Below are 288,358 nucleotides of genomic sequence, written 5' to 3'. Positions count from 1 at the left end.
TCTGCTAAAACTCGAGAACCTAAGAAACTAGGGTGAATTCCGTCATTTCTGAAAAATGAAGGAAGATTCAGAAAAGATTAAAATTGTCAACAAAGACTAAATTTAATAAAGAGCAAGTCACCTGGAGCCAATTTTGTAGGCTCAGAGTGCGACTAAAGTGTCCAGATCCTTTTAAACAGGAAACAAAAAAACAAAAAAAACTGTTTTGCCACAGGATTGGAGAAAGCTAAAAGCTTGTTAAAATCATGGATTAAAATTTCAGATTTCCATTCACAGATGTCATGACACCCTATGTGAATAATCATGTTTCATGATACATATTTGTTGAGTAAACTGGAAAGGTGATACAGGATATCAGAAACTTTGGCTGATGAGAAACAGTGGACAACAGTAAATCTTCTTCTAATGTTTCTGACAACTGAATCCCTACAATCAATGTAGCTGGTTGGAAACACCGCAGCACAACCTTGTGGACATTTCTCCCAGAAGGGGCACAAAGGTAAGGCCTTCAACAGCAGCACAGGAGAAGGGGAGCACTAGGTAGTAAGTAGTGATCACTTTTCGACTCTGTGAGCCCCTGCCCAGTCAGCGTGAGGACTTGGATATGACCAGCTGCACAGCAGGTGAAGCAGGAGCAGGAAATGTAAACAGAGCATAATTGTCATGTTCCTAAAAAGGGAATCTGTTCACTAGTTAAATACTGCGAGGATGATTTGTCAGAGTGTCTGCTGCCTCGGTTTCCTCTGCCAGCTGTTTTCCATGCCACTGGTGGAACAGCTCATCAACTTTGGTCTTGCCCTAGCTGAAGCCAAGGATCCGTGATCTGAATAGGAGCAGTGTCGGGCTCCAGGTTACTGGTGTCTAAGGCAGCCATGGGGGCAGAGGCGTTACACAGTAGCATTAGTCACAGCTATCATAGAATCAAGAAGAACCTTGTCTTCTCTGATCTGATGCAGCAGAATTACCCTACTTTGCAGCTAGCAATTTTTCCAGAAACGGCAGAGTTTCAGCATCCAGTTCAAGAACAAAGTGGAGACATGCAAGTATTTGTTTATATAAAATTGGTGATCTTCTTGTAGCGTGATATCAGGTCTAGCTTAAACATTAAATATGGCACTATTGAATGTCAGAGCTTTAACTAACAAAACGTTTTTATCAGCGATCTTATTAGTGATAAAAATAGATTTTATTGCACTAAATGAAACGTGGCTTAACTCAGGCAGGGCTGTTTTAATCGAATCTGCGCCTCCGGATTACAGTTTTACTCGTGCAGACCGCCAGGGGAAAAAGGGAGGCGGATTGGCTAACATTTACTTGAGCCGATTAAAATGTAAAGATGTCAGTTTTAGTAAGTTCAAGTCCTTTGAGTATCTCGCCATTGTTATTCATGGAGATTCTCAAGTTCTAGTATTATCCGTGTATAGACCTCCTAAATATAATGCGTCTTTTTTGAGGAATTCTCTGACTTAATGTCAATTTTAATTACTAACTATGACACACTCCTAATAGTTGGCGACTTTAATTTTCATATAGATAATCAGTGTGATCTAAAAGTAAAAGAATTTATGAACCTCCTGGACTCTTTTGATTTGAGACAACTTAAATCAGCCTACACATAAAGCAGGTCATACGTTAGACTTAGTGATTACTAAAGGACTGAAAGTTGATATAAAACAGATCATTGATATTGGTCTATCAGACCATTTTCTTCTACTTTTTAATATAGAAATAATGATAAAAAACACTCATGAGAAGCATATTGTTAAAAAACGCTTCTTTGACTCAGCAGCAGCTTTAAAACTTACAAACATTCTAAGCAATCAGTCCGTTTATAGTGCCAGCTATAATAGCGAGGATAATGTAAATAGTAAGGTGGAAAGATTTAATACTAAAGTGAGAGCTGCTGTTGACATAGTTGCACCTGAAAAGACAGTGAAAAAATCTTCTAGCATTGTTATACCATGGAAGACCCAAAGAGTGTCTGATTTAAAGAGAACATGTCGTAGAGCTGAGCGTCAATGGAGGAAGACTAAACTAACTATCCACTATGAAATATTAAAAGTCAAAATAACAGAATACAATAACACTGTCCGTCTTGAGAGACGCTGCTATTTCTCTAAGATTATAAATAACAATGCTAGTAATCCCAGAGTCTTATTTTCTACAATTGATCGCCTACTAAACCCAGGTAACTCAAAGGAATGCCTCCTAAGTACTTCCAGTGAAACCTGTGAGGCTATCGCTGTATTTTCAATCAAAAATTAATGATATTAGAAATAACATAGTATATCTCCCCAACACTAAGGATCCTCCTAAACCCCAGCATCCTGTTATAAACAAATTAAACTCTTTCACTAGGATAGATTTACCTGATTTACAAAAATAATATCTCAATTAAAACCCTCCACCTGCGTCCTTGACCCGATACCAACAAGGTTTTTCAAAGAAGTATCAGGCGTGCTAATTGATAATGTTCTTGACATAGTAAATTCGTCACTAGATACGGGGTCTTCCCAGACTGTCTTAAGACTGCTGTAGTTAAACCCCTACTTAAGAAACATAATCTTGACCCCTCTGCTTTTGAAAATTTTAGACCCATCTCTAACCTGCCTTTCTTAAGTAAAGTTCTAGAGAGGCAGTCATTATGCAGTTAAATGACCACCTCAATAAACATGCTATTCTTGATAAATTTCAGTCAGGTTTTAGAACAAATCACAGCACAGAAACTGCACTCGTTAAAGTAGTAAATGATTTGCAAGTGAATGCAGACAGAGGCCATTTATCTGTTCTCATCCTCTTAGATCTGAGTGCTGCATTTGACACCATTGATCACAATATTCTTAGAAATCGCCTTAGTCAATGGGTGGGCCTCTCTGGCAGTGTCTTAAATTGGTTTGAATCCTACCTGGCAGGGAGAAAATTTTTTGTTAGTTGTGGTAATTACAACTCAAAGACACATGATATCCGATATGGTGTTCCACAAGGCTCTATCCTGGGTCCGCTGCTCTTCTCAATCTACATGCTTCCGTTAGGTCAGATTATCTCAGGGCACAACGTGAGCTACCACAGCTATGCTGATGACACACAGCTGTACTTATCAATAGCACCTGATGACCCTGATTCTATTGATTCACTAACACAATGTCTGACTTGTATCTCAGAATGGATGAATAGTAATTTTCTCAAGTTAAATAAAGAAAACTGAGATTTTAGTGATTGGCAATAATGGATACAATGAGGCTATTAGAAATAAACTGGATACATTAGGATTAAAAGTCAAGACGGAGGTAAAAAGCTTAGGGGTGATTGTTGACTGTAATCTGAATTTTAAATCACATATTAATCAGATCACTAGGACAGCATTTTTCACTTAAGAAACATAAGTAAAGTTAGACCTCTTATATCACTGAAAGATGCTGAGAAATTAGTTCACGCTTTTGTTTTCAGTCGACTAGATTACTGTAACGCACTCCTCTCAGGACTACCTAAAAAAGACATAAATCGCGTTTGCAAGTAGTGCAGAATGCAGCTGCTAGAATCCTAACTAGGAAAAGAAAATCAACACATATCTCCAGTTTTGATGTCACTACACTGGTTACCTGTGTCATTCAGGATTGACTTTAAAATTCTGCTTATGGTTTATAAAGCCTTAAATAATCTGCTCCATCTTATATATCGGAATGTCTGACACCTTATATTCCAAATCGTAACCTCAGATCCTCAAATGAGTGTCTCCTTAGAATTCCAAGAACAAAACTTAAAAGAAGTGGTGAGGCGGCCTTCTGCTGTTATGCACCTAAAATCTGGAATAGCCTGCCAATAGGAATTCACCAGGCTGATACAGTAGAGCACTTTAAAACACTGCTGAAAACACATTACTTTAACATGGCCTTTCTATTACTTTACTTTAACTTAATTTAACTTAATCCTGATACTCTGTATGTTCAATTCATCATAATAACTATTCATGGTGGCTCTAAAATCGTACTGACCCCTACTCTCTTTTTCTGTTTCTTTTTCCGGTTTCTTTGTGGTGGCGGCCTGGGCCACCTCCACCTACTCAAAAGCATCATGATGCTCCAACAATGATGGATGGATTAAAAGGCAGAAGTCATTTTTAAGTCCTTCCTTGAGAACCCTAAATCCAAAGAGGACTGTTTCATTTATGTTAGGTAGAATGCCCAGAGGGAACTGGGTGGTCTCATGGTCTGGAATCCCTACAGATTTTATTTTTTCTCCAGCCGTCTGGAGTTTTTGTTTTTCTGTCCACCTGGCCATTGGACCTTACTCTTATTCTATGTTAATTACTGTTGACTTATTTTATTTTCTTACTGTGTCTTTTAATTTTCTATTCTTTATCATGTAAAGCACTTTGAGCTACTGTTTGTATGAAAATGTGCTATAGAAATAAATGTTTGTTGTTGTAGCTTTTAGGGAGTTCAGTCCTACAGCTTGCTGTTCCAATAGCTGTGTAGCTTAGGTGCTTCCATCTGATAAATATTGAACTACAAAGGTGTACTTAAATAAAATCTTTAGCTATTTGTTTTCACTTGCTACTTCAAACTGGTCAAGTAACTTTTTAACTTGTAACTTATTTTGTTGCTGTATCCTGTTTTGAATTTGTTGCTAAATAAATGGTCAATTATTGTAAGTGAGGTCTGATCTTTGACTATTTTGCAAGCATTAATGCTGAAAAGGTAAAGTCCTTTTATTTGAAACTCAACCTCTGAGATTGATGGTCTTTATATTCATAATTGGTGAATGTTTTTTAACAGTTAGGCGTTGAATGAATTGTGACACATGTTAAGTTAAGCTGCCTAGCCTGTTAGGTTTAATTCTGAAACATACGCTAAGGTTGCATATGAAATATTATTTAGGTAACATGCACTAAGAAAGCTCCTTAGCTCCTGATTTAGAACAATCTAGACGAGAACAGGCCCAACAAAGCCTCGCCAGTCCTATCCACTTGTTTCCTCCAAGAAAATATCAAGTCGAGTTTTGAAAGTCCCTAACATCTTACTGTCTACCACACTACTTGGTAGCTTATGTCTATCGTTCTTTGTGTAAAGAAAAACTTCCTAATGTTTGTGCGAAATTTACCCTTAAGTTTCCAACTGTGTCCCCATGTTCTTGATGTGCTCATTTTAAAATACAAGTCTCGATCCACTGTACTAATTCCCTTCATAATTTTAAACACTTCAATCAGGTCACCTCTTAATCTTCTTTTGTTTAAACTGTAAAGGCTCAGCTCTTTTAATCTTTCCTCATAACTCATCCCCTGTAGCCCCCGTAATCAGCCTAGTCGCTCTTCTATGGATCGTCTCTTGTGCTGCTATGTCCTTTTGTAGCCTGGAGACCAAAACTGCACACAGTACTCAAGATGAGGCCTCACCAGTGTGTTATAAAGGTTGAGCAGAACCTCCTGTGACTTGTACTCCACACATCAAGGCGCTATATAACCTAAACATTCTGTTAGCCTTCTTAATGGCTTCTGAACACTGTTGGGAAGTTGATAGCTTAGAGTCCACTATGACTCCTAAATCCTTCTCATAAGATACTCTCGATTTTCCCACCCCCCTATTGTGTATTCAAACCTCACATTTTACTTCCTATGTGTAATTCTTTACATTTACTGATATTAAATTTCATCGTCCACAAATCTGCCCAGGCCTGTATGCTATCCAAGTTCTTCTGTAATGATATAACGGATTCCAAATTATCTGCTAATCCACCTATCTTGGTATCATCTACAAACTTAACCAGCTTGTTACTTATATTCCTATCTAAATCATTTATATATATTAAAAATAGCAGCAGCCCTAGCACTGCCCCCTGCTGGTCACCACTCTTAACATTGGCCAGTTCTGATGGAGGTTCCTTGCACCATCACCCTCTGCTTCCTGTGTTTGAGCCAATTCTGCACCCATCTACAAACATCACCCTGAACTCCCACTTCTTTTAACTTGATGCCCAACCTCTCATGTGGCACCTTATCAAATGCTTTCTGAAAGTCCAGATAAATAATCTCATAAGCTCCACTTTGATCGTATCCTTTTGTTGCCTCCTCATAGAATTCCAACATGTTAGTAAAACACGACCTCCCTCTTCTGAACCCATGCTGACTGTTCAGAATAACTCCTGTCCTTGCCATGTGTTGCTCAATCTTATCCTTAATAATTCCTTCCATTAATTTTCCTGTGATGCTTGTTAAGCTTACTGGCCTATAGTTGCTGGATCTGCCCTGTCCCCCTTTTATATAATGGGATGATATTTGCCATTTTCCAGTCCTTTGGAATCTTTCCAGTGCAGCGAGTGACTTCCTAAAAATATGTGTCAAGGGTTTATATCTGTACTCACTGGCCTCCTTAAGAACACGAGGATAAATATTATCTGGTCCTGGTGATTTGTTTGATTTCATCTTATTTAATCTGAGCAGCACTTCTCCCTCTACAATTTCCAAATCCCTCAGTACCTCCTTAGTAGTTGTGTTTACCTCTGGCAGGTTATCCACTTGCTCACTTGTAAACACCTCAGAAAATGTAAGATTAGGCATCTGCTATTTCATTGTCTGTATCTTTTAATTCCCCTTACTATTCCTGATGAACTTGACCTCCTCCTTATCTGTTCTTTTACTACTCAAATACTGAAAGAATCTCTTGGGGTCTTTTTTCGCCTTTATCTGCTATTCCTCTCCAACTGTCTTTTAGCCTCCCTGATATCCTTCTTAATGGTTGCCCTCATGTTCTCATCGCGCTTACTGATTCTCTTTGCAGTCATTATTCTTATATGCCTTATACAGCAGTTTTTTCCTTAGCAACTTCTTTTTTAAATCTTTATTAATCCATCGTGGAGTTTTTTTTAGTTTCCTATTAACACTAGAATTACCAGAGCCTACTAAAAAACTCGTAATTCCGTCCCACCTTAAACTGCTTCTAAATCCCTTCACACCTCTCCGCTCAGCGTCCTTTGTCTTCTAAATGTGCTGATAAAGAGAAGCTTAGAGCAGCCGGCTATTCCATCCCCCACCAATTTAGAACGTGCACGAACTTCTCTCAGCTCATGCCTTGATTGAGTATCTGGGAGTGAAGTGGAGTTTTAGAGTGAAATAATAGATCGTTGTTTGGAACACACGCATTTCATGTCTGTTCCGTTTCTACAGTAATCTGTGTTAACACATTGTTAAAACAGAAACGTTTTTTTATTCTAGTAGTAGATGACAAAATGTAGGCATAAACTATATAATGTATGAAGCCTGAAGTCCAAATAGCAAAGAAACATTTTCACAAGAATAACACAATTGCACTTTTATTCAAACATATAACTGCAGAAACAAAAGCCGCCTTAACATGCGACATTGACACCCCTTTACTGTAACTGACTCCGTGGTTCAATAGATTCAGCCCCCGCTTGCGAATCAAGGGGTGACGGGTTCGATCCTGCGCCCCTCTGTTTTGAGAAGTAAACTGCTCTTAGTCTTACTGTTTTAGAATAAAACATACATTTGATTTCAGTCTTTAACAGCCGGTGCAATTTATGATCTTTGTAAAGGTTAGCTTTTTTTTTATTCACTTTTCACTCTCTCAGTCGCGTTCAGAATCAATTCATACAACCCCATCTGACACGGTTGTTTTCACTAAAGACGCTTATAGCTCTGCAGTGTACCACGATGTATACTAACGCCTTCCCGTTCTGACACACAACGCTGGCGGCTGCCTTCTTCGTATCTCACCGTCACTTGCTTTTCTTTTTATTCAGTTTTATTGAGTGTTCCTGCCAGTCCCCCGCAAGTTGCTGTATGCTTTTCTTTTGTACTCCAGGACAGGCAGAGGAAAGAATGGTAAAGACCTGTAACTTCCGGGCGCTATATGCAATCATCAGACACTCCCCATCTGCCCGTGTCGCTCAAACACAGGAACATATATTGGTGTAAAGTATAGCAAAAGTGCACTTTTATTCAAGTGCACTTTTCCATCGCCTTTTCCTGTAAGAAGCAGTGTACACACTTCTCTCTATGCTGTGGTTTCTATTACACACCTGAAAGAAAGAGACAATACATGTGAAAATATCCAGCATACAGCAACATGCGGGACTGGCAGGAACACTCAATGAAACTGAATAAAAAGAAAATCAAGTGATGGTGAGATACGAAGAAGGCAGCTTCGCCAGCGTCTGTGTGTCAGAACCCTTTTTTGGTGCGTTAGTATGCATCGCGGGTACAACGCAGAGCTATAGCGCGTGTATTCTGTTTCTTTTGTACTCCAGGGCATGCAGAGGAGAGAATAGTAAAGAGCAGTAAGTTCTATATGCAATCATCAGACACTCCCCATCTGCCCGTTGTTTTGTTATACTTTCAATACTTTTTATACTGCTCAAACGGGCATGCTCAAAAATACACGTGTAATGCCAATGAAAAGTGCACGAGACACTTCATTTCGCAAACAAAACAAGTGCACTTTTATTCAAAACTACCTGTATAACCAAAGAAAAAGAAAGCAAGTTACAGTAGGCGATTGATACGACATCTTGCATGGTGCAATGCTAAGAAGTGCAGATTTTCATTTCCGTGCTATATGAAATCATCACATTCAAATATTAACAGTTCCCACACACCCAAGGACCGTCCTTCCTACATTTACGACACGTGTACTTGTTGCGTGTACACACCTCTCTGTGCTATGGTTTCTATTACACTGAATGAGCACCTGACACTGTACTTTCTTCCCTGGGGAAGGTCCCGCATCAGAGAATTTCCAGTTCCTGCATAAATTCACACCATCTGACGCTGTTCGCTTTCAAATAATATTGCATTAGTGCGATTATATTTTCACATATATTGTTTCTTTCTTTCAGGTGTGTAATAGAAACCACAGCATAGAGAGAAGTGTGTACATTGCTTTACAGGAAAAGGCGATGGAAAAAGTGCACTTGAATAAAAGTGACGGTGAGACACGAAGAAGGCAGCTTCGCCAGCGCTTGTGTGTCAAAACCGGGGTGGTTGGGGCTATGGGGTAGCGTAGTATGCATCGTGGTACACTGCAGAGCTATAGCGCTGCCTTTAGTGAAAAACACCGTGTCAGATGGGGTTGTATGAATTGATTCTGAACGCACTGAGAGAGTGAAAAGTGAATAAAAAAAAAGCTAACCTTACAAAGATCATAAATTACACCGCTGTTACAGACTGAAATCAAATGTATGTTTTTATTCTAAAACAGTAAGACAAGAGCAGTTTACTTCTCAAAAGGGAGGGGCGAGGATCGAACCCATGACCCCTAGATTCTCAAGCGGGGCTGAATCTATTGAACCACGGAGTCAGTTACAGTAAAGTGGTGTCAATGTCGCATGTTAGGCTGCTTTTGTTTCTGCAGTTATATGTTTGAATAAAGTGCAATTGTGTTATTCTTGTGAAAATGTTTCTTTTGCTATTTGGACTTCAGGCTTCATACTATATATAGTTTATGCCTACATTTTGTCATCTACTACTAGAATATAAAAAAGTTTCTGTTTTAACAATGTGTGTACACAGATTACTGTAGAAACGGAACAGACATGAAATGCGTGTGTTCCAAACAACGCATCTATTATTTCCACTCTAAAACTCCACTCACTCCCAGATACTCAATCAAGGCATGAGCTGAGAGAAGTTCATGCACGTTCTAAATTGGTGGGGATGGAATAGCCGGCTGCTCTTTATCAGCACATTTAGAAGACAAAGGGCGCTAAGGAGAGGTGTGAAGGGATTTAAGAAGCAGTTTAAGGTGGGACGGAATTACTAGTTTTTTCGTAGGCTCTGTAATTCTAGTGTTAATTCAAATTTAGGTATGTATCTGTCCTGCATTACATGTAAAACATTTTTAAACCTGTTCCACTGCTCCTCGACTGTCTCCACATTTAAAAGCTTATCCCAGTCTATCCTACTTAGACTTTGTCGCATCTGCTCAAAATTAGCCCTACAAAGTTCAACTTAACAATTTTAGTCTTTGCATCTGTACTCTTACAAAATACTGAGAATTGTATTACATTATGGTCACTTGACCCTAGTGGTTCAATCACCTCTACACCCTCAATTCTATCCTGATTATTACAGAATACTAAATCCAGACAGGCTTCACCCCTTGTTGGTGCTTTAACATGCTGTGTTAAAAAACAGTTGCTGATTACTTCTAAAAACTCCTGCTCTTGTGCTCCTCCATCTGTAAGGTTATCCCAGTTAATATTTGGATAATTAAAGTCCCCCATGACTATAATATCCCCCTGTAAACTTGCCTTTTGATATTACTAAAAAGATGTGTGTTGAAATTACTGTCTGAATTGGGTGGTCTATAACACACTCCTAAAATAAGACCTTTTCCCTAATATTTTCCAGGCGAAGCCACATGTCCTCACTAAGATGGGGCTCATCATCCAACTGAAGATGACTTACATTTAATTCCTGTTTGGCATAAACAGCAACCCCACCTCCTTTTCTGTTCTGTCTATCCTTCCTAAAAATGTGTATCCCTCTATGTTACACTCATCCCCATCTTTGTTATTTAGCCAGGTTTCCGTTATTGCTATAATATCATAATTATGCTCTGCTACATACAACTCCAACTCACTTACCTTATTTTTGATACTTCTAGCATTAAGGCAAGCTATTTTTAATGTGTTAATCCTTCTATCTTTACGTGTTTGCTTAAAATTTACATTACTATGCATTTTTATTTCTACACCATTGTTTGTTCTTCCATGTATAGATCTAAACCTGGCCTGTCCTAAACTCCCTGCCCCCCCAATCCTCGACTAGCCTACACATACGCCTCCCCAATACATTGGTGCCCCTCCAGTTCAGATGTAACCCGTCACGGCGGAACAGGTCCCATCTGTTCCAAAAGGAGTCCCAATGCCCCATAAACCTATACCCTTCTACCCTGCACCAAGATTTGAGCCACGCTTTAAGCCTTCTAATCTCCTCAATCTTACCTGGACTGGCGCGTGGCACAGGCAGAACTTCGGAGAAGACTACCTTGTCAGTTCTGCTCCTCAGCTTGGTACCTAACTCTTTGAATTTGGATCGCAGAACTGACAGACTACCCTTGTGTATGTCATTTGTTCCAACGTGGACAATGACAACTGGATCCACCCCTGCTCTGGCCAAGAGCCTATCCACCCTTCCAGGGAGGTCTCCCACCTGTGCTCCCGGAAGGCAACACACCGTGCGAGACTCTCTCTCTCTGGAGCACACCTGCGCTTCAATCCCCCTAATGATTGAGTCCCCAACTATCACTACCTCTCTCTTTGGGAACTGGTTTTGAGGTGGCCCGTTGGGGCTCCTCAACCCTGCCTACCACCTCAGAATTATCAGAGTCACCGTCCAGCTCCGCAGGACATGATAACGGTTAGACACTTCTAATTCTGGGGTTGATGCCCCGGACAGTGTGCACCCTTTACCTTACGCCTTCTGACTGTGACCCACCTATTCCTACCTGTCTGGTCTGGAATCTCCTCCCGCCACCTTGGGGGTGCACACTATCTCTCTAAAGGACACCTGGGCCAAGTCCGCCAATTCTCTATTACAACGCAGGTCAGCCAACTCCTCCTCCAGTTCAGCGACCCTGAGCTCGAGGTGCTGGATCAGCTGGCATCTCTTGCAGATGTAGCCCTCATAGACAACTGGCTCTTCCAAACCATCATCTAAAAGTCCAACATCCAACAGGACTTGCATTGCACTGGCCTCATTATTAAAATTTGACTTGAGATTACTAAACTGCCTTAACTTTTTTTTTCTTAAAATTAAATTTCTTCTTCTTTCAGCTGCTCCTTAACTTAAATGGTAACACTAAGATCTGCTCCAGATATTTGACACCTTTTCCCCCTTAAGCTCCTGTCCTGTTCTCCTTCTCAACTTCCTGCTATTTGTCTTTCTATGAGGTTCACTTTACTTTTCTCTGTCTCTTCCTTTAACTTTGCGCTCTTCTTACTTATAAGCTCTTCACTCACTGATTGTATTAATGACCAATACGCTGTCGCCCACTTAACTGTTCTGCCTCTGGACCGCTAAGGACTGTTTAATCTAAAATAAACAAATAAATCAAACTTTACTACCTTATTTGCTCCTACTGCTCCTTGTGCCTGATCGGTGTCTTAACGCTGGCCGCTTACCTGCGCACTGCTGAGCTTCACCTTTACTGCTTTGAAGTCAGCCGCGGCCTTTTTTTTTTTCCTTTAAACTAAGGAATCGCTGTTACGACGACGCGGTTATTTATTTACAAATGCCGATATCAGTTACTGCTGCTTTCTACCCTGCCGCCTCGATGCTAATTCAAATACAGATAACAAGAAAAAGAACAAGTACAAGTACAAATAACTTTTCCAAGCGCACTTCCAAACACCCAGCTACTTTTGCTCTTGTGCGGGTGAAAAAAAAAAAAAACCCTTCTAAAGGGAAAAAAGCTTTAAAATTCCCACACGGTTCCTTAGCGGCAACCAAAACCCAAGTTTTTAAGAGCAAAATGTATTTTTTTTATTTAAATCTCACACCACAGAACAAACCAAGAACTCTCAACAGACTCTAGCGTTTGCAAAGCACACGTGACTCTCAGCTCTCAATCCAATCTCCTTTCAACTCTGCCACCTCCAGCTCTGTCTCCTGCTTTTTGATGTTTTATTATAAAGCCCATGCTAGTTAAACAGCGCATAACCTCTGAGGTTACATATAAAAGTCATATATTAGCTAGAGTCATATTTCTTTCTAATGATATATAAGGTAAAAACTTTGCAAATGATAGTCAGAGCTAACTCAACAAAATGCAGTGTCTTTTTAACTAAACTTTAAATGTTCTTAAAAACACTAATATGTACAATTTATTTTATGACTCGGTTTATTATTGTGTTGTTCTCATGAGTTTTTCTTACAACACTTTTACAATATAGCACAATTCTAAAAACACTTTCTCAATTAAATAAATTATATATAATTATATATACACACACACATATATATATATAAAATGTGCATTGTATTACATTTTTGCTTTTCTTATTTATGTGCTTTGCATCACCCCAACAGTTTGCAACCCCTTGACCTGGAGCAAGAATAAGTCACTGTCCATCTGCCCATCATAAGGAGATGATGTTGAGATATGAGGGACAGCAATAAGAAATTAACACAATAAAAGGGCAGAGAAAACAAGAAGATCCTTGCATGTTTTTCCCATCTCCATAAATAGTGAAAAGGAGAGGAGACAACTGATCAGTATGGTGTACAAAAGAAATAATGAAAAAAGAGCTGAGACAGAAGACTTTATATATACAAAAAGTTCTAAAGATGAAAAATAAAGAAATGAAACACAATCACACCAGAATGAAAAAAGTCAATAACAAACAGAAAAACACACTGACAGTAAACATATTGTATTGATCTCCTCAATCCCTGCACATCTACGACTGCTCCAAAATGTCCAAACTTATTTTAGTCTGCCCAAAGTACTGTATATTGATAATTAATAAAACATACCTTACAGCCTCCCAAAGACTGCTGAATATGAATAACCGAAGTTGTTGTAAAGTCTCTTTGTGCTGTGGAACTGTGACATTGTCCTGATGATATTGTTGCAGGAAACTGAAGTCACTAAAGTCACTTTCATAAATCCTCTCTGTGTTTGTTAAGGGCACCTTGTTTGGAAAGGGTGCAAATAAAGAGATGAGGTGTGGAAGGGTGCCATGTACTTTCATTTCTTCATACTGCTTAAATAAACAACACATGGCCCAAAATCTTCCTTCATTGAAACCTTCTGGAAAACTAGAAGAACAAAAAGTAATTAGGACAGAAAAACTTTAATTTTAAATTACACTTTCATATAGAAGAGGTTGCTCAAAGCATTTTATAAGAAGCAAAAGAATTAAAATTACAAATAATAAATGAATGAATTAATAAAAAAATAAGGAAATACAAGAAAAACAGACAAAAGAAAGAGTAGAAAAGAAAGATTTCCTAACAGAACTACACTTATGTCACTGTTTCCTAAATACATTTTTCTCCTTTACTCCTTTAATTTTAATAAGAGATACTAATGGTGTTTCTTATCAACCTGCTCATCTGCACCCTTACTTTAACTGGAATAGTGTGTCGATTACTGGACTGCTCTGTCTAAGAAATTTAAACTGGGAGGTTCAAAATATCATGACAGTTCAGATAACAATGGAGAGGAGACAACCTGAAATACATAGAGAAGCAGGAACAACATGGACAACACATGTATATCTGGAACAAGAAAACACCAAGAACCTCATGTGTATATGGTACATATGCACAAGAATGTTACACACACCCATTTCCACCCTCTATGCTTGTGTGCTTCCATCGGCATAAGAGAAAGCTCATTTAAAAAGCACATAGCAATTATTGACTGCATCAGGAAACACTTAGACTATGAAGCATTTAATGTGCTACTTTAGTTATAATAGGATTTGAGAACCTGTAGTAAATTAAAATTGATTTTAAGATGAAGTTTATGACGTTCTACTTTAGTGAGACCCTCCATTGAGTCAGAACCTTAATATGGCAAAGTGATATGCAACATTCAATGATCCCCAGAGCGAAATCGAAATCGTGTACTCTTGTAGAGCCACCCATGGCAGCAAAATCAGAGGTGAGGTTCTGACTAAGACTCACTCAACCACCCATACCCCATGCCACCAAGGGTTCATCCAAAAGTGATGCAACTTCCTGCCGTACCTTGTCATCTTGCACCTTGTTTGCCACGTGGATTACCATCTGGAAATTAAGCAATGTAATTGAGGACTTTGCATCTTCACTACCACCGATATTAACAACTCATTTGTGCAGACTCTTCCTTCAATCTGTGTTCCTCATCCTTTCTCCTGTGTAAATGTCCTAGGGTGATGGGCACCAGACGAAGAGAACTATCATTTGTAATGGTATATGTTCTTAGTGAGGAACCTGTACATATGATGGTGTTGGTGTGATGGCCTTTCAGAGGCTCACCTGGCACAAGTGCCTCGCCCGTGTCCTGCTGGCGTGACTAGGCAACCTTTTCAAGGATAGCACTGCCTACCCCTGAGCGGAGGGGACAATAAAAGGTGTCTTAAACAAAGTCTGTTCTATCTGTAATTGGCCAGAAACTGCAACTGGTGAGTCACCCTCTACACATGGTTGAAAAACTACAAAATCTCTTATCCTAGTTTTTGCAATGTCTGGGAGGAGCAGACTGTTGGACAGATAATAGACCTACTAGAAGACAATCCCCAAGCTATGTCTTTACATTGTATCCCTCACAACCATTGACACCAGAAATGCATTGACAAGTCATCTTCACATGCAACTTGAACACGCCAGATACCAACCACGGATAGTGACATCATGATTACCAATCCTGATGTTGATGAACTGTAAACCTTACTGCTCACAGCCCTGCAGTCCTGCTACAAGAAAGCTACTTCAGTGCCCTTGAATTCTCCAAGAGGAAGAGTCCAAGCTGGTTTGAGGTGGCCACAGACAAGATTCTCCCCCCTCCCAGAGACCAAGAACAAATCATTGAAACTCATCTTGCAAATCCGTCATCCGTTCCCTCCTGCAGAAGCAGGAAAAACTAGATCAATTACGGAACGCAGGCTGGGTTAACAAGGCCACTAAAATCCAACACTATGCAGATGAAAACAAGAACTATGAGTTCTACAATGCCATCAATGGAAATTGTGGTCCTTCTCGATGCAATGTGGCTCCAGTCTAGACTGCAGATGGCGCAACACTCCTCACAGACAGATCTTGGATCATTGGGCAGAGCACTTCTGAGAATTGTTGAAACAAATTAACCTAGCGAAGTCTTCAGTCCTTGAGAAGATTCCCACACTCCCTCAGGTCCCTGAACTAAATGAGTATCTAACTCTCCAAGAAGTCCAAACTACAATTCAAGTACTTAAGAACAAGAAAGCTGCTGGCGAAGACACCATACTTGCTGAAATATATAAATATGGGGACTTAATCTTTTTGTTAAAATGACTCGTATCTTCACTCTGTGCTGGAAGCTTGGCAAAAGCTTGCTATCTACAAGAACAAGGAGGAGCAATTGGACTGTGGCAACAGCCATGGTATTTCAGTGCAGGATGCTTCTGGAAAATCATTGGCTATGTCATGTTTCTCTGGCTAGTTCATCATGTTTCAGACAGAGCATTTCCAGAGTCACACACACAGCACAATGACTTTTCTTCATTATCTGCCAACTCCTAGAGAAGGCTAGAGGAACACCAGCGAGATATCAGCTTTACCTTCATCAACCTGTGGAAAGCATTTGACACCATCAACCGTGAGATGCTTTGGGAAGTACTCCGTAAGTTTGGATGTCCCCAGAATTCCTCATTATGCTCCATCTCCTTCATGATGGAATGAGGGCAAAGATCTTTGTTGGCAGGGAAACATCCACTCGCTTCAAAATCACTGTTGGTGTCAAGCAAGGCTGTGTTCTGTCTCAATGTTTTTCAACATATACCTGTTTGCCATCACTCTTCTCTCCAGAAATGCTGATCCGGTACCAATTGGATGGCAGTCTGTTCAACCTCAAAGATTGTCAGCCCATTCAAAACCACCTCGAAAATAATTTATGACCTCCAGTACAGTATGCTGAAGACGTTGCTAGTGTAGCTCTTCATCCGGAAAGCCTTCAGAGAACTGTTGAGTCCTTACACTCAGCCTATTCTTGGATGGGCGAGGAAATAAGCACCTCCAAGACACTGACCTTTCATTCTACCTTCTAGCACAAAGATCCTCCAGTAGACATTAAGATCAGCAACAAGACACGTGGGAACATACCAACCTTTCCCTACCTTGAAAGCATAATATCTAGTGACTCCTCTGTGACTGAGGAGATTGCCAACCACCTCCAACTAGCTTCCTCTGCATTTGGCTGTCTATGAAAGCGTGTCTTCTGTAACCAAAATCTTGGCATGGCACCCAAGGTTGTGGTATATAATGCAGTATGTATAACAACACTCCTTTATAGATGCGAGTCCTGGACTCCCTACCACAAGCAAATCTGCACACTAGAAGTATTCCACATTTGCTGATTCTAGAAGATCCTGAGCATCACTAAGGAGGACAGGGTTACACACACTAAAATTCTGGAATGCTGCTCATCAATTAACACTGAGGCCATACTGCTCAACCGTGTCCACCGCTGGACCAGGCACATTATCCACATGGATGAGTCTTGGCTTTCCCAGATGGTCCTGCATGGTGAACTCGCTGAAGGATCCCGACTTCAATGTGGAACAAAAAAAAACACTGGAAGGACTTCTTGAAGCATTCTCTCAAGGCCTGCTCCATTCCACACAGGCAGCTTGATTATACTTGCTGGAGATGGACAACAAATGAAGAACTCTGTTACTTTAAACAGCAATGGACACATCAACAAGAAAAGAAGAGAATGGCAAGACATCACCATCAAAACCAACCCACAGTGCTTGGGGGCAAATTAATTTCAAAATATACCTGTTTTCCCATCAGAATATGCATAGGAGGGAGTGACAAATATCAACAGGCAGCCATGACTTTAATGACAAAATAAACTATGAAATTAACATGGAAATTTTGAGACTAAAGTCAACATTTCAACTTTAATTTTGACATAGACCTTTTTTCTTCACTGTGTCCCTATTTTTTATCTTCTCTGTGGCCCTAATATGCTTCTGCATGACACTCAGACATCATCACTTTTTCATGTTGTCTTTGATATCTGACCGACCACTTCTTTTTGTTTCTGGCACTGTGAAATTTTCTGAACTTGACACTCCATCAACTTCCTTTTGTTGTTTATACCACTGTCTAAGCCACCAAACAACACATTTTTCCTTGCCTCCACTTTAATGGAGGACCTCCATTTGCATTTGCTGAAATTCTTCTTTTTACATGTGCTTTTGCCACTGTCTTTTAACAAAACACTGAACAGAAGGGATTATTTATATTGATTTGCATATGCAAATATGCAAAATTTCAAGAGGATTCGGGTGGAGCTCATGGTACATGCATGTGTGTTAAAATTCTCCTTCATTGGGATTTATAAAGGGAAAATGCGTTAAACTTTGCTTACGCACAGTTTATGCATCTGATTTTCATTGTGCGTATGAGTACAGACAAAGTTGAAATATTGCATATGCACAAAAAATTCAGATACACAAAACCTTACATAAGCCAATTTCCATGCACTTCCGCTACATAAACCCGGCATGTGCCTGCCGCCCCACCCCATCTCCTCCCAGAATTATGCCTTTTTGAATATGCAAATCAATATAAATATTCCCTTAAGTACAGCATTTTATGAAAAGACAATGGCAAAAGCATGGGGAAAAAGAAGAATGCCAAGTGGCGTTAATGAAAACGTACTATTTGTTAGTTTGAGCAGTTGTATAACCAACAAAGGAAGTTGATTGAAAGTTCAAGTTCAGAAAGTCACACAGTGCCCAAAATAATAAAGAAGTTGTCAGATATCAAAGTCGCTGTGAAAAGGCGAGTCCTAAACCACCGTCTGAGTGTCATATGGAAGCTTATTAGGGTACAGAAAAAGAAAGAAAATAGGGACAAAGTGAGAAAAAAGTTTGAAATGTCAACTTTAATCTCAAAATTTCCACTTTAATCACATAGGTTATTTTGTCATTAAAGTAGAACATCATAAACTTCATCTTAAAATCGTTTAATTTACTAGTTTCTCAAATCTCATCGTAACTAAAGTAGCATGTTAAATTCTTTGTATTCTGTGTGTTCTTCAATGTACTCTATGTGTATGAATCGCTACTTCCTTCTAAAATGGGCTTTCTCTTACAGGCAGGACACAGAATCCATTACATTCGTGATATTACAGCTCTCTGAACAATTTTAATACTAAGATATATACTTTATATCATTTTCATGCTGACAGGAATTAAAGCATGTATTAAACATGGGGGCATGGCGCCAGCTCATCACTACCACTGCACCACCATGTCCAGAGATTGTTCCTGCATCCTGCAAGATGCTTGCTGCGCCATGCATGACACTTGATGAAATACTTTATTGCAGCAGTGCTGTCTCTTTCAAACATACCAACCCTCAATTCCTATCCTTCATTTTCTTTCTCCAAGTAACCAATTACCACACAATCGGCTCTTTAATAAAAGTCAACCATCTCTGAGCTGAGAACGTCGAATCTTCAGAACCTTTATGGAACAATGAAATATCTTTGTGTTTAATTATTCCATCCATCTATCCATCCAGTGTTGCGCCAGTCCCAGCCAGTTCATTGCTACCGCTGTCCATTGTGTCCACATGTTTAATAACAGTATACATTATTTAAATGAAGTAAAAATGTATCTGTATAATGTAATATATATATATATATATATACTTTACTGCATTTCATCTGAAAAATTATATCAAAAGCTCCAAGAAGATAGACCCTGGAAATCTAAATCGACTTAGAATCCAGTCATCACCTCTAAATATGCGCTCTCTTCTGTTGAATTGAATTCCTTTATTGTTATTGTACGGTACAATGAGACTCAATATGCAAAACCTCCATAAACTTATTTTCCTATAAAATGGTCAAATAACAACAACAATAATACTAATAATATGATAAAAAACAATGAAAAATATACAATATGAATGCATAAGTGGCTCAGGTTGTGCAATATTATAACTGTATCGCAAGTTTACAGTGAGGTGATTGTACTAATAAGTACAAACAGCTCTACATGGAGCACTTGATGGACTGATTGAGTGTGTTTAGAGCTCTTGGGATGAAACTGTTTCTGAACAGCAAGGTCCATTACAGGAAAGACTCTGAAGTGTTTGCCGTATAGGTGGAGTTCAAATAGACTGTGCGCATGGCTGAGGCAGCATGTGCTCAATACTGTATCCTAATATTTCTCTCCGTTCTTGACAAAATCTGCAGTAGAGCTATCCGATCAGCTGCTCTACACCTGTGATTAAACCAGTGGTTCCCAGACTCAGTGTCAGACCGCTAAGTAGTAAATAAACGATTAAAACCAGAGCACATGGAAAAGCAGAATGAAAATTAGGTTGAAAATACTGTTAACTTAAAAAAACATTCCCCATTTAACTGCTTATTACATTTTAAAAAATCTACCAGCCTTAGTTTGCAATTTCTACATTGACTCCAAAACACAGAAACTGGGACATCATGACTCACTTAATTAGGCTAAGAGACCAAGAAAAACAGAAGTTGGTTTTAACAAAATCTGCAGCCACAGTGGGTCCCCAGGATCGAGTTTGGGAACCACTGCTTTAAACTAAAACGATATGCAGTTAATTTCAGTGTATTTGATAAAGCTGTGTCAGGGATGTGAATCTAAAAATAAAGGGAAATCACACAGGAACAGTAGGACTGCTTTGATGCTGTGGCTGCCAGTTTGCAAAACCGAGCTGAAACCTTGTGTATGCAAGGGAATGAGCTGGCGTGAGAATGTGCATGGCTTTACACCAAGTTTAGTTTTTATACATCATAATGTGAGTGTGGAAGCGGGCATACGCAACATTTTGTGCATACACACCTTTAATACATGAGGCCCTGGTGAGAAACAGGAGAGTATTGAGACAACCATACACATATCAGGTTATTTACCTTATTGAAGATATGGAATCCAGGCAGTCTGACAAAAGTGAACAAACCTTTCAATTTTATTATTGTAGTACACTATGATTTTGACGTTACTTGAGAAGCATTTTATAAAGCTGCTCACTGTTTTCAGTGTCTTCTTTGTCCAGTCTGTGTCCACATGGACTTCATTATTTTCAGCCTCAACGATTCATTGAAGTCCATTTGGCTTCCGTATACGATGCATTTAAAATACCAAGTGTAGCTGTTCTGATTCCCTCTGTAAGGATGTAAAGACAATACACACATTCTGTTATTTTCTTTTATTATCTAATTTCTGTAAAATCCTTAGCACTGGTCACACTGAGCCATTGTAATATCCTTTTACATAGGCATAAAACCAATGTTTTATTTTCAAAGGGCTACATGTTCAACATCAAATAATACACTGAAATAAAACCTGCAAACTGTGACATGTATAAAAATAATTTTATGTAAACAGTAATATTTTTTCTCTTTTTTTATATAAAGGAGAAATAAAGAGGACTTGTAACAATAAGGGGCTACATTAACATCCTAGCATTAGGCCCAAGTGTCATTCGAGCTGCGAAAACCATGCTAAAAGCATTAGTCCTGAGTGTCACTGTAGAGACGCGTCAAACATAAGCGTTAGAACTAAGAATCCTCAGGCTGTTAAAGTGCTCTCAGTGCTGCCATTCTTTGTAGAAATTATGTCTTAGTGTAGGATTTCACTAATTATGAAATATCTACACTTTACCAACAATGAAGACTTTGATGAAAATACCCATCTCATCGCCCCTAGCACCCAAAAGAAGAGAACCTGGGAGATATACCAGGCCACTGAAGTAAAATTTCAGCGCATTTACATTTCGGACAGTGATGTCAGCATTGATGAAAGTCTAATGGCTTATGGTGGCAGACTGTCATGGATACAGTAAATCGCATCAAAAGATCAAGATGTAGCATAAACCTTTACAAGCTTTGTGAATCTAAAATGGGATATGTCTGGAATTTGGTCCCGTACACAGAGAAAGGGACAATGTTTGATCCAAAATACGATCAGTAAGGTGTTGCTACATGATAGGTTCCAACTTTGATAGATGCTTTGTTGGATCAAGGTTACTGTGTAACTGTGGACAATTTTATACTTCGCCAGAGCTATTTGACATCTTACTGCAAAGAAAGACTGATGCACGTGACCAGTGTGTCGAACCATCGTGGCATGCTAGAAGACTTTGGCAGAGCTAAATTACAGCGAGATGCACTAGTAGGTTGGCAAAAGGGTAAAGTGCTTGTTTTGAAATGGAAGGACAAGTAAGATGCTTGTCTTCTTAGGACTGTGCAGCTACACTGGACAGGCAAAGGCAACAAGCAGGTTACGAAGCCTTAGTGCTGTGGCTGACTAAAATAACACAATGGGTAGTGTAGATTGTGTAGATCAAGAATGGACTTTCTATTCCATTATGCGAAGGCAACAAAAGAAATACTACAAAAAGATATATTTTGTCATCTGGTGGAACCGTGCATTTGGAATGCATTTGTCTTATACAAACAAGAGGCTGGTGAAATTGTATCTCAAGCAAACTTTACATACCAGCTTGTAAAACAAATCATTGCTGCACATTTACCATACCGTCCACACTACGCTAAAGAGATGCGGTCAATCCAGCACATCATGGATCAATCCAGAGTGTCTTACTGGTAGACATTTTATTGATTATATACATCCAATGGAAAAAAGCCAGAATCCAACTCATACTTGTGCAGTGTGCTCTTCAAAACTTATAAATATGGAAAGAAAATCCAAAAGAATCAAAAAGCAATGCTGGATTTCACCGTATTTTAAGATTTACCACATAAAGGACTCATTTTAAGATTATATACTGTTTTGGCATCATTAGTAGTATTATTATTAGTTATTATTATTTTGATATTATTGTTCATTTCATATTATTATTATTATTTATTTATCTGTACCATTATTATACTTTTGAGATTTAATAAAATTTAATTTTTCATGCCAAAAACCACTTTTTCCATGTTTTTTGGAATAAAATGCAACGCTAAGGAGGTTAGCATGCTACCAGTAGAACACAGCATAGTGCTTCTTCACTTAAGTGACAGATGAGGATTTAAAAAGAAAGACTGCAGAGATGTTGGAACCAGTGTTCCAATTTCTGGATATTCCTATAAAATTATTAAAGTGTTTCTAAACTTTTCTTTCTAAGTTGTAAGTTCCAAACTAGCTAGTTTTTATGAGTATTGATTAGCGTGTTTGGTCATTTAGTGATTTTATCTATTCTGGTTTTCTCACCCTGGCCTAAACATTTATTTACAATTCTCACTTTTCTTCAATCCATTTCTGAATTTTCTTCCTCAGTCAGAGAGTCTATAAATGTGAACTTATTCACAATGAGTGACTCTAATAAGAAGAGGGTTTACACTGAGAAGAGCAGAAAGACACAGTGACTTGCAGTAGTGGTGAAAGGAAAGATGAATTGACTTTTGAACATGCAGAAGATTTTATTTGAAAGAGGTAAATAATTGTAAAGTCCTAAATGGGGAAAGTGTGTCAGTGCATGCATAAAGTAGCACTGATAGACTAGGAGATCATAATCAGCAGGAGAATCAAACCAGATCAAGCAGTACCAAGAATAAAGTGGTGGAGATTAAAAGAGAAAGACCTGAAGAACAAGTCTAGGAAGAAAGTTTGAAATGCAGTCATTTCAGGGTGTGGAAGAATGGTGGGAAAAGAATAACAAAGTTATATTAAAAAGGTGAAGAGCTGTTAGGGTGGACAACAGAAAGGAGCCCACCTGGAGACAAAGAGACATGGTGGTGGAACAGAATGGTGCAGGATGTAATAAAGGTTAAGAAGCGAGCAAAGCAGACTTGGTACCGATTAAAGCGGATGAAGATACTGAAATGTATAGGCAGAAAAGAAGAAGGAAAAGAAAGGAGTTTAGTTGCTACAGCCATGGGACAAGTTTTGGAGGAGGTGCATGAAAACTGGAGACAGAAGAGGGAGAGAGAAGGATTTGTAGAATAGTGAAGGCTTGGAAGGATTTTAGTCAGACAAAGCAGATTAAAGATGAACAATGTGGTATTGAGAGTGCAAGATAGGTCAAAAGAGATGGAAGGGTAATCTGAAAACCTGTTGAATGAATAAAATCCAAGGGTAGTATCTGAGGGTGGGGTCCCAAATGAAGTACCAGGAATAAGTAGGGAAGAAATTAAAAAGGTGCTGAGAACAATGAAACATGAAATAGCAACAGGACCAAATGAAATATAAACAGAAGTGTGCAACAGCCTAGGAGAAGGTGTAGATGTATTGTGGGATCTAATGCATAAGATCTATGAACAGGTTAGAATACCAGAGAAGTGGAGGAACAGTGGGATTGTGCCCATTTATAAGGAGAGTGGTGACATTCAGGATCGTGGAAACTGTATAAGAACAAAGCCAATGAAATTTGGAAAAGGGTGTGTGTGGGTTTGGCTTGAACATTTGTGCATGGATCAAACTACTGTATACCAGTCCAGAAGCTTCAGTTTGTATTAAGAACATTAATTCAGACTACTTTAAACTAGAACATGGTATCAGACAATGAAGCCCCTTGTCACCAATAGTTTTTGCAATCACCATTAAGGCACTGGCAGTTCACTGTCGAAATGCTTATCAGATAAAGGGATTATCAGAGAAGGACTTGAACAGAAAGTTTCTCTCTATGCAGATGATATGGTGCTGTATAGATCAGACCCACAAAATACTGTGCTGCAGATCTAACAGCACTAACAGAATTTCAAAAGATTTCTGGTCTCAGAATTAATTTTAATAAAATTGTGCTCTTCCCAGTGAATTCTCAAGCACACAATATTAGATTGGACACCTTCCTTTTATCACCTCAGATCAGTTTAAATACCGGGGGGTAAACATCACAAGTCGACATAAAGCTCTTTATCAACAAAATTGCAATGTCTGTATGGAAAAAATTAAGCAAGGCTTGCTGGAGCCAATCCCAGCCAACACAGGGCGCAAGGCAGGAACAAATCCCAGGCAGGGTGCCAGCCCACCGCAGTACATCAATAAATCATTTTTAAGAAATTAGACTCCACCATAACCTCATTTATTTGGAATTCAAAACATCCACGTATCCAAAGAGCAACCCTACAAAGACCTAAAGCGGAAGGTGGTATGGCTCTACCTAAATTTCAGTTTTATTACTGAGCAGCAAACATACAAGCTATAAAAAAGCGCATGGACAGAAATAGACAAGCATACACAGGCTTGGTCGGCAATAGAAATAAAATCCTGCAGTACATCTTTATATTCTTTGCTTTGTATCCCAATAAATACAAATTATCGCCAATATACTAACAACCCAATTGTGCTTCACTCACTCAGAAAATGGAACCAATATAGAAAGCATTTTAAGATAAAGAAACTTTTATCTGTGGCACTTCTACATGATAGCCACCTTTTTCCACCCTCTCAAACATATGCAATTTTTAATGCCTGGAAAAATGTTGGGATTAAATCACTTAGAGATCTGTAGTCAGATGTCTTAGCATCCTATAAACAGTTACACTCCAAATTTAACTCTCCAGCAACACATTTCTTTCACTGCACTCAAATTAGAAACTTTATTAAACAAAACCTGCCCAACTTCACTCACTCAGGTGTCTGTATAATATAATATATTCACCCATAAAATCTAACACACCAGAGATCTTATTATCTTTGAATGCAGAAAATGCCTTTGAAGAAGCAAATGGGACTACCTGTTCATCACATTGCACAAATATGAGTTTGGCCTAAACATACTGTATGTGCATAGAACAAATGACTTTATACCAGTCCAGAAGCCTCTGTTTTGTATTAACAACATTATTTCAAACTACTTCCAACTACAACTTGGTACTCAACAACTATGCCCTCTATCACCATTGCTTTTTGCAATTACCATTGAGCCATTGACCAAACACTTTCAAAATGCATTAGAGATAAAGGGATTACCAGAGAAGGACTTCAACAGAAAATATATAAAATAAAAATATAAAATATATTTATAAAATATATTTAAAAATATATATAAAATATATATATAAAATGCAATTTATTTTTGTATAGCTCAAAACCACACAAGAAGTGACGCAATGGGCTTTCACAGGCCCTGTCTCTTAACCTAGTAGGGAGGAAAGAAAATGGAAGAAAGCTCGGGAAAGGCAGTTGAAAGAGAAACCGCTTTCCATGTAGGTTAGGTGTGCAGTGGGTGTCAAAAGAAGGGGCTCAATACAATACAATACACAGAACAGAACAAATTCTCAATACAGTATAAAAATAAAAATTTCACAAGTATGGAGCAGTATTGAACAGTAGATGATATCACATAATATGATTTGGATTTGTTTAGAGTCCTGGAGACCTCATCCATCAAGCTGCCTCCCCATTTGGCCATTCCACAGCGCTGTGCCAGCCAATCCGATGAAAGGACCCTTGTGATCCTCCATTAGGGATGACTTTACCTTAGACAGGCAAAACAAGTTGGCAGGGCCCGTGGCACCAAGTGCCACATTTGAGTACCGAGAAAAGAAACAGAATAGGTGAGGGTTAGTATCCAATTATAACTATCATGTTACTTATGTTTTAGTACTAATGACTTACAACAGAGATGCAGTATGTATAGTTAATCAGCAGCTCTAGTCAGGGTGTGCTAAACTGAAGTAGTGAGTCTTCAGCTGAGATTTAAAGCTGAGACCGAAGGGGCATCTCTTATAGTAGTAGGCAGATCACTCCACAGTTTAGGGGCCCTGTAACTAAAAGCCCAACCTGTTCAATCTATATACATCAGACTTCCAATATGACTCGGAGTCCTGCCACGTGCAAAAGTTCGCTGATGACACTGCTATTGTGGGCTGCATCAGGAGTGGGCAGGAGGAGGAGTACAGGAAGCTAATCAAAGACTTTGTTAAATGGTGCGAACCACTTACATCTTAACACCAGCAAAACCAAGGAGCTGGTGGTGGATTTTTAGGAGGCCCAGGCCCCTCATGGACCCTGTGATCATCAGAGGTGACTGTGTGCAGAGAGTGCAGACCTATAAATATCTGGGAGTGCAGCTGGATGACAAATTGGACTGGACTGCCAATACTGATGCTCTATGTAAGAAAGGTCAGAGCCGACTATACTTTCTGAGAAGGTTGGCATCCTTCAACATCTGCAGTAAGATGCTGCAGATGTTCTACCAGACGGTTGTGGCGAGTGTCCTCTTCTATGCGTTGGTGTGCTGGGGTAGCAGCATAAAGATGAAAGACGCCTCACGCCTGGACAAACTTGTTAAGAAGGCAGGCTCTATTGTAGGATTAAAGTTGGACAGTTTGACATCTGTGGCAGAGTGACGGGCATTAAGCAAACTCCTGTCAATCATGAAGAATCCACTGCATCCACTGAACAGTGTCATCTCCAGGCAGAGGAGTAGCTTCAGTGACAGACTTTTGTCACCGTCCTGTTCCACTGACAGACTGAGGAGATCGTTCCTCCCCCACACTATGCGACTCTTCAATTCCACCCGGGGGAGTAAATGCTAACATTACTCAAAGTTATTGTCTGCTTTTTTATTTTTATTTTTTTTTTTTTTTCTTCATTTTTTCATTTTTATTACTCTTTAATTTAATATTGTTCTTTATCAGTATACTGCTGCTGGATTATGTGAATTTCCCTTGGGATTAATAAAGTATCTATCTATCTATCTATGTTATTTAATTAATTCTTGGAATCCTAAGCAGACCGGCATCTTGAGATCTTAATGTGCGCTCAGGTTTGTAAGTCATGATAAGTTCAGACAAGTAAGCTGGACCTTGGCCATTTAATTCTTTATATGTTAAAAGGAGGATTTTGATATCTGCCCTAAACTTAGTTTGTATTTTCTTGTTCTTGTAATAATTCTTGCAGCAGCATTTTGGATTAACTGGATGCTGTATAAAGGACAGTTTGAAGATTCAGTGAACACCGCATTGCAGTAGTCAATCCTACTAGAAATAAATGCATGAATTAATTTCTCAGAATCCTGTTTATTTAGAAAGCGCCTTAATTTCCTAACATTTTTAAGATGGAAGAAACATGATTTGGACAATTTTGTAATGTGTGCGTGCTTTAAATGACATACTAGAGTCAAAGATAACTCCTAGATTGCGGGCTGATTCAGTAAAATTAATTGGGATTCCAACTGAGTTAAATGATGACAAAATATTTTTGTGATCAGCGTCATTCCCTCCAACAATTAACATCTCTGTTTTATCTGTATTTAAAGACAAGTAGTTCTCATCCATCCACTCCTTTAATTCACTAACACAACTAATTAAAGACAACATTGGAGAAACTTCATTTGATTTAAATGAAAGGTATAACTGGGTGTCATCTGCATACAAGTGAAAATTAACATTATGTTTCCTAATGAGAGATCCCAGTGGAAGCATGTAAAGTGAAAACAGTAAAGGTCCAGTACTGAGCCCTGGGACACCATATTGAACTTCATTTCTGTACATATTGGGATCAATTTAATAAATAACTAAACCAAGTGAGCACAGCTTCTGTAAGCCCAACATCATTTTCTAGCCTGTGCAGTAAAATAGAATGGTCAATGGTGTCAAATGCTGCACTTAAGTCCAACAACATAATTACAGTGGAGTTTCCTTCATCAGAGGATATCAGAATGTCATTTACAACCCGTGTTAGTGCTGTTTCTGTACTATGACCAGTGCGAAAGCAAACTGGAATTTCTCAAATAAATTGTGATGCGTAAGGTGTGACTGAAGCTGACTGGCGACTACTTTTCTAGTATTTTAGAGAGAAACAGTAAATTTGAAATAGGCCTATGATTATTTAGTATGTGTGGGTCTAGGTCTGACTTTTAGGTAATGGTTTAGTGACTGACACTTTTAGTGCATCAGATAATGTGCCAGGCAATAATGAACTATTGATAATGTTTAAAAATAGGTGCTGCAAGAACATCCATTGCACTTTTTACTAGTTTTGTTGGCACTGGATCTAGGAACAAGTAGTGGGTTTCATTTTAGAAATTAAAGTTAAGACTTCCTGCTCAGTTACAGGATTAAAATTATTAAAGTGCTGAATGCAATGTGCAGGGTCTGCTAAGCTAGTATTTGGTTTGTACTGTGATGCTGAGATCTGGGATCTTATATTTTTAATTTTCTCATTGAAGAAGTTCATAAAGTCTGTACTGCTAATATCTGTTGGTATTTTGCACTGTTGATCTGAATTGCCATTTGTTAATTTAGCCACTGTTCTAAACAGTACCCTAGGATTTTTATTATTGCTATCTATTAATGTAGAATAGTATTCTGAGCGAGCTTTAAAGAGAGCTTTTACATTTTTAACAATCTCTGTCCATGCAATTTGAAAGACAAGTAGCTTTGTTGTTCTCCATCTGCTCCAGTTTTTGACACTCTAATTTAAGAGCTCAAGTGTTTTCATTAAACCAAGGAGACTTTCTATGTGCTTTGATCACTTTTGTTTTAAGGGGAGCCACTGTGTGCAGGAGAAGGGTCTAGCTGCAGTCCAATACCTATGACTTCAGACACAGAATGCCCCTGATGTCAGTTTCAATACGTCCATCATTGTTTTTGTTGGAGCTTCGAAGGAATGGTGGACTTTGAATAAATCTTTCTGAAAGCTTTTCAAGGAAAGAAGAAGACAGAGTTTAAGTTAGAAATCAAGATGGCAGTGAGTTTGTAAAGTTTTACTAATATTAGATAATATCATACTTTACTGCTAGAGTCTGAATTATACCAGATTGTAATAAAGATGTTAGCTGAATAAACTTTCAGGTGCCGTGTAATACTAAGCACTCTTAGAAAGTATTAAACAACAAGCAGGTCTGTTTATTATTACAGGGCTGTTTGGAATCAATTCTGAATTCTGAATAGTAAATTGCTGAATAGATTCAGCTCTCAATTCTTTTATAATAACTTCTATTATATGTAATTGTTCGTTGAATTGAACATAGCCAAGTGTAACGGATCATAATGAAATATCAGTGACCGCGATGGAGTACTTATAATTGCGCTGTCCTGTAATTGTCCTGTATATCAAATATATGATAGTTAATCAGAAGTACAACCTATCACTAACCTGGTATTTCAGATACCAAAATATATTTCAGAAAGAAGGTGAAGAGAGATTGAGCCAATAGCAAGAGATTTTCAACTGAAAAGTGGTAAAAGTGCACCAGTTTCTAAAATAAGCACATTTAATAGTTGATATACTATTTTTATCAAGTATAGTAATGTTACTAGTCAAAAGTTTGAATACACTTAGGTCACTTTCATGATCTTTTTCATAGTTCTATATATATATATTTACAGCACAAGTAACAACAAAGGTCAAGTGTTAAAGCAATATTCAATTACCTCCTGTTTAAGAAAGTTCAAATTAGACTCTAGACAACATTACCTACAATTGACAGGCAACATATATTTTGATAAATGTTTAAAAGCATCATTGGCTGGATCTTTTATTAGTTTGTTCTGATTAAAAGAAATAGCCTGCCATTTTGTATTCATAGAATTTATTGCAATATCCAGATTTACATTTCTTAGGTGTCTTCTCTTATTTCAGAAAGCCAGCATTTCAAGCTTTTTAAGGGCAGAACAGTTTTAGAATTTGTCAGCCTACAGTATTTCTGAATTTTGTTTTTCTTCCAGCCTAAGACAACCATCTTCATTTTCGACACGTGAAGAAGGACATTCTGTGTTCCACGGATAGTGCTTCCTAATTCTCAGTTTAAAGGTTCTGACAATCATTTGGTATTTTAGAACTCCACAAGAAGACTTTGACCAACAGATCACAATGCAGGTCTCCAGTGAGTTGTGTCTATCTTCAGCCCTGTGTCGTGTCAATGGCATTATGGGGCAGGGAATAGTGGTCTTAAACTTGGGGTTGTGTGCTCTAACTGATTTATTAAATGACAATTATTTCTGCTTCCAGTAATTCCAGACAAGATAGGGAAGAACAAGGACCTTCCTCTCTGCTCTTTCTTTTCCATTACTGAAGTATATACTGCCTTTCTCTCCTTTTCTCACTCACTCAGACGTTTCTCAAGGGCTTGATATTGTATATCCTTAACCAATATGTGATAATGTAAAATATATTTTGTAAAAGGACAATGTGGTATGAGACTATTGAATTGGAATACAGTAGAAAGTCAAGTGTTTTCACCTATAAATACCTAAACTTTTATATAAAATGCATGTATTTTTGAAAATGTACAATGAATAGTATCCAATTTAGTTTACTGTTCTTAAAAGTTAGGTGATGAATGGATTCATAGGTTGCTTTGTGGAGTTTCACTTTTTCACTGTTTTCCTTGATCTTCAAAGATCAGTTTCCTCTGTGGCATTAGGTAGAATGAACTGAATGTGCAGGTCAGCATATTTATGGTTGCGTGTAGTTGTTAGCAAATTGTAATGTATTCAAATTATTGAAATGCTACAAAATTGATTTGCAGAAATTCATAATATTTAATTATCTGTACTGCATAGCTTTATCAGGTACTGTGTGTAGTGAAATGATTCTTATGGCTCAAACACAGCAAATGCCTTAAAGGTAAGGACTCTCTTTTTCCTTTCGATATCATTCAGTCATCAATCAGTCTAGAATGCAGTGCTCGTTTGCTTGAGATAAACTCTTTAAATTATGTATCACTTTTTACATGTAGCATTTCTATTGCAATATGTTTAGGTGAGTGTTTTAGTAGTTTTAAAGAATACTTCCTACATTGGGAACAATGAAATGACCTATGATTTGAAATGATGAATTTGGCCTTCACAAATGACTACATTGTGGTAATTGGACTCTCTTTATCTTTCAGGTACTCACTTCAGTACAATTCCTGTAGATGTACACATTGTCATATTGTCTTACAGCAATGTATTAGTAAATAAAATGGATGCTTTTCTGACGTCAGAGCACTTAGTCCTTTGAATTATTTGTGCCCTTTCTGAATGCTTTCTAACTAGACACGATGCTCCCTTGAAGATGAACTGCTACGGTTGTGCACTGGAGTTTCTTTTTCTTTTTACTCCACCTCATGAAAACACAGGGAGTACTATAGAGGCAAAAGCCAGAGAAATCAATCGAGCTAAGCATTCCTATGACATGCTGTGGTCATATTGGTGGGTTTATTTCCTAAGCCAATTTGACTGTACTTTGAGTAAAAGTGGACTTAATGTCTTGATATTCCTAATAAAATACTTCACTAGGAGAACTTCTTGCCCATTCTGCAGCGGTGGGGATGGTATAGCAGGCTGCTTGCTGCTTGTGCTTATCGACACATTTACAAGACAAAGACGCTGATGGAGAGGTGCTAAGGGATTTAAGGTGGGACGGATTTATGAGTTTTTCGTAGGCTTTGGTAATTCACACAAGCTTGGTCTGCAAAAGAAATAAATCTTACTGTACTTCTTTATATGCCCTGCTTTGTGCCCAAGTAAATACAAAATATTGTCAATATTACAATTACCCCAGTTGTTAATCAATCACTCAGAAACATGGAACACTTCAAGGCAGAGGAGCTTTTATCTGTTGCACCTCTACATGACAATCAATTAGGGACTTGTATGTAGATAATGTCTTTATATCTTATGGAACAATTATGCTTCTAATTTAATTTGCCATCAACACAATTTTTCCCACTATTTTCAAATTAGACATTTTGGTAAAAGAAATCTCCCCACTATTCCTCACCTCCCACCTACAGGTAAAATTCCGTTACAAGATCTTTACAATGAAATTTTCATTACAACGTATTTTTATGATCCCGAAAGTTTTCCCATATGACACAAGTCTATAGAAATCTTGTTACTATGAAGCACATTCAACAGATACTTTCATTACAACAAAAGTGCCAAAAGACCTTGAAATGCCTGAATGAATCATCCACAGAGCAGTTAATTCTGTGGTCACAGCTCAGTTGTGCAACTTGATCCCCAAACAGAAACACTGTAAAAAAGTTTCTTTCTTCAAACTTTTTGTACTTTTTGCCATTTTTGTTTTAGGTGGTTTTCAGTGACACCTTTTGCTTATTGCTCGTCAAAATCTGAAAAACATTCATTGGAATTTAACTCATTGCCACCCACTTATAGAAATGAGAAAAAAAACTTTACATTTTGCAGCCCTCGATTGCGGCAAATAGAAAAAGATGTGGCCAGTGAATTCAGAATTTCGCCATCGACACCGACAACTTTCTTGAAAGACCGAGCAAAAAAAGAAAAATCTTGGGTTGCAAATGTATGCAAACTACTGCATTTGAAGACATCGATAAAGCCGTTTTTATGTGGTTCAGTGATACTCGTTCAAGAAACATTGCTATTAATGCGGCACTCATTCAAGAAAATGTGAGGTTTCTAAACTCTCTTGGGACCTCCCCCAACTGGACAACACGCCGAAGAGCATCCCGAAGTGCAATCACCACGTCTGTGGAAGACTGTTTATCCATTGCCAGGGCAACAGAAGGCTCACAACTCTGCTGTGGCTCTTCACCAAAGCAAACAGAAAAGATCTCAATGGGTGATGCATGGAACATTGTAAATGCATGGAACAGGATTACTTGGCCACTAACCTGGCCACAATCCTGCCTGACTGCTGTGTCTGTGTATAGGAGAGTGGCAGATCATGTTACAATAAATAACCGTGCTGTTCCTGTTACAAGCTGCATAAAGCTGGCTTTGCTAAAGTACTGAGACTCCGCCTCATGTATTGGGATGTACGACCCTGATCTTTTAGGATTTGCTTCTGTGGTGCTTCATTGCACTGCTGTGAGCCTACTGTTTCCCGGCAACGGACAAACAATCTTCCACAGATGCAGCAATCGTGCTTGGGACGCACTTCAGCATGACGTTCCCGTTTGGTGGGGAGTTGGAGGGATCCCAAAGAGTTTAGAAACTTAACAATATGAAGAAGAAGAAAAGGATGATCTGGCTTCTGATTGATAACTGTGCTGCCCACGATAGGCTTTCACATTTAGATAAAGTTCGCACTGAAATCCTCCCACGCAATTGCACAGCAGTGCTTCAGCCATTGGATTTGGGCATCGTTCGCACCCAGAAAGTGTATTATCAAGGAAATGCTGAGAAAAATTCTCATCAGCATAACTTGTAAACAGGAGTAGATTAAAATTAACAAGAAAGAACCTATTGAAATGATTGCAAGTGCTTGGACATAAGTTAAAGAAAGCACTATAGAGACAAATACAGAATCTCACTGTAAAATTTTCATTACAACGAAAAAATATTTAGTTCCCTGACAGTTTGTTGTAACGGCATTTTACTTGTATTTCTATTCCAGAATTACTGGTCAAATTTGAAGACTCAGACAGCATCTCAAAAATATATGAAAACAAATTAAATTCTTTCCCTGTCAAAGATCCTAGGGTATGGTGGGAAAAGGACTTTTCAATCATTCAACTTAATATCTTTCATTGATGACATTTACCTCATTTAAAATTGTCCCAAACGTATCCAGGGCAAGATTCAACCAGCAAGCTTTGCCATCAAGCTCCAGCCTCATTGGCCACGTGTTTTGGAAATACACCAAATTAAAGTCAATTTGGAAAAATCTTTGAATGCCTATCAGACAGCCTTGGGGTCATAATCACTCCAAACACATTAACATCTGTGTTTGGTGGACTCTAAGTGGGCTTAAAGTGAAGAACACCAAATTGCTTGCAAATGACAACACAACACGACAAGGACATAGACTTATATTGTTCAACTTAAAGAATATAACAGCATGTTGTGTCATTCTGAGATTATTCTACACTTATGGGGTGTATTGATAAAGGGATGAGGAGAAGAGGAGTCTGGTGTAAAAGTTTGTTTCTTGGTGTAAAGAGAATTGTCTGCATCTTAACATCAGGGAAACCAAGGAACTGCTTATTGATTTTCACAGCACCAAAGAGCCTCTGAATCAACAAACTAATTAAAAGGGCTAGCACAATTATAAGATGCACTCTGGAACCCCTGGAGTTCGTAATAAAGGAGAGAATTTTAAAAATGTATTTTATTGAATTTATTAAAATCAAATAACACTCCATACATGAGTTCTTGATATTTTTAGTTTATAATTTAAAAACGGAATAAGAATCTGAAAATGTAACAACATCACATTAAAGTTAGATAAATTCTGAAAAGAGTGATACCAAACATATATATGTAGGTTTTAAAATAAACCCAATTTAAAGCATGACATAAAAGCGTCACATAAAATTGTTGCACAAAATCATTGCACTTTAAGGCTTAGGATTTTATATATTGTCACGCTTGAGTCACAGATTTGCACAGAAACACAAGAGATTGTAGAGACATATGTCTCTTTCAAAAGTAAAAAGAAATCCATGTGAAAACAGAGGTGACAGTTCCAGCTCTCAATTAAAAGATGCAAAACATCTTCCTCATGATGCCTTCCTCAGGGTGCGCGTCAGGAGCAGATCCACCAAAAGGAGCAGAGGATGTCTGGAGAAGGAGAGAGAGACAAACCAAAGAGCCAGAAAGGACAGCTGCTGTTCATGCTTTTAAGTATGTGAAGCCCTGTGCGAGAAGCATATCACGCAACAGAGCAACAGCACAGGTCCAGCAAGTGAAGGAAGCAAAGAGGAGGTAAATTGTATTTAATCCCATTGTATCAGCGTTAAAGAAGGGGTTTTGGAGGAGTGTCCGTGTCTTCTAGGGGTGCATTCAGCCCCTGTTCACAATAAAAAGTAGTTATTTACTTACACTCGATTACATGGTAACTAAATTGTAATATTTTATTTTTGCAACAAGTGCTATATAAATGTAAAAATTATTGTTATTATTATTATTATTATTAAACGTAGCTGGTTATTTGTGAAAGTCTAACATTGGTTCAACCACAACAGTGTTAATGTAGACTTTCGCCAATTTCTGAACAACGTTCATTAACACTAGAATTACCAAAGCCTACGAAAAACTCGTAAATCAATGCCAAGTTAAATCCTTCGCACCTCTCTGTCTGCGTCTTTTTCTTGTAACTCTGTCAATAAGCAGTAAGCAGCCTACTATCACATCCCCACCGCTGCACAGATTTCTCAGCTCAAGTCTGTTTACCTGCATGTCAGTTGCTTAGAGTTGTAGAGTAAATACTATATCATTATTTGGAACACATGCATTTCATGTGTGTTCCGTGTCTTCAACAGTCTATGTAAACACATCATTAAAACAGAAGCGTTTTCATGTTTTAGTAATAATTGACAAAATGTAGACATGAAGTGTATAATGTGTGAAGCCTGAAGTCCAAATATCAAAAAAACACTTTCACAAAAGTAAATATATAACAGATCATGTGCACTTCTATTCAAGAATATAACTGCAGAAAAAGAACCCATGTTAGATTCGACATTGACATCCCTTTGATACGACCGCTTGATGGCACAACCGTAAGAACTGTTGACTGGTAATCAAACCTTCACGGGTTCGACCTTCATTTTGAGAAGTGAGCTGCTCTTATTCTTACTATTTTAAAATAAAACATACATTTGATTTGAGTCTGTAATTTTGAGTCAACATTTTGTCAGTTATTATTAAAACATGAAAAACATTTCTGTTTTAACGATGTGTTTACACAGATTGTTGTAGACACGGAACACACATGGAGGATGGATTTGTATTAGTTGAATAATTTAGAGTTGTAATTTTATCACAGAAAAAGTGAAGAAATGTCATTCTTTAGTAAAAGAGGTGATTGGGCCAGATGCAGGTTGAAGCAATTTATTAACCACAGAGAACAAAACCCTTGGGTTACCATGGGCAATCTCCTTAATCCCTTTATATCTACGACTGCTTCAGAGATGTCCATCCTTATTTTAGTCTACCTAACGTTTATTGATCAGCAAGGAAACTTACCTTTCAGTCTCCAAAAGACTTCTGAACATGAATAACCGAAGTTGTTGTAAAGCCTCTTTGTGCTGTGGAACTGTGACTTTGTCCTGACGATATCGTCTCAGAAAGCGGAAATCATTGAAGTCACTTTTATAAATCCTCTCGATGTTTGTCAAGGGCACCTTGCTTGGAAAGGGTGCAAATAAAGAGATGAGGTGAGGAAGGCTGCTGTGTCCTTTCACTCGTACATACTGCTGAAATAAGTGATACATGGCCCAAAATCTTCCTTCATTAAAACCATCTTGAAAACTAGAGGAAAGAAAAACAACAATTAATTTTATGTTACATTTTCAGGCACAAAGGGCAGTCTAAAACACCTTACTATAAGTAAAAGAAAAAGTATAATTACAAATAGAAAATAAGAAAATAACACAAATATAGAAATAAATTAAAAGTAAGAAGGAAAAATCCTAACAGAATTACACTTATCGTGTCTGGTCTATGGCGGCTTGTCATCCTGGCCTATACCCCAGGCTGCCAAATGGAGCTCTCCCAGCAGCATGGAGGTGCCCCGGATACCAGCAGGGAATTATGGACTATGGAGTTTTCCCTACAAACCTGCTGGATACCCCAGGGCCCAACAGAGGACACTGTAGGGAGGCCCAGAGAGTCGTTTCTGCCATATAACCCAGAAGTGCATCTTAGTCACAGCGATAGGATAGAGGATGTACTTCCGGGAGAAGAAAAGGACTTTTATCTGACCCGGAAGTGATAAGAAATCATGGACTGAAGGATGTGAAACACTTCCAGGTTAGGGTCTATAAAAGGATTGTGGGAAAGCCCAGGCGTTGAGCTGAGCTGGGTGGAAGGGTGGCAACGCATCTGGGAGTGGTGGATTGGATTATTGTATTGGTGTATTTAATGAGTATTGTGGAGAGGAGGGTGCTTTGTGCACTGCTGTTTATTAATAAAGTCAACTTTTGGACTTTTATATGGTGTCGCGTCTTGGACAAGGCTCCAAGGGATGCGATAGCGCCACCTGTCTGTCACAGTGGCGTAGTCGGCATCAAAAGGAGTCTCCGGAGAAGAACGATCATCACGAGGTGCGTGGCGGGGATTTAATGGACAATCCATTTAAAATAACTCACTTTGTCCCGTGCATGTACCTCAGAGAAGACCATCTGGAGGCTCTGCGGGAGGCAGGAGATGTTCCGAAGACGTTGGTGTGCTCCTGTGTGAGCAGACGAGCACGAAAGGAGACGTCCGCATGTCAGCAGCCGACGAGGGATACGTGAACACACCCAGTGCATTGTGGGAAGGAGAAGGTCCACATCCCGTTGCTTCCAACTTTGCCTGCAAGAAGACGGACTCGGACATTCCGAAGGGGAAGGGGGAGGCGAACGAAGCACCGCTCACCTCGCAAGAAGGTAAGGAGGGTCGGAAATGGCTGATCGGTCTGTCGACAAATTAATAAAGACAGACCGCAGTCCGCCGAAAAAAGGCAACCCGGTCCTCAGACACAAAGAACTCCAATTCCCAGAAGCCTCCGCGAGACCCGTCAGAGCACGTGCCGACAGCGGACGGGCTCATTGGCTCCGGCAGGCATGTAAGGAAAACGAGGAAGTGAACCTGCCTCTGACCAAATTAAATAACTCTTTAACTTGCAGGATCTCGAAAACTGATCAAGCTCGTGCGAGATATTTTGCAGATGCTGACGGCAATAAGGAAGATCGTCGGAGATTTGGGAGAGATGGCGAAGTGTCCATAAAGGAGGTAAACGAGTACCTCGTGAATCAGGACGGAGACTCCCATATTATACAATGCGGTGATACAGGTAAGCGAGACCCATATTGTACATAACAGAGGGATGCAGTGTGATATTGGCCCGCATTTAATAAGTAGCAGGTGCCAAGTCACTGCGAGCCCTACAAGGACTGTGAAACAATGGCAGACCAGTGGGGGAAGGGCCGATCGAACCAGAGCAGCTGGATGGTACTGTCTTTTGGAGTGATTCGGTCCTGAAGACACCGCCCATGTTATAAATAAATATAAAGGGGTGCAGACAGGAAAGGGGCTCTCTTTTACTCATAGACAGACCCAAACTGTGGACAAGCCCAGATTAAACAGGAGATCCGTAAAATAAAACGGGGTCTCCTGACAAAATGGAAAAGGGCTATAAAAGCACAAGGGCAGCCGGTGAATCCTCCTTAGCAGAGAAAAGGGCGGAGCTAGAAGTGCCGAGGTGCTTTCAGTCTCGCAGAGGGATGCAACTGGGGGACAGCGGCTGTGCTACGAATGCCGCAGGCAGACCTGGATGACAAAGCTTTCTTAGGGGACAGGGGTGCAAAGACCTGATTTTTATACTGTTCCTCCTAGGTTTTCACGGGAGTGGCAAAGACATCGCCAAGGCTCGACCGATGGATCCTCCTGGAGGAAGATGTCCTCATGGGGCTGTTCGCTCCAAACCATGGTTTTCACTGGGGTAGAGTACTGTGGTCTATGGCGGCTTGTCATCCCGGCCCATACCCCCAGGCCGCCAGATGGAGCTCTCCTGCAGCATGGAGGTGCCCCAGATACCAGCAGGGAATCAAGGACTATGGAGTTTTCCCTACAAACTTGCTAGACAGCCAGGGGCCAACTGAGGACGCTGCAGGGAGGCCCAGAGAGTCGTTTGTGCCCTATAACCCGGAAGTGCGTTTTAGTCACAGCAACAGGAGAGAGGACGTACTTCGGGTGAAGAAAAGGACTTTTATCTGACCGGAAGTGATAAGGAATCATGGACTGAAGGATGCGAAACACTTCCGGGTCAGGGACTATAAAGGATTGTGGGAAAGACAGACATTGAGCTGAGCTGGGTGGAAGGGTGGCAACGATCGGGAAGTGGTGGATTGGATTATTGTATTGGTAAATTTAATGAGTATTGTGGAGAGGAGGAGGGTGCTTTGTGTTCTACTGTTAATTAATAAAGTCAACTTTTGGACTTCTATATGGTGTCTGGCGTCTTGGACAGGGGTTCAAGGAGCGATAGCGCCCCATCTGTCACACGTGATTACTTAAAATAAATTTTGGTGTTTCTCACCATCCTACTCATCTGGAGCCTCAAGAACAATGCCGTGCGTAGAATTCACACTAAAACATGGCGACGGACAAAGTGAAAATGTGCGTACACACAAAAAATCAAGATGCATTAATCTGTGCGTACACCAACTTCCATGTTCTTCTGCTATATAAATCCTGGTCAGCGTGAAAGTAACACATGTGCACTGCGCCTGCTGCCACTCCCCAACTCCTCCCAGAATTACACCTCTTTGAATATGCAAATCAATATAAATAGCCCTTAAGCTCAGCCTTCTCTGGCAAAGGCAAAAGCACGAGATAAAATAGAAGAATTTCAGTGAATACCAAGTGGAGACAAGGAAAGGAAGTTGATCAAGTGACATAGAGTGTCGGAGAAACTTAGTCGCACAGTGCCCGAAATAAAAAGAATTTGTCAGAAATCAAAGTCACAGTGAAAAGGTGAGTCGTAGCCCACCATCTGAGTGTCATATGAAAGCTTATTAGGGTAGAGAGAAAAGAAAATAGGCACACAGTGAGTAAAAAGCACAAAATGTCAACTTTAATCTCAAAATTTCCACTTTAATCATGTAGTTTATTTTGTCATTAAATTAGAACATCATAAACTTCATCTTAAAATCATTTAATTTATTAGTTTCTCAAATACCATCGTAACTAAAAGTAGCACGTTAAATCTTTTGTTTTGTTTGTGTTCTTCTATGTGCTCTATGTGTGTGAATCACTACTTGCTTCTTAAACCAGCTTTCTCTTCCTCTGACAGGAGACAGAATCCATTATATTCGTGATATTACAGCTTTCTGAATAATTAAAATACTGAGATGTATACCTGATATCATTTTCATGATGATAGGAGTTAAATCAAGATGCTAGGTGCGCCGTGTGCGACCTTCGATGAAATAATTTATTGCAGCAGTACTGTCTCTTTCAAATGTACTAACCCCAATTCCTGTCCTTCCTTATCTTTCTCCAAGTACCCATTCGCCACACAATCAGCTCTGTAATAGACGTTAAGCCATCTGTAAGCTTAGAACGCAGATTCTTCAAAACTTTTAAGGAACATTGAAATATCTTCGTAGTATAAGTGTAATTATTCTATCCATCTATCCTTCCAGTGTTGCCAGCCACAGCAAGAATAAAGCGCAAGGCAGGAACAATCCGTGAACGGGCACCAGCTCATCACTAGCGATGCGACTCGTGTCCTCACATGTTTAATTATTAACAATATAGATTATTATAATGATATTAACATTTTATCTGTAAAATGCAGTAAATATTTTGCTGCATTTCATTTTAATAATGATATCGTCATCATATATAAATACGCGCTTTATAAAGTGGCACAGGTTGTGTATTATAAGTGTAGTGCAAGTTTACAGTGGGGTGATTGTACTAATAAGTACAAACAGTTCTACAAGGAGCACTTGATGGACTGATTGAGTGCATTTATAGTTCTTGGGATGAAACTGTCTCTGAACCACGAGGTCTGTACAGGAAAGGCTCTGAAGCGTTTGTCATATGTGAGCATTTCAAATAGACAGCATGGCTGAGGCAGCGTGTGCTTGATGCTGTATCCTGATAATTCTCTTTCTGATCAGGTGCTGTAGAGCTGTGATTCTCTACTCAGATACAGTGATATAAATACTCTGAGTGGTGCACTGAGAGTAACAATGCTAAAGCAGTTATGGTATTTGGAATTGTTTGGCCATTCTGTGCACCATTATATGGTTCCGGGTTGATTACAATCAGATGCCTTAAACTAATAAACTTTATGTGGTTAATTTCAGTGTATTGATAAAGCCGCTTCAGGGATTTGGATCTAAAAATAAAGGAAACCACACTGGAACAGTAGCACTGCTTTGGACGCTGAGTGCCGCCAGTTTTCAAAACCGAGTGGAGAACTTGCGTGCGCAAGGATTGAGCTGGCATGGGAATGTGCGGGCTTTACGCCCAGTTTAGGTTTTATACATCGCGATTTGAGTGTGGAAACAGGAGTACTCAACATTTTGTGCATATGCACCATTTATACATGAAGCCCCTGGATCTTGTCTTTCACACGGCTGACTCCACAAAAACTTAAGGGTTGTCAAGTACTGGACTGGTCTGTGTAAGAAATTTAAACTGGGGGCAGGGGCTCAAATACTCATGACAGTTCACATAACAATGGAAATAACAATCATGACAGTTCAAATAAATGGAGGAGCAGGAGCTATGTGGACAACAGAAGTACCAGCTGGAACGAGAAAACACCTGGACCCATATTTATCAAGTGCTTTGAGTAGTAAAGCAGTCTTAATTTGTTCAAAAATCTTACAATAATACAAGTTTAGTCCTCCTCATAGGAGAGAAACAGCATTTCATTTGTTTTCGTAATTTAGTAAAGTACTCCTAAATTCATTAGAATTTAGAAGAGCTCATGACCTATATTAATTCACTACGACCTACTAGAAGATGGCATTCCAGCAGAGATTGGCACAAACACACTCTGGGAAAGGCTGAACAACAATAAAGTAAAGTTAATAAAAGATATTGATTTAAAAAGACAATAATATTCATAAAAATCTTACATGTAAGGTGACTGCTCCATCTATGCAGAGAAGCTATGAGCTGTCAGCCAAAATGATAGTGTTAACATTACGTTAGTGTGGTAACATTACGTGTATGATGCAGCTTTGTGATACTAATGATTTGGGTATATGTCAAAACCAACCATTTCTCTAAGCTGGTGCCAAGGTTTAACTCATGTGCTAATATGCAGATTTATACATTTTCCTCCCACTACACATTAGGTAAGGGTAAGGCAAGCTGCATTCATGCCACTACCACACACGTAGAGATCATTGCCCAAGTGTAGTTTAGCATACATATGTGAATCACAAGCGATACCACAGTATCAACACATAGAGGTGATCATGGATGCAAACTGTACTATAGTAGCCAGCACACTACCCTATAAGTAAGTGGACCTGGATGGGAAATTGACAGTAAATGTCTTCATTCCCTCAATCCCAAGAACATTCTCATTACATTTTACAAGCTTAGAAAGGTTCAAAAGGAGATGGAGACTCCTGGGGCACTGGATGAATAAAAAACAGCAGAAGATACATAGCGATCACTAAGAGGGATACAGCACACAACTCTGGAAGATGATTGGAAACACTGAAAGTCTGAACTTGACTTACAGCCATGGCAATTCAGTAACTGTGATGTTACGAAGAGCTTCTTGTGGCAATAACAGTGGGAAGGTGAAACAACTGAAAGCACAGCTGTGGATCATCTATCTGTCCATTTTCTAAAACCATTAAATCTGGAGAAGGGAAGCTGGAGCTTGTCACAGAGTGGCACGAACAATGCTTGGAGCATTCATGGTTAAATAAGTATGGCTAATTTTGGGTTTAACTCTCATTCAGTGTGTGTGTGTTTCTGTCTTTCCTACTTGAGGCTTGTTACTGTATCATTCTTTATGTTGCTGTAAATTGGAAACAAATATGTGCAGCTTAGAGTAATATCCTACCTTATTTTGCCTTCTTCAAATTTTATTTGTATTATTATTATTGTTGTTGATGTTATTATCATTGTTGAGTCTGTATCAGAAAACTATAAGATGTCACTGTAAGATTCATTTTGTCACTTGTGATGGCATGAAGTCACAATATAATTCATTCTCAAACGTGTACTCTCACTTTTAGCTGGGACTGGGTGTAGTACACTTTGTAAATGCTTCTCATGTCCTCCTCCTCTAAAGCAGCACAAATTCTTATGGCTGATAAATATGGGCACCAGTAATAGCTGAAAGGAATGCATGACACATAATGATCACAAGGCTGCCAGTCTCACCACTAATGTGTCAGAATGAGATGATAAAACTGAGATCTAATGAGTCTATAAAAAGAGACAGGAGAGCACAGAGACCACCATAAACATATCAGGTTGTTTACCGTATTGAAGATATCATATCCAGGCAGTCTGACAAGAAGTGAATAAATCTTTCATTAATTTCATTTGTGCCACCGCGTCCACTATGATGTTAACTTTACTTGAGGAGCATTTTATAAAGTTACTCATGGTCTTTAGTATCTCCTCTGTCCAGTCTGGGTTCATGTGGACTTTACTATTGCTCAGCCTCATTGATTCAGTGAAGTCCTCCTGGTTTCCACAGTCCACAATACATTTAAAATACCAACTGTATGTTATCCGATTCTCTCTGTAAGGATATAAAGACATTGCACACATTCAGTCATTTTCCATCTAAATAACATTTCTGTGAAAACATCAGCACAGATCACACTCAGCTATTGTAGTTTCCTTCTATAAAAGCATAACATCAGTGAGCTTAAAATATTTTATTTTATAAAGAGCACATCTTCAACACCAAATACAAAATTATTAATATATTGAATTAAACCTGTAAACTATGACATGTTTATAAATAATGTCATGGAAAAGTAATCTTTTTCTATTTATTTATGTATTTGTTTGTTTATTGGTTGATTGATTGATTTTTATATTTGTAAAAAGTTTATAATGGAAAATTACAGAGGATATGTGAAATTCAGGTGCTACATTGACAAACTCCCAGAAAGATTCATAATGGCACTTCTTACAAGAGAAAGTCAGTGAAACTCTGGCACCCTTTTAACAAACAGCTTGAGAATTTTACTACAGGAACAGCCACTAGATGTGTTGTCATTTGTCACTGAAAGACAATGATTAATCTGAGCGAGTGTAGATGAAGGACCAACTGAGTGCCAGCCCTAATCTAGAATAAATACAGAGGGGCAGGGCATTTGGTAGTAACCAAAACATTAATAATGGAATCACTCCAATCAGCTTCGGAAAATGCTAGGGCATACACCGTAGACGACATGGAGAGATTTCACCTTGTGGGAAGTGTGATAGCGCTACCAGGCCAAGCGTGGACCTGGTTAATGGAGTTAGTCCAGAAGACACAGAAGAAGAAGACTGAGTAAATGAAAGAAAGGAAGAGTGGGGACACTGAATGTTGGGACAATGACTGGGAAAGGATCAGAGTTGAAAGATTTCATGGAAAGGTGGAAAGTAGGAGTGTTGTGTGTGCAGGAAATGAAATGGAGTGCAAATAAGGCAAAAGTGCTGGGAGGAGCCTTTAAGTTGTTGAGTCTGTGACTTAGAGAAGTGGTGAACGGAAAAGCCAAATAGAGTCTATAATGTGAGGAAGATCTGATTTTAAAGAGAACTGTAAGGTCAAAAATGGGGAAAGTGTGACAGTTCAGCTTAAAGTGCTGGTTAGGGACTGGGACATCAGACTCAATAAGAAAATAAAACCAGAGCAACCAGCACCAAGAATAAAGTGGTGGAGATTAAAAGAGGAAGAGCTTAAGAAGAGGTTTGGGAAGAAAGTTTGAGATGGAGTGCAGTCTTTCAGAGTGTTGGGGAATGGTGGGAGAAGAGCAAAGATGTATTAACAGTAGGTAAAGAGGTGTTAGGTGGGACAATAGAAAGGAGCCCACCTGGGGACAAGGAGACATGGTGATGGAACACAGAGGTGCAGGATGTGATAAATGGTGAGAAGGGGACAAAACGACATGGAGGGAGGGAGGAAGACAAAGAAATGTGTAGGCAGACAAACTAAGTGGCAAAGAGGGCAGTGACAAGAGCCAAGAGAAACACAAATATGTGGGCAATAGAATGATGGGAATGGAAGTACAGAGGATGACAAAGCAAGGAAGACCAAAATAGAAGTGAATGGATAAAGTAAAAGAAGATCTGAAGGGAAAGGGTTTGACTGGGGGTGAGATATAGGACTGAGCTGTATGGAGAAGGTTGATCAAGCACATCAAACACAAATAAAATTGTGAAAAGATGATGTGGAAGAACAAGATTTGTGACTTAATGAAATATTCTTTCTATACACTTAAAACTTAAGCTAAGGACACTAACAGCCACTGGAAAGACCATTGGCCATGGGTGTTTAGAATACACTACCTCTGGCAGTCAGTTTCAAGATGATCTGGTGCACAAACAAATAAAAAGTTGTCTTGTCATCCAATGCACATTATCTAATCTCTTTCTGGGACCCTGTACGGACTACAAAAGAGCACATTAAAGAGAACCTACAAACACTGTCTGTTAGATCGTCAAGTCATCCAGGGTCACTATCTGGTTCTTTGCTGAAAAACATTAGCAGGGGTTAAATCCTGCATTGACTATACATATCTGCACACAATTACAAATAAAACAAATATCAACTTCTTCTTATCGCATCTTTAGTTTATTAAGTTACAGATTCCTCTACTAAATTAGAGATTTGTTTTGTGTATTATCTCATCTTCTTTAAGAAAGTTGAAGAATGGAAAACAGCATTTAATACAGCTAATAGGCATTATGAATATAGAATGATGCCCTATAGTATAACCAAGTACTTGAGGATTATTATGAGCACAAAGAAATCAGAAGATGACTAAACAACTAAGAGATGTTCTCAGGAAAGCAGAGGGTCAAGAGTGGAAAGGCAAACCAGAACTAAGTAACTAAATGTGGAAAAAATCAAGAGAAACCGAAAGTCAGAATCAGCAGGGGTCATAACCAAAATACAAAGTCCAACAACTAGGGTCTGCTTAGAACTGAAGATTTCTACTGCCAACAGATTTAAATGTTGTTGTAGCCACAAAAGGATAAAGAACTTTGAGATCACATCAGCATTTAAAATGTTAAATCTGATGATTTCAACAGCAGGTGTTGTAAATAAAAAAAAATGAAATAGTAAAGAAAAATAAATTTGTTGCTGCAAATCCTAAAGTGAAAGCAACATCAGAGAAGAAATTACTACATAAAATTTAAAAACAATCTTTAAAGAAAAATGTATAAGCATATACTTCAATACTACTACATTGGGAATTTATGTCATGAGTGTATGTCAATATCATCTTTTACTGTCATAAATTACATTTTATGTATTATTTTGCAGACTTGTATTTTCTTTAACAAATTATTCTTACTTTTGTTAGAATTATGTTTGCAATTCTGACATGTTGGACCTTGCAATTTCATTTTCATTACAGCATAACATTAATTAATTGACATGTATTTTTGTCTAATATCTGACTGTGACTGTGTTTTGTCACTAGGAATGATTTTTGCTGTCATGTGTAGTCGTTGCTACAATGTTGTGATGCCATCCAGGCTCTTGGATTCCATAGTTCGTTTGGTGAGTGTTCTGAAAGCATCAAGGATTTTTAGTTTGGATGTTTTGCTTGTTACTTTTTCCTTTAAGCTTTGGTGTACTTGTTGTTTGATCTTATGATTTTGAGTTTTGACCTGTTACACCATTGGCCGACAGATAGTGCACCTCAAATAAAATGAATTGAGAAGTTCCCAATATATGGTACTTAAAATTAGAGAAATGTGAATTCCATAATGTTAAAAACTACACACATTTGATGTTATTTTTCAGACTTTATTTTAATTTCCGTATTTGTTTTTTTAAAGTTTTAAACTGTTCTGTAATTTTATTTTTACATTTAGAAGTTTTATTTCATTTGTTTCTGTGTCACATTAAAATATTACAATAATTTAGAAGAAAACAGGCCATTAAGCATAACAAAGCTCGCCAGTCTTAATTCTTCCAAATAACATCAAGTTGAGTTTTGAAGATTCATAAAGTCCACCTGTTTATCACCCAATTAGTCACTTATGCCAATATTCTATTGTTCTCTGTGTTAAGAAAATTGAAAATTGAGGATGTCGAGGTGATTAAACACATGACCATAATATAATATAGTTATCAGCATTCTGGAAAAGTGCAGATGCAAAAACTGTTTAACTTTGGTAGAGAAAACTTTGAGGAAATGCAGAGGATAGACTGGAATAATCATTTTAATGTGGAGACAGTCAAGGAGCAGTGGAACAGATTTAAAAATGTTTACATGTAATACAGGACAATCATTTTGAAATTTAGAATTAATAGGAAATGTAAAAAGAAACTAATAAGGCATATAAAACTAATAACTCCAAAGTAAACTGTAGGGCATATATATGAACATGAGGGCAACTTTAAAATCAGGGAGTCTAAAAGACAGTTAGAGAGGAATATAGCAGATAAGGAAAAGACGACCCTAAGAGATTCTTTCAGTATTTTAGTAGTAAAAGAACAGTCAAGGAGGAGGTGAAGTGCATCAGAAATAGTAAAGAGGAATTAAAAGATACAGACAGTGAAATAGCGGATGCCCTAAACTTACATTTTTCTGAGGTGTTCACAAGTGAGCAAGTGGATAACCTCAGAGCAGTAACAGGGACTACTAAGGAGGTACTGAGGGATTTGGAAATTGTAGAGGGAGAAGTGCTGCTCAGATTAAATAAGATGAGATCAAACAAATAATCAGGACCAGATAATATTTATCCTCGTGTTCTTAAGAAGGCTAGTGAGTACAGATATAAACCCTTGACACATATTTTTAGGACGCCACTGCACACTGGAGAGATTCCAAATGACTGGAAAATGACAAATATCATCCCATTATATAAAAAGGGTGACAGGGCAGATCAGAGCAACTATAGGCCAGTAAGCTTAACATGATCACAGGAAAATTAATGGAAGGAATTATTAAGGAGAAGATTGAGCAACACATGGCAAGGACAGGAGTTATTAGGAACAGTCAGCATGGGGTCAGAAGAGGGAGGTCGTGTTTTACTAACATGTTGGAATTTTATGAGGAGGCAACAAAAGGATACGATCAAAGTGGAGCTTATGATATTATTTATCTGGACTTTCAGAAAGCATTTGATAAGGTGCCACATGAGAGGTTGGGCATCAAGTTAAAAGAAGTGGGAGTTCAGGGTGATGTTTTTGATTCCTCTCCAACTGTCTTTTAGCCTCCTGAAATCCTTCTTAATTGTTGCCCTCATGTTCTCATACGCTCTATGATTCACTTTGCACTCATTAGTCTTACTTATATGCCTTATAAAGCAGTTTTTTCCTTTGCAACTTCTTTTTTAAATCTTTATTAATCCACCGTGGAGTTTTTTTAGTTTCCTATTAATTCCAAATGTAGGTATGTATCTGTCCTGCATTACATGTAAAACATTTTTAAACCTGTTCCACTGCTCCTCGACTGTCTCCACATTTAAAAGCTTATCCCAGTCTATCCTACTTAGACTTTGTCGCATCTGCTCAAAATTAGCCCTACTAAAGTTCAACTTAACAATTTTAGTCTTTGCATCTGTACTCTTACAAAATACTGAGAATTGTATTACATTATGGTCACTTGACCCTAGTGGTTCAATCACCTCTACACCCTCAATTCTATCCTGATTATTATAGAATACTAAATCCAGACAGGCTTCACCCTTGTTGGTGCTTTAACATGCTGTGTTAAAAAACAGTCGCTGATTACTTCTAAAAACTCCTGCTCTTGTGCTCCTCCATCTGCAAGGTTATCCCAGTTAATATTTGGATAATTAAAGTCCCCATGACTATAATATCCCCTGTAAACTTGCCTTTTGATATTAATGTCTGAATTGGGTGGTCTATAACACACTCCTAAAATAAGACCTCTTTCCCTAATATTTTCCAGGTGAAGCCACATGTCCTCACTAAGATGGGGCTCATCATCCAACTGAAGATGACTTACATTTAAATCCTGTTTGGCATAAACAGCAACCCCACCTCCTTTTCTGTTCTGTCTATCCTTCCTAAAAAATGTGTATCCCTCTATGTTACACTCATCCCCATCTTTGTTATTTAGCCAGGTTTCCGTTATTGCTATAATATCATAATTCTGCTCTGCTACATACAACTCCAACTCACTTACCTTATTTTTGATACTTCTAGCATTAAGGCAAGCTATTTTTAATGTGTTAATCCTTCTACATTTATGTTTGCTTAGAATTTACATTACTATGCATTTTTATTTCTACACCATTGTTTGTTCTTCCATGTATAGATCTAAATCTGGCCTGTCCTAAACTCCCTGCCCCCAATCCTCGACTAGCCTACACATACGCCTCCCCAATACATTGGTGCCCCTCCAGTTCAGATGTAACCCGTCACGGTGGAACAGGTCCCATCTGTTCCAAAAGGAGTCCCAATGCCCCATAAACCTATACCCTTCTACCCTGCACCAAGATTTGAGCCACGCGTTAAGCCTTCTAATCTCCTCAATCTTACCTGGACTGGCGCGGCAGAGGCAGAACTTCGGAGAAGACTACCTTGTCAGTTCTGCTCCTCAGCTTGGCACCTAACTCTTTGAATTTGGATCGCAGAACTGACAGACTACCCTTATGTATGTCATTTGTTCCAACATGGACAATGACAACTGGATCCACCCCGCTCTGGCCAAGAGCCTATCCACCCTTCCAGGAGGTCCCCCACCTGTGCTCCCAGAAGGCAACACACCGTGTGAGACTCTCTTTCTGGAGCACACCTGTGCTTCAATCCCCCTAATGAGTGAGTCCCCAACTATCACTACCTCTCTCTTTCCTAGGACTGATTTTGAGGTGGCCCGTTGGGGCTCCTCATCCCTGCCTACCACCTTAGAATTATCAGAGTCACCATTCAGCTCCGCAGGACATGATAACGTTTGACACTTCTAATTCTGGGGTTGATGCCCCGACAGTGTGCACCCTTTACCTTACGCCTTGTGACCATGACCCACCTATTCCTACCTGTCTGGTCTGGAATCTCCTCCCGCGCCACCTTGGGGTGCACACTATCTCTAAAGGACACCTGGGCCAAGTCGCCAATTCTCTATTACAACGCAGATCAGCCAACTCTCGCTCCAATTCAGCGACCCTGCGCTTGAGTAAAAGCAGTTGTCCCTGCTACATCGGTAAGGTGTGACGCGAGTTCAAATCCTAATTGGGACTCACGTATGTTAAAATAAGTACTTTGTATTAAACAGTTATGTAGTACTTGTCTGTAAGTTAACAAATATATTTTGGAGACATTACTAACAATTTATATGATGTACTTTTATTCCTTGGTGTGGAATCATGTCCACCTAGAATCTGTAACAAATCGATGAGCATATTTTGGCGTAAGGTAGCACGTATTATAACAATCCAGAATCTATTCTAGCCCATGTCGATCATATCACAGAGGCTAAGAAACGCTTCACTAAAGCTGACGTGGTCATTACACCAGAATATGCAAGACTCTCCTCATTAAACGCTTTTACTATTCAGTGATTCCCAGATCTGTAGCTGATTTGTATTATTGATTTCCAAAAGCAATGTCAGTAAAAGCGTGTGCTGCATAACTAATCACAACTGTCTTTAAAACAGAATCAGCGCATCAACAGTGTCTTCTGCAATTTAACTAAAGCCTTGGGATTTCTGCATTAATGAGACAAAAAGTTGTAAAGAAACTTTGCGAATTCATCCAGAGGTGAACGTAAAGATCACTCAAGTACTGACAAGAAGGAGCAGCTGGATAAGCACATCTGGAGCCAAACTTTCAAAAAGCACCTGAACTGTCAGCAACATCCTTTCCTTGTGAATGCATCTTATCAAAGGCTGCGGTGCGGGTAAATAAGTAATCTTCGAACTGCAGAACAACAGAGTAAATTATTGATGTAAATTGAATTATTGAAAGACTAAGCTTTTGTCGCTTCTGTATTCTTAAAGCATCTTCAGTCCCACAGTCTCCCGCAGTCAATGTCACATTTAACGCTCTCTGCTCCTTTACCTGTCTTGTTACTGTGAAATAGAAAAATACAGATACGAAGTATGAGATTGGAAAATAGGAATTAATGATCAGAACTGAAGTGCGTGCTAAGCAAAATGTACATTCTAATTAGTCAATCAATCTGTGTATGTAACAAAAGCCACACAGGCCTTGTTTTGCCTATAAGTGCAAGTGCAACTTCCTGTTTTTCCTAACGGACAAAAACCACAAGTGACCAACTGATGAACTTTAAAACCAACTGATGAACTTTAAAAATGTTGATCCAAGCAAATTGTTGTAAAGATGTAATGTCTCAAAATTCTTGTGCAACTAAAGTCATAAGACAAAGCTTTGCCCTATAAAAGATTTAGGACACCGACTTCGGGGCAGATGAAGAGCAGGTGTCCTAGGACTGTGCTTCTCTGTCATTCTTACCTTGCCTGGTGTGTATTAATAAAAGATTTTTACTAACTTTAATTATAACTCTCTGTCTTCAGTCACAAGAAACGACACTAGAGAAAAAGTGTCCACATTACCCAAAGCATCAACACTGAGTTTCATTCAAGGCTTTACCGTCCTTCCTTTCAAAGACATAAAATCGACACACATTTCCTCTACATACGTGTCCAATAATAATAGTAAACTGGCAAGAACAAGAAAAAGCACAAGATGGGAATATTTATGACAAGAGCCTGGGCACCAGGGCAAGGATGTTCCTTGTCACCCATTACGTGAGCTCGTCTGCTTCCCCTCAGTTACACTGGCACACGTTACACTGAGGGCAATGCAATGGAGAATACAGACAATGTACACCTTCAGAAATGGAGTAAATCGACTGTATAAGTAGAACATTTCCATAATAAGGCTTTGTGGGTTCGGGTCCCACGTCCACCTATTGTGAATTGCTACCCAAAAAGTCTGTTTTTTCATTTAACAGCAAATTCTACCGTGGACCGAGAGCGAGCAAGGCGAGTTAATAAAGTGGGTTTGGATTGCCAAAACTGGCCTAGTTGCACACAACCCTAGTAAAGATATATCAAATGTAAATGGCCACTTTTTTTTGGTTTTTATTTGGGCTTATACAATTTCTTGTATTGGGAATTTGTTAGTTTTCACAAACCCTTGATCAGAGCGCAGGGTCAGCCATTGTACAGCGCTGGAGCAATCACAGGTTAAGGGCCTTGCTCAAGGGCCCAGCAGAGTAGGATCTCTTTTGGCAGTGACGGGATTTGAACCGAGAATGTTTGGGATACCAGCGCAGATCCTTAGCAGAGCCACCACTCCGCCCTTTATAACAAAAAAAATTATTTGAGTGACGATTTCAACTGTTATTGTAGTTGTTGATGTCGGATTTAGTGGTTTAAATTTTTAAATATTAAATTAATCAGGTGGAATGTGTTCTTACGTTGAGTGTTGGGGCTACACGGTAAATGTGTTAGTAACTGGGATTGCACCTCTACTGGAAGATTGCTTAGAACGATACAGACTGGACAGCTGTCATATTTTTTGAAATGTTCTATTATTGTACTGTGCTGTGACTAAGACAACTTATTACTGATCGCCTATCTGGACCTTGAAGATGTGTTCACGAGGGAGGGATGCTGCTGTTAAAGGCAAATGCTTTTTCAACAGCAGGTCCAGATGTGTTTATCCCGCTGCTTTTTGTTGCCTCAGCACTCAAGAGGATCTTTAATGCCGACCTTGATATGTGCACTGCTCACCTTGGAGTGTCCTGTGTGTGTCACTGTGCCGGTGACTGATCTGCACCGTGTCTCTCAGCCTCTCTGATGTGCTCCGGATTGACACCTTTGAATGTTTGATGGCGTAGAGCAAATTCAACCTGATCTACCACAGTGGGTTTGTTATCACCTTATTCAATGGAGGAGTTCATGGATGTCAAATAGCAATGAATAGAAGATGGATTAATGTAAATACGTGAACTGCCTTACACAATTAGTCATCGATTTTGATAGCGTTTCTAAGTGGGGATGATTCCCGAACAGATCTCTTATGCGATCCTTCCACAGTATCTCTCAAAATTATTTAGTTCAAATTGGTTATAAAGATTTCACTCCTGATCCATTTTTTTATTATTAATTTTGATGAGTCTTTAATTTGGGTTGAACTCAGACTAGCACTACGTTCAGAATTTGAAAAGCAACCACCTGAGCCACTGACGGCGCGTTTCATTGTAGCGAACTCAAGTAATTTTGTGCTCCACAAAATATTGTAAAGTATTAATAAATGAAATATTTCAATATTTGATCGAATAATAACAACTGTGATTTAAGGATTTCACCTTTTCTTTCTCAAATGTGCTTACCTATATCATGGCAAAGTACAGGGATAAACCTTTATTTTCCGTCTACTCCATTTTAATTAACATTTAAGGCTGTTAAATGTAATCTCAAGAAAAGATGAGGGTTAATTATAATACTAATAACAGGAGCGATTATAATGATACAGTGCAAAAGTAAATATTCATTAAAAGATCCGGGGTCCAAGAGTGAGGCGTCTTATTTTGTTTAACTCTTGCTATCGTTTAGTGCATTCTGCCTGTCAGCGTTAGTAATATATATATATATATATATATATATATATATATATATATATATATTTATATTTTTAAACATCAGACACTAGAAGCTGCTGAAGAACCCTTCTCTTCGTTGCCAGTCTGTAGCAGCGAAAAAGTAAAAGAAATAAGAGTTTTAACAGACATCATTGAAGTGGATCATGAGTTTGTGTAATGTTAATGAAAATGGCCAGGAGGTGTCACTAGAGAGTGAGTGTCAAATGCTTTGAAGCTTCAATACGATTTCCGCACAATTGCTTCAAACGTTTTGATGCTTTTATGAGGCTTCACTCCGCCCATCACTAGTTTGCAAAGCACACGTCAGCCACGCTTTCATTAGAGGGTGATGGTAGGACGAACCTCATCAGAATTGGCTGATGTTAAGAGTAGTGTCCAGCAGGGGTCAGTACTAGGGCCACTGCTATTTTTAATATACAGTATATAAATGGTTTAGATAGGAATATAAGTAACAAGCTGGTTAAGTTTGCAGATGATACCAAGATAGGTGGATTAGCAGATAATTTGGAATCCGTTATATCATTACAGAAGGACTTGGATAGCATACAGGCTTGGGCAGATTTGTGGCAGATGAAATTTAATGTCAGTAAATGTAAAGAATTACACATAGGAAGTAAAAATGTGAGGTTTGAATACACAATGGGCGGTCGGAAAATCGAGAGTCCACCTTATGAGAAGGATTTAGGAGTCATAGTGGACTCTAAGCTATCAACTTCCCAACAGTGTTCAGAAGCCATTAAGAAGGCTAACAGAATGTCAGGTTATATAGCGCCTTGATGTGTGGAGTACAAGTCACAGGAGGTTCTGCTCAACCTTTATAACACACTGGTGAGGCCTCATCTGGAGTCCTGTGTGCAGTTTTGGTCTCCAGGCTACAAAAAGGACATAGCAGCACTAGAAAAGGTCCAGAGAAGAGCGACTAGGCTGATTCAGGGCTACAGGGGTTGAATTATGAGGAAAGATTAAAAGTTTAAGAAAACGGAGATTAAGAGGCGACATGATTGAAGTGTTTAAAATTATGAAGGGAATTAGTCCAGTGGATCGAGATGGTGACTTTAAGATGAGTTCATCAAGAACACGGGGACACAGCTGGAAACTTGTAAAGGGTAAATTTCACACAAATATTTAGAAATGTTTCTTCACACAGAGAACCAAAGATAAAAGGAATAGTGTTGTAGACAGCAGAACCTTAGGGACCTTTAAATTTCAACTTAATGTTATATTAGAAGAATTAAGTACATAGGAATGGCGGGCTTTGCTTGACTGATTGGTCTGTTCTTGTGTTGATTGTTCTAATATTCTAATGTTCACTGTTTAGCATGCATCTACGCAGCTCAGTTTTACTTTACTACAGAAGCTATTTATTAACAAAAGGAGAGGTCGACATGCCGGTATGTAGGAAGAAGGTTATTTTGTGCCGATATAACTTGTGAAATTTTTTCAAAGCCATGCAGTTCAGCTGAGAGAGACTGCCAGATAGATAGACAAATGGCAGGAAGTCAGGTTTGGGACATGGGCAGAAAACATGTGAAGGACACACAAGCAGGTTATTTTAAAAGTGCTGATATCTGCTAGACCAAAACAGAGCCACAGTCTGCAGAAGCGATAAAAGATGAGTACAACTGAAGATATTATTTGGGCACACAGCCTGTCTGGTAATTGCCCATATCTCCCATGATTTCTATGAATATGTAAATATGTGAGTGGTTATAATGACGGAGATCCAGCACAAAGTCAGAAGCACCTTCTCTATGCTGTTGACATTCCTGCCTAATGGGACATCTGATTGTCAGCATTCCCTCACTTGGCTGTGATGTCCCTTGCGTCTCTCGCCTGAACATGTATGTATACATGATTATACAATGTACTATTGGGAGTGAATGTTTCGTTTTAAAGCAATTTAAATATATATATATATATATATATATATATATATATATATATATATATATATATATATATATATATCTACGAGGTGTGGCAGAAAAGTAATGAGACTGATTTTTTATTTACCAAAGTTTTTATTTTTTTCAAACATCAATGTTATCCCCTTCAAAGTAGTTCCCTTGGGCAGCTACACACCGATGGAGACATTGTTCCCACTGTTGGTAGCGCTGGAAGTCTTCAACCGGTATGGTCTTCAGCATGTCCGTTACACTCATTTGGATGTTTTCTAAAATCCCGAAATGACGCCCTTGAGAATATTTTTCAGTTTAGGAAAAGGAAAAGTCACACGGACTGAGGTCAGGTGAATAAGGGGGCTGGGGAACCACGGTAATGCCTTTTGAGGTCAAAAATTCTGTTATGGAGAGAGAGGCAGTTTTTCGGCACCATTTTGGCACAGACCTTTCGCATGTGCAAATGTTCAGTCAAAATTTGATGAACGGTAAATCTGTTCAAATTTAATTGTTCACTCAACATTCTTAATGTTAAACGACGGTCTGATCTCACAAGAGTGTTTACACGTTCGATGTTTTCATTGGTTTTCGAAGTTGAAGGCCTCCCTGAACGGTGTTCATCTTCAATGTGTTTTCTGCCTTCCAAAATGATTTGTGCCAGCGAAAAACTTGAGCTCGGGATAAAGAATGTTCCCCATAGGCCTGTTTTAACTTTTCAAATGTCACACTTGCCGCTTAATGGCACAACGTTGCTCCAAATTCCGCTGTTCCATTTTGCGTGGCAGAACCAAAACACAACTTCGCTAACAGCAGTCACAAAAATCACGTAGTTAACGGAAGGAGTTGAAACTCGCACTAAGCTATGGGAGGGTACTGATACACGTGCTCTATCAAGGACAACAGCGCAGCGTTGCCAGATCGCTTGCAGTGTTGCCAGTCTCATTACTTTTCTGCCACACCTTGTATATATATATATATATATATATATATATACTGTATGTACAGTCATATGAAAAAGTTTGGGAACCCCTCTCGGCCTGCATAATAATTGACTCTCCTTTCAACAAAAAGATCTTGTCTTTCATTTCCTAGGAGTACTGCGGTGTTTTCCGAACACAGATTTTAGTGAAGCAGTATTTAGTTGTATGAAATAAAATCAAATGTGAAAAACTGGTTGTGCAAAATGTGTGCCCCTGTAACTTTGCCGACCAACGCATGCAACTGCTCAACACTGACCACTTGCAACACCAAATTGGCTGGACTTGCTCGTCAAGCCTTGAACCCCATAGACAGGGTGTCCAATCATGAGAAAGGTATTTAAGGTGGTCAATTGCAAGTTGTGCTTCCTTCCCTTTGACTCTCCTCTGAAGAGTGACAGACAGCATGGAATCCTCAAAGCAACTCTCAAAGATCTGAAATCAAAGATTGTTCGGTCTCATGGTTTAGGGAGAATACAGAAAGCTATCTCAGAGGTTTAAATTGTCAGTTTCAACTGTAAGGAATTGAATCAGGAAATGGAAGGCCACAGGCACAGTTGCTGTTAAACCAACCCAGCAGGTCTGGCAGGCCTGGAGCGGCATATGCAGAGTCAGGATTGTGAGAATGTCTACAGACAACCCACAGATCACCTCCAAAGACCTGCAAGAACATCTTGCTGCAGATGGTGTATCTGTACATCGTTCTACAATTCAGCAATTTGCACAAAGAACATCTGTATGGCAGGGTGATGAGAAAGAAGCCCTTTCTGCACTCTCACCACAAACAGAGTCGCTTGTTGTATGCCAATGCTCATTTAGACAAGCCAGATTCAGTTTGGAACAAAGTGAATCGGACTGATGAGACAAAAATTGAGTTATTTGGTCATAACAAAAGCACTTTGCATGGTGGAAGATGAACACGCATTCCAAGAAAAACACCTGCTACCTACTGTCAAATTTGGTGGAGGTTCCATCATGCTGTGGGTGGGCTGTGTGGCTGTTCAGGGACTGGGACCCTTGTTAAAGTCGAGGGTCACATAAATTCAACCCAATATCAACAAATTCTTCAGGATAATGTTCAAGTATCAGTCACAAAGTTGAAGTTACGCAGGCGTTGGATATTCCAACAAGACAATGACCCAAAATACAGTTGGAAATCTACAAAGGCATTCTTTAAGAGGGAGAAGTACAATGTTCTGGAATGGCGTCACAGTTCCTGACTTGAATATCATCGAAAATCTATGGGATGATTTGAAGCAGGCTGTCCATGCTCAACAGCCATCAAATTGAACTGAACTGGAGAGATTTTGTTTGGAAGAATGGTCAAAATACCTCCATCCAGAATCCAGACACTCATCACAGGCTATTGGAGGACAGCGTCTAGAGGCTCAAAAGAGCAAAAGGAGGCTCAGCTAAGTATTGATGTCGTATCTCTGTTGGGGTGCCCACATTTATGCACCTGTCTAATTTTGTTATGATGCATATTGCATATTTTCTGTTAATCCAATACACTTAATGTCACTGCTGAAATACTACTTTGTCCATAAGGCATGTTGTGTATTAAAAGGAAGTTGCTACTTTGAAAGCTCAGCCAATGAGACACAAAAATCCAAAGAATTAAGCGGGGTTCCCAAATTATTTCATATGACTGTATATATATATATCTTTATGTGCCATATTTCTTTCTTTTAATTATTTCCGGCATGGGTAGAAAAAAGGCTTGGCTCTAGTCTGTTCTGCATCAAGGATGGACACATCCCATGGTTGAAAATGAGCAGCCTGCTTAATACATGGCACAACAGTAAGAATAAGTCATTTTCTTCTGCTCATCATAAGGAGGTTATCAATACCCATGTGATGTTGAGATATGAGGGACAGCAATAAGAAAAGGAGGGTGAGAACTGATGACTATAGTGGACATAATAAAAAAGAGATGAGGCAGAAGACTTTAAATGTACAAAAATATGTAAATATGAAAAAATAAAGAAACAAAGGCGAATCACATTAGTAATAAAAATAAGTTAACAACAAAGAAAAATACCCTGTCACAAAAGATGCTGAAGTGATCTCATCAATCCCTGCATATCTATAACTGCTCCAAAATGTCTATCTTTATTTTAGTCTGCCCAAAGTTAATTGATCAGTAAGGAAACATACCTTGCAGTCTCCCAAATACTGCCGAATATGAATCGGCGTACTTTGTTGTAAAGCATCTTTGTGCTCTGAACTGCGGCTTTGTACTGGCGATATTGTCTCAGAAAACGGAACTTATTGAGTTCAGTTTTATAAATCCTCTTGATGTCTGTCAAGATCACCTTGTTTGGAAAGTGTGCAAATAAAGAGATGGCGCGGAAGGCTTTGTGTCCTTTCACTTCTTCATACTTCTGAAATAAATGACACATGGCCCAAAATGTTCCTTCATTGAATCCATCTAGAAAACTGGAAGAATGAGAGGTAATTACTACAGAAAAACAACATTAGTTTTATGTCACATTTTCATAGAGAAGAGGTAGTTCAAAGCATTTTACTAGAAGTAAAAGAAACGGTTAAAGCTACAAAGAGAAAAAATAAGTAAATGAAAATAAGGACATACAAGACAAGTAAAGAAAATAAAAACTAAAAAGGAAGCGTCCCTAATAAAACTACGCATATTTTATGTCACTGTTACCTACAATACTTTTTCTCCCTCTTTCCTATCTGTGTTTCATTTTAATAAGAGATGCTAATGATGTTTCTCACCAACCTGCTTATTTGTGCTTTGTGTTTCACATGACTGACTCCACAAACAACTTATGGTCTGGTGATTACTGGACTGGCCTGTGTAAGAAATTTAAACTGAGTGGCTCAAAAATCATGACAGTTCACATACCAATGGAGAGGAGACAACCTGAAATAAATGGAGGAGCAGGAGCTATGTGGATAAAATACATCCAGAACAAGAAAACACCTTGGGCCTCGTGTATACCCTCGTGCATAAAATTCACACTTAAAACATGGCGTACGGACAAAAACAGAAATGTGCGTACGCACAAAAAAATCCAGATGCATTAAACTGTGCGTAAGCCAAATTCCATGCACTTCCCCTTTACAAATTCCAATGAACGTTAAATTAAATGCATGTGCCTACAGCTCCACCCCGACTCCTTCCAGAATTTCACATATTTTAATATGCAAATCAATATAAATATCACCTTCCGTTCTGTGCTTTATTAAAAGACAATTGCAAAATCATGGAAAAAAGAAGAATTTTGGAGGCAAGGAAAAATGTACTATTAGTTGGCTTAAGCAGTGGTATAAACAAGAAAAGGAAGTCATGGAGTGATAGAGTGTGACAGAGGCGCTGGTCCTGCTGTGCCAAACACATCTTCAGATGCTGACTGCACACACACCTTTGCCTCAGAAACCACTGGGCACCATCTGGCTGTGTGCTGACAGACTGTTCTGGAGTCACAAAATGCAATAGTGGATGCTGTAAGAGATGTGTCCAATGAACTAAGGAATATAAGGGCTGACCTATATGATATTGACCACAAATTAAATGAATTGGTTAAAAACATAAATGCTGCTTCTGATTACCTGTTTTTACACTCTGCTAATTACATTCAAATGAGGTTGTAACGCTGTCTAATTTGGCTGATCATTTGCGCGCCAGGGCCAGGGTCATCATACAGCAGCGTTGACACGCTTTCTATGGACTATAGAGCAGCGCATGAACAGAGTGGAAATGCATTCTATTTACATAAGCGCATTCATTCTCTGAAGGCACCTTTATAGTGTAGCATTGGTGCTGAGTGACACAACAGATCAATTCTGTTCTCTTTACATAGCTCTTTTCTGGTGACTCGCTATCCTTATACAAACTGCTTGTCTTTTGCTGCAAGAGTTGGAAAAAGTACCTGAGACTGTGCGGAGCTGCTGTTTTCTAGGCTCTCCTGCTATTATGTGATGTAATGCCAGCTCATTCCTTTTATGATTCATCCCTTGCTGATGTAACTTATCCAGCGCTGTTGCAATAGCAATGTGTGCCAGTTGACCACTCTGATTACATTTGGAAAACTAAAACTGCGAATTGTGCTTTGATGTTTTGTCAGTTCAACTACAGTGTAAGGAAATCTTATCTATCTGGATGACAAGTAGATAATACCATCCTATACAGCTGGCATGGCGCAACTCAGTGATGTTTGTGAAATACCCAATCAGTCAGCAAGTTTACGTTGAAAAGCTCCTTTGGCTAAAACCTGAGAGTGGACAGAGCTTGAAAGGAGTAGGTAGAGCACAAATCCTCAAAGTCTGCCTTTGTAAAGCTAGCGCCAGTTCAGCACAGTGCCAAGAGGAGCGCTCTTGGAAATCTAAATTGACTTAGAAGCCAGTCATCATCATCATCTATAAATACGCGCTCTTTTCTAATTGTTCCATTTAGCGATGTCTTCTAACAATGCTAAGGCAGCCAAGGTAATTGGAATAGTTTGGCCATTCCATGCAACATTATAATTGTTACAGAATGATTACAATCAAGTGAATTAAATTCATGCAAGATATGAAATTAATTTCAGTGTATTTGATAAATCCAACATCATTGATGTGAATATGAAAACCAAAAGGTAAATGACAGAAACAGCACTACTTTGACGCTGGATGCTGCCAGCTTGCAAAAATGCAAGGCACAGGGCTACTGTGAAAATGTGCATAGATTTACTCTATGATTATTTCTGATACCTCTCGATGTGAGTGTGGAAATGGGCGTACACAATATTTTTGCTTATTAGCACTGTTTATACTTGAGGCCCCAGGTAAGTGTCGGAAGGAGAACATGACACATGATGATCACAGTGCTGCCAGACACACAACTACAGAGGAACATTACTCTGAGATCTAATGAATCTAAAAAGAGACAAGAGCACTTTTACACAAAACAGGTCATTTACCGCATAGAAGATATCCGATCCAGACAGTCTGACAAGAAGTCCACAAATCTGTCATTTGTGTCTTTGTAGTTCATTACCAAGTCGACTGTAACTGAGGAGTTTTTTATAAAGAGGCTCATTCTGTTCAGTGTTATCATTGTCCAATCTGTGGCCACATGGACTTTACTATTGCTCAGCTTCAATGATTCAGTGAAGTCCTCTTGGTTTCCACAGTCCACAATACATTTAAAATAACAAGTGTAGCTTATCTGGCCCCTCTGTAAAGATATAAACACATTACACATATTCTGTTATTTTCTATTTAAATAACATTTCTGTAAAAGCATCAGCACTGGTCACTCTCAGCCATTGTAGTTTCTTTCTATAAAACCATAAAACCATATTTTAATTTTCCAAAGAGCCATATGTTCAAAATCAGATACAAAATGAATAATATATTGAATTCATCTTGTAAACTGTGACATCAACAACAACATTTATTTCTATAGCACATTTTCATACAAAAAGTAGCTCAAAGTGCTTTACATAATGAAGAATAGAAAAATAAAAGACAAAGTAAGAAAATAAAATAAGTCAACATTAATTAACATAGAATAAGAGTAAGGTCCGATGGCCAGGGTGGACAGAAAAAACAAAAAAACTCCAGACGGCTGGAGAAAAAATAAAATCTGTAGGGATTCATGACATGTTTATAAATAATTTTATGCAAACAGTAATTTTTATTTATCCATGTTTTCAATTTGAAAAAGTGCATAAAGGAGAAATAAAGAGGATATGCCACATTAAGGCACTATAGTGACGGACTACCCATAGAACACAGAATGGCATTACTCTAGATCTTCACAGACATGGAGAGGATTTAAAAAGAAAGACTGCAGAGATGCTGCTATCAGTATTCCAAGGTTCTGGATATTCCTAAACCATTTTAAAGTGTTTCTAAGCTTTTTTCTGAGTTGTGAATTCCAAACTTAGCTGTTTTATTTGAGTATTGATTAGCGTGTTTGGTCATCTGGTGATTTCGATCTCTTCTGATTTTCCCCAGCCCAAATGTTTCATTATAGTTCTCTCTTTTCATGAACATCTTAAATTCTTTTCTTATTTGCCTTTCCCAGTCAGACAGAACTAATGTGACCCTAAGATGAAGAGGAAGCAGAAGAAGAATTAAATGACAGGAAGGTACCCACCTGGGATGAAAGAGACATGACGGTGGAACAAAGAGGTTCAATATGTCATAAATCCTAAGAAGGAGGCAAAGAAGACATGGAACAAGTCGGGAGAGACGAAGATAGAGAAATGTATAGGCAGACAAACAAAGAGGCAAAGAGGTCAGTGGGAAGAGCCAAGGGACAAGCTTAGGTGGAGGTGTGTGGAAAACTGGAGGCACAGCAGGAAAAAGAAGGGTTTTATAATAGCAAAGACTAAGGACAGGGCTGGGAAGGATTTTAATCAGATAAAAGTAATGTGGCCTTGAGTGACCAAAATAGGTAAAGAAGAGATGGAAGGGGTACTTAGATTTTTTCATTCAACAAGTTTTCAAAGGTAGTATTTAAGGAGGAAACCGCAAATGAAAGCCTCGTGCCAAGAATAAGGAAGCAAGAAGTAAAGGAGGAACTGAAAAGAATGAGAAATGGAAAGACAACAGGACTGGCTGAATTTGTGGAATCTAATGCAGAAGATCAATGGGCAGGAGAGAATACCCGAAGATTGGAGGGCTGGAGTGGGATCGCATTACCATTTAAAAGAAGAAGGGCGATATTCAGGATTGTGGAAACTGCAGATGGATAAAGCTGATGTCACACACAATGAAAGTTTGGGAAAGGGTTATAGAGATAAGGCTTAGGGAAGAGATCACCATAGGGAGGATTAGTTTGATTTATGTCAGGGAGAGGAGCAACTGATGCAGCCTTTGAATTGAGACAGCTGATAGAGAAGCATCGGGAAAAACAGAAAGGCCTGCCCATATGATGTTTAATGTATTGGCAAAGGCTTATAATAGAGTGCCACCTCAAGAGGTCTGGAGGTGCATGACAGAGAAAGGGAACCAAAGAAGGATGTGAGGATTGTCCAGAATATGAACAAGGGTGTGAGGACACAAACTGAAAACAATGTTGGGGTTAGGTATGGATAGGGGACAAAACCCCAGTGTAACAGACAGACACTGCACCAATGTCCACAACACATGTGTTTATTTACAACTACTGTATTTACAATTCGGTTCCACCAACTCACACACAACTACTTAGTCCTTATCCTCTCTTTGGTCACCTCCACTCCTCTCTGCAAGCTCCATCTTCCTCCTCCCGACTCCGCTCCTCAATGGGTGAGGCGCCCCTTTATAACGCCCCGGATGTTCTCCAGGTGCTCTTAAGATGGTCTTCCGGCAGAACTTCCTGGTGTGCCAGAGGTGCTGTCCTCCAGGGCTCGGGAACCATCCAAGCACCCCACAGAGTTCAGCTTCACAGCTCCGTATCCGTGGTCCTTGATGGAAACCAGGGGCTGCCCTCTTGCACCCAGGGGAGATAATGCCCCTCTCCGGTCTTTCCTTGTTCTAGGCGTTTGGTGGGGCAAGGTCCCTGGTTGTCTGCCACACCAGTTAGTTGACCTTAAGTCAGCACTAGAGGTTCTTCTGAAAGGCACTTGCCTGTTCAAGTCCTTCATTGGTTATGGATGTGTTGACTCATGGCATGAAACACAAATCCCCAGTTGTTTAGCACCAGAAAGGAGGAAGTGGAGAGAAAGTTGGAAGAAAAGAGAACTTTGGAAGATGGAGGAATGAAGATAACTTAGAAGAAGACAAAATATGTGAGGTTTAATGATGATCAGGATTCAGTAGTTAGCCTGCAAGAAGAAATATTGGAAGGAGTAAATATGTTTAAGGATTAGTTGTAGGCCTAGATGGAGAGTTAGATGTGCAGATATCCCACAGAGTGTAGTGTGGATGGACACAATTACAATTGCAAACAATTATTCACTTCTGTTTATCTCAAGTTATGTTTCCAGTACTAAATTAGGTCTTTGTAGTTTGTAAGACTTCATCTCATATTCTTTAAAGAAAGGTGATGACTGGAAAACAACATTTTAAACAGGTAATAGACATTAGGAATACAGAGTAATGCCTTACGGTTTAATCAATACACCAGTAGTTTTTAATGTTTTGGGTGTTACTGACACACTGGAGTGCGCAAGGATTAGTCAAACCAAAGATGTTGTCAGGAAAAGCATAGGGTCAAGAATGGAAAGGCAAACCAAAGCCAAGTAAAGACAAACCAAAAAAGTCGAGAAAAATAAAAGTCAAAATAAGAAGACGGTCATAACCAAAATTCTAAATCCTACCACTAAAACAGTCAAATGTTTTTGTGTCCACTGTCACACACGTGTGCATGGGATGCAGCCGAGTACTAACTGAGAGTGAAATGCCGGTTTAGGGGTACTTATACTTTCTCTCCCACCCCGGCAATTCGGGAAGAGCAAGAAATTAACCACTTCCCTTCCAGTGCCAGACCATGTCCCTTAGCAACATCACCACCACCTCTTCCCACCAACCCTCCCCATCCTCTTTAGCAACTATCAAGGCTCACCATCTCTGCTCCAGAGCTAGTATTTCACAGGCTCATCGTTGAGTATCATTTATACAAAACCATAATATACAGGGTGGATCCTCAAACCATCATCTTTGCTGTGTGTTTACACCACCAATGGATAAAGTAGTTTGTGATCACTGCCATAATTAAAATATTATGTCCGATGATATCAACAACACGTGTTGTATAAATAAAAAATTCAAAGTAGCTTCAAATCCAAAACCAAAATTAACTTCATAAATTAAAACTCACATAAACTAGAATAAAGTATAAATATATAGCTTACTGACACTACATTGGGAATTGATGACATGGAAAATATCAATGATGTTTTTATCTTTAACTATTGGTGTATTATTTTGTAAAATTATGTTTCTACTAACATGTTTCATGTTGCTAACACATGATACCGCCCAGGGTCTTGGATTCCACAGTATGTTTGGTGAGTGTTTTGAATGCATGTACAATTTATGGTTTGATTTTTTCTTTTACTTCAGGGCTGCACGGTGGTGCAGTTGGTAGGGCTGCTTCCTCACAGTAAAGAGATCTGGGTTTGCTTCGGTCCTGCCTGCGTGGAGTTTGCATGTTCTCCCGTGTCTGCGTGGGTTTCCTCCCACAGTTGAAATACATGCAGGTTAGGTGCACTGGCGATCCTAAATTGTCCCTAGTGTGTGCTTGGTGTGTGGGTGTGTGGCCTGCAGTGGGCTGGCGCCCTGCCCAGGATTTGTTCCTGCCTTTGCCCTATGTCAGTTGGGATTGATTCCAGCAGAGCCCTGTGACCCTGTAGTTAAGAGATAGCGGATTGGAGAATGACGGACTGACTTTTTACTTCAAGTTTTTGTTTTTATTTAAGCATTGGGGTTTGTTTGATGTTATGGTTTTGACTTTTCACTGTTGGTCTACAGTACAGGAGTGCACTTCACATAATGTGAATGGAGAAGTTATAAAGATACTTCAAGAACATAAAATAAATTTAAAATTACACAAAACAAATTGTATAATATAAAAACTATACAGTTTTGGTGGTGCCTTTTGTGTTTTTATTCAATTTTATATATAAATGTATATTCAATTATACTGAAAATTTTTTCAATTCTGTATTTATATTTTAAGAGATTCAACATTTTGGAATTTTATTTTGAAGTCTGAAAGATTTTCTTTAATTTATTTATGCAACATGAATTGTGCATCACGTGACTGCAAGTGATTAAACTTGCGATCTGGAGATTTCTAAAGAACTTCTTTCGGCTGCTCCTGTTAGTGGTTGCAACCGCAGATCATCTTCTTCCATATCTTCTTGCACTCTCCATTTTGCTCTGTCACACCCATCACCTGCATGTCCTCTGTCACCACATCCATAAACCTTCGCTTAGGCCTTCCTCTTTTTCTCTTCCCTGGCAGATCTAGCCTTAGCATCCTTCTCCCAATATACCCAACAACTCTCCTCTGCACATGTCCAAACCAACGCAATCTCACCTCTCTAACTTTGTCTACCAACCGTGAGCTGACCCTCTAATGTCCTCATTTCTAATCCTATCCATCCTCATCACACCCAATGCAAATCTTAACCTCCTTAACTCTGCCACCTTCAGCTCTGTCTCCTGCTTTCTGGTCAGTGCCATCGTCTCCAACCCATATACCATAGCTGGTCTCACTACAGTCCTGTAGAACTTCCCTTTCACTTTTGCTGATACCCGTCTGTCGCAAATTACTCCTGACACTCTTCTCCACTCATTCCACCCTGCCTGCACTTTCCTTCTTCTCCTCTCTTCCACAATTTCTGTTACTCTGTACTGTTGATCCCAAGTATTTAAACTCATAAACCTTCGCCAACTCTACTCCTGCATCCTCACTACTCCTTTGACCTCCCTCTCATTCACACACATGTATTCTGTCTTGGTGGTCCTACTGACCTTCATTCCTCCCTCTCTAGAGTATAACTCCACCTCCCAGGGTCTCCTCCCTACTATCGCTACAGATAACAGTGTCATCAGCAAACATCATAGTCCATAGGGACTCCTGTCTAAGCTCATCTGTCAACCTGTCCATCACCATTGCAAATAAAAAGGACTCAGAGCCGATCCCTGATGTATTCCCACCTCTGTCACTCCTACCGCAGACCTTACCACTGCAACACTTCCCTCGTTCATATCCTGTACCACTCTTGTGTACTTCTTTCCCACTCCCCGACTTCCTCATACAATACCACAGCTCCTCTCAGTCACCCTGTTATGTGCTTTCTCCAGGTCCACAAAGACCCAATGCAACTCCTTCTAACCTTCTCTATACTTCAACATCGACATCTTCAGAGCAAACATCACATCTGTGGTGCTGTGGTGCTATTTCTTTGCATGAAACCATCCTGCTGCTCACTTCTTAACCCAGCCTCCACTTCTCTTTCCCATAACTTCATGCTGTGGCTCATCAATTTTATTCGCTTTTAGTTACTACAGTCCTGCATATCCCCCTTATTCTTAAATATCAGCACCAGTACACTTCTTCTCCACTCCTCAGGCATCCTCTCACTTTTCAAGATTCCATTAAACAATCTGGTTAAAACTCTACTGCTATCTCTCCTAAACACCTCCATGCTTCCACAGGTATGTCATCTGAACCAACAGCTTTTCCATTTTTATCCTCTTCTTGCTGTCTTTACTTCCTCCTTGCTAATCTATTGCACTTTCTGATTCACTGTCTCCAAATCATCCAGCCTTCTCTCTCTCTTCATTCATCAGCCTCCCAAAGTACTCTTTCTATCTGCTCAACACACCCTCCTCGCTTGTGAGTATGTTTCCATCTTTTCCTTTATTGCCCTAACCTGCTGAACATCTTTCCCAGCTCGGTCCTTCTGTCTCGCCAATTGGTACAGATCCTTTTATCCATCTTTAGTGTCCAACCTCTCATACAACTCATGATATGTCTTTTCTTTAGCCTTTGCCACCTCTCTCTTCACCTTGCGCCTTATCTCGTTATACTCTTGTCTACTTTCTGCATCTCTCTGTCTATCCCACTTCATCTTTGCCATCCTCTTCCTCTGTATCCTCTCCTGTACTCCATTCCACCACCAAGTTTCCTTTGTCTTTCTCAGTTCTCTGCAGACCTTTCCCGAGAAATCCTACCAGGTTCTGGTACCTCAGAAGACATCACTTCTGGGCCCCGCCCCTTGATGACATCACATCTGGGTCAGGCGACACTTCGGTCCCGCCCTTTGATGGTGTCGTTTCTGGTCCAGATGGTGTCCCTTCCGGTCCTGCCCCTTTGATGGTGTCACTTCCTATATGGGCATTTAAAGCCGCCATTTTACCACCAAGGAATCAGTTCTGTTTTTGACTCAGTGTTTTGAACAGCTCTGTCAATTTCAAAACCTTTTGCAGCCATAGATATTATATGGGTGGCTGCCCCAAACCTTTTATGATGTCTGGTCTTTTTTTATCACAGTGGCGTAGCTGGCAGGATTTCATCCCAGAAGAAACCAGGAAAGGACCTAAACTTCAACCAGGTAGGAAAGTATCGGGGCCGTGTTTTCTGGGTGGGGAGCTCATTTGGTGGTCAGGAAAGGCTTGGTACAGGCTCTGCTCCTGAAGTGCAACCCTGGGCTAGTATCTTACCAGAAGGAGAGTGTAGAAGAGACATACAGACGTAGGCTGCTTTCTGGGGATGAAACAAAAAGAGCTTATTATGTTCTCTCAGACGAGAGAGTTGAGCCACCTATTGGGACCAAGGACCCAGCTAAAAATGGCTTAGCCCTAGACCAGCAGGCAGGGAGAATAAAAACGTGGAAATTCGATGATAAAGGATCAGTTCGGGGGCAAGCTATTGCCTTCTGGGAACAGGTGTCGTTATGGTTAAGGCCGTTTGAATTAACCCCCTTTCAAATAGTGCAGCAAATAGCCTGCTTTATATTTTACAAGGGCTTCCCCAGCACTTTGCCAGGCCGATCTGGGGAGAATTTCATTTAATGGAAGAGCTGATACAGCTCATAAAAAATCAAAGCCAGACTCGAAATCTGGGAGAGCAGAACGGTCCTCTAGTAGATTCCTAGAGATTACGCCTACACCATAAATCTCTTCCCCATAAAACCCTATTCTGGTACCTGGACCGCTTGGCGAATAACCTATCCGGGAGTGAGGCGGAATGCAGGCGGAGGACGGAGGGTGGTTTGTGTGCCCTTGCTAATCCCCTGATGGTTACCCATACAGGACAAGTAGTCGTAAATGGTTACAGACTCAACACATTGTTCAACTCCGGCAGCAACTTTTCCATTGTTGATCGCCGATATGTCTTACCGCAACAATGGATGAAAGAAAAGACCCGCATTTAAATGTATTCACGGAGAAGTCTGTACCTATAAATCCACCCTAGTTTTCATTTCTCAAGGAGGACTGCTAAAAATGTCCTCCCAATCCACCTTTTCTAGTAATTCTAGGGTGGGACTAGTCTAATAATAAATGTGGTGAGCTACAGGCTACTCCCGATCCACACTTGGGCCTAGTTATTCAGCCAGCAGAGAGAGGTAGGGAAGCTTGTGAGGACAACGGAGAGACTCCAGGACCGTTGCATGTGGAAACATCATCCACACACGCCTCGATGATTCAGGTTGAATCTCCGCCCTTGAGGTCAACCCAATCCTCTCTCCCAAATTCATTCTCAATTTAGAGAAATGCCGGCTTCTTTTAAAAAGGAGCAATGGAATGATGACTCCCTTAAATTTGCAAAAAACGCAGTTGTTCTCGTTAATGGCCAACGACGTATCAGTCCATGCCACAAGGACCTCACTTAAGTAATAGAGAATGACTTATTATGTCGGGTCACTGAGCATGAGGGTGAGGTCCAAGAAATTGTTGTTAATCCCATGAACCTTCGGTGACAGGTTTGTGAATTGGCACATTCTCAGCTCCTTGAGGCCATTTAGGCACCGAAAAACCTTAAAGCGGATCAAGCTCAGATTTTATTGGCTGGGAATTAATGAGGAGGTTCGCCTTTTTTGTACTTCTTGTCTGGAGTGTCAATTATGGCAAATTCCTAGGAGCGGCTGTGCTCCTCTTGTTCCCCAGCCCCTAATTGACGTTACCTTTGAAAGAATAGGGGTCGATATCGTGGGACTCTTAGAGCCCTCAGCCTGACCCATTAGTCCTCGTAGATTATGCAACCCGATACCTGGAAGCTGTTCCTTTGAGCACAGCTACATCTAAAGCAATCACGTGGGAACTAGTAAGTGTCGGCATCCCTAATGAAATCATAACGGTCCAAGGGACGCCTTTACCTCGGAGATGTTAAGGGAAACGACTAAGTTACTTAAAATAAAGCACTTGAAGACCGCGTGTATCATCCTCAAACCGACGGTCTAGTAGAGAGGTTTAACCAGACTCTCAAGCAGATGCTTCGCAAGGTGGTCAGCGGGATGGGAGGAATTGGGATCAACTCCTCCGTCTCATTCTATTTGCATCCTGGGAAAGTCCCACAAGCCTCTATGGGGTTCTCACCCTTTGAATTATTATACGTCGATAATCCCGGGTATATTAGATATTTTGAAAGAAGGTTGGGAAGGAGAGGTTCTTCCCTCTACAAACATATTGGAATATATTGCACAAGTACACAATAGATTTGGAAAAATTCGCCTATTCTAAAAGCCAAATGGAAGAGGTGCAAGCAGCACAGGCCCGCTATTATGACCGTGGCATAACGCCTGAGAATTTCATCCGAGGACTGTGTCATGGTGTTGGTTCCCACCTCCCATTCCAAATTACTCCCATTGGCAAAGCCCTTATGAAATTAAGGAGAGGAAAGGACCTGTCAACTATTTGGTGAAACAACCCAATCGTCGACCAAGCAAGCAGATTTATCATGTGAACTTGCTGAAGCCGTGGAAGGACAGGGATCCCAATCCTCCTCCGCTCAGCCATGCTTATTCTTTGCTCTAATAGCCACCCTTAATTTCGGTGAGGAATTAACTTTCAGACAGGGACGGGAGCTGGAGTCAGCTATCCTGTCTGTTCCAGAGGTGGTGAGTGAAAACCCAGCAGGACCTCTCTGATTACGCATGACTTAGTGACTGAGTCTGGAGTTATTGTCAGAGAGTGCCCCTATAGACTTCCCGAGGCAAAGAAAGTAGAAGTGGAGCTGGAAATCAAGCGAATGCTGGAACTAGGAGTGATAGAGGAAAGTTATAGTCCCTGGTCTAGTCCAATCATTTTGATTAGTAAGCCTGACGGCAGTTGGAGATTTTGCAATGACTTACGCTTAAACAAGTCTCCCAATTTGACGCTTATTAGCGTGGACGACCTCCTTAATAGGCTGAGCCAAGCAAAGTTCTTGACCACACTTGACATGACAAAGGGGTACTGCAGATTCCTTTAACTGATTCTGCAAAGGTGAAGATGAAGGCGTTTAGCACCCCTAGCGGACACTGGCAGTATTGTATCCTTCCATTCAGGTTACACAGGGCTCCTGCGACTTTCCAGTGTCTGGTGAACAAAGTACTCCGTCCCCATAATGCGTATAGTGCTGCCTATCTGATGACGTCATTATCTATTCCAGCACATGGAAGGAACATGTGCAGCAGATCAGAGCGGTGTTGACACTTGAGAAGTTGGGCTCCAAATCAATCCAAAGAAATATTTCTTTGGACTGAAAGAAGCTAAATATTTGGGCTACCTGGTGGGTTGGGGCACCTTGAAGCCACAGTGTTCAAAAATAGATGGCATTTTAAAATGGTCCCTTCCATGAACCAAGTGGAAAGTCCAAGCATTTCTCAGACAGAGTGGTGCCCTTGACTGATTTGACAAAGAAAAGAGCTCCTAACAATGTGGTATGGACTGACAAGATGAAAGCTGCATTCTGTGACTTAAAACAGGCTTTTACTTCAGCAACAATGTTAATTGCTCCTAATTTTCTCTCCCATTCACAGGCCTCGGTGCCATGTTGAGCCAAAGTGTTGATGGTTTTGAACACCCTATCATGTACCTGAGCCAGAAATTGTTAGATCGAGAGACCAGGTATGCGGCGTGGAAAGGGAAGACCTAGCGATTAAATGGGCGATTGCAATGTTGAGGTACTACCTCTTAGGCCGACAGTTCACTCAAGTGTTGGATCATGCTCCTTTACAGTTGATGGCCCTTCACAAACAGTCGAATCCACGGGTCATTCGGTGGTTTCTTGACCTACAACCTTACAAGTTTTGCTCATTCATCGTAAAGGCTCTCTCCATACCAATTTTTTAATTAATTAATTTTTTTTTTTTTATACCAACACTGATGCCCTCTCTCGTACTCACAACCTCTCGGTGCAGGTCGCATCGACTCAATGGGTCTGGGCTAAAGGGGAGTCCTTGTCACATACTTGCGAGTAGGAGGCAGCTGAAAGGGCTTAATTAATGGTAATACCACATCCGACCAGAGAGCAACAGGATACACTGACTGTCTTTCCCAGTTCCCTGCAGACCTTTCCCGAGAAATCCTGCCAGGTTCCGGTACCTCAGAAGACATCACTTCGGGTCCTGGCCCTACGATGACGTCACTTCTGGGCCAGACGACATCAATTCCAGGCCCCACCCCTATGATGAAATCACTTCCTATATGGGCCTTTAAGTCGCCAGTTTAGCACCAAGGAATCAGTTCTGTTTTGGACGCAGTGTTGTGAATAGCTCTGTCAATTTCAAAACCTTTTCCAGCCATGGATATTATATGGGTGAATGCCCGCTCCAAACCTTTTATGATGTCTGGTCTGTGTTTTTATCACACACCTTCAATTTCCAGCTATACAATACAAGAGTCCCAAGGCTTTGGAAAACATCTCGTATCACCCCAGTCCCAAAGGTATCATGTCCTAGTGAGCTGAATGACTTCCGCCTGTTGCTTTGACGCCACATCTGATGAAGACCATGGAGGTGCTGCTGCTTCACCACCTGAGACCACAGGTCCGTCACGCCCTCGACCCTCTGCAGTTCGCATACCAGGAGAAGGTGGGAGCGGAGGATGCCATCATCTATATGCTACACCGATCCCTCTCCCACCTGGACAGAGGCAGTGGTGCTGTAAGAATTATGTTTTGGACTTCTCCAGCGCCTTCAACACCATCCAACCTCTGCTCCTTAGGGACAAGCTGACTGAGATGGGAGTAGACTCACACCTGGTGGCATGGATCATAGACTATCTTACAGACAGACCTGAATATGTGCGCCTTGGGAACTGCAGGTCTGACGCTGTGTTCAGCAATACAGGGCGCGCGGGGACTGTACTTTCTCCGGTCCTGTTCAATCTATATACATCAGACTTCCAATAGACTGAGTCCAGCCATGTGCAAAAGTTCGCTGACGACACTGCTATGGTGGGCTGCATCAGGAGTGGGCAGGAGGAGTATAGGAACCTAATCAAGGACTTTGTTAAATGGTGTGACTCAAACCACTTACACCTTAACACCAGCAAGACCAAGGAGCTGGTGGTGGATTTTAGGAGGCCCAGGCCCCTCATGGACCCTGTGATCATCAGAGGTGACTGTGCAGAGGGTGCAGACCTTTAAATATCTGGGAGTGCAGCTGGATGACAAATTGGACTGGACTGCCAATACTGATGCTCTATGTAAGAAAGGTCAGAGTAGACTATACTTTCTGAGAAGGTTGGCATCCTTCAACATCTGCAGTAAGATGCTGCAGATGTTCTACCAGACGGTTGTGGCGGCCTCTTCTACACGGTGGTGTGCTGGGGTGGCAGCATAAAGATGAAAGACGCCTCACGCCTGGACAAACTTGTTAAGAAGGCAGGCTCCATTGTAGGATTAAAGTTGGACAGTTTAACATCTGTGGCAGAGCGATGGGCACTAAGCAAACTCCTGTCAATCATGAAGAATCCACTGCATCCACTGAACAGGATCATCTCCAGACAGAGGAGTAGCTTCAGTGACAGACTTTTGTCACCATCCTGCTCTACTGACAGACTGAGGAGATCGTTCCTCCCCCACACTATGCGACTCTTCAATTCCACTCGGGGGAGTAAATGCTAACATTACTCAAAGTTATTGTCTGCTTTTTTATTTTTATTTTTTTCATTTTTTCATTTTTATTACTCTTTAATTTAATATTGTTTCTTTGTATCAGTATACTGCTGCTGGATTATGTGAATTTCCCCTTGGGATTAATAAAGTATCTATCTATCTATCTATCATGAAGAAACACACTGATTTGTGTATCCACTGTGGCTGGGTTGGAGATTTCTAAACAAAATGAGTTATTTCTTTAATTAATTATTAATTAATTTAATGAGTTTAATTTAGATAATTAAATTAATGAACTTTAACTAATCTAATTATTAATTATTTCTCCCATTACTTCACTTACTAAATTAACCAATTGTAAAATTTATTTGGACACCAGGGCCTCATGTATAACGGTGTACATAGAATTCGTGACTAAAAATGTGCGAAATGTGCTTACGCACAGAAAAATCCAGATGCAGGAATCTGTGCGTACTCCAACTTCTACGCTATTCCGCTACATAAATCCCGGTTGGCGTGAAAAGTAACGCCGTGCACGCTTTATGTAACGCCCAACTCCTCCCAGAATTACGCCTCTTTGAATATGCAAATCAATATAAATCGCCCTTAAGCTCAGCCTTCTGTGAAAAGACAATGGGAAAAGCACGGGGAAAATATTAGAATTTCAGCGAATACCAAGTGGAGGCAAAGGAAAAACATACTATTTGTTCAAATAAACCGTGGTATAATCAACAAAAGGAAGTTGATTGAGTGACATAGCGTGTTGGAGAAACTTGAAAGCTCACATTCACAAAATCACACAGTGCCGGAAATAAAAAAGAAGTCACATATCAAAGTCGCGGTGAAAAGCCGAGTTGTAGCCCACTGTCACATGACAGCTTATTAAGGTACAGAGAAAAAAAGGCACACAGTAGGAAAAAGCACGAAATGTCAACTTCAGTCTCAAAATTTCCACTTTAATCACGTAGTTTATTTTGTCATTAAAGTAGAACATCATAAACTTCATCTTAAAATCGTTTAATTAACCAGTTTCTCAAATCACATCGTAATTAAAGTAGCACGTTAAATGCTTTGTTTTGTATTTGATCTTCTATGTGCTCTATGTGTGTGAATCACTACTTGCTTCTTAAACCGGCTCTCTTCCTCCGACTGGACACAGAATCCATGACATTCGTGATATTACAGTTCTCTGATTAAGTAAAATACTGAGATGTATACGTGATATTATTTTCATGATGATAGGAGTTAAAGCATGTTATTAAACATGGGTTTCATGGCGCAGTGATTGTCGCGACCTTCGATGAAATAATTTATTGCAGCAGTACTCAGAGGTGGTTCTAGGCTTGTGGTGGCACTGGGCAGAGGAAGAATCGGTGGCTCCTTCGCCCGCCAGCGTCAGTAAGGTAGCTTATGCATGCCGGATGGACACGCCCATTGCGGAAACTGCATAGCCGCTTCGTGCTCTTGACACAAGCGTTTATCTTTTGTCGAACTTTGTCGCTGCGTTTTTAGCTGTGTTGTTATTTTCTCTTTCTGTTTTATATTCAATATATATTGGTAGCCGCCTGCAGTCCTTGCTTTTCTTTCCCCAAGTAACCGATCGCCACACAATCAGCTCTGTAATAGACATTAAGCTATCTGTAAGCTTAGATCTGTAAGCTTAGTGCGATTCTTCAGCACGTTTAAGGAACATTGAAATATCTTCGTAGTACATGTTTAATTATTCTATCCTTCACACCAGTCCCAGTGAAGAATATAGATTATTTAGATGAAGTTAAAGTTTTATCTGTATAATATAATAAACATATTTTGCTGCATTTCATCTTAAAATGATATCATCATCATAATGTAAGGCGCTTTATAAAGTGGCTCAGGTTGTGTAATATTATAACTGTAGTGCAAGTTTACAGTGGGGTGATTGTACTTATAAGTACAGACAGTTGTACAAGGAGCGATTGATTGAGTGCATTTAAAGTTCTTGGGATTAAACTGTTTCTGAACCGCGAGGTCTGTACAGGAAAGTCTTTAAAACATTTTGCAGTGGCTGAGACAGCGTGTCCATGAAACTGTATACCGATAATTCTCTTCCGATCAGCTGCTGCTGTGATTCACACTCAGATACAGTGATATAAATACTCCGAGTGGTGCAGTGAGAGTGATATGGAAAAAGATGATCCGCTGTGGCAACTCCTAACGGGAGGAGCTGAAAGAAGAAGACGAAGAAGGGTGCAGTGACAGTAACAACGCTAAAGCAGTTACGGTATTTGGAATACTATGGCTATTCCCTGGACCATTATATTGTTACAAGTTAATTACAATCAGATGCATTACACTAATAAACAATATGCGGTTAGTTTCAGTGTATTTATAAAGCGCGTCAGGAAAATAAAAGAGTAACCACACAGGAACGGTAGCATTGCTTTAACGCTGGATGCCGCCAGTCTGCAAAACCGAGCGGAGAACTTGCGTGCGACAAGGCATGAGGTACCGTGGAAAAGTGCGTGGCTTTACGCCAAGTGTAGGTTTTATACATCGTGATTTGAACGTAGAAAAGTTCTTACGCTAACATTTCTGTGCGTACGCACCGCTTATACATGAGGCCCCAGAAGTTTACATTTTTTTAATTACTTAAGGACTTATTTACTAGCCCCCATTCTGATTCACCCTGATGCATCCTTACAATGTGAAGTTGAAGCAGATGTGTCCAGTAGCAGTGTAGCACCTATTTTTAGTATTAAAGATCCAACCATGTGCTTTTTATTCAAAGAAGCAGACCCTAGCAGAACAAAAATTATGATGTAGTGCATATGCTAATTGTGGCATTGAAGTAATATTAGAAGAATGATGCCATTGGCTCAAGGAGGGAAATTTTTCATTCATCTTCTACACCAATCATAAAAATGTAATGTTTATCAAAACCACAAAACTTCTAAATGCTAGACAAGCTGATGGGCTTTAATTTTCTATCACTTTGAATGTATAATATCTTATTGTGCAGGAAACAAAATAAAAATAAAATTGACCCTGTATGTGGGCAGTATGAACTCAAGGATCCTCAGAGCTTCAGAGTACTTCTTTCATTCAGAGAGGTTTTGGCTGCTGCTTTTACTGACATTCTTAGTGATTTGGTTTGAAAAATTTAAATTTAAAGTCTGAATCACCAGCCCTGAAAGATTCCCATGGCAAATATTATTCCTCAACTTTTGGGAAGAGACAGTTTGAATTGGACTAATGACTTTCACATGTTCTGTCTTCTAGGTTAAGGAGCTATTAGAACATTACTTCTGGTTTATTGACATGTGTACAAACATTCAACATAATTTTGAAACAAGTTATCAAACTAAATACTAGCAAGATCTACCAGTGGGACTTCTACAACCTATTCCAGCTGCAAGACATTTTGGAAAGCTTTTTCAATGCTTTTATTATGGATCTTTCATGTTCACAAAACTGTAGAATAATTAAAGTGGTTGAACAGTTGTCAGAATGCAGCCACTTCATTCCTCATAAACATACTCCTCAGCTAAATAAGTAGTAGATATCTTTTGTCACATATGCGCCTAAGAGGCAGCTGAAAAGATGGTAATTCCTCACCAAACCAGGGGATGGCAGAGTGCACTAATCTCTGATCTTTTCAATTAGCAGACCGATAATGGGAAATTCAGCTTGGGTCCAATGACGTCACTTCCGTTCTGGCTTCAAGGACATCACTTCGGTCCAGGCCCTGAGGATGTCACTTCTGGTGCTGGCCACGTTACTTATGTTCCCGGCCCCAAGGACGTCACTTCCGGTTCCTGCCTGATGACATCATCTACCTTACATACAAGCTTCATGTTTTCCTGTTCTTGTTGTTCTTTTATGGACTGATCTATATCAATTTCAACCACATCTTTGCTACATTTTGGCAGCCAATTGCAAATATACCCCAAACCTCTTTCCATGTTATGTGGATCATTTACAGTGGTGTAGCCAGCAGGATGAACGACTCCATGAAGAATCAGAAGTCGGACCTGAAAAGAATTCGACCCTTCAGGGCCCAGGAAAGTACCAAACTCAAGTGGTTGGGTGTGGGGTGCGGGTTGCGAGCCGAGGGGACCAAGCGCAATCTCCATCCCAGGGGTCAGTATATAATACAGTCCACAGGAGAGTAGGATGAGTGATTACATCCTGGATGGGGAAGTCCTGAAGATTTCTTACGGCTCTCAAAGGAGGAGTTTGCCTCTCCCAGACCCACAAAGTCCAATGTCTCTGGAAAAGATGGGGTGCCCTGGGCCAGCAGGTGAGGAGAGTTTCCTTATGGAAATATGACTCAGAGTAGTCAACCTATTATCAGGCATTTAACCTATGGGTGAGACTCAAGTGCTGGCTAAGACCAAAGGGAGATAATGCCAAGCGGTGGTGGAACACATTGTCTGCTTTTCATGGTGAGCCTCTGCCTGAATATTTCACTCCAGCTGACCTGAGGACAATCAATAACAAACCTGATCAACCTCATATATTTCATTGAAAGGAGTAAGGCAGCTTCACACTCTGGGAGAATCGGAAAGTTGGGATGAAACACAACCAAGGTGAATCCCACTTTTCAGCCCCATCATTACCATTTGCAGCGAGCAGTGAAGCCCCTGATTGTGTGTCCGCATCTTGTGCTCGGTGGTGAGGGCGGGTGGTGTGCTCTGTCTAATCCTTTAACAAACCCCTATGCAGGAGTGGAAATTTTAAATGGTTATAAGATACCAGCCTTGCTAGATACCGGCAGCAGCATCTCCATTGTTTCTTGCTGTTTTGTATTACTGCGACAGTGGCTTAAAATAAAGACCAATCTGACCTGTATTCACTGGGATACACGCTCATACAGGTCTGCCTTCTGTTTCACTGCATATGAAAACGTTAAAAATTGATGGTGGTAGTCCTTTCAGATCCACCTTACCCAGTGATACTTGGGCGAGATTGGTCTAAAAGTAAAAGTTGTGTTATTCTGTCCACTCCTAACTAACGTTTGAGCCTATTAATAGATGGAAAAATACATCCCAAGCTGTCTCCATGCTGTGTACATAGCCGGCTGAGAGCAGCAATGCAGCACCACTAAGTGATGTAGAGAATCCTGGACTGTCGCACAAGGGGACATCATCAAACAGTGTTCTGGCAGAAGGGGAGTAAACCATGCCCCTTGAGGTTGCTGTAGATCTGCTCATTCCCACCTCCCACTCTAAATAATTGGCCCATTGACAAGGGCCTTACAAAGTTAAAGAAAGGAGGGGCTTGTCAACTATTTGGTGAAGAAACCTAATCGTTGACAAAGCAAACAGGTTTACCACATGAATTTGCTGGAAGGAAAGGGAACCTGAACTCTCCTCTGCCCAGCCCCGTAACATCTTGCTCACAAATCAGATCTTAACTTCAGACCTAATTTGAATCCTGTCAATCCTGGAGGAGGGGAGAGAAGCCAGGACGAACCTCATTGATTGAACATGACATTGTGACCGAACCGGGTGGTCATACAAGAACACCCATATCGACTCCCTGAGGCAAAAAGAGCCGAAGTAGAACTAAAGATCAAGCATATGCTGGAACTAGGTGTGATAGAGGTGAGTGATAGTCCCTGGTCCAGTCTTATTGTTTTGGTCAGTTAGCCTGACAGAAGTTGGAGGTTTTGCAATGACTTACGGCACCTTAATCAAGTTTCGTAGTTTGACACTTACCTTATGCTGCAAGTGGACAACCTCCTCAAGCGATTAGGACAGGCTGAGTATCTGACTACACTTGACATGACGAAAGGGTACTGGCAGGTTCCTTTAACGGACTCAGCCAAGGTTAAGACTGTGTTTAGTACCCTAGCGGTCATTGGAGGTAATGTGTCCTTCCATTTGGATTACATGGGGCACATGCAACCTTCCAGCGTCTGGTGGACAAAGTGCTCCGTGCCCATAACTCCTATCGTGAAGCCTATCTGATTGATATGGTCATCTATTTCAGCACATTGAAGGAACACATACAGCAGGTCAAAGCAGTATTGTGAACGCTTAGGAGAAGCCAGCCTTCGTATCAACCAGAAGAAATGTTTCTTTGGGATGAACAAGGCCAAATATTTAGGCTATATAGTGGGTGGGGGTACTGTAAGACCACAATGTTCCAAAGTAAATTCCATTTTAATTGGCCTCATCCAAAGACAAAGAGGCAGGTCCAAGTCTTACATGGTTTAGCGGGTTATTACTGCCTGTTTGTACCCAATTTTTCTCACAAAGAAGAGGGACCCTAATAATGTGCTATGGGATAATGATGCAGAAACTGCATTTTGTGATTTGAATCAGGCTCTTACATCGGCACCTAATTTAAAAGCTCCTATCTTTTCTCTGCCTTTTATTCTCCAGACAGATGCTTAGGACACAGGCCTTGGTGATGTGTTCAGCCAAAGTATTGATGGTGTGGAACACCCAGACATGTTCCTAAGCCAGAATGGGAACCAATTTATGTGGCGTAGAGCGAGTAGCCCTGGTGATCAAATAGGTGATTACACAGCTGCGATATTACCTGTTGGGTCGGGAGTTCACCTTGTTTATGGATCATGCACCTTTGCAGTGGATGGCAGTGCACAAAGAGTCAAACCCTTGAGTCACAAGGTGGTTTTAGAACTGTAGCCTTATAAGTTTTGACTCATTCTCCAACAGGGCTCTCATCATACCAACACCGATGCTCTTTCTCAGGTGCACGACCTCTTGGTCAGGAACGCCCGACCCAACAGGTCTGGGCATCCATGTCACACATGTTCACATGGGAGGCAACTAAACGGCTCAAAAGATGGTAGTTCCTCTCCAGATCAGGGGATGGCAGAGTGTGCTAATCTTTGCTCTTTCCATTAGTAGACCACTCATGGGAAATTCAGCTTGGGTCCGATGATGTCACTTCCAGTTCCGGCTCCAAGGAGGTCACTTCTGATTCCAGCCTGATGACATAATTTCCCTTCTCCCTTACATATAAATTCCATGTTTTCCTGTTCTTGTTGTTCTTTGTTATGGACTAATCTAAATCAATTTGAGCCACACCTTTGCTACATTTTGGCAGCCAATTGCAAGTATATCCCAAATCTCTTTCCATGTGGTGTGGACCATTTAGATTTTATAAGAGAAATTTAGTGGAGTCTCAGCATTTGGTTGGTGATTTGCCTGGTCACACTGCTTTTTTTTCCCCATAATACTGCACTTGTAAGTTGATCTAACATCTCTTCCCTTCACTCTTTGGTCAAGAGTTCTGTCTACAATTTAACTGGTAAAGGTTTAGGATGTCACACTGCCTTGCAAAACATTATGTGGTGCTGAGAACAAAAAGTTTGCCTAAGCGGCCACATATTATATAAAATATATAAAATTCAGCAAAAAGGTTACAGAGAAATCCAGCATAATTGCTGTGAACAGTACCAGTAATGATGAAAAAATCATTAAATATGAGCAGTCACAGTTTCAGAGGATCTCAGTTGGTAGGACTTTGTTGCTGTTGCTAAATATGTTAGGTTAAGTTGTCTGTCAAGTTAAATCAGTTCAGTCTGTGTGTTTTATATGTCCTGGAAGATAAACTGATGCTCTGTCCAACTACCCTTCTTTCAATATGCATCAAGGGCAAATTAAGACATGGACCAATCCTGGACAAAACTGCAGGCCCAACAGGACGCTAACACCCTGGTGATATTTCTTATAATGTTAAGTAATTATATTATGCAATAAAATAGAAATAGCATAAGAATAAGAGAACATAAGAAATGTGACAAAGGAGTGGAGACCATTCAGTTAATTCTTTGCTCAGTAGCTAAGCTGTCCCAATATCTCATCCAGATCTGTCTTAAAGGTTGTCAAGGATTCCTCTTCAGCTCCATGTCTCAGTAGTTTTTCTAGATTCCCACAAGTCTTTGTATAAAGAAGTGCTTCCTGGCTTCAGTCCTACGGTATATAAACTTCACCTTAATTTCTCCTGGCCCACAATCAAATCTTGCAAGTAAGACACTATTGATATCTCCGACAACTCTCCTCTGATCATGGAGCTCACACCACAATGCCCTACATACTCATCTCGCAGCTGGCATCTTAACCTCCTTGTAAGAGCCATTTTCCTAGTTCTATAAAATGTATGAATATTTATTAGATGATAATGCATAAAATATGGGAGGTTCCTATAACCCCCATGAATAGAATTGAGTTGGTATTTTCCTGTCATTTCTTAATAGTTACGAAGTTAACAATGTTCTCCAGTTAGTGATTAGCCTCGCTTTGTGTAAGGTACAGAGGCATACGGTTTTTAACCGTGTCCTTTTGTGTTCACATTCGTGCTTGAGCACGCGACCGTGTCTGGGCGCATGTCTATGTGCCAACGGCCTACGGGCCTTTTGAGTGTGAAGTAACTCGTAAAATAAAAGATTTAAATGTTGAACCGTATGTTTAAGGCATACAGAAGAAGAAATTAAGAACCTTTAAGTATAGAAATAACCAAAGCTTATTAAGAAAAGCCAAGTTTTTAGAAGATACATTTTTCCTTTTTTTTGCCTTTATTCTATGTGTGTAACTATTTTTCTTTTTATTCTTGTATGGATTATTTACTTTAACTTTCACTAAATATTTTTAAAAACGAACTTTTGGACTGAGAGATTTCTTTGACACGCCTTACCCGTGCCTGACTTCGCTTATACATAGGTGGCTACACTCCTGTTATTAGCTGACGAGAACTGTACAGAATTTATATCTAAGCAAACTGATTTTTTTAGAGACAAATGCATCCTACAAGGTTTCAGAGGAATACTCCGGGTAACTCTGAAGGCATTTTTAAGAGAACAGATTATTTCATATCTCTCCCATAAAAATAAATTGGATACCAAGAAGTCATAAGAGTTAATCAGTGAAATTACCAGAATAGATCAAAAACACACCAGGTATTCAAATAAGGCACTTTTATGAAAAAACAGGCTTTGTATTCAGAACTCAACCTCTTGACAACTAAAGAAACTGAACAACTTATTTTAAAATCATGACATTATTACTATGAGAACATTTATACGATCTTAGCTCTACAAATCCAGAAGCAGGGAGTCTGCAATGTAAAATCAGTAATCACCAACACAGATGGAGATAAACTCATTGAAAATTAAAAATATAATGGACACATTTAGAAACTGCTATAAATCCTTATATTCTACTCATTTAAAGAAGACAAGACACAACCTAAAGTGTTTTTGGATGCATTACAGATATCACAACTAGCTACTCTCAGTGCATAGGAATTGATAAACCTCTGGCACTCTCAGAATTACTAGATGCTAAAACTCACTTCAGAGTGGGAAAGCAGCAGGCCCTGATGGCTACCCTGCTGAATTCTATAAAAAGTTAGCTCCCTTTTATAAGAAACAGTTACAGAAGCTAGAGACAATAAAATTCTACCTCAGACTTTTCACCAAGCATTAATTACCATCTTTCCTAAGCAAAATAAAATAAAATAAAGGCATCATACAGACCAATCTCACTTCTGAATAGCAATATTAAAAACTCTCCAAAGTCCTAGCTAGAAGGATTGAAAAAGTGCTTTTTTCGGTAATATCACAAGACCAAACCAGATTTATTAAAGGAAGACACTTAACTTCCAATCTTCAATGCTTATTTAGTGCAATATTTTCACCCATAAAGTCTAACAACCCAGAAAGCTTATTATCTTTAGATGCAGGAAAAGCGTTTGATTTTGTTCAATGGGACTACCTATTTCACCACATTACAGAAATCTGGGTTTGTCCAAACATATGTGAAAGGATCAAACTACTGTATACCAGTCTAGAAGCTTCAGTTTGTATTTACAACATTATCTCAGACGACTTTATACTAGAATGTGGAACTAGAAAAGGATGCCCCTTATTACCACTTTTCTTTGCAATTGCCATTGAGCCATTGGCTTTTCACTTTCAAAATACATCAGAGATAAAGGGGATTATCAAAGAAGGACTTGAAAAGAAAATATCACTATATGCAGATGATATGGTAGTACATATATCAGACCCACAAAATACTTTGCTTGCAGTCCTAAAAGCAATAGCAGAATTTCAAAACATATCTGACTCAAAATTATTTAGAATAAAAGTGTGCTTTTTCCAGTGAAGTCTCTCTCACACAACATTAGCTTGGACACCTTCCCTTTTATCATCTCAGGTTAGTTTAACAGTAGAATCCCTGAAGCCTACAAAAAACTTGTAATCTCGGGCCACTTTAAATTCCTTCGCTCCTCTCAATTAACATCTTTAGCTTTGTAAATATGTCAATCAGCACAAGCAGCCCGCTATCCCATCCCCCACACGTGGCTCAACACAGGCAAAAGTTCTCCCAGCTCATGTCTGTTTATCTGGGTGTGATGTGCCTGGAGTTGTAGAGGCTAAATAATACAGTATATTGTTATTTGGAACACATGCATTTCATGTGTGTTCCTTGTCTACAACGATTTGGGAAAATATACAGTAGGATGACAGGAAATGTGAGGCAAAAATGTTGAACAGATACCTAAAACAGAAACTTTTTTCATGTTATAGGATTAATAATAAAATTTTGGCATGAACTGTATAATCAGGTTGTCACCCTGAACTCCTACTTCTTTTAATTTGATACCCAGCCTCTCATGTGGCACCTTTTCAAATGCTTTCTGAAAGAACAGATAAATAATCTCATCTGCTCCATTTTGATCGTATCCTTTGTTGCCTCCTCATAGAATTCAATCATGTTAGTGAAACATGACCTCCCTCTTCTGTAAACCCTCCCTGTAAACTTGCTTTTTGATATTACTAAACAGATGTGTGTTGAAATTACTGTCTGAATTGGGTGGTCTATAACACACTCTAAAATAAGACCTCTTTCCTAATATTTTCCAGGCTAAGCCACCGTCCTCAGTAAGATGGGGCTCATCATCCAGCTGAAGATGACTTACATTTAAATCCTGTTTGACATGAACAGCAACCCCACCTCCTTTTCTGTTCTGTCTATCCTTTCTAATAATGTGTATCCCTCTATGTTACACTCATCGCCATCTTTGTTATTTAGCCAGGTTTCTGTTATTGCTATAATATCATAATTATGCTCTGTTACATACAACTCCAACAAACTTGAGTTATTTTTTGAATCTTTAAACTATTTTTAATGTGTTACTCCTTCTACATTTAAATGTTGGCTTGGAATTTACATTACTATGTATTTTTATTTCTACACTGTTGCTTAGTCCTCCTTGATCTAAATCTGGCCTGTCCTAAACTCCCTGCCCCCTAAATTCCTAGTTTAAACAATCCTCAACTAGCTTACTTTAACCTCTTGTAACAGTGCAGGTCCTGCTCCACACTCCCTCTTCCCTATTGGGAGCCCAACATCGTCAATAGTTATGACCAAACTAAGCTGACTAATGGAGATAAATATCACATCGAGCAAAGGGATGGTGGCAAAATGCAAAGGTGCTTTTATTAAAAAATACAAAACAAAAACTGTGTCCAATGTGCAGTGTTCCAAATGTCTATAAATAATCCATATTAACCAAGTGAATAGTGGGAAATTAAAACCACAATAAATATATTCAATAAAAGCTGAGGTTAAAATGCAGTCACTAGCTCCTTCCAATCTACCTCCTTCTTGTCTCCTCGGATCACCCATCACTCGCACAGCTGCTGGAGACCCGCAGCCACGTAACGCCATCTTCCAACCCCTATCTTGGCTGTCTCCAAACCGTGCAGCCAGACTGTTCGAGGTCGGCTCTCCTCCCGTCTTTGTTCGCACTCCCCAATCATACCTCGGATACATAGGGAGGTCATCTGCCATGCTCTCCGACTCGATAGCATTATTCAGTGGGGTGAACCAGCCCCTAGAGCGCTACAGCCTATGCTCCTTTAAAGGGCTCCAGCTCATGCTGTCTTTCTCTTCCAGGTGGCCTGATCATCCTTTGTCTTTCTTCCTGTATTCTCTTTCTTTTCTCGATCTCCCCTTCCCCTGTGCCAACCCATTTTGTACGGTTCCGTGGTGCAGTGTCTTAATCACACACCGCAGGAAGCCAATGAAGCAACTGAGAATGATCGCACCCTCACATGCAAGTACAATTTGCCCCAACTACCTTATTAACTCCTGGCGGTCGGGTGTGATCGTACCCACTGAGACTGACATGGCTATTTAGATTATTTAAAACTGGTCATCCATTTGAAGTTGCGGACACGCTATACCACATGCCTCCACAATACATCGGTGCCCCTCTGGTTCAGATGTAACCCGTTATGGCAGAATAGGTCCCATCTGTTCCATTAGGAGTCCCAATGCCCCATAAACCTATACCCTTCAACCCTGCAACAAGATTTGAGCTACGCTAAGTCTTCTAATCTCCTCAGTCTTACCTGGACTGGCTGCGTGGCACAGGCAGAACTTCGGAGAAGACTACATTGTCACCCTTATGTATGTCATTTGTTCCAATATGGACAATGACAACTGGATCCACCCGCTCTGGCCAAGAGCCTATCCACCCTTCCAGGGAGGTCTCCCACCTGAGCTCCCAGAAGGCAACACACCGTGCGAGACTCTCTCTCTCTGGAGCACACCTGCGCTTCAATCCCCCTAATGATTGAGTCCCCAACTATCACTACCTCTCTCTTTTTGGGAACTGGTTTTGAGGTGGCCCGTTGGGGCTCCTCAACCCTGCTTACCACCTCAGAATTATCAGAGACACCGTCCAGCTCCGCAAGGACATGATAACTGTTTGACACTTCTAATTCTGGGGTTGATGCCCCTGGACAGTGTGCATCCTTTACCTTACACCTTGAGACCGTGACCCACCTATTTCTACCTGTCTGGTCTGGAATCTCCTCCTGTGCCATCTTGAGGGTGCACACTATCTTTCTAAAGGACACCTGGGAAAAGTCTGCCAATTCTCTATTACAACACACTTCAGCTTACTCCTCCTCCAGTTCAGCGACCCTGAGCTCGAGATGTTGGATCAGCTGGCATCTCCTGCAGATGTGGCCCTCATAGACAACTGACTCTTCCAAACCATCATCTAAAAAGTCCAACATCCAAGACTTGCATTGCACTGGCCTCATTATTAAAATTTTATGTTGGATTAGTAAAACTAACTTAACTTTTATTCTTTTCTTAAAGTTAAATAATTTAACCTAAATGGTAACACTAAGATCTGCTCCAGATATTTTACACCTTCTGTCCCCTTAAGCTCCTGTCCTGTTCTCCCTCTCAGCTGCCTGCTGTTTGTCTTTCTATGAGGTTAACTTTACTTTTCTCTGTCTCTTCTCCTAACTTTGCGCTCCTCTTACTTATAAGCTCTCCTCCACTCTCACTGTTTGTATTAATGACCCCTTACGCTGTTGCCCACTTAACTGTTCTACCTCTGGACCGCTAAGGACTGTTTAATCGAAAATAAACAAATAAATCAAACTTTACTACCTTATCTGCTCCTACAGCCCCTTGTGCCTGATCAGGGGTCTTAAAATGGCCGCTGACCTGCGCACCGCTGAGCTTTCACCTTTACTCCTTTGAAGTTTTTTTTTTATTTAAACTAAGGAATCACTGTTAATGATGCGGTTATTTGCTTACAAATGCCGATTTCAGTTACTGTTGCTTTCTACCCTGACTCCTCGATGATAGTTCAAATACAGATAATAAAAACAAGTACAAGTACAAGAACAAGTAACTTTTCCAAGCGCACCTACAAACACCCAGCTACTTTTGCTCTTGTACGGGTGAAAAAAAATTAACTCTCACATCACAGAAAACACCAAAAATTCCTAGCAGTCTGTCACGTTTGCAAAGTTCACGTCAGCACGTCTCAAGCACAAACTCAGCAAGTCTAAAGCACATCCAATTCCACTCCTTATTCAGGAAAAGATTCCAGTCATCCCTCGGAGAAGAACTTGTAGCAACTGCAAGATACAGGATCACGATTCCTACACTTCACAACCCGAAAGGGAAGTGGACGATATTTGAAGGATAAAATAGCATTACCATATTCGGTCCTCGGCCCCTCTTGTCCCCAGTGCACGCTCTTAAATAACTGGCAAAAATCACGCAGACAAGAAAGTGGGTCTAATAAATATATTGAAATTTGCTGTTTATATTTACTTGTCCGTGCCTGAGTGCTCATTAGTGACCCCCTTCCCCAGACGCCCTCCCCAGCGGCCAAATCCTAACCCCCGGTTTGACACAGACAATAAAAAAAGTAAATAAAAAATTGTTCTCTGAGAATGCAAAAGAAAGATTTAACGTAGTACACAGATAAGGAGCAAACCCCTGCAGTTCAGTTCTTACACTGTAAAAATAATGCGTTAAAAGTACTTAAAAAATAAGGCAACAAATTACAAGCAATATTTTTGAGTAGATTTAATATAATGCACTATTGAGTAAACTTAATTTATTAATTTACTCAAATTTACCTAATATAAATGAGTTTGATTAAATATAAGTAGTGTCAAAAATGGTTTATTTTACTCCGATTTTAATTTGAATTACAATACTAAAAAAAAGAGTAATAATGCAATGCTGGACAGTAATGACTGTATAACAAATACATGCTAAAACTCCATATATCTTTATTTATTTGAACATACACAGATTGTCACAACAACGGAATTATATTTTCAAAGGAAAATGAAATCAAATGTTTGAGGATAATTTTACTGAATTACTGACATTCAAATGTCAATGAAAATTTTCTTTTCTTTTTAAGCTTTCTTCAAAAGTATATCTCAAACAGATAATGTCCCAGGAATGAGCACTAAACAGGAAGGAAATGTAGAGAGTGAAAGAGTGAAATTCTGAGGCAGATGGCGCTCTTCAAACACTACGTCAACATATCCACTTAAATGAATGGCCGCCTTTTCCACAACTTTTCAGTATGTGATAGCGAAAATCCTGAAATAAAATAGGACGTAGGAAATCAAACATCGCTAAATAAATCATCCATCCATCCATCCATTTTCTAACCCGCTGAATCCGAACACAGAGTCACGGGGATCTGCTGGAGCCAATCCCAGCCAACACAAGGCACAAGGCAGGAACCGATCCCGGCAGAGTGCCAACCCACCGCAGGACACACACAAACACACCCACACACCAAGCACACACTAGGGTCAATTTAGAATCGCCAATCCACCTAACCTGCATGTCTTTGGATTGTGGGAGGAAACCGAGCCCAGAGGAAACCCACGCAGACACGGGAGAACATGCAAACTCCACGCAGGGGAGGACCCGAGAAGAGAAGCGAACCCGGTCTCCGAACTGCAGGCAGCAGCACTACCACTGCGCCACTGTGCCGCTTAAATAAATCACAGTGTTAAAATTAACCAGAAAATATATTACCTACTGTGGCACATGGCTGGGGTGGTACCCAGCCAGGATGCCCAAGAGGACTGGAGGAGGGCTCATGCCTCCTCCAGACCACGAGGGTGACCGCAAGGCCACGGGTACAGAGCTTTGAAGCTCAACCCTGTAGGGGCCCGTGGTCACCGCCAGGTGTCCCAATGCCTAGAGAGCCCTGGACGCAACACTTCCGCCACACCAGGAAGTGCTGGGGGAAGAGGAGAGGGACACCCAGAGTGCTTCCGGGGATACAGCCGGCACTTCTGCCACACTGGGGCGTGTCGGTGGAAGATTGCCAGAGCACACCTGGAGCACATCCGGGGACAATAAAGGGGCCACCTCCCTTCATTCAGGGCTGGAGTCGGTGGAAGAGGATGAGATCTAGGAGAGGAAAGAGGAGGCCTGAAGAGACAAAAAGGCAGTGTGTGTTGGCCTGGACTTGTGGGGTGATTGGTGCTGTAGCACTGGGTTGTGCACTTTAATATTTGTACGTATTGCAAAATAAACGTGTGTTGGGTGACATAACGATGTCCATCTGTCTGTGTCCCACACTATATAGAACACTAATTAAATAAGAGGTTAAATAATACCGTGGCGGTTAGGCAAGCGTCTTTTTATGTTGTTTACAGGTCGTAGTTTAGGACAAACGTCATAGCGTCCTCAAACTTATCTCAAAGTGTCATTTTCTTTGTGTAAAATAAAAGTTTTAAAATGATAAAAAAAATGAACATATGTATCTATCCGAGAAATGTGCTTGCTCTTTAAAGCAAACCAATGAGGTATGTTGTTAGAAAGACGCTACTTTGCTCGCCATGTTTCCCGCATGAAGGGAAAGGTTTTGTGAAAACAACAAATGCTTACATCTGTAACTAACGAAATTAAATACTAATTATTATTCATTACGGAATTAATATGCTTTATACTTACACATTCATAGTAAAACAGCTCTTATTATGGATAAGTGTTACAGCTGAATGTGTTGTTGTAAAGACCAAGAAATCGATGTGAGAGGAAGTGCTGTGTCATTAAATTTAACTTAACTTAAATGTGTTCAATTCACTGTATAATTTTTTTACTTAGAATAAGTTATAAAAATGTTTACATTTTAAGAAAAATAATTAGTTAAAATTATGCTTAATTTTTATTGAATTAGAATTAAATAATCAATAAAAGGGTAAAACCCATCCATCCATTTTCTAACCCGCTGAATCCGAATAGGGTCACGGGAGCCAATCCCAGCCAACACAGGGCAGGAACCAATCCTGGGCAGGGTGCCAACCCACCGCAGGACACACACAAACACACCCCAAGCACACACTAGGGCGAAGTTAGAATCGCCAATCCACCTAACCTGCATGTCTTTGATTGTGGGAGGAAACCGAGCGCCGGAGGAAACCCACGAGACACGGGAGAACATGCAAACTCCACACAGGGGAGGACCCGGGAAGCGAACCCAGGTCTCCTAACTGCGAGGCAGCAGCGCTACCACTGCGCACCGTGCGCCAGGGTAAAACCCATTTTTATTAATTAAAGTAATGATTATTTTGCGTATAGTTAGCTATTTTTATTATTATTTTTTTTTACAGTGTACCGTATGGCAGGAGGAAACACAAAAGTCCTCTGGCTTAAACAGCTTCTTCACAGTCTATCACGAAGAAAAGCAACTCATGAATCCGACCCACCAGACGAGCACCTGGAGAACACCAGACCCTGGCCTTTTCTCGGGGATTCGTCACCTGATTATTTCTTCGGGATGGCCACCCACAAATAGCAGACGTCCCTGGGTAAAGTAAGATCCTGAATGATTCTTAGAGCATAGATAGTCACATCCTTGCCTTCAGCCTTTTCCTTCCTTTCTTTTTCTCCCTTCCTTGATCCGCCATTCCCTTAACACTAGAATTACCAGAGCCTACGAAAAAACTCGTAATTCCGTCCCACCTTAAACTGCTTCTTAAATCCCTTCACACCTCTCCTCCAGCGCCCTTTGTCTTCTAAATGTGCTGATAAAGAGAAGCCGGCTATTCCATCCCCCCACCAATTTAGAACGTGCACGAACTTCTCTCAGCTCATGCCTTGATTGAGTATCTGGGAGTGAAGTGGAGTTTTAGAGGAAATAATAGATCGTTGTTTGGAACACACGCATTTCATGTCTGTTCCGTTTCTACAGTAATCTGTGTCAACACATTGTTAAAACAGAAACTTTTTTATATTCTAGTAGTAGATGACAAAATGTAGGCATAAACTATATAATGTATGAAGCCTGAAGTCCAAATAGCAAAGAAACATTTTCACAAGAATAACACAATTGCACTTTTATTCAAACATATAACTGCAGAAACAAAAGCCTTAACATGCGACATTAACACCAGTTTACTGTAACTGACTCCGTGGCTCAATAGACTCAACCCCCGCTTGGGAATCAAGGGGTCGTGGGTTCGATCCTGCGCCCCTCCGTTTTGAGAAGTAAACTGCTCTTGTCTTACTGTTTTACAATAAAAGCATACATTTGATTTCAGTCTGTAACAGCCAGTGCAGTTTATGATCCTTGTAAAGGTTAGCTTTTTTTTATTCACTTTTCACTCTCTCAGTCGCGTTCAGAATTAATCCATACAACCCCATCTGACACGGCTGTTTTCACTAAAGGGTTCTGACACACAAACGCTGGCGAAGCTGCCTTCTTCGTATCTCACCGTCACTTGCTTTTCGTCTTATTGAGTGTTCCTGCCAGTCCCGCATGTTGCTGTATGCTTTTTCTTTTGTACTACAGGACATGCAGAGGAAAGAATGGTAAAGACCAGTAACTTCGCCGCTATATGCAATCATCAGACACTCCCCATCTGCCCGTGTCGTTCAAGCACAGGAACATATATTAGTGTAAAAGTATAACAAAAGTGCACTTTTATTCAAGTGCACTTTTCCATCGCTTTTCCTGTAAGAAGCAGTGTACACACTTCTCTCTATGCTGTGGTTTCTATTACACACCTGAAAGAAAGAGACAATATATGTGAAAATATAATCGCACTAATGCAATATTATTTGAAAACGAACAGCGTCAGATCGGGTGTGAATTTATGCAAGAACTGGAAATTCTCTGATGCGGGACCTTCCCCCAGGGAAGAAAGTACAGTGTCAGGTGCTCATTCAGTGTAATAGAAACCATAGCACAGAGAGGTGTGTACACGGCAACAAGTACACGTGTCGTAAATGTAGGAAGGACGGTCCTTGGGTGTGTGGAACTGTTAATATTTGAATGTGATGATTTCATATAGCACGGAATGAAAATCTGCACTTCTTAGCATTGCACCATGCAAGGTGTCGTATCAATCGCCTACTGTAACTTGCTTTCTTTTTCTTCGGTTATACAGGTAGTTTTGAATAAAAGTGCACTTGTTTTGTTTGAGAAATGAAGTGTCTGCGTGCACTTTTCGTGGCATTACACGTGTATTTTTTGAGCATGCCAGTTTGAGCAGTATAAAAAGTATTGAAAAGTATAACAAAACAACGGGCAGATGGGGAGTGTCTGATGATTGCATATAGCGCCGAACTTACTGCTCTTTACTATTCTCTCCTCTGCGTGCTCGAGTACAAAAGAAACAGAATACCGGCGCTATAGCTCTGCGTTGTACCACGATGCATACTAACGCCCCCCACCCCCCGGTTCTGACACACAGACGCTGGCGAAGCTGCCTTCTTCGTATCTCACCGTCACTTGATTTTCTTTTTATTCAGTTTTATTGAGTGTTCCTGCCAGTCCCGCATGTTGCTGTATGCTGGATAGAGAGAAGTGTGTACACTGCTTCTTACAGGAAAAGGCGATGGAAAAGTGCACTTGAATAAAAGTGCACTTTTGTTATACTTTACACTAATATATGTTCCTGTGCTTGAACGACACGGGCAGATGGGGAGTGTCTGATGATTGCATATAGCGCCGAAGTTACTGGTCTTTACCATTCTTTCCTCTGCATGTCCTGTAGTACAAAAGAAAAAGCATACAGCAACATGCGGGGACTGGCAGGAACACTCAATAAGACGAAAAGCAAGTGACGGTGAGATACGAAGAAGGCAGCTTCGCCAGCGTTTGTGTGTCAGAACCCTTTAGTGAAAACAGCCGTGTCAGATGGGGTTGTATGGATTGATTCTGAACGCGACTGAGAGAGTGAAAAGTGAATAAAAAAAAGCTAACCTTTACAAGGATCATAAACTGCACTGGCTGTTACAGACTGAAATCAAATGTATGCTTTTATTGTAAAACAGTAAGACAAGAGCAGTTTACTTCTCAAAACGGAGGGGCGCAGGATCGAACCCACGACCCCTTGATTCCCAAGCGGGGTCTGAGTCTATTGAGCCACAGAGTCAGTTACAGTAAACTGGTGTTAATGTCGCATGTTAAGGCGGCTTTTTGTTTCTGCAGTTATATGTTTGAATAAAAGTGCAATTGTGTTATTCTTGTGAAAATGTTTCTTTGCTATTTGGACTTCAGGCTTCATACATTATATAGTTTATGCCTACATTTTGTCATCTACTACTAGAATATAAAAAGTTTCTGTTTTAACAATGTGTTGACACAGATTACTGTAGAAACGGAACAGACATGAAATGCGTGTGTTCCAAACAACGATCTATTATTTCCGCTCTAAAACTCAATCAAGGCATGAGCTGGGAGAAGTTCGTGCACGTTCTAAATTGGTGGGGGGATGGAATAGCCGGCTTCTCTTTATCAGCACATTTAGAAGACAAAGGGCGCTGGCGGAGAGGTGTGAAGGGATTTAAGAAGCAGTTTAAGGTGGGACGGAATTACGAGTTTTTTCGTAGGCTCTGGTAATTCTAGTGTTAAAAAGAAAAAGTTTCCCTTGAAACATCCTTTCCGCTCGGTTGTTATGGAAACATGATGCCAGCAACAGGCAGCTGAAATATTTACCGGGCGGATCCTCCCAGCACTGGGACGTCATCAAAGTGCCTGAAGGGGTTTTACAAACACCCTCCCAGCCAACATTATAAAGTGATGGCTAGTACAGCAGGCCAACCTGACTGTCAAGTTACGTAGCCTTTCTATAGACTTTCTGAGACTATAGTAATAAAGCTCATGGAGGCATTTCTTCACAAAGGCAGAACTTGAAAAACAGTTGCGTAAAGTGCAATAGGAGCTTCCACCTGTAGCTAAAGTCATTCGAATACTGAATTAGCATTGCATAAGTACTTTGTCAGCAGCATTACACATGTAATTTGTTAGAGTGCCTGTGTTGATCAAACAGAGGAAGCTCTGCAGTCTACTTGTGATTTATGCTGTAGGAAGATAAGTAAATAAATCAAGATAAGTAACTTTCGATCTGGCTTTTATATAAGTAAAATATAAATGCTTCTTATGTAAAGACCATCACAAAACATTGCATGCTACCTTATCGCTACACCACCCAATTGGTCATGTCACAATTGCACCCTAACCTTGTTTCTTTTCTTTGCTTATATTCTTGAATAAAAGTGCCCTTGTTTTTATTATACGTGTACCTTTTGTGAAAGTGTTTATTTGATATTTGGACTTCAGTCTTGACGCATTATACACTTCATGTCAAAATGTTGTCATTAGTACTATAACATAAAAATAGTTTATGTTTTAGGTATGTGTTCAACATTTCTTGCCTTGCATTTCCTGTCATCCTACTGTACATTAACACAGTTTATTTTAGATATGGAACACACATGAAATGCATGTGTTCCAAATGATGATATATTATTTACCCTCTACAGCTCCAGGGACATCACATGCAGATAAACATACTTCAGCTGGGAGAATTTTTGCCCAGGTTGAGCTGTGCTGGTGTGGGGATAGGATAGTAGGCTGCTTGCTTCTTGTGCTGATCCACACATTTACAAAACAAAAGACGCTGACGGAGTGGTGCCAAGGGATTTAAAGTGGCCCGGGATCACAAGTTTTTGTAGGCTTCAGGGATTCTACTGTTAAAACCTAGGGTTAAACATTAGAAGTAAATATAAAGCTCTTTTTAAAGCAAAATTTTGCTGTCTGCATGCAAAAACTTAAACAAGATGTGCATAGATGGTCTTCTTTACATCTCACTTTATCATGTCAACATGGTCAAGATGAATATCCTACCCAAGCTTCTTTTCTATTTCAAAGCATCCCCATATGCATTAACAAATCATTTATTAAGAAATTAGATTCAATCATAACCTCATTTATTTAGAATTCAAACATAGACTAATCCAAAGGCGACCTTACAACAACCTAAACTGGAAGGCGGCATGGCTCTACCTCACTTTAAATTTAAGTACTGGCAGCAAATATACAAGATATAAAAACTGGACATTGAAACAAATAGATGAACAGACTCAGGCCTGGACTGCAATAGAAATAAAATTCTGCAGTACTTTTCCATTTTCCTTTCTTTGTACCCAAGTAAATAAAATTATCATCAATACACTAATAATCCAATTGTTCTTCACTCAAATGTGGAACCAATGTAGGAAACACTTCAAGGAAGAGAAGCTTTCATCTGTTGCACCTCACCTTTTCCCCTCCTCTCAGACTTACACAGTTTAAATGTTTGGAAAACGTAGTGGATTAAAACACTTAGAGACTTTTACAAAGATAATGTCTTTGCCTCCTATGAACACTCAAATTTAACTTCCCACCAACACAAATTTTCCACTACTTTCAAGTTAGAAACTTTGCTAAATGAAATCTGCCCAATGTCCCTCACCTCCCACCAATTTCTAGCCCAGAAGAAATATTGATTAGTCTTGAAGACTCAGACAACATTTCTATAATATCTATCTATCTATCTCTCTATCTATCTATAATATATAAAACATTTTAAAGTCCCTTCCTTTCAAAGACCCAAGAGTACAATTGGAAAAGGATTTCTCACTCAACATCTCAGCAAAGGAGTGGAAGGCAGCCATAACAGAATTCACTTGAGCTCCATATTCGCAAAGCATACAATTATTCAACTTATAATCGTCTATCAGGCACATCTGTTTCGTTTAAAATTGTCCAAAATGTTTCCAGGCCAAGATCCAACCAGTGAATGTTTCAATCGAGCCCCGGCCACACTGGGTCACATGGTGTGGGCCTGCACCAAATGAACATCATTTTGGACCAAAATATTTAAATGCCTATCAGACAGCCTTGGGGTCACAATCCCTTCTAATCCACTAACAACTGTGTTTGGTGGGCTCACAGAGGGGCTTAAAAGTGGAGGAGGAGGACAAACAAACTGTCATGGCCTTTACTACACTAACAGCACATAGACTTATCTTGCTCAACGAAAAAATTCTAGCCCACCTAGGAATCGTTTTAAGTTAGTGAGTAACTGATGTTATATACTATCTGAAATTGGAAAATATCAAATTCTCACTTAGAGGATCTGTGCAAAAATTTTTAAACACCTGGCAGGATTTAATCAATAACATTTTAGAATAAGCTTTTAAATTTCTAGTTCTAAAGTATTGTTCTGGCTGTGAGCCTTCCTCTCTTTTCTTAGGTTGGGATTGAATTTTTAAGCTTTGCTTGATTGCATGGAATTCTACTTGCCTTCAAAAAATCAATAAATTAAAAAATATAGATCACCATTCATTTGTTATTTATTTATTTTTTCATTTACTTTGAATGATGCAGGCTATTTTTGTTGCACCAGCCTCAAAGCAGTATATAACCAAAAGGCTGGTATAACAGCCCATCTATTTACCATCATAATTCTACTGGCCTGAATAATGGCCTACACATATCTGTTGCACTACTCTGCTTTCTTTAATCCTGCAGTCGGCTCCACAAGTTGAACATGTGAAACCTACACATTGAGCAAACATCTGACTTAATTCAACCATTAAAATGATTGACATTGTACACACAGTATTCAGAGTTTAGCTACTCAATAAAGACAAGCGACAGTACAGTTTGAAATTTGCTTTTACAAAATGATGAGTGGTCTGTTTCTGTTTCTAATCTGTTACGTAATGATACTGATTCAAATTATAACTTGTATCATTTGTATGCTTATGCCCCATACGTATTTACTTCCTGTCTTAATTTAGGCTCAGTGCTGACATAATGCACTCAGGCTCTACACTGTACAACCAAAGGTGTGAATTCAGGAAATGGATGGCTGAAAGATTATGGGCTTCAAGGCCATTTATCATGCACATGTCACAAGCAGAATTTCTGAAACCAGTAATGCCAAATAAATTGTGTGTGAGTGTTGCAGAGTATGGGGTAGGTGGGTTTCATAAGGTGTCTGACCTAGCGACGCCAAATGAAGGATCAGACCAACCCCTGGACAAAGCGCAGCCCATCCTCCAGCACACACACGCAGCCTCAACTACTTCAGAGTGGCTAATCAAGCTAACTGGATCTTTGGGCTGTAATTTGCTTTGCTACCTCAATTCTTCAGATACCTGAGTTCTAATCTCCACTCACACATGACACCCTCTGTGTAGAGTTTACACTTTCATTTGGTGGGGACAGGCAGACCAGTGACTTTAAACTGGCCACTTGTGATCTTGTGTGTGTGCGTGTGTGTTACTCCACACCAAACTGACATGGATTATATTGTCTTATAAGACACAACACTTGTAGCTGCTTCACTGAAGCAATGACAGAACAGCAGCTATGAACTTAGATTTCATAGATCATTGTGTAACAACTATGTGCCATGGGCACCAGCTCATCATAATCCAATAATAACAACAACATTAACAATCACAGAGACAGAGAGTGTAAATAAATATAAAAGGCCCTCTTTAAAGCTCGCTCAGAATACTATTCTACATTAATAGATAGCAATAATAAAAATCCTAGGGTACTTTTAGAGCAGTGGCTAAATTAACAAATGGGAATTCAGATCAACAGTGCAAAATACCAACAGATATTAGCAGTACAGACTTTATGAACTTCTTCAATGAGAAAATTAAAAATATAAGATCCCAGATCTCAGCATCACAGTACAAACCAAATACTAGCTTAGCAGACCCTGTCGCACATTGCATTCAGCACTTTAGTAATTTTAATCCTGTAACTCACCAGGAAGTCTTAACTTTAATTACTAAAATGAAGCCCACTACTTGTTCCCTAGATCCAGTGCCAACAAAACTAGTAAAAGTGCAATGGATGTTCTTGCAGCCTATTCTAACCGTTATCAATAGTTCATTACTGCATGGCACGTACCTGATGCACTAAAAGTGTCAGTCATTAAACCTTTACTTAAAAAGTCAGACCTAGACCCACACATACTAAATAACTATAGGCCTATTTCAAATTTACCATTTCTCTCTAAAATACTAGAAAAGTAGTCGCCAGTCAGCTTCAGTCACACCTTACGCATTACAATTTATTTGAGAAATTCCAGTCTGGCTTTCGCACTGGTCATAGTACAGAAACGGCACTAACACGGGTTGTAAATGACATTCTGATATCCTCTGATGAAGGAAATTCCACTGTAATTATGTTGTTGGACTTAAGTGCAGCATTTGACACCATTGACCATTCTATTTTACTGCTCAGGCTAGAAAACGATGTTGGGCTTACAGGCCCGTGCTCGCTTGGTTCAGTTCTTATTTATCAAATCGATTCCAGTATGTACAGAAATGTGCTGACAGTACTCCATCATTATACACAGAAGTTCAATATGGTGTCCCGCAGGGCTCAGTACTGGGACCTTTACTGTTTTCACTTTACATGCTTCCACTGGGATCTCTCATTAGGAAACATAATGTTAATTTTCACTCGTATGCAGATGACACCCAGTTATACCTTTCATTTAAATCAAATGAAGTTTCTCCGATGTTGTCTTTAATTAGTTGTGTTAGTGAATTAAAGGAATGGATGAATGAGAACTACTTGTCTTTAAATACAGATAAAACAGAGATGTTAATTGTTGGAGGGAATGACGCTGATCACAGCAATATTTTGTCGTCATTTAACTCAGTTGGAATCCCAATTAATTTTACTGAATCAGCCCGCAATCTAGGAGTTATCTTTGACTCTAGCATGTCATTTAAAGCGCATATTACAAAGTCGTCCAAAACATGTTTTTTCCATCTTAAAAATATTAGGAAATTAAGGCTTTCTAAATAAACAGGATTGTGAGAAATTAATTCATGCATTTATCTCTAGTAGGATTGACTACTGCAATGCGGTGTTCACTGGCTGTTCAAACTGTTCTCTATACAGCCTCCAGTTAATCCAAAATGCGCTGCAAGAATTATTACAAGAACAAGAAAATATGAACACATAACCCCAGTTCTTAAATCTTTACACTGGCTCCCAGTTAAGTTTAGGGCAGATTTCAAAATCCTCCTTTTAACATATAAAGCATTAAATGGCCAAGGTCCGCTTACTTGTCTGAACTTATCATGACTTACAAACCTGAGCGCACATTAAGATCTCAAGATGCCGGTCTGCTTAGGATTCCAAGGATTAATAAAATAACAGTGGGAGGTCGAGCTTTTAGTTACAGGGCCCCTAAACTGTGGAATGGTCTTCCTGCTTCCATAAGAGATGCCCCTCGGTCTCAGCCTTTAAATCCCGGCTGAAGACTCACTACTTCAGTTTAGCATATCCTGACTAGAGCTGCTGATTAACTGTACATACTGCATCTCTGTTGTTAGTCATTAGCACTATAACATAAGTAACATGATAATTATATTTGAATACTAACCCTCACCTATTCTGTTTCTTTTCTCGGTACCCAAATGTGGCCATTGGTGCCACGGCCCACCTGCCAAGTTGTTTGCCTGCCTATGGTAAAGTCATCCCTGATGGAGGATCACAGGAATCATGGGAAAGAGGGTCCTTTCATCGAGCAACGTTTCAGCCGTGGCATGGCCAAATGGAGATGCAGCTAGATGGATGAGGTCTCCAGGACTCTAAAAATATCCAAACCTAATTATGTCATATCATCTACTGTTAAACCGTAATTCTAAAATTTTTATTATTATGCTGTCTTAAGGAATTGTTCTGTTGTGTATATTGTATTGTATTGACCCCTACTTTTGACACCCACTGCACGCCCAACCTACCTGGAAAGGGGTCTCTCTTTGAACTGCCTTTCCCGAGGTTTCTTCCATTTTTCCCTACAAGGTTTTTATTGGGAGTTTTCCTTGTCTTCTCAGAGAGTCAAGGCTGGGGGGCTGTCAAAAGGCAGGGCCTGTTAAAGCCCATTGCGGCACTTCCTGTGTGATTTTGGGCTATACAAAAATAAACTGTATGTATTGTATTGTAATCATAATCACAATAATTATTATCGTAATAATCTTAAATCTGACCTAGCAGAGGAGACATCGATGTAGCAAAAATAAAATTGAAATGATCAAAATGGAAACAGGAGTGCAGCTCTCGGCTTCACTGCATTGTTAAAGATATAAATATCGTCCTTGATTGTTCACTGTTCTTTTGACTTGATTGATTACACACCTCACTCATTCCTCAAACATTAACAGACTTTTACATAGTCAGTTGATTTCTGGAAAAACTCTCTGATGTTCTAAAGTGATTCGATAGTGATGTTGTACTGTATCTATTAGCAAGGAAACATTAACAGGAATCATGGGTAAAGGGTTGAACATATTCATTGTACTGTACTTCAGTTTCATTGACTTTTGTCACTTTATTAGGATAGGCAGTTTAGTTCCTTTGCTGATAATTGATGTCCCATTCAATCGGATTGATGTTGACATCATTGTTCCACTCAACCCACACCTCAGGGACATAAGTGTATACTGTCTTCATAGATTACATCACCCAATACCCAGAGGCCATACCCTATGGACAGTAACTACAAAATGAATTGCACAGAAACTCATGGGTATCTTTTGTGCGGGTAGAGATCCCTAAGGAAGTCCTCACAGACATCATCAAGCTACTTCACATTACGCACCTCAAAACCTCCATCTATCACCTTCAGACAAACGGTTTAGTTGAGTGCTTCAACCAGACACTCAAAGAAAGTGGTGCGAGTAAATGGCCAAGACTGGGACCAGCTTTTAGCCCTTGTCCTCTTTGCATTCCGGGAAGTCATGCAAGCTGGGGTTTGCCCCATTCGAGCTTCTGTTTGGATGGTAGTCCTGTGGCCTGTTGGACTTGATTATGAGAGCTGGGAGGAGGTGGCCTCCTCTTCCTGCTGGAATATCATCAAATATGTATCAGATCCCTACGGGCACTTTGAAAAGCCGTGACCCCTTGTGGTGGAACATATGGAGAAGGCTCAGCAGTCACAAGCACAGGTATATAATCACGGATCCAGTCTATAAGGAGTACTTTCTGGGGATAGGGTCATGATTCTCCCCACATCCCATTACAAAATCCTTGCCCACTGGCAAGGTCCCTATAAGGTCAATGAGTGAAAGGGTCTTCAACTCTTTGGCCATCCATCCAGAGACTCAGGAGTGTGTGTATATATTATTAACCTCCTTAAACCAAGGCAATAGGGAGGTCAGCGACAGAGTGCCTACTACGTGCTGTCACTATTCATTGATGCAAAACAATCACATTTTAGGGGCAACCTCCCTTCTAGGTGGAAGAGGGAACTGAGAACGTGATTATCTCTGTCTTGGATGTTACACCAACCTGGGATGCACCAAGCTAAATAGCCATGACATTGTCACCACGCTGGGAACACCTCTACTGACTACTGGAGGCAAAGAGAACAGAGATTGTACAAGAGATACAAAGAATGCTGGATTTGGTAGTCATTGAGGAATGCCAAAGCACATGGTCTAACCTTATTGTATTAGTCTCTGTTATGGTGTATAAAATCTGCATTTTATTCTGTATTATATTTTGCTCAAACCCAACAAGATGAATTCAGATGTAGGAGGCATTATAATAAAAAGACATATCCTCTTTTGTATACCTCACTGTTATAACAGTTAGTGCTAATTTGGTTTACAGCCTGAGAAAGAAAGCCTGACCTGATACCTCAGGCTATTGATTACTTTACAGATGGACATCTGGGACATCAATGGGGTTTACAGCCTGAGAAAGGAAGAACTGAGGCAATCTCAAAGAACTTTATTACCTGGGGAGCAAAATTCATCCATCATATTGACAGCCAGCCAATCAGGTGCATGGAACATTCATGTGCTGTGAAACCATGGCATGAAACTTTATAATAAATATGCCTCATTTTTAAGCAACATCAGAAGCAGAAGAAGAAGAGAAACAATGACAACGGAAGAGCCACGTCAGAGAATGCAACAAAGACATGTGTAACCAGTTTTCATCCGATCGTCAGTTAACAGCATTCTCATGAACATCGATTGCTAAATCAACCCGCCTGGGACTTTCATCCTCGACATCACTGATTCCTTTCAGTAAGCTTTTTTAAAGACTATTTTATCCAGACTTTACTATCAAACTTATTTTCTATTACTTATTATTTGTTCTTTAATAAAAAGTAACTTGTTTTCATCTTTCTATGCTTTGTCTTACTCGTAATATCTAGAGTGATTGAAGTAATAAGGTAAATTTCTAAGAGCACCTGAAGCAGCTAGAGATTTTGCCATATAGCTCTACGCCATGGGGTTTTAAGGCTGAGAGCGAGGGCACCGCCGATAGTTTGGGACATTGCGAGAAGAAGGTGTTCTTGCTGATAAATGGCCTATAGTCAAGGATACTGAGTCTTTGTATGTTTTAATATTTTCTTGGAGACCAAAAGTAATATTTAGGTCTGAGGTCTATTTAAAACATCACATGTTGTCCGTGCGATAGTAAATAAGTCTCTTGATGTGCTGAGAGAGTGACAAGTTGTGTTATACCTAAATCATTTGTGTGGTTCTTTTTACTTTTAAGTGCTAAAAGTTAGCCAACTGTGTGTGTGTCATTCATAGGGCACTGTTGTGTTTAGGGTCTGAGTGTATGTGTATCTGTGTATGCGTGTGTGTTAATACTTAGGGTGCGGAGTAGACCAATCCAATAACTAAATTGAAAAGAAAAGGGTAACTTAAATATATTCGATAATACAGTCCCCAAACCTGATGGCTGTTGGCGATTCTGTAGTGGCTTTCATCTCCTCAACCAAGTCTCCCATTTCTATGGCTACCCCATGCAGAGGGTGGACAACCTCTTTGAGTGCTTGGGGAGTGCTTGGTTCCTGTCCACCCTTGCTGTCATGAAGGGCTATTGGCAGATCCTCCTGATGGCCTCTGAAAAGGAAAAGGCCCCTATCAACCACTGGCAATATCATGTCCTCCCTTTGGGCTGCACAGGGCCCCTGCGACCTCCAACATCTGTTGAATAGAACACTATGGCCTCACAATACCTATAGTGCCACCTATCTCAATGATATGTTCATCTGTTCCAACACCAAGGAAGAACATGTCTTTCATGTTTCATTCATTATCCATTACATCAATGATGCCAATCAATCCCATAAAAGGTTTACAGTTTTACTCGTGCAGACCGCCAGGGAAAAGGGGGCGGATTGGCAAACATTTACTCGAGCGGTTAAAATGTAAAGATGTCAGTTTTGGTAAGTTCAAGTCCTTTGAGTATCTCACGTTGTTATTCATGGAGATTCTCAAGTTCTAGTATTATCCGTGTATAGACCTCCAAAATTCAACGCGCCTTTTTTTGAGGAATTCTCTGACTTAATGTCAATTTTAATTACTAACTATGACACACTCCTAATAGTTGGCGACTTTAATTTTCATATAGATAATCAGTGTGATCTAAAAGTAAAAGAATTTATGAACCTCCTGGATTCTTTTGATTTGAGACAACTCATAAATCAGCCTACACATAAAGCAGGTCATACGTTAGACTTAGTGATTACTAAAGGACTGAAAGTTGATATAAAACAGATCATTGATATTGGTCTATCAGACCATTTTCTTCTACTTTTAATATAGAAATAATGATAAAAACACTCATGAGAAGCATATTGTTAAAAAACGCTTCTTTGACTCAGCAGCAGCTTTAAAACTTACAAACATTCTAAGCAATCAGTCCGTTTATAGTGCCAGCTATAATAGCGAGGATAATGTAAATAGTAAGGTGGAAAGATTTAATACTAAAGTGAGAGCTGCTGTTGACATAGTTGCACCTGAAAAGACAGTAAAAAATCTTCTAGCATTGTTATACCATGGAAGACCCAAAGAGTGTCTGATTTAAAGAGAACATGTAGTAGAGCTGAGCGTCAATGGAGGAAGACTAAACTTACTATCCACTATGAAATATTAAAAGTCAAAATAACAGAATACAATAACACTGTCCGTCTTGAGAGACGCTGCTATTTCTCTAAGATTATAAATAACAATGCTAGTAATCCCAGAGTCTTATTTTCTACAATTGATCGTACTAAACCCAGGTAACTCAAAGGAATGCCTCCTAAGTACTTCCAGTGAAACCTGTGAGGCTATCGCTGTATTTTTCAATCAAAAAATTAATGATATTAGAAATAACATAGTATATCTCCCCAACACTAAGGATCCTCCTAAACCCCAGCATCCTGTTATAAACAAATTAAACTCTTTCACTAGGATAGATTTACCTGATTTACAAAAATAATATCTCAATTAAAACCCTCCACCTGTCCTTGACCCGATACCAACAAGGTTTTTCAAAGAAGTATCAGGCGTGCTAATTGATAATGTTCTTGACATAGTAAATTCGTCATTAGATACGGGGGTCTTCCCAGACTGTCTTAAGACTGCTGTAGTTAAACCCCTACTTAAGAAACATAATCTTGACCCTGCTCTTGAAAATTTTAGACCCATCTCTAACCTGCCTTTCTTAAGTAAAGTTCTGGAGAAGGCAGTCATTATGCAGTTAAATGACCACCTCAATAAACATGCTATTCTTGATAAATTTCAGTCGGGTTTAGAACAAATCACAGCACAGAAACTGCACTCGTTAAAGTAGTAAATGACTTTGCGTGAATGCAGACAGAGGCCATTTATCTGTTCTCATCCTCTTAGATCTGAGTGCTGCATTTGACACCATTGATCACAATATTCTTAGAAATCGCCTTAGTCAATGGGTGGGCCTCTCTGGCAGTGTCTTAAATTGGTTTGAATCCTACCTGACAGGGAGAAAATTTTTGTTAGTTGTGGTAATTACAACTCGAAGACACATGATATCCGATATGGTGTTCCACAAGGCTCTATCCTGGGTCCGCTGTTATTCTCAATCTACATGCTTCCGTTAGGTCAGATTATCTCAGGGCACAACGTGAGCTACCACAGCTATGCTGATGACACACAGCTGTACTTATCAATAGCTCCTGATGACCCGATTCTATTGATTCACTAACACAATGTCTGACTTGTATCTCAGAATGGATGAATAGTAACTTTCTCAAGTTAAATAAAGAGAAAACTGAAATCTTAGTGATTGCAATAATGGATACAATGAGGCTATTAGAAATAAACTGGATACATTAGGATTAAAAGTCAAGACGGAGGTAAAAAGCTTAGGGGTAATTGTTGACTGTAATCTGAATTTTAAATCACATATTAATCAGATCACTAGGACAGCATTTTTTCACTTAAGAAACATAAGTAAAGTTAGACCTCTTATATCACTGAAAGATGCTGAGAAATTAGTTCACGCGTTTGTTTTCAGTCGACTAGATTACTGTAACGCACTCCTCTCAGGACTACCCAAAAAAGACATAAATCGTTTGCAACTAGTGCAGAATGCAGCTGCTAGAATCCTAACTAGGAAAAGAAAATCCGAACACATTTCTCCAGTTTTGATGTCACTACACTGGTTACCTGTGTCATTCAGGATTGACTTTAAAATTCTGCTTATGGTTTATAAAGCCTTAAATAATCTCGCCCATCTTATATATCGGAATGTCTGACACCTTATATTCCAAATCGTAACCTCAGATCCTCAAATGAGTGTCTCCTTAGAATTCCAAGAACAAAACTTAAAAGAAGTGGTGAGGCGGCCTTCTGCTGCTATGCACCTAAAATCTGGAATAGCCTGCCAATAGGAATTCACCAGGCTGATACAGTAGAGCACTTTAAAACACTGCTGAAAACACATTACTTTAACATGGCCTTTTATAACTTCACTTTAACTTAATCCTGATACTCTGTATGTTCAATTCATCATAATAACTATTCATGGTGGCTCTAAAATCGTACTGACCCCTACTCTCTTTCTGTTTCTTTTTCCGGTTTCTTTGTGGTGGTGGCCTGCGCCACCTCCACCTACTCAAAGCTTCATGATGCTCCAACAATGATGGATGGATTAAAAGGCAGAAGTCTACGTGACCATCATCATCAAGCCCTTCCGTGAGAACCCTAAATCCAAAGAGGACTGTTTCATTTATGTTAGGTAGAATGCCCAGAGGGGACTGGGCGGTCTCATGGTCTGGAATCCCTACAGATTTTATTTTTTCTCCAGCCGTCTGGAGTTTTTTGTTTTTTCTGTCCCCCCTGGCCATTGACCTTACTCTTATTCTATGTTAATTAATGTTGATTTATTTTGTTTTCTTATTGTGTCTTTATTTTTCTATTCTTTATTATGTAAAGCACTTTGAGCTACTGTTTGTATGAAAATGTGCTATATAAATAAATGTTGTTGTTGTTGTTGTTTCAGGTTGACTGAGGCTAAATATCTAGATCTACATGGTGGGCAGAAGGTAGGTGAAACCACAGTGGTCCAAAGTTGCTGGCATTCATGATTGGCCCCGACCTCAAACAAAAAGGCATGTTCCAGCTTTCCTTGGACTAGCTAGGTATTATTGGAGGTTTGTACCGCTTTTTTCTGAGAGAGCTGCACCTTTGACCAATCTCACAAAGAAGTAAGCTCCAAATTTCCAAATTTCATTAACCAAGGTTGCATTCTGTGACTTAAAGACTGCCCTAATGACAGCTCCTGTACTCATTTCACCTAACTTCTTTTTCTTTTAATTTTATTGATATTATTGTAATCACTCCATACAAATAGATCAATTTTTACAAAAAATAGGATTGAAAACAAATCAACCCCCACCCTGAGAAAGAGAGCATAGACCAACAGAGTAAAACTTAAAACTAGTAAAATAAATAAATTGATGAGTTTAATAAGCGGATAAACATAAATGGAAAAGAAAAAGAAATGGGAAAAGAATCTGCTCCTCAGTGCTTTAAGAGTTTATTCTAAAATATTATTGATTAGATCCTGCCAGGTTTTGAAAAAATTCTGCACAGTGAGAATTAAGAATTAACTAACTGAGAATTTGTTTTTTCCAATTTCAAATAACATAAAACATCAGTTACCCACTGACTTAAAAGAGGAGAGTTTGGGTTCTTCCAGTTTATCAGGATAAGTCTGCGTGCCAAAAGTGTAGTGAATGCAATCACAGTTTGTTTGTCTTTCTCCACTTTAAACCCCTCTGGAAGAACCCCAAACACAGCTGTTAATGGGTTAGGAGGGATTGTGAGTCCAAGGCTTTCTGAAAGGTAAGTAAAAATGTTTGTCCAGAATGATGTTAATTTGGTGCAGGCCCATAACATGGGACCTAGACCTTTCCCATTGTCCTCTTGGAACTTTGAAAGGGAGGGACTGTAAAATAATTTTATATGTTGCAGAGATGCTATCTGAGTCCTCAAAACTGAGCAATATTTTTTCCAGCATAGTGTAAGGTGGGAGATGAGGAAAATCAGGCAGGTTCTGTTTAACAAAGTTTCTAATTTTAAGATAGTGAAAGAAATGTGTAGCTGGAAAGTAAAATTTGGAATGTAATTGTTCATAGGATGCAAAGACGTTGTCTGTGTACAGATCTATTAGTAATTTAATCCCAAATGTTTTCCAGACATTAAAAAACGCATATGTTTGAAAAAGGTGGTTCTCATGCAGAGGTGCCACAGATAAAAGCTTCTCCATCTTAAAATGCTTCCTACATTGGTTCATATTCTGTGTGAGTGAAGCACAATTGGGTTATTAGTATATTGGCGATAACTTGCATTTATTGGGGCATAAAACTGGGAATATAAAGAAGTACTACAGGATTTTATTTCTATTGCACACCAATCTATTTGTGTCCAGGTTTTATAGCTTGTATGTTTGCTGCCCAGTAATAAAACTGATTGTTAGGTAGAGCCATGCCACCTTCTGCCTTGGGTCTTTGTAGGGTCGCTCTTTACATACGTGGATGTTTTGAGTTCCAAATAAATGAGGTTATGGTTGAATCTAATTGCTTAAAATGATTTAATGATGTATATTGGAATGTTTTGAAATAAAAGAGAAGCTTAGGAAGGATATTCATTTTAACACTGTTAATTCTTCTTAAAATTAAGTCTTGCTTAATTTTTTCCTTACACCGGCATTATATAACTTGGTGTGTCTGGATGTCGAACTCACCAACTCCTGTTGGATTCTCTGCCGCAATTCCTCAAGCTTGAATAAATTATTGTAACTTGTGGTTTCTGGACTAGGGGCTCTGGGAAGGAATCTGTCAAGCTGGCCCTTCAGCTGTCTGCCCAGCGCAACCAAAGCAGGCGTCTCACCTGTGGCTTCATACACAGCGGTGTTCAGGGCAAACCAAAGCTTCACCCACATAGGAGGCTATCATGTTCATCAGGGTCCGTTCACACTCTGTCATGTTGACCGGGATGGTAAACTGTTGTCAGGCTTTTCTTCACTCCCCAGGCTGTTTAAAGTTCATCAATACAGAGCTCGTGAACTGGGGACTCTGGTCTGAAACAATGTTCTTTGGCACCCCCAACGGGTGAAGATTTCATTCTTCAAGATGGAGCATATTTTGTTGGTCTTGGTATCTGTTAATGCACACAGCTCCACCCACTTTGAAAATAATCAATCACCACCATCAGGACGGTTTTCCTCGAGCTGGTAACAGGAAATGGCCCCATCAGGTCAACTCCCAAAGTCTCCCCGGTCCATCAGCGATCGTCGATTGTAAATATCCTGCCAGTTTACCAGGTGGGTTTTGAGGTGCTGGCAGGTTAAGCACTTCTTCACATGCAACCCACAGGATCTTCAACAGAGTTTTGTCCTTCCAAGGTGACCGCTCAAAGGGCTGTCATGATAATAATTCAGGAATTATCTTTGCCTCTGACATCCTGGACAGGGCATCAGGCACGATATTGCCACAGCCCTTCCAATAGTTCACCTTGAAAGTAAAGTTCTGGAGGTGGGGTACCCACCTGGTTAGACGGAGGAGGTCTTCGGGTGATTAAATACCCAGGTCAGAGTGTGATGGTCCATGTACACTTCAAACTCAACCCCTCCAGACAGTGTCTCCATTTTTCCACAGACCACACGATGGCCAAACATTCTTTTTCAGCCTGTCGAATAATTCAGCTCAGCGCTGTGCAATGCTCGAGAGGTTTTCGCAATGACATGTTCAGCTTGGTGGATTTTTGAGTGAGCATGGCCCCATGCCCCAGGTTGCTGGCATCAGTCTGTACCTGGAAGGTGAGCTGTGGATCTGGCTGGGCAAGAACAGGTGGCTTTGAAGATGGATCTTGAGTTGCTCAACCGCGTTCTGGCATTGCGTTGACCACTCCTCGACATGTTTATTTCTTAAGTAGTTCAAGGGATCCGCTATATCAGTCATCCTGGGGATGAACTTGTGATACCACCCCACTAACCCAAGGAAACGTTGCAGCAATTTCAATCCGTAGGCGGGGTAGTCCCGGATGGCTAAGGTCTTCGAAGTCTACAGCGCTCCCCTCCGATGAAAGAATGTGCCTGAGGAAGCGGATGTGGGGTTGAATGAAGGTACATTTCTTTGTGTTCAGTGTGAGGTGCACCTGATGTAATCATTGGAAGATGGTGTCCAAGTCCTGGAGATGTTCTATAATAAAAGGGGAGTAAACAATGACGTTGTCAATGTAAACAAAGCAGATCTTGCTTATCAACCCCTCAGTACTTGTTCCATGAGCCGCTGGAAGGTGGCCCCAGCATTTTTAAGTACAAAAGGCATGACTTTGAATTGGAAGAAGCCTTCAGGGGTGATGACTGCCGTCTTCTTCTTACTCCCCTTGTCCATCGGCACCTGCCAGTAGCCACTGCTGAATTCCAGTGTGCTAAAAGCCACAGCTCCGTGCAGTGACTCCAGAATCTCATGAACCAGGGCATGAAATATCGTCCAGGCTCGTCTCCCGTTAACCCCTGTAGTCCACACAGAAATGGTAGGTGTCATCAGTTTTCTTCACTAGGACTACAGGTGATGCCCAGGAGGAGGAAGAAGGCTCGATTATTCCCTCGGCGAGCATTTGATCCAGATGTTCTTCAATTATGCCCTTCTTCAGTGGATAAATGTGGTAGGCTCGATGCCTTACTGGAATTTTATCCGGGTGTGGAGCTCGTGAGTAACCCCGTGGGTGACTCTAATTTTTCAGTCCACACCTCGCCCATTTCTTCAGCACTGGCCTTACTTCTTTGGGCTGTTCCTCCACAGGGGCTGCCAAAAGTACTTGTGTCACTCCTCACTGCCGCGTAGAAGCCAATGAATTCTGAGCCCAGATCTTCTTTTGATTTATGAATGAATTCGCATACCCTTCCCCGGCACCATATACCCACTGGGACTGAGATGGATGGTCATTCTTATAATGGTCAAAGAATCCAACCCAAGGAGTAATGGGACAGACAGGTGCCGTCGTCCCAGGACATAGGTTTCCATTTCCCAGGTGGTGGAGAGTACACTGCACCTCAAGGGTACTTTGCCCAGGGCCCTGTGTTCACTTCCATCTGCCAATACAGAATCAGACAGGCGGAGCAGATGTTAAACTGTTTGATGGCCAGCTAATCTTCTTCCAAATTTTATAATGGATCCACCACTGCATCCACTTACCACTCCCACAGCTTCACTGGGACGATCAGGAGGGACGTACTTGCTTGCATGATGGCGAGATTGGCTTCTAACCGGCAAGGCTTGGCTCGCTGGGGTTTTAGGGACTGGGTTTCTCGTGTACTGGCTTGTACCTTATTCCAGTACAATTCTGAGTTTCTCCAGTCCCGTTACACTTGAGTCCCACCAGGTCTTCCACCGACTCCACAACCCCTGAGACCCTCAGCTAACCACGAGTTATAGGCATTCAGGATGTGGCGGACCACCTCTTCTTCAGACATAGCCGGCCGCCACTTCAAACACAAAGCCCGATATTCATAGACGAAGTCCCGGATGGATTAGTGAAGGCAGTTGCACCATGAATTGCAGCTTGTCCTCTAGTTCGATTCATAATCTTCCTGAAGAAAAGCCACGAGTTTTTAATATTCTTCTTCGCCATCAGCCACCAGCTTCACACCAGCCCCAAGAGGGAGGCTCCTATCACCCCATAAGCTCTTCTGGGGTTAAAGGGTTAACAGCCAGATACGCCTCCCCATCTTCCACAAAGTTGAGGGCATCATCGATGTTAAATGAGCCCCCAACTTGGGAAAGGAGAGGTACACCACAGGGACGGAGGGCGGTTGATGTATTAACCCCAACAGACCTGTATGGCGTAGAAAGGCAGGGTGACTGACGTAAATTCTGGAGACTCCAAACGGACCTCCACCTGAAGAGATTCTTGCCAGCGTTGATCTCACCTCTGGAGGCACAACATGATTTCCCACCCCAGAAGTTTAATTTGATCATTTATATATTCTTTTACTTCATCCTGGGAGCTGCTGATCCAAGCCCGCAAGGTATCTTCACACTTTCCAAACCTTGCAGACTTTCTCATCCAGCGGGTGAGTTGTTGTGCCAGATCTTCCCACGGAGGTGAGACAATTACTGAGATGAATCTAAATATCAAGCCGTACCTCTAAGAAATAATATTTTACCCTTGATTGTCAGTTAAACACAAGCACACAAAAGCAGATATGTAAAATAAATGTATAAATATATTAAACGAAACCCAATAACAAAAACAATTGTGGTATATGGCGGCAAGTCATCCCAGCCAATACCCCTAGGCGCCAGATGGCGCTCTCCTGCAGAATGGAGGTGCCCCAAAGACCAGCAGGGAATTCTGGACAATGGAGTTTTTATCCACAGCCCTGCTGGATACCGTGGGAGCGCTAGAGGATGCTGCAGGGAGGAACTAAGATTATTTGCCCTATGAAGAAAAAGGATTTTTATCTCACCCGGAAGTGTTCCTAGTCACGTGGACAGAGAGGGAGAAATACTTTCGGTCGAAGACTATAAAGGACTGTGGGAAATCTCCAGATGTGGAGCTGAACTGGGTGGAAGGGTGGCAATGCGTCTGAGAGTGGAGGATTGTTATTGTAGTGATTATTGTTTATGAGTATTGTGGAGAGGAGGGTGCTTTGTGCGCTGTTGTTTAGTAATAAAGTCGTATATTTGGACTTTTACCTGGTGTCTGGAGTCGAGTCTGAGGGTTCAAGGGAGCGATAGCACCCTCTATCTGTCACACAATAATGCAAATCCCTCCACCAAAGCAGCAAAGTGTGAACACCTTATATACAATAACAAACCCTTCCTTGCCCCTGCAATGTATAACAAACACAAAACACAAATAAGAATAATTAATGAATACTGAAATGTCAATGAACGTGAAGTTGAGTCCAGGTAAATTACTGTCCTGAATACGGACGACTGAACAAGAAAAAATGGATGCGTTTGAATCTCCCGAATAAAAATGGAACAATCTCACCGTGCTTCCTTGAAGTATGGTGGATGATAATGTCAAACCCGGGATTTGTGGTGACGATTGAATTGTCATGAATCCAGCAGAATGAGAAACAAACTGGATACAAGGTGCGATGTGAAAATAGCAGGCAATGATGATCTGTTGTTGTTGTTAATTAAATCTTCGTCTCTCTCCTTCCTCCTCTTCCTTTACCTCCTGATAGTTTAAATAGTAATTAGCGGATGTAACTGAAATGTATACAGGTGTTTTTCATCCTGGGGCTGCGGTCTCTATCCCTCATCCGTCTCCTCTGTGCTTACGGAGACAACATTCACTGACATACACAACACGCATTCAGCACATACATCGAATACATTATTACTATGTAGCCCTGCTACAAGCTGGTGTGAAACATTTGGCCAGTCCAGTCCTTTGCAGCGAACTAATCTTTGCTTAGTAAGTGGGTTTCCTGTAAGAGTACTATATTAGCATTTAAACCTGTGAGGTGAGAGAATACTTTCTTTCTCTTTAATTTGTGATTCAGGCCTTTAACGTTCCAGCTCACAAAGTTAACTGTCCCATCATGGAGACACTGATTCTGAATTTTTGATGTCATTTTGTAATCTTAACTAGAAGTGAGACACCTTTAACCTTAGTTTTGCCATGCAGCCTATTGTTACATTGGTAATTATAAGGATTAAAAGGATAGATTAGATATAGCTTGCTCTCTTTCTCATCCTCCCTTATCCCCCCACCCTCCCAGTTTGCCTCCCACATGAGGCTGGTCCCCACTTCACAAAGTCCCAGTCCTCTGGCATACCTAGAGACAGAGCATGTCCAAAAAACAAGCCCCCAGCAGCAGCGTTTGAGGATTAAAAGTAGAGATATCTACTGCCGATAAAGTCTAAATACTATAAGCATAGAATATAATCTTTAATAGTCTTGAAATAATAAGATAGTAAACCCAGGGAATGGTGTTAAAAAGTGGCCCCGGATAAGCATAGTAAACCATAATGCAATAATAACAGTAACAATAAACCAAGGGTATGATGTTAAACAGTCTTCTTTAGAATAGTAAAAAAAACGACTTTAATTTCTTCCACACATACGCATATGATTGTAATAAAACATAAACAGAAAGTGGCTGAGAAGAGAAAAGGATGTATACTTATGGTACCCGTATCGTTGCAAGCAGATCAGACAGCAGGTAATGTCTTCTTGCCATGCCATGACAGGACGCGACTCACTATCGTATTTCAAAATAACAGTGTCTGGATCAGCTTTCTTAACTCCTTTCTGCTTCCTAGGTGGTGGAGAAGATGTAATATCAGGATACAAGAGGCTGCATCTGATCACGGCTTTCCGTAAACACTGTTTAATGTTGTAAAAGTGGCTCGTTTAGCAGCTGTTGAGGGTGTGAAATCAGGAAAATACGTATGTGATTATTTTGAAATATAATGTCTTGTTTCTGTCTGAGAAGTGCCATTACATTAAGCTTAAATTGTAATCTCTTGACTGCGGTGGGTTGGCGCCTGCCCAGGGTTTGCTTCCTGCCTTGCCCTGTGTTTGCTGGGATTGGCTCCAGCAGACCCCGTGACCCTGTAGTTAGGATATAGCGGGTTGGATAATGGATGGATGGATGTAAACTCTCGAAGTGGACAATTAGTGTCCTAGGTTTAGAGGTATTCGATCCACGTATGCGATAAGCTGCTGCTATCTCGGTGTCTAAATTAAAGTCCTCTCAATTATTTTAAGAACAGTTCAGCTACGAGTTTCACTGGGTTTGAACTTTCACAGTTCTCAGGTAGACCTTCAATTCTAATATTATTCCATCTGCATCCATCTTCCAGAGCCGCAAGTTTGTCTCTGAGTTTTTGCATTCGAATTTGCAGCTGTAGCTTTTCCATCGGGGTAGATGCCAACTGTTCAGCTGTTTCAAATTGAGTCGTGAATGTGTGCTTAACGTCTTCTAGCTGACCGGCAAATGCTCTCAGTTTGGATGCATTTTACTGAATGTGTTCCTCAATTTTCCCCAGTATACCTTTAAAGGCTGCATCAAAGCAATTATATATACATTTTCCAGGTCTTTATTATCCTGCAGCAGCTTTTGCAGCTCCGTCCGCAGCTTCTCATTTGTCTTCTCACTTTCTTTCTTTATATTTTTCTGAATGTCTTTCTTGAGCTCACTCGTGGCCGTGGCCATTGTTGCGATCATTACCTTCAGTTTGGACAGATTGCTTTGGCTTTTGTGCTCCAGGTGAAGTGGCAATCCCCATTGCCGCCAATGCTTCGCCCGCAAGGAATAGTTATCTTTTGGAATCGGTGAGCTATCGTGACCTGCATCACTTCCACCTTCGCTCCCATTTTCGCTCTCGACTGGAGATGATGCAGTGGAGCTGGGTCCTGGGAAGACTGTGCTTTTGCCTGCCTGTTCCATGTCAGTTTCTGAAAGGCCGTACCTTGCACGTGGACATGATACCTGTCTAGACTTGGGTGTAGCTTTAGGTTTCTTTCCGTTTCTTTCTGAGCCCCTTTCTTGTCACTCATGTTTATATGCTGTTGTAGAAACTCCTTGGGTTGGGTAAATACAGGATACCTCGGGATAATAAGAAATGAGAGAGAAAATAAAGCCACTGCTAACGGAGCTCCGCTTCAGATGTCCATCTCACGTAACGGACGAGACCAATTCATTTCACCTAACTTCTCTTTACCCTTTATTTTACAGACCAAAGGCTCAGACACTGGCCTGGGAGCCATACTTAGCCTAGTCATTGAAGCAGCCAATCACCCCATAATACACCATAGCTGGGAGACCATTGTTGGACAGGAAACATGAGGTACATAGCTTTGGAGAGGGAAGTACTTGCCGTGTGTGCCAGGGGTTATTATCCAGGTTCCTATAGTAATACCAATCAGGGATGAGGGGGTGCTGTCATTGACAGTCTTGTCTCCTTCTTCCCTCACAGCCTCGTGAAATTGCTCCTTCATTAAAGAAGACCTGCCCCTGCTAATCTGCAGAATATAAAAGGACACTGCTGGATGGCATCTCATCTTGATGACGCCAGGCTTCTGTGCTAAACCGAGTCAGAAACTACCTCCATATAAAAAGAACTTCCAGTTGTAAGGACTTGTGATTGATAAAGAACGCACTTTGGAAAGCTTGAATTTTTATTCCTTTTATTTTGTTGTAATTAAACAGGGTTTTTGTCCTGCTGACACCCCAAGCAGCCTGATTTTGCACCGCATCATCATTTTGCCCAAGTACACTAGTTACTCTTGCAGGATGTGGTGGTTGGATTACTGATCATGATGCTTCATAATAAGGAATCCAAACCATACACACCTATAATACTCAGTTTGCAGAGCAACTTTGTTTTAGGACATCTGCAAGGATGTGGAGGATAAGGTAGATGGAAGGAATAGTATGTGCAAAGGATTGTTGATTTTGGTGTTAGTGAGGATAGGCAATTCATTGGGCAAGCTAATTGCAGGGCAATGAAGAATGGCAGGAAGTTGCACTGCTTTGAATGGGCCTTTGGTAGGATGAGATGGTTGAGTCCATCTTCATCAGGACCTCACCTCTGACCTAGCCACCATTTATGGTCCTACCTGGAGGGGACCACTTAGCATGCAAACCACTCCACCATGGTAAGGCACTGATTCAATGGAGGGTCGGCTGTTTATATGCCTTAAATTTCTGCTGATTGCACCCTAAGCTCCATACATATCACTGCAGGCATGACCTCAAGCATTTTAGTCAAGAGCATTACTTGAAAATGCATTTGGTCAAAAGAAGAGTTTTTGGCATTTTATAATCTTAAGATTCGCACTTGAAAAATGCAATTAAACTTATACAAATGAAACGTACTCCAAGTTAGCAAAAGCAATGTCAAGATAGGAGACACAGTCGTACAAGAAGGACAACTGAAAAGATTTAGGGGTTACAGTGACACAACATTGTCATCTTCTAAACAATGTGCAGAAGTGATTAATAAGGTAAATAAAATGCTAGGTTATATTGTAAAACTGTTGAATATAAATCAAAGGATGTTATGCTTAGGCTATATAACACACGAGTGAGACCACATTGGAAGTACTGGATGCAGTTCTGGTAACTACGCTACAAGAAAGACATAGCAGCACTTGAAGCTGGGCAGAGATGAGACATGTCCTACTTTGACAGACTAACAGAGTTAAACATGTCGTCAAGATTGTCTAAGAATCAGAAGTACAAAACAGATAAAACAGATCAACCAGGAGTAGTTCAACTAAACAGTGAATAATGTACTCGTATGTGAGGACACCAGTGGAAATTAAGGAGTGGTGTATTTAGAGCTGTAGCACATCTTCACATTTGTAATTATAGGTAAACTGCCCAGTCCCGTAAGTGAAGCTGAAACCTGGACAACTTTTAAGAAGTATCTAGATGAGAATTTGTGACAACTGAATGATAAACTAAACAAAGGAGCCTGATGGACTGAATGGTCTCTCCTCTCAATTGTCACATTTCTTATGTTCTTATGATCTTTTATGTGGAAAAGGTACTCCACAATGTGGTGACTGATTTAAGAGTGCAAAGGAGAAGGACTGGGGTGCTGTACAGTCACTGGCACCTTTTCTACTTTAACACACAGTGCTAAGAATTCCCTGGAAGAAACCAGATGTGACTTCCACTCTGGTCTTAAATCCTCACCTTTTGGTCTAGTTATATTAGGAACCATGCCACCGCAGATCATCATTAAACTCATGACTAGAGAGCTCTCAGAAAGTTCTCTGGAGTGTGAAATGTGATGAGAAAACAATGGAAAATTTACAACAGATCAGTACATGACCCTCTGCCAATTTTGTTCTTTTTCCCTGATGGAACTGAAACCAAGAATTCCCATTTGGGAACCCGACACTTTTAACGTGTTGTTTTGGTTCAATTCAGTCTCTAAATATATAAATGGAAATCAGCGTTGAACAATTTGTGATTTTAAAGAGTTAAACATCCAGGTTTTGGTGTAAGTCAGAGTGGTGGACAGCTCCCATAACTTCTTCCATGTCCTCTTAGCCTTGGGGTCACATCTGCAGTTAGCATGACAAGATTCTGTTTTTATTGAACTGTCCAGCACATGCTTATATGATACTGTATAACAGGGTGGGCAAACATTTTTAGTTGGGGGCGAAATTGTCAATAAAGATTTGTACAGGGGCCATATGTGAAATCAAGGTGAGACTGTGAACCCAGTCAATCTAGCACATGCGTTAATCACAAACACTAATGTTAAAATTAGCTGCTCTGCGATATGGTTTTATTCTAACACTAATTTCTTCAAAGTGAAGAAGAGCGATGCTCAAATAGCAAATTGAGCATTAGCAAGACTAATTGTGGGACTGTGGAATCTTCAATCAGCTCAGACTGTTAATATGAATCTGCTTGTTACATCAGTTCTTTCACTGTAAAGATTTGAACTGTTAGTTTGCTTCTCTACATCAATTTATGAACTAACCTGTCCCAGGCTGTATGTGATGACAAACATTGATGCCATGTGCACAGCACACTTGCAAAGCCTTGTGAACAAATCCCAAGTGATGTGCAGTTTGTACTGACAACTTTGGAAAACATATTTGTAAGTTCACTATTACACTGGAGAATTCAGAACCAAGAATGGCAACCCAAGCTGCTAATGTCCTCACTTCCTAAAATCATGAAAATGAATTGTTTTGCTTGTTGTAGTTGACTCAGATTATTGTACAATTTGAAGAATAGAAAATGGTCAATTAACAGTGCTACACCAAAACTCAAATAAGCTCACTTGGAAGCCCACTATCTAAATCTTGGTGATGAAACATCTCAAAAATGCCACAAGTTGCCTGAAAGCACAGTCGAAGTGCTGCTACTAGTAAGTGCATTTTTCTGTTGTGGTCAATCAGGTGCAGGGAAACTGTTCTCCTGATAACTCCCATCATTCACATTTGAAAACAGTGCTATTTAATTTATTTGGTTCAAAGACCTGGGGCCACACCCAAAGCTTCACCTTGAAGATTGCTAATAAACTCAGCATTATGAGCACTCTTATTCTGCAAGATAAATGCAAGCAAGTAGCAAAAACATAAGCGCTTTACCAGAACCGACTGGTTCACTTAATTATGTTTTGGATTTTGGAAAACGTCCTGATGCAAAAGACATTAAAGTAAGTGATCTCTTCAATCCCTGAATATCTATGACGGCTCCAAAGATGTCCATCCCTATTTAAGTCTTCCCAAAGTTTATTGAAAATTAATAAAACATACCTTGCAGCCTCCAAAGACTTTTGAATATGCATAACCGAAGTTGTTGTAAAGCCTCTTTGTGATGTGGCACCATAGCTTTGTACTGGTGATATTGTTTAAGGAAACGGAAGTTACTGAGTTTAGTTTCATAAATCCTCTCAATGTCTGTCAAGTGCACCTTATTTGGAAAGGGTGCAAATAAAGAGATGAGGTGTGAAAGGTTGCCATGTACTTTCAGTTCTTCATACTGCTTGAATAAATGACACATGGCTGAAAACGTTCTTTCATTGAAACCATCTAGAAAACTAGAAGAACAAGAGGTAATTAGGACAGAAAAACAACATTTTATTTTATATGACATTTTCATATAGAAGAGGTGGCAAAATGAATTTTACAAGAAGTAAAAGAAAGGATTAGAATTACGAAGAAAAAACAATGAATAAAAATAAGAAAATTCAAGACAAATAAAGAAAACAAAATCTAAAAAGGAAGAGTCCCTAACAGAACTACACATATCTTATATCTCTGTTACCTACAATACTTTATTCTCCCTCTTTCCTTTGTGTATTTCATTTTAATAAGAGATGCTAATGATGTTTCTCATCAACCTACTTAACCGTGCTTTGTCTTTCACTGGACTGACTCCACAAACAACTTAAGTTTTGTTGATTAATGGTATGTTCTCCATAAGAAATTTAAGCTGGGGACTCTCAAAAATTATGACAGCTCACATAACAATGGAGGGAGACAACGTAAAATTAATGGAGGAGCAGGAGCTACATGAACAACATGAGTGCATCTGGAATAAGAAAACATCTGGGGCTTCATGCATAGAATTCGCACTATAACATGATGTAATGTCACACACGCGCATGGGAGGCAGCTAAAGGGCTTGAGTAAGGACAGTTCTGAGGCAGGCCGGGATGTGGCAGAGTGCACTGACTCTTTTTCTCCCTTTCCTGTAGACCATTCCGGAGATTCCACCTGGCTCTCTTGACGTCACTTCGGGACCGAATCAATGGAAATAGACCTTACCAGCTCCGGCCCCTCTGATGTCATGTCCGGGCTTGATCCAATGATTGATGAACACGGGCCCGATCCTTATGACCTCACTTCCTGTCTTCCCTTTAAAAGCCTGCCCTTTTCCCTTTTCCCTCAGTCTTGTTTTGGACTCGGTTGCACTTCAGTGCTCTGTATTTCTATAATAAACGACTTTGCAGCCAGGATACCAGATTATCTGCCCCAAACCTTTATCTGAGTATGTCTCATTCTTGTGACAGTAAGCACAAAAGCGAAATGTGCTACGCACAGAAAAATCAAATGCAGGAATCTGTGCATACTCCAACTTCCACGTTCTTCAGCTATATAAATCCCGGTCAGCGTGAAAAGTAATGCTCGTGCACGTGCCTTATGTCCCCCCCAACTCCTCCCAGAATTACGCCTCTTTGAATATGCAAAAAAATAGGCACACATTGGGAAAAAGCACAAAATGTCAACTTCAATCTTGAAATTTCAACTTTAATCATGTAGTTTATTTTGTCATTAAAGTAGAACATCATAAACATCATCTTAAAATCGTTTAATTAACCAGTTTCTCAAATCACATCGTAATTAAAGTAGCACGTTAAATGCTTTGTTTTGTATTTGATCTTCTATGTGCTCTATGTGTGTGAATCACTACTTGCTTCTTAAACTGGCTCTCTTCCTCTGACAGGACACAGAATCCATTACAGTCGTGATATTACAGCTCTCTGAATAACTAAAATACTGAGATGTATACGTGATATTTTCATGATGATAGGATAAAGCACGTTATTAAACATGGGAACACGCGCAGTGATTGTGCGCAACCTTCGATGAAATTATTTATTGCAGCAGTACTCATGGGCAGCTCTAGGCTTGTGGCGGCCCTGGGCAGAGAAAGAATCGGTGGCTCCTTAAGCCCGCCAATGTCAATATGGTATCTTATGCACGGTGGATGGCCACGTCTGTTGTGGACACTGCATAGCTGCCTCGTGCTCATGACACAAGTGTTTAACTTTTGTTGAACTTTACCGCTGCGTTTTGCTGTGTCATTATTTTCTCTTCTGTTTTATATTCAATATATATTACGTAGTCAGCCCTGAAGTCCTTGCTTTTCTTTCTCCGAGTAATCGATCGCCACACAATCAGCTCTGTAATAGATGTTAAGCCATCTGTAAGCTTAGAGCGCCGATTCTTCAAAACGTTTAAGGAACATTGAACTATCTTTGTCGTACATGTTTAATTATTCTATTCTTCACACCAGTCCCAATGTATAATCTATATATATAATTCACTAAGGCAAGATGACCATGGAAAGCACGCCGGAAGGGGCGTGGATTCACTGAGCAGCCGGATACAATTGGACAAATAAGACACCTATGGCGACGCAGGAAGGAGCCACGCCACCAACTCCTTGCACCTCCGGAGCCACGTTGACTGTTCATAGAGGCATGTTTCTCGCGGAGGTGAATCGCCATATGCAGCGTGTAAAACGGTTTGCAAGGGGTATCTCATGGGATCCTTAAAACAATCCTTTACAACTGAGGTTGAAACACAATGAAGTAAGCAGTCTTTAAAAACCGAGTTTTCGGTTACAACGCAAGAGCGCGCTGCACCATAGCAAACTGTTTTACACGCTACATACAGCAATTCTCATCCGCGACAAACGTGCGTCTTCTTGGATGCTTCTGCAGAAAGTCTACGTGAGTCACAGGTGCATCTGGACTGTGCAAAGATGACAATGACTCAAGTGACGAGTTGGAGGTGGGCACATGAGCGATGGCGTTCCGCCAGTTTTCTGTCACGGACGATTGTGTGTTGGTTCGTTCCGTGCATTGTTACAATGTTGCTTTTCTTGCTTATTTATTTCATTACCGATTTTTCAAATGTTAATTTTCTCCCTGTGCTTAAAAATCATTAAAAAACCGGCCTGATTATGCGGCGTATGGTATGCTGCGGGTTGGCTAGTATAGATTATTTAAATGAAGTTAAAGTTTTATCTGTATAATATAATTAACATATTTTGCTGCATTTCATCTTAAAATGATATTGTCATCATATGTAAGTACATGCTTTATAAAGTGGCTCAGGTTGTGCGATATTATAACTGTAGTGCAAGTTTACTGTGAGGTGATTGTACTTATAAGTACAGACAGTTCTACAAGGAGCAATTGATTATGCATTTTAAGTTCTTGGGATGAAACTGTTTCTGAACCGCGAGGTCCGTCCCAGGAAAGGCTTTGAAATGTTTTGCCGTGGCTGAGACAGCGTGGTCTTGATGCCGATACCGATAATTCTCTTTCCGATCAGCTGCTGCTGTTATTCACACTCAGATACAGTGATATAAATACTCCAAGTGGTGCAGTGAGAGTAATATGGAAAAAGATGATCCACTGTGGCAACTCCTAACGGGAGGAGCTGAAAGAAGAAGAAGAAGATAAAGAAGGAGAAGTGAGAGTAACAACGCTAAAGCAGTTATGGTATTTGGAATACTATGGCTATTCCCTGGACCATTATATTGTTACAAGTTAATTACAATCAGATGCATTACACTAATAAACAATATGCGGTTAGTTTCAGTCTATTTATAAAGCAGCGTAAGGAAAATAAGGAGTAACCACACAGGAACAGTAGCATTGCTTTGACGCTGGGTGCCACCAGTCTGCAAAACTGAGCGGAGAACTTGTGTACGACAAGGTATGAGGTACCGTGGAAAAGTGCGTGGCTTTACACCAAGTGTAGGTTTTATACATCGCGATTTGAACGTGGAAAAGTTCTTAAGCAACATTTCTGTGCGTATGCACCGTTTATACATGAGGCCCCAGATGAGTGTTGGAGGGAGAACATGACACGCAAATGGTCACAATGCTGCCAGTCACACAACTAGAGAGGAACACTGAAAGGAATACAGTGAGATCTAATGAGTCTATAAAGAAGAGAGAGAGAGACCATTGAGACTACCATAATCATATCAGGTTCATTACCGTATTGAAGATATAGAATCCAGGCAGTATGACAAGAAGTGAACAAAGCTTTCAATTTTATCATTGTAGTCCACTATGATATTGACTTTACTTGAACAGCATTTTATAAAGCCACTCATTGTCTTCAGTGTCTTCTTTGTCCAGTCTGTGTCCACATGGACTTCATTCTTTCTGAGCCTCAACGATTCATTGAAGTCCTTCTGGCTTCCACGGTCCACAATACATTTATAATGCCAGGTGTAGCTTAGTTGACCCTCTGTAAAGATATAAAGACATTACACACATTCTGTTATTTTCTTTCTAAATAACTTTTCTGTAAAAACATCAGCACTGGTCACTCTAAACCACTGTAGTTTCATTTTATAAAAGCATAAAACAATATATCTTACTTTTCAAAGGGCCATATGTTCAACATCAGATACAAAATGAATAATATATTGAATTAAACCTGCAAACTGTGACATGTTTTAAAAAAATCTTTTATGCAAATAGTAAGAAAAGAGAAATAAAGAGAACATGTGACATTAAGAGACGATATTAACAAGTGACCAGTAGATCATAGAATGGTGCTTCTCCACTTCTTAACTGATAATGAAGGGATTAAAAAAAGACTTCAAACTTTCTAGATATTAATGTTCAGTTTTTAAAGTTTTCTAAGGTTTTCTTTCTGAGTTGTGAGTTCCAAACATAATTAGTATTTTTGAGTATTGATTAGTGTGTTTGGTGATCTGGTGATTTTTGTCTCTTTTGGTTTTCTCCCCAGCCTAAATGTTTAAATTGCAATTCTCTTTACCTGAGTCCATTTAGAAATTCTCTTCTTCTCTGCATTTCCCAGTCAGAGAGACTGTAAACTTGATCTTATTCACAATGAGTGACCCAAATGTGAAGAGGGTTTACACTGAGATGTTCAGAGAGATGTAACATCACTTCCAGAGCAAGTCTGTGATTCTATGGCATCCTTCTAACAAATGGCTTGAGGATTTAGCCACAGGCAGAAGATAACAAATATTTTATCATCCATCCTGCTGCTTTTGGAGGTTGAAAGACAACTATTAATCTGAAGTAATGTAGAAGACCGCATGGGACCAGCTTGGTGCTGGTCACTCTAAACCTAGGTAAATGAACAGGGTTAGTGTCAGGAAGGGCATTCATCTGTAGAACTGCAGCCAAACCCCAATAATCCACTCAATCTGATCAGTTTAGAAAATACTAGAGCATACCACGTAGGTGATACCTAGGGATCTCGTCTGACCCTTGTGGGAAGTAAGCAAAGTCTACTGAACCAAGGCTGGGGAAGGCTAAATGAGTTACTTAAAGGAGAAGCAAAATTAAAAGACAATGAGGGGAAAGGAAAGGGTAAGGGTAAAAAGTTAAAGGTAAGAGTGGAGACATGGAATGTTGGGACAATGCCTGGAAAAGGAAGAGAGTTAGCTGATTTGATGGAAAGGAAGAAAATGGGAGTGTTGAGTGTGCAGGAAATGAGATAGAAGGGGAATAATGCAAGAGAATTGGGTGGAGGCAGAAAGTTGTTGTACAGTGGTATAAATTAATAGGGAGAAATAGTGTAGGTTTAGTAGAAACCAAAAACGTAAGATAGTCTTATCAGTTTGAATAGCAGAGATAGAGTAAAGAATGTCATGCTGGGCCTTGATGAGACTGTAGTTCGTATAATGTGTGCATATTCTCCTTGAGTGGGCTATGAGGAAGATGAGAAGGAGGCTTTCAGGAGACAGAAAAGGTGATTGCTGGTGTTGATCTAAATGAACGTGTAAAAAGAGTAGAAAGAGGTGATAGGGAGGGACATGGAGGGTGAGAAGTAGAGGACAGACATCAAGAATGGAAGAGGACAATAGATTTTGCCATGGCATCTGATTTGGTCATAGTTCACATATTTTTGAAACCAAAGAAATCAGCTTGTAACTTCCAGTAGTGGAGTAAGGAAAGCCAAATAGAGTTTTGAATGTGTAGAAGATCTCATTTGAAAGAGATTAAGAATTGTGTGACAGTGTAGTAGAAAGTGGTGGTGAACTGGGAGATTAGAATCAGCAGGAAAATAAAACCAGAGCAAGAAGCACCAAAGGATAAAGTGGTGGAGTTTAAAAGAGGAAGAGCTTAAGAACAAGTCTAGCATTAATGTCTGAAAATGAAGTGTAGTCATTTGGGGGTGTGGAGGAATGGTGGGAGAAGAGCAAAGTTTTATTAAGAGAGGGTGATAAGATGTTGGGTAGGCTGATGGAAAGTGCCCATCTGAGGACAAAGAGATATGGTATTGAAACAGAATGGTACAGGATATGGTAAAGGCTAAGAAGGGGCAAAGAAGACTTGGTACCAATCGGGTATGAAGGAAGATAAAGAAATGTATAGACAGGCAAACAAGTAGGAAAAGAGGGCAGTGGCAGGAGCCAAAGGACAAGTTTTGGAGGAGGTGCAAAACTGGAGACAAAAGAAGAGGAGAGGAAGATTTTTAGAGTAGTGAATGCTAAGTACAAGGCTGGGGATAATGTTTGTCAGATAAAAGCAAATGAAAGATGAGCAAGATGTGGTATATTTATCTAGATTTAGGTGCCACATAAAAAGCTCTGGAGGTGCATAAGAGAGGAAGGAGAACCAGACAAAGATGTAATGATTGTCCAGGATATGTATGAGGGATTGAGAACTCAGGTTAAAAAGCAAACATAATCCCAGTTAGAGTAGGTCTGTACCGTTGATCTTCTTGAAGTCCTTACCTCTTTGATCTGGTTATGGATGTGCTGAGTTATGGGATAAATGACCAATCCCACTGATGCTGGCTTTTTGTTTCTGACATTGTATTGTGTAGCACCAGAAAGAAGCAAATGGAGAGGAAGTTGGGACAATTCAGGAGGGCTTTGAAAGATAGAGGATTAAAGATACATAGGGAAACATGGAATATTTGAGGTTTAATAATGGTTTGCCACACAGAACACATTAAAGTTATGATATTCCAGCTCTCTGTACATTTAGAATCCTTAGATTTATACTTAATATCATGTTCATGATGAAATGCATTCAATGTATGTTACATTTTACAGGCACATGCATTGTGTAAATAATAAACCCGCCTAAGATGGCACTCTGCTGGCAGTGGTATTTATTTTGTAGGGGAGAGAAAACCCTTAAAGAGAAAGAAAAAAGCACCAAAGATCTATCAGAGTCTAAGCCAATCTCAAGTTCCATTTTAAGTTCACAATGCAATCTACCAAATGCAGAGCTTGTGGACACAGGCAAAGGAATAGATCAGCCAGAATCTCATGACGGAGCACCCACTCCTTCCGACAGGATATGTGGAAGTGAAAATGGGAGTGAGGTGGTCAATGAGGGGCATATCTGAACTCAGCAGGGCCTTGCAATCTCTGCAGTTAACCACTACAAACACCTTCTGTGGGACATCAGCATCAACATTTTCTAGATATGTAATTCTGCCTTCTGTGTACATGGAAGATTAAGATGTATCATGTGAGTTTAAGATATTGATTACTGCATTCAGGGTGGATATAATGGATATAAAGGGGATTATAAAAAGGAACACACATCAACATAGAAGCTGATCCAGAACATAAAGAATAAGGAGGTATATTTAAGCAATAACTTTAATGCTATCTCTCTAAAATGGTTAGAAATATACAGGAAAATACAAGCAGCATTGAGAAAAAACAAAGTACTTGGTGCTCACCTGAAAGGTTAAGCCAATAAAAATGACTGTTGTAGAATCTGCATGCAAAGTGCTTTGTGATAAACTAGCAGTGTTTGAAGATAGGAATACTATCAGACAGTGAAAGTTTAAATCCAGTGAAATTTGTAGCTGAACTACTTTCTAAATAACAGGGAAGACTTTAAATCAGACACTAACACTGCAAAGATAATTACACAGTTTGTAACTGACCACAACTTATCAGACCCCTGGAGGTTTCTAAACCAAAACTCAAGAACATATTCTTTCTACTCACCAGTACAGCATTGCTACTCAAGAATTGATTATTTCTTTATAGATAATAATTTCTTACCTACGACTAAATCTTGCAAGTACAATGTTATTATCTCCGACCATGCCCCTCTGAGTCTTGGAGCTAAAATTACTATGCCCCACACACTCACCTTGTAGATGGCATCTTAACCCGGTTCTATTAGCAGATGAGAACTGTACAGAATTTATATCCAAACAAATCAGTTTCTTTCTAGAGGCAAACACATCCTCAGAGGTCCCTGCAGGAATACTCTGGAAAACTCTAAAGGCCTTCTTAAAAGGACAGATTATTTCATAGCTTTCCCACAAAAATAAATTAGAAACCAAGAAAGTAGCAGAACTAAAAGCAAAATTACTGGAATAGATGAAGAACATGCCAGGCGTCCAAGTGAGGCTCTACATAGGAAAAGGCAGGCTCTGCATTCAGAACTCAACCGCTTGACAACTAAAGAAACTGAACAACTAATTTATAAATCTAGACATCATTACTATGAACACTGAGAAGAAAGCTAATAAGCTTTTAGCTCAACAAATCCATAAGCAAGAAGTTCACAATGCAATCCTAGTAATCACCAACACGAACGGAGATGAAATCATTGACCATAAAAATATAATGTACACATTTATAGCTACTATAAATCCTTATATTCTACTGAGTTCAAAGAAGACAACACACAATCAAATGCATTTCTGGATACATTACAGTTACCACAAATAGATACTTTTAGTGGGAGGAACTCAATAAACCTCTGGCATTATCAGAATGACTAGATGCTATAAAGTCACTTCAAGGGGGGAAAGCAGCAGGCCCTGATGCTACCCTGCAGAATTTTATAAGAAATTCTCCGCTCAGCTAGCTCCCCTCCTATTAGCAACATTTACAGAAGCTAGAGACAATCAAACTCTTCCTCAAACTTTTCGCCAAGCATTAATCATCGTCTCTTCCTAAACAAAATAAGGACTTATTACAATGTGCATCATACAGACCAATTTCACTTCTGAATAATGATGTTAAGATACTCTCAAAAATCATAGCTAGAAGGATGGAGAAAGTGCTGCCTTTGGTAATATCACAAGATCAAACTGGATTTATCAAGGGTCGACACTTATCCTCCAATCTTCGATGCCTGTTTAATGTAATATACTCACCAACAAAGTTAAACACCCCAGAAATATTATTATCATTGGATGCAGAAAAAGCATTTGACATGATTGAATGGAAATACCTTTTCACTACATTAGAGAAATTTGGATTTGGCCCGAACATTTGTGCATGGATCAAACTACTGTATACCAATCCAGAAGCTTCAGTTTGTATTAACAATATTTGTTCAGACTACTTTAAACTAGAACATGGTACCAGACAAGGATGCCCCTTGTCACCACTGCTATTTGCAATCGCCATTGAACCACTGGCAATACACTGTCGAAATACTGATCAGATAACTGTGATTATCAGAGAAGGACTGGAACAAAAATTTCTCTATATGCAAATGATATGGTACTGTATATATCAGACCCAGAAAATTCTGTGCCTGCAGTCTTAACAGCACTTACAGAATTTCAAAAGCTATCTGGTCTCAGAATTAATTTGAATAAAGTGTACTTTTCCAGTGAATTCTCAAGCACACATTATTAGATTGACACCTTCCCTTTTATTGCAGATCAGTTTAAATACTGAGGAATAAACATCACAAGTAAACACAAATCTCTTTATCAACAAAATTTAGCGGTTGTATGGAAAAATTAAGCAAGACTTGCATAGATGGTCAACCCTTCATCTCACTCTAGCTGATTAACGTTGTTAAGATGAATATTCTTCCTAAGCTCCTTTTTTATTTCAAAACATTCCAATATACATTAATAAATCATTCTTTAAGCAATTAGATTCAACGATAACCTCATTTATTTGGAACTCAAAACATCTACGTATCTGAAGAGCGACCCTACAAAGACCTAAGGCAGAAGGTGGCATGGCTCTACCTAACTTTCAGTTTTATTACTGGGCAGCAAACATACAAGCTATAAAAACCTGGACACAAATAGATGAACATACACAGGCCTGGGGCCTCATGTATAAATGGTGCATGCACAGAAATGTTGCATAAGAACTTTTCCAGGTTCAAATCATGATGTATAAAACCTACACTTGGCATAAAGCCACGCACTTTTCCACGGTACCTCATACCTTGTGTCGCATAAGTTCTCCGCTCGGTTTTGCAAACTGGCGGCACCCAGCGTCAAAGCAATGCTACTGTTCCTGTGTGGTTACTCCTTATTTTCCTGACGCGGCTTTATAAATACACTGAAACTAACCGCATATTGTTTATTAGTGTAATGCATCTGATTGTAATTAACTTGTAACAATATAATGGTCCAGGGAATAGCCATAGTATTCCAAATACCATAACTGCTTTAGCGTTGTTACTCTCACTGCACCTTCTTCTTCTTTCCGCTGCTCCGTTAGGAGTTGCCACAGCGGATCATCTTTTCCCATATTACTCTCACTACACCATTGAGTATTTATATCACTGTATCTGAGTGTGAATCACAGCAGCAACTGATCGGAAGAGAAAGTGTCTCAGCCACTGCAAAAGCGTTTCAAAGACTTACCTGTATGGATCTCGCAGTTCAGAAACAGTTTCATCCCAAGAACTATAAACGCACTCAATCAATGCTCCTTGTAGAACTGTCTGTACTTATAAGTACAATTACCTCACTGTAAACTTGCACTACAGTTATAATATTACACAACCTGCACCACTTTATAAAGCGCTTATTTACATATGATGGCGATATAATTTTAAGATGAAATGCAAAAAATATGTTTATTATATTTTACAGATAAAACATTTAAATAATCTAAATTCTTCACTGGGACTGGCGTGAAGGATAGAATAATTAAACATGCACTACGAAGATATTTCAATCTTCCTTAAGCGTTTGAAGAATCGGCGTTCTAAGCTTACAGATGGCTTAACGTCTATTACAGAGCTGATTGTGTGGTGATCCACCGTGCATAAGATAACATATTAACATTGGACTTTTTCTGTTGGACATAGAGCTGCCCATGAGTACTGCTGCAATAAATAATTTCATCGAATGTCGACACAATCACTGCTTGTGAAACTCATGTTTAATAACGTGCTTTAACACCTATCATCATAAAAATGATATCACGTATACATCTCAGTATTTTAGTTATTCAGAGAGCTGTAATATCACGAATGTAATTGATTCTGTGTCCAGTTGGAGGAAGAGAGTCGGTTTAAGAAGCAAGTAGTGATTCACACACAGAGCACATAGAAGATCAAATACAAAACAAAGCATTTAACGTGCTACTTTAATTACGATGTGATTTGAGAAACTGGTTAATTAAACGATTTTAAGATGAAGTTTATGATGTTCTACTTTAATGACAAAATAAACTACGTGATTAAAATGTGAGATTGAAGTTGACATTTCGTACTTTTTCCCCACTGTGTGCCTTTTTTCTCTGTACCCTAATAAACTTTCATATGACACTCAGACAGTGGGCTACAACTCTTCTTTTCACGGCGACTTTGATATGTGACTTCTTTTTTATTTCCGGCACTGTGCGACTTTGTGAACGTGAGCTTTCAAGTTTCTCCAACACGCTATGTCACTCGATCAACTTCCTTTTGTTGATTATACCACGGTTTAATTAAACAAATAGTATGTTTTTCCTTTGCCTCCACTTGGTATTCGCTGAAATTCTTATATTTTTCCCCGTGCTTTTCTCATTGTCTTTTCACAGAAGGCTGCGCTTAAGGGCGATTTATATTTATTTGCATATTCAAAGAGGCGTAATTCTGGGAGGAGTTAGGCATTACATAAAGCGGCGTGCATGAGCGTTACTTTTCACGCTGATCGGGATTTATGTAGCGGAAGAACGTGGAAGTTGGAGCACGCATTGATTCCTGCATCTGGATTTTTCTGTGTGTAAGCACATTTCGGCTTTTATTGCTTCACGCCATGTTATTGTCTTGAATTCTACTCACGGCGCTATACATGAGGCCCCTGGTCCAATAGAAATAAAATCCTGCAGTACTTCTTTATATTTCCTGCTTGTGTCCCAATAAACACAAATTATTGGCAATATACTAATAACCCAATTGTGCTTCACTCACTTAGAATATGGAACCAATGTAGGAAAGCATTTTAAGATGGAGAATCTTTCATCTGTTGCACCTCTGCAAGAGAACCACCTTTTCAGCCCTTGCAGTTTTAATATCTGGAAAAGATCTGGGATTAAATTGCTTAGAGATCTTTACATAGACAATGTCTTTGCATCCTATGAACAATTACACTCCAAATTTAACATTCCAGCTACACATTTCTTTCACTATCTTCAAATTAGGAACTTTGTTAAACAGAACCTTCTCGATTTTCCTCATCTTGCACCTCATCCATGCTGGTAAAAATACTGCTCAATTTCAGGGGCTTAGACTCCATCTCTACAATATATAAAATTATTTTACAATCCTTCCTTTCAAAGATCCAAGAGGACACTGGGAAAGATCTCTTAATTTATATATCAGAAAAGAGTGGAAAATAGCAATGCAGAGAATTCACTCGAGATCCAAATGCGCTAAGCATGCTATTATTCAACTCAAAATTATATATCGAGCACATCTGTCTCGACTAAAACTCTCAAAATGTTTTCAGGGCATGATCCAACCTAGAGCGTTGCAATCAAGTCCCAGCCTCACTAGGTCACATGTTCTGGGCCTGCACCAAATTAACATTATTCTGGACAAAAATTTTAATTACCTTTCAGACAGCCTTGGTATCACAATCCCTCCAAACCCATTAACAGCTGTGTTTGGTGGGCTACCAGATGGGCTTAAAATGAAGAAGGACAAACAAACTGTGATTGCATTCACTACACTTTTGGCACGCACTTATTTTGCTGAACTGGAAGAATCTAACGCTCTCTCTTTTAAGTCAGTGGGTAACCAATGTTTTATACTATTTGAAATTGGAAAAAAACCTACAGTTAGAGGTTCTGTACAGATTTTTTTTTTAAAACCTGGCAGGATATAATCAATGAAATATTAGAATAAGCTCTTAAAGCACAGAGGAAGCAATTATCTTATCTCATCTCTTTTTCCTCTCCATTCATCTCCACTGGCCTATTAAACTCATCAATTTAGGTATGTCTACAAGAATTAAGTTTTACTCTGTTGGCCATGCTCTCTCTCTCTGGGTTGGGGGTCAACTTGTTTTCTTTGTTTTTTTTTTTAATCCTATTATTTGTAAAAAAAATGATTGATTTGTATGGATTATTACAATAAAATTATAAATAAAATTAAAATAAATATATAAATCGGACACTAAAATCTCAACTGCTTATCACATACATGGATTTAGATACGGACATACATGGATTGAATGCCTAAAAGCCAAACTGCCAGATTTAACAGACTGTAGGTTAAAAACATTGATGTTGACTATCAGACAAAAAATGAGAGTAAATTTGAAAACAGCCAATTTGTATTTTCCAGATTTCCCTCCTTCAATAGCTGCCAGACGAGCTAATTTCTACTGTATTAGATAACACTAAAGCAAAGTCAAAATCAGAAATAGCTTTTCGTTTCCAGCTAATCTGAAAGTAACAGTCCAGGGCCAATTCTATATGTTTGGTTCTCCTGAAGAAGTAGGAAAACAGCTTAAGTCCTTCTGCCATCCTTTAAAACATGAACAGAAGTCAAATTGTGTGCATCTGTTTTCAAATTATGTGTCTCTTTAATATAACATGTTTGTTGCAACTAAAACTTTTTTCTCACTTCTGATCACTTTTTCAGTTCCTAAATTTTCATCTGTTTTTATTAAATAATAGGCTCACCGCCTTTTAAGGCAACTGACTTTTAAGTTGACCACTTCTTAAGGCAATTCAATATGTAGATCAATTTGATATTTTAGACAAACTCATTCATTTGGTTATATTGCATTTGAGCGCTATTACTTTAATACTCGTAGTTTTGTTATTTTTGTGATGACATTTAAACTTTTTTCTATATTGAGGTCGCCCTTTTGAACCCCCTGATATTTACTACGGTGAGGCATTTGTACTCCATCAACATGAATTATTTCCAGAGACATAATTTTGTCTATTTTTCCAGCGCATCGCGCACAAAAAGCAAGGGCGATGGGAGCACCAGAACTCTGCTCACATCATGTAAACCTGCACCTCAAGCTGTAAGTAGTAAGTCTGTGATAAGCGGATAATCCTGCTACGCTTTCCACTCACGGGACGGAAGGGCGATCCCGAGCAGCTTTTATATAGTAAGAAAGAATGAAAAAGATATCGCACAGTCTGGAGTAGAAAATCATCTTTTACCTGGAAAAATGAAACTACAAATCCCATCGTGCATTGCAAAATGGACGGGGCATGTGTGAAACTCAGCGCTGCAGCACTCACGGGACGGAAGGACAATCCCGGCGGCTTTTTATAGAAAGATACATACATATGTGAAACCATTAACTAACAGAGATTGTAGATTTAATACAAGATAATATGGGGTGTTTTATGTTTATAGGCACACAGCTACTTATATGTACATAATCTTTTAAATATAAGTACATGAAACTACTTTAATGCCAGTTATTTTTGGCACCACTACAAAGGGGAATAATTAGAACATAAAGTATATAAAGTATTGTAACAACCCGGCAGCAAGCTGGCGGAGTGACATCTCATGGGTAATTTATGTAAATAGTTTGTGGGGAATTTATGGGTAATTTATAAAAAGCTTATTGTATGTCGAAATTTACGTATTGTCATTTGTGTTGTAAATAATGGTGTGTTTGTATTTAATTGGTTGGGTGGGTTTGGGTTATCGCCGTCCGGGGGTTATTTATTTTGTAAAAGTACCAATTTATTGAAATGTGTCTTGTGCGTGACCTTGGCAATGGCGAGCAATAATGTTGAGCTTTTGTTTCTGACTATCTTCTGTAATAAAAGATACAACAGGACAGAGCTGTTTTATTGCTAAGATTTATCTAAGCAAACTACCGAGACACTCGAGTCGTGCGGTGTATGGGGCACAGTGTTCTCTTTCTTAAAGAGCTGGGTGCAGTTGCGTGCATACGCTGGCAATCCGCTAGCCGACAGCCGGAGAGGTGCACGGCAGAGTTCGCTTGAAATCTTAAAGACTCCTCCACGGGTCGCTACATTGGTGTCAGAAGTGGGAGACCAGGCTGTTTAGAAGACGCCGTCATGGAACAGAGTCTTGAAGAAATAGAGCGTGCCATCTCGGAAAATAGCGTTATGTTGGGCGCCTGATCAGCAGAACTGCACGGAGAAAAGGACAAACTGGCCTGAGGGTGCCAGTATTCCCGGACAGTGTTGCGATCTTCTAGGCACGGCGGAATGAACCTGTAGCTGCCGCAGCGACACCCCAAATCACCAGTCGGCGGTCCTCCCCACACGGTCACCCGCTAAGCTGCCACGATACAGCGGGTTGGCGCCCTGGAGCCATACCTTGCACAAGTGGATCTGGCTGCTCTTCACAATGGTTGGAGCTGCGAGGAAGCTGCAACACACTTGGCCCTTGCCTTGGAGGGTCCCGCACTTCAGGTACTCATCGACCTGCCGCCTGAGGAGTGTCGTGATCTTCAGGCCCTCACCGATGCTCTCACCCGTCGCTTTGGACAGAGAACCTCAGCGGAACACAGCAGGGAGGAGCTGACAAACGACGTCGGCGTGAAGGTGAGAGTGTGGGAGCATTTGCAGCTGACATCAGGGTCTATGCGGAAAGGTTACCCTACTTTCTCGACAGCAGCAAGGGAAGAACTCAGTCTTCATGCTTTCCTGCGGGGCCTTGCACCAGAGCGTCTCGTCAGCATGTCTGTCTGTTGTCCCAGACATTTGAGTGAGGCACTACGGGAGGCTGAGCGGGCTGAAGAGGTACTACAGTTTGGGTCTCCGCACGTCAATCATCACGCCCAAGCCGGCTACGAGAGCAGTTGAGCGAGTGGTAGAAAGGGACCAGCCTGAGGGTGTGGAGGTCAGTCGCCCAGCCATCATCAATTCCCCGACAGAGACAAAGATCGGACCGCTGTTTCCGATCACGGAGAACCAGGGCATTTTGCCAGGGACTGCCCTGCTCCAAGTCCCCTGCCTCGTACAACATCACCTTGGGAAGCGACTTGGGTGAGGCCGTGAGGGACCCTCGCTCCAATTTTCAGCATCCCTCCGCAATGACTGCCCTAAAGTGGGGCTGTGGGTTTTCAGGTGGACTGTACCTAGACTGCATTATAGGCGGACGGCCATGCAGTGCCTTAGTGGACACGGGGTCCACTATTTGTCTATTACAGAGAGGAGTGTTGCCGAAACAGCTGGTCCTCTTCCAAAGACTGGACTCCTTCTAACATCGAACTGCCGGTTACGGGTGAGCGGACAAAAATGCCGGAAAGAAACTATTGACTGTAGTAGTAGGGACGAGCCAGACCAGCCACGAATTCTGGCTCATGGGACATTAAAGACAAATGCATAATTGGGTTAGACTTGCTGGCCCACTGGGGAGCATGTGTTGATGTGTCCAGGGCCATCCTCTGCGTAGGTAATGAGACTGTGTCGCTCCAATCGGGCTGGAATCATCCTGGAAGGGCTGTTAGCTTGGATTTGCCTGGACACCACGGCTCACCGGCTCCCGACCGTTGTTCGGAAGATGCAGGGACTGAAGAGGACCCCAGGAGAGTATTGCAGCTCAGACCAGTGCTCCCCAACGGTTTTCCTCACACGACCACCCATCCACTGAGGCGGTTGCTGCTGTGGAGGAATTGGGCCATCGAAGTGGTGAACAGCTGAGCACGCCACAGCAGGAGCAACTCCAGAAAGTATTGAGCGACTTTGTGGACATTTTGCGGCTCGAGAAGAGGACTGCACCAGAACCTCGTTAGTCAAACACCACATTGACACTGGCCACGCCCCCCATTCGGTTGCGCCCCACGATTGCCTCTTGCAAAGCGCCAAGCTGCGAAGAATTGATTCGCGAGATGGTAACCAACGACATCATTGAGCCTTGGACAGTCCCTGGGCGCACCCATGGTCATGGTGCGGAAGAAAGCGGGGTTGGCGCCTTGTGTGGACTTTAAATAAATTAAATGCAGTCACTCGAAAAGACTCTTACCCATTGCCTCGCATCGATGATGCATTGGACTATGTGGCTGGATCCCGTTGGTTCAGCACTTTGGACTTGCGCAGTGGATATTGGCAGGTAGAACTGGCAGCAGAGGACCGACCCAAAACTGCATTCACCATCGGACAAGGGCTGTGGCAGTTTAAGGTAATGCCGTTTGGACTTTGTAATCGCGCCACTTTGAAAGACTAATGGAGCGGGTCCTAAAAGACATTCCCGAACCCGTTGTGTGGTCTATTTAGATGACCTGCTGATTCATGCCAGAGACTTTGACCAGGCGGTGCACAATTTAAGGGAGGTCCTGACCGCCATTCAGCGCCGGGTTGCGGTTAAACCCTGAGAAATGCAATCTTCGCCCGACAGACTCAGTTTCTAGGGCACGTAATCAGCGAGAGTGGGGTGGCTACAGACCCAGCGAAGGTGACTGCCGTGAGCAACTGGCCCCACCAGCCAATATCACTGAACTGCGGAGCTTTTGGGTTTAGCCTCCTACTACGAAGATTCGTAAAAACTTTGCACCATTGCCAGCCCTTTGCACCGACTAACGAGTAAGGGCCAACAGTTTGGGTGGACGGAGGACTGCACAGCCGCCTTCCAACAGTTAAAGGCTGCCCTCGTCAGCGCCTGTCCTGGCGTACCCTGACCCCAACCAACCTTTTGTGGTGGACACTGGCGCTAGCAATGGGGGGATTGGGGCCGTGCTCTCACAGAAGGGGGAGGCTGGAGAAAGAGTGATAGCTTATTACAGCTGCAGCCTCAGTCGACCGGAGAGGAATTACTGTGTCACTCGGCGGGAACTGTTGGCAGTGATCCTAGCGGGACGGCACTTTCGGCCCTACCTATTGGGCACTAGGTTCACACTGCGGACTGACCATGCTAGCCTCACCTGGATGTTGAATTTCCGGCAACCAGAGGGCCAGGTGGCAAGGTGGATGGAGATTCTACAAGAATATGACTTTGAGATACAGCACCGACCGGGACGGCAGCATGCCAACGCTGATGCCCTCTCCAGGCGTCCATGCCTCAGCAATGAATGTCGATATTGCGCCGACAGGAAGAAAGGGGCTGGGGCCATCGTCAGCATCCGCAAGGATAGATGACACTGTTGGAGTAGGGGAGCCGTACACTATTGACCAATTGAGGCAGTTACAGGCGAGCGATCAAGCACTAGAAAAGGTAAAGGGCTGGTTGGAGACACAAGAACGTCCCGACTGGCAAACCGTGTCGTCACAGGGGCCTGAACTCAAAATACTCCACTCTCAGTTGGGCAACTTGGAGTTGCACGATGGCGTAATCTACAGGCGGTGGCACACCGGGGAGGAATTGACCGGCTACAACTACTGGTTCCCCAGGCTTTGCGCGCCGAGGTCCTCCGATGGGTCCACGGGCGGCTGGATCCGGACATACGGGAACGCTAAGACAGTCGTCGACTACGGCAGCGGTTTTATTGGCCGGGTGTCGGCAAGGCGCAGAGCTACACGTCCACTGCTGTGGCGTCTGCACTGCACAAAAGGACCTGGTCAACGTTCTCAGCGCCATTGCAACAATACCTGGTCGGGCACCCATGGAGAGAATTGGCGTGGACATACTGGGTCCTTTTCCTGTAACGGAAGCGGAAATCGCTACGTTTTGGTAGCAATGGACTACTTTACCAAATGGCCAGAGGCGTATGCAGTTCGGATCAGAGTGCCCCACAGCTGCCCAAAACTCGTGGATGAAATGTTCACTCGATTTGGAGTTCGGACGAGCTCCACAGCGATCAGGGCGGAACTTTGAGAGCCGTTTGTTCAGGGAGGTGTGTCAGCGACTGGGGTGAAAAGACCGGACCACCCCTTCACCCACAAAGTGATGGATTGGTCGGCGATTTAATGCACCCTGGCCACTCAACTGGCAATTCTGACCAGTCAACACCAGCGGGACTGGGACCAACATTTGCCTTTGGTCCTATGGGCATATCGGACAGCAGTGCAGGAGTCGAGCCAATGCACGCCAGCGGGCTGATGTTTGGAAGGGAACTACGCCGGTGGAATTAGTGTTTGGCTCACCCCTGAGCCTGAGATTATTGGTGGGCCCGAAATGGATTATTTTAGACGGCTAAAAGAGCGGCTGGACACCGTTCATCGACTGGCCAGGGAGGCCCTGGAGGGAGCTGGAGCCGCCAAAACGGGCTTACGACTCACGGGCTCATGGCCCGACGCTGAAGCCAGGGGACAAAGTGTGGGTATTTTGCCCGCAACGGAAACGGGGATTGTCCCCAAAACTAGCCCACCATTGGCAAGGACCGGGAGAAATATTGGACAAAATATCGGAGGTAGTTTTCCGAGTCGAATGCCTGGGCGAGGCAGGCGGGTGGTGCTGCACAAGGACCGTTTAGCACCATACCACCCACTGGCCCCAGAACAACAACAACTCGAAAATACAAGCGGTTCTCCAACCTCCACCCCGGCACCGAGTCAGACATTGACAGGACTGAGCCCGACACAGTGATGGCACCTCCGGCAGGACAAAGCGTATCCGTCGGCCGGCCAGGACATTTACGTGATTTTATCTGTGATGAGTAGGGTTGTGGGGACACTAACCCTCTTAGGAGGGGCTGTGTAACAACCCGGCAGCAAGCGCTGGCGGAGTGGCGCCTCATGGGTAATTTATGTAAATAGTTTGTGGGGAATTTATGGGTAATTTATAAAAAGCTTATTGTATGTCGAATTTACGTATTGTCATTTGTGTTGTAAATAATGGTGTGTTTGTATTTAATTGGTTGGGTGGGTTTGGGTCATCCGTCCGGGGTTATTTATTTTGTAAAAAGTACCAATTTATTGAAATGTGTCTTGTGCTGACCTTGGCAATGGCGCAATAATGTTGAGCTTTTGTTTCTGACTATCTTCTGTAATAAAAGATACAACAGGACAGAGCTGTTTTATTGCTAAGATTTATCTAAGCAAACTACCGAGACACTCGGAGTCGATGCGGTGTATGGGGCACGAGTGTTCTCTTTCTTAAAGAGCTGGGTGCAGTTGCGTGCATAGCGCTGGCAATCCGCTAGCCGACAGTTTCGAGAGGTGCACGCAGAGTTCGCTCGAAATCTTTAAAGACTCCTCCACGGTCGCTACAGTATATAGATAGACTATATTGCCCACTTTTTTCACCTTTAACATCATACCCCAGGTTTATTATATCTGGATTGTACTATAATAGATATTTCAATTTTAATCCTTGCCATACCACTGCTAGGAATTTTGTTTAATTTTGGACGTGCCATATCTCTTGACATTTCACAGGACTGGGTGTGTCTTCATTTGGAGTGGCACAATGGTGGAGAGTTGAGGGGGGGAGAAAGAGAGCAAGTTACTTGTCTGTTTTGTTTATCCACACAGTTATAAGTGCCAATATAACAATAAGCACCTTAGACATAACACCTGGCAGTGTTACCGAAATAAAGGTTAAAGCAATTGTATGAAAAAATCTACTACCTATTCTTAAGATTACAAAATATCCTCAAAACCACAGAAGCAGTGTCTCTCTGACCAAACAGTGAACTTTGTAAGCTGGAATGTCAAGGGTCTCAATCATGATCTAAAGAGAAAAAAGAGTGTTTACCACCTAACAGATCTAAATGCTAAGACAGTATTTTTTATAGGAGACTGATTTAGCAAGTAATGATTAGTTTAGATTGCAAAGAAGTTGGATTGGCCAAATTGTTCACTCCAGCTATATAAAGAAAACCAGAGGTGTGGGAATCTTCATACATAAAACAATCTAATTTTAGCATCAGACGTACTATCTGATCCAGAAGGGCACTATTTCATGGTGGTGATTAATTTATTAAACTCGAAAGCAATTTTGATAAATATGTATGCATTTAGTGTGGATGATAGAGATTTAATCCAAAATGTATTGGCATCAATTCATATGAGCATTCATAAAATTTTAATGGCTAGAAAGTTTAGTTGTGTTGTAAACCCTGACATAGATAGGTCTCCGACTATAGTGAAAATAACATCTAATAGTGCAAAGACAGTCACATAGTTTATTCTGGATCATAACTTATATTCTCACCAGTATATCATAATAACTAAAGAACTGATTATTACTTTATTGATAATAATTTAATGCCAACTATCAAATCTTAAGCATGACAATCTTGTTATCTCAGATCATGTCCTTCTGATCTTGGAGCTTAAATCACTATGCCCTACACACTCATTTTGTAGCTGGCTTCTAACCCCGTGTCATTAGCAGATGTGGACTTTCTAGAATTCAATTCCAAAAAATTATTATTAATTTAGAGATTAATACATTTTCAGAAGTTTTTGCCAGAATAGTCTGGGAAACTCTAAAGGCATCATTAACAGGGCAGATTATTTCATATTTGTCTCATAAAAATAAATTGAAGACCAAGAAAGCATCATAGTTAATCAGTGAGATCTCTAGAATAGATCAAGGATAAACCAGGGGCCTCATGTATAGCACCGTATAGAATTTGTACTATAACATGACGTAGCAATAAAAGCGAAATGTGCTTATGCACAGAAAAGTCCAGATGCAGGAATCTGTGTGTTCTCCAACTTCCACGTTCTTCCTCTCCATAAATCCCGGTCAGCGTGAAAAGTAACGCATGTGCACACGCCTTCTGTCCCACCCCAATTCCTCCCAGAGTTACGCTCTTTGAATATTGTGTGATTTGGGGACCCTTAGACTCAACTCAATGTCATTAGGAAGAGAAGCCTAGGAGAGTGAGTGGAGAGGACGCTGGCGTTGAATGTTCGCCGCTTCTCCCTCTGAGTTTTATATTACTAATTTATTATTTTACTTTTAGTTTAGTTTTTAGTTAGAAAGTTTCATACTTTTTGTACTGTTTCATCGTCTGCCGTTTTTACGGATTTTACCAAGTTTTATTAAGTTTTAGCTGACTACTTACTGTTGCCCGGATATACTGTTTTACCGTCTGCCGTGGATTTTACTTAATTTTATCAAGTTTTTATCAAGTTCTTGCTGTCTACTCACCTGATGCCCGGATTTTCTGTTTTATTTCTGCTTTGGATTTTACGGCACTGTCTGGATAGCATCTCTCCTTTCTTCTCGGTCAGAATGGCGTCAGTTATTCCAGCTCACAACTCCGCCTACTTAATCCCACAACCACTCCTGAAATTAACATCCCCATCATTAAAGAACTTGGACTCCTTCGCCGTCCTCGATACACTCATAGAGGCTCCGGTCGAAAGTTCATCTTCCATAACCAGCCAAAGTGCTCTGCTCCCAATATTCCATCTTTCTGGTCACCTGTCGCACGTTTGACGCGTCATCAGAGCACCGTCGTTCCAACTACTATCAACTCTGAAAGTATCGTGAGATCTCTGCACTCCAGCATGGGAAACACCAGAGCTATTGAGAGAAACACCGCGAGATTCTCACATCCCCGCCTGGATTTATTTTGTGGAGTTGATTCTAAGCTGCGTGGAGTGGATTTTAATGTTTTGCGACCAGTACAGAGATTTACCTCACAGTCATTAGTCAAATTTGAACTGTTTAACTCTCAATCCATCTGCAATAAAGCCACACTGATTGAAGAACACATCAGGGAGAAAGGACTTGACTTCATGTGTCTGACAGAAACCTGGCACCAGTCAGAGGTTTACTCTGCCTTTAATGAAGCCTGTCCTCCTGGCTATAATTACTTGGAGGCAGCTCACAGCACTGGGCGTGGTGGTGGCTTAGCTATCATCCACCGTCAGGACCTGGGGTTGTCCGTATCTTGATACCTGCAACATCTTCCTGGGAGTGCCTTGCATTTAAATGTAAGCCTCCTTTTCCCATGACTGTTCTCCTTATCTACCGACCTCCAAAACCCAACTCTGCCTTCATCCCGGAAATGACTGATCTTCTCTCAACACTCTGTGCTACCTCTGCCAACATCATAATTCTAGGAGATATAAATATTCATGTTGACAATCCCACAGGTTATCTCACTGCTGATTTCCTTGAGCTACTGGATTCTCTCAATCTACAACAACATGTTGATGTCCCCACACATTCCGGGGTCACACACTTGACCTGGTCATTTCAAATTCTGCCTTAATCAGTAACCTACAGGTATATGATCTTGGTATTTCAGACCACAAAGTAGTGTCAATGGAGCTGCCCTTTCTTTCCCCCCATACCAAACTAAAACAACAGATTCATTTCAGAAATCTGAAGAATATCAATGTGGATGCCTTGGCCCTGGACCTTAAACTTCTCTCCTCTGACCCTACCAGCTCCCTCTCTGTTGCTGACCTTGTGGACTTTTACATCCAATCCCTGAGCAGTCTCCTGGACTTCCACGCCCCTTAACATCCAGGTCCGTCTCATTCTCGTGCTCAGCACCTTGGTACACCTGTGAACTGCGAAAAATGAGGACGGCTGGGCATGTCCTTGAGCGGCGGTTCAAGGTCTCTGGGCTGACTGTCCACAAACAGGCTTACAGGGAACACAAGAGGGCGTATGCAGAAGCTCTGAAGGTTGCACGGTCCAGGTTCTATTCCACCATCATCAGCAACAGTTCCAGGAACCCCAAAAAACTTTTTTCAACTATAAATCACCTTCTCAAACCTCCTTCACCTGCTCACCGATGAGAGGTACAATATGCACATCAATTTCTTCAAACAAAAGTTGATAACATCCGCTTACACCTCTTCACCACAGATATCCTGCCCCCAACTGTCGACTTACTGTCTGAGACTGTCCAGCCCCTTTGCTCCTTCTCTGTTGCCACACGGGAAGAGGTGGAGGACGTCATCAGGAAAATGAAACTGTCTACCAGTTTCCTGGACCCTTTCCCTCAGCTTTGCTGAGGGCCAACGTCTCTGCCGTCGCTCCACTTATCACCAGGATCATAAACCAGTCCCTTTTGGCTGGCCATATTCCTTCTTCACTAAAAACTGCTGTCATCAGATCCCTACTGAAAAACCCACCCTGGATTCTGAAGTTCTCTCCAATTATAGGCCCATCTCCAATCTTCCATTTCTCTCTAAAGTTCTGGAAAAAATAGTTGCAACACAACTTCATGATCACCTCAAACTGAATAATCTGTTTGAAAAGTTTCAGTCTGGTTTCCGCCCTGGCCATAGCACCGAAACAGCCCTGGTCAGGGTCACCAATGATCTTCTGATAACAGCAGATACTGGTTCCCCTTCTTTACTCATCCTCCTTGACCTGACAGCTGCTTTTGACACAATAGACCACAACATTCTCCTTCACCGCCTGAAATACACCATTGGACTCTCTGGAAATGTTCACAATTGGTTCACATCTTACCTGACCGGCAGAACTGAGAATGTCGCCCTGGGCAGCACAAAATCTCATACCCACAACATCACCTCTGGTGTCCCACAGTGCTCTGTACTAGGCCCCATCCTTTTACCATCTACATGCTCCCTCTTGGAAATGTCATTAGCAGACATGGTTTATCTTTTCACTGCTATGCTGATGACACTCAGCTTTACCTCAGGACTACCCCCACCTCCTCTACTGCTCCTCTGCCAATATCTACATTGACTACCTGCCTGGAGGAGATAGAGGCGTGGATGAGGCTCAATTTTCTTCAGCTAAACAGATCCAAAACAGAAGCCATCTTAGTTGGCACATCACACCATCTCCACTCTTCTACCATCACCAGTATCACTTTGCTGGCCAAAACATTCCCCTTTCCACATCTGTCACCAATTTGGGTGTTAAAATGGACCCTCAACTCACCTTTGTCAACTCACATCAAACACCTCTGTAAGTCTTCTTTCTACCACCTCAAGAATATCACTAAACTCCAACCAACTCTCACACTGGAAGATGCAGAGAAGCCCGTCCATGCCTTTGTCTCCTCCAGGCTGGATTACTGTAATGCGCTCCTCATCGGGATTCCTAACAAGAGTATTCAGAGACTCCAGTATATTCAGAATTGTGCTGCCAGGATCCTGATGAGTGTGCGAAACCATGACCATATCAATCCTGAAAACCCTTCACTGGCTCCCTGTCCCACTCAGAATAGAGTACAAGGTCGTTCTCCTCACCCATCAGTGCATTTATGGACATGCCCCCTTTACTTACAGGAACTCCTTACCCTCATACCTCCTCACCCACCCTCCGCTCTGTACACACTAACACTCTCTAAGTCCCTAGAACCAAGCTTCGCAGTATGGGTGATAGGGCTTTTTCATCTGTTGTGCCGAGACTGTGGAACGCCTTCCCTGATTACCTGAGAGCCCCTCAGTAGACTGATGGATCAAATTACTTTATACAAAGCCAGAAGCTGCTGTCTGTATCAACATGATCTCAAACTACTTAAAAACAAAAATTTGGTACTTGATAAGGATGCCCTCTATCACCATCGCCTTTTGCAATTACTATTGAGCCATTGACCAAACAATTTCATAATCACTCCAAACACATTAACATCTGTGTTTGGTGGACTCTAGGTGGGCTTATAGTAGAGAATGACGAATTGATTGTAACTGACAACACAACACGCCAAGGACATAGACAAAGACTTACCATACACTGCTCAACTGGAAGAATATAAAAGAAAGCCATGTTGATTACAGAAATTTGAGATGATTCTGCACTTATGGGATATATTGATAAAGGGAATGAGACAGAGTTAAGGGTCAGGTGGAAAAGTTTGTTTCTTGGTACAAACAGAATTATCTGCATTTTAACATCAGGGAAACCAAGGAACTGATTTGAAACCCATGTGAGCAAAAGTAACAATGTAATAAAATAATAATTTACAAAAGAAATGATAGAAAATCTACACTATGTGCTAAAAATGATGATAAAAAGAATAAGAAAGAAGCAATATGACTTAAGGGACTTATTATACATTGCAATACATAGTTTCATGTTGGAATATATATACCGATCCATCTTATGTCCACATCTAGTAACGACATGTCCATTGGAACTGAACGTTAATCATAAGTCAACTTATACCTGTACAGAAGTAAAGAATGCAAGGGGGCCAAAGTGGAGGTGGATAGATAAAGTAAAGGAAGATCCGAAGATAAAGGTTTTGATTGAGGACGAGATGCAGGACTGAGCTGTATGGAGAAAGTTGATCAAACACATCAAACACAAATAGAATTGGGAAAAGATGAAGAGGAAGAAGAAGACATATGACTCAATTAGATATTCTTTTACTGTATACCTTTAAAACTTCAACCAAGGGTGTTGTCAGTTAGTGAAAAGACCAATTTTAGAATAAACTATCTCTGCCACTAACATGCATGTTGATCTGGTGTACAAAGAAATAAATTGCTGTCTTGTTATCCAATGCACATCTCATTCTAGGACCCTTATGGACTTTAGAAGAGCACATTAAAGAGAACCTACAAACACTGTCTGTAAGATCGTCAAGTCACCCAGGGACACTACATAGTTATTTGCTGAAAAATATATGTGGGGGTTAAATGCCTGCATTGACTACACAGATCTGCACACAATTACAAATAAAACAAATATTAATTTCTACTTTTCTCAGCTGTAGTTCATGAAGTTGCAGATTTCACTACTAAATTAGACCTTCATAGTGTGTATGATCTCATGTCATTTTCTTTTAAGAAAGGTGAAGAATGGAAAATGGCATTTAATACAGCTAAAAGTCATTATGAATATAGAATGATGCCCTATAGTAGCAGGAGGTCAAAACCAAAACAGAAAGTCCTGCAACTAAGGTTTGCTTAGAACTGAAGATTCCTACTGCCAACAGATTCAAATTTTGTTGTATCCACAAAAGGATAAAGCAGTGTGAGTTCATCTCTGATTTTAAAATGTCACACCGGGGCCTAATGCATAACGGCATGTGTAGAATTCACACTAAAACATGGTGTACGGACAAAAGCACAAATGTACATACGCAGAAAACAATTCAGATGCATAAATCTGTGCAAACGCCAACTTCCACATTCTCCCACTCTATAAATCCCAGTCAGCATGAAAAGTAACGACGTGCACAGGCTTGTCGCCACTCCCCTACTCCTCCCAGAATTACGCCTCTTTGAATATGCAAATCAATATAAACAGTCCTTAAGCTTAGCGTCAATTGCAAAAGTATGGGGAAAATAGAAGAATTTCAGCAAATACCAGATGTGGGGGTTGTGAGGTTTGTAGTTTTGTGATTTGTACGCACTGTACAGACAAAAGGATGTTGTGTGACCTTTTGATTTTTCCATTTTCTGATCGAATCCATTATCAGCAGCACTTAAACCTTTTATTAACTGGGTGTTTGCAGTGGAGAAGGACAGTGCATGGCCAACAGACGGTAATGGGTAATTTTTCCACCAATGCTCTTTGAGAGGAGGTGCACCTCTGAAGACCATTCTTCTTCTGGACTCTGGGGTAGGACTGTGTTCACTATCCAAGTTCCAGGAAACAGTTTATTAAAGAGGTATATTCCGCCACATCTTTCTATCCTTTCACCATTTTTAAAGTTTCTAGATCCAGTTTCTTCACCTACAATAAAGACTTTTCCAGCACTGTAAATATCATCGTATGGGGTTTATTATGATATCTGTTTGGTACTTCTGTCATTATTTTTCTTTGCCATAATCATAAATATGTATTATAATAAATAAGCAATATTCATATATTTGTTTGTTGGAAGTGTTAATCTGTACAGGCATTTTCCTGGGGTGTAATTAATATTTGAATATCATGAAACATTGTATGGCTTAGGTGTTGGCCTGATTGCATCCCCCTCATTTTAAAAGCATAATGGCTTCTTTGCCACGTAATTCTGATGGCTTTCCTAGAGGTCGGGGTTTGCTACAACTTTACATTTACTGTACTGACATTAGATATCATCTGCCCAAGCCTGTATGTTGTCCAGGTCCATCTGTGATAACTTAATGGGTTCCAAATTATCTGCTAATCCACCTATCTTGGTATAATCTGCAAACTTAACCAGCTTGTCACTTATATTCCTATCTAAATCATTTATAGATATTAAAAATATCATGCCCCTGCTGGTCACTACTCTTGCTTGGTTTTGGTCAACTTTCTGTTAAGCAGAAATCATATCAAGGTTGCAGTCTGTAGTAAGTTGTGACAGTATGATCTCTTTGCCAGACCTTGTATTAAACAATACAATGTTATCAGCTGAGAGGTTGTTGTTTACAGATTCACATTCAAAGTTAATTTCAATGTAATGCAAAATTAGCACACTGACACCTTATTCTCAAACTCATGAGAGGGATGGCTAATTCCAGAGCAAATGCTGCTAATAAACTTACCAGTCACAGCCTGTCGATGTGGCATCCTAATCCATGGGGTACATATTTTGCATGGTACTCAATACAGGTGTCTTACAGGAAATTCCAGCTTTACCACTTGTTATGGACATATTGCCCTATATGCAGAGGTTTATCTTGAGGGTATTTCATCATAATAGAAAGCAAGTGCTTAATGAAGAAGAGCAAGCTTGCTAAAGAGCAGAGCAGCACAGCAGGAAAGGAGAGGTAGTGGGGTGAGTGGAGATTACAACAAAGCAACAGTCCACAGGAAGCACAAACCAATGCAACTAGAGGTTAGTAAATTTGCAGGAAATAATATAAGATGCTTATAACAATAATTACTAGAGCTAGAAATTTCCAACACAAGGCTGTAGACAATTACAGGTGTGATTGCCTTAGCATTGCAAGCCCCAAAGAAAGCCAATGGCAAATGGGCAACTGTCCAAACAAATGTAACACAAATGTCATAAAACGCAAAATGAACAACAACAACAACATTTATTTATATAGCACATTTTCATACAAACAGTAGCTCAAATGAATGAAATGAATTCAAATTCAAATTCAAATGAACTACAACAGTGTTTCTCAACCTTTAAGTTTTTGCAACCCGAGTTTTCATAACAGTTTTAATTGCGCCACACTAACGCTTTTGAAACCCTAATAAAATTTATTCCTATATGAATAGCGAAATTACACCACATATGGCAACATTTGCACCCCCTTTTTGGTTGAAAACCGCTGAACTACAAGAAAAGACAACCAATGGGGCAACCTGAGCCACCAAACCCATGAAAGACTTACTGATAGCATGGGTATTAGTTAATTTCTCAAGTCTAAGAATGTACAGTATAGGCATAGTCAGCAGCAATCCAATATTTCAAAGAAAACAACAGTCCGCCATGTCCATGTTGTAAAGAAAAATGTTTACAATTCAGGAATTGGGTAGCACCAGGCAAACAAAAATTCATCCAGCGAACCGCATGGATATTCAAAACATCTGTCCAAGAAGCCATGAACCCAGCCCAGAGATAATCCACAAAAATAAATTCAAATTCAAGAAAAACATCACAATTACATCCACAAACAAAACATACAGTGAGAGAAAGTGAAACGTAATGCAAAAAGTGGTTCAACGGAAATATCAGTGAAAAGAGTTAAACAGAGAGGCGCCAGTTAGTGTGATTCTGATCAGGAGGGGTGGACAGTTGGCTGTGGCCTCCATCACCCTAACCATGCTGACTGTGTCTGTTATAACTGAATGTGCGCTCCCAGAGGTGTATCTCCCTCATTAATTCTTGTGGCTGAGTTTCATTTTCCTCTTCTCCATTGTCTGCAGGTCTTATCTCAACAATAACATGAACAGACATACAGTTTGTTAGTCAAAAAGTTAGACAAAAAGTTTCTTTGTCTTATGGTGTGTTAAACCTAATGTGTATTTCATGTGTCTGCATTTTGTAATGTTCAAAGTTCGTAATTGTATTTTACCCGTCAAAGTGTTACAGCACTCCAAGTCAATGCTCAGTAAAGATTCAATTCCATCTAATCTTTTTAATCCAAGTAGCCAACAATGCAACTCGATTGTTGAAATCGAAATGTACACTTACTACCTACCACTCTGCACTCCTTTGACCTGGAATAAGAATAAGTCCCTGTCCTTCTGTCCATCAATACCCCTGTGATGTTGAGATATGAGGAACAGCAATAAGAAATGAAGATAATAAAATGGGCAGGGGAGAACTGCAAGAGCCACACAAGTTTTACCATCTCCATAAAGAGAGAACAGGAGGGAGAGAACTGATGACTATGGTGGACATACAGTAAAGAAATAATAAAACCGAAGAAAGGGGACAGAATACTTTAAATGTACAAAAGGCTGTAAAAGATAAAAAATAAAGAAACAAAAAGAGAATCACATTAAAATAAAAAGAAGTCAATTATAAAATTGCTGTGCATGTACGTCTGAGGATCACTTCACGGGCTTGATCGAGGTATGTATTGTTCCGTTGGGGCAAGAGGAGGCACTGCATCTAATGCTGTTGTTCTCTTCTTGCAGTTCACAGAAATCATCCAACGAAGGCACTTAGACCCACATTTCCAGGATGAGTGCCATAAAGAACCTAAAGAAGTGTTTTTCTCTCAGAGAGCAAAATGCTGGGTGGAGCGCCAAAAAAATTACCTATTGTTGTTAAAGAGAAGCCATAGCACTTTTGTTGTTCTAAGCTTGAGTGGCATTTTATTTCATTAGTTAAGGCAATATTTGTGTCAGACTTCCTTAAATTAAAAGGGATGACCTGGTTGGTGTCCCAACGTTTACTTGTTGCCAGTCCTGTTCTTTAAACAAATGGCCACAAAAAGAGAAAACTCCCTAATACAAAAGATGTTGAAGTGATCTTCTCAATCCCTGCATCTACAACAGCTGCAAAGATGTCCATTTATATTTTTTCTGCCTAAAGTTTATTGATCAGTAAGGAAACATACCTTCCAGTCTCCAAAACACTGCTGAATATGAATTGCTGAACTTGTTGTAAAGCTTCTTTGTGCCGTGAAACTAGAACATTGTCCTGATGATGTCGTTGCAGAAAATTGAAGTCACTAAAGTTACTTTCATAACTCCTCTCTGTGTTTGTTAAGTTTGGAAAGGGTGCAAATAAAGAGATGAGGCGTGGAAGGGTGTCACATCCTTTCATTTCTTCATACTGCTTAAATAAACAACGCATGGCCCAAAATGTTCCTTCATTGAAATCATCTAGAAAACTAGAAGAATGAAAAATTTAGGACCGAAAAATAACATTTTTATGTCACATTTTCATGCAGGAAAGATAGTTGAAAGCAGTTTACTAAAAGTAAATTAAAGATTTTAAAATCACAAAGAGAAAAAATAAATACAAATAAGAAAACAACATATATAGAAATAAATTAAAAGCAAAAAGTCCTTAACAGAACTACATATATCACTGTTATCTACAATACATTTTCTCCCTCTTTCGTTTATGTGTGCATTTATATATAGTAAGAGATGCTAATGGTGTTTTTCGCCAATCTGCTTATCTATGCTTTGTCTTTTACTGGACTGGTCTGTTAAGGAATTTAAACTAGGGACACAAATAGTCATGACAGTTCACATAAAAATGAAGAAGAGAAACCTGAAATAAATGGAGGAGAAGGAGCTACATGAACAACACAGTACCAATAGGAACAAAATAACACCTGGGGCCTCATGCGTAACGCCATGAGTAAATTTCACACTAATACATGGCGTACAGACAAAAGCAGAAATGTTCATACGCACAAAAAATCCAGATACATAAATCTGTGTGTTAGCCAACTTCCATGTTCTTCCGCTCCATAAACCCCAGTCAGCGTTAAAGGCAATGCACGCACATGCTGCCACGCCCCAACACCTTCTAGAATTACGCCTCTTTGAATATGCAAATCAATATAAATAGCCCTTAAGCTTAGCGTTCTGTGAAAAGACAATGGGAAAGGCATGGGGTGAATAAAAGAATTTCAGCGAATACCAAGTGGAGGCAAAGAAAAATTTACTATTTTTTGGTTTAAACAGCGGAATAATCAACAAAGGAAGTTGATCAAGTGACAGAATGTCAGAGAAACCTGAATGCAAAAGTTCACAAAGTCACACAGTGCCTGAAATAAAAAGTAGTTGTCAGACATCAAAGTCCCTGTGAAAAGGAAAGTCATAGGCCACCGTCTGAGTGTCATATGAAAGCTTAGTAGGGTACAGACAAAAAATAGGCACACAGTGGGAAAAAGCACGGAATGTCAACTTTAATCTCAAAATGTCCACTTTAATCACGTAGTTTATTTTGTCATTAAAGTAGAACATGATAAACTTCCTCTTAAAAATCGTTTAATTTACTAGTTTCTCAAATCCCATCATAACTAAAGTAACACGTTAAATGATTTGTTTTGTATTTGATCTTCTGTGTGCTCTATGTGTGTGAATCACTACGTGCTTCCGGCTTTCTTTTCCTCTGAAAGGACACAGAATCCATTACATTTGTGATATTACAGCTCTCTGAATAATTTAAATACTGAGATGTATGCCTGATATCATCCATCCATTATCCAATCCATTGTATCCTAACTACAGGGTCATGAGGGCTCTGCTGGAGCTAATCCCAGCCAACACAGGGCGCAAGGCAGGAAACAAACCCGGGTAGGGTGCCAGCCCAATGCAAACTCACGCAGGGCAGACCCGGGAAGTGAACCCAGTTCTTCTAACTGCAAGGCAGCAGCTACCCACTGCGCCACTGTGCCACCTGATATCATTTTCATGATAATAGGAGTTAAATCATGTTAAACATAGGAACACGGTGGCGCAGTGGTTGTTCCTGCCTCATGTAAAATGCTTGCTGCGCTGTGTGCGACCTTCAATGAAATAATTTATTGTAGCAGTACTGTCTCTTTCAAACGTACTAACCTCCAATTCCTGTCCTTACTTTTCTTTCTCCAAATACCCAATCGCAACACAATCAGCTCTGTGATAGACGTTAAGCCACCTGTAAGCTTACAACGACGATTCTTCAAAACTTTTAAGGAACATTGAAATATCTTCATTTTACATATTTAGAATAATACAGTGTGAGGCAGGAACAATCTGTGAACGGAATGCCAGCTCCTCTCTAGCACTCGGCACCGTGTCCTCATATGTTTAATTATTAACAATTTAGATTATTTAAATGAAGTTAAAGTTTTACCTGTATAATATAATAAACATATTTTTCTGCATTTCATTTTAAAAATGATATCGTCATCATATGTAAATACACTTTATAAAGTGGCAGGTTGTGTAATATTATAACTGTAGTGCAAGTTTACAGTGAGGTGATTGTACTAATAAGTCCTAACAGTTCTACAAGGAGCACCTGATGGACTGATGGAGTGCGTTTAGAGTTCTTGGGATGAAACTGTTTCTGAACTGTGAGGTCCGTACAGGAGAGGCTCTGAAGCGTTTGACGTATGAGATCAGTTCAATAGACATCATGGCTGAGGAAGCGTGTGCTTGATGCTGTATAACAATAATTCTCTTTCCGATCAGATTGCACACTCAAATACAGTAGGATAAACAGTCTGAGTGGTGCATTGAGAGGAACAACGCTAAAGCAGCTATGGTATTTAGAATAGTGTGGCCATTCTGTGGACCATTATGTTGTTACAGGCTAATTACAATCAGATGCATTAAACTAATAAACAATATGTGGTTAATTTCAGTGTATATGATAAAGCCGTGTCAGGAATGTGGATCTAAAAAGAAAAGGAAACAACAACAACAACAACATTTATTTCTGTCGCACATTTTCATACAAAACGTAGCTCAAAGTGCTTTACATAATAAAGAATAGAAAAATAAAAGACACAATAATAAAACAAAATAAATCAATGTAATGGAAGGATTTTTCTAAAGAGAGGGGGGATCAAGAGAGCAGATGGGCGTTGGTCGCTCAGGCAAAAACCAGCTTCAAGAAGGAAAAGTACTGGGAATATGGCCAGAGGGTTATGCTGACTTGTTTTCACTTGTTTTTCACTTCGAGGGGCTTCACTATTTTTGTGTGCCTTTTGGTACCAGACGCCGTCTCCGTCAGGATAAAGGGGCATGCTGACTTGTTTTTCACTTCAAGGGGCTTCACTACGCAATTCTTATTTTTGTGTGCCTCCTGGTACCAGGTGTCGTCATCATCAGGACCAAGTGCAAAACAACACGCGTCCCGTGGAAAGGTGTGTGTGCTGAAACTAATCACTTCTGTATACACTGCTTACACGTAAGCGCTTTGGGCAAGGACGCTCAATTAGTATATAAGGGAAGGTTCGCCTCAGTTTCTTTGGAGGCTCAACCGTGGGGACAGCGCGCCGCCCGTAAATGAAAGGCTAAAAGGGTTGATCTTTTGACAAGACTGACAAGCGGGCCCCCTCAGTCTACTGGTCTGGGATGATGGCTCTGGGTCTTTTGATGTATGTTACTGTATGTATGTATGTTATTGTAAGTATAAGTTTGTCTCTTTATTTCTATAACCCATTCATATGTATTTAAATGTTATAATTGATTAAGTAAACAAAATAGAAGTATTGGACCTCTTCTCTCTGATTCTTTTGCCTACTTATGTTCTTATCCCTTGAACCATTTTCCCGTAACAAAACAATCAACATTAATTAACATCGAATAAGAGTAAGGTTCAATGGCCAGGGGACAGAAAAAACAAAAACTCCAGACAGCTGGAGAAAAATAAAATCTGTAGGGATTCCAGACCATGAGACCCCCAGTCCACTTACACAGGACCACACAGGAACAGTAGCACTGCTTTGACGCTGGGTGTAGGCAGTTTGGAAAACCGAGTGGAGATTTTGTGTACACCAGGGTTTTAGTTAGGGTGAATAGGGTGAAAATGTGCATGGCTTTATGCCAAGTTTAGGTTTTATACATCGCGATTTTAGCGTGGAAATGGGAGTATGCAACATTTTTGTGCGTACACACCGTTTATGCATGAGGTTCCTGGTGAGTGTTGCAGGAATGCTAAAAAGATAACACTTTTAATTCTAATTCTAGTTCTAATGAGTCTATAAAAAGAGACAGGAGAGCACTTAGACCAACATAAACATATCAGGTTGTTTACGTATTGAAGATATCATATCCAGGCAGTCTGACAAGAAGTGAACAAATTTTTCATTAACTTCATTTGTGCCACGAAGTCCACTATGATGTCAACCTTACTTGAGGAGCATTTTATAAAGTTGCTCATGGTCTTCAGTATCTCCTCTGTCCAGTCTGGGTCCACGTGAACGCTTACTATTGCTCAGCTTCAATGATTCAGTGAAGTCCTCCTGGTTTCCACAGTCCACAATACATTTAAAATACCAAGTGAAGCTTATCTGATCCCTCTGTGAGGATATAAAGACATTGCACACATTCTGTTATTTTCTCAGTATTAAAAAGGTTTCTGTTGTATCTGTGTTATTCAGCCTTGACCACTACCTCCACACTGCTCGCCCAATCATTACTAATACTGTACACATCCTGTCTTCTTTCCACTGCATGACACTTTCAAGTGCTGCTAACTCGTACTTGAATGCAATCGATTATAATGGCAAGGCAGAAAACCAAATTAACTATTAAAGAATGTCAAATTTTAAATCACAATAAAAATTGTAGCAAGACCTAATAATGAATGTCGAAAAGAGAAAATGAACAAAAAAGAGCTGCATACAATAAAAATCAAGAACAAAGAGATTTGTCCAATAAATGAAAAAAAGAAACATACAGAGAACAATATGCAAGCAGAAATGCAAAAAGCAATGTTTATGGAATGTTAGCTAGAGGAAAAGTAATTAATTGTTGTTGACAAGGCATTAATTCAATTTAATTTTTATTTGCTTTTTATTACATTTTACTTTTTACATCTTTTTACTTTTACTTTTACCACATTTTATTATTCATTGGTATTTAAAATAGGCATTTGTATCTATCTATAATAACTAAGGACCAAACTGTTTTCCTCCCATGCCCTGCATACTTCTTCTCTATGCAATTCTTTGAATACAATTGCTTTCTCTAACAGGGGGTGCCTGGCAGCCTTCAAGCGGCCTAGCTGAGAGATGCAGGAGCCCAGCACACACCCCTGGGGTTGGTTAATGAAGTGAGCGGTGGCAGAGCCGCCTAGTCAATCTAAATAACATTTCTGTAAAAACATCAGCACAAGTCACACTCAGCCATTGCAGTTTCCTTCTATAAAAGCACAAAATCAGTAAGCTTAAAATATTTTATTTAATAAAGGGACACATCTTCAACACCAAATACAAAAATAATAATATATTGAATTAAACCTGCAAACGATGACATGTTTATAAATAATATTATGCAAACAGTAATATTTTACTATTTATTTATTGATTTTTGTATTTCTATTTGTGCCACCACCACCTAATCAAAGCACCGTGATGTCCCTACATTGATGGATTAAAGGCCAGAAGTCCACATGATCGCCATCATCACGTCCTTCCATGCGAACCATGAATACCATGAGGACTGATTGAGGTCATTTATGTTAGGTAGAATGCCTAGAGGGGCTGGGTGGTCTGTGGCCTCAGAGCCCCTGCATATTTATTTTTTTTCCAGCCGCCTGGAGTTTTTGTTGTTTTTGTCCTCCTGGCCATTGGACCTTACTTTTTCCTATGTTAATTAGTGTTCCCTTATTCTAATTTTTATTTATTTTGTCTTTTCTTTTTCTTCATCATGTAAAGTACTTTGAGCGACATTATTTGTATGAAAATGTGCTCTAGAAATAAATGTCATTGTTGTTGTTGTTGTTGTTGTTGTAAAAATTGTATAAAGGAAAATTACAGAGGATATGTGAAATTCAGGTGCTACATTGACAAACTCCCAGAAAGATTCATAATGGCACTTCTTACAAGAGAAAGTCAGTGAAACTCTGGCACCCTTTAACAAACAGCTTGAGAATTTTACTACAGGAACAGCCACTAGTTGTGTTGTCATTTGTCACTGAAAGACAACGATTAATCTGAGCGAGTGTAGATGAAGGACCAACTGAGTGCCAGCCCTAATCTAGAATAAATACAGAGGGGCAGGGCATTTGGTAGTAAACCTTTAGTCAAAACATTAATAATGGAATCACTCCAATCAGCTTCGAAAATGCTAGGGCATACACCGTAGACGACATGGAGAGATTTCACCTTGTGGAAGTGTGATAGCGCTACCAGGCCAAGGGTGGACCTGGTTAATGGAGTTAGTCCAGAAGACACAGAAGAAGAAGACTGAGTAAATGAAAGAAAGGAAGAGTGGGGACACTGAATGTTGAGACAATGACTGGGAAAGGATCAGAGTTGAAAGATTTCATGGAAAGGTGGAAAGTAGGAGTGTTGTGTGTGCAGGAAATGAAATGGAGTGCAAATAAGGCAAAAGTGCTGGGAGGAGCCTTTAAGTTGTTGAGTCTGTGACTTAGAGTAGTGGTGAACGGAAAAGCCAAATAGAGTCTATAATGTGAGGAAGATCTGATTTTAAAGAGAACTGTAAGGTCAAAAATGGGGAAAGTGTGACAGTTCAGCTTAAAGTGCTGGTTAGGGACTGGGACATCAGACTCAATAAGAAAATAAAACCAGAGCAACCAGCACCAAGAATAAAGTGGTGGAGATTAAAAGAGGAAGAGCTTAAGAAGAGGTTTGGGAAGAAAGTTTGAGATGGAGTGCAGTCTTTCAGAGTGTTGGGGAATGGTGGGAGAAGAGCAAAGATGTATTAACAGTAGGTAAAGAGGTGTTAGGTGGGACAATAGAAAGGAGCCCACCTGGGGACAAGGAGAGATGGTGATGGAACACAGAGGTGCAGGATGTGATAAATGGTGAGAAGGGGACAAAACGACATGGAGGGAGGGAGGAAGACAAAGAAATGTGTAGGCAGACAAACTAAGTGGCGAAGAGGGCAGTGACAACAGCCAAGAGACAAGCTTTGGACTAGGGGTGTGAAAACTGCAGACACAAAAAGGACAGAGAAGGATTTGTAGAATAGCAAAGATTAAGGACAGGGCTGGGAAGGATTTTAGTCAGATAAACCAGATGAAAGATGAACAAGGTTTGGTGTTCAATGAGCATGAGAGGATCAAGGAGAGAAGGAAAGAGTACTTTGAAAAGCTGTTGAATTAATAAAATCTAAGGTAGTATTTAAGGTGGAATCCCAAGTAAAGGGTGAGTACCAAGAATAAGGAGGGAAAAGTAAAGGAGGTATTGAAAAGAATGGAAAATGGAAAAGCCACAAGATGGGATAAAATACCAACAGTGGGATTGTACCTATTTATAAGGAAAAGTGTGATTGTCAGGATTGTGGAAAACTCTAAAGGGATAAAGCTGATGTCACAAACAACGAAAACTTGGGAAAGGATAAGCATAAAGAAGGATCAACTGAAGCAGTCTTTGCATTGAGACAGTTGACAGAAAAGCTCCAGGAAAACGGAAAGGTTTTCCAATGGAGTGTATTAATTTACTGCGGTGGGCTGGTGCCCTGCCTGGGTTTGTTTCCTGCCTTGTGCCCTGTGTTGGCTGGGATTGGCTCCAGCAGACCCCCATGACCCTGATTTAGCGGGTTAGATAATGGATGGATGTATTAATTTATAGAAGTGCCACATAAAGAGCCATGGAGGTGCATGGAAGAGAAAGGAGGACCAGAGAAGTATGTGAGGATTGTCCAGGATATGTATGAGGGAGTGAGGGACTGAGGTAACAGACAAGATCCAGTTAGAAGAGGTCTGCATCATTGATCTTCTTGAAGTCCTTACCTCTTTGATGTGGTTATGGATGTGGTGAGTCATGGGATAAAAGACCAATCCCACTGCTGATTGTGGAAGAATAATTTTAGGGTACTATAGCATTCATCTTAAAGAAATATCATAAAGAGTTAATAAATGTCAGAAACCTGTTTAGGCTCACCAGGAAACCAGATAAATGTCAAGTGAACAGCAAGATGTACACTGAAATACAAAAACTGGTTTAGGAAAAATACTGAGATGGTCAAGTAAACAAATAATGTACAAGAGGAAAGGTTGATGTAATATACAAAATGAACTGAAAGATGACTATGAGATGACTAAGAAATCAGCAGATGTCCTATAAATGAGAATGGACAATTGTTATACACACAGAAATTTCAAGGGTGGTGGCACAACTCAAAGGTATAAGAAGAACAAGAATAAAACATAACAGACTTTTATTTTATATAAATCATTTGGGTGTAAACCAATGAACCAACCAGAGTATAACCAACCAATATATACATTGATTGACACTGTATGTAAATTCAGTAGTTTATAAAATGAACCTCTATTCTTTGTTTTCTTGGATCATTATGACCAGGCTGTAACAGACTGCTTTGAAGAATACACCCTCCAAGGCATTTTGCCGATGAGTAATTAAAAGATACAATGAACGTCTTTTCTTCTGCCTGATAACTGATTTGTCCTGTTAAATGATGTTTCTTTCTTTAATAAGATGTAAAATTTCCATTACATGATGACATTGTGTTGTGTAGCACCAGAAAGAAGCAAGTGGAGGGATAGTTTGGAGTTGGAAGAAGTGAGAAGGGCTTTGGAAGACAGAAGATTGAAGATAAAAAGTAAAAACATGGAATATCTGAGGGTTAATGATGATCAGGATTCAAAATTAGCCTGTAGAGATAGCTATTGAATACAGTGGATTAATTAAAATATCAATGGATCAATGGTAGCCCAAGATGGAGAATTAGATGCAGAGACAACCTATAGAGTGCAGTGTGGAAGGAACAATTGGAAAATGGTATCAGGAGTATTATGCGATCAAAGAATTAAGGAGAAGTTTAAAGGTGAGGTTTTAAGACAGAAGTAAGACCAGCAATGGTGTATGGAGCTGAGATAGGAGCAATTACCTCTTTTAGGGCGGATGTCAACTTTTGTCGACAGGAGGGTTGAGGCGAATGTCGACAAAAGTCGACATCCTGGGATAGAGGGTGACAATCAGCTGTTAATAGCGACAAAACTCACTGTCACGTCACAGGCATTCCCCTTCTGCTTGGAAGAATGTTAGACTCATTGACTCAACAACTGATCCTTATATGTACGTGAGTTGCTATATGTAAAAATGCAAACAAAGGCAAGATGGCATCAACATCTCACGAGGGAGCGAAGCGAGTGCAGAAAAGAAAAAACTCGGCAGATGACATTTTGTGCATTATCGCAGAGTCGGACTCTGATTTTTCAGAGTCGGATTTCATTGACAGTGATCAGGAGATCAAGCAAGAGATTGAGGAGCCGGCATCAGCTGATCGAAGAGCAGCCGATGCCGCCTCAGCTGCTCGGCTGCAGCTGAGCGCATTCGTGCTGCCGATGCACCTACGGCAAGGTTCGCTTGGGAGGAATACCCAGAAATTGATCCATGGGAGCTGAACTGGCTAACGGACTTCACAAGAAGGCACGGCTAGCTGCTGGATGCAACGGATTTCATGCCGCTGGACTATTTCACTCTGTTTTTTCTGAGGCAGTGTTTCAGCTGATATCAGACGAAACAAACAGGTATGCAGAGCAATTTTTGAATTGCGGATGCACTTGCTCCCATTCTCGTTTGTGCAAACCCACAACAAAAGACAAGATGAAGGGCTTTGTGGCATTGCAGATAGAGATGGGACTAGACTGGTGATATAATTTCAGGGAGCATTGGTCCAAACGTACTTTGTCACCTGGTGGCTTTGGACAGGTTATGCCACGTGATAGGTATGTGCTGCTGCAAAGCTTCATTCAGTTCTGTGATAACCAGAAGCAAATCCCAAGGGGTGAGCCAGGCTATAACTCCATGTGTGAAGCTCAGCCCCTGCTTGACATAGTGGAGCCAACATATAAACAATTTTATCAGCCTGGCCGTGATTTGTCTGTGGATGAATCAATAATAAAATATAAGGGATGGCTTTTTTTGCGCAAATATATGCCAGACAAGCCCACAAAGTATGGCATAAAGGATTTTGTACTGGCAAAAGCAAACACTGGTTTCTGCCTGAAAGTAATTACTTATACTGGAAAGCATTCCTTTCAAAGAGAGAACTGTCCTTTGACAAGTCAGGTTGTGCTAGAGCTGCTTCAGGGCTATGAACAATTGGGTCATGTTGTGTTCATTTGGACAATTTTATACATCACCAGAATTGTTCATGGAGCTACAGAGCAGGTGAATTGGAGCTTGTGGCACAGTAAGGGTGAACAGGAGACACATGCCTTTACAGTTGATGCCAGAGAGGCTAAAGATGAAAAGAGGTGACAATCCTGTTTTCATGGTGGTGGATAACTTGGTGGCATTGGCATGGCATGATGTCAAACGGGTGACATGTCTTACTACAGTTCACACCAACAATTTATGTGAGAAAGTAATTCGTTCAAAGGGAAACCCAGAACGTAGGAATCTGGACAAGCCAGTTGCACTTGAGGAGTGTAATTGTAAAATGGCGGAGTTGATCGACTGGATCAGATGCTGGGGTCATATGCTTACGGCTATAAGTCCACCAAGTGATACCACACTGTGTACCATCTCATGCGTGACATTGCACTTACAAATGGCTACATATTGTTCAAGCAGGCAAACAGTGACAGCACTGTGACTGCGGCAGATTTCCGCAAGAAGGTGGTTGACAGCTTGCTGGCAGATTATGTTGGAGTGCCTTTGGCAAAGCGAGGAAGGCCATCACAAAGAGCAGTGCCAGACAGGCTGACTGAGCGCCACTTTCCTGCAACATATGAGGACAAAAGTACAAGCCTGACTGTGTTGTGTGCAGCAACAGGCAACTGAAAAAGAGGCACCAGTGCAACACATATTGTAAAGCAGTGCAACGTGGCAATGCATGCAATTGGCTGCTTTGAGTGTTACCACACTTTGCAGGACTTTGCTTTGTAACATGTACAGTATGTGAAATAATATGTTACATTATATAGTATGCAGGCTCATACAAAATGCAAAAATGTTATATTAGTCAAAAATAGATTTTTTTGTTGATTTAATATGTTAAACAATTGTTTTGTGTTCTTTTTTTTAAAAAGTTAGTTTTTGGAAAAATATTCAGCCCTGGGAGAAAAGAAACAAACAAAAAAATTAGCCCTAAAAGAGTTAAAGAAGAATTTGGATGTTGCAGAAATGACAATGATGAGATGTATGTGTGGAGTTACAAAAGAGGACATATTAAGAAATGAGACAATAAGAGGTACAAGTAAAGTAGGATAATATCTAAGAAAATACAGAAAAGTAGGTTGAGGTGGTATGAACATTTGATGAGGACAGACAGTGTATATGTGGGCAAAAGAGTGATGGGAATGGAGGTACAGGGGAAAAGAAAGTGAGGGAAGCCAAAGAGGAGGTGGATGGATAAAGTAAAAGAATATCTGAAGGAAAAGGGCTTGACTGATGGGCAGGTTGAAAAAAAAATAGTTTGAAGAAGGTTAATCAAGCACATCAACCCCACATAGAATTGGGAAAGGATGAAGAGGAAGAAGAAGATTTTTAACTCAATTAAATATTCTATCTATACCCTTAAAACTTCAGCCAATGGCACTACCAGTTATTAGAAAGACCATAGAGCGAGGGTTTTAGAATAAACTACTTCTGCATGTTGATCTGGTACACAAACAAATACCCGTCTTGTCATCCAATGCACATGATCTAATCTAATTCTGAGATTCATGTGTCTCGTAATACAATCTTGTCTTAGATTAGTCCATGTCAAAAATTACAGCAAAGAACATTGTGTGCAGAAAACACTTTCACATATAATTCACTCTTATATGGTGTATGTTGTGCCATGTAAAGGTGAAGATTTTCAAAATGTGTTTATAAAACAGAAGTCTCTTGCCATTATGAAATTAGTTGTATAATAGATTTGTTACAAGGAGCACTCCTTCCAAAAAGGACCCATATGGACTATGGAAGAACACATTAAAGAGAACCTACAAACACTGTAAGATCGTCAAGTAATCCAGGATTACTATCTGATTCTTTGTTGAAAATCATAATTAGGGGTTAAATCCCTGCACATAACTACCAATAAAACAAATATCAACTTCTTCTTATCTCAGCTGTAATTCATGAAGTTACAGATTCCTCTACTAAATTAGAGATTTGTTTTGTGTATTATCTCATCTTCTTTAAAAAGTTAAAGAACGGAAAACAGTGTTTAATACAGCTAAAAGGCATTATGAATATAGAATGATGCCCTATAGTACAACCAAGTACTTGAGGATTATTATGAGCACAAAGAAATCAGAAGATGACTAAACAGCTAAGAGATGTTCTCAGGGAAAGCAGAGGGTCAAGAGTGGAAAGGCAAACCAGAACCAAGTAACTAAATGTGGAAAAAATCCAAAAAAACCCAAAAGTCAGAATCAGCAGGGGTCATAACCAAAATACAAAGTCCAACAACTAGGGTCTGCTTAGAACTGAAGATTTCTACTGCCAACAGATTTAAATGTTGTTGTAGCCACAAAGGATAAAGAACTTTGCGATCACATCAGCATTTAAAATGTTATGTCTGATGATATTGCCCTGGGTATGATGTTAAACTGCATCCAGCCCTGCAAATGGTCCTCCAACTTGCAAGGAAAGGATGGGGTGGTGGCGGGATTGGCACGCCAGCCACCGTAAAAACCTCACACAGCTCCAAGATGACAGAAAGGACTCCTTTTGCTCTCCACGGAGCAGCTCTTCTGCACCCACCCATAGGAAGGCTGCTTGCATCATGAAGGGGATTGGGAAATCCTCGGGAGCCCCATCCCAGAAGAGTCGAAACCGTTGGCTTCTTCTGATGGTGTCCGATGTCACTCTTTCAATGAGTTTATTATGAGACTCAGATTACGGCACTCCCTGGGTGCCTTGTCTGTTGTCTCAATGTATGTATGCTCCATCCACGATGAGTGATGTCTTGGTGAGGGAAAAATTTTATTCGCAACTTTGCTTGGTGGTTGATGGGTGCCCACGAGGTGACACTTCCTTGGTCATGGGTGACTTCAAGGCAGCCACTGGCACTGATCAGGGCTGGCTATGCGGATTGTCTCAGTCCCCATGGGTCTGGTGACCGTGGTGAAAGTGGCTCCATGTTCGTTGACTTTGCAAAAGTCAGGGGCCATGAATCGTTGTATCCTGGTTCCAACGCCCAGAACCGCATCGCTTGGACTTGGTATTCCAATACTGGTGGTGCGGTAGAGGAGATCAATCTCATACTTGTGAGCAGACACTGGAGTCTCTTGCAAAACTACAGGGTCTACAGAAATGCCCAGTTTGTAAATTCTGACCACAGACTTGTTGCTACTGTTAGGATCCAGCTTTGATCCAGTAGGATACCACCTACTAGGAGAATGAGCGTGGACTTGACCAGACTCCAAGACCAGGCTGTTTCTAACGAGTTTGGATGCAGTTTGTGTGAGAAACTTGCAGATTTGGGTGACTGCTGATCCTAATGTGATGTGGGAGACCTTCCGCGACAAGACTCTGAAGGTTACTAAGGGTTGTGTAGGTGTTAGCAGTGTTCCCAGAAGGAGGTGTTTCATCTCACAGGGCACCTTGGATATCATCGAGTGGAGTTGCAGAGCACGGCTCAATGTCAACTCTGGTCTGTACCGGAGCTGAGAGGTATGGCTGTGAGGGCTCTGAGGGCAGAAAAGAGGCGTTTGTTAGAGGAATCTGTGAGCAAGTGACACACCATCTGTGGTCTAGCGATTCATGTCCTGCTTACAGAGGAATCAAAGCATTATGCAAATCTGAATCTGTTCCTCGGAGAGTTGCAGTCAGGGCAGCTGATTGAACGGTCCTTATAGATGACACTGCAGTTGTGACCGCTGGGCTAGCTACTTTGAGCAGTTGTTGAAAGCCGATCCTCTGCTACGATGTTAGATATCTCTGGTCCATGGCTCTTGAGGCTGATCCTCTAATTAGCTTTGAACCCCCAGTCTCACTGAGATGACACAGGTGGTGAACCACCTGAGGGGAGGAAAGGCTGCAGAGATCTGTGGTATCCGGGTGAACTTCTCCAGGCAGGTGGTAAGGCTGTCCTCCTGGCATTGTAAGCAATATTTGCTTTCATTTGGGAGATTGGCATCATCCCAACTGACTGGAAAATGGGACTTGTCCCTATCTGGAAAGGGAAGGGTGATCACCTGGATTGCAGCAACTACAGGGGGATAACACTGCTCTTGGTGCCGGGTAAGGTCCTTGCTAGGGTCATCCTCAATAGGATCCGTGATCACTTGCTCACCTACCAGCGACTGGAGCAGTCTGGTTTTACGCCTAAGAAGTCTACAATTGACCACATTCTGGCACTGAGGGTTCTCATGGAGCGCAAATGTGAAGTTTTTGCAGCCTTTGTTGATTTTCGTAAAGCTTTGACTCAGTTGATTGAGCTGCTCTGTGGGACATCCTGAGGGTTTGCGGGATCCCCTCAAGGTTGCTGGATATCATGACCAGCCTGTACACTGGTACTGTGAATGCTGTGCAGACTGAAGGCAGGACCTCTGAGTTTTCCCCAGTTGATTCTGGGGTTCGTCAGGGGTGTGTGTTCTGCTCCTACTCTGTTCAATACTTGTATGAACTGGGTGTTGGGCAGGGTCGTGGGATCCAGCGGCTGTGAGGCATCTGTTTCACAGATTCACAGATCTTTACTTTGCTGATGATGCTGCTATCTTCATGGAGTCAATGGAGGTTCTGATCGGGCACTCGAGATTGAGTGAGGAGTCTGAGTGTCTGGGCTTGTGAGGGTCCTGATAAAACCAACAGCCAGCCCTTTAATGATCTTTTGTGCACGGCCATCAGCAGTGTGTCTGTCTCATGGAGAAAGTGTCAACCTCGCATCGAGAGGTTTACTTACTTGGCAGTGACTCTTCCTGTGAAGTCAGTAGATGGATTGGGAGAGCATGGGGATCATGAGGTCACTTTAAAGGGGTGTGTGGCGCTCCTGATATCTCTGGAAAAGGACGAAGGTCCAAGTCTTTAGAGGCCCGGTGCTTCCTGTCCTGCTATATGGTTGTGAGACATGGACATTATCCAGAGACATGGGCATTATCCAGTGACCTGAGATGAAGACTGGACTCCTTTGGTACTGTGTCTCTCAGAAAATCCTTGGGTACCATTGGTGTGACTGTGTGTTGCTAATGGATCCCCAATGAGGCACATTACCTGCATTGTGAGGGGTGTCAGTTACGGCACTACGGCCATGTGGCTCGCTTCCCGAGGGTGATCTAGCTCATGAGATCCTCATTGTTGGGGACCTGAGTGGCTGGACCAGGGTCCACCACGTAACACCTGGCTGTGGCAGATAGAGGGTCATTTCAGGAGGGTGGGACTGGACCGCATGTCTGCCTGGGGTTGCAAACCAGGATCCCGAGTTGTTTCTTGTGTAGTAGGTGCAGCAATGCGCTGTAGAAGTGCATGCTCCCCAACTTGACTTGACGATTTCAACAGCAGTTGTTGCAAAAATAAAAAATGAAATAGTAAAGAAAAATAAATATGTTGCTCTAAATCCTAAAGTGAAACCAACATCAGATATGAAATTACTATATAAAATAATTTTAAAAATCCTAAAAGAATAAAATATAAGCATATATGAAAATATTACTGCATTTGGAATTTATGTCATGGTATGTATCAGTGCATGTCAATGTCATCTTTGACTATTATAAATTAGATTTTATGTATTATTTGGCAGAATTCAATCAATCAATCAACATTTATTTATATAGCACATTTTCATACAAAAATGTAGCTCAAAGTGCTTTTACAAAATGAAGAATAGAAAAATAGAAGACACAATAAAAATAAACATAAGTCAAAATTAATTAACATAGAATAAGAGTAAGGTCCATGGCCAGGGTGGACAGAAAAACAAAAAACTCCAAAGGCTGGAAAAAAAATTTAAAAAGAATTGTATTTTCTTTAATGAATTATTCTTACTTTTTATAGATTTAAGTTTGTACTGGTGGCACAGTGGCACAGTGAGTAGCACTGCTGCCTTGCAGTAAGGAGACCTGGTTCTCTTCCCTGTGTAAAGTTTGCATGTTCTCCCGTGTCTGCGTGGGTTTCCTCCAGGACTCCAGTTTCCTCCCACAGTCCAAAGACATGCAGGTTAGGTGCATTGGCAATTTATTTTATTAATTTTATTACAATCAATACATAGCAATCACATTTTTACAAAAAAAAAAGAATTATGCTAAGAACAGATCGATCCCCACCCTTGAGAGAGAGAGCAAGCCAAACGGTGTAAAATTTAAGGCTTTTAAAAATACCTAAATCAACAAATTCTCTGTGCTTTATAAAATCATTTCAAAATATTACTGATTAGTCTGCACAGATCCTCTAACTGAGTATTTGATTTTTCCAATTTTAAATAATATAACACATCAGTTTCCCACTGACTTAAAAGAGGAGAGTTTGGGTTCTTCCAGTTTATCAGAATAAGTCTGCGTGCCAACAGTGTAGTGAATGCAATCACAATTTGTTTGTCTTTCTCCACTTTAAGACCCTCTGGAAGACCCCCAAACACAGCTGTTAATGGGTTAGGAGGGATTGTGAGTCCAAGACTGTCTGAGAGGTAATTAAAAATGTTTGTCCAGAATAATGTTAATTTGGAGCAGGCCCAGAACATGTGACCTAGTGAGGCTGGAGCTAATTTGCAGCGTTCACAGGTTGGATCATGACCTGGAAACATTTTGAGAGTTTTAGTCGAGACAGATGTGCTCGATATATAATTTTGAGTTGTATAATTGTATGCTTTATGATATGGAGCTCGAGTGAATTCTCTGCATTGCTACTTTCCACTCCTTTTCTGATATATTAATTGAGAGATCTTTTTCCCAGTGTCCTCTTGGATCTTTGAAAGGAAGGGATTGTAAAATGATTTTATATATTGTAGAGATGGAGTCTAACTCCTTGAAATTGAGCAATAAATTTTCCAGCGTGGATGAGGGTGCAAGATGAGGAAAATCTGGAAGGTTCTGTTTAACAAAGTTCCTGATTTGAAGATAGTGAAAGAAATTTGTAGTTGAATGTTAAATTTGGAATGTAATTGTTCATAGGATGCAAAGACGTTGTCTATATAAAGATCCTAAGCAAGTTAATTCCAAATTTTTCCAGATATTAAAAACTGCACATGTTTGTGAGGGTTGAAAAAGTGGTTCTTTTGCAGGTGCCACAGAAAGAAGCTTCTCCGTCTTAAAATGCTTTCTACATTGGTTCCAGATTCTAAGTGAGTGGAGCACAATTGGGTTATTAGTGCATTGGCAATTCTAAATTGTCCCTAGTGTGTGTGGGTGCCCTGTGGTGGCTGGCCCTGCCTGGAGTTTGTTTCCTGTCTTGCGCCCTGTGATGGCTGGGATTGGCTCCAGCAGACCCCGTGACCCTGCAGTTAGGATATAGCGGGTTGGATAATGGATGGATGGAAGTTTGTACTCCTGACATGTTGGACCTTATAGTTTCATTTTTGCTGCTATGTGTAGTTGTTGCTACAATGTTGTGATGCCATCCAAGCTCTTGGATTCCATCGTTAGGTTGGTGAGTTTTCTGAAATCATCAAGGATTTTAGTTTGGATTTTTGCTTGTTACTTTTCCCTTAAGCTTAGGTGTACTTGTTGTTTGATCTTATGATTTTGAGTTTTGACCTCTTACACTGTTGGCCTACAGATAGTGCACTTCAAATAAAATGAATGGAAAGTTCCCAATATATGGTATTTAAAATTAGAGAAATGTGAATTCCATAATGTTAAAAACTACACACATTTGATGTTATTTTTAGATTTTATTTTAAATTCTGTATTTCTTTTTAAGATTTAAAACTGTTTTTGGAATTTAATTTTTACATTTGGAAGCTTTTGTTTCATTTGTTTCTCGACACAATTGATGCATCACATGACCTCAATTAAGGAATCTTATGAACATAAGTTGCATGTTATGTGACTGTGATGGCCATGGCTCTGACCCCAATCGATTTCTGTATACATGTGTTTATAATTCCAAATGCTAACATTGCTCAGTTGGCTAACAAAACAAACTACTCTCTCACTGATCGTTTGATTCTTCTTCAATAGGTCAAGTGTTAGCTTCATTTCTTGGTTCTTGAATCCCTTTTACCTTTGGCTCAGTTTTCTGTTTTATCCCTGCTGTTTGGGTGCCTGCACTTTCTATTTAATCCCATGTTGTTTTTACATGACATGGTTTATGTTTACACCTCCCTGTTCTTTTGTCTCTCAGAAAAATTCCCAAAGCCTCATAAGGACAATGGTTTATTTCTGAGATATGAAATATCTTGAATCTTTAGCTGAATATAAATCATTCAAAAATTTAAATCAGCTTCATTTGGAAAAACAGAAGCCTTAAGTACAAAAATTGTGGAGTTATAAAATTACTATTGGAGATTTATAAAGAACATTAGTTCAGTTATTTCTCGCAGTATTTCACTTACTAAAAGGGCCAATTGTAAATGTATTTGGACACCAGAAGTTGAACAATGTTTTGAACTACTAAAGGACTTGTTTACTAGCCCCCATTCTGAAACACCCAGATGCACCCTTAGAATATAAAGTTGAAGCAGATGCGTCCAGTATAAGGTGTAAGGTGAAGAGAGAGGTGGTGAAGGCTATAGATAAGGCGTATGATGAGTTGTATGAAAGGATGGACACTAAGGAGGGAGAAAAGGACCGTGGGTGAGACAGAGGGGCTGTGCTAGGAAAGATGAGCAGCAGGTTAGGGTAATAAAGGATAAAGATGGAAACAAGCAAGAAGAGCGTGTTGAGCAGATGGAAAGAGTACTTTGAGAGGCTGATGAATGAAGAGAACAAGAGAGAGAAGAGGTTGGATGATGTGGAGATAGTGAATCAGGAAGTGCAATGGATTAGCAAGGAGGAAGTAAGGACAGCAATGAAGAGGATGAAAAATGGAAAGGCCGTTGGTCCAGATGACATACCTGTGGAAGTATGGAGGTGTTTAGGAGAGATAGCAGTGGAGTTTTTAATGAGATTGTTTAATGGAATCTTGGAAAGTGAGAGGATGATGAGGAGTGGAGAAGAAGTGGACTGGTGGGCCGATATTAAAGAATAAGGGGGATGTGCAGGACTGCGGTAACTACAGGGGAGAAAATTGATGAGCCACAGCATGAAGTTATGGGAAAGAGTAGTGGAAGCTCAGTTAAGATGTGAGGTGATGATTAGTGAGCAGCAGTATGGTTTCATGCCATGAAAGTAACACCACAAATGTGATGTTTGCTGTGAGGATGTTGATGGAGAAGTAGAGAGAAGGCCAGAAGGAGCTGCATTGCATTTTGTGGACCTGGATAAAGCATATGACAGGGTGATTGAGAGGAGCTGTGGTATTGTATGAGGAAGTCGAGAGTGGCAGAGAAGTACGTAAGAGTTGTACAGGATATGTAAGAGGGAAGTGTGACCGTGGTGAGGTCTATGATAGGAGGACGGAGGTGGGCTCACATCAGGGATCGGCTCTGAGCCCTTTCTTATTTGAATTGGTGATGGACAGGCTGACAGATGAGATTAGACAGGAGTCCCCGTGGACTGTGATGTCTGCTGATGACATTGTGATCTGTAGCAATAGTAGGGAGCAGGCTGAGGAGACCCTGGAGAGGTGGAGATATGAGAGGAGAGGAATGAAGGTCAGTAGGACCACCAAGACAGAATACATGTGTGTGAATGAGAGGGAGGTCAGTGGAATGGTGAGGATGAGGGGAGTGGAGTTGGTGAAGGTGAGTGAGTTCAAATACTTGAGTACAGAGTAATAGGAATTGTGGAAGAGAGGTGAAAAGAGAGTGTAGGCGGGGTGGAATAGGTGGAGAAGAGTGTCAGGAGTGATTTGTGACAGACGGGTATCAGCAAGAGTGAAAGGGAAGGTCTATAGGACGGTAGTGAGACCAACTATGTTATATGGATTGGAGACGATTGCACTTACCAGAAAGCAGGAGACAGAGCTGGAGGTAGCAGAGTTAAAGATGCCAAGATTTGCATTGGGTGTGACGAGGATGGATAGGATTAGAAATGAGGACATTAGGGGGTCAGCTCAAGTTGGACGGTTGGGAGACAAAGTCAGATGAGTGTAACAGAACAAGATGACGAGGACAGGAAGATATGGAAAAAGATGATCTGTTGTGGCAACCCTAACAGGAGCAGCTGAGAGAAGAAGAAGAAAGAGAAGTGTTGATTAGATTAAACAGGCTGAAATCAAAGAAATCACCAGTGCCAGATAATATGTATCAGAGTGCTGAAGGAGGTTATTGAGTACATACATAAACCCTTGACACATATTTTAGGAAATTATTGTGAACTGGGAAATTCCAAAGTACTGGAAAATGTCAAATATTGTTCCATTATATAAACAGGGTGACTGGGCAGATCCAAGCAACTCCAAACCAGTAAGTTTAATGTGCATCATAGGTAATTTAATGGAAAGAATTATTAAGGATAAGATTGAGCAACACATTGCAAGAACTGGAGTATTACTGAATAGTAAGCATGGGTTCAGAAAAGGGAGGTTTTGTTTAAATATCATGCTGGAACTCTAGAAGGAAACTGCAAGAAAATACAATCAAAGTGGAGTAGCAGCTCAATTTCACTTTACCACAGGAGCTGTTTGTCCAGCAATAAAAATAAGTCACTGTCTATCTGCCCATTGTAAGGAAGACAACAATACCTCCATCAAGCTGAGATTTGAGGGACAGCAATAGGAAATGAAAATAATGACAGAGGAAAACTTGAATATCCTTGTATGTTTTACCATCTCCATAAAGAGTAAAAAGAAAGGAGAAAAATAATAACTATGGTGGATATAAAGAAATAATAAAACCAATGAGATGAAACATAAGACTTTAAATGTAAAACAGTTGTAAAATTTGGAAAATTAAATAAACAAATCACAATAACATAAGGATGAAAACGAAGTCAATAAAAATAGCAAAATGTTCTGACTCAAAAGATATTAAAGTGATCTCCTCAATCCCTGCATATCTATGACTGCTTCAAATATGTCCATCCTTATTTTAGTCTGCCTAAACATTTATTGATCAGCAATGAAACATACCTTTCATCCTCCATGAGACTGCTGAATAAGAATCGCCAAAGTTGTTGTAAAGCTTCTTTGTGCTGTGGAACTGTGACATTGTCCTGATGATACTGTGTAAGAAAACTGAACTTTTGAATTTCTTGGTGTTTGTCAAGGGCATTTTGTTTGGAAAGGGTGCAAATAAAGAGATGAGGCATGGAAGGCTGTTGTGTCCATTCAGTTCTTCATACTGCTTAAATAAATGACACATAGCCCAAAACCTTCCTTCATTGAAACCCTTTTGAAAACTAGAAGAAAGAAAAACAACATACATTTTATATCATATTTTGTTTTACACAAAAGGTAGATTAAAGCAGTTTTCATGAATTTAAAGGAAGAGCTGTAATTACAAAGAGACAAAATACATAAAAATAAAGATATAATTCAACAAAAGAATAAAAAGTAAATAAAAGAGTGCCTAATGGAATTACACATATCACTGTTACCTGCAAGATGTTTTGGTGTTTTTACCATTTATGGAATAAGATCGCTGTCAAAACTAACTCGTAATAATTTAAGTCAAATTTACATTTCAGATGTGTCAATTACACTTGCACTCCTGAAAATTATGCCCGGGATTGGAGTTTTTCCTAGCAGCATTTAGTGAATGTCCGTGGGCAATCTGCTGAGGTTGTGACACTAATCCGCCAAAGGGGCACCATTGGACCCTGTATTTATTTCAGCTGCGAGTCTTAGGGAGGTCGGGACCATCACGTGAGCCTGAAGTTATCTGGTTCATGCCAGTTTCTTCTTCACACAACTTGTGCAAAGCAGTTACTTATTCAGCGTTAAGAGCCAATGAAAATATTCTGCAGTGTTAACAGATATTAACGTGCGTCACTAAAATGGGCCCTTTATTTGTGGTTGGTTTGGAATCAGTTTTCCACATTTTCTACCTGATCAGATACAAAGGAGTTACATCAAGTTGGACCAACGTAATTTTAAAAGGTTTACATCAAGGCAGGTGCCTTTGTTAACTGGTAGTTCAGTTTTGCCCAGCTCAATGACAGACGTGGCACACTGTCATATCTAATGTGGTTATTTATTTTTGTTCTAAATATTCATCTGTTATAAGAGAATAACATTCTTTGCACTCAGTCGTTATCGTCTTATGTTGTGTTTAGTTTTCACTGCCTGATCCTGAATGGCAAAATACTGGTTTCAAGTGACTGCATAATGTCTTGCCGTTTCATCCAGCTGAATGATCCCTGAGTATCAACATGTGCCTTCTCCACATAGTTTTGAAACTGTCATTGCATTGATTTCCTCTTCCAGGTATGATCACGTTGGTTTTGTGATTTTTTCATACATATACACTAATTGTCTCCTCAGTTAATTGTCTGCTATTCAGATTAAGTCTGGAGGAGAATGTTGTGACAGTCTGTTTGGATTAGGATATTTAGACTTTGTCATGTCATGTGTTCAGACAACCTCATCCTCTCATCTTTTGAGATATAGGGCATGCTTGATGACTGCCCTTTGGTAAAGCAACTCGATGTTTATTAGAGCTCTCCTGCCCTTCTCTAATGGATATAACCTCTCTACATCAGCTTTGGCTTAGTGGCAATGACTGAGAGTGGGAGTCTGCTGGTTCATGTGTCAAGCAATTGAATTTCAGAAAATTTCCAATTGACTATTGTGAAACTGCAGATCAATATGGCTATTGCATATGTATGTATTGCCTTAATCATATTTTGGAAGATTAGTTTAGTTGCCAAGATCTTCCTCAGCCTTTTGGAATTTTTCACTTTGTGGTTCAAGATGTCTCATTGTGATTCATTTTGCCAGATTCTTTTATCCTCTAATATTTATAGGTCTGATTGAGTATTAACTCCTCAAACTTTTGGCCACAGAGTAGAATGTGTCCTTCACCTGATATTATTGCCTCTTTTCCTGTTTTGAGACAATAATAATAATTCTTTGCATTTATATAGCACTTTTCTCACTACTCAAAGTGCTTAGCAATTTCAGGTTAAGGGCCTTGCTCAAGGGCCCAACAGAGCAGAGTCCCTTTTGGCATTTTACGGATTCGAACCGGCAACCTTCCTATTACAAGTGCAGATCCCTACCTCAGAGCCACCACTCTGCCTGGAGTAGCTTGCATTTGTAGAAGCAAAAGATATGCCAATATGCTGGATGAATATTTCCACTGTGCCCAACAGCCTGTTAAGCTCTTGTGATCCTTTTGCAAAGAGCTTTAGGTCATCTACTGTATGTATAATAGATAGTTAATGAGATGACTATGACATTTAACTTTGTATCCAATATTATTGTATGAAGCCAGAATTGTAGAAAGTGTATTCAATGCAAGGCGGACAGGGGACAATGAATCTCCTAGAAAAAGCTCACATTTTATTTTGATTGGATCTGTTGTTATTGATCTGGTGGTGTTTTGGGCACTCATTACTACCTGCAATTTGTCCATTGCCCTCTTTAGGTTCTTGATCACCGTTAGCAAGATGTTGTATAGCTTTAGGGTCTTGATTAGCCATCCATGTCGAACACCTTTTGATAGTCAATCCACACCATCCTTATGTTTTAAGATCATTGTTGGCAGGCACCCTCTAATTTGGCTTTATTTAGTAGAAGATAATCTTTATATCCTTGAGAGCCTTTGAGACATCCCTCTGGAATGTCAACATTATCATGTTGTCAGAGCAATGATGGTAAAGACCCTCAGCGATAATGGAGGTTAGGATCTTATATGTTGTGAGAAAACATGCAATTGGGTGCCAGATCTTAGGGTTCATTGTGTTCTGATTTTTTGGTGTAAAATAGACCTGCCCAGTAACAAAGCAGTCTTCATTTACACTCAACCACTGAGTATATTGTTAACTTGCTTTAGTAAATATGGATGAGCTTCTTTGAGATGTTTTAGATAAACATTATGAACTTTATCAATGTCTGGTGTATTCCAGTTAGGTGCTTTTTTCAGCACATTATTGAATATGTTTTGAAGACAGAATAGAATTAGCTTTGTGCCATCGGTCAGGCAGATTCAGCAATATACTCAGGTCAACATACCTTGTCATTGTATCCACTAACAATTGACAATATGCCATCTGAAAAGATCTCAAATTCCTGCTTTGTTGGTATTTCATCAGGATCTATGTAAGAGTTTTCTTTAGAATGCTTTATCATAGCCTGCAAACTCTCACTTGTGGCTTTGTCAAGCATTTCATTCCTTGTATTGTTTAATAAAAGCAGCCACAGCTTTGATTTTCTGCCTAATCATCTTGATGGTTATGTCCAGATCTTTTAAGGTCATAATATTACATTTTCAAAAGAGATGGTCTTTGGATTGCCTCATCCTACAGGTGGTTACTCCATGATGTATTTCAATCAATTGCCCAAGATCCTTTCTAAGCATTTTTAATCGCATATTAAGGCAATGCCACCATGCTGGTATTTTGGCTTTCCACTCATTACTCTAAATGGTTTCTGACCTTTATGTTCGACAAGTGTCCTTACCACTGCATACAGGACATTGTTTGTATCAAGTAGCAAGTCATGTATTGCAAGTACTAATGGTAAGTGCTCATTTAGGATTTTGAAATTTCTCCAGAATCCCTTGTTTAGTTTGGTCTAGCTTAACCATGGTCTTTCATCTACCTTCTTCTTCTTCTTCTTCTTCTTATTATTATTATTATTATTATTATTATTAGTGTTCTACAGAAGTCATAGACTTTGTATCAGAAAACTAAAAGACATCACTGTAAGATCCATTTTGTCATTTGGGATGTAACAATATAATTAATTCTCAAAGGTGAACTCTCACTTCTAGCTGGGACTGGGTGTAGTATGCTTTGTAAATGCTTCTCATGTCCTCCTCCTCTGAAGTAGCACAAATTTTTATCCTAGTCCCACTAATAGTGCAATTCCCAGCAGTAATTCTGAGATGACTGATAAATATGGGTAACGCTAAGTGTTGAAAGGAATGCATGACACATAACGATCACAAGGCTGCCAGTCTCACCACTGATGTGTCAGAATGAGATGATAAAACAGAGATCTAATGAGTCTATAAAAAGAGACAGGAGAGCACAGAGACCAACATAAACATATCAGGTTGTTTACCGTATTGAAGATATCATATCCAGGCAGTCTGACAAGAAGTGAACAAATCTTTCATTAATTTCATTTGTGCCACCGCAGTGCACTATGATGCCAACTTTACTTGAGGAGCATTTTATAAAGTTACTCATGGTCTTCAGTATCTCCTCTGTCCAGTCTGGGTCCACGTGGACTTTACTATTGCTCAGCTTCAATGATTCAGTGAAGTCCTTTTGGTTTCCACAGTCCACAATACATTTAAAATATCTTATCCGATTCTCTCTGTAAGGATATAAACACATTGCACACATCCAGTCATTTTCCATCTAAATAACATTTCTGTAAAATCATTAGCTCAGGTCACACTGAGCCATTGTAGATTCCTTCGATAAAAGCATAACATCAGTGAGCTTAAAATATTTTATTTTATAAAGGGCCACATCTTCAACACCAAATACAAAATTATTAATATATTGAATTAAACCTGCAAACTACGACAGAGTAACGGTGAAAGGGAAAGTCAAATAGAGTCTGTAATGTGTAGAAGATCTCATTTAAAAGAGAACTGTAAGGTCATAAATGGGAAAAGTGAGCCCACCTGGGGACAAACAAACATGGTGATGGAGCAGAGAAGTTCATGATGTAATAAAGGCTTAGAAGGAGGCAAATGGACATGGTACTATCAGGAAAGGGGAAGACAAAGAAATTTCTAGGCAGACAAACAAAGAGACAAAGAGGACAGTGGCAACAGCCAAGAGACAAGCTTTGGACTAGGGGTGTGAAAAACTGCAGACACAAAAGGACAGAGAAGGATTTGTAGAATAGCAAAGATTAAGGACAGGGCTGGGAAGGATTTTAGTCAGATAAACCAGATGAAAGATGAACAAGGTTTGGTGTTCAATGAGCATGAGAAGATCAAGGAGGGATGGATTGAAGCAGGATTGTGGAAACTCTAGAGGATAAAGATGATGTCATAAACTACGAAAATTTGGGAAAGGATTATAAAGAGAAGAAACAAGCATAAAGAAGGATCAACTGAAACAATCTTTGCATCGAGACAGTTGACAGAAAAGCACCAGGAAAAACAGAAAGGTTTTCCTATAGCGTGTATTAATTTAGAAAGGTTTATGATAGAGTGCGCATAAAGAGCCCTGGAGGTGCATGGAAGAGAAAGGAGGACCAGAGAAGTATGTGAGGATTGTCCAGGATATGTATGAGGGAGTGAGGGACTGAGGTAACAGACAAGATCCAGTTAGAAGAGGTCTGCATCATTGATCTTCTTGCAGTCCTTACCTCTTTGATGTGGTTATGGATGTGGTGAGTCATGGGATAAAAGACCAATCCCACTGCTGATTGTGGAAGAATAATTTTAGGGTAACAAAGCATTCATCTTAAAGAAATATCATAAAGAGGAAAGGTTGATGTAATATGCAAAATGAACTGAAGGATGACAATGAGATGACTAAGAAATCAGCAGATGTCCTATAAATGAGAATGGACAATTGTTATACACAGAAATTTCAAGGGTGGTGGCACAACTCAAAGGTATAAGAAGAACCAGAATATTCCACTAATAATGATGACATTGTGTTGTGTAGCACCAGAAAGAAGCAAGTGGAGGGATAGTTTGAAGTTGGAAGAAGTGAGAAGGACTTTGGGAGACAGAGGATTGATGATAAAAAGAAAAACATGGAATATCTGAGGGTTAATGATGATCAGGATTCAAAAATTAGCCTGTATAGACAGCTATTGATTACAGTGGATGAATTAAAATATGAATTTAGAAAGATGCCCTATAGTATAACCAAGTGCTTGAAGATTATTGTGAGCACAAAGAAATCAGAAGATGACTAAACAACTAAGAGATGTTCTCAGGGAAAGCAGAGGGTCAAGAGTGGAAAGGCAAACCAGAACCAAGTAACTAAATGTGGAAAAAATCAAGAAAAACAAAAGTCAGAATCAGCAGGGGTCATAACCAAAATACAAAGTCCAACAACTAGGGTCTGCTAAGAACTGAAGATTTCTACTGCCAACAGATTCAAATGTTGTTGTAGCCACAAAAGGATAATGCAGTGTGAGTTCACCTCTGTTTTTAAAATGTCACATCAGATGGTGTTGCATAAATAAAAAATAAGAGTGTAGCTGCTAGGAGGTAAGCGCAGTCAAGCGCGAGTTAAATGCGATTTAAAAGAAATTCCTCAGTCCAATCAAGTTTGTTTTATAAAAGGTTTAGTCAAACTTACAAGCAAACAGTTCATACAAGAATAGACAATAAAGTTGTTACAGACACAGCATAAAAGGCCTTAAAAGATAAAATGCTGCTTCTTTAAACTTAACTGTTTTTTGTTAAACTTCAGTTGTCTTTTTCTACTTAAAGATGAGTTTGCTCAGTAGAGCACGTTACGTTACACCAGCTGGGCACAGTTTGAAACTGTGTGCCCTCCATGCCTTCCTTACATCAAGGCAGACCACTAAGTCGGAGAGACAAGGAGTAGAATATTCCAGTTCAGCTACTGTAAGTGTGTGGGGTGATAATTGAACCTCCCATGTACTATGCACTGATATATTGGCAAACATTTAATAGAACTAAGAAAATACTTAACATAACCAAAATGATTAGCAAATGGCTCTTACAAAGAGTAAAAAGTATAACTTTGTTGCTACAAATTGTAAAGTGAAACCAACATCAGACATGAAATTACTACATAAAAATCCTAAAAAGAAAAAGTGTAAGCTGTGACATCAGGATGCCATTATACTAGAAGAACCTGGGGAGAGAGTGTGCAAAGGGTATTATCTGCCACAGAATGCTACATGGCAGCTCTCTGGTTCACTGTAGCACCATGGGATACCACAGGGCTTCATGGGAGATGGTGCTCTGGTACTCAATCCTGTTGTGTCCTGTGGTTGTCACCAGGGGTGGGTGCTGCAGGCACTTCTGAGCCCTACTTCATTGGGCAATTGCCCCACCCAGAGTTCCTTCCAGACCACACTAACGGGCTACCGGAAGTGTTCCAGGGTGCACCATAAAGAAGCCGCCTCACTTCATTTGAGGTGCCAGAGTCAGGAGGATGGAAGATGAAGCTTGCTGTAGGAAGGAAGATGCAGAGAGGGATTAAGAAAAGAGAGAAAGAAAAGAAGATGAATGGGCAGTGTGCTATGTATTTGTGCTTCTTGGACTGTGTTTAAGTGAGAAACAATTGGAGAGAGTTCCCCTCAGCAAAATAAAAGCAGTGTGTTGTGCTGGACTTGTGCCTCTGTCTGTCTGTGTCAGGTTAGGGCAGCTGGAGTGTCCCCTTCAGGCCACAAGTGGTGTGGTCAGCAGGATTCCTGGCCGTCTGTGTGGCAGAGACCTACGTTATTGATTTTTGTGGCACAGAAGTACTTTTGCACATATACTGTCCATGCAGAGATGCACAGTACCACCACTCCTCCCAATGAAAAAAAAAAAGTTCAGGCGTGCGAAGGCAGAGGCCGGCCAGACACACGTAGTCACCAGCAATTGTGCCATCTGGCCAAGAAGAAAGGCCACCTGGGATGACTGAAAACTGGACAATGGAATTCATGAAGATCCTGGCCCAGGGATGATATTCCCTGGGAGAGTTACATGTCTGTCCCATGTGCCTACCAACCTAGATCGAGAATGCATGGATACCCGTCTGTGGTTAAAGCACTCTGATCTGTGGGACGATGGTGGGGCAAACTCTGAGCCTCTGGGGCACCCGAATGAGTCTGTGCAGGAGAAGCTCAAGCTTAATGGCAGAGGGACGAGTGAAGCCCGAGTCAACTGCTGGCTAAAACAACTAACAGTGTTTTCATTACATGGGAGCTGGAAAGGGTGCTCCAGCCCGTACATGACTTATTGCAGGTGATCAACCTTATGAAGAAGGAAATCTAGAGGGTCGAGATGACAGCCAAGGTGCCAGTGAAGATGGCATTAGATGACCTGTGGCAGTTTGAGGTCAGACTCTTTCCCCAGGTGAATTCGGTGGTATAGATGGGTGCTACCAGTACCATATAGGAAACAGGATTGCAATGTTAAAGGGCAGTGGATTGCCTTTTTTTAGAACATTAGAACACTCTAGACGAGAACAGGCCATTCAGCCCAACAAAGCTCGCCAGTCCCATCCACTTGTTTCCTCCAAGAAAACATCAAGTCGAGTTTTGAAAGTCCCTAAAGTCTTACTGTCTACCACACTACTAGGTAGCTTATTCCAAGTGTCTATTGTTCTTTGTGTAAAGAAAACTTCCTAATGTTTGTGCAAAATTTACCCTTAACAAGTTTCCAACTGTGTCCTCGTGTTATTGATGAACTCATTTTAAAATACAAGTCTCGATCCACTGGACTAATTCCCTTTATAATTTTAAACACTTCAATCATGTCACCTCTTAATCTTCTTTTTGCTTAAACTGTAAAGGCTCAGCTCTTTTTAATCTTTTCTCATAATTCAACCCCTGTAGCCCTGGAATCAGCCTAGTCGCTCTTCTCTGGACCTTCTCTAGTGCTGTTATGTCCTTTTTGTAGCCTGGAGACCAAAACTGCACACAGGACTCCAGATGAGGCCTCACCAGTGTGTTATAAAGGTTGAGCAGAACCTCCTGTGACTTGTACTCCACACATCAAGGCGCTATATAACCTAACATTCTGTTAGCCTTCTCAATGGCTTCTGAACACTGACAGGAAGTCGATAGCTTAGAGTCCACTATGACTCCTAAATCCTTCTCATAAGGTGTACTCTCCATTTTCTGACCACCCATTGTGTATTCAAACCTAATATTTTTACTTCCTATGTGTAATTCTTTACATTTACTGACATTAAATTTCATCTGCCACAAATCTGCCCAAGCCTGTCTGCTATCCAAGTCCTTCTGTGATGATATAACAGATTCCAAATTATCTGCTAATCCACCTATCTTGGTATCATCTGCAAACTTAACCAGCTTGTTACTTATATTCCTATCTAAATCATTTATATACAGTATATTAAAATAGCAGCGGCCCCAGCACTGCCCCCTGCTGGTCACCACTCTTAACATCAGCCAGTTCTGATGAGGTTCCTCACACCATCACCCTCTGCTCATTTTAAAATAACAGTCTCGATCCACTGGACTAATTCCCTTCATAATTTTAAACACTTCACTCATATCTCCTTTTAATCTCCATTTTCTTAAACTCTAAAGACTCAGCTCTTTTAATCTTTCCTCATAATTCAACCCCCCGTAGCCCTGAATCAGCCTGGTTGCTCTACTCTGGACTTTCTCCTGTGCTGTTATGTCTTTATGGAGACCACAACTTCACCCGGGACTCCAGATGAGGCCTCACCAGTGCGTTATAAAGGTTGAGCAGAACCTCCGGTGACTTGTACTTGTTCCTTATATTCCTATCTAAATCATTTATATATATTAAAAATAGCAACGGCCCTAGCACTGCCCCCTGCTGGTCACCACTCTTAACATCGTCCAGTTCTGATGAGGTTCCTCACATCATCATCCTTTGCTTCCTGTGTCTGAGCCAATTCTGCACCCATCTAAAACATCACCCTGAACTGCCACTTCTTTTAATTTGATGCCCAACCTCTCATGTGGCACCTCATCAAATGCTTTCTGAAAGTCCAGATAAATAATATCATAAGCTCCACTTTGATCGTATCCTTTTGTTTCCTCCTCACAGAATTCCAGCATGTTAGTAAAACACGACCTCCCTCTTCTGACCCCACACTGACTGTTCAGAATAACTCCTGTCGTTGTCATGTGTTGCTCAATCTTATCCTTAATAATTCCTTCCATTAATTTTCCTGTGATGTTTCATGTTAAGCTTACAGGCCTATAGTTGCTCTGATCTGCCCTGTCACCCTTTTATATAACAGGATGATATTTGCCATTTTCCAGTCCTTATGAATCTCTCCAGTGCGCAGTGACTTCCTAAAAATATGTGTCAAGGGTTTATATCTGAACTCACTGGCCTCCTTAAGAACACGAGGATAAATATTATCTGGTCCTGTTGATTTGTGTGATTTCATCTTATTTAATCTGAGCAGCACTTCTCTCTCTACAATTTCCAAATCCCTCAGTACCTCCTTAGTAGTCCCTGTTACTGCTCTGAGGTTATCCACTTGCTCACTTGTGAACACCTCAGAAAAATGTAAGTTTAGGGCATCTGCTATTTCATTGTCTGTATCTTTTAATTCCTCTTTACTGTTCCTGATGAAGTTGACCTCCTCCTTGACAAGGAAATAAATTATGTTGGTTACCAAGTAGCCGTGACCCCTACATTTGAGAAGAAAGACCAAAAGCTGGATGAGATCGAGTGGCTTGTTGCTGTCAGCCATTTGGCTCTCCAGCCGCCCACCAAACTGGTGACAGTTGTGCAAAAGATGAAATCAGTACAGACAGCATGGGACCTCCTTCATTTCTTAGGGAGACCCAGACTGTCAGCTTATCTCAAAGTAAAGGCTGGGTTTCCTAACACGGCAGTGCCTAAGCCCGCACTCTCACGTGGCTAGAGGGCCCTCCTCCAGTGATATGGACAGTCAAAACAAACTCAGTTGAGTGTGGTGATGGGCAGGAAATGACATCCTGCTTCCATATTCATCGATCACAGACTCTAGGAAGGAGGCAGTGGTGCTGCGAAATGTTTCCATTTAGAACATAGCTGGAGACGCTGTTTATTACTGTCCACCATGGTGTGTGTGTATTTGGGGCAAGAACCATAGAATGGCCGACAATGACAGCCCTCCTGGAGGAGGACAACCCGAGACTAAACTCAGTGAAAAGTGTTATAAAAAAATAGGTTGTATTGCATTGCATAAACATCTTAACACGTAAGTGAGAAAGATGCAGCAAGAGAGGGTATGAAAAAGAAGAAAAGTTTGAAAAGAGTGAGAGGTAAAAATGATACTTTGGTGGTTTTAAAGAAAAATGCTTGAGGGCAACTGTTGTGAGTGATTAAATGGACTAAAAGAAAAGTTGTGAGTCTGAGAATGCCCGACTAAGTGTGAGAAATGAGGTGTAGAAGTGAGTTCTTTATTTGAAATACAACTAACTAAAGATTACAATATGCCAGCTTTCGAGGCAACTCAGGCCTCTTGATTACATGTTGCCTGAAGAAGGGGCCTCGGTTGCCTCGAAAGCTGGCATATTGTAATCTTTAGTTAGCCAATAAAAGGTGTCATTTTGCTTGACTTTTCACTACATTCATAATGGCTAACATGGTACAACACCCTAGTACTACTGATAACATGGTAAAAGATATGCTTAATAGATACATTTCAAGATCATTTCTGTTGATCCAATTGGATTTTAAACAACTTAACAAACTTTAAGAATCCTATAATAGAAGAAAATTTGCCACAGCTTGATATGTATCTTTCTGTACCAAAGTCTTTCAAAAATGATTTGAACCATGAGACAATGGGCATTAAAAAAGAGAATTAATGGCAAGCACAAGTCAGTTGAACTCTATACACACACAACTTGTACTTATTGTTTACTTGTAATTATTGTTTCTATTAATGAAATTAGTAAGTGATAATTTTGGATTTAACTTGTACACCAATGAGAATAATCTATATATATAATTCACTAAGGGCACGCAAGACAGTGAGCTTAGCAAGACAGAGAGCCACGCCCACCAACTCACAAAGCCCCTGCCCGCCAACTCTAACCCTGCTCCCACGTCATGGGATAGGTATGACAGAGCCCCACCCACCAACTGTAACCCTCCTCCTGCGTCCACCGTCGCTCTCGAGGCATGTGCACTGCCTGCTGATGTGCCCGCAAGCAACAACTCACCAAACACAGCCTCAGTTGCTTTCGTCTGCGCTACAGTCCACATGAGAGAGACACACACACAGGCGCAGAAAGAGACACACACACAGGCGAGAGAGAGAGACACATAGAGGCGCGTGAGAAAGACACACACACACACAGAGGGGTGTGTGAGAGAGAGACACACACACACAGGCGCGTGCATTGTTGCAATGTTACTTTTGTTGGTTGTTTATTAAATTATGGATTTTTCAAATGTTCATTTTATTCCCTGTGCTTAAAACTCATTAAAAAGTGTTTTTGCAAGCAGTTCATAGCACTATAAGCGCAAACTCTTGCAGTGTTAGTTTTCTCTGTTGTTCAAGGTTTTCTCAGTGTTATTCAATGTTTTTACATTTAGTTTACTATTAGATGTCCATTCTATGGTATAATTAACTATATTTGTGCTTAAAAACTTAAAAATATATTTTTACATACAGTTCGACGGTCTGGAACAGATTAATTGTATTTACATACAATCCTATGGGGAAATTAATTCAGTTGATGACCAAATCGGTTTATGACCAGAGTTTTGGAACGAATTGTGGTCATGAACCGAGGTTCTACTGTATATGTAATCGACCAAGTCGCCCGACCATGGGGTACGCATGCACGAGCCCGCCTGCCAAATCTCACTCTCCTCCCGCGTCCACCCTCGCCTCGAGGCATGCTCACTGCTTGGTCATGTGCCCGCCTGTGCTACGGTCCACATACAGCTGTGAGCCACGTTGCCTGTTCATGTTGATAATTATGCGGCATATGCTACGCGCGGTTGGCTAATATACTATATTGCTTCGTGGTGCCTGGTAGCACTGACACAATGGATTCCAGCTCATTTGATGTTTTTAGTAGCTTGCTATCCTCAAGAGGACTGCAAGCTTTAAGCCAGACAAAGATAGAAAGATGTGTGACTTTGTAGAGTTGCCATTTTTATAGGCACCCCTGCCATTGGTGATGTCATGCCAGCTCATACTTTGGTGACTTGTCTCTGGCTGTTGTCACTTGTCCACTGCTGCTGCAATTAGCATAATAACATGATCAGCACTGAGTGCAAAACAATGTATAAATATTTTCAGAATTTTTCCATAGTATTAGCCCAAAGTCACTTGGTGTGAGAGGACGACAATGTTCCCTTTAAGGATTAATGGATGTATGTGACCTAGACCGTGCCCACTACCCACCTCCTATATTTAATCATAATTTAACATAATAATAATAACATAATAATAATTTAGCGATTATCACCACATTTTAATTACAACTCTACCAGAAGAGGCCCCAATTTCAAAAATTCTTTTGATCTCAGAGGCATTCATCATAATTCATAAATAATGCAGTTTAGGTTTGAGATACCAGTGTTTTTAGCTTCTACCAATGCAAAAGTCAATGTTCCACATCAGCAATATCAACTGTTCAGCTTGATCTGGAAGAAGACTCTGAGATATAGGTCAAATAGTGTAGCTCAAATAGCAACAATGCTAAACTGTTGATGTTTTTGTCATCTTAATAATCCCAGCATGACCAAACTCCTGCATTGGGTTTTAGCCTTTTGCAGGAGGTTCTGTTATCTTAAGTTCACTTTCTTCATTGTTGGTTATGGCTGCACTCATATCAGCCTTTTCTGTGGCTTGTGAGAGATATGTTGTTTCCCTTCAGTTAATGTAATTTCTGAAGTGAAACATTTTCCTGTCAAATGTGGGTCCAGTACAGTTGAAACAATGGGAAGTGGATTTGCTTTGATATCTTGCAATCTTTCACACACAGTCATCAAAAATTCCTACACCATTTGTTTTATTCCATCACTACTTGTGCTGGACACCTGATTGATTGAACACTAAGTGAGGGCCTTCCATGCTGAAATAACCAGAGAAACGATTGCTGTTTCACTCAGTGTATGAATTGGAAATCCCAGATACAAACTAAAGATCCAGGGTGGTGGCAGAAGATTTTTAACATCAGTAAAAGGTTGGGTACAACTTTTTCAATTTTAGTATATTGCTGAAACGGGCAGGTTTCTTACGCCAAGAAAATTAATGGTGATATCTCTTGAAAGGAACATTGACACTTACTGTTCAGCAATGATACTGCATGTGTTTAGTCAAAAACCATGGTAAGAACCCAGCACAAAACACGACCAGAGAGAGAAATGTAGGCGACTCTATAGATGCAAGCATGAGGATGTGACCATGGTTCTCATATAAGAACTGTGGTCTCTGGTGTTTCTAGTACACATGCCATTGGTAACATAAACTAGTAACTTTTCAAATTTCTGAAGTAAATTCAACAGCTCTCTATATCACTACCCAGGCGCACTAATGAATGGTTTGATTGTAGATGAAGTACAGGTTCAGGTTCATTTTATAAAACTAATATAATTAATTTTAACTGATCAAAATGATACCAAAAGTTCCTTGAACCCAAGAAAAGTATGCCAGAGACTACTCAGCCAATGACAATTTCAATTACAGTAATCACATAAGATTATACAATTAGAAAGAAAGAGTCAGAAAGTCATAGTATGACTTCTTTAGAAATTGGTTTGCTTATGGTAGTTTAACTGTATGGACAAACTACTGTGACTTTTTATAAACTCTCCTAGAATTACCCAGGTGACTAATAGTATTCACCCTGGGCCCTCATGTATAAATGTTGCATACACCCTTTCCTCACTCACTTCAAGATGTATTAAAACTAAACTTGGTTTAAAGCCACACACATTTTCACTCCAGCCTCAGATCATGCATACGTTTCTGCTCTTTTTCAGCATCTAAGCGGTGCTACTGTTTCTGACATTTCCCTTTCTTTTTAGATTCAAACTTATGATACAAGCTTTATCAAATGCACCAAAATTAATTGCATATTGTTTGCACATTTAATTCACTTGATTGTAATCAATCTGTAACAATTTGGGTGAGAATTTTGTAACATTCTGCAACAATACAATGGTGCATGGAATGTTCAAACTGTTCCAATTTTCATATCTGCTTTAGTGTTTTTAGAAGACATCACAAATGGAAGAATCAGAAGAGAGTGCATATTTATTACTGGTTTCTATGTAGATTTCAATTTACAAGTGCTATCCTCTTGGAGCTGTGTGTTGTTAGAATACTAGGATGTACACTAGATATTATTTTTATATTAAAATGCATTAAAGTACTGTATATAAATTACATTTTACAGATCAATTGTTAACTTAATTTAAATAATGTACACTAATAATAAATAAACATGTGGGGCATTGTGAATCCATACTGCAACACGGCAACAGGAGAGCATAGGCAGTGATTGCCACACAGAATACATTACATTCATGATATTGCAGCTATCTGAACATTTTAGAATACTAAGATGTATACTCATGTGTGTGTACATGAGGACAACAAAGCTACATGTCTTTCAAATTGCATGGACAGAGAGTGTTAAAAAATATAAAAAAGCTCTCTTTAAAGCTCACTCAGAATACTATTCTACAATAATAGATAGCAATAATAAAATCCTCAGGTACTGTTTAGAACAGTTGCTAAATTAACAAATGGGATTTCAGATCAACAGTGCAAAATACCAACAGATATTAGCAGTACAGACTTTATGAACTTCTTCAATGAGAAAATTAAAAATATAAGATCCCAGATCTCAGCATCACAGTACTAACCAAATACTATCTTAGCAGACCCTGCTTCACATCGCATTCAGCACTTTAAGCATTTTAATCCTGTAACTGAGCAGGAAGTCTTAACTTTAATTTCTAAAATGAAAACCACTACTTGTTCCCTGATTCAGTGCCAACAAAACTAGTAAAAAGTGCAATGGATGTTCTTGCAGCGCCTATTCTAAACATTATCAATAGTTCATTATTGCATGGCACAGTACCTGATGCACTAAAAGTGTCAGTCATTAAACCATTACAGTGGAACCTCGAGATACGAGTTTAATTGTTCCAGCACTGAGCTTGTATAGCGAATTTCTCATATCTAGAACAAACTTCCCATTGAAAATAATGGAAATCCAGTTAATCTGTTCCGACCCCCAAAAATATCAACATAAAAATCAATTTTCCTATCAAATAACACTGATAAATAATATATACAAGTGGAACCTCAGTTTATAAGTAACTTGGTTTACGAGTGTTTTGCAAGACGAGCTAAATTTTTTAATTCATTTTGACTTGATAAAACGAGCAATGTCTTGCAATACAAGTAGTATGGATACACTTTGTCTGCTGAGTGTCATGTGAGCATAACTGAGCTGATGGTTCTTCTCTCTCGTGCGCATTTCTCTCTCCTTATCTCTCTTGCTCGCACGCGCTCTCTCTCTCTCTCCTCATCTCACTGCTACAGCAAAACAATGAAATCACAAGCGCACAGATGCGTAGATCCTCACGCTCACGGAGAACAAGGAACACTGAGTGAGCTGACGGGCTGGCAGCATCAGCTTGGGTGAATCCCCAAGTCGAGGGATCGGGAAACGCGTTACGCATAACCACAGCCTGGCTTGTGGCTCGCACGCGAGCCAATGCTCGATTTAGATCTGAATTTTTCGCTCATACTTTCAGCTTATATTGAATTTCTCGTATACAGAGATGATCTTATCTAGAGGTTCCACTGTACTCAATAAGTCAGACCTAGACCCACACATACTAAATAATTATAGGCCTATTTCAAATTTATCGTTTCTCTCTAAAATACTAGAAAAAGTAGTCACCAGTCAGCTTCAGTCACACCTTACGCATTACAATTTATTTGAGAAATTCCAGTTTGGTTTCTGCACTGGTCATAGTACATAAACGGCACTAATGTGTGTTGTAAATGACATTCTGTTATCCTCTGATGAAGGAAACTCCACTGTAATTATGTTTTTAGACTTAAGTGCAGCATTTGACACCATTGACCATTCTATTTTACTGCACAGGCTAGAAAACGATGTTGGGCTTACAGGCCCCGTGCTCGCTTGGTTCAATTCTTATTTATCAAATCGATTCCAGTATGTACAGAAATGTGCTGACAGGACTCCATCATTATACACAGAAGTTCAATATGGTGTCCCGCAGGGCTCAGTACTGGGACCTTTACTGTTTTCACTTTACATTTTTCCACTGGGATCTCTCATTAGGAAACATAATGTTTATTTTCACTCGTATGGAGATGACACCCAGTTATACCTTTCATTTAAATCAAGTGTAGTTTCTCCGATGTTGTATTTAATTAGTTGTGTTAGTGAATTAAAGGAGTGGATGAATGAGAACTACTTGTCTTTAAATACCGATAAAACAGAGATGTTAATTGTTGGAGGGAATGACGCTGATCACAGCAATATTTTGTCATCATTTAACTCAGTTGGAATCTCCATTAATTTTACTGAATCAGCCCGCAATCTCGTAGTTATCTTTGACTCTAACATGTCTTAAAGCACATATTACAGTTAGTTATTCTTCATTAGTTATCCAAATCATGTTTCTTCCATCTTAAAAATGTTAGGAAATTAAGGCGCTTTCTAAATAAAAAGGATTCTGAGAAATTAATTCATGCATTTATCTCTAGTAGGATTGACTACTGCAATGCGGTGTTCACTGGCTGTTCAAACTGTTCTTTATTCAGCCTCCAGTTAATCCAAAATGTGGCTGCAAGAATTATTACAAGAACAAGAAAATATGAACACATAACTCCAGTTCTTAAATCCTTACACTGGCTCCCGTTAAGTTTAGGGCAGATTTCAAAATCCTCCTTTTAACATATAAAGCATTAAATGGCCAGGTCCGCTCACTTGTCTGAACTTATCATGACTTACAAACCTGAGCACATTAAGATCTCAAGATGCCTGTCTGCTTAGGATTCCAAGGATTAATAAAATAACAGTGGGAGGTTGAGCTTTTAGTTATAGGGCCCCTAAACTGTGGAATGGTCTGCCTGCTAGTATAAGAGATGCCCCTTCGGTCTCAGCTTTTAAATTTCGGCTGAAGACTCACAACTTCAGTTTAGCATATCCTGACTAGAGCTGCTGGTTAACTGTACAGACTGCATCTCTGTTGTCAGTCATTAGCACTAAAACATAAGTAACATGACAGTTAGAATTGAATACTAACCCTCACCTATTCTGTTTCTGTTCTCGGTACCCAAATGTGGCAATTGGTGCCACGGCCCATCTGCCAGTTTGTTTTGCCTGCCTATGGTAAAGTCATCCCTGATGGAGGATCGCAGTAATCATGGGAAAGAGGGTCCTTTCATCAGATTGGCTTGCCCAGCACTGTCTCAACTGTGGAATGGCCAAATGGGGAGACAGCTTGATGGCTGTATTGAGGATTTGTTCTGTTCTGTGTATTGTGTTGTATTGACCCCTTTCTTTTGACAGCCACTGCACTCCCAACCTACCTGGAAAGGGGTCTCTCTTTGAACTGCCTTTCCTGAGGTTTCTTCCATTTTCTCTACAAGGTTTTTTTTTTGGGAGTTTTTCTTGTCTTCTTAGAGAGTCAAGGCTGGGGGCTGTCAAGAGGCAGGGCCTGTTAAAGCCTATTGCAGCACTTCTTGTGTGATTTTGGGCTATACAAAAAATAAACTGTATTGTATTGTATACTTGATATACTGTAATTTTCATGATGAAATGCATTAACACTAGAATTACCAGAGTCTATAAAAGACTCGTAGATCCAGCCCATCTTAAAACCATTCTCACTTCTCCACCAGCGTCCTTTGTCTTCTAAATGTGCCGATTAAGAGAAGCAGAAAGCAGCTGGCTATTCCATCCAATACCGTCAGAGCGTTCACTAAGTTTTCCCAGCTCATGCCTTGTTTGATTATCTGGGAGTGACTCAACTGCTGGAGTTTTAGAGTGGAAATAATAGATCGTTATTTGGAACACATGCATTTCATGTGTGTTCCGTTTCTACAGTGTGTCTGTGTAAACACATTGTTAAAACAGAAATGTTTTTCTATTCTAGTAGTAGATGACGTGTATGCATAAACTATAGAATGTGTGAAGCCTGATTTCCAAAGATCAAATAAACACTTTCACCAAAGGTTCAAGAACGACACATCAGTTCCTGTGGATTTGCTTCTCAGAGTGCAGCATTCTTCCCGTGTCTCAGAGTCTCGAGTTTGATTCCCTGCCAGGAGAAAGTGTTACTTTGTTTTCTTTTAACCATGGCCGCGCTGCTGCCCGCCTGCAAGCGTCTGCTTTCTGCGTGCAGGGGTGTTTTTCTTTCTTTTTTTTCCTTAAGTAAATATTTAAGTTTAAAATGTCGATCGTGGTTATTTTTGTTGATTAATTCATGCTTTCATTCACTATAGCTAATACTGTTATCAAGTGGTCGCTATTTTTGCCTGTTGTTTACAATCTATCTAGCATCTTTATTTCCACTCTCACTGCCCGCTTGCCTGCGTGCAGTGTGTCGATTGATATATGATTTAATGTCTTTTCTTTTTAACCTCAAATGGACATAAAATTTATAAACTGGTATGCACTGTCAGTTAGTGAGATCGTTATATTTTCATGTGGGATGCTCCTTTTAAAATATTTTTAACAATTGACTCTGCAATTAACATGAACAAGTGTCCTTATAACTGTTGTTTTTAAGATCCATAACACACAGACAGACAGACAGAGAAGTCACTAGATATTTATATAAATAAACAGGGAAGGCACATATACTGAAAGAAAAAGAAGATCAACATGTGCCTTGGTCCTACTACGCTGAATAAGCTCACACGCTCAAACCCCTCCGCTCCTTTAAAAAAAAATTAAAATGTCTCCAGTTTGCTTATAAAAATGTTTCTATGTATAACACATCTTTCCTTCAGACCGTGATCAAGTCTTAGGAAAAATGTTCTTTGATAATTATAAAATATAAAGGAGACAATTTCTTTTAAAGATAAAATGCTGCTGGTATTTGTGTGTATGTGAAGGTGCATACGTGTTATGGACAATATTTTAAATGCTTTCCATCAGTTGTTAGGTGATTGAAGTAGGGGTGATATGGTGACGCAGTTGTTGGCACTGTTGCCCACTAACAGGAAATGAAGGTTCAAACTTGCATATTATTTGTGAGGTGTAAAATAAATGTAAGCAATGAGAGGAAAACAGTGTGTAAATGCTTTAAATTATAGATGCTAAATAAAAACAATAATAAAACTTGAGTTTGTATAATGTGTTACAGTTCAAGTCAGTTTGAAGTATGTTGTGCAAGGTGAAAGATCTCTGTGAGTGAAGTATTTCTGAAGGAATTTAAGTGAGTTTGGTAATTTGTTTGCTTAAAGACATTGTGTGGAAATATGTGGTGTTTGAAATGATAAGGTAATTGATAAAGGTGTGCATAAATAATATGTTTTGAAAATAAAACTTATAAATTGAATATGATTATGTCCAATGAAACATTTTCAGATTTAGTATAAATGTGTGTACCTTTTCCATACTCAAATGGAAGAAAGTCCTCATAGTAATATTTAAATTAATGTAAAAAAAAAAAAAAAAAAAACAAGAAAGTTGGTAACAAGCACTGGCTTCCAGTCCAGGTAGTGTTCTACAGTATACTAAGATATACTGTACAAAAGGGGTTAACTAACAAAAGGGTAGACTGTGCTTTTCTACAGATCAGCACTCTGGAAAAGCTGCAAGAAGCATCTCAGGATGACATCAACGAAAAAGTGTGCATCAACAACTAGCCTTAACAGGAGGGCATGGGTAAAAGAAATCAATATTATTAAGTATATCTTAATTTTATATATCAGAATATTTTCTTTTAAGGACTAGTATGGAATGGTGTGATGCATTAACTACCATGAGAGCATTTTTAAATAAAAAGTAAGAGTTTAGATTATTTTATTATAAGACATTTAATAAAGTGTGAGATGTTGATTTCTTTTCCCTTCTCCTTGTTCACAAGTAATTTGAATATCTTAAATGTGAATTAGAATGTTAATATTTGAATGACTACATAGCTGATAATAGGGTTTAGCTTTATTTTCTGTAATTTGATGGTCAAATTAAACTTTCTGGACACTTGTTAAATTCTGAAGCCATAGGTAGAAATGTATGTGTCAATATCATTAGTAAAATATTAGCTTAAAGAAAAATAGCTGGGATATGAATATAGAAACTGTTTAGCGTTAAGATTAAAAGTTGAGAGGTAATAATAGATGTATTTTAAGGTAATTGTAACTTTTGAAAATAACCTGTTAGTTTTAGATGAAGTGAAATACAAATTTATTTTCTAAATAATGTAAATCCCAAGACTGCACATAATTGAACAGTATTCTGTAATTAAAGCAATTGGGAAAGGGAATGTGCAGCTTGACTGTTTTGTATTTCCAGAAATAATTAGGAATTTACCAGTCCAGACTGTGGGTTTTTCTTTGACTTCTGCTTTCTATGCTGGCTGAGAGATGTTCTCTAGAGGATTCTGGTATTTTATTACATTCATGATGAAAAGGGGATCGAGAATGCCTGTCTAGGCTCCAGTTCAAGACTGAAATAAGAAAGGAAATACTTTAAAATATTCTACAGGAACCTGCACAGAGCACGGCTCTTTAACTAAGAACCTCCACACCACTCTGTTTTCTCCTGGATATATTTGTGTTCTCTGTGGACAACTAGAACATTCAGCTCGTGCCAAGTTGTAATAGTTAATGGGACTGGATTCAGGAGTTTTCACTGACTGATACCCTCTTGCTCCACATTCCTTCTAAGGGGAAAAGATTGATATTTAGTTTGTAAGGTTATTTCTGTAACAGCAAAGGTTAAGTGCTGATAGCTTGAATATTTTGAGACAATTGAATGTTTTTTTTGGTATATAGACTGACTTTCTTTTATAATGCTGTGATTTACTTGTTATGATGAGTATGCTTTTACTGAATCCATGACAATGGCCAAACTAGATACAACTATAGAGAATTTTTTTTTTTTATTGAGGGATCTGTTTTTGAACATAATGACTACAATGAGTGGAAACATCGGCATTGTGCTTACCGACTGCAGAATTGATTTTGACCATAAAACATGTTGCCTAAAAGACAGAGACTGGATAAAATGACCTTCTGTTTTACTGCTAAGCGTTATTTTTGATAAGGGGTACCCCTGACAAAACAGGCCTAACACCTTGAGATATTTTTCATTAGAAACGTTAAAACCTATGGTTCCCCAACTTTCTACAGGTGAGGCTTTGTACGATCTTGGAGTGAGTATGAACATGAAAATATTTTTATTAATTGACCCACCATAATCAACCTGATTGTAGATGTCAGCGACTACATTTCCTGAGACTTGTCTGGAAAGTGGAAATGAAGGGGAAGCTGCTATTGAAATTCTACTGTTCAACCATTGAGAGTGTTTTCCCATAATGTATTACATCATGGTATGTAGGCTGTATAGAAGCAGACAGGAAGGCTTTCCAGAGGGCAATATCCATGACAGAGAAAATCATTGGCTGCTCTCTGCCCTCCCTTGAAGATATCTCCAGTGCCCAATACCTTTGTAGAGCCAGGACAATCATTGAAGACCCTTCCCATCTTGGCCACTCACTGTTCACACTACTGCAGGCAGCACAAGAGAATTAAAATTAAAATAAAAGATTTGCAGATAGTTTCAATCCTTTCACAATCAGAATTCAAAAATGCATAGAACTGTATTATTTTTCCTCTTATTTATTAATGTATAATATTTATTAGGGCGGCACGGTGGCGCAGTGGTAGCGCTGCTGCCTCGCAGTTAGGAGAACCTGTCTGGGTTCGCTTCCTGGGTCCTCCCTGCGTGGAGTTTGCATGTTCTCCCGTGTCTGCGTGGGTTTCCTCAGGGTGCTCGGTTTCCTCCCACAATCCAAAGACATGCAGGTTAGGTGGATTGGCGATTCTAAATTGGCCCTAGTGTGTGCTTGGTGTGTGGGTGTGTTTGTGTGTGTCCTGCGGTGGGTTGGCACCCTGCCTGTGATTGGTTCCTGCCTTGTGCCCTGTGTTGGCTGGGATTGGCTCCAGCAGACCCCGTGACCCTATATTCGATTCAGCGGGTTAGAAAATGGATGGATGGATGGATGGATAATATTTATTAGTTATAGGATAAGTGTTTTTATATTATTTGTTCATCATTGTTTACTGTACTTATACCATATACAGATGTAGCTTTTACAATTTCATTGTACTGGTACTATGATGATAAAGGCTTCCTACCCTACCCTATCCTATCCTATCCTAGAACAGTGCACGAGAAGTCTGCTCACAATGAACAATTTGGAAGATTCCAGGTTATACTCCAAGGTTGCATTTCTATATTTTTATAGCCATTATCCGTTACATTATATTTGTAATTATATTATTTTGTTGCTGTATCCTGTTTTGATTTTGTTGCAAAATAAATGGTCAATTATTGTAGCGAGGTCTGATCTTTGACTGTTTTGCATTATTATCAGTATTAATGCTGAAAAGGTAAAGTCCTTTTACTTGAAACTCAGCCTCTGAGATTGATGGTCTGAATATTCATAATTGGTGAATGTTCTTTAACAGTTAGACTTTGAATGAATTGTGACACATGTTAAGTTAAGCTGCCTAGCCTCTTAGGTTTAATTCTGAAACGTACACTAAGATTGCATATGAAATATAATTTAGGTAACATACACTAAGAAAGCTCCTTAGCTCCTGATGTTTTATTATAAAGCCCATGCTAGTTAAACAGTGCATAATCTCTGAGGTTACATATGAAAAGTCATATATTAGCTAGAGTCATATTTCTTTCTAATGGTATATAAGCTAAAAACTTTGCAAATGATAGTCAGAGCTAACTCAAAATTGCTGTGCCTCACAATCAATTCTTAACTTTTTAAGTAAACTTTAAATGTTCTTAAAACACAAATATGTACAATTTATTTTATGACTCGGTTTATTATTGTGTTGTTCTCATGATTTTTCTTCCAGCACTTTTACAATATAGCACAATTCTAAAACACATTTTCAATTATAAAATTATAAATAGTTACACATATATATATATACACACACAAGGGGCACTACCCCTGCTCATTTCGCTTCCCAACCCCGTGCAGGCGTTATGTGCTAGTCACTTTGTGGCTCTGCCACTCACGTATGGGGAAGCGGATGTATAATTTAAACTGATTGTTATTTTCATGGGAATTGTTACATATGCATAACAGACCTAACTATTTCAGTTTACAGCAGTAATTAACCATAGTTTAAAATAGTAAAATGTAATAAATTGAAAGAAAATTATGTTTCATGTTGCGTTAGAAGTATTTGTTGCATTATACGTTTTGTTCTGTTTGACTTTGAAATTAACACGCAAATACTTTTAAACTTACACTTTTACTGTAAAACTGCAGTAAAACAATATTTGGAATTAACTTTTCATTAATATCGCTTTGAATTTTGATTCCGTGTTTGGAGTCACATCATGACAATGCAACGTATAACTGCCCGTGAGTGAATATCGCTTACTCTGTAATAAATAAACTGACTTTTTCTAATGTTTGTCCCTGTGATTTATTAATTGTCGTAGCAAAAGCTGTTCTAACGGGAAGCTGTAAACATTTTAATCGAATAGCATATCAAGATCTCCTTTGATGTTTTCCATGGAAGATGTACTACATTACCTTTCTTCTCACCTATTAAACTTTTACATGTTGGAATTGTTCGACCAATTTTGAATACAACTAATCTTGTCCTATTGCATAGCCCATCACTCAGACATAAATTACGCAATAACATTATGATACATCCTTTTTAACAGTAATTCTGCTGGTGGAAGACCGGACAGTGTTAACGCAGATATTCTACAGCATCCCAAGCTGCGAATGTCCTTACTTCCTAAAATCATGAAAATGAACAGGTTTTGCTTGTTGCAGCTGACTCAGATTATTGTACAATTTGAAGAATAGAGAAATGGTCAATTAACGTGCTACATCAAAACTCAAATAAGCTCACTTGGAAGCCCATGATCTAAATCTTCTGACTTGGTGATGAAACATCTCAAAAATGCCACAAGTTGCCTGAAAGTACAGTCGAGGTGCTGCTACTAGTAAGTGAATTTTTCTGTTGTGGACAATCAGGTCCAGGAAAACTGTTCTCCTGATAACTCCCATCATTCACATTTGAAAACAGCGCTATTTATTCTGATTGGTGCAAGGACCTAGGGCCACACCCAAAGCTCCTCCTTCAAGAGTGCTACTGCCAATCCAATCAATAGCTGATAAAATCAGCATTATGAGCACTCTTATTCTGCAAGATAAATGCAAGTAAGCAGCAAAACATAAACGCTTTACCAGAACAGACTGGTTCACTTAATTGTTTTGGATTTTGGAAAAACGTTCTGATGCAAAAGACATTGAAGTAAGTGATCTCTTCAATCCCTGCATATCTATGACGGCGCAAAGCTGTCCATCCCTGTTTTAGTCTGTCCAAAGCTTATTGATCAGTAAGGAGACATACCTTACAACCCCCAAAGACTTCTGAATATGCATAACCGAAGTTGTTGTAAAGCTTCTTTGTGCCATGAAACAGTGATGTTGTCCTGACGATATCGTGTAAGAAAACTGAAGTCAGTCCTCTCAATATTTGTCAAAAGCACATCATTTGGAAAAGGTTCAAATAAAGAGATGAGTCGTGGAAGGCTGCTGTGTCCTTTCATGTCTTCATACTGCTTGAATAAACGCACATGGCCCAAAAGTTTTTTTCATTAAATCCTTCTAGAAAACTAAAAGAACGAAATGCAATTAGGACAATTAAAAAGATTTTTTATATCACATATTCACACAGAAGAGGTAGCTCAAAGTGTATTACAACAAGTAGAAGAAAGAATTACAATTACAGAGAGAAAATGTAAATGGTATGAAAATTAGGAAATACAAGACAAATAAAGAAAATAAAATCTAAAAGGAAGAGTCCCTAATAGAACTACATATCTTATATCTCTGTTACCTACAATATTTTTTTCTTCCTCTTTCCTTTCTGTGTTTCATTTTAATAAAAGATGCTAATGATGTTACTCATCAACCTGCTCAACTGTGTTTTGTCTTTTACTGGAATCATCTGTGTAAGAAATTAAAATGGGGGCAAAATCATGACAGCTCACATCAAAATGGAAGGGAGACATCCTGAAATAAATTGGGGAGCAGGAACTACATGAACAACACGAGTGCATCTGGAACAAGAAAACATCTGGTGAGTGTTGGAGGGAGAACATGACACGTGATGGTCACAATACTGCCAGTCACACAACTAGAGAGCAACACTGAAAAGAATACAGTGAGATCTAATGAATCTATAATGAAGAGAAAGAGAAGAGTATTGAGACCACCATAAAAATATCAGGTCCATTACCGTATTGAAGATATCATATTTAGGCAGTCTGACAAGAAGTGAACAAATCTTTCATTAATTTCATTTGCACCACCGCAGTCCACTATGATGTCAACTTTACTTGAGGAGAATTTTATAAAGTTACTCATGGTCTTTAGTGTCTCCTCTGTCCAATCTGGATCCACGTGGACTTCAATATATGTTAGGTTCAATGATTCATTGAAGTCCTTCTAGCTTCCACAGTCCACAATACATTTATAATGCCAGGTGTAGCTTAGTTGTTCCCTTCTGTAAAGATATAAAGACATTACACACATTCTGTTATTTTACAGTTCGGTCCATAAATATTTTTCTAATTTTGGTTCTGTACATTACCACAATGAATTTGAAATGAAACAACTCCGATGCAGTTGAAGTGCAGACGTTCAGCTTTAATTCAGTGGGTTGAAGAAAACGATTGCATAACAATGTGAGGCAACTAAAGCATTTTTTTAACACAATCCCTTTATATTCAGGGGCTCAAAAGTAATTGGACAAATTAAATAACTGGAAATAAAACGTTCATTTCTAATACTTGGTTGAAAACCCTTTGCTGGCAATGCCAGCTTGAAGTCTTGAACTCCTGGACATCACCAGATGCTGGGTTTCCTCCTTTTAATGCTCTGCCAGGCCTTTACTGCAGCGGCTTTACTTTCAGTTGCTGTTTGTTTGTGGGCCTTTCTGTCTAACTGTATATCTAATTAACTTTTCTGTAAAAGCATCAGCACTGGTCACTCTCAGCCATTGTAGTTTCCTTCTATAAAAGCATAAAACTATATTTTATTTTAGAAAGGGCCACATGCCCAATACAAATGGAATAATACAGGTATTTTGAATTAAACCTGCAAACTGTGATGTTTATGAATAATGTTTATGAATAATTTTATGAAAATGTTTACAAAAGAGAAATAAAGAGGACTTGTGACATTAAGGGAAAACATTAACAAGCTACCATTGGAACACAGTTCTTAACATTAAGAAATTTGAAAAAAGTCTGCGAGACATTGCTACCAGTATTCCTAGTTTCTGTATATTCCTATACCATTATTAAGGTGTTTCTAATCTTTTCTTTCTGAGTTGTGAGTTCCAAACTTAGTTAGTTTTTCTGAGTGTTGATTAGCGTGTTTGGTCATCTGGTGATTTTTGTCTCTTTTGGTTTTCTCTCCCAGCCTAAATGTTTAATTACAATTCTCTCTTTCTTCAGTCCATTTTGAAATTCTCTTCTTCTCAGCCTTTCCCAGTCATACAGACCTTGAACAATGAGTGACCCTAATGTGAAGAGGGTTTATACTGAGAAGTGCAGAAAGATGTGACTTCACTGCAAGAGCAAGTTTGTGATATTATGGCATCCTTCCAACAAATGACTAAAGGATTCAGCCACAGGAGAAGACATTAAATGTTTTATCATCCATATTGCTGTTTTTACGGAGTTTGAAAGACAACCATTAATCTGAAGGTGTGAAGAAGAAGGATAATTGAAAAATGGTGGGGCTCAGGACACACATTGACCTTATAACATAAGCTCCAGGAAAATTAGGAATCCCACCTGACATAAGGGTTGCTGGAATGGGTAATTGCAGTCAAATCCTTTGAAACAGTTGTTGAATTATTCTTGCATGAATTGCTATAGCAGATTGCTTTGTGCTCATGGATTCAGGTGTGTATGGGGATTCCTGCCAAAACACACAGTACAATCTGCCTAATGGAGAGGACTCAAACCATATGAGGGCAGCCCCAGTGATGTCAACATCAAAGAATGTGGCAACAAGGATGGCAAATAGGATCTTTTTCGAATTTACAGAACACACTACCTTCTGCCACTCAGTTACAAGTTGGTCTGGTATGCAAAAGCTTGTTTCATTTTTTTTGTCATCCAGTGCTTAATGCTTCATCTCGTACTGTAATTCCAATGGCTCAAGGAACATAATGCTTCAATAGCCTGGTCAAATCCAGAAGCCACAAGTTGGAGTCAATGCTGCAAAGACTATTTTGTACAAAATATACTTTCATCCATGAATCACCATTATGTGTTGGATGCTCTACCACCTTATGATAAGCTTTTAAAGATGTAGTTACTAAGCATAAGTCTCTTCAGTCACTCCCATTTCATAAACACAGTGGTGTAAGAGAAGGACCCTACCAATATAGAAACTTTATTGACTATGCAAACCTGAATACTGGCACTAGCTTTGCTAATTACTATTGGAGATTTATATATAAAAAGTAATATATTAAAAGTATTTGGACAATTTTTGAACTACTAAAAGAGTTCTTTCCTAACTCTCCCAGAGAATCCTTACTATGTGAAGTTGTGTCCAATATTATTGTGGGTCCAATTTTTATTCCAAAACCTCCCAGATATGAGCAAATTCCATCCATGTGTAGAAAATATGATGTGGAGGATTGCTAAATTTCTGGCTATAAAACTAGCATTAGAAGAATGGCACTTGTGACTTGAGGAAGGCAATCTTTCATTTGTCATCTACACTGATCAAAAAATTGAAAGTATATCAAAACTACAAAATGTCTAAATGCTAGGCAAGCTATGAATAGTTCAGCTCTGTTTTCAGTCACTGTGACTATAAAATGTAGGTGGAAAAACGATAAAACTAGTCCTCTTTAAGCACCTGATGCCTGCTGGGATAGATTCCAAATTCTCTGTGACCCTGCTTAAGATAGATGGATTTGAAAATGGAGGAATGGATTATTCTTGTTGCAGGCAGTTTAAATTCATTCAGGTTGTTTTAAAGTCTGAGAACATATTGCCTCCTGATAAGTTTTTGGCTGCTACCTTTACCAACCTTTCTACCTTTCAAACATATTATTTTCTCAGTCTTTGCCATCTACCCTTGAGATAGTGCCCACTGACAAATATTATGTTCCTCAATCATTGTGAAGTGATATTTACAATTGGGCTCATGCATCTCCCATGTGTGTACATCCAGTTAATGCAGCAATGTTAAGAGCCATTAGAACATTACTTCTTCAACAATAACTACATTTTTATTTTTGTAGCACCTTTTCATACAGTGAATGTCGTTCATGGATATCATGGCTGACCTGTACACTGACACTGTGAGTGCTGTGCAGAGTGGGGGCAGGACCTCTGCATTTTCCCAATTGATTCTGGGGTTCATCTGGGGTGTTTTCCTGCTCCTACTCTGTTCAATGCTTGTATGGACTGGGTGTTGGGCAAGGTCGTGGGGTCCAGTGGATATAGGATAGCATGGGGGTCATGAGGTCACTAGAAAGGGGTGTGTGGTTCCCGATATCTATGCAAAAGGACGATGGTCCAAGTCTTTAGAGTCCTGGTGCTTCCTGTTTTGAAATATGGTTGCAAGACATGGACGCTATCCAGTGACCTGAGATGAAGATTAGCTCCTTCAGTACTCGCTCTCCCAAAATCCTTGGGTACCGCTGGTGTGACTTTGTGTTGCTCATAGAGTCCCGAATGAGGCACATTTCCTGCATTGTGAGGGAGCGTCAGTTACTGCACTACGCCATGTACCGCGTTTCCCAGAGGGTGATCTGGCTCATAAGATTCTCATTGTTGCGGACCCATGTGGCTGGACCAGGCCAAGGGGCCACCCACATAACACCTGGCTGGGGCAGATAGATGGGTCATTTCCGGAGAGTGGGACCGGACTGTGTGTTGGCCTGGGGGTTGCAAACCAGGATTTCGAGTTGTTTCGTAGTGTTTTGGGTGCAGCAATGCACTGTACCAGTGCAGGCTCCCCAATTTGATTTGACTTGATTTGAATGTCACTCAAGGATGTCCAAGAAATAGAAAATTAGATAAGAATAACATATAAAAATAAATCAATAAGCACTTGTATAATTTATGTAGATATATAACTAATAGAGAAGTAGAGACCTTATGTATATAATCAGTTTTAAGTTTCAAAATATGTATTTTTAGCAGCTGGCATATCTCTATTGATAAAGGACTCCATATTTTTGGGGCATACCAGAAAAAGGCAGCCTCACCAATTTTATGGTACCACTACTAGAAAATCTAAGGTTGCGAGTTGGAATGTAGGTAGCAGGCACTAAAATATCATCACATAACAGTATTTAAAATTCAGTTCAATTGGACATGGTTAACCAATGTAACAATGGTTAGACAAGTGAGATATGTTCAGATTTTATTTTATTTTCCTGGTTAAGATTCTTGTTATTGCATCATGCACTAACTGTAACTAATTCATATCTTCCTTAGGCAATATTGTTTGGTTGTGCATGACAGTAAACTATTCAACTAAAAAAATGGATTAAATTCTCAGCATCTTGAGGTCTAACTTCTACAATGTTCCTTGTGATCTGGTTAATATGTGATTTAAAGTTTAGGTCAGAGCTGATGCTTACACCTAAATTCTTGACTATTAACCCTAAATCCAAGTTTATTTCTAGGACCCTTACAAATTCCATTTCTGCCACCAACTTAGATTTCTGTTTTTCCATTTCTAGCTTGAGGAAATTACTACTATTCCATTCAAAACAAAATTAAGACATAGAATCAGAGGGCCCAGAGTATCAGGGTCATCAAATGCTGTAGATAACTAAAGCTGCATCTAATCTGCATTACTGTGGTACTTCACCTTGTGTTTCAAGATAACCTGGGAGCATGTATGTAGATTGAAAATAACAATGGGCCAGCAAAAGAACACTGCATAAATATCATGGATCCCTGAACTACAATCACCCCAACAAAGAAGAAATTTTACATCTGTTACTAAGTGTGAAACCAATTTAAGACACTGCCAGAGAGATCCATCTATTGACTAAGATGATTTACAAGAATATAGTGATCTATGGTGTCAAATGCTGCACTCAGGTCTCGTAGAACAAGAATAGATATCTGGCCTGTATCCATAATAACCCGCAGGTTATGTATTACTTTAACCAGTACAATTTCTGATTTGTTCTAAAACATGACTGAATGTTTATTTAAATAGTCATTTAAATGCTGAAAATATTAAAAGTTGCAAAAATCAGAAGAGTCAAGATTGTTTTTCATGAGCAGGGGTTCAACCACAGTCTTTAGACAATCTGAGATAGATAGATAGATAGATAGATAGATAGATAGATAGATAGATAGATAGATAGATAGATAGATAGATAGATAGATAGATAGATACTTTATTAATCCCAAGGGGAAATTCACATAATCCAGCAGCAGTATACTGATACAAAAAACAATATTAAATTAAATAGTAATAAAATGCATGTAAAAGCAGACAATAACTTTGAGTAATGTTAGCATTTACTCCCGGGTGGAATTGAAGAGTCGCATAGTGTGGGGAGGAACGATCTCCTCAGTCCGTCAGTGGAGCAGGACGGTGACAAAGTCTGTCGCTGAAGCTACTCCTCTGTCTGGAGATGACACTGTTAAGTGGATGCAGTAGACTCTTCATGATTGACAGGAGTCTGCTTAATGCCCGTCGCTCTGCCACAGATGTTAAACTGTCCAACTTTACTCCTACAATAGAGCCTGCCTTCTTAACAAGTTTGTCCAGGCGTGAGGCGTCTTTCATCTTTATGCTGCCTCCCCAGCACACCACCGCGTAGAAGAGGGCACTCGCCACAACCGTCTGGCAGAACATCTGCAGCATCTTATTGCAGATGTTGAAGGACGCCAACCTTCTAAGAAAGTAGAGATCTGTACATAGACAACGTCTTCACATCCTTTGAACAATTACACTCCAAATTTAACTTTCCAGCAACACATTTCTTTCACTACCTCCAAATTAGAAACTTTGTTATACAAAACCTGCCTGACATCCCTCACCTCCCACCTACCTCTAATATTGATCAGTCCTGAGGATTCAGACAGCATTTCCATAATGTATAAAACAATTTACAGTCCCTTCCTTTCAAAGACCCCAGAGTACAGTGGGAAAAGGATCTCTCACTGAACATCTCAGAAAAGAAGTGGAAGACAGCAATGCAGACAATTCACTCGAGGTCCATATGCAAACCATACAATTATTCAACTTAAAATTTTCCATCAAGCACATCTATCCATCCATCCTCTTCCGCTTATCCAAGGTCGGGTCGCAGGGGCAGCAGCTTGAACAGAGAGGCCCAGACTTTCCTCTCCCGTCCACTTCTTCCAGCTCTTCAAGGAGAATCCCAAGGTGTTCCCAGGCCAGCCGGGAGACATAATCCCTCCAGCATGTCCTGGGTCTTCCCAGGGCCTCCTCCCGGTTGGGCGTGCCGAACACCTCACCAGGGAGGCGTCCAGGGAGCATCCTGATCAGATGCCCGAGCCACCTCATCTGACTCCTCTCGATGCGGAGGAGCAGCGGCTCTACTCTGAGCCCCTCCCAGATGACTGAGCTTCTCACCCTATCTTTAAGGGAAAGCCAAGACACCCTGCGAAGGAAACTCATTTCAGCAGCTTGTATTCGCGATCTCGCTCTTTCGGTCACTACCCATAGCTCATGACCATAGGTGAAGATAGGAGCGTAGATCGACTGGTAAATTGAGAGCTTTGCCTTACGACTCAGCTCCTTTTCACCACGACAGACTGATGCAGAGCCGCATCACCGGATGCCGCACCGATCCGCCAATGGATCTCACACTCCATTCTTCCCTCACTTGTGAACAAGACCCGAGATACTTGAACTCTTCCACTTGGGGCAGGATCTCTCCCCAACCCTGAGAGGGCACTCTACCCTTTTCCAGCTGAGGATCATGGTCTCGAATTTGGAGGTGCTGATTCTCATCCCAGCCTCCTTGAATAACCACAGCAAGATACATGACAGGCACAAAAGTACCAAAAGTGGCATCTTTCCAGTTTAATCAGGTCAAAAAAAGTAGCTAAATCACTGCCTTTCTTATCTTGGTGAACAGAGTGAACATAATCATAATTAGGAGATACCTGAATTAACACTAGAATCCCTGAAGCCTACGAAACAACTCGTAATCCTTGGCCACCTTAAATCCCTTTGCACCTCTCCGTCAGTGTCTTTTGTTTTGTAAATGTGTTCGATCAACACAAGCAGCAGGCGGCCTGCTATCCCAACCCCCACCTCGATGGAGCTCAACTGAGATTAAAAATTCTCCCAGCTCAAGACTTTTATTCTGCATGTGATGTGCCTGGAGTTGTAGAGGTAAATAATACAGTATATCACTACTTGGAACACATGCACTTCATGAGTGTTCTGTGTCTACAAAGATCTGGGTAAGTATAGGATGAAAGGAAATGCAAGCAATGCTGAACACATACCTAAAGCAGAAACTTTATCCATATTATACTAATAATGATGTGAAGTGTATAATGTGTGAAGACTATAGTCCAAATATCAAATAAACACATGCGGTTGTATTCAAAATATAACCAAAAAAAAATTAAGCATTCCATTTACGTGTTGTTGTCAATGAGTTAAAACCAAAACTCAAATGTCAATCAACAGAAAGCTGATATGTTTTCTTGAATAGTGCAGAGGTAAGAACTGCTGACTTCTAACCCAAAGGTACTGGGTTTGAGTCTTGGCATTCAGTATTGAGTTGCTATTATTATCATTACTATAATATAATATAAACATACATTTGATTTGTGTCTGTAACACCGGTGTAAATTTTGGCTACTTATAACAAAAGTAAAGTTTTGTTACCTGTAAAAGATATTTCTGAAGGGATATAAGCACACACAAACACTGGTGAATCATGTCTTCTTGGTATCTTGTTATCACTTGAATTTTTGCTATTCAGTTTCATTCTTGAATACAAGCATACCTTTGTGAAAGTGTTATATTCCAGTAATCACTTGAATGATTTTGAATCTCTCTCTGCCTCTCTCGCGCACTAACACACACAGTCATACATGACAACATAACTATTTGAAAATTCTATGCCATTTGAACGTCAGTTGTCATTTGAACGTTTTTTTCTTTTTCAAACTTGTCTGTACTCCATGTTATGGTGCATGATACTGAAAATGCAGAATAATGAAAATTCAGACAGACTTCTTATAGTACAGGCAAAATCAAATAAAAACATGTTCAAGTGACAACTTGTGTTCTAATGGCATAGCGTTTCACTGAATATCAAAACATTCAAGTGACAGCAAGATACCAAGAAGACATAATTCACCAGCATTTGTGTGTCTGATTATATTAATTCAATGATGCCTTTACAGGTAGCAAAACTTGACACTGGCTGTTACAGACTGAAATCAAAGGCTTCTTCTTTTTGGTCGCATACACCGTCAGCACAGTGCTGTCAGATTTAAACACTAGCAAAGCTAATTGATTGTGTGCTAAAGTGATTTTAGCTGCAGGTGGAAGTCCCATTTAACTTTATGGTGCCAAGTAGAGTTGTGTCACAATGCAACAGTCTATTAACCAGTGAAATCGACATGGAGAAGTTGTCTGTTGTTATGGCCTGCCTTTGTCTAGTCTGATAACAGTTATGGGACATCAAATCTTTGATTGCTGGTACAACAAAAGTTCTGAGCAGGCGTCAGTCACAGCAACTGTGGTCATCGCTGCTCTTGTGAAAAGTATGGATTAACTCAGAGAGGAGAGGCAAGTGTGTTGTACCACATGAATGTCACTGAGAAAATAAAACTGAATAATAATAAGTAATAATAATAACAATAATAATAGCAGCTCACTATTCAAAACGCAGAGTGCTGTCAACCTTTCAGTTATAAAGTAGCAGTTCATTACCTTTGCACCATCCAAGAATATGTATTATCTTTCTATCATATTGCCATTTGAGCTTGGATTTGTAACATGTAAATTGAATGATTTTTTTTTAATTTGGTTATATAAATTCTTGAATAAAAGCACAAATGTTTATTTAATATTTGGATTAAAGTATTCATACATTATACACTTCACATCATTATTAGTATAACATGAAAAGTTTCTGCTTTAGTTATGTGATCATAATTTCCTTTTCATCGTACACTTACCCACATCTGTGTAGACATGGAAGACACATGAAATACATGTACAGTATTCCAAATAACGATATACTGTATTATTTACCTTGTACAACTCCAGGCACTTCACCTGGGCCTTGGTGGGACTTGCTGCTTGTGCTGATCGACGCAAAAAAAGATGCTGAAGATAGAGGTGCAAACGAATTTAAGGTGGGTCAGGATTACAGGTTTTTCGTAGGCTTCAGGATTCTAATGTTAACACTGTAGGATTGTCACCAATAAACCATGTTTTGTTCAATGTCAGAAAATCTATTTTAAGATTGTTAATGTAAACTGTGCTGTTTATTCACATTTATACTGTGTTTAGGTTTGTCCTGATTTGAGAAATGATTTGCCAAACAATGACCTACCAAGGTCTCCTCATGGGACTTCTCCAGTCTATTTTCCTTCAGAAGTCTTTGGGAGGCCTTTTAAAATGCCTTTATTATGGATCTTTGAACATCACAAAACTGCATAAAAATTCCTGTAATGATTGAATTACTGTCAAAATGCCCTATTTCATTCCTCTTATTAAAAATATCAGTTAGATGAGTAGATGACAGAATTTTTTTTTAGACAAACAATGTGGTTTCAACATTATTTTAGAGTCTCAGCATTTTCTTGGTGAGATCTGCCACCCAAGCAACACTATGCATCACGTCTTGAAGGCTCTGCTATTAAACTCAATTTAATGCTTCAGCTCACTGTGAAAAGTTTAAAAGTGTAAATAAACTTTGAACAGTGTTAATCTTGATCTTATAGTGGGAGGTATTCTGGTGTTTAGAACATTAGAACATTAGGACAATCAAGATGACAACAGGCCATTCGCCCAACAAAGTTCATCAGTCCTATCCACTTCATTCATCCAAAATAACATCAAATTGAAGTTTGAAAGTCCCTAAAGTCCTGCTGTCTACCACCTTACTTGATCACTTATTCCATGCGTTGTCTGTGTGGAAAAACAAAAACAACTTCCTAATGTTTGTGTGAAATTTCCTTCACAACTTTCCAACTGTTTTCCCGTGTTCTTGATGAATTCATTTTAAAGTTACAGTCTCGATCCACTGTACTAATTCCATTCATAATATTAAACACTTCAGTCATGTCACCTCTTAATATTCTTTTGCTTAAACTGTAAAGGCTCAGCTTTTTAATCTTTCCTCATCATTTAATCGAATCTGAAAAGACAGTTAAAAATCTTCTAGCATTGTTACACCATGGAAGACCCAAAAGTGTGTGATTTAAAGAGAACATGTAGTAGAGCTGAGTGTCAATGGAGGAAGACTAAACTAACTATCCACTATGAAATATTAAAAGTCAAAATAACAGAATACAATAACACTGTCCGTCTTGAGAGGCACTGCTATTTCTCTAATATTATAAATAACAATGCTAGTAATCCCAGAGTCTTATTTTCTACAATTGATCGTCTGCTAAACCAGGTAACACAAAGGAATGCCTCCTAAGTACTTCCAGTGAAACCTGTGAGAACATTGCTGTATTTTTCAATCAAAAAATTAATGATATTAGAGATAACATAGTATATCTCCCCAACACTGCAGAACCTCCAAAGCCCCAGTACTCCATTATAAACAAATTAAATGCTTTCACCAGGATAGATTTACCTGAATTACATAGTATAATCTCTCAACTGAAACCCTCCACCTGCGTCCTTGACCCAATACCAACAAGGTTTTTCAAAGAAGTATCAGCGTGCTAATTGATAATATTCTGACATAGTTAATTCATTAGATACGGGGTCTTCCCAGACTGTCTTAAGACTGCTGTAGTTAAACCCCTACTTAAGAAAAATAATCTTGACCCTCTCTTTGAAAATTTTAGACCCATCTCTAACCTGCCCTTCTTAAGTAAAGTTCTAGAGAAGGCAGTCATTATGCAGTTAAATGACCACCTCAATAAACATGCTATTCTTGATAAATTTCAGTCAGGTTTTAGAACAAATCACAGCACAGAAACTGCACTCGTTAAAGTAGTAAATGACTTGCGGGTAAATGCAGACAGAGGCCATTTATCTGTTCTCATCCTCTTAGATCTGAGTGCTGCATTTGACACCATTGATCACAATATTCTTAGAAATGCCTTAGTCAATGGGTGGGCCTCTCTGGCAGTGTCTTAAATTGGTTTGAATCCTACCTGGCAGGGAGAAAATTCTTTGTTAGTTGTGGTAATTACAACTCAAAGACACATGATATCCGATATGGTGTTCCACAAGGCTCTATCCTGGGTCCGCTGCTCTTCTCAATCTACATGCTTCCGTTAGGTCAGATTATCTCAGGGCACAACGTGAGCTACCACAGCTATGCTGATGACACACAGCTGTACTTATCAATAGCACCTGATGACTCCGACTCTCTCGATTCACTAACACAATGTCTTACTGGTATTTCTGAATGGATGAATAGTAATTTTCTCAAACTAAATAAAGAGAAAACTGAAATTTTAGTAATTGGCAATAATGGATTCAATGAGGTTATCAGAAATAAACTTGATGCATTAGGATTAAAAGTTAAGACGGAAGTAAAAAACTTAGGGGTAACTGTTGACTGTAATCTGAATTTTAAATCATATTCATCAGACCACTAGGACAGCATTTTTCACTTAAGAAACATAGCTAAAGTTAGACCTCTTATATCATTGAAAGATGCTGAGAAATTAATTCACGCTTTTGTTTTCAGTCGACTAGATTACTGTAACGCACTCCTCTCAGGACTACCCAAAAAGATATAAATCACTTGCAACGAGTGCAGAATGCAGCTGCTAGAATCCTAACTAGGAAAAGAAAATCCAACACATTTCTCCAGTTTTGATGTCACTACACTGGTTACCTGTGTCATTCAGGATTGACTTTAAAATTCTGCTTATGGTTTATAAAGCCTTAAATAATCTGCTCCATCTTATATATCGGAATGTCTGACACCTTATATTCCAAATCGTAACCTCAGATCCTCAAATGAGTGTCTCCTTAGAATTCCAAAGCTAAACTTAAAAGAAGTGGTGAGGCGGCCTTCTGCTGTTATGCACCTAAAATCTGGAATAGCCTGCCAATAGGAATTCACCAGGCTAATACAGTAGAGCACTTTAAAACACTGCTGAAAACACATTACTTTAACATGGCCTTTTATAACTTCACTTTAACTTAATCCTGATACTCTGTATGTTCAATTCATCATAATAACTATTCATGGTGGCTCTAAAATCCGTACTGACCCCTACTCTCTCTTCTGTTTCTTTTTCCGGTTTCTTTGTGGTGGCGGCCTGCGCCACCACCACCTACTCAAAGCATCATGATGCTCCAACATTGATGGACTGAAAGCCAGAAGTCTACGTGACCATCATCATCAAGTCCTTCCATGAGAACCCTAAATACAAAGAGGACTGTTTCATTTATGTTAGGTAGATTGCCCAGAGGGACTGGGTGGTCTTGTGGTCTGGAATCCCTACAGATTTTATTTTTTCTCCAGCCTTTGGAGTTTTTTTGTTTTTCTGTCCACCCTGGCCATCGGACCTTACTTATTCTATGTTAATTAATGTTGACTTATTTTATTTTTTTATTGTGTCTTCTATTTTTCTATTCTTCATTTTGTAAAGCACTTTGAGCTACATTTTTCTTGTATGACTATGTGCTATATAAATAAATGTTGTTGTTGTTATCACTCATCCCCTGTAACCCTTGAATCAGTCTCGCCGCCTTCTCTGGACCTTTCTAGTGCTGCTATGTCCTTTTGTAGCCTGGAGACCAAAACTGCACAAAGTCCTCCAGATAAGACCTCACCAGTGCATTATTAAGGTTGAGCAGAACCTTCTGTGACTTGTACTCCACACATCAAGGCGCTATATAACCTGACATTCTGGTAGCCTTCTGAATGGCTTGTGAACAGCAGTTAATATTGATGAGTTCAGTACAACTCCTAAATCTTCTCATAAGATGTACTTTAGATCTTCAGATTTCCCATTGTGCATTCAAACATCACATTTTAATTCCTGCATGTAATACTTTACATTTACTGACATTAAATGTCATCTGGCAATCCTGCTCTAGCCTGTATGCTGTCCAAGTCCATCTGTGATGATTCAAAGGATTCTTGATTAACTGCCAATCATCTGCAAACTTAGCCAGCTTGTGACTTATATTCCTATCTAAATCATGTATCTATACTAATAAAAGGCAAAGCCCTCACTCACTCACTCACTCACTCACTCACTCACTCACTCACTCACTGACTCATCACTAATTCTCCAACTTCCCATGTGAGTAGAAGGCTGAAATTTGGCAGGCTTATTCCTTACAGCTTACTTACAAAAAGTTAAGCAGGTTTCATTTCGAAATTTAACGGTCAATAATGGTCGACACCGTCCGCCATGTTGAACTTTCTTATTTACGCCCCATCTTCACGAAATTTGGTAGGCGGCTTCCCTGCGCTAACCAAAACCAATGTACGCATACTTATTTCAATGGTATGATGCCACTGTCGGCCGTCATATTGAACTTTCCAACGTCACTAATTCTCCAACTTCCCATGTAGGTAGAAGGCTGAAATTTGGTACTTATTTCGGTGGTATGATGCCACTGTTGGCCGCCATATTGAACTTTTCAACGGTCTTTGTTACTTATGGGCCCATCTTCAAGAAATTTGGTACGCAGGTTCCCAACGCTAACTGAATCCTACTTACGTATATATACGTCCATAGCCTTCAGCTCGGTCACCATGTGAGGCAGCGTTGGGTCCCCATCCCAACGCCTCCCACGCTGTTGGATACCTGCCTATATAAGTCCGTCCCGCTCCAGTCTCTACATTCCCTTCCTTGCTTCGCCACTGGATTCACGTCTCCTGCTGGTAACTACAGCCTTTTATTTAATCCACGGCTTCTCCGCTGTTTTATTGTTCATTTATTGCGATTATAGTTATTGTGTAGAACTTTACATTGTTCAGGTACCCATTTCCTTTATCATTCCAACCGTACCCGCATTAACATGTCTATCGAGGTGATCACCATCGATCAAAGAACTGTCACTTACCGAGTGGTTTCCATGCCGGAGATGGCACCTACCTTTTCCATTCTCTTTGTTACATATTGCACGGCCATATCATGCTCACTCGTGATATCCGGAGGAACATTGTGTCTTATGTATTGAATGACTGGACAGGTTCAAGGTGTGGACTGATGACGGTACAGGAGATAATTAGACTACACAGGAGCACTAGAAGAGTGAAATGCTTAAGCCCTTCACCTATGGTTCTGCATGTGAGTTGATGGCTGCCGCTGAATTGTTCAGTTGTCGCTTTCAACTGTACCAAAATGGCCAAATATTTTACACCTTTCGACAACCGCCAATGCCTCTTAAACATCTTAGATTTACAGGTGACGATTTCAGTAGTGGACACTTTGATGATTATGAATGTTTAAACTCTCAAAAGCTGGATGTGAAGTTATCGATGAAACCGGTTGTATACTTACAACGCTTGACAGATGCCAAATGTCACTTCAACACAAGCCCTACAAATACTAACGTGATTGAAACAAACCATGGAACTCAAACCGATTATGACAGCAGCAATCCAAGCTGTGAGATTTGACACAAGATTACTGTTCACATGGCCAACTGTACGTTACATGCTCAAGAGTAAGCTCAGCGCACAGCTTGGTCATATTACAACCGGAGGGCCGAACTCACAATGTGGTATACAGTAATCCCTCGCTATATCGCTTTGACTTTTAGCGGCTTCACTCTATCGCAGATTTTATATGAAAGCATAACTAAATATATAACGAGATTTTTCATTGCTCGCTGGCTCTGCGGACAATGTGTCTTTACTTCCTGTACATGCTTCCTCAGTTGGTTTGCCCAGTTGATTTCATACAAGGGACATTATTGGCGAATGACTGAGAAGCTAACCAATCAGAGCAAGCAGTTAAGTTCCTGCGTGCTGAATGCAGTGTTAACCAGGAAGTCTCGTCTTGCTCATTCAGCATCAACGTGTTTCTCTGTGTAAAGAGTTCACTTTTATGCTCATTTGTGTTTATCTTTGTGCGTAGTCAAGCCCTTCATTATGGCTCCAAAACGATCTGCTACTGCTTCAGGGGCCGTGCCTAAGCCAAAGGAAGATGTTAACGATTGCCGAAAAGGTAAACGTTTTGGACTTGTTGAAGGCTACGATTCTTTTATTTAAAAAGTAGGAAAGGACTATAAGATCTACGCGCAGTGTCCTTTTAACCAGGGTGCAAGACGAGTTGTAAGTGGACGTAATAAGGCAGTAGTCCGGATGGAATCTGCTTTAGGGATTTGGATTGAAGAAGAACAGCGGCGGTGCTACACAGTCACCTGAACAGGCTCCTTTAGAAAAGCTGTAACGCTCTCCTTTGTTGTGCAGTAAAATTAAGCTCATTGTTATCAGACAAGTCATCGTGTCATTGTTGGTGAGTAACCATAATTAATTTTCTACTTACAGTACTTAGTTCATGTACGTACGTTTAGTGTCACTGTACACACATTTACTGTATACTATTTTTCTTGCATTGTAAGTATTTATTGCTGGCGGCCTGTCTATCGTAATGGCTGTAACATATGTGATATCGGAGACACTCAATATCTTTAAAATAATATTTAGGTTTTACTGTATATAAACAGTGTGTTTATATACAGAATTTCAATGAATCTTACCTAATATCTAAGAGAATACAAAGGGATTATGCTGTATAACTCTGTGGGGAATATTTAGGAGAGTTTATAAGGGCTTAAAATATATAAAAATAACCATACAAACATATGGTTTCTACTTGGATTTTCACCTATCGGGGTCTGGAATGCAATCCCCGATCGAGGAGGATTACTGTACAAAGAGATCCTTAACAAGTAATTATTGGTATATTTTCCTCAGTTTAAAAAGGTTTAATTTTCTTCTTAATAAAAATTTTAAGGTAGTACTTCGCTGTGAAGCTGGTATTTTGCTAGTATATATTAAAAATAGCAGCGGCCCTAGCACTGCCCCCTGCTGGTCACCACTCTTAACATCGGCCAGTTCTGATGAGGTTCCTCGCACCATCACCCTCTGCTTCCTGTGTTTCAGCCAATTCTGCACCCATCTAAAAACATCACCCTGAACTCCCACTTCTTTTAACTTGATGCCCAACCTCTCATGTGGCACCTTATCAAATGCATTCTGAAAGTCCAGATAAATCATCTCATCTGCTCCACTTTGGTCGTATCCTTTTGTTGCCTCCTCATAGAATTCCAGCCTGTTAGTAAAACACGACCTCCCTCTTCTGACCCCATGCTGACTGTTCCTAATAACTCCTGTCCTTGCCATGTGTTGCTCAATCTTATCCTTAAAATTCCTTCCATTAATTTTCCTGTGATGCACTTTAAGCTTACTGTAGTTGCTTGATATGCCCGGTATATAACAGGATAATATTTGATATTTTCTAGTCCTTTGGAATTTCCTTATTGTGCAGTGACTTCCTAAAAATATACATCAAGGGTTTACATCTGTACTTGCCAACTTCCTTAAGAACTAGGCAGCTCTTCTCCAACTATATTTTCAAATCACTCAGTACCTCCTTAGCAATGTCTGTTACTGTTATGAGGTTATCTTCTTCCTCACATGCGAGACTTTAGAAAAATGTGACTTTAGAGCATCTTCTTCTTTACTGTCTGTATTTTTTAATTCTCCTGTGCTATTCCTAATTCTCTTCACCTCTACCTTGACTGATCTTTTACTAATAAAATACTAAAAGAATTTGTTTGGGTTGTCCTTCACCTTATCTTCTATATTCCTATCTAACTGCCTATATTTTTAAAATATTCTTTTACTATTTCTGATGCACTTCACCTTCTCCTTGACTGTTCTTTTACAACCAAAATACTGAATCTCTTTCGGTCTTCTTTCACCTTTAGCTTTTTTTTTTAAATTTCTATCTAATTCCAAATTTAGGTCTGTATCTGTCCTGCATTACATTTTAAACCTGTTCCACTGCTCCTCGACTGTCTCCACACTTAAAAGCTTATCCCAGTCTATCCTACTTAGACTTTGCTACATCTACTCAAAGTTTGTCCTACCAAAGTTACATTTAACAGTTATGAACTTTGCATCCTCACACTTCAAAAAATACTGAGAATTGTACGACATTCTGGTCACTTGACCCTAGTGGTTCAATCACCTCTACACCCTCAATTCTATCCTGATTATTACAAAATATTACATCCAGACAGGCTTCACCTCGTGTTTGTGCTTTAACATGCTGTGTTAAAAAACAGTCACTGATTACATATAAAAACTCTTCTTCTTGTGCTCTGCTATTTTCATGGTCATCCCAGTTAATATTCCTCCATGACTATAATGACCCCTGTAAATGTGTTGCTTTAATAATACCAAAAGATTTGCTTTGAAATTACTCTTTGCATTGGGCAATTGTAACACTCCTAAGATAAGGCATCTTTTGCAAATATTTTGCAGACAAAGACAGATCTCCTCACTAAGAGGGTGCTCATCGCCCAACTGAAGAGGCCTTGTGTTAACACCAGAATTACCAAAGCCTATAAAAAACTTGTAAACCCTGCCTATCTTAAATCCATTCGCACCTCTCCATCAGCATCTTTTGTCTCTTGTAAATGTGTCAATAAGACCGAGCAGCAAGCAGCTTACTATCCCATCCTCCCACCACCACAGAAATGGCAAAACTCTCCCAGCTCAAGCCTTGTTTATCAGGAGTCAGGTACCTGGAGCTGTATAGGCTAAAAGATATATAGTTATTTGGAACACATGCATTTCATGTGTGTTCTGTGTCTGCAAAGATCTATGTAAGTGTAGGATGACAGGAAATACATGGAATGTTGAACACATACTTAAAAGACAAACTTATTTCCTGTTTTAGTACTAACAACAACATTTTGACATGAAGTGTATAATGTCTAAAGACTGAAGTCCAAATGTCAAATAAGCACTTTCACAAAAGGTATAAACATAACAGAACAAGTGTACTTTAATTCAAAAATATAACCAAGAAAATGAAATCGGGTTAGTGTGGTTTGTTGTCACGACTTCCTTGGTTGTACAGCAGCAAAACTGCTGACTCCTATTCAAAAGATCGCCGGTTTGAGCCTCTCCACCTCTCAAAATAAGAGTTTTGAGTAGTGAGCTGCTCTTATTGTTACTATTATACAATAAAACATACATTTGATCTGAATCTGTAACAGCCGATGTAAATATATGGTACTTGTAAAGATTAGCATTTATTCTATTTATTTTATTTTCTCAGTCGTGTACACACTTGCCCGATCTGGCGCTGCTATTTTCAAATAAAGATGTGTTATAATAGACGTGAACTCAGATGAAGATAAAGGTTCTATATCGGAGAAAGAGAACAGAAGCCTAATCCCACTCATCCACTCACATATAAGAACAATGTAGCTGCACCAGGCGTAAAGGTGAAAGATGGCAGCACTTGGAAGTAGCAAGAGGTTGGGCGTCATCCTGCCAGTCAGTTTGCCCCACACCTGTCTTTCAGCAAAATAGCACGGCTTACAGAGCTTGCCAACATATCGTGCAAAGTTCTGTTTGTGATTATGTTTTGTGATGGTCTTTACATAAGAAACATTTATATGTCACTTATATAAAAGCCACAGTGATTGTTATTTACCTTGATTTATTTACTTTTCTTAATACAGCATGAAGTCACAAGTGGACTTCAGAGCTTCCTGTGTTTAATCAACAAGGGCATGCTCACAAATTACACATGTACTGCAAGGAAAAATGCTCGCAACCTTTTGAATAGGAGTCAGCAGTTCTTACTGCTGTACTACCAAAGAAGGCACAACAACAAACCACATTAACCCGATTTCTTACTCTTTGGTTATAGTCTTGAATAAAAGCTCACTTGTTCTGTTATACTTCTATCTTTTGTGAAAGTGCTTATTTGATATTTGGACTTCAGTCTTGACACATTATACACTTCATGTTAAAATTTTGTTGTTAGTACTAAACCATGAAAAGGTTTGTCTGTTAGGTATGTGTTCAACATTTCATACATTTCCTGTCATCCTACACTTACATAGATCTTTGTAGACATGGAACACATGTGAAATGCATGTGTTTCAAATAACAATATATTATTTACCCTCTACAACTCCAGGTAACTCACTTCCAGATAAATATGGCTTGAGCTGGGAGAGCGATTTTGCCATTTCTGCAGTGGTGAGAGGATGGGATAGCAGGCTGCTTGCTTTTCGGGCTTATCAACACATTTACAACACAGAGGTGCAAACAGATTTAAGGGGTGCCGAATTACACTTTTTTCACAAGCTTTGGTTTTTCCAGTGTTAAAATTCTGTTAGACATAAACACCAAAACCCCTTCTATTGTGGTGTGAAATTTTGTATATAAGTTGATAAATATTTTGTATGTCTTTATTTGTAACTTAGACACAGCAATGTAATATTAGTGCTTCATTAGTGAGAAGCATACATGTTTACCCCCAAACCCCCACTTTAGGACTAAGTCAGATTAGTGAATTTTATGACAGGGTTGGGGCAGTGCCTAAAACCAGTTTGGCGAGTGATTCTCTGCAGAGCTCTCTCAATACACCCCTGCATGGAGATCAACTACCTAACTGGCAAGCTTCACCTTAACAAATGGTATTGGGGAGGTGTGAAACCATTGTGTTACACCTGAATTCTATTGGTCTAAAGTTGCCTGTGTCATTTTAAATCAGAAGCCATTAAGTACCATGATGACCTATTGGCTATTGGGTTTGAACAGAGAATCTATAAATTTGTTTGCTTTACCCCTCCCTATTCTCTTACACCATATTAATGAAGGAGCATCTCACACACCATGGACTGAAAAGGACAACACAATGAAGACCACAGCTCGGCAGCCATATTGAGACAGGCATGCTGCCTGTTCTGAAGAAAGCTGACCACAAAATGATGGCTTAACTCGAGACATTTACAGTAACTATTATTTAAAGTTTAACTTATGCTTGTCTTGTACTACACCTAATTGCCTGACATTATAAATGAAGAAACTGAAGGTGGGGAAAAGTTATATACTGCAACATCTTACAAACAGTGGCAAATATGAGGGATGTGAGGCATTCTGACAAAGGCTACATATTAAAATATAAAAGGGAAAGTAGAGTAAAATAAAAATCTTTTTCTTGTTTCGGCTGATCCCATTAGGGGACCCATCACCTGCATTTCCTCTCTCACCACATCCATAAACCTTCTCTTAGGCCTTCTTCTTCTCGTCTTGCATGGCAGCTCTATCTTTAACATTTTATTCCACTATACTCAGCATCTGCACATGTCCAGACCAAACACAATCTCGCCTCTCTGACTTTGTCACCCCACCGTCCCACCTGAGCTGACCCTCTAATGTCCTCATTTCTAATCCTATCTATCCTTGTCACACCCAATGCAAATCTTAGCATCTTTAACTCTGCTACCTCCAGCTCTGTCTCCTGCTTTCTGGCCAGTGCCACCGTCTCCAACCCATATAACACAGCTGGTCTCACTATCGTCCTGTAGATGTTCCCTTTCAGTCTTGCTGGTACTCGTCTGTCACAAATCACTCCTGACACTCTTCTCCACCCACTCCACTCTGCCTGCACTCTCTTCTTCACCTCTCTTCCACAATCCCTGTTACTCTGTACTGTTGATCCCAAATATTTAAACTCATTCACCTTCACCAGCTCTACTCCTTGCATCCTCACCATTCCACTGACCTCCCTCTTATTTACACATATGTACAGTCAACACTCGTTTATCGCAGTTAATCCGTTCCAGACTCTACCTCGATAAATTAATTTCCAAGTAGGATTCTTTATTTATATATCGAATATTTTTGCAGTTAGAGCATAGAAAACCTGTTTACGACCTTCTAAATACATTTTCTAACATTATTAGAGCCTTCTAGGCATGAAATAACACCCTTTAGTCAAATGTTTAAACTGTGCTCCATGACAAGACAGAGATGACAGTTCCGTCTCACAATTAAAAGAATGCAAACATATCTTCCTCTTCAAAGGAGTGCGTCAGGAGCAGAGAATGTCAGAGAGAGAGAGCAAAAGCAAACAATCAAAAATCAATTGGGCTGTTTGGGCTTTTAAGTATGCGAGACACCGGGACAAAGCAGCTACAAGGAAGGCAGCAATGTGAAGGTAGTCTTTCAGCATTTTTAGAGGAGCATCCGTATCCTCTAGGCAAACAGCCCCTCTGAGAGTTATACCATAGCATAGAGAGCTCTTAAAATACGTATTCACCACAGCCATGTTCATCCTTTTGGAAAAATCCACTATCCTCTGACCGTCTTCATTCCTCTCCTTGACACCATTCCTACTCCACACAATGACAGAACAATTTGAATCCCCTCCAATCCACCTGGCCTTACTACCCTTCTATTTAGTCTTGTCACACACAATATATCTACCTTCCTTCTCTCCATCATATCTGCTAACTCTCTCCCTTATCAGTCATACTAACAGCATTCAAAGTTCCTACCCTCAGTTCCACTCTCTTTACATTCCTCCTGTCCTCTTTCCTCTGGACACGAACGTTCTTCTCCTTCTTCAGCAAAACTAGCCCAATTTCCATCAGCACCCTGTTGGCTAACAGTACTGGTGGCGGTCTTTGTTAACCAGCGACTCAATCGATCTGGTATGGAAATCTGTATTGCCGTCTGCATGTTGATCTTGCAAAACTTTACACTGGATGCCCTGTCTGATGTAACCCTTCCCATTCATCTGGGCTGTTTACAGAGAATTCGTGTCCAATACGGCTGCTTACTGCCCTACTTCTATGATGCTAGTATGAATACAAATAACAAAAAACACAGGAAAAAAATTGCAGCACAGGCCAGGACAAAATGATATGGAGAACAAGCTGTTGCCCATGCAGCAGGTGCCCCTCTCTACACAGATGATGGGTGCAAAGGAGCAGGAAAGACAGCTACAGTTTGGCATCAGCTGTGCCATTCATACAACTGCCTTAGGAAATCCAGCTCCTGATTTTTCCTGGGGTTTACTCCTAAAGACTTTATCTGACCATGGATTACCTACAAAGCAGTGGGGGACTCATAGGGGCAGGAGCATCCATTTTCCTGTGCAAATACAGGGGACTTGTCCCTGCATGTACACCCTGCTCAGGCAATGCAGACTGCACTGGTATGGTCATGCTCACAGCATGGATGATGGTTACATCCCCAAAGACATCCTCTAAGGCCAGTTGGCATCAGGCAAGATAACAGAATGCCACCCAAAGCTGTGCTACAGGAATGTCTGTAAGCGGGTCATGAAAGCTGTGGTCATCAGCACCTGGGAAGACCTTGCAGCTGATTGTTCAAAGATGAGAGGCATCTTGAGGAAGCACCTCAAGTCCAGAGAAGAAACACTCCAGAAAGCAGAGGCGGACAAGCAAATCCACAAGAAAGCACTGCTGTTCCACAGACAGAGCTGAAACCATCCACATGTGCAACCTCTGTAACAGAGATTACCAATACTGCATTGGTTCCATTAGTCAAAAATGACACTGCAACAACAACAAAAACAACAACAGCAAGGGAAGCTAGAGCACTTCTTAAAGTTGCCTAAGACTGATGAAGGTCTTACTTAACACTAGAATCCCTGAAGCCTACAAAAATTCCAGCCCACCTTAAATTCCTTCATACCTCTCATTAGTGTCTTATGTTTTGTAAATTTTTCGATCAGCACAAGCAGCAAGCAGCCTGCTGCTCCATCCCCAGCCCGCTCCTCCCACTACATTACCTCAAGTCATAGAGAAGATTCTTAGAGCTAAAGTCTGTGTATCTGGTTGTGTGGTGAATGGAATTGTAGAGGGTAAATAATATCATAATCATTTGGAATACATACATTTCATGTGTGTTCTGTGTCTACAACTGTTGTGGGGTACAAAATCTGTACATTTTGTTCTGTATTTCCATTATATTTTGCTCAAGACAACAACAGATGAACTAAATTCAGGTCAAATCAAAGTACATCCTATTCCCAGTTGTACCTCATTTATAAAGCAGCTGTTCCAACAAAGAAAGGAAGACATGGTGGTGCCAAAGGCTATCAATTACTTTATAACATGAGAAAGGATGGACATCTGGGACAACATGTTGCTAAATGGGAAAGGAAGACATGCCAGTAGTTACTAAGTAACATCAAGAAAAGTTTTATTGTTTTAGAAAACGAAGAGTAAATTCATTCATCATACTGACAGCCAGCCAATTCGAATATCTCATAATCACTTCTTGCAAAACCTCTGGTAGAATTTTATAATAAATATGCCTCATCTGAGTGACATTGGATGGAGGAAGAAGAAAGAGACGAAGACAGGCTGTGTTATTCGTAAGGCACTCGTGTGGTTTAAAGTGCTAGAGGTTAATCAGTGTGTGTGTGTGCCATTCATGGGGCACTGTTGTGGTTAGGGTCTGTGTGTATGCGTATGTCTGTGTATGTGTATGTCTGTGCATGTGTGGGATAATCTTAAGGTGCGACAGTAGAGCAACCCAGTAACGAATCTTATGAGTACACTTACCTAAGTAAAGGTTACGTAGAGGGATATACCACAACAATACAACAACAATCTGTGTATGACAGATCTGTGTATGCGACTGCTGTGTACCTGCAGCTAAAGTCACTTCAGTAGACATGTAGTTTGTCAGCGTGCCCGTTTTGTCAATCAAACACAGGAAGCTCTGCAGTCTTTTTGTGACTTTGCACTGTAGGAAGATAAGTAAATAAATCAAGGTAAATAACATTTGATTTGGCTTTTATATAAGTAACATATACATGTTTTCTATATAAAGACCAACACAAAACATAATCACAAACAGAGCTTTGCCCGATACATTGGTGAGCTCTGTAAGCCATTATGTTTCGTTGAAGGATAGATGTGGGGCAGACTGACTGGCAGGATGACACCCAAACTCTTGCTGCATCTAAACGGTGCCATCTTTCACCTTTACACCTGGTGAGGCTACGTTGTTCTTATATGTGGGTGGACGTTTCTTGCCAGGATGGCTTCTGTTCTCTTTCTCCAATGTACAGTAGAACCCTCATCCTCATCTGAGTTCACCTGTTATAGCATGTCTTTATTTGAAAACAGCAGTGTCGTATTGGGGAATGTGAATGTGACTGAGAGAATAAAACTAAATAAAAAAATGCTAACTTTTACAAGTACCATAATTTTATTAGACGCTAATGGAAATTAAGTAGAATAATGGGGAGAAATATATATTTTGTTTCTATGGTAAACCAGTGCAGGACAGACTAGTATCATCCATTAATGCATGCTTAGCAAATCCTGGCTTAGCAAACTATTGCCAGATACTCTTATTGCCAGCTAAAATTCTCACTTTGCTTGAATGGGCCTACCTTTGGAATGTAGCTCCTGTAACCTTATCTGATCAGGTGATTATTTTCAGACCATGAAACTGACAGGGACATATCTCACTAAGACACGAAATGAACTGAAGTTCTGGATGAAGACCATAAATCTAGGATAAGTAACATTGATGGACAGAACTGCACCAGTGGTCAACTAAGAGGATGGGCTTATGTGCACCCAAGAAGCCAATGATATAACTGATATTGTACATTCATCATTTTCTTCTGATATTTTCCCATCAGCTCTTAAGATGGCTGCTATAACTCGCATTTTGAAGAAACCAGGTGCTGACCCTTATAATCTGAAGAATTTCCAACCAAATTCAAATCTGCCATTTTATCTAAAATAAAAGGAGGCTTTTGCCGCATGCTCGCTTCGCACCAACCCCGCCAGCCACTTTGTGTCTCTGCAGCTCATGTATGTGGATTTCACTTTCAACAAACAAATCGTTTAATTCTCATAGTTACGCCCCTTCATTGGGAAAAACACTACTTTTCCCTGATGGCAACATGAATTAGACGATGTACAAGTCTCCAACTTAAAGTTTAAATCAAACAATATATTTGGTCTCTTTTGCTGTTCCGTTATTTCACCGAGTAATAATTTCCGTTTGTGCTAATGTGATCTATACTATCATTTTTGAGACTTTCGAATTTTAGTACTTTCATTATCTCTGACCTGTTCTGCATGTGTATCACACCAATGTTTTTGAATTCTTTACTTTTCTTTACTTTTTGAGTTCTACTTTGTCATCTACTCTTTGTGTTTTATTTCTGGCCCCGGATGTGGTTAAATTTCTTGGCACAAAGTTTGTCCTGAACTTGAAAGTATCTCTCTGAAAAAGTTATGTCTCGTCGCAGGATAAAAAGTCTCGTCTCATCCCAGGATTGTGGATAACTGTATCTTGCTGATAATGATCGATCTGAACAGTTTCAATCTTGTAGTACAGAGACAGCTTTGGTTAATATTACTAATAATTTTCTAATGACCGCTGACTCTGCACTGCTGACCATTTTGATGTTGTTCGACCTGAGTGCAGCATTTAATACAGTCTCCCATAGTATTTTGTTAGATTAGTTTCCATTTGAATCTGATATTTCTTGCACTTGGTTTGCATCATATTTCTCTGGTGATACAATTTGTTCTACTCAAGAGTTTTAGATCTCATCCTACCCCAGTCATTAGTTGTGTTCCTTAAGGCTCTGTTTGGGGCCCTCTTTTATGTATTATTTATTTTCTACCACTTGGTAATATTTTCAGGAGATTTGGTATTCAGTTTCTCTGTTATGCTCATGACACCCAGTTGTATATATCTACCAAGTCAAACTCTTCCCTTCATCCTTTCTGACTGCCTTTCTGAAATTCAAACCTGCTTCTAATTTTCTCAGACTTAATAATCATATTACTAAGGTTCTCCTCATTAGCACTAAATCTACTCTTACCAAACTTGACAGTTTGTCCTTGACATTTGATGGTTTTATTGTTTCTCCTTCTTCTCAGGTTAACAGCTTGGCTGTCATCCTTGACAGCACTCAATCTTTCAAAGCTCACATTAACAACATTACCTGCATACTTTCACCTTCGCAATATAAATCATCTCTGTCCATTCCTCAAACCTACTACAGTATTACTGCTGTTCTTGTAAATGCTTTGGTAATATCATGGATAGATTACTGTAATTCTATATTGGCTGGCCTCCCACATAATCTTCTGCATAGGCTTTAGCTGGTCCAAAATTATGCTGCTCGAGTTATTACCAGAATATCCTCCATAGAACACATTATCCCAGTTCTTTGTGAACTTCACCGCTCCCTGTTAAATGCTGTATTCATTTCAAGATTCTGCTATTAACATTCAAAGTTCTTTATAGCCTGGCACCTTCATATCTTTCAGACCTGCTACATATTTATACACCTGCTCATACTCTTAGATCTTCTTATTTAAATCTCTTGGCTATGTCCTCTGCTTTTTATCTACTCTGGATTTGAGATCCTTTAGCTTTGTTACTCTTCATCTTTGGAAATCCTTCCTCTGGATATCTGCAGCATTGATTCTCATCCCATCTTCATATACAGACTTAAAACTTATCTTTTCAAACTTGCTTACTCCTTACAATTTTGTCCCTTGATTGTATAGTGTTGTACTTTAATGATTACTTACATATAATGCTATTTTAATTGTATGTTGTTGTTTTCATTGTATTTTCTTTTTATTCATTGTTTATTTCTTTTAGTATTTATATTACTTTTTAATTCTTTGATTTGGCAAATTTTCTTTTGAATTTTTGAAGGTGTCCTTGAGTATCTTGAAAAGTGCCTTTAAATAAAATGAATTATTATTATTAATATTATTTTATTATTATGATTTTAAATCCTCCTTAAATACCTTTGCAACACCCTAATTGCTCTTTACTGTAAGGAGCAATCGTGTTGACTGCAAAAGGTGGAATACTCATCTGTGTTGGAGTTTGTAAAGTTTGCCAGTAGTCCAACCTTGCTGAGGGACAGTGAGGACAAGAGTAAGAGAGAGAGAGACTGCTCATAAACCACATGTTCCATCTTGATAACTACAGTCACGGACTGAAAGATCACCAATTAACACTAGATTCCCTGAAGCCTATGAAAAACTCATAATCCGGGCCACCTTAAAGTTCTTTGCACCTCTCCATCAACGTCTTTTTTTTACAAATGTGTTGATCAGCACAAGCAGCAAGCAGCAAGCAGCCTGCTATTCCATCCATTCCACCAACGAGCTGGGTCTGTCGCAAAATTCTCAGAGCTTAGGTCTCTTTGTCTGGGTGTGAAGTGCAAGGAGTTGTATAGGGTAAATAATATCTCATTATTTGGAACACATACATTTCGTGTGTGTTTTGTGTCAACGATCTGTGTAAATGTAGGATGACAGGAACGTCTGAACACTAAGCTAAAACAAACTTTTTCCATGTTATACTAATGATGATGTGAAGTGTATGATGAGTGAAGACTTTAGACCAAATATCAAATAAACTTGTGCACTTTTATTCAAGAATATAACCAGAGAAAAAATCATTCAATTTAATGTTGCTGTCAATGCATTACAAACCCAATCTCAAATGTCAATTGACAGGAAGTTGATATGTATTCCTGAATAGTGTAAAGGTAAGAAATGCTGCCTTATAACCTAAAGGTTCTGGGTTTGAGACTGGGTTCTCCACATAGTGTAGTTGCTATTATTATTACTATAATATAATTAAAACATACATTTGATTTGCGTCTGTAACACACGGTGTAAATTCTGGCTACTTGTAAAGGTTACAGTTTGTTTTATTCTGTCAGTGATGTTCATGTGGTACAATGAACTTGCTTCTCCTATCTGAGTTGATGGCGCTTTTCTCCATTCCTTTCACAAGAGCAGCGATAACCACAGTTGGTGCTGTGATTGATGCCTACTCAGAACTGTTTGTTGTACCGGCAATTAAAGTTATGCTGTCCCGTGACCACTATCAGACTACCATGCGGCAATTGCACTTTGACAACAAAGATGTCCATGCAGAACATATGAAAAACAAGAGCTTTGCTGCAATCTCGGACATCTGGCATTGAAGAGAACTGTGTTTTGAGGTGCAACTCAGGGCAAAGACTTTCCGAGTCTGTGGTCATAAAGGTTATGGAGCCGTTTCTGGACAAAGGCAGAACCGTAACAACAGACAGCTTCTTCACAGTGATTTAAGCTGGCTAATAGACTGCTACACAACGCAACTCTACTTGGCACCATAATTAAAATGGGACTTCCACTTGCAGCTAAGTAGTTCTAATAGTTCAGCCAAAATTTATACTGGGTGTTACAGACTCAAATTAAATGTGTTTTATTATATTATAGTAATAATAATAGCAGCTCACTACTCAAAACATCAGATAAAGAGACCTGAGCACTGAGAATTTTGTGACTGACTCAGCTCTGTCAGTGGGGGGATGGGATAGGAGGCTGCTTGCTGCTTGTGCTGATTGGGACATTTGCAAAACAACATACGCTAATGGAGAGATGCAAAGGAATTTAAGGTGGCCCAAGATTGCAATTTTTTCCATGGGCTTTAAGGATTCTAGTCTTAACTTTGGTAGCAACTAAGGATACTTTTGCAGAACCCTCAAAGAGAAAACTGCTGTACTGCCTGCAACCAGAAGATGCAATCAAAGGTGAAGAAGGAAACTTTCTAAGCAAAGAAATGAAAGCACACTGAAAAATCCTTAAAGATGTCTGGAGAAAGCCGATCAGGAGAGGAACTGAACATCGCTCATCTCAAACCATAAGTATATTGTACTTTGATTCCGAGAACTATTAACTAATTTAATAATAGGACAAAGCCAGCTAATTTACTATGGTATAGGTATTAACTGTAACTAAAGATAATAATCTTGTGAAGGATAAGTTCTGGCTATTGTAAATTTTCACTCAAAAGCCAAAAGGAAAGCGCAAAGCAAATTTAGTTCCTCAGCACCCAGGTCACCAATTCGGACCCAGAATAGATTCTCAGCACTCTGCATTGTGCCTGTGGATCCTGAGAACAATAAAGTACTCATAATTGGTGATTTCATAGTGTGGAATGTTAGATTTCCAAATTATGTTAAACCAGCAATTAAAGTTAAATGCCTCCCGGGTGAGAAGATTTCTGACACAGAGGCCCAATTGGATTGTGTTGCGGTGATTAAGTATCTACCTGTTGGCTACTAGTTGGCACTAACAATATTTATTTACAGCAATCTGAGGTATTAAAGGTGAACTTCATCTCCATATGCAGCAAAGCAAAAGAAAATGTGTGCATTTAATTGTATCAGACCCTTTACCAAGATTAGATAGAGGAGGTGATTTATAGCAGATTGCATTCTCTTCACTGCTGGCTAGAAACCTGGTGTGCAAATAAAAGCATAACGTTTGTGAACAATTGGGATGATTTCTGGGAAAGGCCTGGATTGTTCAAAGAGATGGTCTTCATCCTAACTGGAGGGGATCTTTAGTTTTAACCCAAAATATGGCAACAGAACTCTCTGGCTGACTGATCAGAGTACTTTTAGGTCACAATCTTTTGATCTTAAATCAAAGTCTGTTGTTTATCCCACCAGGCACTATCCTGTAGCTCTTACCCAGAAGGATGGCAAGATGGCACAGCAGTAGCACTGTTGTCTCTCAGTAACTAGTCCAGGGTTAACTTTCTGAGTCTTCCCTGCATGGAGTTTGCATGTTGTCCCCGTGTCTGTGTGAGTTTCCTCCCATAGGCCAAAGACATGCAAGTTAGGTGGATTGGTGATACTGAATTGGCCTAGTGTGAATGTGTGTGTTTTGGTTGGGTTTGTGTTTGTTCACCCTGCGATGGACTGGCACCCTGTCCAGGGATCTGTTCCTGCCTTGCACCCTATGGTAGTTGTGATAGGCTCCAGCACACCACAACCTCCCTGTTCAGGAGAAAGCGGTACAGAAAATGAGTGCCTGACTATTACCCAGAATCCCTTTTGTGAGACATCTTATAAATTTAGTCATGATGCAAACCTTGAATTACTTGATAAACAAAAATAAGTTTGTCACAGACCATCTGCTAAAGCTGATGGCCAGCTGAGGGAGTAATAAAAGTGGATCAAGAGAGGCAGATATTAAAAACGGTAATTGTAAGAGCCGATCTTAGAAAGTTAAAGTTTTGAGTTAAACTCATATTAATGTTTGCTTAATTTGATTAGAATATACATTTCTTTCATAGTCATAACTTATGGTATAGTCTTTTCCCCCTATAAGTTAGCAAGAGATAGAACCTTCTTACTGTAACTGAGACACAGTGTGATAAAAGCTCAGTTGTCTAAAAGATCCCAGTAAAGAGGGACTTGATAGACCCATTCTAAGCTTAGAAATGGGATAAGCATACAGTTTTCTGACCGTTTTGAAATGGTTCAGAAATGTTACGTAAATAGTAACGATTTGAGATGTAACAAGATTAAGCCTAAAATAACATAATATATCCCTCCAACACTAAGGATCCTCCTAAACCCCAGCATCCTGTTATAAACAAATTAAACTCTTTCACTAGGATAGATTTACCTGATTTACATAGTATAATCTCTCAATTAAAACCCTCCACCTGCGTCCTTGACCCAATACCAACAAGGTTTTTCAAAGAAGTATCAGGCGTGCTAATTGATAATGTTCTGGACATAGTAAATTCGTCATTAGATACGGGGGTCTTCCCAGACTGTCTTAAGACTGCTGTAGTTAAACCCCTTCTTAAGAAACATAATCTTGACCCTCGCTCTTGAAAATTTTAGACCCATCTCTAACCTGCCTTTCTTAAGTAAAGTTCTGGAGAAGGCAGTCATTATGCAGTTAAATGACCACCTCAATAAACATGCTATTCTTGATAAATTTCAGTCGGGTTTTAGAACAAATCACAGCACAGAAACTGCACTCGTTAAAGTAGTAAATGACTTGGGTGAAATGCAGACAGAGGCCATTTATCTGTTCTCATCCTCTTAGATCTGAGTGCTGCATTTGACACCATTGATCATAATATTCTTAGAAATCGCCTTAGTCAATGGGTGGGCCTCTCTGGCAGTGTCTTAAATTGGTTTGAATCCTACCTGACAGGGAGAAAATTTTTGTTAGTTGTGGTAATTACAACTCGAAGACACATGATATCCGATATGGTGTTCCACAAGGCTCTATCCTGGGTCCGCTGCTCTTCTCAATCTACATGCTTCCGTTAGGTCAGATTATCTCAGGGCACAACGTGAGCTACCACAGCTATGCTGATGACACACAGCTGTACTTATCAATAGCACCTGATGACCCCGATTCTATTGATTCACTAACAGAATGTCTGACTTGTATCTCAGAATGGATGAATAGTAACTTCTCAAGTTAAATAAAGAGAAACTGAAATCTTAGTGATCAGCAATAATGGATACAATGAGGCTATTAGAAATAAACTGGATACATTAGGATTAAAAGTCAAGACGGAGGTAAAAAGCTTAGGGTTGATTGTTGACTGTAATCTGAATTTTAAATCACATATTAATCAGATCATTAGGACAGCATTTTTCACTTAAGAAACATAAGTAAAGTTAGACCTCTTATATCACTGAAAGATGCTGAGAAATTAGTTCACGCGTTTGTTTTCAGTCGACTAGATTACTGTAACGCACTCCTCTCAGGACTACCCAAAAAAGACATAAATCGTTTGCAACGAGTGCAGAATGCAGCTGCTAGAATCCTAACTAGGAAAAGAAAATCCAAGCACATTTCTCCAGTTTTAATGTCACTACACTGGTTACCTGTGTCATTCAGGATTGACTTTAAAATTCTGCTTATGGTTTATAAAGCCTTAAATAATCTGCTCCATCTTATATATCGGAATGTCTGACACCTTATATTCCAAATCGTAACCTCAGATCCTCAAATGAGTGTCTCCTTAGAATTCCAAGAACAAAACTTAAAAGAAGTGGTGAGGCGGCCTTCTGCTGTTATGCACCTAAAATCTGGAATAGCCTGCCAATAGGAATTCACCAGGCTGATACAGTAGAGCACTTTAAAACACTGCTGAAAACACATTACTTTAACATGGCCTTTCTATAACTTCATTTTAACTTCACTTTAACTTAATCCTGATACTCTGTATGTTCAATTCATCATAATAACTATTCATGGTGGCTCTAAAATCCGTACTGACCCCTACTCTCTCTTCTGTTTCTTTTTCCTGCGCCACTCCACCTACTCAAAGCTTCATGATGCTCCAACAATGATGGATGGATTAAAAGCCAGAAGTCTACGTGACCATCATCATCAAGTCCTTCCGTGAGAACCCTAAATCCAAAGAGGACTGTTTCATTTATGTTAGGTAGAATGCCCAGAGGGGACTGGGTGGTCTCATGGTCTGGAATCCCTACAGATTTTATTTTTTCTCCAGCCGTCTGGAGTTTTTTTTTTGTTTTTTCTGTCCCCCCTGGCCATTGGACCTTACTCTTATTCGATGTTAATTAATGTTGACTTATTTTATTTTCTTATTGTGTCTTTTATTTTTCTTTTCTTCAGTCTGTAAAGCACTTTGAGCTACTGTTTGTATGAAAATGTGCTATAGAAATAAATGTTGTTGTTGTTGTAAAATTGAACTTTTCTTAACATAATTTTTCCTTTTTCTATTTTAATTTTCCTTTTTCGTGTGAACTGTTTTACTTTAAAACTTAACTAAACTTTTAAAACGAAGCTATTTTGTCTGTGGAATCATTTCTGCACGTCAGGCTTTTGTTGAATCCCATTTTTTTTTTTAGTTGAAGCTGCAGAACTTTGGTAATTTTGGGAAAACACAGCTACAGTATTTTTTTAATTCCACGATAGAAAGAAAACAAAAATCAGCTTCTGATGTATACGGTTCCACAAAAATATAATCCCATGACAAAACAAACCTAATTATGAAAATGCAAAGAAGAAAAATAGAATATGTAAAACACAGAGGCTCTTACCCTGATATATATGCACAGTCACTTTTAGTTCATGTAAGGGTATGAGCATTCTTAAGATAAAACAAAACTGTACTTTGTTTCAGCCTATGTCATAAATTCAGCTCCTTAAAAAATCTGAGAAACTGTTTTTGGTTCTCAGGAGCCTAAAACTGCTCCGTAACATCAACCAACGGTTCAGCCACCAACAACAACAACAACAACATTTATTTATATAGCACATTTTCATACAAACAGTAGCTCAAAGTGCACCAGGCACCTCTTACCCTGGAATACTTTGCACACCCTTGTCCTGCTTTCCAAATCCTCCGAACATCCCCATAGCAGCCACAACTGTACTTATAAAGGCTTCTAAATTCCCTGGTCAGCTTGCCTAAACGTAGGGAGATACTGTTTCGGTCTACCAGGGAATCACACACCCCGAGCAAAAATCTAAATATCTGATAGAAAAATACACATAATTAAACACTAAATAACAAAACAAAACAAAAAAAACACTTATACCTAACCTCGAGGTTGCTAAGACATGAAACGGAAACGTTACAGTACACCTACACTATTAATCCAAAATGGACTTCCCTATAGCTGTCTGTTGACTTTCCCAGGCACCCAGGACTGCACTTAGCACTTGAGAACTTCTTGAATGAGAAAATTAAAAATATAAGATCCCAGATCTCAGCATTACACTGCAAACTGCATACTAGGTTGGCAGACCCTGTCTCACATTGCATGCAGCACTTTAGAAAATGTAATCCTGTAACAGAAATTTAAGTCTTAACTTTAATTTCTAAAATGAAACTACTACTTGTTTCTTATATTCTGTGACCACAAAACTAGTGACAAACTCAATGGATGTTCTTGCAGCACCTATTCATATCCTCATTATCAATAGCTCACTACTGAATGGCACAGTACCTGATGCACTAAAATTGTCATTTATCAGACTGTTACTTAAAAGGTCAGACATAGATCCACATATAATTAATAATTACAGACCCATTTCAAATTTACACTTTCTCTCTAAAATAAAAAGTAGTCACCAATCAGCTTCAGTCACACCTTACGCATTACAATTTATTTGAGAAATTCCAGCCTGGTTTCCGCACTGGTCATAGTACAGAAACTGCACTAACGAGTGTTAGACGACATTCTGATATCCTCTGATAAAAGAAACTCCACTGTAATTATGTTGTTAGACTTAAGCGCAGCGTTTGACTCCACTGACCATTCTATTTGAGTACCACAGGCTAGAAATGACGTTGGGCTTGCAGGCAGTGTGCTCGCCAGGTTTAGTTCTTATTTATCAAACCAATTCAAAATGTACAGAAATGTGCTGCCAGTACTCCATCATTATACACAGAAGTGAGATATGGTGTCCTGCAGGGCTCACTACTGGGACTGTCACTGTTGTCACTTGACATGCTTCCACTGGGATCTCTCATTAGGAAACATCATGTTCATTTTCACTTGTATGCAGATGACACCCAGTAATACATTTCTGTTAGACCAAATGAAGTTTCTCTGATGTTGTCTTTAATTAGTTGTGTTAGTGAAATAAAGTAGTGGGGGATTAGAATTACTTGTCTTTAAACACAGATAAAACAGAGATGTTAATTATTGGAGGAAATTATGCTGATTGCAACAATATTTTGTCGTCTTTTAACTCAGTTGGAATAACCATTAATTTTACTGATTCAACCCACACTCTAGGTGTTATCTTTGTCTTTGATGCTAACATAGCATTTAGCGCACATTACTAAAATATCCAAAACATGATTTTTCCATCTTAAAAATTTTAGAAAATTAAGGCATTTTCTAAATATGCAGGATACTGAGAAATTCTTCTTCCTAGCGTTATTCCTATGTGATTGCAGAATCTGAGAAATTAATTCTGGTATTTATGAATGCTGCTGCAAGAATTACTACAAGAACAAAAAATATGAGCACATACAGTAGTTCTTGAGTCCTTACACTGGCTCGCAGTTAAATTTAAGGCAGACTTCAAAATTCTCCTTTTAGCATATAAAGCCTTAAATGGCCGAGGTCTGGCTTACTTATCTGAACTTATTATAACTTACAAACCAAAGCACATGAAGATCTCAAGATCTTCAAGCTAACTGGATCTTTGGGCTGTAATTTGCTTTGCTGCCTCACTTTTTCAGATACCTGAGTTCTAATCTCCACTCACACATGACACCCTCTGTGTAGATTTTACACTTTCATTTGGTGGGGACAGGCAGACCAGTGACTTTAAACTGGCGACTTGTGATTGTGTGTGTGTGTGTGTTACTCCACACCAAACTGACCTGGATTATAGTTGCCAATAAGACACAACGATTGAAGGAAGCAGGGACAGACAATGCAGCTTCAACTGTACTTAGAATTCATAGATCATTGTGCAACAACTATGTGCCATAGGCACCAGCTCATCATCCATCCTTCCATACATTTTCCAACCCGCTATATCCCTAACTACAGGGTCACACAGGTCTGCCAGCCAACACGGGCTCAATGCAGGAAACAAACCCTGGGCAGGGCACCAGCCCACCGCAACCAGCTCATCATAATCCAATAATAACAACAACATTAACAATAGCAATCATGATAATTATTATCATAATAATCTTCAATCTGGCCTAGCAGAAGAGATATCGATGTAGCAAAATAAAATTGAAATGATTAAAATGGAAACAGGAGTGCAGCTCTCAGCTATGACTGCATTGTTAAAGATATAAATATCGTCCTTGATTGTTCACTGTTCTTTTGACTTGATTGATTACACACCTCACTCTCATTCCTCAAACATTAACAGACTTTTACATAGTCAGTCAATTTCTGGAAAAACTCTCTGATGCTCTGAAGTGATTCAATGGTGATGTTGTACTTTATTAGCAAGGAAACATTAACAGGAATCATGGGTAAAAGGTTGACAATATTCGTTGTACTTCAGTTTTACAGATTTTTGTCATTTTATTAGGTAGGCAGTTTAGTTCATAGACTTCAATATAATTTATTTATACTTTATGGGGCTACCTGATTAAGTTATAATATGTTCTTGCCGTCATAAAAAGCAACCTAGTAGGCTGGTAGTTTAAATACACTGCCATTCTCAAAAATGAAAAGAAAGACAGTAAGCCTTCCAATACCACACTACAGCCCAATTTCTATGTGTTCTCTGCAGGGTCACACCTCAGGCATGTATTCTGCCATGAGAGTCTTTCAGATAGATCGGCAGTGATGATTCCATTAAAACCACCTTTTAGCACTTGCTATGGTGAGCTGACAAATTCACAGACATCCTGCACTGAAATATTTTTAAGTCAGCATGTGGCTGGGATTTTGGTTGCCTGTTATTTAATGAATTACTTTAAATAATTTTACATATCCAGGATAAACATTGACACATAATTATTGTTACATTAAGTTGAACCATCAAACTAAAAATAGTGCATATGAACCACATATCCAAACTAACTCACTTTTAATTTCAGTCTGAATTTAGCTTTAGTAGGCTGTAGCGCCACAGAGACTCAAACAAAGCTAGAATGGAAAGCTGTTAACTATGTACCTCCTGTGACTTGAGGACGAAGCATATTAAAATACACAAACTGCCTGAAAGCCACAGTAAATATGCTGCTGGCTATAAGTGCATTTGTTCTGTTTTGGTCAGTCCCTGCTGAAAACTGCTCTCCTTCCAGATTCCTACGTTCTTAATTAAAATAATGCTCTTATTGTGATTGGTGGAAAGACCTAGAGTCACACCCGAAAGCTCCACCATCAAGGATGGCACAGCTAATTAAATCAGTGGCTGATAAAACCAGAGTTATTTATTTATATTTTGGATTACACTAAATGGTAACGTAAAATGCTTACACCAGCCAAGTGAAATATTAGATATTTCAATGAGACGTCCAACGTAATTGTTCGTAATTGTATTTTACCCATTAAAGTGTTACAGCACTCCAAGTCAATGCTCAGTAAAGATTCAGTTCAATCTAAACTTTTAATCCAAGTAGCCAACAATGCAACTCAATTGTTGAAATCGAAATGTACACTTACTACCTACCACTCTGCACTCCTTTGACCTGGAGTAGGAATAAGTCCCTGTCCTTCTGTCCATCAATACCCCTGTAATGTTAAGATATGAGGGACAGCAGTAAGAAATGAAGATAATAAAATGGGCAGGGAAGAACTGGAAGAGCCACACAAGTTTTACCATCTCCAGGAAGAGAGAACAGGAAAGGAGAGAACAGATGACTATGGCGGACATAAAGAAATAATAAAACTGAAGAAAGGGGACAGAATACTTTAAATGTACAAAAGCCTGTAAAAGATAAAAATAAAGAAACAAAGAGAGAATCACATTCAAATGAAAAAGAAGTCAACAACAACAAAAATATTGAAGTGATCTCCTCAATCCCTTTATATCTCTGACTGCTTCAGAGATGTCCATCCTTATTTTAGCCTGCCTAACGTTATTGATCAGCGAAACATACCTTTCAGTCTCCAAAGACTTCTGAACATGAATAACCGAAGTTGTTGTAAAGCCTCTTTGTGCTGTGGAACTGTGACTTTGTCCTGACGATATCGTCTCAGAAAACGGAAATCATTGAAGTCACTTTTATAAATCCTCTCGATGTTTGTCAAGGGCACCTTGCTTGCAAAGGTGTAAATAAAGAGATGAGGTGAGGAAGACTGCTGTGTCCTTTCACTTCTTCAAACTGCTTAAATAAATGAAACAAGGTCCAAAATGTTTTTCATTAAAACCATCTTGAAAACTAGAAGAAAGAAAAAAATAGGTTTAGAGAAACATTAACTTTTCATCACATGTTCATGCACAAAAGCTAGTTTAAAGCACTCTGCAAAAACTAAATGAAAATAATACAACTTTCCTTTGCTTATTTAATTTTAATAAGAAATGCTGATGGTGTTTCATCATGAGTATGAGTATATTTGGATTATGGAAACACCTGAGGCCTCATGTAAAATGGTGCATAATTCAATCATACAACTTGAAATTATATATCGAGCACATCTGTCTCGACTAAAACTCTCAAATGTTTCCAGGACTTGATCCAACCTGTGAACACTGCAATCAAGTCCCAGCCTCACTGGGTCACATGTTCTGGGCCTGCTCCAAATTAACATTATTCTGGACCAAAATTTTTAATTACCTGTCAGACAGCCTTGGACTCACAATCCCTCCTAACCCATTAACAGCTGTGTTTGGGGTCTTCCAGAGGGGTTTAAAGTGGAGAAGGACAAACAAACTCGTGATTGCATTCACTACACTTCTGGCACGCAGACTTATTTTGCTGAACTGGAAGAGTTCAAACTCTCCTCTTTAAGTCAGTGGGAAACTGATGTGTTATATTATTTGAAATTGGAAAAATCAAATACTCAGTTAGAGGATCTGTACAGACTTTTATCAAAACATGGCAGGATCTAATCAGTAATATTTTAAAATAAGTTCATAAAGCATAGAGAATTTATTAATTTAGGTATGTGTACAGGTGTTAAATTTCACACCGTTTGGCTTGCTCTATCTCTCAGGGGTGGGGATCGATCTGTTCTTAATCTTTCTCTTTGTAAAAACTTGATTGCTTTGTATGGATTGTAATAAAACTAATAATAAAAAAAAATGGTGCATATGCTCAAAATGTTGTGTACGCTGTTTCCACTCTCACGTCTATAATGTATGAACTGTAAACTTGGCATAAATCTACATACATTTTCACAGCAGCTTCAGACCTTGTGTATACATGTTTCTACTTCATTTTGTAAATGGTAGCACCCAGCATCAAAGCAGTGTTGCAATTTCTGTGTGGTTCCCCTTGTTTTTAGATTTGCATCCAAGATTCAGGCTTTATCAAATACACCAAAATTAATTGCATAACAAATTTAAGGCACTTGATTGTAATCATTCTGTAACAATATAATGGTGCATGGAGTGGCCAAACTATTCCAACTACGATGGCTGCTGAATCATTGTTAGAAGACATCACAAACAGAAAAATTAGAATAGAGCATGTATTTAGAGATCATACTGACTTCTTGCCCCATGATGATGATTGGCTTCTAAGTCGATTTAGATTTCCAAGAGCTCACCTCTTGGCACTGTGCTGAACTGGCGCAGGCTATACAAAGGCAGACTTTGAGGAATTGTGCTCTATCTACTGCTTTCAAGTTTTGTCCACTGTCTGATTTTTAACCACAGGAGGTTTTCAACATGAACTGGCTGACCGATCGGGTATTTCACAAACATCACTGAGTTGTGCCATACCAGAATGGTATTATTTGCTTGTCATCCAGATAGATGATTTCCTAACACCATGCAATTTGCAGCAATGTCTCATTCTCCCAGTGAATTGGGGTGGTCAACTGCATGCACATTGCTATAAAGGTGCCTTCAGAGAATGAGTTTGTTTATGTAAATAGAAAGCATTTCCATGGCATTAATGTGCAAATTGTCTGTGATGTTAAAATGTGTCTTATTAATGTTGTGATGAGGTCACCTGACTCAACTTATTCATTCATTCTGAGAAATAGTAGTTTTGGGAACAAACTTGAAAATGGTGTTGTGTGTAATGGTTGGCTTATTGGTAAGATAAGATGTTCAATATTACCCCTTTGGTGAAAATTGCAAGTTGTCTGTATGATGTAACCATATAACACAATTACACTCATATGAAAAAGTTTGGGACTCCCTCTCATCCTGCATAATAATTGACCCTCCTTTCAACAATAAAGATAACAGTGGTATGTCTTTCATTTCATAGAAACATCAGAGTACTGCAGTGTTTTCCGAACAAAGATTTTTAGTGAAGCAGTATTTAGTCGTATGAAATGAAATCAAATGTGAAAATTGGCTGTGCAAAATGTGGGTCCCCTTGTTATTTTGCTGGTTTGAATGCATGTAACTGCTCAATGCTGATTACTTGCAAATCCAAATTGGTTGGATGAGCTTGTTAAGCCTTGAACTTCATAGACAGGAGTGTCCAATCATGAGTGGTAAAAGATATTTAAGGTGGTCAGTTGCAAGTTGTGCTTCCTTCCCTTTGACTCTCCTCTGAAGAGTGACAGACAGCATGGGATCCTCAAAGCAACTCTCAAAAGATCTGAAAACAAAGTTTGTTGAGTCTCATGATTTAAGGGAAGGCTACAAAAGCGATCTCAGAGGTTTAAACTGTGAGTTTCAACTGTAAGGAATGGAATCAGGAAATGGAAGGCCACAGGCACAGTTGCTGTTAAACCCATCAGGTCTGGCAGGCTAAAAGAAATAAAGGAGTGGCATATGCAGAGGTAGGATTACAGACAACCCACAGATCACCTCCAAAGACCTGCAAGAACATCTCGCTGTAGATGGTGTATCTGTACATCGCTCTACAATTCAGTGCAATTTGCACAAAGAACATCTGTATGGCAGGGTGATGAGAAAGAAGCCCTTTCTGCACTCACGCCACAAACAGAGCCACTTGTTGTATGCCAATGCTCATTTAGACAAGCCAGATTTATTTTGGAACAAAGTGCTTTGGACTGATGAGGCACAAATGGAGTTATTTGGTCATAACAAAAGCGCTTTTAATGGTGGAAGAAGAACATTCCAAGAAAAACACCTGCTACCTACTGTCCAATTTGGTGAAGGTTCCATCATGCTGTGGAGCTGTGTAGCTAGTTCAGGGACTGGGGCCCTTGTTAAAGTCGAGGGTCTAATGAATTCAACCCAAAATTCTTCAGGATAATGTTCAAGCATCAGTCACAAAGTTGAAGTTACGCAGGGGTTGGATATTTCAAAAGACAATGACCCAAAACCCAGTTCGAAATCTACAAAGGCATTCATGCAGTGGGAGAAGTACAATGTTCTGGAATGGCCATCACAGTCCCCTGACTTAAATATCATCGACAATCTATGGGATCAATCAGAAGCAGGCTGTCTATGCATGCCAGCCATCAAATTTAACTGAACTGGAGATTTTGTATTGAAGAATAGTCAAAATACCTCCATCCAGAATCCAGACACTCATCAAAGGCTATAGGACAGCGTCTAGAGGGTCAAAGGAGCAAAAAGAGGCTCAACTAAGTATTGATGTCATATCCCACATTTATGCATCTGTCTAATTTTTTTATGATGCATATTGCATATTTTCTGTTAATCCAATAAACTTAATGTCATTGCTGAAATACTCCTGTTTCCATAAGGCACGCCATATATTAAAAGGAAGTTGCTACTTTAAAAGCTCAGCCAATGAGACACAAAAATCCAAAGAATTAAGAGGGATTCCCAAACTTTTTCATATGACTTTAACAACAGGTACCCACTGAAGACGTAGCTTCTCACCCCACTCATAAACCCACTGACTGAACAAGAGCAATGTTATAAGGACCTCCACTCTTGGTCTCAGGCAGAGAAGGTCAAATCAAGACAAGTCAAATGTATTTGTAAAGCACATTTAAAACAACTGATTTTGAGCCAAACTGATGTACAAAGGGACAATAAAACAAACACAATACAAACAATTGTCTAAAAACAAATTAATTTAACAATCAATTAAAAATCAATACACACAGTGAAAGGCAGGGGGTAGAAGTGGGTCTTAAGCTACGTTTTAAGAACCTCAATAGAGGAAGAAGACCTGATGTGGAGAGGCAGATCATTTCAAACCCTAGAAGTAACAACTGAAATAGATGCCTCCCTCAACTGCAGCTGAGATCTTCAAAGTATGAGGAGCAGTTGTCCAGATGAACTTAATACCCTTGGGGCCAAGTGGGGATGGAGGGATCCCAGATGTATTTTGGAGCAAGGTTTTAAAACAAACAACAAATCTCAATGGTAGGCAATGGAAAGAGGCCAGTGCAGGAGAGATGTGATCCTTTTTCTAGTGCTCGTTAAAAATCTAGCTGCATGACTGTTTCCAAGTCCCTCAGTGAGAGAAAAGATTTTAGTTTTAAGATTTACCTCATTTGGTAAAAGCTGGACTTCACTACAGTTTCATGACATCATTATGAAGCGTTGCTGATAAACAGCCTAACTGAGTGTAGATTTCAGCAGTGATTGAGGTGGGACTAGAAATAATAACCTTTGTTTTATTTTCATTTAGTTGTAAGATGTTTTGCACCATGCAATATGTAATTATCATCAAGGCATTCCATCAGCTTTTATACCAATTAAATGATGCTAGACCTGACTTTTAGGTATAGCTGGATATCATCAGCATAGCAATGGTAAGCAACACCATGTTTTTGAAACCTGGGAGGGCCAGATATAAGGCAAATAAAAGACGGGTAAAATAGAACCTTGCGGAATGCCTTTTATGTGGGATGCTGGCTGAGAGAAGTTCGCACTTATGTTAACAGACATAGATCTACCTTTAAGGTAGGACTCAAACCATTTCAATGCACACCCTTAAATGCCAACTTCATGCTCAAGCTGGTGGTAGATCATACTATAGGACACCTTAAGGACCATTGGCGCTGCCTGATAAGACTGATGGAGTACTGCTCTATAGTCTACAGAAAGTCAAAATGTTCAACCATGTAGCGTGCTGCATAAAAGGCAGACTATCGTAGCTTGTCCATAACTGAAGAGATGCGGTATAATGAACTTAACCTTGAATCACTAAATGATAAGCCAATTCAGAGAGTATTACAATTTAGTTTGAATGCAATTAGCAGAAAACAGGTAATCGTATGCAGCATTTATTTTTAACTAATTTATTTAATTTGTGTTTCGTGTCACATAGTGCAGCCCTTATATTCCTTAGTTCATTGGCCACATTTCTTACAGCATCCATTATTGCATTTTGTGACTCCAGAACACAGCCAGATGGTCACCCAGTGGTTTCCGAGGCATATGTGTGTCTGTTCATCCAGCACCTGAAGATGTGCTGGGCACAGCAGCACCATCACCGCCTGGAGCCATGTCCCTGGCATGGGGGGTGACCTTTGTAATTTTGTCTGAAACAGAATAAACAGTAATACCACATTTGCTGCTTGCTTGTTTGTCTTATTAAACATAAAAATTTCTTACACAAGTATGGATAATGATAAGTGAAAAATTAAAACTCCCACTTACACGTTGGTAAAATGACAGTTATAAGTGTCTCACCAATAACTGCAGCAGAGTGCTGCTCAAGCGGTGTGAGCAACAGAATTCCGCTACCTCCTTGAGTGGTGTTGACACTCAGATGGTTGTCTGTGACTCACCTTTTCATGTTGATTTTGATATCTGACCACTTCTCTTTTATTTCTGGCACTGTGTGACATTCTAAACTTGAACTTTTGAGTGCTTTCACCACACTGTGCACTCCATCAATTTCCTTTTGCTGCTTAAACCACTGCTTAAGCCAGCAAATATTACATTCTCCTTGCCTACACTTCACTGAGCAGAACTTCCATTTCACATTCATTTAGATACTTCTTTTCATATGTACTTTTACACTGTCTTTTAACAAACACTAATGGAAGGTGATATTTATTTTGATTTGCATATTCAAATAAACAAAACTCTGGGAGGAGTAGGTGTGGGCCTGTAGGTTTGTGTGTGTGCCTTAAAATTTATGTTCATTGGTATTTATAAAGGGGAAAGTGTGTAAAACTTTACTTACACAGTTTTATGTATCTGAATTTTTTGTGCATATGCACATTTCTAGTTTTGTCCATATGTCTTGTTTTAGTGTGAATTCTATATAAAGCATTATAAATGAGGCCCTTAGTGAGCTTAGAAGGAATGTTGAGGACATCACTGAGACCTATAAAAGAGACAGGAGAGCACTGATACTGCCATACACAAGCTATTTACCGTATTGAAGATATCCCATCGAGGCAGTCTGATAAAAAGTGAACAAATTTTTCCTTTTGTCATTGTACTTAATTACCAACTTGACTTTACTTGAGGAGCATTTTATAAAGTCACTCATTCTGTTCAGTGTCTTCTTTTTCCAGAGTGTCTCCATATGAATTTCATTATTTCTGAGCCTCAATGATTCACTGAAGTCCTTCTGGTTTCACAGTCCACAGTAAATTTAAAATACCAAGTGTAACTTTGATATTTCTCTCTGTAATGATATAAAGACATTGAACACATTCTGTTAGTGAGGTTTAAATATTTTATTTTACAAATGATTACATGTTCAACACCAAATAAAAATTAATAATTTATTTAATTAAACATGTGAACTATGACATGTTTATGAGTAATGTTAAGCAAAGAGTAATGTTTTTCTTAATTTGCAAAAAGTTTATAAAGGAGAAATAAAGAGTACATGTGACATTAAGTTCCAAACATAGTTATTGATTAGCATGTTTGGTCATCCCAGTCACACAGGCCATAAACTTGAACTTATCTCACAATTAGTGACCCTAATGTGAAGAGGGTTTACACTGAGAAATGCAGAAAGATGTGACATTACTGCAAGAGCAAGTCTGTGATACTATGGCAACTTTCCAACAAATGGTTTGAGGATTTAGCCACAGGTAGAAAACAGATGTTTCATCATTCTTCTTTGAAAGATAACCAGTGATCTGAAAAGTGTAGAAGAAGAACTAACTTGGTGTTAGTCCCAAGCCTAAGGTTAGGCTTAGGTTAGGAGAGGGTTAGTATCAGGAACGGCATCTGGCACAAATTTAGATAGCACCAACGCGATCAGCTGATGCCCTGGTCGATCTGTTAAGGTTAATTTCCTTAACTTCTTGGTTATTTTGTCACGTTGCTTGTACAAACTACCACCGCTTTGATTATATATGACAGTGGAACACTTTTAAACATTGGGATCCAGTTTACTCACCTATTTCGAGGGGATCTACCTATTGACCTGTTGTGTCCAGGTGAAATTCTCAGTGAGATCCTATCTGATGAGGGGAACAAATAACAATGGCACTACAGGAGCCAAACCTCGTGATGGAGAATGAAACACCATGGAAAAAGAGCTGCTGTGTGGAACAGACTAAGGAATAAAACACATCATAATCCTCTGCCCAATATCCTGCTTGCAAATATCAAATCGCTCGAAAACAAGATGGATGCTCTCAAGCCAAGGTTAAATTCAATGGGGCATCAGTAACTGCAATGTTCTTTGTTTGACTGAAACGTTGCTTTCACCTGGAATACTGGACTGAGCAGTAACCCCATCTGAGTATTTCTCAGCCTTTAAAATTGACAGAATCCATTAAAGTAAAAGGTGGATTTGTTTGTTTTATGATAAACAATAAATGGTGCAATCCCAGGAACATTTTGACTCTTTCACACTCCTGCTCTGCTGATCTGGGACATCTGATGCTCAACTGCCACCCTCATTACTTGCTGTGTGAGTTTTCTGCTATCATCGTCACCTCTGTATCTATAAATCTTTAGTCTAACATAGATGAGGCTTTGTCTAAACTCCACAATGTGGTTAGTGAACATCTAAACAAGCACCTAGATGCAGTGTTTATTGTGGTGGGGGACTTAAACAAACCTAACCTCAGATCGGTCAGCATTCCACATGTCCAATGAGAGGGCTAAACACACTGGATCATTGTTTAACTCCGTTTAAGTAGGGCAACAAAGCACTTTCATAACTGCTGTTCGAGAGGGTGGACCACGCTGCCATTTTCCTTGTACCAAAGTATAAACAATGTATCATGAGAGGGGTCCAGTAAAGTAACAAGAGTGAAAAACGCTGGTGCGCTCAATCAGAAGCCATTCTTCATAATGCACTTGATAACATGGATTGGATTGTGTTCCAGTTCAGCTCTAATAATGTCAATGAGTTTGCAGATGCAGCTGTCAGCTTTGTTGCTATGCAGGCGGAGTCCATCGTCCCAATAAAATAAATCTGTGTTTCCCCAATCAGAAGCCATGGGTTGACAATGAGTGTGGGACAATGGGCTGTGAATGAGTGCACTGTGGCTTACAATATGGAATTGTGGGCAGGAGGCTATAGTGAGTACAAGGAAACCTGCTGCTCTCTAGGGAAGGTTTGAAAAAGGCAGAGAGGTGGTACAAGGGGAAAGTGGAGTCTAACTTTCATCTGGAGGACAGCAGATGTAGGAAGGACTACAAACTATAGAGGTAAATACACTGTGTGTGTTGATTCTTCTCTGGCTGACAATCTGAACGCTTTCTGTAACAGCCATTCTTAGAAAGTTAATGTTTAATATTAAATACATGTAGTGTTTGGTTACTTTCTGTAGAAGTTCAGATTCTCATAGTTACTAGGGTATGGTATAATCTTTCACCCTGTAAGTTAAAATGAGATACTGTAGAACTTTCTTAGCTATATCTAAAGAACAAAGTGTTAATTAAGCCAATTAGGAAATAGTCTTACTGCTAGCATGGACTATTAGATTTGTTTGCAAATTGCAGATGGCATACAGTTTTCTGACTGTGTCTAATGTATCTAAAGTGCCTGAACTACGACTGTATGACCAAACTTAGAGAAATGAAACAAGATTTATAAGTCTTAAACAGAACTTTTCTTAAACAAGTACTTTTCTTTTCTTTGCTACATTAATTTTTCTCATTTTTTGTGTGAACTGTTTTGTTTTGAAATTTTACTAAAACTTTAAAATGAAGATATTTTTGTCTGTAGAATTATTTGATCATGTGTCACACTGGTGCTTGAATCATCCTATGAAGCAAGCTAAAACCTGCAGAACTTTGAATAAATGCAGCTACACTTTGTATGCACAGTTTGACACTAACAGAGCTAGTAATACATTGCCAGCCATAGAGGACAATACGGCTAGCATTAGGACCACTCAAAACAGTGGAGTTGTGAACTCTGTTTCACTGACCATGGTTGCATTTTTAGGCTTATAGTATTAGATCTAAGTATCACATTTGATACTAGAGACCAGAGATAGATAGATAGATAGATAGATAGATAGATAGATAGATAGATAGATAGATAGATAGATAGATAGATAGATAGATAGATAGATAGATAGATAGATAGGTACTTTATTAATCCCAAGGTGAAATTCACATAATCCAGCAGCAGTATACTGATACAAAATACATGTAAAAGCAGACAATAACTTTAAAAATGTTAGCATCTACTCCCCGGATGGAATTGAAGAGTCGCATAGTGTGGGGAGGAACGATCTCCTCAGTCAGTCCATGAGATATTCTTTTGAGCAGAGTGGAAAAACCTGCTGGTATAAGTTGTCAGGCACTCAGTGGGCGGAGATCTTATCTAAGTGACCCTCACCAGTTTGTTCATATAAACATTGAATATTCTGAGATAACCAGGATAAAATATGGAGTCCCTCTAAGTGAGTCCTGTGCTGTGCTTGGTCCTTTGCATTCCTCTCTACATATGTTTCCCCAGTCTTATAATTGTCATGTCCGATATTAGTTTCTGTTGCTATATGGATGATATTCAGCTTGTCTACTACATGAAGCATCTCAGTTTTCTAAAACAGAAGCTTGCCTAGTGGGAATTAGATTCTTTAAAACTTTCATTTGTTGAATTCTAATGAAAGATAAGTGCTAGTCATTGGTTTGAAAGCTGCTAAAAAGACGATCTGAATGTAACATTTCTGCTGATGGCATCCCAATCACTCCCAATATACTAATCATCGTAAACTAGGGTTTATCTATAGATTGTAATATTTAATTTGATATTGATATTTAAAATATATCTAGAGTAGCCTTCATTTTACTTATAAAATATCACAAAACTTAGATTATATCAGCAGTCCATGATGCTAAAAACATATCCATGCATTTATTATTTCTTGGCAGACCATTTTGTGGCTGATAACAGACTTAATATAGTTTAGAATGCAGTGGCTGAAGTGCTTACAAGAGTTGGGAAATATGAACAGTATACAGTATATCACCCTGATTTGTTTTCTTTACATTAGCTTTCTGCAAATGTTGTATTATTTTTACTGGATTATTAGGTACTGGTGATCCCCTGAATCACTTTGCATGGTTAAAGAACTCAATATTTGAGTGACATTTTAATTACTTTCAATCACTCTTCCAGGGAGTGGGATATCTTGTTCTCTCTAGAATAAAAAAGCTGCAGCTGGAAATAAAGAAGTAGCTTGTAAAGTAGCTTATTTTAGGAATAATTCTCCTGTAGAGGCAAGAGATTCCCACAGTCTGTAGGCTTTTAAATTGAGGATAAAAAATATATTTGTTTAGTCAGGCCTGTAAGTCACATTTACAATCAATCTACATTTCTATTTGTCCTCTGTCTTCTCTTTAAAAGTTGCTATTATTTTTAATTTTGCAAAACAAAACATTTTATTATTTTGTTCAATAATAATATGGTACTGACACCAAGATTTTTTCTCTGTTTATGGCCTGTAAATATTTAAGCTGCTTTGTGACAATACAGTTTTAATGAGCATATTGAGCTATTATTTTAGATATAGAATTTGAACTTGCTAAAGCCATCTTGCTTTTGTCATTTTTATAGAAACACATAACAATTTATTTGGAGAGTCAATACCACCATTGAGTCAATGCAACAGATGTTTCATCTGGTTCTGTTATCCTGGCTGTCTTCAAGCCCTCCAGACTGGACACATTAAAACCAAGATCTGAAGAGTCATTTTAAGAAGGCATTTTCTCCATGAAGGTGAGTTCATTTGAGAGTTGATTTTTAATACATGTGCAGTACTTGGACATACACAGTACATTTAACAAACTATTCTGCAATATAACTATTAAGACTGTTATATGTTTTAGGTTTCGCTATCCACAGATGTGGATCAGGCTGCAGGCCAACACTACATAATCACAGCCTCTACTACCAGACTAAAATATTTAGAAGTGACTTGGAAAATCACTACACCTTGAACTAATAATTGAAAGCTGTATGTAGCCCTCCAGAAATTTTTGTTGTAATCTTCTTTTCTGCTAGAATGGTTACTGTTCTCTAATTTTGATCAGTGTTTTCCACAAAATGAAGTTTTTGTTGAAGTGCCTTAATTAATTTGTAAGTAATACAACAATGATATATTCACAGCTAATAGTCCTTCAAATTTTGAGCAACATTAACAATATTTCTGGTAAAACAAGTGTTTATAAATTATTCTCTTATTTTGATTCCCACTGTATGTGTGTATATACATAATATATTGTGGAACGAGTCCCGGACACAGACAGACAGACAACGTTTGTTCACTCAACACACACATATATATTTACACTATTTACAGTTTCAGTTCTGCACAAACCCAGTGCCTCTGCACCAATCCCCAAAGTCCAGGCCTCTCTCCAGTGCCTTTCTTTAGGCCGCTTCCACTCCTCTCGCAAGACTCCCGTCCACTTCCTCCTGACTCCAGTCATCGAATGAAGGGAGGCGGCCCCTTTTATACAAGCCTGGATGGGCTTCAGGTGCCTTCTGACACTCCTCCGTGGACACTCCCTGTGTGGCGGAAATGCCAGCTGCGCACCCAGAAGCCCTCCGGTGTCCCCAGTCTTCTTCCCTCCAGCACTTCCTGGTGTGGCGGAAGTGCTGAGGTCAGGGCTCTCCAGGCACCGGGGAACCCTGGCGGTGACCATGGGCCCCTACAGGGTTGAGCTCTGCACCCGTGGTCCCCAGTGCAACCAGGGCGGTCGCCTCGTGGTCTGGAGGAGGCGCAAGTCCTCCTCTGGTCCTCATGGGCATCCCGGGTGGGTACCACCCCAGCCGTGTGCCACAATATAAAACAATAAATTTTATATTACTGTATTTTACGCTCCATAAGACGCACCTGACCATAAGATGCACCTAGGTTTAGAGAAGGAAAACAAGAAAAAAATATTCTGAACCAAATGTTGTACTAATATATTTAATAAAATATAGCAGAATAATATTTCAACCATGTAAAGTCAACAGCGGTATTAAGAATAATCATCATTGTCATTAACAAATGAGGAGAAACTTTAAGGTTGGGACTAAGCCCCGGACACAGACAGGCAGACATGTCGTAAACACCACCACACGCTTATTTATAGTACTATATACAAAGTTCAAGTGCCACACAACCCACTTTACCCCAAGTCCAGGCCTCTCACACACTTTGCCTCCGTCTTCAGACCGCCTCCACTCTCTTCTCCTGCTTAGTCCTCTCCTCACTCGACTCCCTCCTGAATGAAGGGAGGAAGCCCTTTATAATCACCCGGATGTGCTCCAGGTGTGTTCCGCAACCTCCTACCAACACACCCCAGTGTGGCGGAAGTGCCGGCTGCATCCCCGAAGCACTCCGGGTGTCCCTCTTTCTTCCCCAGCACTTCCGGGTGTGGCAGAAGTGCTGAGGTCCAGGGTCTCCATGGCACTGGGGCCCCATGGTGGTGACCATAGCAACCAGAGGGCCGCCCCACGGGTCTGAGGTGGGCGTATGCCCTCTTCCGTCCTCCAAGGTGTCCCGGCCGGTCGTTGCCCCAGGCATCTGCCACAAGGTTCAAGCACTCTTCTAGTTTTTGGAAACTACAAGAACTCCTCATCTCCAGTGTCAGAATTTATGAGCGCAGTGGCTCACAATCACTTTGCAGGAGCACATACCTATCATCACGGCATAACCTGTCCAAAGAGACCAGAGGACAAAGCACGTTTGGACCAATGCTCCCTGAAGTTATATTGCCAGTCTAGTCCCATCACTATTTGTAATGCCACAACATCCTTCATCTCGTCTTTTGTTGTAGGTTTACATTTCAAAACGAATGCGATTCAAAAAATTGCTCTGCATACCTGTTTGTCTAGTCTGACAGTAGCTGAAAGGCAGCATCAGGAAAGAACAGCCTGAAGTAGTCCAGCTTGGTAATCTGTTGTGTCCAACAGCAAGCCATGCTGTCTTGTGAAGTCCGGTAGCCAGTTTGGCTCCCATGGATCAATGTCTGGGTATTCCTGCCATACGAAACTTGCTGTAGGTGCATTGGCTGCACGAATGAGCTCAGCTGGGGTGGCATCGGCTAGTGTCCGGTCAGCTGATGCCTGCTCCTCACTCTCCTGCTCGATCTCCCGATCACTCTTAACAAAATCAGATTCTGAAAATCAGAGTCCAACTCAGTGATAATACATGAAAACATCGTCTGCTGAGTATTTTGTTTTCTGCACTCGCTTCGCTTCCTCATGAGATGTCGATGCCATCTTGCCTTTGTTTACATTTTGTAACTCACACACACACACAGATTAGATGTCGAGTCAATGAGTCTAACATTCCCCAAGCAGAGAGGGCATGCCTGTGATGTAATAGTGAGTTTTGTTGCCATTAACAGCTGATTGTCGCCCTCTACCCCTGGATGTTGACTTTGTCAGGTAATATACATCACGGTCTGTGACGCAATATTTGCTCCATAAGACGCACAGACATTTCCACCCTTCTTTTGGGGAAAAAAATGTGTCTTATGGAGCGAAAAATACGGTATATTGTTTATTTAACTTGAGTTTCCAAGCATTGCAAATTAACTAATTTTTATTAATTCAAGTGTACATTCTAAAAATTTAAGTTATTTGCTAACAATGATAAACAAAACATAGAGACTTTAAGGCAGATTTTCATACTGTACTAATTATCCTCACATATTCGATATTTACATTTTTATGTGTAAGACTTGTTTGTTTGATTTTGTTATCGTGAGATGACAAAAGAATATCTTCAGATACATGGATACCAATTAAAAACAAGGTTAGCTTTATAAGGATAAGTAGATTGTGTACTGTACTTTATGTAAACAGATTAAATGATATTAATTTGAAATGTTTTGTGTACTCCACAGTATGCTCTGCACCTCGTCTTGAATGTGCTATTTCGCTGATGTCTCAGATTATTTGTTAACGCTGGTTTGTTTTTGGTTTTAATGTTCTTTGTTTTTCCATCTCCGTGGCAGTGTGATTTACGCTTGATCAGGAGGTGGTGGTGCATTATTCTATTAGAGAATTTTGCTGTTGGAAGGTATATTTCTCTCTCTCTCTTAGTGAGTGGCTAACATTTGAGTGTTTCTTACAGGACAGAGGCCTTCACTAAATTGGCAATAGACAGAAGTGTGAATGAGACCCAGAGTAGTGAGGAGGTATGTATGTAATATCTAACAATTTTAAGTAGCCATCTTGAAATACATGTGTTATTGTATATGATTCTCTTTGTTGTCCTATCGTAAGGAGTCACTGATAAAAAGGTCTTCCACACTGCAGTAAAATGGATGTGCCAACATAGACAATGCAGTCAGTACTGAAGATGTAATTTTGGCAAAAGAACCCTTTTTGTTTATTTTTCAGTTTAGGGATGGTATGGAACTTTTTACTCAAGAATGTCAGGATAAAATTAATCTTAAAGTAAACTTCATATTTAATGAATCTTTTTTTATCCATTTATCATTTTGTTGTCTGTTTGTTGCTACATTAATTATGTTAATTGTATTTTATTGTGCATTAGTGATCTGTTAATTGCAGTTTACAATGCTTTGATTTTCTGCTTTCTGCTTTCTTTTGATGGTGTGTATATTTGAAAATGAAAAAATTAACTACAAGTCTCTTTTTGTGTTTGCTGCTGTTTAGTCTTGGTAGAGTAATATATTACTCTCCTTTCCCCTTTGTATTATTAATATGTAGCCTTTGTCAGAACGCCTCAAATCTCCCAGACCACTGTTTATAAGGTATTATTGTATATAACTTCTCCCAAATTCCTTCTATATCTATAACCTCAGGCAATTAGATGTAGTAAAAGACAAGCAGGAGTTAAGTTACAATTTAAACAATGTATTATTGATAATATTCATAAATAATAACAATATGCAAAGTACATTTGAATATTGGCAACCATACAACCTGATTAAATGGTGATGTGTAGTTTCAGGCGGCACACAGACTTGTTAGTTGCTTAAAATGTCTCTAGTTAAGGCATTATTTGTGGTCAGCTTTATTCTGTCTCAATATGGCTGCCAAGCTGTGCTCTTCATTGTGTTGTCCTTTTCAGTTCATGCATCAGTTTGGTAAGAGAGAGAGAGGAGGGAGTGAGCAAATTTATAGATTCTCTGTCCAACCCCTAGAGCCAATAGGACGTCATGGTACTTAAAGGCTTCTGATACAAGCCAGTTCCTAACAGCCATACTCGAGACCAAAGCGGCGATAGAACACCTTCACACCTGCCCTCCAAACCATGTGTTAAGGTAAAGCTTGACAGTTAAACAGCCTGACTTTCCTGTGGAATTGAGAGACTTCAGAGAAACATTAGCCAGACTTGTTTTAAGGCACTTCCCCAACTCTGTCGTAAAATTCAAAGAGACCGATTCCTAAAAGGCAGGGGTAAAATGAATGCTTCTCACTAATGTAACACTAATATTACTTTGCTTTGCTAAGTTACAAATGAAGACATACAAAATATTTATCAAGTAATGTGCAAAATCTCACATCACAACAGCTGCTCATTTTGAAATATTGATATTAGTTCTTGTTACATAAGTTAGTTGTCACACACGTCGCTTAGGAGGCAGTCAACAAGCCCTAAGGTGAGTGAAACATTGAAAAGTGAAGGGTTGATTTACTTTATGGTACTAACACCTCTCTCTTTTCATCAGACCAAAGAAGAATAATAACTCCACTTACTTTCCACACAAACTTCCGGGTTCCCAAGATGGGCCAAACGTCACTTCCTCTTCCAACACCAGATGATACTGTCACTTCCGGCTCTCAATGATGACGTCACTTCTGTCTCAATGAAGATGACATCATTTCCGTCGCACAATGATAATGTCACTTCTCTCCACCCGTTATGATGTCATCTCCTGCCACATCATGTCTGTCAGCATATTTTTGTTTATAAACGCCATCACTGTCACAATTTAACAAATGCTTTTGTTTTTTATCAGTTTTGCAAGCTTTATTTACTACATCCAGGGACATTATAATGGGTCATTCCCCAACTCTTTTTGCTTTGTGCAGAATCTTTATTTATGACATAATATTTTTAAAGCTTAATTAGTGTTACCTAAAGGCTTTTTAAAAGAATTTCTAGAAATATTTCATAACAGAACAAATATAAGTAAAGAAATTACTCCTTTTGGAAACAATTTGCTGTTTTTGAGGGTTGTCCAGGAGGGAAAACATTTTTTGTATAGTAGTGAGAGATTTGAGGTCTTGGACATTACGTAGACGGTGTTGTGCAATAGTACTTTTTTCGGTACTATTTTAATGTAATGTTGTGGTTTTATAAGTCACTACACACATTACTCAAATACACTCAATGATAGTTTTGGATAGCCCCTCACAAATGCAGTAGTTTACAAACATCATATTTTACTTTCTCTTTGAAAAGCATGAAGATAATTGTTTTGAACCTCAACTTATGATTACATTATTGGTACATATGTATTATTAAAATAAGAGAGTGAGACACATAAACACATTCATCTTACATGCTTACTACAGGTACTGTCATTGGCTCTTTTGTGGAATGGACTGGTGGGGCACTAGCATCTTCCTTTTGAATCTTCACAATGGCAGCACATGCTGGGGTCTTACGCACATGTTGTCCCAGTTGCATGCGAGGCATCACCAATGGTTTACCCTGCTCCTCAAGGAGGATCTGTCTCCTATGACACATCTACCTTTTCCAGTCTTGGTTCAAGGTTGTCCAAGTGACAAAGTATTATTTTCTGAGATGTTCAATATGTTGAAAAAATTGCCTGAGGCCAGCATCAAACGTAAAGTTTTTCTTTTGCTGCTGTAGCAAGTCATCCGCTTTTCTAAATTCTCCACTCCTCCTTTTGTAGCATTGAAGTCCATTATCATTTCTGGTCATGAAATCTTCTATCCCTGTGTAATGTACTTCTCCAGATCACATTGTACACCAAGGATGTGTCATCTGTTCAGACAAACTTTAATGTTTTCACTGGCCTATTCTGTGTGGCCAACAGTTGAGATGGGAGCTGTGGCTTATTTTTTCCTTATAATTCTGAGCATTGTTACCTTCCTCTTGAGGAGCTACTGTCCCTGTTTGTCTTAAATTAAAATGCAGCTTATGTGTTATGTGGAGTTCCTCCATTTGACTTCCCTGTTGATGGAATGGCATCGTCCGCTCTTCTTTATCTCTATGCTTCCTCTTGGCCATGTTATTCGTAGCTTTAGTCTAGGTTATCGTTTTTCTGCAGATGATGCTCAGATCTATTTCAGTGTTAAAAGTGACAGTTCATCATCACAGCTTTCTCAGCATACAACTTGCGTCAATGAAATGAAATTAAAATTAAATTAAAACCTGAATGGAACAGAACTCTTTAATTATGAGTAAAAGTAGGTCTGATGATCTCATCAGACCTACTTTTACTGCAAAAATCTCAGTGTCACTTTGATTCCTCCTTTTCTTATTTCACCCATGTAAACATTAAGAAACTTTTGCACTTCCACCTGTGTCACATTTCTTATGTTTGCTCATTCCTTTCTTTTCTAATGCAGAGAAAGTTGTCCCTGATTTTATCACTTCCCACCTCAATTATTGGCAGAGGTCCCTTCTAATCGTATATCACAGCTCCAGTTGATTTTAAACTCTGCTGTGAGAATCCTGACAAGGACCACCAACAACGAGCACATCACTGCCTTCCTGCTGTATCTTCACTGCTCCAGATGTCTTACAGGATCGAGTATGAAATTCTATTAATAAATTACAAATCTTTAAATGGCTTCACACCAGACTACGTCAGCAACCTTCTCCATTACTATACTTCTGTTAGCCCACTAAGGTCCTATGATTTTGGTCATTTTGTTGTGCCCTTCACTAACCTGTGAGTGGTGGCTCTGAGGTTAGGGATCTGCACTGGCATTCAGAAGGTTGCTGGTTCGAATCCGTAACTGCCAAAAGGGACCCTGCTCTGTTGGGCCCTTGAGCCAACGCCCTTAACCTGCAATTGCTGAGCACTTTCAGTAGTGAGAAAAGTGCTATATAAATGCAAAGAATTATTAACCTGTGACAGCAGGGCCTTCAGTTGTATAGCGCCCAAACTTTGTAATGACCTATTGAAATTAATGACATCAGCTTGACTTCATTCACTTTTTAAACTTATTTGTTTAAGAAAACATTAAAGAGACCTGACATTCTACCTCTTCTTTCAAATTACCCTCTGTGTCTGTCCTTGTGCTCAGGATTTATGTTTGTATCACAAATTATGCTATTTGTTCAAGATTTATTTGTAGTATTAGATGTTGTATTTTAGTCTGAATTATTGTCTTTTATTCTTTTTGAATGCTTTGCATATCCTGTATTTATCTTTATTCAGTGAGATATTTTGTAGCCAGTGTTGTATTGGTCCTGTTGTTCTTTCTGAATTTTGTAAAGTGCTTTGAACATAGGAAAAGTGCTATATAAATAAATCGTGTAATTATTAGTATTTTTTTCTTTTGGTGGCCCATTATTTATAATAATAAGTGACAAAAACTAGGAAGTTCTATTTAAGCCAATTAACGCATAGCATAGTGCAGTATAGAATATGTATTGCTATTTTTTACATATATGTTTAAAATATTAGATTTTAATTTTCACTTAAAATTGATTTAGAAGAATATGGCATACATGACTCATAACTTTTAAAAATTTTAATCATATTTCTTATTAACTTTTTATGTAAATCTAATGTGATGTAAACATAATTATTATTTTTATTGTTTTCATGAATGTAAACAAAAACTATTTTCAATTAACACTAGAATCCCTGAAGCCTGTGAAAAAGTCATAATGCTAGGCCACCTTCACACCTTTTCATTAGAGTCTTTGTTTAGCAAATGTGTCAATTGGCACTGACAGCAAGCAGCCTGCTATTAAACTGCCAAAGCTCAACCCCCCCCACACCCAGCCCAAAGTTGTCCCATTTCAAGTTTCCTTATCGTGGTGTGAGGTGTCTGTTATTGTAGAGGGTAAATAATATATCGTTATTTGGAATACATGCATTTCATGTGTGTTCGTGTCTACAACGATCTGTGTAAGTGTAGGATGAAAGGAAATGCGAAGCAAGAAATGTTGAACATATAACTAAAACAGAAAATTTTTTCAAAATACATTATTAATGACAAAATGTTGATGTGAAGTGTATAAATTGTGAAGACTGAAGTTCAAATATTAAATAAACACTTTCACAAAAGGTACACATATAAACAATACCAGTGTGCTTTTATTCAAGAATATAACCAAAGAAAAATAAATGTTGTTCGGGTACAAAGCAGACTTGGCTGGTGCAGAGATAAGAACTGCTGTCTCATAGTCAAGAGGTTGCGGGTTCAATCCCAGATCCTTCCTACATTTACTGTTTGAATGATATGTGAGACCTTTAAATGTATTGCGTCATTATGATGGGGAATATGCCACACTTGTATTGCTTATGTGACAAATGGATGAAGAAAAGCACCAGGAATACTGTATTTTCACATTAGCATTTATGTTTGATTTGCTTCCCCACTTCTTTTCCCTGACATTTTCCACTTTTAACAGAGGTATCTGTCTCATATTTGCTTCCATTTTGTCTTGCAATTTCCACATCCACATTCAAAGAGCTGGTAGTACCAGCTGTTTTGATAGGCAAATCTGTCATTATGGAGATATTGATAGTAAACAATAATGCTGATGTCATGTACGAACTTGAACACACTCCACCCCCATATTTTTGCTGGTACTGCAACTCATGGATGCATCACATTAATTTCTGATGACATACTCAGCAGACATGTCAGAAGAGCACTGGGAACAAATGGAGGCCAGGATGTATGCACATAAGTGTTCCGAGTGTCAAGTATAACCTGGCCTTTAGAGAAGGTGTATTTAAGACTAAAACCTTAAGCACTCTTTTACACATTTATTCTTTACCAGTAAAGGTGTACTGCACAATAACGTGCAGTGAATCCACTTGACTTGAGCATTCCTAGTTTTCATCCTCTTTCTCTGTCACTGTTGTCACAAAAACGAGACATAGACAGATAAAGGTTTGGGGCAGCCACCCGTGTAATCTGGTATCCTGGCTGCAAAAGTCTTTTTTTCAAAATAACCAGCACTGACGTGCATACAAAGGAGTCCAGAACAAGACTGAGGGAAAAGGGAAAAGGGGCAGGTTTTAAAGGGGAAGACAGGAAGTGAGGTCATAAGGATCGAGCACGTGGTCTTCAACCATTGGATCACAGCCGGACGTGACATCAGAGGGGCCGGAGCTGGTGAGGTCGACTTCCATTGGCTCGGTCCCGGAAGTGATGTCAATAGAGCCAGGTGGACTCCCCCGGGAATGGTCTACAGGGAAGGGAGAAAAAGAGTCAGTGTACTCTGCCACATCCCGGCATGCCTCGAACTGCCTTCACTCAGGCCCTTTAGCTGCTTCCCATGCACGTGTGTGACAAGGCCCCCTCCTTAGCCCAGTCCCGTGGGTCAGGCGACCTAACCGAGAGGTTGTGAACCGAGAAGAGCATCAGCGTTGGCATGGAGAGTGCCCGGCGATGAGCGGCGAAAACTTATGCGGCTGTAGGTCAAGAAACCACCGGGTGACCAGCGGATTCGACTCCTTGTGCAGGGCCATCCACTGTAGAGGTGCATGGTCTGTGACAAGGGTGAATTCCCGGCCCAACAGGTAGTACCTCAAGCTGAGTAATCGCCCATTTAATCGCCAAAGCCTCCTTTCCACCGCTGCATACCTGGTCTCCCGGTCCAATAGTTTCCGGCTCAGGAACATGATGGGGTGTTCCACACCATCGACTTTGGCTCAGCACGGCCCAGGCCTGTGTCTGAAGCGTCCGTCTGGAGGATGAAAGGCAAAGAAAAGTTAGGTGCCATCAAAATAGGTGCGGACGTAAGGGCCTGCTTTAAGTCACCAAATGCAGCACCTGTCTTCTCAGTCCATACCAAATGTTTGGGGCCCTCTTCTTTGTTAAATCAGTCAAGGCGCCGCTCTCTCCGAGAACTGGGGTACAAACCGGCGGTAGTACCCGGCTAACCTGAGAAAGGCTTGGACCTGCCGCTTGGTTCGCGGGACGGGCCATTTCAAAATGGCATCAACTTTGGAGCACTGTGGCCTTACGGTACCCCGACCCACCAGGTAGCCTAAATATTTGGCCTTGCTTAATCCAAAGAAGCATTTTTTGGGATTAATCCGAACCCGCCTCACCAAGTGTCCGTAATACCGCTTGGACATGCTGTAGGTGTTCCTTCCATGTGCTGGAATAGATGACCACGTCATCCAGGTAGGCAGCACTGTATGAGTTATGAGGCGAAGCACTTTGTCCACCAGATGCTGGAAGGTTGCTGGAGCCCCGTGTAACCCAAATGGAAGGACACGATACTGCCAGTGTCTGCTAGGGGTACTAAGCGCGTTTTTCCTTGCGAGTCCGTTAAAGGACCCTGCCAGTACCCTTTTGTCATGTCAAGTGTGGTCAGATATTGAGCCTGTCCAAGCCTCTCGAGGAGTTTGTCCACGTGGCATTGGATAGGCATCAAATTGGGAGACTTGATTAAGCTGGCGGAAGTCATTGCAGAACCTCCAACTCCGTCAGGCTTACCGGCGAGCACAATGGGGCTGGACCAGGGACTATAACTTTCTCAATCACACCTAGTTCCAGCATGCGCTTGATCTCAAGTTCCACTTCAGCCTTTTTGCCTCGGGAAGACGATAGGGCGTTCTCGGACAACAACCCGGGCTCTGTCACGATGTTGTGCTCAATCAGAGAGGTCCTTCCGGGGTTCTCACTGACTACCTCCCGAACGGCCCGGATAACTGTTTCCAGCTCCTGCCGTTGTCTGGGACTTAAGTCCGTACCGAAGTTAAGGTCGTGTGTGTGGCGAAGAGTGGCGGGGCTGGCGGAGGAGGGATTGGTGTCCCTGTCCTTCCACGGTTTCAGCAGGTTCACATGATAAACCCCGCTCCTTTGGCCGGCGATTGGGTTGACTCACCAAATAGTCGACCAGTCTCTTCCTCTCCTTAACTTCGTTGGGGCTCTGCCACTGGGCAAGCAACTTAGAGTGGGTGGTAGGCACTAGGACCATGACCCGATCTCCGGGTGGAACTCCCGAAGTGGCGTGCCGTGGTTGTAATACGGGCCTGTGCTGCTTGAGCCTCTTCCATGTGACTTTTAAGGACAGGCTGAATCTTTCCAAATCTATCGCGTAACTGCGATATACTCTAATATGTTTGTGAGGGAAGAGCCTCTTCTTCCCAGCCTTCTTTCAAAATATCTAATATGCCCGAGGTTGTTGCCCATACAGTAGTTCAAAGGGGAGAACCCGTGGAGGCTTGTGGGACTTCCCGATAGGCAAAAAGGACGAGGGGGAGGAGCTGATCCCAGTTCCTTCCATCCTCGCTGACCACCTTACACAGCATTTGCTTGAGAGTTTGATTAAACCTCTCTACTAATCCGTCGGTTTGAGGATGATACACGAGGTCTTTAAATGCTTTATTTTCAGTAATCTGGCAGTCTCCTTGAACGTCTCCGAGGTGAAAGGGGTCCCCTGGTCTGTCAAGACTTCCTTGGGGATCCCCACGCCGCGAAAGACCCTAGTAATTCCCATGTTATGGCTTTGGAGGTAGCTGAGCGCAATGGAACAGCTTCGGGGTATCGTGTAGCATAATCCATGAGGACAAAAATGTACTTGTGTCTTCGGGCTGAGGGCTCTAGGGGTCCAACCAAGTCGACCCGATTCTGTGGAAGGGAACATCAATCAGGGGAATAGGAACGAGAGGAGCACGGTCCCTCCTAGGAATTTGTCGCAGTTGACACTCCGGCAGGAAGTGCAAAAGCGACAAACCTGCCTCATTGATTCCCAGCCAGTAGAAATGGAGCTTGATCTGCTCCAGAGTTTTCTCGGTGCCCAAGTGGCCACCTAGGAGGTGGGCATGTGCTAGCTCAGAGACCTGCGCCGGAAGGTACGGAATTAGCAGCAGCTTTCTCTCCTGCCCGTCATGCATTGCTACACGGTAAAGAAGGTCGTTGTCTAATACAAAGTGAGGGGCCCTGTGGCATCGACTGATCAGTGCGCTGGCCATTGACAAGGACCACTGCATTTTTGCAAACTTCAGAGAGTCGTCATTCCATTGCTCCCTTCTAAAAGAAGCTGGTGTTTCTTTAAATTGGAACCGCAACATGGAGAGAGGGTCAGCGTCGACCTCAATGGGCGTGGTTTCCTCCCGCTCCGCCGTGGCGTTGGTGGATGACGTGTCAGCATGCAACGGCCCGGGAGTTGCCACGTCACCCAGGACGGCCGCTTCGTCTCTCTCTGCCGGCTGATTACACGGCATGGAGGCAGCTTGAGACGGTTCATCTCCGTCCATAACGAGGCCCAAATTAATCCGGGAGTGGTATGTGTCTCACCGCTTTTAATTTTAGACCAGTCCCGCCCTAGTATCACCAGGTGTGGAGGATCAGGAAGGACCGCTACGGTGAGTTTGCGAACTGATCCTCCGTAACTGATGACACAAACGATGGACCTGTACCAGCGGATTTCTCCATGGACACAGGTTATACGGTCTTAAATTTTAGCCACTGTTGCGGTAGCACAAAGCGGCGGGCAACAATGGAAATGGTGTTGCCGGAATCAAACAACACGGTGGTCTTGTGTCCGTTGGCGATCACCACGCCAGTATGTGGGACCGCCAACGGATTAATCAGAGCACACCAACCCTCCTCGCCTCCACCTGCATTCCTCCTTGCACCTGCGCACCGCGGACGCAGATACAAGCTCCGGGTTGTACAGGGAGGGGCTAGGTCTTGGGCGTACCCGGCTGAGTTCTGACATAAGGACGGTTCGCTCCCCAGAGTGTGAGGCCGCCCTCTGTGTCTCCAGAAGCTCTATGAGCTCTGACATGTTCTTAAACTGCTTGCCCCAGACCGGCTGGGTGAAGCCATGGGGAAGCGCTTTCAGGAGCAGATAGCAAGCTACCTGCTCTATTATTTGGTAGGGCTTGTTTTCAAATGGCCATAGCCACTGCCCTACTGTTGCCCAGAAGGACCAGGCTTGATTTGCTGGTCGGCGCTCTGGGTTCAACCTCCATTTTTATTTCACTCACCTGCCAGTCTGGGGCACCCTAAATGGGGCTCTGGTTTCACAGGGAGGCAGGCACTCTCCCCAAGAGAGTATACTGAGCCCCTTTGCCTCCCCTCCAGGGCAGCCCAACTCTGTGAGCCCCACCTGCACACCCTTGGCCTCTCTAGGTGGCCTAGTTATGCGTGCCGGGAGCGGAGCTCGCACCGGGTCTCGCCGAACCACGGGACACCCTCCCCACCTGAACACTCGGCCCCGCACGCCCCACCTGGGTGTATTGCAGGTCCTGTCCCTTCTCTTCTGGGACTTCTCCATCCTGCCGACTACGCCACTGTCACAAAACGAGACATAGACAGATAAAGGTTTGGGGCAGCCACCCGTGTAATCTAGTATCCTGGCTGCAAAAGTCGTTTTATCAAAATAACCAGCACTGAAGTGCATACAAAGGAGTCCAAAACAAGACTGAGGGAAAAGGAAAAGGGGCAGGTTTTAAAGGGAAGACAGGAAGTGAGGTCATAAGGATCGAGCACGTGGTCTTTAATCATTGGATCACAGCTGGACGTGACATCAGAGGGGCCGGAGCTGGTGAGGTCGACATCCATTGGCTTGGTTCCGGAAGTGATGTCAATAGAGCCAGGTGGACTTCCCGGGAATGGTATACAGGGAAGGGAGAAAAGAGTTATTGTACTCTGCCACATCCCAGCATGCCTCGAACTGCCTTCACTCAAGCCCTTTAACTGCCTCCCATGCGTGACACTGTCTAGCATTCGTTTCTTCAGAGGTTGATGTGCTTGCTGCTTCCTGAGCAGCTCTTTTCTCCACCCTAGTGGCCCGCTGTTTCTCTTCTTTCATTGACATCTTTTGGCGTTAAAACTGATTAAGTTAGTTTTTGTGTTGCAATTACTTAGTATGTTTTCTTTAACTTTTCACTTAAGTGTTCATTCTGCCTCAAGAATGATTAGCGAAGGTGGTAGGGAATGAGAACGGTGCCCATACGCATCGCGCGACGCCATCCTGCTGCGCTCTGCGAGAGTTGATTCTACAATAAAATAAAAGAAAAGTAAAAAGAGTAATAAAAATCATCACCCCGAAAGTGGATAGTAGGCGTCCACGTAGTATATGTGTACCAAATTTCAAGTCGATAGGTGAAACGGTTTTGCGAGCTACAGGTGATTTAAAACCCTGGACAGACAAACAAACAGCCATGGTAGTGTATTATAGAAGAAGATAATTATGTGGAATACTCTACTGAGTCAATGTAAGTGAAAGGGAAACTGAAATCTGAACAACTTTTAAGAAGTATCTGGATGAGATTCTGGGACAACTGAATGATAAGCCAAACAAGTTACCTTGAGTGATACACACATCATAAATCCTGGAACTGCATTACACAATACCTAATCTGCCCAAGTTCCACTGAGTTTGACATCAAAGGTGAGATATTTGGGCAGAACAGGAATATAGTAAGTGGCTAGCAATACAGTGGGGAGATAAGTATTGAACGTGACAATATTTTTCAGTAAATATATTTCCAATGAGACTATTCACATGAAATTCTCACTAGACATTGGTATTAGCTCAAGAAATCCTCAAATATAAAGAATTCATAACATTAAAAGTTATAAATAAGGGTATGTATAATAATGTGTAATAAAGTGGAATAACACAGGGAAACAGGGAGACATTACTCCACCATCAACTGGCCACACCCAAGAGCTTCTCACAAAAGTTCTAACCAGGGAGTCAGAAGGATAGTCAGAAGAGTAGCCCAAGAGCAAATGACCACTCAGAAAGAGATTCAGAAAGACTTGGAAGCAGCAGGTACAATTGTTACAGAGAAAACAAAAGCAATGCACTCAATCGGCATGACCTCTAAGTGTGCTCATACCACAAGACTCTATTAGTGAAAAAATGGCATGTTGAAGCTCGTTTGTAGAAACCTATTAAATAATGGGAGAATATATATATATATATATATATTTTTTTTGAAATGTTATTAATTTTATTGCAATCATTCCATACAAATCAATCAATTTTACAAAAGTAGGATTGAGAACAAGTCAACCCCCACCCTGAGAGAGAGAGCAAGGCCAACGGAGTGAAACCTAAGGCTTGTAAACACACCTAAATTAATAAGTTTGATAAGCCAATAGAGATGAATGGAGAAGAAAAAGAAATACAGAAATAATTGCTTCTTCTGTGCTTTAAGAGCTTATTCTAAAATATTACTGATTAGATCCTGCCATGTTCTGAAAAAAATCTGTACCGATGCTTTAACTGAGTATTTGATTTTTCCAATTTCAAAAGTATAAAACATCGGTTTCCCACTGACTTGAAAGAGGAGAGTTTGGGTTCTTCCAGTTTAGCAAAATCAGTCATGGTGCCAAAAGTGTAGTGAATGCAATCACAGTTTGTTTGTCCTTCTCCACTTTAAATCCATCTGGAAGAACATCAAACACAGCTGTTAATGGGTTAGGAGGGATTGTGACACCAAGGCTGTCTGAAAGGTAATTAAAAATTTTGGTCCAGAATGATGTTAATTTGGTGTACGCTGCCCAGAACATGTGACCTAGTGAGGCTGGGACTTGATTGCAGACGTTCGCAGGTTGGATCATGTCCTGGAAACATTTTGCATATGTTTGAGAGGGTAGAAAAAGTTGGTTCTCATGCAGAGGTGCCACCGATAAAAGCTTCTCCATCTTAAAATGCTTCCTACATTGGTTCTATATTCAGTGAGTGAAGCACAATTGGGTTATTAGTATATTGCAGATAACTTGCGTTTATTGGAGCACAGAGCAGGGAATATAAAGAAGTACTGCAGGATTTTACTTCTATTGCAGACCCGGCCTGTGTATGTTCATCTATTTGTGTCCAGGCTTTTATAGCTTGTATGTTTGCTGCCCAGTAATAAAACTGGAAGTTAGGTAGAGCCATGCCACCTTCTGCCTTCTGTCTTTGTAGGGTCGCTCTTTTGATGCATGGATGTTTTGAGTTCCAAATAAATGAGGTTATTGTTGAATCTAATTGCTTAAAAATGATTTATTGATGTATATTGGAATGTTTTGAATTAAAAAGGAGCTTAGGAAGAATATTCATCTTAACAGTGTTAATTCCTCCATCTAGAGTGAGATAAATAATGGGAGAATATAGTCTGGTCAGATGAGACCAAAGTTGAACTTGTTTGTTGTCATACTGCACACCATTGTTTGAGGAGAAATGTCACTTTACATCACCTGAAAATCATCATACCATGCAGTGTAGTTTGGAGGTGGAATAATCATGGCATCGGGCTGTTTCTCATCTCACGGTACTGTCAGTCTTCATTTAATTGAAGGAACAATAAGCGGGCCATGTACCAAAAGATTGTTAAAATGAATTTCAATCTGTCCAGTTAGGAAGCATAAGCGATTGTCAATCAACTTCACCTGTGACAACAGGTGCACTGGAGAGGCAACAGAAAGAAAAATGGAATGGTGGCCACAGACCATCGCTGATTGATTCTTCCCTAGTTTTGTGTTTTGCTAGTATCCTTGTCATTAGTGATAGCATGAGACAGTACCAGCATCCAATTTTGGTTGCACAGGTAGTCCAGCTCCTCCAGCATGGCTCTTCCATATGTGCAGTTGCAAAGGTCTCAAGAACATGAAGGAGATACCAGGAGACATGTTGTTACACAAAGAGAGCTGTGGGACTTGTGGCCAGTCAGTGGTATCAATGCCTTCGTCATCCAGAAACTTGTTTACGCACTGTGGCCACATGAGGCTGGGCATTGTTGTGCAAGTTGCTAAGAACAGCTCAATCTGGCTGAATATTAGATATTTCTACAAGAAGCCCAATGTAATTTTTACAATTGAATTTTAACCATAAACATGTTACAGCAGTCTAAGTCTGTGTTTAGTAAAGATTCAATTCAGTCAAAACTCTTTAATCCAAGTAGCCAACAAAACAAATGAATTAGTGAAATCAACATGTACACTTACTACCTCATGACTTTGCTCCCTTTGACCTGGAGTACGAATAGATCACTGTCCATCTGCCCATCGTAAGGAGGCCATCAATACCCCATGATGATGAGATATGAGAAACAGCAATAAGAAATGAAGATAATAAAGAAGGCAGGAGAAAACTGGAAGAGTTTCACATGTTTTCCCATCTCCATAAAGAGTGAAAAAGGGAGGAGACAACTGATCAGTAAGGTGTACAAAACAAATAATAAAGCAGAAGTGATGAAACAGAAGACTTTATATATGCAAAAATTTCTAAAGTTAAAAAATAAAGAAATGAACCACGATCACACTAGAATAATAAAGAAGTCAATAACAAAGAGAAAAACACCCTGACAGAGAAGATATTGAAGTGATCTTCTCAATCCCTGCACATCTGAGATGTCCAATCTTATTTTAGTCTCCCAGAGTTTATTGATAATTAATAAAACATACCTTACAGCCTCCCAAAGACTGCTGGATATGAATTGCCAAAGTTCTTGTAATGCTTCTTTCTGCTGTGGATCTGTAACATTGTCCTGACGATATCGTCTCAGAAAACTGAACTTTTGACTTTCTTGATGTTTGTCAAAGGCACTGTCTTTGGAAAGGGTGCAAATAAAGAGATGAGGCATGGAAGACTGTCATCTTGTTTCATTTTTCATACTGCTTAAATAAATGACACATGTCCCAAAATGTATCTTCATTGAAGCCATCTGGAAAACTAAAAGAAAAAGGAGTTTTAGGACAGAAAAGCAACATTTATTTTAATACCACATTTTATGCAAACGGTAGTTTGAAGAACTTTTCATGAAGTAAAAGGAAGAACTACAATTATTAAGACACAAGATAAATAAAAATGAGGAAATTCTAGACAAATAAAGAAAATAAAAATGAAGAATCCCTAACAGAACTACACACACTGTATCTTATATCTCTGTTACCTACAATACTTTAATGTGTGTTTCATTTCAATAAGAGATGCTAGTTGTGTTTCTCACCAACCTGCTCAACTGTGCTTTGTCTTTTTCTTGAATAACCTTTTGATTATGGAAATGGTCTGTGAAAGAAGTTAAATTACCTTGGTATTAACCCCAAGCATCACTCAATCTCATGTTTGAAATTCAGTGTTATTAAGGTTAATTCCTAATCAGACTTGAGGGTGCTGTGTAATGGTGCACTTAATAGTGTTAAGCCCAATTTACCAAATTACCTTTGGTAATCCACCTTCAAGTGGATAAAATAACATCATGCTGTAAAATCTGTTAATGGTAACTGAACTGTAACTTCAACCAAAAACAAAATATAAACCGAGAAAACATAAAGACAATTTTTGAACAAAGCTGAAATAGAACCATTGCTTGAATCCGACTTTGACACAAATAGTGAATCTGATGCATAAGGCACAATATGACCAAATCAATGTGATATTTCTGGTGACTTCCGATTCATGAACATATCATGTACAGCAGTGAACACTGGACTTGCTTGTCCTACTGTAATTATGTTGTTGCTGTAGTATTAATATATTTGAGGTGCACATTACAACAATTTTTGTTGTTGAAAAAATTTAACACATTTGACTTGTCTTCCTAGAAGTGAACAAACAGTAATGTTAAGGAGGCTACCCTGGGTGTTTAAGAAAATTATGAGAATTTGAAAACAATTGACAGGAGACAGAATGAAATAAACAGAAGAGCAACACATGAGATTTGGAGGGAGAACATGATAGGTAATAATAACACTGCTGTAAGTCATACAACTAGAGATGAATGTTTGGAAGATAACACTGAGATCTAATGAGTAAAAAAGCATTGAGACCACCATGTACATATCAGTCTATTTACCGTATTGAAGATATCCCATCCAGACAGTCTGAAAAGACATGAATAAATCTATCATTTGTGTCATCGTATTTCATTACTAAGTTGACTTTATTTGAGGAGCATTTTATAAAGTCACTCATTGTCTTCAATGTCTTCTTTGTCCAGTCTGTGACCACATGGACTTCATTTTTGTGAGCCTCAACAATTCAGTGAAGTCCTCCTGGTTTCCATAGTCCATGGTACATTTATAATACCAAGTGTAGCTTATCCGATTCTTTCTGTAAGGATATAAAGACATTGAACACATTTAGTCATTTTCTATCTAAATAACATTTCTGTAAAAACATCATCACAGGTCACACAGAGTCACTGCAGTTTCCTTTTATTAAAGCATAACATTAGTGAGGTTTAAATATTTTATTTTACAAAGGGCCACATGTTCAACACCGAATGCAAAATTAATAATATATATTAAATTAAACCTCCAAACTTGTTTTTAATTTATACAGTAAAAATGTATAAAGGAGAAATAAAGTGAACATGTGACATTAAGAGACCATATTGACAAGTGACCAGTAGAACACAGAATGGCACACTTCTTAACAGACATAGGATTTAAAAAGCCTGCAGAGATGTTGTTACCACTATTTCCAGTTTCTGAATATTCCTATACCATTTTTAAAGTGTTTCTAAGCTTTTCATTCTGAGTTGTAAATTTGAAACTTAGCTAGTTTTTCTGAGTATTGATTAGCGTGTTTGGTCATCTGTGATTTTTGTCTCTTTTGGTTTTCTCCACCAGCCTAAATGTTTAATTACAATTCTCTTTTTCTTCAGTTCATTTCTAAATTCTCTTCTTCTTTGCCTTTCCCAGTCACACAGATCATAAACTTGAACCTATCTCACAATTAGTGACCCTAATGTGAAGAGGATTTACACTGAGAAGTGCAGAAAGATGTGACGTCACTGAAAGAGCAAGTCTGTGATACTACGGCACCAACAAATGGCTTCAGGATGTAGCCACAGGCAGAAAACAATAGATATTTTATCATCCATCTTGCTGTTCTTATAGAGGTTGAAAGGCAACACTTAATCTGAAGGAGTGTAGATTAAGACCACCTTGGTGTCAGTCCCAACCTGGCATAAATACAGAGGGTTAGTGTCAGGAAAAGTACCTGGCTATAACACTTTACCCAAACTAAAATTATGGAATCATTTAAATCAGGTTAGGAAAATTTTACCCAACGGGTGATTTTCAGGGACCTCACCTTACCCCATGGGAAATGAGCAAGGGCTAGTTGGTGAAAGGTAGACTTGGCTAAAGAAGGAAAAGAAGACAAGGAAGGGAAAAAGCTTAAGGTTAAAGGTGGGAAAGGAGAAAGTTGGCAGCTTTGATGGGAAGGAGGAAAATAAGAGTGTTGTGTATGCAGGTAATGAGATGGAATGGGAATAATGCAAGAGAATTGAGTGGAGGCTGAACATTTTGCACAGTGGAACAAATTAATAGGAAAAAATGGTGTAGGTCTAGTAGTAATCAATAAACTTAAGGATAGTCTTGCCAGTGTGAATAAGAGGAGTGATAGGAGGGAAAGTGTCAAGCTGGATGTTGGTGAGACTGTAGTTCATGTCATTTGTGTATATTCTCCTCAAGTGTTCTGTGAGAAAGAGAAGAAGGATGTTTTCTGAACACAAATGGATGAAGAGGTTAGGGTAATAGAAGAGTGAGAAAAGAAGATTTTTGGTGGTGATCTAAATGGGCCTGTGAGAAAGAGCGGAGAGATGATAGCAAGGGCACATGTAGGATTGGGGAGTAGGGAGAGAAATGTAGAAGGGGAGAGAACAATAGATTTTGCCATGGTATCTGATTTGGTCAAAGTTAACACATTTTTGAAAAGAAAGTAAATACGTTTGTGACTTCCAGTAGTGGAGGAACAGTAATCCCTGTTGTGGGGCATCCAGTAAATTTAGTCTTGATACAAACCATAAATTAATTGATAACCAAAAATAAGGTGTATAATTAGACCAAGGGATAAAACCAGACACTCCACCAGGGCATCTGTAATAGAAATTTAATTCAAATTAAAACAAAAATATATCAGCAGTTCAGAAAGAACCATGCAGTTTTAAATGCTGTTTATTGAACATTCGCTCTCTTGGCACTAAAGCTGTTTTGGTAAATGATATATATTAAGTACAAAATCTGATCTGTGTCTTCTTACTGAAACCTGGCTTAGTAAATGTGACACTGTTCCCTAGCTGAGGCGTCACCAGATGGATACTCGTTCCTTCATAAGTCTAGAGATTCTGGTCGAGGAGGAGGCCTTGGAATAATTCATTGTAACAAAATGCAAATCACTCCTAAAAATTTAGGCAACTTTACATCCTTTGAGGCATTCATTTTAAATATTAAAACAGATTCCAACACAATTATAGTGCTAGTCTACAGACCACCAGGGCCATATTCATTGTTCATGACTGAATTTAGCAACCTTCTGTCTGATTTGGCTATAAATTATGATCACGTAGTTCTGATGGGGATTTTAATGTACACATTGATGTGGAAACTGACACTTTTAGCAAATGTTTTACTTATTTGTTAAATTCAGTAGGATTTTGTCAGATTGTCAAAGGTCCAACTCATAATCATAACCATACATTAGATTTAATTATAACTTACAAAGTTGAAATTCAAAATTTAAATATTACTCCATTAAATGTAGTTATTTCCGATCACTTCTTAATTACATTTGATTTAGTTCTGCCCATGCCAACGCACTCGCAGATTAAAACAAAGACAGTGCGACATCTAGATTGTAATTCTGCTTCAAAATTTATAGATACCTTGAGTAAGTCGAGTGTAATTGTGGAAAACCATTTAGATCAGTTAACATCAAATGTAAACGTGGAAAACAATTTAGATCAGCTAATATCACATTATAATGTGACCTTGAGAGATGCTCTGGACACAGTGGCTCCCTAAAACAAAAGTGATCAAAGCACATAGAAACTCTCCCTGGTTTAATGAAAGTACTGAGCTCTTAAATTAGAGTGTCGAAAACTGGAGCGCAGATGGAGAACAACAAAGCTACATGTCTTTCAAATTGCATGGACAGAGAGTGTAAATAAATATAAAAAAGCCCTCTTTAAAGCTCGCTCAGAATACTATTCTACATTAATAGATAGCAATAATAAAAATCCTAGGGTACTTTTTAGAGCAGTGGCTAAATTAACAAATGGGAATTCAGATCAACAGTGCAAAATACCAACAGATATTAGCAGTACAGACTTTATGAACTTCTTCAATGAGAAAATTAAAAATATAAGATCCCAGATCTCAGCATCACAGTACAAACCAAATACTAGCTTAGCAGACCCTGTCACATTGCATTCAGCACTTTAATAATTTTAATCCTGTAACTGAGCAGGAAGTCTTAACTTTAATTACTAAAATGAAGCCCACTACTTGTTCCCTAGATCCAGTGCCAACAAAACTAGTAAAAAGTGCAATGGATGTTCTTGCAGCCTATTCTAACCGTTATCAATAGTTCATTACTGCATGGCACAGTACCTGATGCACTAAAAGTGTCAGTCATTAAACCTTTACTTAAAAAGTCAGACCTAGACCCACACATACTAAATAACTATAGGCCTATTTCAAATTTACCATTTCTCTCTAAAATACTAGAAAAGTAGTGCCAGTCAGCTTCAGTCACACCTTACGCATTACAATTTATTTGAGAAATTCCAGTCTGGCTTTCACACTGGTCATAGTACAGAAACGGCACTAACACGGGTTGTAAATGACATTCTGATATCCTCTGATGAAGGAAATTCCACTGTAATTATGTTGTTGGACTTAAGTGCAGCATTTGACACCATTGACCATTCTATTTTACTGCACAGGCTAGAAAACGATGTTGGGCTTACAGGCCCGTGCTCGCTTGGTTCAGTTCTTATTTATCAAATCGATTCCAGTATGTACAGAAATGTGCAGACAGTACTCCATCATTATACACAGAAGTTCAATATGGTGTCCGCAGGGCTCAGTACTGGGACCTTTACTGTTTTCACTTTACATGCTTCCACTGGGATCTCTCATTAGGAAACATAATGTTAATTTTCACTCGTATGCAGATGACACCCAGTTATACCTTTCATTTAAATCAAATGAAGTTTCTCCGATGTTGTCTTTAATTAGTTGTGTTAGTGAATTAAAGGAATGGATGAATGAGAACTACTTGTCTTTAAATACAGATAAAACAGAGATGTTAATTGTTGGAGGGAATGACGCTGATCACAGCAATATTTTGTCGTCATTTAACTCAGTTGGAATCCCAATTAATTTTACTGAATCAGCCCGCAATCTAGGAGTTATCTTTGACTCTAGCATGTCATTTAAAGCATATTACAAAGTCGTCCAAAACATGTTTTTCCATCTTAAAAATGTTAGGAAATTAAGGCGCTTTCTAAATAAACAGGATTGTGAGAAATTAATTCATGCATTTATCTCTAGTAGGATTGACTACTGCAATGCGGTGTTCACTGGCTGTTCAAACTGTTCTCTATACAGCCTCCAGTTAATCCAAAATGCGCTGCAAGAATTATTACAAGAACAAGAAAATATGAACACATAACCCCAGTTCTTAAATCTTTACACTGGCTCCCAGTTAAGTTTAGGGCAGATTTCAAAATCCTCCTTTTAACATATAAAGCATTAAATGGCCAAGGTCCGCTTACTTGTCTGAACTTATCATGACTTACAAACCTGAGCACATTAAGATCTCAAGATGCCGGTCTGCTTAGGATTCCAAGGATTAATAAAATAACAGTGGGAGGTCGAGCTTTTAGTTACAGGGCCCCTAAACTGTGGAATGGTCTTCCTGCTTCCATAAGAGATGCCCCTTCAGTCTCAGCCTTTAAATCCCGGCTGAAGACTCACTACTTCAGTTTAGCATATCCTGACTAGAGCTGCTGATTAACTGTACATACTGCATCTCTGTTGTTAGTCATTAGCACTAAAACATAAGTAACATGATAATTATATTTGAATACTAACCCTCACCTATTCTGTTTCTTTTCTCGGTACCCAAATGTGGCCATTGGTGCCACGCCCACCTGCCAAGTTGTTTGCCTGCCTATGGTAAAGTCATCCCTGATGGAGGATCACAGGAATCATGGGAAAGAGGGTCCTTTCATCGAGCAACGTTTCAGCCGTGGCATGGCCAAATGGGGAGGCAGCTAGATGGATGAGGTCTCCAGGACTCTAAAAATATCCAAACCTAATTATGTCATATCATCTACTGTTAAACCGTACTTCTAAAATTTTATTATTATGCTGTCTTAAGGAATTGTTCTGTTCTGTATATTGTATTGTATTGACCCCTACTTTTGACACCCACTGCACGCCCAACCTACCTGGAAAGGGGTCTCTCTTTGAACTGCCTTTCCGAGGTTTCTTCCATTTTTCCTACAAGGTTTTATTGGGAGTTTTTCCTTGTCTTCTCAGAGAGTCAAGGCTGGGGGCTGTCAAAGGCAGGGCCTGTTAAAGCCCATTGCGGCACTTCCTGTGTGATTTTGGGCTATACAAAAATAAACTGTATTGTATTGTATTGTATAGTGGAGGAAGTAAAAGCCAAATCAACTTTCTAATTGGTTTAAGATATCATTTGAAACAGATAAAGTATTGTAAGGTAGAGGTTTGAAAGATACTGATTTTTCTGTCTTTTCTCTCAACTGTTTCTGCCATGGTTTTATCCCACTATCAGGCAGACCCAATAAAATTCCATGCTGTATCCTCCTTAATGCCTGAGGTTCCATTCCTCTCTATGACATTCTTGCTTTTCCTCCTTAAAGGGCACAAGAATAACTGGGCTCATAGCTTAAGTGGAGTTTTAAAACAGCAAAATCTTTAAGGGAAAAATACTCAGGACAGAGTAAATCTCTTTATGACTATTTTTCCCCACAATACAATTAGTACTGATGCATTATATCTTTTCAAAAATAATAGATTGAGAAATAGAAGAATAGATCAAGGACAACAAGGCATCCACGTATGGTCAGCCTTTAAAAAGTCTTAGGGCCAAAACAAAGTGCAGATCTACAGACAAGTAAAATAATTACAATAATAAATAATAATAATAATAATAATGCTCATGTTTTCAACCAGAATGTAACTAGTAAGAAGATGAATATGTGACCATGAAAGCGAATGTGTGTGACTGAAAATTCACATTTGCTCTGAAGACCACAAAACTGCTGTTAAAGAAGACAGCTCCTCAGCACAAGTGACATGCTACTTGGCGACACTTGTTTCTTTATATTTCAAAAGTTCCAAGAAAATTAAAAAAAAAAATTTATAATTGAAGAGAAGTATCAACCCTTAAAAGTCCTTTAAAAGGTAGTTGAATATAAACTAAGATGTTTAAAATGATCAAATTATTGGATTAGAAAATAAATAAAACCCATCGTAAATGAAGGCTTGTGTTGTTTAATTTACTTCTCTACCCTGGTCCCTTTCTTTGAAAAACAAAATCTGGTTATCCTAATAGATACATAAACCTACTTTGGTTGTGTTTGCCACTAAGACAAACATTTAAATATGTGCAACACATACACATCTACAAGACTCAAACTGATTGCAGCACAGCAGAAAACATCATTAACCTGAACGTAGAAAAGAAAATTGATATAGATACACAGAAAAGAGGAAAATAACATAACAGTACTCCAACTAGTAATCACACCATACACACACCCATCAAACTGCTATGCATATGCCTCACAATGACTGCAATAATTCATTAATTAGATAACTCAGTTAAAAAATAGACATCACCACATGACAGACATGCAAAATATGTTTTCTTCTTTTCTGTATGTGATTTCACAGTGTAGCTTTATTGATTTTAACATGGAGGATAAATTATAATTGTAAAATAAATATATATATTGTGGTATATGGCGGCCATTCATCCTGGCCAATACTCCCAGGCTGCTAGATGGAGCCCTCCCTGCAGCATGGAGGTGCAATGCCAGCAGGGAATAATGGACAATAGAGTGTTTATTCACAGACCTGCTGGATACCATGGGGCCACCAGAGGACGCTGCAGGAAGGATCAAGGACTATTTTCCTACAGCCCGAAGTACGTCCCAGTCACATGGACAGAAGAAATGACATACTTCTGGGTTGAAGAAAAAGGAGTTTTCATCCAACCCGGAAGTGTTGCCAGTCACATGGAAAGTGAGAAGAGAAACACTTCTAGGTCAAGAACTATAAATAGGACTGTGGGAGATCCCAGGTTGAGTTGAGTTGGGAGGAAGGGGTGACTGAGCTGCTGGGAGGTGTGAAGGATTATTGAATTGTGATTGATTATATTTATTATGAGTATTGTGGAGTGGGGGTGCTTTGTGCACATTTATTAGTAAAATAAATTCATATTGGACTTTTATCTGGTGTCTGGCATCTGATCTGAGGGTTCAAGGGGACGACAACGCCCCCTATCTGTGACAGTGGAGTAGTAGGCAGGATTTCTCTGGCCGTCAGTTTGGCAGAGGATCTGGAGAAAAATTTCTGTGGACAGAAACCCCAAGAAGACAGCATCACAACATGCAAAAAACACCACAACCCACCTTTACCAGGGGAAATAGAAGGTCAAGCAGAGCGGCAGCACAGCGGAAGTACAGTGCCTAACATTGTCAGCACTCAAGGCGAGCCACAGAGCAGCTACGCATTTTGGAAGAAGCCTCCGGAGGAAGACGACTGCTACGAGGTATGTGCCAGGGATTCAATTGATAACATCTTTAAAATAACACATTTTGTCCTGTGCATATACCTCGAAAAGATCATTCGAGGCTCTATGGGATGTAAAAGAAACTCCGAAGATGGTGGTGTGCTCTCAATCGAGCCGATGAGAAAGCGAAGGACTTCGCATGTAGGGTACCGCAGGGACACGTGACCCAAGGATTGGGGAAGTAGGAGGTCAATGTCCTACTGCTTATGGCTTCACCCAAGAAAAACGGACTTGGACTTTCCGAAGGGTGAGGTGAAGCGAAATCTGAAAGGTAAGGAGGGCCGGAAATGACTGATCGGTCCACGAAAAATTAATACAGGCGGATCGCGGTCAGCCAAAGATTGCAACCCGTCCTCTGAAATAGAGAACTCCAATTCCCCGATGCCTGTGTGCGGCCCAACCGAGCACATGCCAGTAGCGGCGTGCTCATTGGCTCCGGCAGAAAGGTAAGGCTAATGATGGCTTGAGCCTGCATTCGCCAAATTAAATATGGACGTGTGTGAGCTGGAGAAATTGCTTCAGCCCATGCACAGTTTTGTACAGATTGAGACAAAAATACAGAAGATCGTCGGAGAGCTGGGAACAGCGCCAAAGCACCCTTAAAAAGGTAGAAGATTACCTATGGCGGTTGGGCTGGGAGCCTCCCATAATGATTGATTCGGTGGTACAGGTGAGTTTCACCGGTACCGTTTATAATGAAATAGGGACGCAGAGTTACACAGGCCCGTGATTAATCCATAGCGGGTGCTATAGCTGTGAGCCCTACAAGGGACTCAAGTACATAGACCGAAAGTGGGCGGGGAAAAACCGATCAAGCCGGAGCAGCTGAATAGTGCTGTCTCCCGGAGTGATGCAATTCTGAAGATGCCACACCGGTCAGTTACAAATCAAAAGGGTCCAAACAGTAAATGGTCTCTCTTTGACAAATAGAGAGACTCAGACTGTGGAAAACCCTAGATTAAACAGGAGATCCCAAAAGTGAAACGGGTCTCCTGACAAAGTAGAAAAGGGAGCTGAGAGCTCAGGTGCGGCGTGGAAACCTCCTCAGCAGATAAAGGCGGAGCCCAATTTCCTAAATGCTTCCAGTCTCACAGAGGGATACAACGGAGGGCGGTGGCTGTATTACTTAATGCTCTGGCGGCCACATATGGCGAAGATGTCCTCGGAGGACAGGGGATAAAATGTCTTATTTATTATAATGTTCCTCCTAGGTTCTCCGGGACTATTCAAGACATTGCCAAGGCCTACCAATAGCTCCTCAAGGGACAGGCCACTTCAGATCATGATTCTTTGCCGGGGGAGTACTGTGGTATATGGCCAGCCATTCACCCTGGCCAATACTCCCAGGCCACTAGATGGAGCCCTCCTGCAGCATGGAGGTGCCCCGAATGCCAGCAGGAAATCATGGACAATGGAGTGTTTATTCACAGCCCTGCTGGATACCATGGGGCCGCCAGAGGACGCTGGAGGGAGGATCAAGGACTATTTTCCTACAGCCCAGAAGTGCGCCATTTCTTCTGTCCACGTGACTGGGAGGTAAAAGGAGTTTTCATCCAATCCGGAATTGTTGCCAGTCACATGGAAAGTGAGAAATAAACACTCCTGGTCAAGAACTACAAAAGGACTGTGGGAGATCCTAGGGTTGACCCGAGTTGGGAGGAAGGGTAACTGAGCTGCTGGAAGATGTGGAGGATCATTGAATTTTAATTGATTATTATTTATTATTGAGTATTGTAGAGTGGGGGTGCTTTGTGCACATTTATGAGTAAAATAAATTCATATTGGACTTTTATCTGGTGTCTGGCGTCTGATCTGAGGGTTCAAGGGATGACAGCACCCCTGTCTGTAACACATATATATATATATATATATATATATATATAGTTAATTAAGGAATTTTCATTAATGCCCTGACTGCTGTTTTCAGCACTGCAAGAATAGAGCCAACTTTCCCATGTACACTCAATATTATTAAATTTTAGCTTCAAACTGCAAAAATTCATTCAGATCCCTCAAGTCCTGTAGGAATTTTTCCGTGGGAAGACTTCTATTGTACGGTCATAAACAGGAAAAGTGTGACAGTGCAGCATAAAGTGGTGTTGAAGGACTGAGAAATCAGAAACAATAAGAGAATAAAACAAGATCAAGCAGCATCAATGATAAAATGGTGGAGATTATAAGAGGAAGAGCTTAAGAACAAGTTTGGGGAGAAAGTTTGAAATGGAGTGCAGTCATTTCAGAGTGTAGAGCAGTGTTTCCCAAAGTCGGTCCCGGGACTCATGGGCTAATTAAATGATGTGTTATTTACCAAGTTCTGTGTTTTGGGATCAATTTAGAAATTAGAAAACTAAGTTTGCTAAAAATATATATATATATATATATATATATATTAAAATGTACCAAGCAGTTATATAGGAATATTGGCACATGGTAATCTATGGTGTTCCACAAGGCTCTATCCTGGGTCCGCTGTTCTTTTCAATCTATATTCTTCCGTTAGGTCAGATTATCTCGGGCACAACGTGAGTTATCACAGCTATGCTGATGACACACAGCTGTACTTATCAATAGCACCTGATGACCCCGATTCTCTCGATTCACTAACACAATGTCTGACTTGCATCTCAGAATGGATGAATAGTAATTTCCTCAAGCTAAATAAAGAGAAAACTGAATTTTTGTGATTGGCAATAATGGATATAATGAGGTTATTAGAAATAAACTTGATGCATTAGGGATTAAAAGTCAAGACGGAGGTAAAGAATTTGGGGTAACTGTTGACTGTAACCTGAATTTTAAATCGCATATTAATCAGACCACTAGGACAGCATTTTTTCACTTAAGAAACATAAGTAAAGTTAGACCTCTTATATCACTGAAAGATGCTGAGAAATTAGTTCATGCGTTTGTTTTCGGTCGACTAGATTACTGTAACGCACTCCTCTCTGGACTACCCAAAAAAGACATAAATCACTTGCAACGAGTGCAGAATGCAGCTGCTTGAATCCTAACTCGGAAAGAAAATCTGAGCACATCTCTCCAGTTTTGATGTCACTACACTGGTTACCTGTGTCTTTCAGAATTGACTTTAAAATTCTGCTTATGGTTTATAAAGCCTTAAATAATCTCGCCCATCTTATATATCGGAATGCCTGACACGTTATATTCCAAATCGTAACCTTAGATCTTCAAATGAGTGTCTCCTTAGAATTCTAAGAACAAAACTTAAAAGAAGTTGTGAGGCGGCTTTCTGCTGTTATGCACCTAAAATCTGGAATAGCCTGCCAATAGGAATTCACCAGGCTGATACAGTAGAGCAGTTTAAAACACTGCTGAAAACACATTACTTTAACATGGCCTTCTCATAACTTCACTTTAACTTAATACTGATACTCTGTATGTTCAATTCATCATAATTACTATTCATGGTGGCTCTAGAATCCAAACTGACCCCAACTCTCTTCTGTTTCTTTTCCCATTTTTCTGTGGTGGCGACCTGTGCACCACCACCTAATCAAAGCACCCTGATGTTCCTTCATTGATGGATTAAAAGTCAAAAGTCTACATGACCATTGTGATCAAGTCTTTCCGTGAGAACCCTAACTACAAAGAGGACTATTTCATTTACGAGGTGTGGCAGAAAAGTAATGAGACTGATTTTTTATTTACCAAAGTTTTTATTTTTTTCAAACATCAATGTTATCCCCTTCAAAGTAGTTCCCTTGGGCAGCTACACACCGATGGAGACGTTGTTCCCACTGTTGGTAGCAGCGCTGGAAGTCTTCAACCGGTATGGTCTTCAGCATGTCCGTTACACTCTTTTGGATGTTTTCTAAAGTCCTGAAATGACGTCCTTAATAAGGAATAAGGGGGCTGGGGAACCACAGGAATGCCTTTGAGATCAAAATTCTGTTATGGAGAGGGCAGTGTGACATGGGGCGTTGTCATGATGGAGCATCCATTTGTCTGCAATGTCTGGTGAATGACCCTTTTCTGAGCCTTTCAAGGACGCCTTTATAAAAACTTGGTTGGCTTAATGGCACAACGTTGCTCCAAATTCGCTGTTCCATTTTGCGTGGCGCACAACCAAAAATCGCTAATAGCAGTCACAAAAATCACGTAGTTAACGGAAGGAGTTGAAACTCGCGCACTGAGCTATGGGAGGGTACTGATACACGTGCTCTATCAAGGACAACAGCAGCGCTGTGATCGCTTGCAGTGTTGCCAGTCTCATTACTTTCTGCCACACCTCGTATGTTAGGTAGAATGCCCAGAGGGGACTGGGCGGTCCGTGGCCTGGAACCCCTGCAGATTTTATTTTTTCTCTCCAGCCATCTGAGTTTTTTTGTTGTTTATTCTGTCCTCCTGGTCATTGGACCACCTTACTTTTATTCTATGTTAATTAGTGTTCTCTTATTCTAATCCTTACTTTGTCTTTTATTTCTTTTTCTTCATCATGTAAAGCACTTTGAGCTACATTATTTGTATGAAAATGTGCTATAGAAATAAATGTTGTTGTTGTTGTAATGTATTTTTTCTTTTTAACTGCATTTTCATCTTGATCTTCATTCTACTTTTCTAGGTCTTCTAATTGTTTAATTAATCCATTATTTTCTAATTAGTGGCTCTAACGCTAAAGCAGTTGCAGCTTTTCATGGTTCAGTGCGTTTGTCGTGGTGTCTGCTCTGCTCGTTTTAAGTTGTCATTATTAATACTCAATGAAGGGAGCAAACTGCACAGAGAAAGGGCAAAAATATAATGAGATCAACAAAAGAGAGTTAAGCATTAAAATCTATAGCAAAAGCAGAAATATTTCTAAATGTCTTATAAATGTAAAAATCATGCTGCTATGCTATTCTGAATGTAGAATAAGAGAAAAAAAAAATACCAGCTAATTAAATGAGCTCAGGGCTATAAGGTGATGTCACTGATTAGAATCTGAACAAAACCTGCAGCCACAGGTTCACCAGGACCGAGTTTGGGAAACACTGGTGTAGAGGAATGGCGGAAGAAGAAGAAGAAGAAGAAGAAGAAGAAGAAGAAGAGCAAGAGCAAGAGCAAGAGCAAGAGCAATGTTGTTTTAAGAGCAGATGAACTTAAACTAAGTTTAATGCTTCAGCTCACTGTTCTAAGGTTATGGATTTAAACTTTGGAAAGGGTTAGTTTCAAAGTCATTGTGATGTATTCCAGTTAATGGCTTGTGCTTCCCACCACTCCATTTTATACATAGCCTTAAAGTTTTGGTTTAGATGATATTGTCGTAATTTTTGGAACAACTGAAATTCTTGTTTTTGACTTCTCTTACAGTAAAAGCATCTGAATTTTGTTTTTAGCAAGTTTGTTCCAGTCACTCAAAACATACACAATCTTATACCATTCATATTAGGAACATTCACTGTGCCAGTAAGAAATATGAAGAGGGACAGAATTATCAGAGCAGATGGAACAAGTCTGTGCTGTGGTGGAGTTGAGCTGCTTTGAGTGTTTGTGACAGGCAGAACAGACTCTCAAGCTGTAACAAACATGATAAATTTCAGCATGAGATATATGTTTATAGAGCTGAGGCAGACCCAAAAAGGTGCAGACAAAGTAAAATATCAATTAGAATTAGAAAAAGGTCTACAAAAAGACAAGAGATCAAACATTCTGTTTTCAGCTGTTAATAATGGACTTTAACAGACTGATTGATCAATGCAGGGGCAAAGGGGTTTAGTCTCATCATCAAAGAATGTGAGATCCCTCACCCTTTATGGTCTTCTGTCATCCAAAGAACATGCAGAAGGTTTTAGATCAATGTCACCTGGTTTTGATCTTTACCCTTACCATTATGTTTCTGACACAGCAAAAGTCACCTTTATAATCTCCCTGTTGGATATTGAGCCCTGGAATTGTGTTATGACACAAGTCATCTGAATTGCAGTTTGTTAGGCAAGTTTATAAAAGGCTTAATCCGAGATAGTGATTGAGTTCAGAGAAGAGAAATATGAACATAAGTAAATATGCAAAAACTTCAGACAACTGTAGCAGACTTAAGGGTGAAAGCAGCACACACTCCTGATAACTCCCATCATTCACATTTGAAAACAGAGCTTATTTAATTTGTTTGGTTCAAAGACCTAGGGCCACACCCAAAGTCCTCCTTCAAGAGTGCTACTGCCAATCCAATCAGCAGCTGATAAAATCAGCATTGTGAGCACTCTTATTCTGCAAAGTAAATGCAAGTAGCAGCAAAAACATAAACGCTTTACCAGAATAGACTGGTTCACTTAATTATGTTTTGGATTTTGGAAAATAGCCCTGATGCAAAAGACATTGAATTGATCTCTTCAATCCATTAATATTTATGATGGCTCCAAAGATGTCCATCCCTATTTTAATCTGTCCAAAGCTTATTGATCAGCAAGGAGACGTACCTTTCAGTCTCCAAAAGACTTCTGAATATGAATAACCAAAGTTGTTGTAAAGCTTCTTTATCCTGTGGAATTGTGACATTGTCTCGATGATATTGTGTAAGAAAACTGAAGACTTCTTCATCAAACCTGTCAATGTTTGTCAAGGGCACCTTGTTTGGAAAAGGTGCAAATAAAGAGATGAGATGTGGAAGGCTGCCATGTCTTTCACATGTTCATACTGCTTAAATAAGCAACACATGGCAAAAATGTTTCTTCAATGAATCCATCAAGAAAACTAGAAGAAAGAAAAAGGTAATTAGGACAGAAAACAACATTTATTTCCATATCATATTTTCATTCCAGATGAGATAGCTTAAAGTGTTTAACAAGGAGTAAAAGAATTATAACTTCAAAAAGAAAAATACATGAAAACAGGGAAATACAAGACAAATAAAGAAATTTTAGATTAAAAAGAAAGATTCCCTAAAAGAAACAATAAATCATGACAGTTCACATAACAATGGAGAGCAGACAATCTGAAATAAATGGAGGAGCAGGAGCTACGTGAACAACACGAGTGGATCTGGAACAAGAAAACATCTGGTGAGTAAAAAGAGACAGGAGAGCACAGAGACCACCATAAACATATCAGGTTGTTTACCGTATTGAAGATATCATATCCAGGCAGTCTGACAAGAAGTGAATAAATCTTCATTAATTTTATTTGTGCCACCAAGGGTCCACCATGATGTCAACTTTACTCGAGGAGCATTTTATAAAGTTACTCATGGTCTTCAGTATCTCCTCTGTCCAGTCTGGGTCCACGTGGATTTTACTATTGCTCAGTTTCAATGATTCAGTGAAGTCCTCCTGGTTTCCACAGTCCACAATACATTTAAAATACCAAGTGTATCTTATCCAATTCTTTCTGTAGGGATATAAAGACATTACACACATTCAGTCATTTTCTATTTAAATAACGTTTCTATAAAAACATCAGCACAGGTCACACTGAGTCATTGTAGTTTCCAACTATAAACGTTGACAGTAAAAGTATTTTACAAAGGCCCACATATTTAACACCAAATACAAAATGAATGATATATTGAATTAAACCTGCAAATGGTGACATGTTTATGAATAATTTTATGCAAATGGTAATATGTTTCTATTTTTCTTAAGTTTATAAAGGAGAAATAAAAAGGACATGTGATATTAAGGTTACATTAACAAATTACCAGTAGAAAATAGAATTCATGTTCTCTACTTCTTAAGGAATTTAAAATGGAGGATTTAAAAAGAAAGTCTGCAGAGATGTTGCCTACAAGATTCTGATATTCCTATATCATTTTTAAAGTGTTTCTAAGCTTTTCGTTCTGAGTTGTGAGTTGCAAACATAGCTAGTTTTTTGAGTATTGAGAGGGTTTGCACTGAGAAGTGCAGAAAGATGTGATGTCACTGCAATTACCATATTTGGTCATGTAAGAGAAAAGAAATTGAAGAAAAGGAATAGTGCCAAGCGACTTCTAGCCTGCATGGTGTCTTAACTGGTGGATTGACCTTGAGTGTGGCAGGGTTAAAGTGTTGTTCAAAGAGTTACCCTCCCTATCTGATTTCTTGGGCTCAAGACCACAGTTATCCCTGATGAGTGAACCAGGGCCTTCTGAGGGGTCACATTCAGGAATTTGCCAGAGATGCCAATGCCAGGCGCCGCTTTCAGAAAACAGTTGGCAGTACTGAACCCAGGCAACTCACTGAGTCAGTAGACACTATTGTCTGGACAAGTTCCCCAGATCTCACTCTGGGCTAGACAAAAGGTCTCAGTAGTTAGCAAGTGGAAGATGTTCCACCTCTGAGAAGTGCACAAGATTTTGGAATGCTTTATTCCACTTTTCTTGGAGATGCTTTATCTCCCTGTCATCTTTGTCTTCAAATTGCTGAAGTTCCTTTCCTTGAGGTGATATCTCACCTATCTTTGAACTGCTGTAAGACCTTTTTCTTAGATTTTTTCCTTTTCTTTTTATGTATATTCCAGTTTCTAGAGTGCCACTGTGTCTACTGAGTTATTACACTTGTCTGAAGTTGTCGTATTAGTGAATTGTGTTGTCTAGGTAGTTAGAAGTGGACTTGTTACCTGCCTTTAGAGAAAATAATAAAATTAATGAAGTTTGTTTAAAGTGAAAGGAGAAGAAAAGGTTTCAGCAGGTTTTCAGTTTTGTGACTGGTGCTTTTTTTGAAGTTTGTTATTTCCCATTTCTTTTCATGCATCAACTTGTTTCTGAAATCAGTAAGTAAGTAGACAGTGATGTCTAAACATGTCGTTAATTAAGAGTATGAAACAAAAGAATGAGAGGCATGGTGTATATAAATACTTTAAACACTAAATGCTTAAAAAATACCAAATGAGATTAAATAAGTTAAAAAGCAACTTAAGTGGCTTTGTGAATGTTAGGCAGATTTGTAAATGGAATCGTATTAGAGCCATGGAGAAGAAAAAATACAGACACAGTGAAGAAAAAAAATATTTCAACTTTAATCTCGATGCTTATGACAAGTATAATAAAGTCGACATGTTGACTTTATTCTCGACATTCTACTTTTTTCTCGCCATTTATGTCGAGATTAAAGTTGATATGTTGATTTTATTCTCAAGTTTGTCATTAGTAGAACATCGTAAACTAAACTTCATTTTAAAATGAATATTTAATTTACTAGATTTTCTCAAACTCCATCATAAGTTATAGTAGCACATGAAATGCTTTCTGTTAAGTGTTCCCTGAGCCATGTTAATCGCTATGTGCTTCTTTTAACTGGACGCCCTCTGCACTAAGAGGAGGCGCAGGCAGCGATCGCCAGACAGAATATATTAATTTCATGATATTCCTGTTCGCTGAACATTTAGAACGGTAATATAAATACTTGATATAATTTTCATGATGAAATGCATTAAGGCATATATTAATCATGTGGGGGCACAGTGCTGTGGGAGGTTGCACTGCTGTCTCGCAGCAAGAGGTCCTGGGTGTTCCCTGCCTTGAATTTGCATGTTTTTCTGGTGGGTTTACTCAGCATGCTTCAGTTTTCTTTCAGAGTCATGTAGGATGTGGCGTTTTGTTCTGCTATATTGACCCTGCTAGTGTATGTGTTGCTCGTGATTCACCCTGCAATGTGCTGGCACCCCTGCTCAGGATTTGCTCCTGCCTCGCACACATGTTTGTTGGGATGGGCACAATCTTGAATGGAATGGCATAATTAAATATGTATAACGAAGATTTATTTAGTTCTGAACACTCAGAAGAGTGTTTTGTAAGAGTACAGATGCATTTTGTAAGAGTACAGATGCAAAGATTAAAATTGTGAAGTTGAACTTTGGTAGGGCTAATTTTGAGCAGATGCGACAAAGTCTAAGTAGGATAGACTGGGATAAGCTTTTAAATGTGAAGACAGTCGAGGAGCAGTGGAACAGGTTTAAAATGTAATGCAGGACAGATAACAGACCTAAATTTGGAATTAATAGGAAACTAAAAACTCCACGATGGATTAATAAAGATTTAAAAAAGAAGTTGCAAAGGAAAAAACTGCTGTATAAGGCATATAAGACTAATGACTGCAAAGTGAATCGTAGAGCGTATGAGAACATGAGGGCAACCATTAAGAAGGATATCAGAGAGGCTATAAGACAGTTGGAGAGGAATATAGCAGATAAGGCGAAAGAAGACCCCAAGAGATTCTTTCAGTATTTTAGTAGTAAAAGAACAGTTAAGGAGGAGGTGAAGTTCATCAGGAATAGTAAAGGGGAATTAAAAGATACAGACAATGAAATAGCAGATGACCTAAACTTACATTTTTCTGAGGTGTTCACAAGTGAGCCAGTGGATAACCTCAGAGCAGTAACAGGGACTACTAAGGAGGTACTGAGTGATTCAGAAATTGTAGAGGGAGAAGTGCTGCTCAGATTAAATAAGATGAAATCAAACAAATCACCAGGCCCAGATAATATTTATCCTCGTGTTCTTAAGGAGGCTAGCGAGTACAGATATAAACCCTTGACACATATTTTTAAGAAGTCACTGAGCACTGGAGATTCCAAAGGACTGGAAAATGACAAATATCATCCCATTATATAAAAGGGTGACAGGGCAGATCAGAGCAACTATAGGCCAGTAAGCTTAACGGGCATCAAAGGAAAATTAATGGAAGGAATTATTAAGGAGAAGATTGAGCAACACATGGCAAGGACAGGAGTTATTCTGAACAGTCAGCGTGGGGTCAGAAGAGGGAGGTCGTGTTTTACTAACATGTTGGAATTCTATGAGGAGGCAACAATAGCATACGATCAAAGTGGAGCTTATGATATAATTTATCTGGACTTTCAGAAAGCATTTGATAAGGTGCCACATGAGAGGTTGGGCATCAAGTTAAAAGAAGTGGGAGTTCAGGGTGATGTTTTTAGATGGGTGCAGAATTGGCTCACACACAGGAAGCAGAGGGTGATGGTGCAAGGAACCTCATCAGAACGGGCCGATGTTAAGAGTGGTGACCAGCAGGGGGCAGTGCTAGGGCTGCTGCTATTTTTAATATATATAAATGATTTAGATAGGAATATAAGTAACAAGCTGGTTAAGTTTACAGATGATACCAAGATAGGTGGATTAGCAGATAATTTGGAATCCGTTATATCATCACAGAAGGACTTGGATAGCAGACAGGCTTGGGCAGATTTGTGGACGATGAAATTTAATGTCAGTAAATGTAAAGTATTACACATAGGAAGTAAAAATATTAGGTTTGAGTACACCTTATGAGAAGGATTTAGGAGTCATAGTGGACTCTAAGCTATCAACTTCCCAACAGTGTTCAGAAGCCATTAAGAAGGCTAACAGAATGTCATTTTATATAGCGCCTTGATCTGTGGAGTACAAGTCACAGGAGGTTCTGCTCAACCTTTATAATGCACTAGTGAGGCCTCATCTGGAGTCCTGTGTGCAGTTTTGGTCTCCAGTCTACAAAATGGACATGGCAGCACTAGAAAAGGTCCAGAGAAGAGTGACTAGGCTGATTCCAAGGCTACAGGGGTTGAATTATGAGGAAAGATTAAAAGAGCTGAGCCTTTACAGTTTAAGCAAAAGAAGATTAAGAGGAGACCTGAGTGAAGTGTTTAAAATTATGAAGGGAATTAGTACAGTGGATCAAGACTGTGACTTTAAAATGAGTTCATCAAGAACACGGGGACACAGTTGGAAACTTGTTAAGAATAAATTTTGCACAAACATTAGGAAGTTTTTCTTTACACAAAGAACGATAGACACTTGGAATAAGCGACCAAGTAGTGTGGTAGACAGTAAGATGTTAGGGACTTTCAAAACTCGATTTGATGTTTTCTTGGAGGAAACAAGTGGATAGGACTGGCGAGCTTTGTTGGGCTGAATGACCTGTTCTCTTCTAGATTGTTCTAATGTTCTAAAGACGCTTATCGTGTGGTGATTGGTTATGTGGAGAAAGAAAAAGGAAGGATAGAAACTGGGGTTTGCTATGTCCGATAGAGACGACATGCATGCAATAAAGAAAGCCCACTCAGAAGAACATCCATTGAATTCTGTGTTCGTGTCTCCGACCACCAGATCACGAACCCAACATTTACACAATATTTAGTTAAACCCGCGCGATACCCATTCATACATCCAGTTTTTGGAGCCTTGTCGCACCTGACATAAAGTTCTCTACACTGAACAAACACCTGGGGACCCCTGCACTGTGAGGTAATAAGCACTACCACCACTCCGTGTCCCCCCATGTTTAATACGTGCTTTAATGCATTTCATCATGAAAATGATATCAAGTATTTATCTTAGCATTCTAAATGTTCAGAGAGCAGGAATATCATGAGGTGAATGAATTGTGTGTGGTGATCGCTGCCTGTGCCTCCTCTCAGTGCAGAGGAAGTCAGTTTAAGAAGTACATGGCGATTAACAACAGTGTTGAGGAGCACTTAACACAAAGTATGTAATGTGCTACATAACTTATGATGAGGTTTGAGAAAATCTAGTAAATTAAACATTCATTTTAAGACAAAGTTTAGTTTACGACATTCTACTTTAATGACAACTTAAACTTCGAGAATAAAGTGGAAATGTCGACTTTATTCTAGAAATATACTTTTTTTTTTTCTTCTCTGTCTCCGTATTTTTTCTTCTCTGTGGCCCTACTACGCCCATAGATTTGAAAGGGATCCCTGTGACTGAAGTGCGTTAAAATAAGTTTAAGAGATTCTGAGAATATGCTATGTGTTAAAGTTCATGTGTGAAAATACGTGGTGTCATTTGAATGGATGAAGCAGTTTTTAAAAAGAGTGAATAAATTTGGGATATATGTGTGTGTGTTTGTCTAAATTAAAAAAGCCCTGAAAAGTGAAAACAATAAATATATGAAAACTGGGTACAATGAAATAGTCTACAGATTTGGTATAATTATGTGCACACCTTCCTTTGGAGCACTGTCAGTCAGTCAGTCAGTCATAGTCTGACTCCGCTACATCCCAACTACAGGGTCACGGGGTCTGCCAGAGCCAATCCCAGCCAACACAGGGTGCAAGGCAGGAAACAAACCCCGGCAGGGCACTAGCTCACCGCAGGGGCACATGCATACACCCAGCACACACTAGGGACAATTTGGGATCGCCAATAAACCTAACCTGCATGTCTTTGGATTATGGGAGGAAACCCACGCAGACACGGGAGAACATGCAACCTACACAGGAGGACCCAGGAAGTGAACCCGAATCTCCTAACTGCGAGGCAGCAGCGCTGCCACTGTGCCACCCTTTGGAGCACTGTCCACCCTTTAAATAAAAGGGAGGTTCTTTCAATAAATTTGAAGTAAAAAGCAGACAGCTTTGTGTATGTGTCTCTCTCTTTGGGTGCTTTCTGAAAGTATAGATGTTCCTGTTTTATTTATGTGTATTTTAAATGTAAAATATGGATGAGGATGTTATTTGACTGACTAATGTTTAGATAAAATATTTAGAAATTTGTATTTGTCCAATACAGTCCCCACAGTGAAGCATGGCGGTGGCAGCATCATGCTGTGGGGTGTTTTTCAGCTGCAGGACAGGACGACTGGTTGCAATCGAGGGAAAGATGAATGCGCCAAGTACAGGGATATCCTGGACAAAAACCTTCTCCAGAGTGTTAAGGACCTCAGACTGGGCCGAAGGTTTACCTTCCAACAAGACAATGACCCTAAGCACACAGCTAAAATAACGAAGGAGTGGCTTCACAACAACTCTGTGACTGTTCTTGAATGGCCCAGCCAGAGCCCTGACTTAAACCCAATTGAGCATCTCTGAGAGACCTAAAATGGCTGTCCACCAACGTTTACCATCCAACCTGACAGAACTGGAGAGGATCTGCAAGGAGGAATGGCAGAGGATCCCCAAATCCAGGTGTGAAAAACTTGTTGCTTCTACTAAATACTGAGCAAAGGGTCTGAATACTTAGGACCATGTGATATTTCAGTTTTCTTTTTAATAAATCTGCAACAATTTCAAAAATGAATTTAAATGATTTTAGCAAATGGCTGCAATATAACAAAGAGTGAAAAATTGAAGGGGGTTTGAATACTTTCTGTACCCACTGTATGTATATATATATATATATATATATATATATATATATATATATATATATATATATATATATATATATACACACACATACAGTAGATACATCAGTGTGTTATTTAACAAGAGGTTTAACATGTTAAAAATGTATGCATGGCAGGTGTGTTCATCAACTAAGTTAGCTGCTATGAAAGTTGGAGCATTTCATATTTCCATTTACATCATCCAATCCAAGAGTCAGTTATTACATTTTTGTTTAATAAACAGTTCTGTCATGGAACACAAAGAGGCTTGTGGTGGCTCAATGGCTTTCATACACTGCGGACTGCAGTTCAAATGATGTAACAATAACATCAGCTGATGTGTGCTGCTGCTGGATGGTCTGTGACTAATTGTTGTCTCAAGAGTTGAATCTGATAAATAGCAATTAAAAATATCTATTAATACAATACAGACTGAAAAATCAAGGGCTGGGCACTATAAATCAATGTCTTAATCCACTGAAGCCCCTACCTCCCACCTCCACTGTGATTTTTAAATCTGTTCTGTGTTTATTATCAGTTAGGCAGCTGCACCACTGCGCCACCATGCCCACACTTTTAATTATAAACAGTATATGTTATTTAAATGAAGTTAAAATGTATCTTTATAATATAATGCATTTCATCTTAAAAGTGATATTAAGAGTTCTAAGAAGATAGCTTGGAAATCTAAATTGACTTAGAAGCCAGTCGCCATCATCTGCAAACACACTCTCTCTTCTATTGAAGTGAATTGAATTCCTTTATTGTTACTGTATGGTACAATGACATTCAATATGCAAATCCTCCATAAATTTATTTTACTATAAAATGATAAATCAATAATAATAATAATAATAATGATAAAAAACAATGACAATTATACAATATGAATGCATACATATAATATACATGTACATATAGTGCAGAGAGTGCAAATTGTTCATAAAGTGGCTCAGGTTGTGTAATATTATAACTGCAGTGTAAGTTTACAGTGAGGTGATTGTACTAATAAGTCCTAACAGTTCTACAAGGAGCACTTGATGGACTGATGGAGTGCGTTTAGAGTTCTTGGGATGAAACTGTTTCTGAACTGTGAGGTCAGCACAGGAAAGGCTCTGAAGCGTTTTCCATATGAGAGCAGTTCAATAGACAGCATGGCTGAGGCAGTGTGTGTTTGATGCCGTATACCGATAATTCTCTTTCCCATCAGCTGCTGTAGAGTATGATTCACACTCAGATACAGTGATATAAATACTCTGAGTGGTGAGGTGAGAGTAATGTGGAAAATTGATCCGCTGTGGCAACTCCTAACGGATCAGCTGGAAGAAGAAGAAGGTGCAGTGAGAGTAACAACGCTAAAGCAGCTATGGTATTTGGAATCGTGTGGCCATTCTGAGCACCATTATACTGTTACAGGTCAATTACAATCAGATGCATTAAACTAATAAACAATATGCGGTTAATTTCAGTGTATTTATAAA

At 39.8% G+C, this 288,358-nt stretch overlaps 1 protein-coding gene and 2 long non-coding RNA genes across 4 annotated transcripts; all 3 read right to left on the bottom strand.

Moving 5' to 3' along the window:
* Positions 1-13,504: 13,504 nt before the first annotated feature.
* Positions 13,505-43,599, bottom strand: LOC120522462. 2 transcript variants are annotated; one of them, XR_005632389.1, is made up of 4 exons: positions 43,523-43,599; positions 36,537-36,821; positions 20,610-20,862; positions 13,505-13,777 (listed from the first exon to the last, which is right to left on the bottom strand). It is a non-coding gene; the product is annotated as an uncharacterized LOC120522462 (long non-coding RNA). The 2 variants fall into 2 exon arrangements; XR_005632390.1 differs by having other exon boundaries at positions 20,728-20,862.
* LOC120522463 lies at positions 43,458-123,576 on the bottom strand. The gene is made up of 6 exons (XM_039743395.1): positions 123,335-123,576; positions 119,349-119,632; positions 61,619-61,875; positions 58,851-59,132; positions 43,596-43,788; positions 43,458-43,466 (listed from the first exon to the last, which is right to left on the bottom strand). Exons 2-6 carry the CDS (start codon positions 119,475-119,477, stop codon positions 43,458-43,460), a joined length of 870 nt encoding a protein of 289 aa, XP_039599329.1. The 5' UTR covers positions 119,478-119,632; positions 123,335-123,576.
* A 30,808-nt stretch (positions 123,577-154,384) lies between these two features.
* On the bottom strand, positions 154,385-279,970 carry LOC120522464. Its single transcript, XR_005632391.1, has 11 exons — positions 279,898-279,970; positions 279,258-279,531; positions 265,079-265,335; positions 263,688-263,955; positions 241,136-241,391; positions 234,834-235,115; positions 197,508-197,774; positions 196,617-196,881; positions 175,420-175,677; positions 171,322-171,590; positions 154,385-154,638 (listed from the first exon to the last, which is right to left on the bottom strand). It is a non-coding gene; the product is annotated as an uncharacterized LOC120522464 (long non-coding RNA).
* Positions 279,971-288,358: the final 8,388 nt, after the last annotated feature.

The sequence above is a fragment of the Polypterus senegalus genome, unplaced genomic scaffold, assembly GCF_016835505.1.
Source record: "Polypterus senegalus isolate Bchr_013 unplaced genomic scaffold, ASM1683550v1 scaffold_4960, whole genome shotgun sequence".
Lineage (NCBI taxonomy): Eukaryota > Metazoa > Chordata > Cladistia > Polypteriformes > Polypteridae > Polypterus > Polypterus senegalus.
This window is presented reverse-complemented; position numbering and strand designations above follow the sequence as displayed.

Coding starts and splice junctions, on each gene's coding strand:
- LOC120522463 (XM_039743395.1), bottom strand. CDS start 119,477: ATGAAACTAAACTCAGTAACTTCCGTTTCCTTAAACAATATCACCAGT. Junction 59,133..61,618: donor GATCGGATATCTTCTATGCG/GTAAATGACCTG, acceptor TCATTCTTCCAG/TTTTCTAGATGGATTCAATG. Junction 43,789..58,850: donor AGTATTTGGGAGACTGCAAG/GTATGTTTCCTT, acceptor ATATCCTTACAG/AGAGAATCGGATAACATACA.